At 32.5% G+C, this 288,358-nt stretch overlaps 14 protein-coding genes and 2 long non-coding RNA genes across 29 annotated transcripts in view; 9 read left to right on the forward strand and 7 right to left on the reverse strand.

The window, feature by feature from the left end:
* Positions 1-685: 685 nt before the first annotated feature.
* LOC115877534 (WD repeat domain-containing protein 83) lies at positions 686-2,834 on the reverse strand. Its single transcript, XM_030893759.1, is given in 6 exon segments — positions 686-1,320; positions 1,376-1,484; positions 1,544-1,840; positions 1,899-1,914; positions 1,916-2,073; positions 2,382-2,834. Coding segments are annotated over 6 exon segments (918 nt in total). The 5' UTR covers positions 2,449-2,834; the 3' UTR covers positions 686-1,049.
* A 236-nt stretch (positions 2,835-3,070) lies between these two features.
* Positions 3,071-12,293, forward strand: LOC115877535. Of its 2 annotated transcripts, XM_030893760.1 has the most exons (8): positions 3,071-3,278; positions 7,059-7,355; positions 7,414-7,575; positions 9,386-9,475; positions 9,535-9,705; positions 11,176-11,256; positions 11,320-11,556; positions 11,889-12,293. In XM_030893760.1, the coding sequence occupies exons 1-7, from the start codon at positions 3,208-3,210 to the stop codon at positions 11,549-11,551; spliced, it is 1,104 nt and encodes a 367-aa protein (XP_030749620.1). In that variant the 5' UTR covers positions 3,071-3,207; the 3' UTR covers positions 11,552-11,556; positions 11,889-12,293. The 2 variants fall into 2 exon arrangements, with proteins under 2 accessions (XP_030749620.1, XP_030749622.1); XM_030893762.1 differs by lacking the exons at positions 11,176-11,256; positions 11,320-11,556; positions 11,889-12,293 and adding an exon at positions 10,781-10,949.
* Positions 12,294-15,039: 2,746 nt separating this feature from the next.
* LOC115877536 (myosin-11-like) lies at positions 15,040-115,677 on the reverse strand. 9 transcript variants are annotated; one of them, XM_030893765.1, is made up of 31 exons: positions 115,483-115,677; positions 115,231-115,381; positions 114,975-115,127; positions 114,563-114,771; positions 104,093-104,120; positions 103,693-103,721; positions 98,552-98,663; positions 85,441-85,485; positions 85,292-85,387; positions 84,007-84,144; positions 83,894-83,956; positions 83,756-83,836; positions 83,637-83,696; positions 79,196-79,291; positions 78,962-79,057; positions 78,850-78,903; positions 71,196-71,237; positions 70,968-71,117; positions 70,807-70,869; positions 69,715-69,810; positions 59,974-60,066; positions 57,537-57,677; positions 57,296-57,430; positions 52,541-52,967; positions 49,842-50,149; positions 39,456-39,635; positions 33,542-33,898; positions 25,970-26,184; positions 22,827-23,024; positions 16,986-17,175; positions 15,040-15,290 (listed from the first exon to the last, which is right to left on the reverse strand). In XM_030893765.1, coding segments are annotated over exons 1-31 (4,149 nt in total). In that variant the 5' UTR covers positions 115,485-115,677; the 3' UTR covers positions 15,040-15,149. The 9 variants fall into 9 exon arrangements, with proteins under 9 accessions (XP_030749625.1, XP_030749624.1, XP_030749623.1 ...); XM_030893764.1 differs by lacking the exon at positions 115,483-115,677 and having other exon boundaries at positions 59,974-60,057; positions 115,231-115,476; XM_030893763.1 differs by lacking the exon at positions 115,483-115,677 and having other exon boundaries at positions 115,231-115,476.
* LOC115877538 lies at positions 106,353-108,698 on the forward strand. The gene is made up of 6 exons (XR_004049362.1): positions 106,353-106,482; positions 106,547-106,666; positions 107,026-107,606; positions 107,670-107,794; positions 108,041-108,121; positions 108,551-108,698. It is a non-coding gene; the product is annotated as an uncharacterized LOC115877538 (long non-coding RNA).
* On the reverse strand, positions 109,272-110,835 carry LOC115877539. Its single transcript, XR_004049363.1, has 2 exons — positions 110,495-110,835; positions 109,272-110,406 (listed from the first exon to the last, which is right to left on the reverse strand). It is a non-coding gene; the product is annotated as an uncharacterized LOC115877539 (long non-coding RNA).
* Positions 115,678-115,989: 312 nt separating the features above from the next.
* LOC115877540 (eukaryotic translation initiation factor 2D) lies at positions 115,990-117,844 on the forward strand. Its single transcript, XM_030893772.1, has one exon. The coding sequence runs from the start codon at positions 116,097-116,099 to the stop codon at positions 117,798-117,800; it is 1,704 nt and encodes a 567-aa protein (XP_030749632.1). The 5' UTR covers positions 115,990-116,096; the 3' UTR covers positions 117,801-117,844.
* Positions 117,845-121,675: 3,831 nt separating this feature from the next.
* On the reverse strand, positions 121,676-138,967 carry LOC115877541 (ras-related protein Rab-5B). 2 transcript variants are annotated; one of them, XM_030893773.1, is made up of 4 exons: positions 138,367-138,967; positions 127,088-127,331; positions 126,063-126,352; positions 121,676-122,834 (listed from the first exon to the last, which is right to left on the reverse strand). In XM_030893773.1, the coding sequence occupies exons 2-4, from the start codon at positions 127,324-127,326 to the stop codon at positions 122,722-122,724; spliced, it is 642 nt and encodes a 213-aa protein (XP_030749633.1). In that variant the 5' UTR covers positions 127,327-127,331; positions 138,367-138,967; the 3' UTR covers positions 121,676-122,721. The 2 variants fall into 2 exon arrangements, with proteins under 2 accessions (XP_030749633.1, XP_030749636.1); XM_030893776.1 differs by having other exon boundaries at positions 138,363-138,967.
* A 785-nt stretch (positions 138,968-139,752) lies between these two features.
* On the forward strand, positions 139,753-161,734 carry LOC115877542 (carboxy-terminal domain RNA polymerase II polypeptide A small phosphatase 1). The gene is made up of 4 exons (XM_030893777.1): positions 139,753-140,044; positions 143,698-143,969; positions 149,600-149,935; positions 157,510-161,734. The coding sequence occupies exons 1-4, from the start codon at positions 139,972-139,974 to the stop codon at positions 157,726-157,728; spliced, it is 900 nt and encodes a 299-aa protein (XP_030749637.1). The 5' UTR covers positions 139,753-139,971; the 3' UTR covers positions 157,729-161,734.
* Positions 161,735-169,117: 7,383 nt separating this feature from the next.
* LOC115877543 (YTH domain-containing family protein 3) lies at positions 169,118-196,219 on the reverse strand. 2 transcript variants are annotated; one of them, XM_030893779.1, is made up of 12 exons: positions 195,981-196,219; positions 195,872-195,896; positions 194,010-194,168; positions 190,120-190,242; positions 189,754-189,975; positions 187,635-187,831; positions 184,947-185,201; positions 177,699-177,890; positions 176,778-176,981; positions 176,367-176,495; positions 174,803-175,126; positions 169,118-171,262 (listed from the first exon to the last, which is right to left on the reverse strand). In XM_030893779.1, the coding sequence occupies exons 1-12, from the start codon at positions 196,002-196,004 to the stop codon at positions 171,215-171,217; spliced, it is 1,902 nt and encodes a 633-aa protein (XP_030749639.1). In that variant the 5' UTR covers positions 196,005-196,219; the 3' UTR covers positions 169,118-171,214. The 2 variants fall into 2 exon arrangements, with proteins under 2 accessions (XP_030749639.1, XP_030749638.1); XM_030893778.1 differs by having other exon boundaries at positions 194,004-194,168.
* Positions 196,220-196,507: 288 nt separating this feature from the next.
* On the forward strand, positions 196,508-227,991 carry LOC115877544 (eukaryotic translation initiation factor 4E-binding protein Mextli). 2 transcript variants are annotated; one of them, XM_030893780.1, is made up of 12 exons: positions 196,508-196,615; positions 196,698-196,885; positions 197,038-197,181; positions 197,739-197,845; positions 201,168-201,374; positions 205,065-205,257; positions 206,507-206,578; positions 208,873-208,933; positions 212,397-212,670; positions 218,098-218,353; positions 225,285-225,523; positions 227,744-227,991. In XM_030893780.1, exons 1-12 carry the CDS (start codon positions 196,518-196,520, stop codon positions 227,837-227,839), a joined length of 1,935 nt encoding a protein of 644 aa, XP_030749640.1. In that variant the 5' UTR covers positions 196,508-196,517; the 3' UTR covers positions 227,840-227,991. The 2 variants fall into 2 exon arrangements, with proteins under 2 accessions (XP_030749640.1, XP_030749641.1); XM_030893781.1 differs by lacking the exon at positions 206,507-206,578.
* A 12,357-nt stretch (positions 227,992-240,348) lies between these two features.
* On the reverse strand, positions 240,349-253,109 carry LOC115877545 (alpha-1,2-mannosyltransferase ALG9). The gene is made up of 8 exons (XM_030893782.1): positions 253,022-253,109; positions 252,799-252,973; positions 252,571-252,737; positions 252,318-252,510; positions 251,660-251,859; positions 247,239-247,516; positions 244,575-244,923; positions 240,349-241,653 (listed from the first exon to the last, which is right to left on the reverse strand). Exons 2-8 carry the CDS (start codon positions 252,903-252,905, stop codon positions 241,115-241,117), a joined length of 1,833 nt encoding a protein of 610 aa, XP_030749642.1. The 5' UTR covers positions 252,906-252,973; positions 253,022-253,109; the 3' UTR covers positions 240,349-241,114.
* Positions 253,110-253,139: 30 nt separating this feature from the next.
* On the forward strand, positions 253,140-253,929 carry LOC115877549 (oligosaccharyltransferase complex subunit ostc-B). The gene is made up of 3 exons (XM_030893785.1): positions 253,140-253,457; positions 253,517-253,590; positions 253,659-253,929. Exons 1-3 carry the CDS (start codon positions 253,319-253,321, stop codon positions 253,893-253,895), a joined length of 450 nt encoding a protein of 149 aa, XP_030749645.1. The 5' UTR covers positions 253,140-253,318; the 3' UTR covers positions 253,896-253,929.
* A 202-nt stretch (positions 253,930-254,131) lies between these two features.
* On the reverse strand, positions 254,132-255,165 carry LOC115877548 (calcium and integrin-binding protein 1-like). The gene is made up of 4 exons (XM_030893784.1): positions 254,831-255,165; positions 254,524-254,771; positions 254,269-254,467; positions 254,132-254,207 (listed from the first exon to the last, which is right to left on the reverse strand). Exons 1-4 carry the CDS (start codon positions 254,914-254,916, stop codon positions 254,186-254,188), a joined length of 555 nt encoding a protein of 184 aa, XP_030749644.1. The 5' UTR covers positions 254,917-255,165; the 3' UTR covers positions 254,132-254,185.
* A 126-nt stretch (positions 255,166-255,291) lies between these two features.
* On the forward strand, positions 255,292-256,289 carry LOC115877546 (inosine triphosphate pyrophosphatase). The gene has a single exon (XM_030893783.1). It carries the CDS (start codon positions 255,434-255,436, stop codon positions 256,004-256,006), a length of 573 nt encoding a protein of 190 aa, XP_030749643.1. The 5' UTR covers positions 255,292-255,433; the 3' UTR covers positions 256,007-256,289.
* A 1,765-nt stretch (positions 256,290-258,054) lies between these two features.
* LOC115877550 (Golgi apparatus protein 1) lies at positions 258,055-281,053 on the forward strand. Its single transcript, XM_030893786.1, has 10 exons — positions 258,055-259,385; positions 259,444-259,594; positions 259,679-259,874; positions 262,797-263,249; positions 268,318-268,594; positions 270,459-270,644; positions 272,227-272,522; positions 274,035-274,282; positions 280,365-280,468; positions 280,632-281,053. Exons 1-10 carry the CDS (start codon positions 258,216-258,218, stop codon positions 280,806-280,808), a joined length of 3,258 nt encoding a protein of 1,085 aa, XP_030749646.1. The 5' UTR covers positions 258,055-258,215; the 3' UTR covers positions 280,809-281,053.
* A 2,909-nt stretch (positions 281,054-283,962) lies between these two features.
* LOC115877551 overlaps positions 283,963-288,358 on the forward strand; it is a 4,957-nt gene continuing 561 nt past the window's right edge. Inside the window, exons 1-4 of one of the 2 annotated variants that reach the window (XM_030893788.1) lie at positions 283,963-284,042; positions 284,101-284,411; positions 284,466-284,574; positions 287,256-288,358. The exon at positions 287,256-288,358 is cut by the window's right edge and continues 561 nt beyond it. In XM_030893788.1, the coding sequence (XP_030749648.1) occupies positions 284,028-284,042; positions 284,101-284,411; positions 284,466-284,574; positions 287,256-287,438 (618 nt within the window). In that variant the 5' untranslated portion in view covers positions 283,963-284,027 and the 3' untranslated portion in view covers positions 287,439-288,358. The remainder of the gene's footprint in view (positions 284,043-284,100; positions 284,412-284,465; positions 284,575-287,255) is intronic. The other variant, XM_030893789.1, reaches the window with a different exon arrangement.

Below are 288,358 nucleotides of genomic sequence, written 5' to 3' on the forward strand. Positions count from 1 at the left end.
CTGTTGCACAAAAGAATTCAAACATTCTTGAAACTCATCAAACAATTGCGCAACGCATCAAACACTACCATACATTGGCAACTCATCGTTGCGCAACGGCCTGCGTTGCGCAATTTGTTTGATAATGTATGGGCCGCTTAACGCATAGATAAAGGAAATAAATTTAGATTTGAATGCCCGTCAAAATATATAATTGTTTTGGGTCGCAACCGTTGTACGCGATCTGGCGCTGCTATAGCGGTTGCTAAGAACAACCGCCAAACAATAACAGAAATGATTTTCTCTTGTCAAAGCCAGATCTTCAAAAATTATAAAATCTTTTAAAATTTAAACCGCCCTCATTGACAAAATACCAAAAAGTGTTTAAAGTGTCCAATCTCAAAGTAATTATTGGTATCTTGTGAGTTTAATTTAAATTTTATTTACTCAAACCCGTGATAATTGTGAAAAAGTGGTATTAAAAACTTAAAAAGCTGTGTTGTGAACTGTGAACTGCAAAAAACCAACGTGGATCGTGGCATAACGTCGGTTTCAAATGTTTTAAGGTATTCATACATGTCCTTATATAATATAAAGTTTCTTGTATGCAGCACACTGTATTTTATTTATAAAATTAAAAGAAAGTAATAATACATTTGAATACTAATAATATTTGGCGACATAATTCCGGGAAAAAGCCAAACCGATCCGAAATTATCAAAAGCTTTGGGTCGCGACCGCAAAAATAGCGCCAAATAATATTAACATTGTCCTTATGGGCACTTTCGAATCTAAACTTGTTTCATTTATCTATGCTGTAACGGAAAGGAGATTTCTATTGTAACTGAACTGTAATGTTCAATTTTTATTTCGGTACCAAAATATCTACATTAAACAAGAAAAAAAACAAATAAAAGTTTTTTATTGTTTGTAGTATAATTGGTCAAAATATAGATGTCATAGATACCTATTTAATAAATGGTGGCATAATTTAATGCAAACAGTTCAGTTCTTTTAGTTTATTTAAAGTCAGCTGCTAGTACTATCCACCCTCAACATTGTTTTTATAATCATTTTGATTCACTGTCTTCAACAGTCTCCATAGATTCACCCCAAACTTTAATAGTCATAACTGACGCAGTTAAAATAATATCCTTTCTCGGATGTACACTTAATGAATTTAACACCTTGCCAGGCGTGTGTATAAGTTTATGTTTAACTTCTGCAGATACCAAATCCCAACACCATAATTCCCCAGTTTTTGAACCCGACACAACACAGTTATCGTCATTTAAAATATCACTTTCAATATTCATATTATCGATTTTGTGGCCTGTAAATCTGAAAAGTAAAAATGTATTAAATACCAATATACAAAAATTAGAAATATACATACTCTCCTAATAACTCTCCACTGCTTTTGTCTAGTAATCGAGCTATATTATCTGATGAATTTACTAAAACACATTGCCCATCATGTGATAAACTGACAGATGTAATTGCAGCTGAAATATACAAACTAGATTAAAGTACTTATGGCAACAAAAAAAGGATAAAAAAATACCTCCAACAAAATCTGCATCGCATCTGGCATTACGTAAATCATACCTTCGAACTGAGCAATCTACAGAGCCAGTTAGAATTTCATGATCGGTTACCTTTAAAGAAGTTATACTATCTTTTGCTTCTTTCATTACTTGAAAGGGGACTTGGGCCCTAGATCTAGTGTCCCAACACATTACAGTATTATCTATGCTCCCAGATATAGCCATAGTAGATTCTTCATTAAACTTGACACAGGTTACACTCGCCGCATGACTTCTTAGTCTCCTTAAAGGCTGGCCAGTAGATACATCCCAAACTAAATTCAATAATTGATAAATAAATATAAGTATATGTATAATTCTACATTTTCACACCTATTACTGATTTATCTAGATGAGCATGAAACTATTTGACTACTATCGCAAGATCCACAGGTATCTAATACCTCGTTTCCATGTCCTCCATAAGTTTTGAGCAATAACTTTTTGTAAGGGTTCCATAGCTTAATTTTTTTATCTGAGCCACATGTTAAACAGTATGAACCATCAACTAAAATTATATTAAAAGTTAGTATTATACATGGATTATAAACCAAGTCTCTTTATATTTTTGTATGGTATCATGGTTTATATTAATAAGGATTAACCTGTTATTTTTATATTAAAATATGTCTATTTTAATTCAAAAGTAACAGACATTAACAATTATGTAGTGTGTACATCTAAATAAAATAATTATTACACTTTATTTAGCTATGTTTGATTACCACAGTAGTATTTATAAATTCTCTAGGCAGCAAATTCCAACTATTGCGAATTAAAAAACAACAAACTGTATATCTTTTACTTACAACTTACCATTAAACCGTACCGCTCTTACAGCTCCTTGATTACAATCGATAGTATTTAAGCATTGTAAATCCATAATAACCACATTAAAATAACTTAAAACAATGTAGTTGTTTTATAATAACAAATAACACTCAAATTTGCCAGTCCACAACAAAAAAACAAAATATACCGAACATAAACAAAAAACAGCTGAGCACCGAAACTCAGGGTCAGCTGATTTTTAAAGTCCCTAGAATTACCCATGAATTACCTAGGGAATTTAAGCTGATTATTTTTAACGCCTTCTAGATTTCTACAGTTTATTATTTGAATTATCTCTTGAAACAATTCATTGTTAAGTACAATCGTTATTAAAAATTTGCCCGTTACTTCAACCACTAAACAAATTCTCAAATCATTATATTTACATATATTATACAAAATTAAGTTTCTGTGTTATGATGGTGTTATGTAAACAAACCAGAAATAAACAAAGGAATGCCAGGTTGCCACTTGGTTTTAATAAATGTATTAACGAAAGCCGTTTATGTTTATATTACAAATTATTATAGCCTACCGGTAAATAATAAATATTTTTTATTCACAACTGTATAACAAACCCAAAAATGAAAAATTACATACCTACTTCAATTTCCCCCTTTCAAAATATTGAATTTGGCAACACCGCCTTTGTTTAGGTGCAAATTGAAGTCGTCTTCAAGATCGTACCATTGTTTACATTTGTTTATTGTTTACTATTCAAATTTCGTGTTTTATATATTTTTTTGTGAAAAATCTGTGCGTAGAAGCTTGTAAGGAATATTTTTTATCGAATCAGAATATATTCTCTGTAATGGGACGTATAAAGTGTTTTATTTGTGGAGTTTATAACCACAATAAAAATAAAATCGTATCCTTCCACAAGTTAGTATTTTGAACTGTAGTGTCGATTTGCCAAGATATACAATGCAATCAAAAAGATTTACAATCAAGTTTGCGTTGTGTAATGACATCACAGATAAACGGTTCTTATGGAAAATTAGAAATTGAAGTTTTTTAAATGACAAGGTCAAAGCTCACTTGATCATAAACTTTTTGATCATACGGTATCACTACTATAACGTATGTCCCAATAAGAGAATAAAGACAGTGATAATTATTTTAATTTAAAATAAATTTGGGTATTTCTCTGTCAGTATAGTTGTACATTAAATAACAAGAATAAGGAAGGATTATATCAACAAAAAATGGTGAGATGGCGAAGGGGTTTCAATATGGCTGTCCGTTAGCGTTAGATGTCCTGTTTACCAGTCGCGTACGATTTTTTTGACATAATATGTTAAAATATAAAAAAAGTTTTACTCATATAGAAATATAATCTTTTTCAGTGGCGGATACAGGGGGGCCCATGGGGCCCGGGCCCCCCCTAAAATCTGTAAATTAGGTTAAATATTAGGCTTTTGGGTTAAAAATGGCGCCCTAAAAGGCATATTTGGCATTATTTTTTATTTGCCCCCCCCCCTAAAATAAATTTCTGTATCCGCCCCTGATCTTTCTTATTAGCTTTCTTTATGCTTATACTCAATAATTAGCCAGTTTAGTTTATGTTGGCTCAATAAAGGTTAATAACAATTAAAATGAACTAAAAAATATACCGGGTGCGTCTGAAAAGTGGCTCACCCCTATAACTTTTTTATTTTTTCAAATAATAAAACGAGACTTGGTATGGTAGTATATGACCTAAGTTAGGATTGATTGACGTATTCAACTGTTTTTGGTCACTTCCTGTTTCACCGGTAATGACTACAACTTTTGATTTTTAAATGGCACCCTCGGTATTTGAAAGACCCTTGATATTAGAAAATGACATTCTGATTAGAATGACATATCATATGTCAACTTTTGACATGTTCGCTGAATAAAAAATTGTATTTTAAATTTCAATCTAGAGTGCCATGGCTATGTTCATAACACTAATTTTTAATCAAGGGGCCTTGGAAAATAGATTTGATCGTCTAATGTTTTTAGTGTCTTGTTCTGGCCAGTTAAAAGATGCCCAAATCGTATTTTTGATCATATCTCTTTTTTTTTCAAATAGAACAAGGGTGGCTCATTAGCAAATTTGGAAAAAGCATTTTTTTATGAATAATTTGATACCACACACTTGGTATTTCGAGTCAAATTTTCGTTATGAACCGCATGTTATAATTTAAAATAAACCATATGCGAAAATGTCATAATTTGACATATGATATGTCATTCTATTCAGAGTGACATTTTCTATCGAATAAAGTAAAAAATACCGAGGATACCATTTAAAAATTAAAAGTTGTAGTCATTTCCGGTAAAACAGGAAGTGACCAAAAACAATTGAATACGTCAATCAATCCAAATTTATGTTATATACTAACATCATAGTATAAGAAAACTAGTAGTTTTACTCCTTGTCAAATCCTTTGTTCTTTTTCTGCCACTTTATATGACCTTGTTCTCGCCTCCGTAGCCGACGACGCGCGACGTAGCTGTATAGTCGTGGTCTATTAACTAGGCAAAGTATAGACGTGGCACTCGCCATAGTTTCACAGATATGTATTTAGGAAAATATGAGTTCACAATAAAATAAAATAAAAAAAATGATCAACTCGCTTGAAAACAGAATATTTTCACATTTCGTGTAGGTAACAATTCTTCTGTATCTGAAAATCTTCTGATGGGAAGAAATGCGGAAAAAATTTCAGAGATTTTCTACGACTTTTTTTGATTTATAGCAAGTTTAATTTTCTGTAGATAACTGGATTCGGCATAAAATTATGCTATAGTACACTGTCTTTATTTAAAGCACACTGCGGTGTTGCTATTCTATTTCTTATTTACTAAAACTTTGGTTAAAAACATTATATACGAAAAGTGGTAAAAAACTAGAGTGAATATAACTTTATTAATACTTTGCTATGTTTTCTTAAACATGAAGGATATCGGAATAAATTCGTGTAGAAAAATTTACTTTATCGTTTGCAGGATAATTTTTATGGCGTCACCAAAATCGTAATATTTAAAAAATGTTGTATCTCATTTTTTTAAATGCAACACCTTGTATATTATTTTTCTTTTAGATGTAGAATTAAAAGGTGAACATTTTTTGACAAGACAAGACAGATAAAGATCATATTAGGTGGCTTTGAAAAAAATTTACTGTTGAAAGAGCCATATGTAATATAATACTGCGAATATCTGCGGCAGCGGTAAAAAATTAGAAACACTTTAAATTAATAAAAAATGTTCACTTTTTAATTCTGCATCTGACAGAAAAATAATATACAGAATGTCGCATTTAAAAAAATTGAGATAAACCATTTTAAATATTGCGATTTTGGTGACGCCATAAAAAATACCCAATATAGAATAATGTATATAGAATGATGTAAAATAATAAAAAAAATCAAACTAACTTTACCATAACTTTTTTGTGACACCCTGTATATAACAAAATATTTTAGGATACACCCCTTTATAAACCTTGAAACATATGAATAAAACTTTTTTCACATCTTTGACAACGACGACGATATTGAACTTCCTCGCACTTGGGCCACCCTGTATATTTACGGTGGTTTAAAGCTAGGTGTGGCACTTTTCTTCCCTCAAATATAAACTCAATATTTTGTCTATAATATTTTGAATATTGTTATATCACGACCACTTATAATAAAAAATAAATAAAAAAAAAACAAAAAATACAATCCACTAAATTTATAAAAGATTTTATAAAATTCTTTCTATTAAAAAATATGAATAATTTGCGGAGACTTTAGATGTACAAAATATTTATTCTAAAATTGTTTCAAAAACCAATTTATATAAATTATCTCGTAAATTATTATTGGAATGAAAATTTTATGGAAAATCCCCTGGCCAAAAAATATTTTCATGCGCATATTTGAGACAACCTGTATATCTAAAAAACTATTTTTAAAATCTGCCCACATGCTAAAAAAATAATAACATTTAATTAATTACATAATATCTCAGCTTCTAAAATAAACAAATATAATTAAATGTTAATTGATAATTACTATCAGCTTGCCGATTTACATCCGATGGAAATCTAAAAGACTCAAAGAACAATTTTTTGAATTATTTCCACAATTAATAGCAGCGCACAGTAAGGCACTCATTTTTTGTCAATCCGTCCCTGTGCTCGGACGCAACGCTCGAACCTCACAGCTCGACGGACCGAATTCAACTGAAACGCTTTGCAACCTGCCGATATTCGACAGCATGCAAAAACTGGCAGAAAATATTTGCGAGAGTGCAACTACTCTTTTCCTTAAACTATGCTAACATACCAAATCTCGTTTTTCTATCTGAAAAAATAAAAAAGTTATAGGGGTGAGCTACTTTTGAGATGCACCCGGTATAGCTAGGTATTTTAGAATTCTTCCTCAGTCCCATTTTTCAGTGAGATAATATGTATAGTCTGTCCAATGAATCAGTAAAGATTTAGACAGATGACATCCAAAAAATGAAAAAATACAACTTACATGTAAATTAAAATGACAGACACAACTGTCACGAATGAGGAGGGCTTAAAGCACTTAAAGCCCTCTGTAGTCCCGGATCATTTCGTTGGACAGACTAAATTATAATAAATGATAACATTTGGAGAAAAAAAAATAAAAATAAAATTGAAAAAAATATTTTTAGATTTCCTTGCGATGGAAATAGGTTGAAAATTTGGTGTGATAAGTTAGGTCGTTCAACAAGCGATATACAATCAAACTCCTTTATCTGTTCATTACATTTTTCACCTGAGGATTTTATATACTATGGCAAACCGAAACGTGTCCGTCTAACCAATACTGCTGAACCTACTCGTAATGTTGAAAAGTTTGAAGAAAATACTCACCTAACTAATCCTGCTCATTCTATTAATAATGTTGATAGGTATGAAGAAACTGCTCGTATACCCAATTTTGCCCAACCTATTTGTAATGTTAATAGGTATGAAAAGAACTGCTCATCAAACCAGGTCTGCTAGACTTATTTGTTATGTTGATAGGTATGAAGAAAGTGGTCATCTAACAAGTTGTGCTAAGCCTAATTATATTGTTGATCAATATTATAGTCAGCCTATTTGTAGTGGTAATAGGTATGAAGGAACTACTCATCTAACCAATTGGGTCGAGTCAGTTTATAATGCAGATGGGTGTAAGGAATCAGGGTAAGTACTGAGACATAATTATAATAATAATAGTCTTTATTAAGATTTATTAAAACAATTACAGAAAATATAGGACATAAAAAGAAATATTGCTTAGTTAAATCATAGATAAAGGAAACAAGTTTAGATTGGAAAGTGCCCGTAATGACAATGTAAAGCATAATTTTATTTTCCACGTTCAGTGGCGAAAATTTGATAGTAGCCGAGGCTCTTGCGAATAAAAATTGACTGTCTGACACATAGTTGCACGAATGAGTTTTGGTTGCTTTGGTTAGCCTTTTTTGCCTTTTTTGGTGGTGAATCTTTTGTTTTTTAATATAAAATCGAATTTGGATGTCCTTTTTCAATGACTAAAGAATATAAGGACATGTAACGCCCATATACGGGCTGCAGCAGAATTTGTGACCTTAGAGGCCATTCTTTTGATGGCAAATAATGAGTCATCATTTGGTCACCAGCGACAATTTTAGTGATTTTTAATAGTTTTGTGTAGTAAACTTTGTATAAACTTTATTACAATGGTGATTAGTTGTTCAGCTTTCAAGTGTAAAAGCAGCAGCGATAAGAAAGAGCCAGGAGTTACGTTTCATAGGTAAATAAACAGTCCACTCCAACTTTTTAGCGTTTTCTTATTGAATTCCGATAATTATTCTTTAATTTCAATTTACATCTATATGTACTTGATATGTGCTTTTGTTAACATTTTAATACGTTTTTTTAGTAATTAATTAGCATGATACACGATAGGTGTAGTCAAACCAATTATCAAAAAATATAAATATTGCTTCAAACAGCTAGGTTAAGAAAAATATATGCCACGGCACTGTTTGGTGACATCGTCACAATTTGCTCTCGGGTGTTATTTGTCCTTGGATTCTTTAGTCATTGAGGGTGCATCCAGTCTATCCTAAAAACGGCGTATCGGCGTAATGACCTTGAATGGATTTCCAGTAATTCTATTGGCTGAAACATTCATCTGTCAGAAATTTTATCTGTCAAATTCATCTGTCAAAAATTTCAGCCAATAAAATTACTGGAAATCCATTCAAGGTCATTACGCCTTTACGCCGATACGCCGTTTTTATAGTGTGGATGCACCCTGAATGTCCCTTTTAGTGAGTTTTATGCAACCAACGTACATGTGACAGCAAATTGTCTTGCAAAATAAAAATATGCCAATGCAAATACTATTTGGCGCTATTTTTACAACGGTCGCTCTCCAAAGCTTCTGATAATTTCGAAACGGTTCGGCTTTTTCCGGTATAATGCCGCCAAATATTATTTACTCAAATTTATTATTTTCTTTTAATTTTTTAAATAGAATGCAGTGTTTTGTATATAAGAAACTTTATTTTATTTAAGGACATATGTGTGAAATACCTATGAAACATTGGAAACCGACATTATGCCACGATCCACGATAGTTTTTGCAGTTCATAGTTCACACAGCTTTTTAAGTTTTTAATGCCACATTTTCACAATTATCACGGGTTTGAGTAACTAAAATTTAAATTAAACTCACAAGATAGAAATAATTACTTTGAAAATGGACGCTTTAAACACTTTTCGGTATTTTTTCAATGAGGGCAGTTTAAATTTTGAGATTTTTTAATTTTTTGAAAATTCTGACTTTGACAAGAGAAAATTATTTCTGTTCTTGTTTATGGTTGTTCTTAGGAACCGCTATAGCAGCGCCAGATTCCGTACGACGTGTGCACCCCAAAACAATTATAAATTTTGGCGGCAAGCCGAGCATTCCAATCTAAACTTGTTTCCTTTATCTATGACTTAAATGTTTGTATATTTCTAGTAACCATGACAGTGAAACGGAATCTTCATCACCTTTATGTTTGAGCAAACAAGGATATAATAGTCAAATTGACGACAGCCCTAACATACGGTAGTATCCCAAGATTTAAATTTTACTAAAGCATATTTACATTAAACATTACATTTTAGAAATCTACCACCCATGATACCAATAAAAGAGGAATGGAACTTATCTGATATCTCAGATACGTCAAGGACACTCTCAGTTTCAGATCTATCCAGAACTTTGTCAGCTTCAGATGGGTCGTGCAATTTGACAGGTTCAGATAATGATGAAGATTTTGTACCAGTTTTAATGGGGTAACTATGTCTATATTACAATAAACCATCAGGGTTACATATAAAAGAATATACTGCAGGGGCAACATGAATTCTCGTCCCAATATTGAAGGATTGATATAGAGTATACTTAGAATATAAATGCATTTCCCACATAAGTCTATCTTTAGATTGACACAAGTTTTCTGTGCTTGCTGGGTGCTGTAAGCACTAAAGCAATAAGCATGATTTATGATGAAACATATGATTTAGAACTGTTTAAGGTTCTAAATCATATATTTGAAATTGAGGTTAAAGTCGTTCAAATAAACCAGTGACGTAGAATGTATAGGACATTACAGATCTATTGTGTCCCCCTTTCTTGAGTTATAAGTACTAGTTACTAATCATACTCTCAGGGCTTTGACAAAAGCCAGTATCTGAGACGGTTTTTACGAGGTTAGTTCTCCTATCTCCTATATCTGTATTACCAAAGTCATGAATGGTTGTTATCTCGGCGCACTCTCGGTGATGAGATGTTCTGGTGTTTTCCCATTTTCCCCATAGAATCTGCGTTCACCGTTGTTTCGTAACTTTCAATCTACTGAGGTGTTCATTGAGGAGACAGTGTCCTGTTAAAAACCCCGTGACAATCCGAAGATTGTTCTTACTTAAATCGAGGAAAATCTTAGATTTTTCTCGGTCGTAAGTTCTGAGAAATGTCTCCGCCCCCTTATTGCTTATTAGCGTTACTGTGGTCATTGTGTGAACCCTTATTTTCCTCAAGAGATGATTCTTCTTACCTTTACTCTCCATAGTTGATATATTTCTTCTACGTGTATTGCCGTATTTTTCATTTCAAACATTCAACCGCCTAAGTAGACGTTTACGAAAATGCATTTTTAGGGGTGGATCTTTAATTTCCACCATGAGTTACTCATTGTATTACAACTGTAATAGAGTCTTATTAAGCCTCGGTACCGTCGACTACGTTGTGTCGCTGGCTAAACTACAAATACAAATAATCCTAATTGATAGTTTAGTAACTAACGTCAAAATTGACAGTTGTTTAAATTTAGTACAAATTTTATTAATCTGCGACACTGCTTTGTTTTAGAACGAAGCTTTACACCTTAAAATACAAATAGCACTATTTCTGAACTAACCTGAACAAACCAATGAATATTTCTATGGAATTTCTAAAGATTGATACTGGAGATATTTTATTCCAAGTATTCAAGCAACAGAATTGGGTACAAGATTACTGATAGTATTTATTATCCCCATTTCAGTAATATACATGAAAGATTTTAAACTAGTTTACGAATCTGGCAACATTGTATGTAGCTTTTTATTTTGCCTCTCTGTCTGTCAACTGGTCATATATTTATCTCTGTCGTATGCATTACAGACCACGGAACTAAAGTGACCAATATGGTATACCTTATGTTCAGTATGTGCTTATAAAAGTATATTTGTAGAAGTAATAATTATGTTTTTTTTTAATATTAGATCTCATTCCACTCCAGACCAAGAAAATAGAAGTAGTCAACCTGACCCAGTAGAAAATGTACACCTACCACCTGCAAAAATGTACAAATATATTTCTTTTTAATTTCGAAATTGGGAGTTGACTTTTCCATGTTTTATTTTTAGGCGAAAAAAAACTATACGGTACTTTGGAGACATAACATATGAATCTTTAAAAAATCCTAGTACTACATCGCATTGTTGGAAAATAATTCAAAGCACACATGAAAATCAGAAAACTGAAATTAAAAGGTTACAGGTAAAATCAAGGAGATTAAAGAACAAAATTTCGTCGTTAGAAGCTCTTACTAAAGATTTGAAGCAGGAAATTTCAAATCTCAAGGCGCAAAGATATTAATCAACGTAAGTTATGTTTATAATATCGACGGTTGAAATGAGAAACTGCTAATACGCCACTTTCGTAACTTTACTGAAGACCTGTTTGCCTGTTTTATTTTGAAACTCTGTCGCTTGGCATTATGTTTCTTATAATTTATTCAAAATTTAAAATGTTTAATGCGCCAAACCATAGGATTATTAGGAAGAAAACCTAAGTAGATCGACGCAGAAAAATTCGCTGATTTCGATAACTCAATTTCCACAAAAGTGGCGTATTGGCCATTTCTCCTTTCAACCGTCGATATGAATATGTATAAAAAATCTTAAGTAACTCTAGAATTAATATTCTACTTCAGGGTTCAGTATTACAAGAAACATTTAAGAGGCTTCAGTGTGAAAAAATATGAACTTATGTGTTTGCTTTAACATTATGTTTTACTCTAAAAAAGCATTTAATATAAGATTAAAATTACATGAAAAATTTCCAAACACAAGACCTCGCAGAAGAGTACTTAAACGACCAAATAACAGTCATGAAGAAAATTGAGTGGAAAACATTGTGATTCTGAGAATTAACACTGTATGTCAGTGGGGTGGGCTTGAACAGGCAAGAGAGGACTGATGAGTCGACCACACGGCAGCGACTTGCCTGAACTGTACCTATATGAATATAACTTACCTGATAGAGTGTCTATAAAATATCTATTGAGTTGTATTGAATTTAACTATGTATTTTATTAAATTTTAATTATGTACATTCATTTATTCTATTTTGTGTCCAATTTTATACCTTCCAATTTTTACCTTGCGCTGCTGGTCCTACAGGCACAGTGTCCACCGAACCACCAAGATAAAAGGAAATAAATAAGCACTTTGGTATATACAGGGTCGCTGTTATATATGGAAACGGTTGATTATTAGGTAAAATATACAAGGCACCGCCAAAAGTTAAATACAAAAATTATAGGGTTTTTAAATGTCTATTGGCGAGTAATAAATTTCGTGGCACATCAAGTCGTGGCACATCAAAGTTTAATTTTTTTAAATAGAACCCTGTATATTATTACATATTTCAATTCTTCCTTCAATTTTAAGCAAAAATCGAAATAAACAGAATGTATCTCAAACCAACCGTTTCCGAGTTATTGAATTTTGAACATACTGCCATTCCTCGTTGACGAGTATTCGACACGCATCAGAAGATGGTCACATAAGGCATTTTCTTTCATGAGCTTTTCTGTGACTGAAAAGCCCGACGCGTGAAGTTATCTGCCTACCGCACTCCGGACATTCAAAAATCTCATTTCTTTGTTGTCTCTTTAGTTTTTGGTTGTCGCTGTTAACTGAGTTTACAATTCTTCTCCATTGAAAGTTCTATTGTGAGCTGCTTCTTCCCACTCATTCTGTAAACACCTTTAAGTTTTCGTGGAAAATGTCCTTATACCTTTTCAGTTGTCCACCCGGCCTCCTCTTACCGTCTACAAGCTCACCGTAAAGCAGAGATTTTGGTGTGCGATTTTCTTGCATTCTGCATACGTTGACCAGCCCAACTTAAGCGGGATTTTGTAACCATGACTTCAATACTCTCGCAGTTAGTTTTTTCAAGGACCGATACGTTTGAGACATGATGGAACCACCAGATTCTTAAGAGTTGTCTAAGGTGTGTCTGTTGCAACTTGTTTAATGCGTTCATGTGTCGGCGGTACAGCACCCAGGTTTCGCTCCCATATAACATAGTGGGGATTATAATTGCTCGGTACACTGCAAGTTTCGTTTTTGTACTGAAGTCATGATTGTAGGAAACCCTGTCTTTTAATTTCCAGAATACTCTTGAAGCGCTGCTAATCCTGTGCTGAATTTCAGAGTCAATATTTGCCTTATCCGAAATCAAACTGCCGAGGTAATTGAATTCCGCCACATATTCCAATAGTTATTCTCCGATTTTTATAGCATTGTTGTGATCTTCCGGGGGAGTGCACATGATTTTGGTTTTGTCGATGTTTAGCTTAAGGCTCAAAGCCCCGTATGCCCAGGTATATGTATGTGTTCAACATCTCTTGTAATTGTTGTAACGTGTTTGCAACTAGAGCGCAGCCATCAGCGTATTGAAGTTCTGTGATGAATTTTGTACGTGTTTTTGTCCTGAGTTTTTATGTTGAACAGACCGCCGTCGATTCTGTATCTAATGCCCAATCCTCTCTCCTGCAGTTTGCTGTCCACTATAATGGAGAGCGCTGTCATGAATATGTTGAATAGGAGAGGCGCTAAGACACATCCCTGCCTAACTCCTGTGTCTGTTAGGTTGTTTGAATATTATCACTTAAACAATTCGATTTAATTAACTTCGATGGGTTCGATTTGATTTAATGATGCCATTCTGCCGATGCCAGGGACCGTTTTTGATCATTTCTCCCGGAATTCATTAACTCAATGGGGGTGAAAGATACCCTCGCATAACCGCTAAGTACTTCTAATTCTTGTCTAGATTATATGCGTAATTTAAACATAAGATATTTTATTCTTCCTCAAAGATAAAACTCCATAGGCGCTAAGTCCTGCAGTCCCGGCGGACGGCCAACGGCTGGGATTTTGGTTAGCTATTCAATTATTCTCGAAATTGGCTGCAAAAGTTTGCTAATAACTCTAGAGTCTTGAGGCAGTGCCTTGTCTTGCTGGAAAACTATGTTTTCGAGATCTATTAGGGGTTAGATCATTAATAAGGGGTCCAAAGCCTACTAGTTAAAAGTGGCGAACTTTTAAAAATTCTGTATTTAGAAGGGGACTATAACAAATTATCAAGTGTGCTACATTTTTGGAAAAGTAATTTTAAGTTCTTTTCAGTTATTTAAAAATATTCAGGGTGTCCCAAATAAAAAATCAATTTTTCTGTTGATAACTCTTAAATTATTAATTTTAAAAAAATTATACTTAAACCATTAAATTCTACGTAAAAAGGTGTTTGGAAATGTTTTCATAAAAATACGAAATTTTCCATGGCAAAAAACTTAACAGCGATTTGTTAAAAATGCACATTTTTGAAAAACACCCCGTAACTCGAACCGAAACGGTAACAGATATCGATGTGTGGTTTTCGCCATCATGTTTTTGATAAAAATTGACCTCCAGACACCAATATTAGTTTTCGTCTATCTCCTATAGAAAAGGGTGTTTCCCTTTAAAAGCGTCCAATTTGGCCCACCCTGTACACACGTAGGTCAATTAATTAAGGTGTCAAGTAGCTGTTAACCATTCTTTAAAGCCGCGAACCGGTATTGGCGTCCCAGTCAACTTGGAAATGAAAATCGATGATAATTTCTGTGCAGCCTTAAAATCTTTAAATGTCATTTACTAAAAATTACATAAAAATTAAAACTTTTGATATTTACAATAAAAATTAATTTTTGAAAAGTTGAGTTTGTGTCTGGAAAGTAAATATCAAAGTGTTACAATTTAGATTTGAATTTTATAGAAAATTACTTTTAATATGTTTATTATATTGACTAGACATAATGTATAAAAAATTAGTTTCACAATACTTAAGTTAGACGTTTGTTATAAATATATAAATAGAAAATATAAATATCTTACAAAAAATAATATAAATAAATTATTCACAATCACTTTTTTTCTTTGGCAAATTTACAGTCGGTACATGCGCGCTTTTCATTCCACATTTTACTGGTATTTCTCATTTGTTGCGTTAAATTTTCCAAAGTATTGACACAATATTCCTCCCCAGAGTCATTTTCAGATTCAGTCTGAAAACAACAATATAAAATTAATAAATCAATTAAAGGAAAACATATTTTTCCTGGTTTTTATTTAATAAAATTGAGTTTGTTGAGATTTTGGTAACATTTTAGAGATTTTGTAGGATTCTAATAGGATTTTTGCTCTAATTTAGTAGGACGATTAGTGAAGAGTTGGCAACACTGATTAAAATCTAAACGGAATCCAGTTAGAACTGTCAGTGTCATCAATTCCTATGTTGAAGATGCTAGAGGATATCCAGGAAGTATGTATGATTTACACTCTGATGCAAAAAAAACGTAACGGAGAAATTCTTGGTCCAATTTAAAGTGTTTGGTTTGGCCAACCAACAATTTGCAATTTTTGAAGTTATTTTTCAATATGGCCAAGGTGGCTTTAGGGATTATTGTGAACTATATACTATTATGAAGTATCCATTATGTTCGACGTTTGGGAAATGCTCGGTAGGAGGGTTAGAGGTGGTACGCGAAGCGGTACCAGCTTCATTAAATGAACTTCACTTGGTTCTTAAAAAAGGATGGGAAAGCATAACGCAATATGATATATGCAGCCTCAATGACAGTATGAACGGACGTATACAGGCATTTATAGCAGGCATTATTTATTTATCGTATGGCAAGCACATCGTTTAACATATATTACAAAATACACGTAAAAATATAAACAATACAAAAAGATATAAAATATATAAATATAAAAAGAACACGGTATATCACAAACAAAATAAGCGCAACAGGAGACAAATACAGTGAGATTAAATACAAACGTCAAGATTACGTATATAGTCTATTGCAGCGTCATCAGCAGTCAGGAAATCGGAATAGTTTCCACCGTAAGCTCTCATCTTACACTCCTCCACTATGTGGCGTACGGTTTGTCTGTCGGCCCACAGTCGCATCTGGGTGATGGTATCTTACCCCATCTGTGAAGAGAGTCTGCACGCAACTGTATAGCAGGCAAGGAAGGCAATACAAAGTATTAGGGCATTTTTTACAATGTTTTTTTCTGTTTGTATATTTGAGTATTACATATGTTTTCTTTAATATCGTTAGTTCTTTTATCGTTATTAATGTTTATTAATACCAGGACTGTATCGTTAGTCTTTAATGTTTTTTTTTTAAATTTAGTATAGAGTATCCAATGCAGCGTAATGCGACGTTACGACAATAGTCACCAAAACCATCTCGTCATAATATTAAAAAATTACATCAAAAAGTAATGATAATTGAAAAAATTGCAAATTGTTCATTTCTCTCTTAAAAATTAACCAAAGCAAGTATTGAGATGAATTAAAAAATAAAATGCTCAGGACTCAGGAGTCATGGTTCTGACCGTAAAATTATATTTTAGGTAAATTTACACACGAAATTATTGCACAGGGTGTTTTAAAGTTAAGGTAAAAAACAACCTCTCGATTAACCTTGTATAATATGCCAAATACTAAAGTTTATAAAAAACTTAGTCTATGAATTAAAGTTGATATAATTATATACAATTTGCTAAAAAATTCATGAAAATAGGGCTAAAAATAACAAAAATATCAACACTTTAAATTTGATCAAAAATTTCTCCGTTGCATTTTTTCTGCATTCAGATGCAGATTGGTTCTAAGTAGGTGTAGATTGGTTCTAAGTAAGGGTGGGTTCCTATACGTTATACGTATTTGCATACAAATTGTTTACCTTAAATGTTGATGAATACCAGTCATTACCACTGTAAACATCAGGACTAGCCGGGGGACTGTCGTCATAAACTGAAGCGGTACCTTGTGACCCTAAACTGCACGGTGATGTCCAGGGAGTAGTCTGTTTGAAATCTACATATCTTTTGGTACAGGGTCTGGGCCCCGTTACCTTTTTGCAAGCTGGTTGTCTATTAATTAAAAAAAAACTGAAGTTTAGATAGATAAGAGTATACATACTAAACCAATGAATACAGAACAACAAACAAAAAATGTAATATACCAAATACATGTGAATGCGATAAATTTTACATTGGTGAATCATCTAGACCCTTAAATGTTCGAATTAAAGAACATAAAGATTATTTAAGAAAGGGAGATTTTCACAAAACTAAGATTTGTCAACATTCATGGGACACAGGGCACAGAATAAATTTCAATAACGCCAAAATTATAATGAAAGAAACGATAGCCTCTAAAAGAAAAAGAAAAGAAGCTTTTTTAATACAATCTAATAAAAATAAATGTATTGCTCATGCATCTGTAGATGTTAGTAATGTATGGCAATCACTTCTTTGATTTTAAAGAACATAACATACGTAAAAAATAAAAATAATCATACAGAAAGTTGGGGGATTTTTGGTTTTACCTTATTAAGTAATTGTTATCAGGTAAAAGGTTTTGAAGTTTAACTTGATATAATGTTATTTTAACAGAACGTCAACGGTTTTTGTAGACGTATCTGTTTTTAAAAACTAAAGTGTTCTCGAATAGTTGAATTTAAATATTTTAAATAGTTTTTTTTCTTTATTCTTTGTATTTTTTTTGCTTCCGACGCACAGTAGACAATATGTCCAAACCAAGTTGCAAAAAATAACATCCACAGTTAGCATTTATGGCAATAACATTAGATTGGAAACATTAGTTAAGAGGAAACCACATAAAACTAACAAAAAAACATATTCGGAGTCTCTTTCGAGGGGCTGTAAAACGAACTTTGCGCAAAACCTACATTTTCAGTTAATTTGTGTCCAATAACTGCCTTTTTTCTACAATTTCTTAAATAGTAGGCGTTGCATTCAAGTGACACAGTATTATAACAATTGAATCGGACGACCTTAGCTTACTGTCAAAAATTATTGTAAAATTGTCATAACGTGTTTTACGTAGATTCCCGGTTGGGGTAAATTTAATGTGAAGGTAAGTAAAAAAGTATCTTTTATTTTGATTTTTTGGATAAAAACTAGGTAAAGGTCAAAGTAGAACATAATCATTTAAGGTTTTTTTGATAGTGGCATATATTCTATCTTAGAAAAGTTAAGTCAAAAAAATCGCAAAAAATCGCAACATTAAATTTATTGGAAGGGTAAGCCTCCATGTGTATGTGTATAGTAACATCCTTTATGTGGATACTTCTCATAAATTAATTGTTATAGTAGCTAGAGCTAGAGAAGAACTTGAAATATAAAGTTACGTAACTTTTCTCAAGATTTCCGAAGAGGTATGTCATAAATGTCAAATGACATTTTTTGACAAATTTTGACAGTACCTAATTTTTTAAATTAAATGAAATGGATTTTTCTTTCAGATTTAAAAATGTGCACTTCGTGACCATTGCTTCCAGCTGTTATAAAACAAAATATCAGTAAATAGTAGGTGGTAAAATAAAATTTAGATATTTTTAATAGGTATAAGTTCTATTATTTTCTAAATTGTCATTGTTTAATTCTCAGAATATTATTACTTATTTAAAATATAATAATAACATAATATAATAATAAAATATTGATCACATATTGCCTGGTATTATTAGAGACCCAACTTATTCAAATGACAAACAATCTTGAATAAAAGTTCGATTGGATTAGTTATACTAGGGTTTTCTTATATACATTGACACCTCCTTTATGGTTTTTATTTGACGTTTCCGAAAACTGTTTCAAATGAAAGTGGTTTTGAATAAATTTGCCAAAAAAGTCTATTTCGCATATACAAAGTGCTTCAAAAAGTCTGGGCGTGGTTCAACTATCTTATTTCAAATTAGGTATAGGCTATGCTACAAAAAAGTAGTTAGGATTTTTAGGAGAAAATAAAAATCAAATAAAAAATTGGGTACTAATTTGAAATAAGAAAGTTGGGCCACACACAGGATTTCTAAGGCACCCTGTATATGCAAAGAAGACTGTTTTGAAAAATGTATTCGAGACCGTTAAACTTTTATTCAAGACACTTTTTTTCGAAAACGTCGAATAAAAAGATACAGAGGATGTCAATATATAAAACAAACCCTGTATATGGCAGAGGAGTAATAATTGCTCAATATTTGTCTGTTTCATCTTGTCTCTGCCAAAAATCGTAAAATTTAGTGAAATGTAAAATATTCTTACCGCATTTTGGTAGCTGTATTAGTCAAAAGATGATTTTTCCATTTTATGAATCCCCTCCACCACCCCCAACCACTCTCAAGTCAGCCAAAACTAACAGGGTTCACGGCCTACTGGCATAGAATGTTTTTACCAAATTTGAATAAAATCGTATAAAAAAAGAATTTTTGCAACATACTTCTGGATTTTTGCCCACTGTGCGACGAAGGAAAAAGATAAACTTTCCGAAACGTTAAGCATTTTTTTGTTCGTTAGGCAAATTTGTATATCTGTAAACCTAAATTCTGACAAGTAGTTTCCGTTTGGGATTAACGCAGAAGTGTTTACAAAAATAACTATTTTATTTTGTAGATTTTCTTGCAGTGGCGAAATACTCATATAGGATTTTTTGGAGAGATTATAGTATTATCACAACAGGGTGGCGCACCTCATTCGCTTCGGTTGATTATACGAATACGGAAAGATGTAGAAACAAAATATTTTACGGGGAGACAATTAAGGGAGACAATTTGCAAAATTTAAAATTATTTTGAAATATACAGGGTGTTTCATGTGAACAAAGATCCATACCTAACTTATGTTAAATGTGTTTAAAATTTTCGGTTTCTGAGTAGCTACCAAGTAGAGTTTTTTATGCAACTTTTTAATACCGACCAAGGGTACTTGAAAGATTAGAAAATTCCCTTTTCAGCATTGTATGCCGCATTGAAAATTTTTATTTCTTTCAGAATTACTAAAGTTTGAACTCACGCACAGTGCTTCGTCCCATGGACAAAAATCAAAAAATAACTTAAAATTTACTAATATCTGAATATATAATTTTATACTTATAGCAATGTTCAACCATCCTGTATATTATTTTTCATAAACAGCGTTTTTGTTAGCAAATATTTTCACTAAAAATAAATTTTGCGATCATTATCTCATCAGTGAAAAGAATAACATTCATAGTAGTTCTGTATATTATGAAGTTAAACGGGTATGTACTTAATTGAAAGCCACTATGGATATTGTTAAACAAGGTATGTACTTTAAATTTATTTCTAAACAAGTTCGTGATTGTTTAGTTCTTATTTATTTTTTAAGATGATTCTTAAATGGGTATAAAAATTTTACGTTTTCAAACTTCAAAAAGGCATTTAAAAAAAACATATCAAAACATATCGTATTTATTGAATATTTTTGTTGCCATATTCATACACTTTTAATTTTTGTATAGTTCACCTGCGTCTGCTTGCGACGAACTTTATTTTATAATACTTTTCAGATGGAGTAAAATTGATAAGCAATGCCGATCTGGCTAATACTTGGCTTGAACATAAGGACAAGAACTCAAAATTATTTGTATTTCAAAAAATATGTTCTTATTAGATATTGATGAACCTTCCAGTCAAATGAGACACCACTTGTGCCTGAAAAAGTCCACTATGTTGGAGCGAAACGTCGCATAAAAAAAGTGTCCATCTTTCAATTTATTATAAAATCTCATACCCAAGAAAAGGAAAAAATAATATATGGATATGGTCTATTAAAGAGATAACTATTAACATCCGAACCCCTCATACCCACAAAATGAACAGTAACAACGCGAAAACGTAACATATTAGAAAATGATGTACAGAAATATCTTATATGTGAGGATACTTCATCTACCTGTGATTTGGATACTATAAATTTGGAAGATTCTGTCAGCATTGATTCTCCTGAATCAGAGTAGTTACGATCTATGCATTTGGTTGTCCTAAAGTAAATTTATAGTATCTTAAGTTTTTTTTTAATTAAATATAACATTAATGTTTCTTTTTCATTAAAGAAAAACATTTTTATCTTATATTACGCTTATATTGTAGGAATCATGTTCTAATGTTATTTCAATTCATTTTTATCACAGGAATTTATTTAATACTTACACCGTTTTCATACTATAACTTATTATTTGCTTAGATGGAACACAGCTCCAACATTATTATTATTTATAAGATTTTTTTTATAAACGTGGGACTAAGAACATCATTATTTAGTACAATGAGTACGTACTTGCTTACAATAAAAGAGAAGTTTTGGATTTTTGTCCTCTAGAGCCATATGTTCGAAGCACTGTGTCACTCATGCGTTTATAGTGTCCCTAATTACATTATACAAAGAAACGAAGGTATGATATTGCGCAGGTTGGTCGCTACGTCACAGGTGATATCGGCACGCTCCGGGTGCCAATTTCAAATCGTCAAACTGATGACATAATAAATGTGAAAACTACTTTTCAAATGTAATTTTTACGAGTTTTGACATAACTTTTGAGGTTATGTCGTAATTCTTCCCTATTATAGGTCTTTTATTTATTAGTGGCAATTGAACAATATGGATATTTTTGTACGAGGGCAACGGCCCAGCTACGTCGAAACACCGGTTCCCATTAGAACACCGAAGTTAAGCGACTTAAGGCGATACTAGTGGATGGACGGGTGACCGGTTCGAAACTCTGTATCGTGCTGTTGTCCAAAAAAAAAGGCAAAAGCGTAAAATCTATTGACACACACTGCTCATTCACGCCGGTTCGAGGCCGGATGAGATCGGATATCTCGTGAGTAAGAATCGATTTAGACACTTGCCAAGTCGGTAGGCCATTGACCATGATATGGCCGAGGACCGCGGTTCGGATTCCGCGTAAACAAGTCCAGATTAGCCCTGGCAGCAAAAAGGAGACGTTAACTGAAATCTTTACGTTTTTTTATTTTTGTATGAGGTAGTGACGTCACAAGTGATATGCGCAAACTGAACGAAATTGGAGCCGCTATCGATCATACCTTATTTTCTTTGTATCATGTCCTGGATTTAAATAAAAAGTCTTCCAAATTTACTGCTGCTACCCATTTATTCTGACCAATTATTCATTTATTCAGACCCGAATTATTTCTGACAAATAAGAAATAAAACCTAAAGTCTATCTATCGAGAGGATACATAACAGTGACAGCTGTGTCTGTCATTTTAATTCCCACATAAATTAAATTTTCTGTCATTGTTTGGATGTCGTCTGCCGAAATTTTCGTATGCCGACTTTGCCTCAAATATAATTTTCTTATCATTAATATTATTATGGATTTCCTTTCTTAGAAGTATCCCCTACACAATTCTATCTAAACACTTCTACCTTTGGATATGTAAACTTGATTAAACAGATTGTATTTTTCTAACCTCATTTCCGGATAAAAATATTAATGTTTTAATATGACTGTCAGATTTAATTTCTGTGAATTTTTAATTATTAAATTCTTATAAAGAATGATTATTAACACACATTATTATCATTTAACTTCCAAATCTAACAAGACAGTAATATGAATAATACAAGCATTAGTAATATTAGATTAAATATCGAATTAGTTAATAAAATTAAAATATCACTCATTATCACAAAGTTTTTGTGTTAGTGTTAATTATTCACACCCAGTAACATACTTGTCGGCGCTCATTTTTTTAATTGTATCCAAATACATCTGTTCCCTTTTGATGATAAGATCGTTAATTATTTTTTGTTCCTCTACCCAAGCTCTAACATTTTTAATAACGTTTTTACTCTCCAAACATATTTCCTCTTTGTTTTGTTTTAAATCTTCTACGTCGGATTCCATTTGTTTGAGTGAGTCGATTGCATGCCTAAATATGTTGTCTATTTTATTATAATTACAAAAATAGCAGTAGTTTAACAAATTAATAAAAAAAAATCAATTTCTACTTGGAAAATTGTTAATTTTAAGTATACCGGATGCGTCTCAAAAGTGGCTCAACCCTATAACTTTTTTATTTTTCAGATAAAAAAACGAGATTTGGCATGTTAGTATACGAGAAAAATTAGGATCGATTGACGCATTCAATTGTTTTCGATCACTTCCTATTTCACCGGAAATGACTACAACTTTTGATTTTTAAATGATACTCCGAGTAGAATGACATATCATATGTCAACTTTTGATATTTTCGCTTAAAAAATTGTATTTTAAATTTCAATCTAGAGTGCCATGGCGGTGTTAAAAACACTAATTTTTAATCAAGGATCCTTGGAAAAATAGATTAGATCATCCAATATTTTTCGTGTCTTGGCCTGGCCAGTTAAAAGATGCCCAAATCATATTTTTAATCATATCTCAATTTTTTCAAATGGAACCTGGGTGGCTCAGAAACAGAAATTGTCGTTATGAACCGCATGTTACAATTTCAAATAAACCATATGCGAAAATGTCAGAAGTTGATATATATGTCATTCTATGGAGAGTGTCATTTTCTATCGAATAAAATAAAAAAATACCGACAGTGCCATTTATAAATCAAAAGTTGTAGTCATTTCCGGTGAAACAGGAAGTGACCGAAGATAATTGACTACGTCAATCAATCTAATTTATGTCATACACTAACATACCAAATATCGTTTTTATCTGAAAAAATAAAAAAGTTATAGGAGCGAGTGATTTTTGAAACGCACCTGGTATACATTGTTAAGATACCAAAATTGTTGCGATAGCAACATTATAAAAAAGAAAAACTTCAGCCTAACAATATATAGAAATTATTTTATTAGAAATTATTTTACTAGAATTGTCTTTTTTTCATCATCGAAAATTTCATCGAAAAATAATATTTTTTGAAAGTTCCTGTATATTTAGGAAACTTGGTTCAAAGACGTAACATTAAATTCCTTATAAAGATAAGTTTTCTCTTTGACTTTTTTCGATATTTGGTCTCCTAACCCCACCATATGAAGAGAGTTTTTAAAATTTGTCGTCATGACGTGTCAAAATGATTTTTTTATGATACTGGGAATGCTAAAGAAATCCCGCATAAAATTTTATGCATAAATCAATAATAAAAAAACTCTCATTTGATACGAACTTTACCCTGTATATTTTATATTATATACTTTTCTACTATACAACACTTTTTTAAAAACATTTTTATAATTTAAGTAACAATTTATATAAAAATTGACAATGACAATATTTATTTTTCTTTTTAATTATATTGAATTTCGCCTGGCTCAGTTTTTGCGCCGACCAACTTATACAGGGTGTTTCAAAAAACACGTGCCATCTCTCGTGTGGAGATTCCTCACGTAAAAATAAGATTTATTTTTCGTATCAACATAGGTCCGATTGTGTTTTGTTTCGTAGCTACAGGGTGTTAAAGTTTTAATATTTTTTCGATTTATTATAATTTTCTTCCAAGTACTTTTAGCATCTCGAATTAAATTTTGAGGGTAAAAGTTACTATAAATGCGACATATTTTAATCCTAAAAAGTGTCGACTTATTCACCAGGGACGTGCGTATGGGTTATCACTGGAATATTTTTCTAACAAAAGCATGTACGCCACTGACTTTTTTCTATTGTTAGCGACATAATGCCGATTAAAAGTTGTCTCTTGATATTTTGTCGATTTCAGCCTCTTTGATGAGATAAACGCAATTTTATTAATTTGCCTTGATCCAAGCCTAATAGCAACCTCTAAAAAAATCTAATTTAGAATAAAAATAAAAAATTTAATATCATTAACTTGCGAAAGTTTTAAATATGTACTCATTTATTCCTCATCAAATGAAAATAGTTACAGGATGTTAAAACATTTCAAAATTAGGTTTTTTGTAATCTTAAATCCATCTATCATCTTAAATACCTTTATTTTTTTATTTAAAATCACTGTAGGTTGGCCTAATAGTAATAATAATAATTAATAATAAATGGGGTAAAATATATAATTAATTAATTTTATTTTTATTTTAATTTTATTAATTGTGATTAATAAAATTGCGTTTATCTCATCGAGGAGGCCGAATTCGACAAACTATCAAGAGATAATTTTTAATTGACATTAAACGACCTACATAATTTTGATATAAAAAAAGGCACGTTTCATTTTTTTGGAAAAATATTCCAGTGATAACCCATATATGCACGTCCCTGCTAAATTTATCTCCACTTTTGTAGCATTAAGATATGTAGCTCTGACACTTACAGTAACTTTTAACCTCAAAATTTCATTCGAATCACTAAAAGTACTTGGAAGGAAATTACAACAAATCGAAAGATTATTAAGACTTTAAGACCCTGTAGCTACGAAACAAAGCAGAATCGGACCTATGTTGATATGGAAAATAAATCTTATTTTTACGTGAGGAATCTCCCCACGAGAGATGGCACATGCTTTTTGAAACGCTTTGTATAAAGCTCGGTATAAAGTAATACATGATTATAGGCGGCTTTATGCTCCCCCCCCCCGCAGGTGTTTCTAGAACGAGCCTTTTTCGGAAAGTCGATTATTGTTCAAAAAATCCTTATATTTTTATAATACTATATTTTAATTTATAATCAGCCTGTTGACAATCTGAGCTCCAGTGAAACAAGCGAAGATGACCGGTTGGTATTGAATAAGCTGGGATATTAGAGTTATACATAACATATTGACTTTTGTGAAAAATATATATATATATATATATATATATATATATATATATATATATATATATATATATATATATATATATATATAATGCAATTTTATAAAAAATAATAAAACATAAACTAAATTTATATAAAAAACCGTAAACTTACCGTTGTTGCTTGTCCATACTAAAAGTCGTCGACTGTAACGATCTTAATTCGTTCAGCAATTCCCTATTTTTCCTTACCAACGTTTCCTTTTCGGTATTCAAATTCTTCATACGAACAACGTACTGCTCGATTTGTTCTTTCAACACTTTATTTTGTTCACTTAGACAATTAATGCTACAATGAAACTGAGCTGTCTGCTTCTGCATTTCTTCGTTCTACAAACAGTTAGAACAGTAGTAGTCATACGTTATGCGGATAGTAAGGAGTTTAGAGAGGTCATAAGTTTTTAACAAAGGAAATAAAAATCCATATCCCTATATTAAAAAAAAATAAGCTTCATTCCGAACCTCGAAATTAGTGGTTTTGATTATACTTTATACTTAAGAGTTTACGATCATTCACAATGTTAAAAAATACAATTAAAATTAATAAAATATCCTAGTAACATACTTACCATAGTCAGTCATGTAGTCAGTTGTATCTATAGACAATTTTGAATAAAAAGATTAAAGAAGGAGCATATCAAAAATCTTAGATTGACCGCAACGGTGTCCTAGAATGGTTGAATTAAATTCTAATTTATCAGTGCCGTTCTAATTTTATTCAAAACGTGTAAAAATATGATGTAGGGTAGACATGGGGTAGAATAGATTTTGAAGTATAATTAGTGGGAAAAAAGCTCAATGTAAGCATTCAGAAAGTCAAAATTAGTGGTAGACATTTTTTCAATTAGTAGAAAAAGTTATCAAACTTTTAATTTTCCACTAATTATACTTCAAAACTTGCGAGAAATGTCATTTTGGCCTTTGATTATCTTCCGCCAAGAGAAATTGTGGTATTGTGGTTAGAGATCAAAAGTAGATTGTTATATAAGATATACAGGGTGTCTCAGATTTTAATCGGAAAAATTTAATAGACGATAGAACTTGCAAAAATAAAACAAAAAGTTCATATCAACTTGTAAGATTTAAATTGTTTTAAAGGAAAAAATAGGCACGCCTCTGCTTTTCTAGAAGTTTAATATTATTTGATTTAGTAATTAAAAATATTATTTTTTAGTCTCCTGATTTTTTTGTCTATCTTGCTTACTTCTTGCGAAAAAAATTAAATTCATTTATTCACTCCACCCTGGATAATAAATTAAATAATAATGGTTAGGTTATAGACAAAAAAGTCAGGAGACACAAAAATAATATTTTTAATTACTAAATCCAAAAATAATATTAAACTAAAAAAGCAGTGGCGTGCCTATTTTTTCCTTTAAAATAATTTAACAGTGATGCCTCACCGCCGCCCCTGGCCATTAAACTTAAATCTAATTACATCAAATTAAGTCCCATAGTAAGTCTTATAAACGGATAAAGTTATATCAAAATCGATTAAATAGTTTTTCAAATATCTTAATTTTTTTTCTTTTTTAAGTAACTTTAACACCCTGTATCTCGAAAAGGAAGCGTTAAATCTTACAAGTTGATATGAACTTTTTGTTTTATTTTTGCAAGTTCTATCGTCTATTAAATTTTCCCGATTAAAATCTGAGACACCCTATTAGGCTTTCTCTATGGATACAACTGACTAACGCAAGCTGTTGCTAGGACATTCTATTAATTTTAATTATGTTTTTTAAACATTGTGTATAATCGTAAACTAAAAAGTATAAAGTGTAATTGAAACCACTAATTTATTTCAATAATTGCGAGGTAAGGAGGAAGCTAAAGTTAAAGGTTTGTACTAATTGAAAATTATTACCACTAATTTTAACGTTCTAAATACTTAAACTTCATTCAGAATCTCGAAATTAGTGATTTCAATCAAGCGTAGAAGTTTGTCCCTCTAATTTCAATGTAAGCATTCAGAACGTCAAAATTAGTGGTAGTAATTTTCAATTAGTAGAAAAAGTTAACAAACTTTTAACTTTTTCCACTAATTATACTTTAAAATTTGCGTGTCCTGTCATTTTCGCCTTTGATTATCTTTCGTTAAGGGCGATTCCACAAACAATACATTTTTTTGTTAATTTTAAAATGAGACATTTTTTAAAATATTTGTACTTTTATTTGTAGTATAATGCCTATAGTACATAACAAAACTAGAATAACTTAACTTTCTAATCTAGTGCTCCTTGAAAATAGTCAGAACAAAATAGTTTTGGTTTTCACAGTGAAATTCCAAAAAATCGCTTTGTTTTATCAAGGTGGCTATGGTTAAAAAAAGCTGAGCAATGCGCTAACGCTGTCAGTTTTCTTTGCGCTTCTGTTTGAGTGATAGAATTATTGTGTTGTTACTCTTTCCAAGAAAGTATATTTTGTGATAAAATATTATAAGTATATCTAAATTTTATGTCCCGTTAGTAAACAAAATATACAATAAATTGATATATAGCGATACTTCAAGCCAAGAGGTTTTTACATAAGATAAAAAATATAAGTTTTGTGTGAACAAATTCTAATGTTTTAACTGTTTCTTTTTTAAAGGTTCTAGCTTTGTAGTTTTTTAAAATTAATTTTTGTCCCGTTAGTAAACAAAAATTATATTTTAGGACGGGAAAAATAGTTTCGAACGCAAACAAAAAATCAAAGCCTGTGTTTCGAATTACAGAAAAAAGATTTATGAAAATGAAAATTTAAAACAAAATTATTTGAAAAATTATGCTAAAAATCAGATAAAATACAGGAAAAAACTAAAAGATTTGGCCAAAAATAATATCGCATTGAAAGTGGAACTGAACATTAATGAAAAACATATTGCCCTATAACACGGCTCAACGCCTTGGAAAAGCTGTAAGAGCGGCAAACAAATCACTTCCTTTAGATAAAAATAAGAAAGTGGTCGTTTTAAGAAAAATTCTGGAAAAAATTGAAGCAAGTTTAAAAATACAAAATATTAGCAAGTTTACCAGTCCGTCAATTGATAACAAACGCAAATTATCACAGGAGACAATTGAAAAAATTCGAAATTTTTATTTACGAGAGGATATCAGCAGGGTGTCTCCTAGAATGAAAGACCGGGTGAAAATAAAAAGAGGCGATCATGTCGAATACGTTACAAAAAGATACATACATGTATCTTACTATAAAAGAAGCCTTCCAGATTTTTACAGAAGAGAATCCAAATACTAAAATAAAACTAAGTTAATTTTATGAGCCCAGACCATCATGCATCCTGCTTAGCAGCGCAATGCCACATAATGTGTGTGTGTGCAAATATCATGCAAACGTTTTTTACATTTTGGAAGTTCTTCAGAAAAACATCACAACTTTTCCTAAAGACCACAAAAGTTTGATTTCTGAAATATCCTGCAATTTACACAGGGATTTTGCATGCTGAACGAATGCAGTAAATGTAAGGAAATTGATTTAACCTTTTCCTGTTAGTTGATAGCAAGCTCACATTATTTCAAATCCGTTGATTAGCACCATATATTGATTAAAAAATACCGAGATCAGAAAAAAATACAATTTTGAAGTGCTTTTAGGTTAAGGATTAGGCTTTGACAGTTTTTCCTATATGTTGATATTATTTGATTGCATTAAATTAGGTAATTTTTGAATTTATTGTTTTAAAAATAATAATATATCCTGTTGGAAAAAACTGTCCCGTTAGTAATGTCCCGTTAGTAAACATAAATTACCACCAAGAACCTATACACCTGATAAGTAAATGAGAGTAATATGCTTAACTATTTTTTAGGTGGGACCTTGACCATCCTATATTTTTACATTTTGTGTCAGGCGTTCAAATTCACAGGTCTGTCTCTCTGAATTATTTTATTAAGTTTTTTTTGTCCCGTTAGTAAACACATGTTTTTGTAATATTTCCGCCAATTTAATAAATATTCAAGTAATATCTTTTTGGCAAATTATTACTTAAAATCATTGCTAACAAATATTACAAGGTCATTGTTATATGAACGATATAAGATATAAATATTTTTCGAAAACATTCTATTTTTCGTTCAGTTTGTCCCGTTAGTAATCATGGAATCGCCCTTAAGAGAAATTCTGGTTAGAAATGACAAGTTTCTTGTTTTCTAAGCTAATTATTAGGCTCATTAATTACAATCATTCTTGTAGAAAAATCAGGCCGAGTTCTCGGTCTCGTTCTCGGCATAAAAACGCCGAGATTATCGGCTACGGCCGAGACTGCTCAAGATCGTCAAATTAGCTTATTTTTGAACTTATCGTGCCACCTATCGACGAACAGTAGGCAATATGTCCAAACCAAGTTGCAAAAAATAACATCCACAGTTAGCATTTATGACAATAACATTAGATTGGAAACATATTAGTTAAGAGGAAACCACATAAAACTAACAAAAAAAAACATATTCGGAGTGTCTTTCGAGGGGCTGTAAAACGAACTTTGCGCAAAACCTACATTTTCAGTTAATTTGTGTCCAATAACTGCCTTTTTTCTACAATTTTTTAAATAGTAGGCGTTGCATTCAAGTGACACAGTATTATAAAAATTGAATCGGACGACCTTAGCTTGCTGTCAATAATTATTGTGAAATTGTCATAATGTGTTTTACGTAGATTCCCGGATTACCGAAAATCGGGTATAGTTCGTAGTCGCATTACTAGCGAAACCTTTGATAGTATAAACAGTAATATTCATTTATGTAAAATAGTATATGTTTATTCTTTATCATTATATTAAAAACATGACTACAAATATAAATCAAACAAAATATCAACAAAAATAGCATTTATTTATTAAATAATGTTATATTATCTTTACTTACTTATTAATTATTTTTACTTAATTATTAATTAATGATTAATTTCATTAAAATATAAGACACTTAACAAAAAATAATAAAAAAAATGGCTATTTCCTGTTAAACTGCAATGCTCAGCTTTAATTTTAAGCATTAAAATACCAATGTCCTTTTACACAGTGGCGGATACAGAGGGGCCCGCGCCCCCCTTAAAATCTATGAACTGGGTTAAATATGAGACTTTTGGGTTAAAAATGGCGCACTAAAAAGCATATTCTACATTACTTTTTATTTGGTTCCCCCCAAAAATAAATTTCTGTATCCGCCCCTGCTTTGGCATTTGGAGTATTTTCTGTGATATTTATTCTCAATGCTCAAGCACCATTTTTTTCTTTTTTAGTCTGTTCTCTTCTGATGGACTTCCTGATAAGCCTTTCTTGCGAGCGTGAACCATAAGTTCTTTAGAATAAAAATATTTGTGAGAATTGTTTCTAACTACCGTTCTGTATCAATATTTATGATGTGACCATATTATTAAATCGTGTTCTATGTTAAACCTAATATTTTTTCCATATTTGTTTTCAATAAAAAATGCTGATCTATCTTCCCTAAATCATTGAGGCCCGACAAATATAAGTGTAGCGTTACTTACAGCACTATTTTTTTGTGAATTGCCAGTTGTTGACTCTTGTGAAGCTGAGGCACTACACATATCGAGAATTTCACTTCATGTTTTATATTTTTAACTTTAACATAATCTCTAACATACTGTTTCCTAATGCACCTAATGCTTGTTTACAATTCGCAACGGGCGCAAACTGCACGAAGTTAGATCAAGAAGTCAGATCAAGCCTACTACATACTATACCGCATTTGGCGCATTATCCTATTCCATTCTATACCGCGTTAGAGACATCTTCAATGCTGAAATAAGCTTGGAGGTGGGGCTTAGAGACTCTATGCTTTCTACATGGTATATTATGGAAATACGCTTCCCGGACGGATGAAGAATCACCTAAATAAACATTGAACGAAATGTTAAACGTTAGTGACTTATTACTTCAACAGAATTGTGCTTTTATATGAATTACTCGTATAACCTACTAACAAGTAAAATTGTTGTTTGTAATTATTCATCTCCATACAAAGTTCTGAAACTAACAGCTTAAAAAAAAAGCGTCTCTAGCAAACAACTATTTAGAAAGAATATGATGAAACACGGAATAATTTGAAAGGATACAATGCTGAAAAATTACTTTTTTAGCGTGTAACATTACGTTAGATTCTGATTATACATTATTATTAGATGTTTTTCATATAATAAACCATTAAATAAGTATTGCATCGTGACTCGGTCTCGTTCTCAGCCGAGACTAAAAATCCAGGTTCGGACGGACCTTAATGGATACCACTGACTACTGCAAGCTGTTACTAAGATATTCTATTACTTTTAATTGTATTTTTAGACACTTTTTGAGTGGAAAACGGAGATGGTGCGAAAAAACAATGACCAATCAGTGCGTCGTCGCATGATTGAAAATCCTCCTTAATACACCGAGTGTGCAGGCGGCAAAGGTTTCACCAATTAGATCTAACAGTCCGAGCAGTAGTAAACAAAGCAATCAGGTGACGCAGTAGACTAAATCTGATCAACGAAAAAAGATAACAAGCACCGAAATTTGCACGTTACGCATATTCAGCATATAGGCTTGGTGCATTCTCCGCCGGTGCTGCCACTATCGGAGAAAATCGTAAACAACCGGCATATACAAATACAAGGGTTTAAATAGCGAGTATACGAAAAATTTATTCTATAATTATTCTAAAAATGTTAGGAAGTATAATTTATGAAAATTCTAAAAATAAAAATAAAAAAGTAAATATTTTGATATCTTCAGAAAATCTAATTTGTAATATAATTTATTATTCAATCTAATAAAACTTTTTAAATGAGTTCAACGACGGTAGCTAGTATGGTTTTACGTATCGATTTTGCTAGCGGAGGCATAACTGGGGCTATTTCGGTTATAACAATTTTTTCTAAAGGTACATAATTGTAATTTTAGAAGACATTCATTAAAAAAGCACTAGTTGATTAAAACAAGTATACCATTAATATTGCAAATTATAATTTATCCTCTCATAGTGTATGCCTATTTAATATTTTGATTATGTAACGAGCAGTTTGTTTACTCACTTGTTTCGTCGAGCCGCTTGAATCCATTTTTGCTTTTGGTCAAATCGGTGTGAGAAGTTATGAAGCTATAAAATATTGTTTCGGGAGTTGAATATCCGGGAAAGTTGAGTTATTGAATGTTATTGCACCCAACAACCACGTAATTACGCCCTCCTTAACGTGTTAACATTTTTTCGATAACTTTATTAACATTAATTTGAAATTGTCACAACACAAAGCGACGCCGACGCCCAGTTCGGATTTGTTTTCACTTAATTTTTACTACCCAAAACAGCGTTATATCACACAAATCTCGTACCTGAGTGTTTTATAGTTTCAATAACTGCACTATTAAAAACTAAAATACTTAAATATTATGACAAAGCCACGATTTTAATAATATTTCAAAGCGATCAACATCGGAACTGCGTGAAATACTGATCGAAAACTTCTGATTACTGCCGTATCGAGCGCTGCGGTCGGAATTTTTAAAATCAACTGAAATGCACCAAGCCTATATCTATTGAGAATTTTGTTTATAAAGTAATACATAGGGTTAAGCCTTAACATCAAATAAGAAACCCGGCAAAGTTTTTGTGTGTAAATTTCAAGTCTATGACGATCCGTTTTTTTCTCAAGAAGAAGCATTAAATTCAGATGTTCTGCAATAACTTACCTCACGTTTTAAGCTATATTGCCTATTCAAAATATTGCTTATTTCAGTCTTCAAACTCGCCATTTCCTCTTGGGCACAAGCCAATTGGATACATTTAGAACCGTTGATTTCCTGAGCGGTCTTTTTTACATCGTCCAGCTGTGACGTCTTAACTTCCAACTCCTGCTTCAGACGATCGATTTCTTTTTCGAGATTCGATATGTTTGCGTCATTCGAATCAGATTGTTGAATCTGTTGGTTCAGTTCATCATTTGCTTGTTTAAGATCGGATATTTGTACGTCTTTCTGTTTTACTTCTTGTTCTAAATTGGTATTTTTCTCTTCGGTTTCGTTCAGCAAACGTTTCAAATCAATCACCTACAAACAGTTAAATAGTTATAGTAAAATTTATATTATTTACATTTCTGTAATACAGGATGTTCCGAATTGTATTATGGAAATTTCGGCGGCATATCCTGCAGATAAGAATAAGTAAAAAAGTCCGTATAAATAAATGTATGTCATAAAATGTTTAGTTTAGGAGATATAGGGTGTAGAAATTTAATTTTTATTTCGATTTTTTCATATAATTTCTGAAGTAAAGTTAATATTTGGATGAAAATTGGTATCTTGGAGTTTATTGACATGAGTAATTTGATTTTGAAGTCAATATGACTCCTACTTGTAGGGAGCGCTAAAACTACTGAGTAAAAAATTATACATTTACGACGTTTTTTACATCAAAAAAGTCTCTTGGTAAAAATCGCTACGAGTAATGGTTCTCGAGATATTTAAAGTCGAAGTTATCAATATCTGTCGTCATTGACATAACCTCTACAAGTAGGAGTCATATTGACATCAAAATCAAATTTATATGTCAAAAAACTCCCACACACCAATTTTCATCCAAACATTGACGTTACTTTAGAAATTATTTGGAAAAAATCAAAATAAAAATGAAACTTATACACTCTGTATAGTCTGTATCTCCGAAACTAAGCGTTTTAATTCAGATTTATATGAACTTTTTTGCTTATTTTGGATAAGCAAAAATATTAATCTGAGGAATATGCTGCCGAAGTTTTCGGAATACAGTTCGGACCACCCTGTATATAAGGGGTTTCAAGGTTTCTCAAGGAATCGCTTAGACATATTTAAGGTGGAGACAATATGTTCATTAATTCATGTAATTAACATCTATATTGGCACAAGTAATTTTTATCAAAAAATATTTGAAGCAGGGTTGGCATGATTTAAATCAAATGATTTAAATCATGATTTAAATCGTGATTTAAATCAAGTGATTTTTGTAATTTTAATCATTGATTTAAATCAAAAAAATAATTTTATTAAAACTTTATTATAAATCAAAAAATAACTGTAAAAGTTATAAAAATGTGTCCTAGAAAACTATAAAAAATATTTCTATAAAAGATATAACAGATAATAAATCGAAAAGTAATTGCATGTAAATGTTATAAAACTATATAAAAATCTATTCATCAATTTAAATGTTGGACCGATTTTTTAAGTAATTTCGTGTGAATCCATTAGACCAATAAACGCGGAGATTTATTTTAAAATTTATGTATAAGTGACAAAAATTCGCTGTTTGAATACATATCATTCGCAGTCTAGTGCAGAACTAGGTTCTTCTGATATACTATATCTTCATTCACAAGAATCTATAATAATCGTTGTCAGGAAATATGTTGTTTTATTTTTTTTTGAAATGGTTGTATTTTTCCAAATTCTTACCGACATTTTGATCCTCAGTAAGTATTTTACACTTTGACATTAGATAATACTAATTTCATTCTCGACTTAAGAGTATTTCCGAACAATAGTGTATTGTTTTATTAGGAGTAAAAATTATACTGTTTTTGATGAATTATACTCCTTTGAAGGACCATCGTAAAGCTATTCCGACGTTACAAAGAAGCACAAAAAGTACATTTTTACTACTCCTAATAGAACTTGCATACTATTTTTTTAAAACATTACAAATCATTTTTAATCAATTTCAAATATTGCAAATAATATAAACAGTAATCAAGCAACAATTTAATTTGTACACTCGTTGAATTTGACACTTAATATCAGTTTAATAATATATTTTTGTACTTTTGTGCTTAGGCGTAACAGTGCTTTACTTTTATACCTAGGCGTTAAAATTAATACTCTTGAGACGTTTGAAAAAAAATCCTTTTGATCTGAAGCGAGCAACTTTTTTGCGAAATATATTGGTGACCGATGTGGAAAAATGACAAACGCACCCTAGAATTATTAATGTTATCGATAACGGACAGAGTTATAAAGATTTAGCCATTTAGGATAGGACTTTAATTGGAAATAAGTCCTAGTCATTTGGAAATCCGATTTAAATATTGTTTTGAATTAAAATCAAAAAAATCTGATTTAAATCAAATAAATCTGATTTTTTTGATTTTTTTAAAAAATCATGATTTTTTCCAACCCTGATTTCAAGTATCTATAGTAAGAACATAATATACGGTCTATTCTTACAAAAAAAATATATTTAATATACTTATACAATATGTCTCCGGATTGTCTTTACAAGCGGAAAACTGTTTTATTATTGGAATTTTGAGAAAAATGCTTTCTTCATAAAAAAGTTTGCTTGTTTCTAAATATCCTCCTAAAAAAGTCCCTAATAAACCTAAACATTGTTCCTAAACCTTCCTAAAAAAGTCCTAAAAATCAAAAGGCGCTTCTATGGTAATATATTTTCGATTTCATTCTTTGATAGATAGATATTATTATTTTGATTAACGTCATATTTTTTACTGTTGTTAAAGTATCACAGTTTCCGATAAGTATTATCACACTTTCTCTAACTTTCTGCTTTTTTAACATTTTAAAACTACAAAAACTATCAGGTTAACTAAAATTCTATCAATAACAATCTACCAAAGAATGAAAATCATCACGAAATTAAATTACCATAGAAACGCGTTTTGATTTTTAGGACGAGGAATATTCAACCCTATTTTTATGTCCTTTTAAATTTTCTCTCAAACTATATGGAAATTTGCAAGATTATAAACGGGATTAACCATTTTAGAACAGGCAAAAATTTATATAATGAATGTATTTTGCTCACAAATGTCAATAACAAAAAAGTTTTTCTGAATACGTCAGTCGATCCTGATTTATGTCTATTAACAAATCAAATCTGGTTTTTTTATCTAAAAAAATTAAAAAGTTATAGGGGTGAGTTGCTTTTGGGAAAAACCCGGTATAGTGTGTCCAATACTTTCAGGGACTACTTAAAAAGACTTGAGGAAGGAGTCTCATAAAAATATTCAAGCATTACAGAAGGAAACACTCAATTTATTGACAGTTTTATTTGACTTGAATTTTTGCTAATTTGTTGGGTTTTTCTGAGATTATTTTATGTTATTATTTAAAGGTCCATGCAGGTGGCGGCTCGTCAGGTGCAGTAGGTGAAGGGGCACTTCCCCGAAATAATACTCAAATTAAAGAAAAAACTTTACTGCTTAAAATATTAATTTAGTTTAATATATTTACATGTATCTAAATAATAAAATGTGGCGGACTTCTGCATAATAGGCCCATCGTATCGTTAATTCCGAATTCCGTTAATAAGCCGAAAAAGTAGCATTATAGGCTCGCAAGTGCCTACAAGCCAGAAATGCAAGTGAAAATGTTTCTATTTCTGAGGCAAGCGGCTGCACGGTTTCCATGGTAACGTGACGTCAACCTAGCGGCAGATGTAAATCCCCCCGCCCAGTTGTTGTTGTTATTTATTGGTGTTATTGTTAATGGCTTTTGTTGATTTAACTTGTTAATTTTTGCCGATTTTTGCTGTTTGTTTTGTTGTTGTATTTCAACACTGATTTGTGTGTGTGTGTGTGTGTGTATGTGTTAAAAAATGAACACAATTAATGACTTGGTGTGCAATTTATTGGAAACTCCCTTCAGACGGTGGACAGATGAAGATAAGAGGCATGTTTTATCTCAAGGGCGACCAACTGAAACTTTAACCATAAATTGCAAAAAAGAAATAAGAAAAAGTGGTAAATCTTATATTAAATTTAAGTCTTCTTGGTTTTCTGATTTTAATTGGCTATGTAGTAGTATTGTTTTACAAAAAATATTTTGTTGGTCGTGTTTCCTATATATTTTCTAATAAACATGGCATTTGGAATAAAGAAGGGTTCACTGATTTCGTAAATATAACAAGATCTTTGCATAAACACGGGGATTCTGCAGAACATTTAAAATGTCAGTTAATGCTAATAAATTTAAAAAAAATCAAAATACAATAGCCGATGCTTTAGAAAAAAAACGTTAGACTCTATAAGTTTAATTTTAATGAAAATGTTCGTTTAAATAGGCTTTAATGAATATGCATTAATATATACATTAATTAAATGACGATATTACTGATAAGTTTGCATCAATAAAGAACAGAAAAATTGAGCTGATTTACAAAAATTAGTAAGGTTAGTAATAAGTCAAATTTATTTTCGTTAATATTGCTTAGTAAACATTAATGTAATAATAATTAATGTAATAATTGAATAATAATTGAATGGCTCCTCGGTTGTAACCAACAATTTTTTCAATATCGAAATTTCAGTGAAAAAAACGAGGAAAAAACGCTATACCTATACGAAAATTACAACCTTATTTCACTGAAATCTCTATTTTGAAAAAATGTCTGTTACAACGTTTTTCGGGGAAGCCATTCAATAATTAGTGTTCGCCATAAAGTTGGATCCATATGGACAGTTTTTTTGGTATTAGAGTTTAAAAAAAACTTTTTGTGGCAATCAATTCTGCTTTAAAAACAACTTAAAATGCACCAAGTCAAAGTTGAAACATAATTTTGTTAGTCACTTTTTTTTAAATAATAATAATTTAATCCTTTAATAATAATAATAATAATTTAACATTTAAAAATAATAAATTTAATTAATTTTTAATTTTTAAAAATTTTAAATATTTTGTATTTGACAGCTCCCAGATGTTAGCTGTCAACTTTGGCTTGGTGCATTTTAAGTTGTTTTCAAAGCAGAAGTGATTGCCACAAAAAGATTTTTTAAAACTCTAATATAAAAAAAACGTCCATATGGATCCAACTTTATGGTGGGCACTGTATATAATGTTTATTATATTTAATTTAAGTAAATTTAATTAAATTTTCACTGGAATGCAAAATAATGTGTTTATCAAAAACTGGTTGTATCTCTTTTTACTTAGTGCGTTTTAGCACAAACTAAAACGAAAATATTATAGGTATTATTGTATAAATAATAACAAAAAAAATGTTGACAAAACGGTGAATGCAGCAAAATTTCAAATGATATTTTAAAAAATGTTGACAAAGTGTTGAATGCGCCAAAAAAATTTTCGCCCGCGGCGCAATTTAAATAATTAACTCTTCACCTACTTTTTTACCCACGAGCCGCCACTGGGTCCATGTACATTAATACCTGACAATGAAAGCTATTCTGTCATATCAATTCAAAAGTAGATTGTATTTTCTATCATTTTTGAAATGTCATCTGTTGTTACTATTCTATAAGAAAAATGATCATAAAAATGATCATTAAAAAAATCTGCTCTAGATAAATAAAATTTTTTTATCTTTTTCCCTTTTTTTAAGTATTGTGTAAGGAGATGTACACTTGAATATAATACGATCGAAAAAAAGCCGTCAGAGTTAACTTGGAAACGAAGATCGCTGTCATTTTAATGTAAAAATATATGGTTAGGTCAACTTGACGTCATTTTTTTCGATTATACAGTTCTATCAAACGGGCTACGTTGATAGATTTTATTCTTTCCGAAACAGTACCCTCTCTACAATTCGTGGTTAACTGTATTTACATTTTATATCCTAATATTTGCAGTAAAAATCTTTAATAAAGCTAATAATACTTACCGATTTTTTGAGCATATCTATCATTCTGTGGTAGAACTCAACTTCACATGGACAACTATCGCAAATCTCTTGGCTTTTAGACGTCTGATCACTACTTCGATTACAAGTACTACTTTTACAACTTGCTTTAAGTTCTTTTTGAATCAAGTTTTTGTTTAACTCGGAATTAAGTTCCATCATCTATAACATAACACGGATGATATTTTTTATATTACAAATTTCTATATACAATGTAATATAAAGCTAACCAGCGAGAGATTGACCTATTTCGACAGACGACTTTCAAAATCTGACAGAAAATAAAACAATTTATTTTTAGTTGAAAGGACAAATAACAATTTTGTCACTGTCAATATTCATTCGTTAGACAGACTATAGGATTTCTATTTTTACTGTTACTGAGAATTTTACTGTTAATATACATACACGTGCTTTGAATAAAATAATAAGGGAGGGCATATCAAAAATCGGGCTCCTAAAATAGCCTACTTAAATTCCGGTTTATCAGTGCCGTTCTAATTTTATTCAAAACGTATAAAAATCTGATGTAGGGTAGACATGGGGTAGACTCAATAATTTGTTGTTTTATTTATATTAAAATTGTTATAACAATATACAATTCTAATAAAAATAAATAATAAGTTATAATAATTGCTTTGAATACGCTTCAGTAGCGTATTCTATGCGTATAATACCGGGTGCGTCTCAAAAGTGGCTCACCCCTATAACTTTTCAGATAAAAAATCAAGATTTGGTTGCATTGATGTTAGTACATGACGTAAATTAGGATTGATTGACGTATTCAATTGTTTTCGGTCACTTCCTGTTTCACCGGAAATGACTACAACTTTTGATTTTTAAATGGCACCCTTGATATTTTGTTACTTAGAAAAATAGAATAGATTGACATATCATATGTCAACTTTTGACATTTTCAAATATGGTTTATTTGAAATTGCAACATGCGATTCATAACGACAATTTGACTCGAAATACCAAGTGTGTGGTATCAAATTATTCGTAAAAAAATGCTTTTTCCAAATATGCTAATGACCCACCCTCGTTCCATTTGAAAAATTGAGATATGATTAAAAATACGATTTGAGCATCTTTTAATCTTAAATAAAAACTATTAGAGGATCAAATCTATTTTCCAAGGTTCCTTGATTAAAAATTAGTGTTTTTAAAACCAGCCATGGAACTTTAGATTAAAATTTAAAACACAATTGTTTTAAGCGAAAATATCAAAAGTTGACATATGCTATGTCAATCTATTCTATTATACATATAAGACATTTTTATACATATTTTTAGCAAAAAATTATTATGTAGCCCTTATAGTAACTTTTACTTTCAAAATTTCATTTGAATCACTAAAAGCACTTAAATAAATAATAAATCGAAAAAAAAATTAAGACTTTAACCACCTTAGCATACGAAACAAAGCAGAATCGGACCTATGTTGATATAAAAAATAAATCTTATTTTTACGTGAAAAATCGTCAAACGAGAGATAGTACATATGTTTTGAAACACCCTGTACAAAATAAAGTATAAATAATAAATTCAAAAAATTATACACGTATAGTCACGTGGCTTAACTTCCAAAATAATTATACAATTTGACAGAAGATCATTCAATATAGATAGCAAACTAAGAATAACTCTAGGAAACTTTGAAAGAGCTAATCACGGGGGTGTCACTTGTATGGGAAAACAGGCAACAGTCAAATTTAAACGTGCCAGGACCAACGACAAAGAAAGCAACATCTGCCAGGCATTGGCTTTCTTTGTCACTCACATTGCTTAAATCATGATACCGCGGCCATTTTGTCAACAAAGAAGCTGGCCGGGCTGTCCTGGCAAGTGATTTAAAACAATTTTGCTTTTTTACAATATTAAATTACCATTTGGATGTATTTAATGCGATTATTCAGTTAACTGGTAAGTCAGAAATTACACACAAATACTTTATTCGTAAATACAACTAAGATGTAAACGTATTTTTGTATTTTTAGATTTCAACTCTTGCAAAGACCCGCCGATAGAACCTGATAATAATATCAAAACACGTAAGTACCTCTATAATTTATGATGAAAAATGATTTTGATTATATTTTATATTATTTAATAGAGGTGGGCCAGTCTGCGATTTTTGTGGAGCTGCTACGCTCTGCGACTGCTCCAATAAAAGCACTGTGACAAGTAGCAGCGATTTTTCGGAGCAATTAACCTATAAATTAAAAATGTAGTTTTATAGGTTAATTGCTCCGAAAAATCGCACTCGGTGTTCGGCACCGTTCGTTGCATTTACTAAAAAAGTACAGGACTATAGGTGTGATTATGATAGGCAACATCATCGTCTACTTTTATTTATTTATATCGTATGATCGAAAAACGGCGTCAGCGATAGCTATGAAATGAAGATTGCTGGCATTTTATATGTAAAATTTATGGGGAATGTTATCGATTGTCATTTCCAAGCCAACTGGACGCCGTTTTTTATTTCGATCAGTAGTGGCGATTTTAACGTCTGTGCAATCGGGGTAAGTCACCGACGGGCCCCAAGCCTCCCGGGCCCTTGCGAACAAGATTCGAACTTTTCCGAACTACGGGCCCCTAGAGCTCTTAAAATCGCGGCTGTACGGTACTATACTGATGTCTTAGTTTGATAGATGTTGCTATATTTTTTTAGTCTATTCAGAAGAATTTGAGTGTTTCTAAGTACCAAGCACTTTGCTATAAATATCTTAAAGAGTCTGTTCATTTTCACAGAGTGGTGGCCCATGGTAAAAACTTAATGTTATATTCAATTCAAAGTCGAAACTGTCAAAAAAATCTTTATTAGTGACCGGTTTCGGCTATTTAGCCATCATCAGACCTTAAAAATAGATATAAATAATAAAACTTATATGAATGTATAAGATCAAATAAAAGATTTAGGATATACAACAAAACACAGATACAAAATTAACTAACAAATAAACATACTAACAAGTTAAAAATTACCTTTGTCAAAAACATCTGTTTGTGATTAATATATAATACATAAATATCTTATTTAGATTCATGAAAGAAAAAGCGAACGCTGCTACGTTTCCCGTTCCCAAACTCCCAACAGCTCCAGTACACAGAATATACTCAATATACTATGCTCCAGTCGACTGCGACCTGCGACGACTGTGACTGGAACAGTCTGACCGGGCGACGGGGCTAGGAGCATTTTCAGAATTTACACTATTGCCTGCTATTGCTCCTATTGCTACTCACGAGCGCAGATGTCCTAAACTTGTAAACTGCTCCGAAATGTCACTGCGATTTTCTTGGAACTGGAGCAGTCACATACTGCGACGTTGGTGGAGCTGTGACAAAGTAGCGGACAGCGATTTCACAACCCACCTCTATTATTTAAATACTTTCTAACCTCAAATAATAGTAAGATCCTTGTTTATATCGCACAGCCCGTTCAAAACTGTATTGTCTTCAAAAAATGTTTACAAAACAAACAATTATTAAAAAAACAATGTCCTTTTAATCTGATTTATACCTCAGAAGGATGCCAGTAAAATTTTATTAAATCAACATTATATTATTTGGCCGTTAATATGCAAAAAGGAGCATATTGCCTTAACTTAAATTTTCTTTTACTTCTGGTGACAATGTTCTCTATATTCTCTATTTTGAGTTAGTAAACTTTTGAACGGGATGTGCGATATATAAAATACATAATATATCCAAGGGTATGATCTGATAAAAGTATTTTTTGATGCATTTTTTGGTTGTTTATGCACGTTGGCTTGGTTTGTTTTATTCAGCTTATGTTTATTTGGTATAACAGTTTTTTTTGCCTTTGGAATGGCATGCATTGAGGCTAGATAGTGTTTCATTAGATCATTAAAGGAATTTAAATTAGCATATATTTTTTGTGATATTAGTGTGTTATCATGATACAGGTAGTTGTATCATAGTGCCTTATGCATGTTATTTACCTATTATATACTTATGTGATGTATTATCAGTAAAAAAGATGATAACATACTACTAAAATATCTTTTTAATAGTATGTTTATCTTTTCAATTCACTAGTTATTTGCAAAATGTATTTTGAACTAATTTAAGTCATTAATTGATCATCTTTCTTTTTCAGGTTCCGGGATATTCTTTTTCATTGTTAAAAAAACATATATATTTCAATAGTATTGTAATATAAATCGCAGCTCTAAAAAATAAATGATACTGTTTACTAATGTGTAATTTATTTACTATGAATTTTCTCTGAAAATAATAAGTCTTTAATAATATCATTGATTTGCTGTAAATGTGTAAATTTGTGTAAATGTGTAAATTTGTGTAAATTTAATAGACATATTTTTTACTACATTAAATTATATTAAAGTAATAAAAAATACGTTTATTAACTTTAAACAGTAAGTCAGTGATACTTATAAAAATATATTTTTTAAAAATTTCCCCTCTTTTAAGCCCCGCCCCTCCAATTCCCCTCAATTTAGCTAGTACTGCCAGGCGACACCAGGTGGCGTCTGTTTCCATTTTTTAACATGAAGTTAGCATTTCTTTAATGTACCTATTCTCTGGAGCTAATAATATAATATTGTCAAGAAAAATGGCGTATCCGCCAGAAATTAAAAATGTATTACTGGTTGCCTGCACAACCGCAACGTATCCGCCAGAAATTAAAAGACTTTTTCAGGCGCCATCTTTTAGTCAAGTCGAGAAGTAAGGGAATCAGACAATGGAATTGTCTGGTATGAAGAAGTACGCTTTCGAGAATTGGGGAAATTTCGAGAAGCAGTCAATAGAGTATATAAGCCGGAGCCATCGACAACTGAGACAGTTTTTGAAATTTGAATATACCGCGTGGAAATTGAAAATCGGACAATTTGGTGAAGGAATCTTATAAATAGTTAGTTTGTTGTGTGTTATAAGTTAGTAATTGTGTATAAAGTGAGAAAATAAATTTGTTAAGTATTTTATCGTGAGTTTAAATTAGTGGACCCACGGAATCCGTAACAATTGGTGTCGGAAGTGCGATTTAAGTGGATTTTGAAGATTTTACACCGAATTTGGGAATTTTTATGGTTGGTACGAGACAGCAAGCGAAGAAAATGGAAGAAGTAAGCAAATTATTGGGAGATTTTATGGAGAAATTAGAGAGAAAAGGAAGAGGAAAAATTACGACGTCAAGAAGAACAGGACCGGCTTGAGAAAATGTTGGGTAATTTGGAAATTCGTTTCGAGGAGCGACATCGTAGAGAAAAACAAGAAGAACAGGACCGGCTTGAGAAAATTTTCGAAGATTTGAAAATTCAACGACAACAAGACAAACAAGAAGAACAGGACCGGCTTGAGAAAATTTTAGATGATTTAAAAATTCAGCGACAACAAGACAAACAAGAAGAGCAGGACCGTATTCAACAGAGTATCGAAAATTCGGAACGAAGACAAGAGACCCACTTCCAAGAAGTCGTAGAAGATCTGGAGGAGCGCCTTCAGCAGAAAATGGAAAAAATTAGAGATGGACCTACAGAAGACCAAGGTACAAGTAAGGACACCTGGCGTGTCTGGAACTGCGAACCTCAAGGCACCGACCTACGATGGACAAACGACCTGGACAATGTACCACCGTCAGTTTGAAGCAGCCGCCGCTGCCAACGGATGGACTGACCAGGAGAAAGCAGCGGCACTTGTCATCGCGCTGCGTGGCCCTGCCCTGAACTCCTGCAAACTATTCCTGCAGCCCAACAGCAGGAATACCAAACTTTGGTCGCTGCACTGGACAGAAGATATGGCGACCAACATCGACGCCAACTTTACCAGGCACAGATCAAGACATGCCTGCAGAGGTCCGGAGAGAGTCTGCAGGAATTCGAAGCAGACTTACGTCGCCTGGTACACCTAGCGTATCCAGAAGCACCGAAAGGGTTTAGGGAAGAACTGGCTGCTCAGTGCTTTATCAGCGGACTGAGGGACAACGAATTACAGAGGGCGCTGCAAATATCCCGATTTTCTACCAGCAGCGAAGCATTGGTCAGGGCGCTGGAAATCGAAGCTGCTTTTAGCGCCATCCCTAGACCGAAGATAAGATCAGTAACGGTCGAGGAACAGCCCGAAAGCACTCACAGAGGTTTGGAGGAGATGTGTAAGAAAGTCGACAAACTATGTGAGCTACTAATAAACAAGGGAGTCAACAACACCCAGACAGAGAACCAGAGAAGATCACAGGACATAAGGTGCTTTAGATGTGGCAGGAATGGCCACATTAAACGGGATTGCCGCGTTCAAATGCGATCCCGTTCACCATCCAGAGAACGTAGGCACCAGGAAAACTAAAACCAGTCAATACTAAGGGGCAAGTATTGACTGCGGAGAACAGAGCCCCCAGAATTTTTTCCATTAGAAGTCTAGGAAGAACCGCTGACAGTTTGGTGATCGACGGGAAAGTCAATGGAAAGGGAATCCGAATGACAGTGGACACTGGCGCTATGGTATCGTTGGTGCGGGCTAACTCAGTGCAAGGATTGAAGCTGATGCCTCTGAGAAGAAGAGTGTGTTTACGTACAGTTACGGGGGAAATAGCCGTTGTACGGGGAGAGGCTATCGTCGAACTGAAGTTAGGAAATTTGAAGTTCCAGCATAGCGTTTTAGTGGCGGATATTGAAGATGACTTCATCTTGGGCATGGATGTGATTCGTCAACATGGATTTTCATTCGATCACCAAAAAAATATCCTAAATATCGGAAACGAAGAGTTCATGTTATCTCCAGACGAGGGATCAGGAAGAATGGATGTAAGATCAGCGGAAACTGTGGTGATACCTGGTAATAGCGAGAAGATTGTATTCGGTAAAGTGGAGAAAATCGCTGGGTGCTGTGTTGGACTGGTACAAAGTAGCGACAACAAACAAGATAGGTACTTAGTAGGAAAGTCATTGGTGAACACTGACAAGAATATACCGATCAGAATTGCGAATGTTTTCCCGAATTGTGTCAAGATTCAAAAAGGTGACAAGATAGCCATCTGCGAACCTGTAAGAAGTGTCACCCGATGTGATGAAGTATCGTCAGCTGTTACACAAAAGGCATCCCAAGAAACACTAAAACATCTAGAACAGCCATGGGATCACCTAACACCTGAGGAGAAACAGAAGGCTAAGGAGTTCCTGTTTAGGCATGGCAGTATTTTTGAAAAGAACAACAGTGGAAAACGGATTTTGTGAAGCACCGGATTAATACTGGTCATGCTCAGCCGATTCGACAACGTCCTAGAAGGGTGCCCCTTTCCAAACAACAAGAAATGGAGACAATGGTAGATAAGATGCTAGAAGATGGAGTTATCGAAGAATCATCGAGTCCATGGTCATCTCCTGTTGTTTTGGTGACGAAGAAAGATGGTAGTACACGATTCTGCGTGGACTATCGGAAGCTCAATGACGTCACTAAGAAGGACAGCTACCCACTGCCACGTATAGACGACACGTTAACCACACTGGCAGGTTCGTGCTGGTTCTCCACTCTCGACTTAAAGAGTGGATACTGGCAAGTTGGTCTGGACGAGGAAGACAAAGAAAAGACGGCTTTTTCTACAGGAAACGGACTATACCAATTCAAGGTCATGCCGTTTGGATTATGCAATGCTCCAGCCACTTTCGAACGTCTCATGGAGGTGGTGTTAAGAGGATTAACTTGGAAAACGTGCTTGGTTTACCTCGACGATGTATTGGTTATGGGAAGAACTTTTGAGGAGCATTTGCGAAATCTAGAAGAAGTCTTCGGCCGCATACGGAATGCTCACCTGTACTTGAACCCGAAGAAGTGTAGCTTATTCCAGCGACAAGTGGAATTTTTGGGCCATGTAGTCTCAGCAGACGGAATTTACACTGACCAGAAGAAAATCGCTGCAATCAAGGATTGGCCTAAACCTCGCGACAAACATGAACTTAGAAGTTTTCTGGGTTTATGCACCTATTACAGAAGATTTGTCAAGGGATTTGCCAATATAGCTGCACCCTTACATAGACTTACAGGTGATGAAGTCGGCTACGAATGGAACACCGATTGTGATGTAGCCTTTGGAAGACTCAAGGCGGCTTTTGTTCAAGTCCTATTTTAGCCTACCCACAACAACAAGGGAGGTATATCCTGGATACCGACGCCAGCAACATCGGCATCGGTGCAGTGCTATCACAAGTGCAAGATGGCGAAGAACGAGTGATAGAATATTACAGTCGAGTTCTATCTAAACCAGAAAGGAATTACTGCGTTACCCGGAAGGAGCTGCTAGCAATTGTGAAGGCAGTTGATCATTTTCATAAATACCTGTATGGCCAAGAATTTTTAATTAGGACAGATCATGCGGCTCTCAAATGGCTTATGGAGATGAAACAACCTGAAGGTCAAATAGCACGATGGCTCGAGAAGCTCCAGCAGTATCACTTTACCATCCAACATCGTGCTGGAAAGATGCATGGTAACGCAGACGGTTTATCCAGAAGACCCTGTCAAATCGATTGTAAGCACTGCAGTAAAACGGAACAACGTGAAATTACTGTCATGATAAGGAGTTTTAAGCTTGGAACCGATGAACAGTGGACGACGACACAATTGAGGAACGACCAAATGGAAGATCCAGACATCGGAGCAATACTACGGCTCAAGGAAGGTAACGGCGAGAGACCACCGTGGCAGGATATTGCAAACAGAGGGCTCGTTTTCAAAGCTCTCTGGGCTCAGTGGAATTCACTGGTTATTGAGAATGGATTGTTAAAGCGCACGTGGGAAAGTGCGGATGGCAGGACAGTAACAACTCAGTTACTGGTACCAAGAAAGAAAGTTACCCAGGTATTGGAAGAAATTCACGGTGGTAAAACTGAGCCCATCTTGGAGTAAACAAGACCTTGAGCAAGCTGAGAGATCGTTTTTACTGGTGGATTATTGCGAAGATGTCAAGAAATGGTGTCGACAATGTAAAACTTGTGCAGCCAGCCAAGGACCAAGCACTCGCTCTAGGGGAAAAATGAAACAATATAACGTTGGACTGCCATTCGAAAGAATCGCTGTTGACATTGCAGGCCCATTCCCTGAAACGCACAAGGGCAACAAGTACGTTTTAGTAGCGATGGATTATTTCAGTAAATGGCCAGAAGTTTTTGCCATTCCAAACCAAGAAGCATCGACTGTAGCTGAAGTATTGGTCAATAATGTCTTCAGTAGATTTGGAATTCCCTTAGAGCTTCACACTGACCAAGGAAGGAACTTCGAGTCAAGACTGTTCCAGAAGATGTGTGATCTGCTTGGTATTCACAAGACTAGGACAACAGCTTTACATCCGCAGTCTGATGGGATGGTCGAAAGATTCAATAAGACCATTGAAGAACACCTCTCGAAAATGGTGGCCGAACATCAAAGAGATTGGGATCAACACATACCGCTGTTCCTAATGGCGTATAGAAGTGCAGTTCACAACACCACCGGACTTTCACCATCGAAGATTTTATTTGGTCGAGAATTACGGTTGCCTTGTGACTTGGTGTTCGGATCACCAGACGACGGCACCACAAATGTAGAGGACTACGCGGATGAACTGAAGGAAAGGTTAATGGAAATTCATAAGGCCGTAAGAAGTAAGATTACGCTAGCCAGTGACCGGATGAAAGCTCGTTACGACCTCAGAGCCAATTCTACGGGATTTCAACAGGACGATATGGTATGGTTATATAACCCACAGCGCAAGAAAGGGAGGTCCCCAAAGTTAACTCCAGCATGGGAAGGTCCTTATACAGTCATCAAGAGGATAAATGATGTTGTGTACCGGATTCAACGCAGCCCTAGAAGTAAGATGAAAGTAGTTCATCTGGATCGATTGAAGAGATACCAGACAGGAAACCTTGATCGGGACGATCAAATTTGAGAAGGGGGCAATGTCAAGAAAAATGGCGTATCCGCCAGAAATTAAAATGTATTACTGGTTGCCTGCACAACCGCAACGTATCCGCCAGAAATTAAAAGACTTTTTCAGGCGCCATCTTTTAGTCAAGTCGAGAAGTAAGGGAATCAGAAAATGGAATTGTCTGGTATGAAGAAGTACGCTTTCCGAGAATTGGGGAAATTTCGAGAAGCAGTCAATAGAGTATAAGCCGGAGCCATCGACAACTGAGACAGTTTTTGAAATTTGAATATACCGCGTGGAAATTGAAAATCGGACAATTTGGTGAAGGAATCTTATAAATAGTTAGTTTGTTGTGTGTTATAAGTTAGTAATTGTGTATAAAGTGAGAAAATAAATTCGTTAAGTATTTTATCGTGAGTTTAAATTAGTGGACCCACGGAATCCGTAACAATATAAATAAACCTATTTAGACTACTCACAGTTTTTTTCAAATCTCCTACAATTTTCCTGTATCTCTTTATCTCCAAATCCTTTACAGCTTCTTTTCTGGTCAAATTTGCCAACTGCTTCTGCAACGTCTCACACTCCTCGGACAATTTATTATTGTTCTCACTACTATCCGCCAATTTACGCTTTAAGTCTTCCAAAGAACCAATCAGTTCCATCTGATTTTCCTGCTGTTGCCTTTCCGTTTCCTGAAGTTGCTTTTGTGCAGCTTTCAAAGCTCTCTTCTCGTTATTGTAAGCCATTTCCAATTTTAGACATTCTGCATTTTTGTCGTCCATGCCTAGTGATGTAAAGGGTAATATTACCTATTACCATGAGGCATTACGTAATATTGATAATATTACATAATGCTATCGCAAGATCGGTAACATTGGAAATATTGCTTTTTTTCCGCTCTGCTCTTTTCATTTGTCCAGCTCTAAAATATAGTAATCGCAAAACATTTTCCGATGCACGTCATCAATCGTATCGACATTGACACTAAAGTCTATAAACCTGACTAAATAAAATTTTGGCAAAAATGTTTAAATACGTTGTATAATTTAACATACCGAGCTTCATGTTACTTTATAGATCAAATGATTGTAACAGATATTTTATTTAGATTAAAGCTGCAAACATTAGTTTAAATTGAGGTTGTCGTTTATTATTTGACAATTATTATAATGCCAGTCATTATTTTGTATAATATCGTGTTGTTGAATCTTTGTGAGCAATTCTCGTTTTTTTGCCCATTTTCGTAGTCTTTTAAGCACAAACAGTTCTCTTAAGAACTAAATTTCCGAGTTTTTATATTTCATTTTTTAAAATTGTGTGTTGAAAGTATGCCGAAGCATTTAAACAGTCGAAGCAAAGAGTTGTAGCTTCCCTGATAAACAATTTGAACGAGAGCGTGGCAATAAAGGTCCTTTATTATCCTTGACTGCAGTCAGAGAAGTAAGTTTGATTGATAAGCACATTATACCACTTTCAAAGTTAGTTTTTATTAAATTCTGTGATTATTAGTTTGTGCATTAATAGCACCTTACTCTTACTTGTTATTACCACTTATGGCGTTGTAAGATGTACATAAATAAATAAATAAATAAATAACTCATAATAACGCTTAGAATAATCTTCATAATGGACTAGTTTTTGCCAATATGTAATAAGTAAAATAAGCTATAAAACAAATAAATCAATTAATTACCAAAATACTAATTATTAAATTAAAAATAAAACGTAAAACTCTAATAAAATAATATATAATTAAATAAGTAAAAAAATATATAATAAATATATTGTTTGTCAATTTAAAATTAAGATTCATCTCATAAATCCATCACAATCTGACAGCGCTGTCGCCATCGCTTGTCACTCAAAGTTGATCACGTGTATCGGAAATTGTTTTGCGATTACCATATACTAAGGGCTGGCAAAGGTTAGTCTTGGGTCGAGATTTCCGTATGTAAGAAGAGTACAATGCGTTTATAATGTACTGAACCAAGAGAGGACAGTAAATACGTTGCCAAACGTATGAAATAAACCGAGAAACTGTGCACATCGCTAAGAGACGTGGAAGGGGATATAGCAGATTTGTCGCAGTTGACCGGTCAACCCAATCAATACCTCTGTCAGTACTTAAAGTTCTAGGGAATACTACGTACGTCATGCGTTCAGCTTCACGATTTAATTACGTCTCGTGATACTTAATTTGTTTATTTATTAACGAGTCGTTGTAATTTTCCCTATAGCTTGAATTTTTTTTAAGTGCAAGCTAGAAACACTTGCATTTTTGGTAAAAATAAGTGGAATTGAGTGGGTGTTCGATAGTGGTCGCGCTATTAGAACTATGAATTCAAAAATCGATATCTTCAAATCTATTAGAAATAATAGATTGTAGTTTTTTCAAGAACTTTGTTAATATTTCTGCTGTATTTTCTTTGTAGACAGTATGAAAATCTTTATCAATAAAAAAATTACACGATTGCTGAAAATTGCTATGCTCTAAAAGTAAATGGATGGATTGTTTACAATTTTTGAATGGAAAAATCAACCTTATCGAATTTTTCTTATGTAAACATATTGTAAAATATCCGATCTTGAAAATAAAAAAAAGTTTCAATATCTAAAGTAGTTCTTGAGTTGCCTGTTATGTGTTAAAAAGATGAGTTTTTGAATTATCGCGATTACTGACGTTTTCTCGTTATAAAAAAATGACACCCTAACGATATCCTTATAATTCCATTTCAGATGCTCAGAAACATGTCTAATGATTTTATCTAGTTATCTCTTGAAAAAAAAGTTTTTTAAAAATAAGCGGTTTGCGATCGTGATTTTACTTTACTTGATAGGGAAAGGCGTATCGGCAACGCCGCAACAGCACACCGTCGCGCGTCGCGTCGTTTGGTCGCATTTCTCTCACTCCGACTTAATAAGATCCCTATGCGATTTACTTCCACACATGTAAATGCCGACCCAAACGTAACAGTTGCCAGCACGGTATGTAAAAAATATGTAAAATTCATAAAATAAGGCGATAACAGAGATAACTAGTTGCCTCTGGCGACAGCAAACGGCAGCATTGCTGGGTATGCTAGTTGACTACCGGGACGGAGAAGGTAGTAATATGTAATATTACCGATTTATAATATATATAACTACCGCGGTAATTTTATATCACTATCCATACCTCTTTTTAATTCCTCCAATCTGTTACAGTAGCTTCCTATTTGCTGTTGGAATTCCATAGTACTTTTCCGGCTATCGCCGTTCTCTTGTTCGTATCTTTTCACTGCCTCTTGCAAATCGAGTATGGTTTTGTTTAGCTCAAATATAGTGTTTTGCAGTTCCTCGTTTTGTTTCAACGATTCGTTGAGAGTTTGACGAATGTTTAAGATTGCTCGGTCGTGTTTGGTCAAGTCCAGTTCTTTCTCGTTGATGAGTTGCTGAAGTTCGGTGATCTTCGCCTCGTGAAGCTGATTGGTTTGAGATTCGAGCTGGACTTTTTCTTCGCAAGCACACAACTGGTTAGATAATTTTTCGTTTAATGTCTGCACTTCCGTGAACGCTTGCATAATTTTACTTGATTCTTGATGGGCCGATTCGTTTGAAAGTGTCTGAAACAAAAGATATTTAAACTTAAGCTTTGTTACAGTTGCATTGCTACTGATAATTATATGTCTACTTTCTTCTTATATTTTTATAAATTTAACATGACTGATCTTATATATACAGTGTCCCAGGCTGAGCGTGAATTAGAAGTTTCTAGAGAGCTAGATTGAAGATTTTTTGCACATCATTGTTTCACAATGAGTTAAAAATATTTTCAATATGGCAGCACTTCCGGAAATACCGGAAGTTGACAGCAACTTTCTTATTTTAAATGGGTACCCCCCATTTTTTATTATATATCTCTATAAAATTTCATGAATGTTTATATATCAAACACTTTATATTACCTTACATTAACCGATTTTGAGAAAACAAAATTGTTTAAAAAAAAATTTGGAGGAAAAAACTGTCTGGAAAAAAAATTGTATAGTCTAAACGTCAAATTTAGTGATTGCCACAGCCACTGTGACATAAGGAGGAGACGTGTAGATATCTATTTCAAAAATTAAATTGTTTGAATGTCATATAATATTGGCCGTAGTTATCATGGAGATGAGGGATTAAAAAATTATCATAAATCATTTTTTTTCAAATGCAAACCCATTTTTTTATTTCACTAATGAAATAAATAAATAAATAAATGCCTTTATTGTCAAAAAATTTTACAATTTGTAGACAAAGGTAAAGTAAACAAACAAAAGAGAATACAAAACAAGTATACAAATTACATTGTCAGTCTTATTGTTTAAAATAAACATTTATAAATGTTTACAATGTCAAAGAATAAAAAAATAAAAATAAGATTCAAAAATATTTAGTAAGTTTATAGTAAATATAGTAATAGCAAATATTAGACCAGTGTTTACAAGATCAAATTCGATTATCCAAATATAAGTCATTTACAGCGTAGAAAGCCTTGTCTAGTAAATAAGATTTCAATGCTTTGCGAAATGAAGAAAATGATGTTATGGATTTGATTTCAAATGGCAGGTGATTGTGCATTTTTTTTGGGGTTGTATAATATTGAACTTTTGAACTCTGAGCGTGGGGTAGGTAGATAAAGATCTTGTTCCGCGTTCCTGAGTGGATAAGTGTGAGACGGCCTTTCTTGAGAAGCCGATACATGCTTACGTATTAGGCAAACGGATTCAAATATAAATAAGAAAGGAAGAGTTAATATTTTTAATTTTTTAAAAAAGTCCTGGCAATGAGTTCTGCTGTTTAGTCCCAGTGAATATCGAACAGCTCTCTTCTGGAGCTTGAAAATGCGGTCAAATTGAGTCGCATAACACGTACCCCAGAATGGAAAGGTTTTTCAATTCGTTACCTTTCGATTATACATGTTCCTATACCCAAAATAAATCGTTTTTAAGTTATATAAGATTTAGTTTTAGAGCGTATATTTTTCTAGTTTTTAACTAGTAGCCTATGACTTTAAAAGTCAAGCGATCTAAAACTATATCTAGCCATGTAATATTGCCATTAGATATCACTAAAGTACGAGATATATTTTTATAAATACACTTTATAAAGTTTTAGCAGTGGTATTTTGTCAAATTAGTTTTTTGGCAGAAGGAAATAAACTCTCTAATATTTTGACACTTAATGTCAAAGAAAAAGATAAAATCAAGAAAAATTGGCGCCTTAAAACTAAATCTTTTATAACTTAAAAACGATTTATTTCAGGTATAGGAACATGTATAATCAAAAAGTAACGAATTGAAAAACCTTTTCATTAGTGAAATCAAAAAGAGGGTTTCCATTTGAAATAAATTATTTATGACAATTTTTAATCCCTCAACCCAACCAACCCAACCCAGTAATGACGACTAGGGCTTGATCTCGCCAAAATTATCATCGGTTGTCATTCCCCAGCCGACATTGACGCCAGTTTTTTTTTATCGTTATGGTACCTGCTAGGTACCTGTCTCACGGTTGTCAAATGAAATTTGACATAAAAAGGAGAAAAAAACATTAATATGTAAATTCGGTCCATAGATACAGGGTGGCGCCTCTCATACGCCGCGGAGGCTCCAAGGAGAACGACAGGTTGTATTGAAATGAAATTTTGTGAGCATATGTAAGTTAATTCAGAGCACTTTTTAAAAATATAGAGAGTTCTACAGGGTGTCCCCAAAAAAAGTTACACATCAAAGTTAAGTTTTTTGTAATGGATTCTAGGAGAAAAATAAAGGTGAGTTTTATAAGAGAAGTATATGACTAAAATGGAAGGTTTTTGACATATTTAACATTTTCTAGAAATAAAGAACAATTTTTAAATTACAATAAAAGTTACCTAAATTGGAATTTACCCGGTATAGCCTAATATGTAGTTAAATTAACTATTGTACTTTAAATCAAATTAAAACTTGACCCAAAAAGTTATACAGGGTGAGACAAAATTAATATTGAACATTGGTAACCTTTAAAAGCATGTTATTTTATTTTAAACGAAACACCCAGTATATTATTCCGATATTCCATGGAGAATTCATGTCTCTTAAAATACTATTAGGGTTGTCTACCCCCCAAACAAATATTTTCCTAGATATTTTCATTTACATGATTTGATCTGGGTAGATCTTAATTATTTGATAAAATCTAGGTGGCTATGATATGTCTGACGTTACTTCAACATCACTGTCTTAATTAGTCCAACTTTAACAACTAGTTATCATTTTGTGTCAGTGAAAACAAAAAAAAATCTCAGAAATTTGCCGAAAATGCAAACTTATCCTACATCAGAGAGAACTAATATGATTCTATTAGTTGGTGAATGCAGTGTGCATTAACCAATTAATAGAATACTTAAATGCTCCTGATTTTATCTAGTCTAGTTTTTTTTATGGGGATATGTTAAAGACAGTGTTTAAAAAAATTGATCAACTATTGTCGACAACATGAGAGAAATTATTGTAGCTGCTTTTTGAGGTAGAACTCCACATATGCCTTTTAAAATGAAAAGATCCTTTTGAAAAGACACTTCATGCTGCATCATTTTATGCAGTTTGGTTTGGTTCCTTCCTCCTCCACAGGAAAGGAAGCATTTTGAGCATTTGATTTCATCTAGCTAATTTTTGTCACATAAGTATAAGTTTATATCTAGTTTTAATTGTGTAATAATTAAAATATGTTTTAAACGCATATTTTTTTATTACCGTTGAGTATTTTACTCTACAATCTTTAATTTTTGTTAAATTAACAAAAGGTATCACAGCCACCCTAGATTTTTTCAAATAATAAATATCAACTGACGCAACATCACAAAAATTAAAATATCTAGGAAAATCTTTGTCTGAGGGGTAGGCAACCTTAATAATACTTTGAAGATATATAAATTCCCCATTGAACACCGGAAAAATATACTGGGTGTTCCATTTAAAATAAAGGAGTAACTTGCTTTTAAAAGTGACTAATGTTTCATATTAATTTTGTCTCATCCTGTATAACTTTTCGGGTCAAATTTCAATTTGGTTTAACATACAATGGTTATTGTAATTAAATATCAGGCTATACAAGGTCAACTAAAATTTAGGTACATAGCTATCGAAATTTAAAATTTACTCTTCATTTTCACATAATGTCAAATATGTCGAAATCTTTAGATTTTAGGTATATGCTTCTTTAATAAAACTCACCTTTATTTTTTTTTTCTAGAATCCGAAAATCAATTAATATATAGGGTGTTCCATTAGAAAAAACACAACTGTATAATTCTATATAATTTTATAAAATGCTTTCAGTTAACCTAAATATGCTGCCAAAATTTCATTTCGATATAAACTACTGTTCTCCTTAGAACTTCCGCGGCGTATGAGAGGCGTCACCCTGTACAAATCTATTTTTGTATATTTAACAATAATTACAAAACAATTTTGTTTATGTCAGCATGACAAAATTTTCAAAGTTTGTCATTTCAAAGGTTACTGTGACACCGATTTTTTTTATCAATTTTATATTTACTTTATTAATTTTAAAACGTATAAGAAGGTACGAGTAAACTTAAAAATATATAATTTTGTAATAAATTACACCAGACAATAATTGTTTTCAGTTATATTTTTACTAATAAGAATTAATATACACTTCTATCTTCTATGTTTTTTCCTCGAACAAAAATGCTTCTTCATATATCACTTCACTGAATAAACGCTAGTCCCGATTAAATTTTCGAAAATTTATAATTTATTCCCTTCTTGTGCTAAATAACGAACTGTTTAGACAAAATTTTAACAGGAAATTAACCAACAAGATACTTACCTTCTATTTCTCTAGTGCATTACCATTAATTCAGTTATATAAATAATTTACAAAAATGGAAAAAAGAGCTTACCAATAATTCTTGTAGATTATTGAGTTGTTCAGCCATTAAACCCATCTCATGCTTAAAATAAGTAATAATCTCTTCGTAACAGCATTTCTGTTTGGAAAGTTTTTTAATTTGATCTTTAAAACGATTACACTCGGCCTGTAACAAATAATTCACGTAAAAAAGTAAAAAGAATAATGAAGTCTTAACTAAAACTCTAAAAGAAGCAATAGGCATGCAAAGAAGCGGATAGAACAAAATTTACCTCAGTTCCCTTTAATATACTTTTATATTTGTTTAACTGATCCTCTAACATATCTATATCTTGCAAACTATCACAGTGGTCCACTTCTAAGTCAAAACTGTTGTCTTGTAATTGTTGATGTTCAGTACTAATTAACTCCAACTGAAATCGTCCAAAATAGTTACTATACCGGGTGCGTCTCAAAAGTGGCTCACCCCCTATAACTTTTTTATTTTTTCAGATAAAAAAATGAGATTTGGTGTGCTTGTATATTATATGATATAAATTAGAATTGATTGACGTATTCAATTGAGGGGTTTCTGGCAAAAACTCCATTAGTCAGATATTTCGAAATTTGGAAAAACTAAAAAAAAACGTATAAAATCCTCCCATTTAAATTTAAATTGTCGTTTTTTTTTGTGTGAGCTCTGGTTATAATCTGAAATTACAGAAAACTAGTTTTCTTTATTTTTTTTCTTATTTTTAAGTTAGGAAGGGCGTGAATTTGTTTGACTTGTGGGGTTTTTGCTGGAATTTTGACAAAAACCGTGGAAACAACCAAGTCCTCTTAGCAACTGTTCGAACGATTACGAACGACAAACAACCAAACCACAACAAGTAGCGGATTAGTGGGGTTTTTGCCGTTAAGAATTGTGACTTGTAGGGTTCTTGCAGAATTACGATATTTTTGATCGTATGCCAGGGGCTAACTTATAGCACTTTTTCCGAATTCGTTTAGTAGGAACGTTATGACTAACAAATTACTGTCGGATAGCGCCATTAACTCATTTTACCAATTTTTTGACTAATGGGTTTTTTGCCAGAAACCCCTCAATTATTTTCGGTCACTTCCTGTTTCACCGGAAATGACTACAACTTTTGATTTTAAATTGCACCCTCGGTATTTTTTTACTTTATTCGATAGAAGATGACACTATGAATCGAATGACAATGTCATATGTTCATATGTCAACTTTTGACATATTCGCTCAAAAAGAAATTGTATTTTAAATTTCAAACTAGAGTGCCATGGCTGCGTTAAGAAATGGAAAAATAGAGTTAATCGTCTAATGTTTTTAGTGTCTTGTCCTGGTAGGTTAAAAGATGCCCAAATCATATTTTTAATCATATCTCAATTTTTTCAAATGGAACGAGGGTTGCTCATTAGCATATTTGGAAAAAGCATTTTTTTAAGAATAATTTGATATCACACACTTGGTATCTCGAGTCAAATTGTCGTTATGAACCGCATGTTACAATTTCAAATAAACCATATGCGAAAATGTCAAAAGTTGACATATGATATGTCATTCTAAAAATCAAAAGTTGTAGTCAATTCCGGTGAAAACGGAAGTGACCGAAAATGATTGAATATGTCAATCAATCCTAATATGTGTCATATACTAATATACCAAATCTCGTTGCTTTATCTGAGAGAATAAAAAAGTTATAGGGGTGAGCTACTTTTGAGGCGCACTCGGTATAGACTTGGTTAAAAAGCATATAACTTTTATTTATACACTATTTATGTATAGTAATTTAACAATAGAATCAGTTTATTAAAATACAGACCATTGACCACGAAAAACGGGTTAAAATTTTCATGTAAATTGAAGTTCAATATATTTTGCTCTAGTGGGTCTATTTTGATGATTTTTCAGGGCTGGCAAATCTCAATAAAAGAAACATATTTTCTCTTTACCGTTTTTCAAATAACTCCAAAATAATCGTTTGAATAAAAAAATATATATATATATATATATATATATTTTTTTTTTTTTATATATATATATATATATATATATATATATATATATATATATATATTTTTTTTTTTTTTGACAGTGCCCGGTGGCGTAGAGGTACAGGCTCTCGTCTACCAATCTCAAGGTAGTGGGTTCGAATCCTACACCCGGCATTTCTTCAGCGGACTATTTTTATTAAAATAAAAATAGTTTGGGTACCTAGGTCGACTCAGCATTAAATGAGTACTTGGGATTCACAATCTTGAGGTAATAATAGGCGGTTGAAGCGTAGTGCTAGCCACATTACCTTCCTTGTATACCAAACGGCTCTAGCATGGCAAGCTGTACCTTGCTACTCCCAAGGCGTTAAACACTATATACGGGAGCTATTATATTAAATATTTTTTGCTTAAACTTTAAGAAGCAGTGGTTCTTTTCTGGGTTTAATTTAATCTACTACCTATGTTATATGTTATAAATAATCCACAAATTTTCAAATTTGTTTTTACGAAAAAAACCTCCTTCAAAATATTTGCACTTAATTAAGACTCACCCTGTATAATATTGTTTTCTCTGATGGGGATTTTTAATCGAAAAAGAGGCTAAAAAGCTAAATATATTAGTTAAAATTTCTTAAAAAATACGCAAAATTGGCCCATTAAAACAAAGTGTATTGGACTTTAAAATACACGAAAATTTTGTACAATACTTACTTGATATCTTACAGCGTCGTATTCATATTGAACGTCATTTAATTCACTTTCTAGCATTTTAATAATCTTTTGGCCATTAAATTCCTGAAATATCTAGTCGAATTATTCAAATTCAAATAAAAGATGTTCTATAAAACAAAAGTATATTTAGATCAGAGAATGTTAAAATACAACGTGCCCTTAAGTAATATCTACTACATAATACACAAATTCGTGTTAGTAATAATTACATCCAAAGGGAAGATTGTGAATTAAAAATAAGAAAAAAACATAACAAAATAAATAAATAAATAACTGAAATAATAGTTATTGCACAATTATTACTGGATTAATACAGAGTGGCTTAAAATTTTCTAAATGGTGTTTCTACTTTTAAGTAAGTTATTTTTAAATAATATTGTTTTATTGAGGAAATTTTTTTAAAACGCTCTGCATTTATTTACAATATGGTAACAAAATTATATCAATATAAGTAAGATTGTTTAAGGTAGGTTTACTAACATTTCGATTAGAAAAAGTAGATTAGCAGTCAAAATAAAATATATGTGGAGATCCTATTTCGCCGTGACTACTTGTCTTTTATAAAAGTTTATATTAATTAATTATTATATTTTTAATTAAATAATTATTATATTTTTACAAAATATAAAAATTATATCTAAAGGTAACAATCGTGTAAATGAATTGAACAGCTGAGAAATTTTTCTCCGCAGATTCAAAACCCACTGGCCATTTTGCATAAAACTAGCGATAGGATCACTCGAGTAAAAAATACTCGGACACTCGAGTATTCAAATCCTCGGTATGTCTCGATATTCTTTTTCACTCCTCGAGGATTACTCGGCCCGCAAATAACGCCGTGTGTGGTGCACAGTGCTCATAAGGATAATCGGCCAAACCTTGCTCATATAACAATAAAGCCCGCACCCCATTAGCCAACACGCTACGCCAAGCGATGCCATGCTACCCCACGTCATGAAGATCAGTGCGTATGTTTTTCCATTTAATTACATGTATTGCGTACACACTAGGCAACACGCCACGCCATCCGACGCTATAACACGCTATGACACGTGGGATGGTCGATTCGTCGCCGTCGGTTCCAGATCTCACCGACGTGTGTTCCCCGCTTGCCTCTCTAAACTGTATTCAAATTCAAAATGCACCAGTATAAACAAATGAACAGTGCGTGATCAGCACGTGTCAGGCGAGAGCCAGCGGCGAAATCTACTCTGATTGGCCGGCCAGCCATAGAGCCGTTGAGGTAGGCGGTTGAGATTTTTTACAGGGTCGGCTTGCATAGCGCGTTAAGGAATACTGTTTGATAAAATAAAAATTCTTTTTAAATTTATTCCCAACCAAGCGAGTAAAATCAGAACGGTCAACTATTTCAATAATAATTGTTGATCACTTCGTACAAGTTACAAATAGAGAAAATAATATTTATGTTTGCATAAAACATTTTTACAATTAGTACACACGTACCTACTACAAAAAGTCAAAAGTTATATATTTTATATAAAATTATTATTTTGTAAGTGTTAATAAAATTATAAATTTTGTAAATGTTAATAAAATTATAAATTTTGTAAATCTAATGTTAATAAATGTTATGTTTAAAAATAGAAGTTTTTATTTGACTAGTTTTTCAAAAAAAAAATGTCGTTATACTTCAAAACGGATAATACAGCAGGCTACGAAAGCAAGTTAAAACTAAGTGCTTTTTTTGTCAACTAAAATGTATTAAATTATGTTATAATGCAATTGGTCTTTTAAATGATGTAAAAACGTTTACATCATTGCATTTTTTGCAAATAGTATTATAGAAACAGATACCTATTTATACCGATATTCAGATATTGCTGTCCATAATGGAAATAAAAAAAATCAGTAGTACCAAATAAAAAGATAATTATTTTAAAGGACAAATTAAGCCCTTTTAAAAAACACCAAATTTGTTAAAATCGGTCGTGCCAAAGAGTAATGTAATATTTTAATATTCCCGCCCCCTTCCCATCACTTTATTTCTCTAATTATATGTAGTTTGATAATAATTAAAGGTAATTATTGAGAAAACTGGAAATCGTCCGATTTTCACCAAAATTGGTATACACCCTATTTTGAGGTCGTAGATTAAGAATCTGAACTTTTTTCCTGGCGGTCTCTTACCGTTTTTAAACGGAAAATAGTTTCAACATAGAATTTTACTTAATTTCTCATATTTTTAAGGTTTTCTAGCACATATTTTGTTAGGTATTCAATAAACAATGAGGTTTTTGCTATGTTCTGTTAATTTTTTAACCAATTCTATGCATAATAGAGGAAAATTTGCAAAATAAATTTGTAAACAATCTGAAAATGTTGGGTTATGTGTTTCTGGCATTTAAAGCAACGTTGCCAATGCTGAACGTAAATTTAGCGTGTTTTTTTCGCTCATTCTGGGATTACGAAAGGCGGTCGTCTGAGGAACGGCCCCTTCCCATAACTGCTATTTTACCAACGAGATCTGACTATTTATAACCACGAAGTGGCACGAAAGAGTTTTGTTTGCATTGGTTACAACTTCTATGCGGAGGATGTTAATATTTTTTTGTTATATTATATAAAAAAAAGATTAACCCCCTCCGCAAAGAAGTTGAAACCAGTGCAATCAAAACTCTTTCATGCAAGTTCGTGCTTATAAATAGTATTTATATAACTTCTTTGCGAAGAGGTTTAATCTTCTTTTAATATAATATAACATAAAAATATCAACTCCCTAAGCATAGAAGTTGAAAGCAATGTAATTAAAACTCTTCCGCGTAACTTTGTAGATATAAGTATATTTAACTATTGTCAAATCTCATAATAGGTAATTTATTTAAAATCCCTAATCACCCGAAAAAATTCAAATATTTGTCTCTCTCATTATATAGGAGAGAGAAAGAAGAATATATGAAATGTCAAACTTCCATCTGGTCTCAATTTTCTTTGTTATTTTGTTAAAAAAAGTGTTTTTCAGTAAAATTTTAGACATTTTTCAATCCTGAATCAAGTGTGGCTTTTAGATAAACTATGATACAATATAAAAATATAGTGAAATTATTACTTTATAGGGCTGAAATAAAGAAAAATTCAATGTTGAAATTATTTTCCGTTTTTCTGAAAAACGATAAGAGACCGCTGGTTGGTTAGGTTTGGTCAGATTCGTAATCTACGACCTCAAAATAGGGTGTATACCAATTTTGGTGAAAATAGGACGATTTCCAGTTTTCCCAATAATTACCCATTTATATAATATAAATTTCCATCATAAAATATAAACAATAGTAAAAAAAAAATCATAAAAATATACATAATAATTTTATGATTTGAAATATCCGACCTTAGTGCGGTCCTGGTTATATTACTACAGCGTTCCTGTTCACGTGCTTGCCTCATGTCTCTGTTTACGTTTGGTGCATCTTGGGGTTGAATTTACTATAGTCCCGCAGCTATTTTCTAACGGTTATTTTCGAATGCAATAGAAAAAAAAAATTATATTACTAATTTTAAAATTTAATAATCAAACATTAAGGAAAGAAGGTTAATGGAGATTGTGAAGTTAAGGTATTTTGATTATAATCTAATATCGGTATGGGTCTCGATACTTCTAGTATTTTCGTATCCCTACTGACAAATTTTTTTAACTCTAATAAAAATTCAGGCGTATTAACACGTGTTACCAAATGTGTACCCCATTCCCACGTCGCAACACGTGGGATAGCGTGGCATCGCGTCGGGTGTTGGCTAATGGGGTCCCGGCTTTTATATGGTGGTTATACTACTTTTCCAAGTAGTATAACCATCAGTATGCAAACCTATTTTTGGTAGACCTGCTTTTTTGAACACAGCACATTACTATTTTTTTAAGTACAAAATTGTAAAAAAATAAGAATAGGCACTTTAAGTATTTATTTATAACATAGGTAAACGTATTGTATATTTATTTATACAAAAATATGTATTTATTTACTTCATAGAACAGAATTCAAGAAAATAATTTTGTCAACATTTTTGGAAGCAAGTCTGTTTCTTTTCGAACACGTGAGCTGGTCAAGAAAAATTATTAAACAAGCTATTTAAAAACAGCAAGCAAAACGTACTGAGCATTATTCGGTTATCGATTCAGCTAGATATTATACAGGTCTTAGTTATACAGGCCGAATAGTTCGAGTTGTATAATGTGTAAACAAAGAACATTTTTTGACCGAAGATTCATCGGATGACCATCCGATTATAGGAATCCTCGAGGATTGAAATCATCCGATTATTCCCAACACTACATAAAACAGTAATTACTTAAATTTGAAATTCCTGGTATTTTGTCCTATATGATTATATTAAGTTGTTTTATATAATTATATTAATTTAATTATTAAAGCTTATTGTTAATGACTAAAAAACCTCTTTTGTATTGCAAAACACTGGAACTAATATACGAGTATGGAATTTACTAAATACTTAATTTTATATGTGTAAATATGTGTAATATAAAAATAAGTACTGAAGCTTCTGTAGGAACTTATTAAGGTGCGTATTCATTATCCGCACGAACGAACGAACGAACGTACGCTAGTGGTATGGACGGGGACCGCACGATAGGACCGCACGAGAAGACCGCACGCATTTCTTCATTCGCGCGCCAGTTCAAATCGTCAAGATATTGTTATAAACCTGTTTTTTTTTTGTTTATATACCGTCATTGAATTATCGCTAAGCAAGTTACTATGGAGCAGTGCATAAGGAGTCGGGCTAGGAAGCGAGAGACCGGAGTTCGAATCTCGGGCGGAACATCACTTTTTATTTTTTTTAAATACTGTTGTATTCTATAGTTTATTTTTGTAGTATAAGAAAAAGAACTATTTATTCTGTTTTTTTAATCTCCGTTATTAATATAAATTGATTGTTAGTACAATACCTCATTTAATATAAAATAATATTCTACTTTTTGAAATGTATCGGGCCCTAATTGTACCTAAAAGTAATATATTTTTAGTGATATACCATATTGTAAACTATTTAATATTTCAGTCGCTTAAAAAGTTAATTTGCATTGAATAATTGCCTACCATTAAAGGAAATTTGAGCTATATAACCCTTGATGGGCATATTCTGTGTATGCAAATACTTCCTTTAAATTTTGGGTGTGGTTCAACCGATTTATTCTCAAAACCAGAAACATCTACGTATAAAAAGAAGCACAGCTCACTAATTATAATAAACTTCACCCTTGGTATTACTTCCACTAATTATAATAAACTTCACCCTTGGAATTACTTCTATCACAATTACAATACGTTCATCTGCATTGGCATTTTCTACTTTTCGATGGGAAACAATAAACTTCCCAACATTTTTTAAATGATGTAACAATTCCTCTTGTGGTTACTTTTCCATAGATATCCTCATCTCTGTCCTCATGTGAATTCAGAGGCAATAAATGAAAATTATTTACCATAAACATCGCAAACTAAAACCTAATAAACAATTTTATACCGAATATAGAAATAAATTTAGTATTTTTACCTATTATCGTCCAAATCCATGTTAATAGATAATTATTATTTTTAAATATATTTTTGGATCTGCTGGTTTTAGTAATTATTAAATTAAACGAACTAAAAAGTCTTAAAAATAAACAATTCTTAACCATAACCTCAAAAATGCAGATCTCCTGTCAACTTTCTTTTTGTCAATTTTTTCTCCTGTCAATTTTTTATTTATTCATTATTTTCCTAGTGACGTCACAGGTGGTATGCGCGAACTGAACGAAATTGGAGCCGCTATCGATCATACCTTGTATTCTTTGTACCATGACGTCTAAACGCCTTTGATGTACCGACTCGAAGCGGATGGTCGAGCGCACGAACGAACGAACGGCCGCATGCGTTCGGTCCCCGTCTAAATATACCGCATTTTCATTCGTTCGTTCGTTCGTTCGTTCGTTCGGATAATGAATACGCACCTTAAATCTGAAAGCGCACGCAGGCGAACGCCTTTGGTGTACCGACTCGAAGCGGATGGTCGAGCGCACGACCGAACGAACGGCCGCATGCGTTCGGTCCCCGTCTAAATATACCGCACTTTCATTCGTTCGTTCGTTCGTTCGGATAATGAATACGCACCTTTAAACAGCATAATTGTAAAAGTTTGTGAGTAAAAATATATAAATTAAATAATCTTTAATATAGCACATATAACAGATTTATTAATAATACTGGAATGAAGTGTGTTAGATACTTAACCCCCCCCCCATAGAGAGTTTTAATAAACATTAACACAGTAATTATTAAAATATTATTACTTTAAATGAGTTAAGTAATGTATAGAGCTGAAAATCAGAAGTTAATCGGGCAACAGCCACAAGGTGCAACAACAAATTTATAAATAACTATACCAAGTAGGGAAGACTGGATATATTTTGTACAAATTTAAGCTAAGGCAACCCTGTATACTGATGTCTCACGAAAGTCAGTGGGTATAAGAGCTGGAACAGTAAGGCTAAAAAGGGATAGCATTTCCTGTAAATCCATTTAAGGAGTCACAATTTTCTAGATGGAAATAATGGCAATCTATAAGAGATAATAAGGCAGGAAAGAATGCACCGTTCGGTTACCATCTTCACAGATAGTAAAGCAGCGCTTAAGGCACTATTCTGTAGAGGTCACTTCAAGACCAGTATGGGATTGTGTGTATGCTCTAGTAGCAACGTTATAGGCACAGTGGTCGCAAAGCCTCATCAATGCTATTTATAAGTTCAAAACCCTTCTGCAGCGTTGCAAAAGCAATTATAAATATGGCCAAAAAATAGTGGTGGAGACCAACAAATCTGTACAATGATAAAAAATCACCAGGACAGAGGAAGGCTAAACATTCCATAGTAGAACACTGACCAAAATTTAGAGGAGACCTGAGAAGCGGGCAAAAGTGTAGTGAGTGTTTCTAACAGGGCATTGCAATCTCAGTTGGCAATTAAAGCTGCTAGGTCTGACAGAAAAAGCAATGTGCAGATTTTGCCAATCTGAAGAAGAAACGGCAGAATACATTCTATGTCAGTTCAATAGACTGGCAAATGTACGATTCATTGTACTAGATATCACAAAGAGTTCTATGGAAGGATCGATCTCCAAGTTATTAGGCTTTTTGAAAACATACGAATGGAGAATGTAGTCTATAGATAGGAAACAAATATAGGTGGCCACAAAAGATCCGTAATAGTCGTAGTGGAACAGGCCAAAAAATATATTAAAAAATGTAAGTATAAGTTTTAAAATATTTCAATTAATTATTGTACTGTAATAAATAATAACACTTTCTATTGGATGAAACATATTTAAAATATTCTTCTAATAAATGTTGTTTTGTTTTGGCAAAGGAGTACAACAGGGAGACGCGTTATCCCCAAAGCTGTTTACAGCAACATTAGAAGGAAATCTTCCGTCAACTGGACTGGACTAACAAAGGATTAAAAATAGATAGAGAATATCTTAACCATCTAAGACTCGTTGATGACATAGTCCTAATTTTCAATAGTCCTGGAGAACTACAAGCACAAATTAGTGAACTAAATGCAGCCAGCAATAAAGTGGGTCTCGAAATGAATCTAGCAAAAACTGAAGTAATGTATAACCACAGATTACACAGATTATAATCTTTGTTTTTTCTTTATTGTTTTTCGTGGTTCCAATTTTCGGAATCGGACACTAGTTAGGTTACTAGTTTGCGCACATAGCACGCCCACTTATGGCCTCTAAAATTGTGCTTAGCGCCTGACCGGCACAGTTATTAGAGAGATATCGCAAAACCGAATAGCGTCATGCAGTATTTACGCGTACCTTATCATGGTTACGATATGCGCGAGTCAATTTTTAACGCAACGCCCGCTAATAACGTTACCGCCTGACGTAATTTGCGGATCAATTACACCAAGCGCTATTTCTAAATAACGTTTAAAAATTGCTTAAATGGGCATGTGCGGGTATTTGATAACCAGGGCCGACCGGCGAGATCTTTTATTTTAGGTTATGTTTGAATTGTTTTGAATTATTACTTTAGTTTTATTAGGTAATTTGATATTTAAGTAGCTGGGATTAGTTTTAATTGAATAAATATGACCCAAAATATGGATTCCACCTCTTCCAATATTAAAGAACCTATAAAGAGGCTTAGGTTTACAGCAGATGACGACTTAGCGCTTCTAAGAGGATTTGTTGCTTGTTGCTCTAAACCCATTGGCAGACGTTGAACAATAAAGCACTGGAAATAAGCACTTTAGCCCTTTAGTTTTAAAATACCTAGTAAACAAAACAATTTCAAAGTTTTAAATTCAAAGTTAGGTTAAGTTTAAATAGCGGACGCGACGCGAACAGAATTCTTTCTGATCCGATAACTATAAATGAAGAGAGTTAATACCACCTCACGTAAAAACAAAGAAATAACACCTGGCCTTATTAACGTCCATGCACGCTATTCGGTTTCGCGATATCTCTCTATTACGCTGTTTATTGTTATTTTACGCGAGTTTATTTTTGCGCACAGGAAATTTTACTCGTTTGCACATCTTCATAAAAAACAATTTTCGTACCACGAAATAGGGATAAGATTTTTATCTGTATACATATAGTATACTTAATCTGTGGTATAACGAACTAGAGGAAAGAAAGGACATTCTAATAAATAACACGACACTGGAAATAGTAGAAGAATGTCATTCAGAGAGTAAAATCCCTCAAATGGCAATGGGCAGGACACCTGGCAAGAAGAGCGGACAACAGATGGACCACAAAAATTATAGCATGGTACCCACGAGGAATTAAGAGACCTAGAGGAAGACCAAACCTGAGATGGAACCATGATAGAAAGTTACCATGTACCATGAAGTAAGCAGGGATAACTTGGGCCCGCATAGCCAACAATAGACAACAGTGGACCCAACTACAGAGTATTTAAATATGTAACGGAGGCTAAACCATAATTGGAAATGGTTGAATAAGCTGAGAATTATGATGATGAAGACATTTTGTTTTTCAATCACCACAAATATTGAACTCTAAGGAAAACTATTATGTATATTTTATTAGATATAATATAGATTGAGTTAATAGAATTCGAACATACTGACAAATGAATTATTGTCACATTAAGTATTGGAAGCATAAAATAAGCTGCACCTTTAAAAATAACTACGAATATATCTAATTAGAAGCATAAAGTCACGAATAATAAAGTTGAAAATAATTTGCAATTTTACTCTCTAAATAAAAGTTAAAGAATACCAAAAAACAGAAAATAAATAGGGATATATTATTATTATGCAATGAATAGATGCCCCTCTTAAGAACAGGTAGAATGTTTGAATTCAAAGAAAAAAATAACCAAAATATACAGAGTTAAAAAGCTAAAATAAACCTTTTAAATTACCAGATTAATAGTTAAATAGAACCACTATTTTTCAACAAAAATGGTTGTCTACTTCCGGTATAACCCTACAAAGTTGTTCTAAATTTTGAAAGTTTTCTCACTCTGAAAAAGGCACCCTGTATATACAGGAAATATATATATTATATTCTAATTAGAACTTAGTAAAAATACACAAACTACTATCTAAATCTCATGCACAGATTGGTTACTACTGGAATTTAGGATTTTACTTGGGTTATTGTTATTGGCTACGTCTGCAGAAGAAAGACCAAGCCATGCAGTCCAACTCTTCCCACTCACGTTGTCCTGGTATTTTTTAGTTATTTCTTCCAATTCATGTTTTGCCGCTACCAATGCTTGTTGAAGGTTTGTTATAGTCACTTTTTGTTGTTGAATCTAAAAACAAATATACTCTAATTAGCAATACGACATAGTTTTTTCACACAATTCATTAAATATTTTTGACGATGTGTTATACCGGGTGCATCTCAAAAATGGCTCATACCTATAACTTTTCTATTTTTCCAGATAAAAAATCGAGATTTGGTATATTAGTATATGCCATAAATTAGTATTGATTGACATATTCAATTGTTTTCGCTCACTTCCTGTTTCACCGGAAATGACTACAACTTTTGATTTTTAAATGGCACCCTCGGTATTTTGTTACTTTATTCGATAGAAAATGACACTCTGAATAGAACGATATATCATATGTCAACTTTTGACATTTTCGAATATGGTTTATTTCAAATTATAACTTGCGGTTCGTAACGAAAATTTGACTCGAAATACCAAGTGTGTGGTATCAAATTATTCGTAAAAAATGCTTTTTCCAAATATGCTAATGAGCCACCATCGTTCCATTTGAAAAAATTGAGATATGATTAAAAATACGATTTGAGCATTTTCTAACTGGCCAGGACAAGACATTAAAAACATTAGACGATCAAATCTATTTTTCCAAGGCTCCTTGATTAAGAATTAGTGTTTTTAACATAGCCATGGCACTCTAGATTGAATTTTAAAATACGATTTTTTATTAAGCAAGAATGTCAAAAGTTGACATATGATATGTCATTCTATTCAGAATGTCATTTTCTATCGAATAAAGTAAAAAAATACCAAGGGTGCCATTTAGAAATCAAAAGTTGTAGTCATTTCCGGTGAAACAGGAAGTGGTCAAAAACAATTGAATAATAAATCCTAATTTAAGTCATGTATTAACATACCAAATCTCGTTTTTTATCTGAAAAAATAAAAAAATTATAGGAGTGAGCCACTTCTGAGAAGCACCCGGTATATTAACTAGCGAAATCGACTGGCTGCCTAATGAAAAGGCTGTGCCTAAATCATTCAGAATTGTATGTAAAAACAATTTGTTTTACTCACCTGAACGTTAGCTTGCTTTTCCGCAGACTCCAGTATATTTATAGAATTCGAATAAAGTGTAACCTGCGTATGTAAAAAATTAACAATAACTATTCGTAAAGTAAAAAAGCGAAAAGCTAATAAAAATAGCGATCAAAAACAAAATAAACGAAAAATTTTACCGCTTCTTGAAGGTTGGTAGCTCGCTCTTCGCAAGACCTTAACGCCAACTCCAGTTCGTTCACTTTAGACCTTAACAACTTTATCTCGTCGTCTTTTCTCTCGATCTCAACCCTCATGTTTGATTTTAAATGATTCACTTCATCTAAAGCCTGTAATAATTCAAAGTGTCACATTAATCCTTCTTTCGTGAACGGACATCTTTTAAAAACGTTTTACGATATATGTACCTTGCGTATTTCGGATTCTTTAGTCCCCAAACTGACTTGCACCTGAAAGAGAAAAGAAATGAAAGAGAATCTATTTTTAGAGAAGCGGGCGCCTCATTGTGGCATCTAAGGCTGCCTTTTTATTTGTGTTAAAATGGGAACGAATCTCGTGGTATTTTTAGATTAATACAGGATGCTCTGATGGGAATATTAGAAGAATGTTGTAATCAATGATATGGTGATGAAAGAACCTAAACATGTACGATGTGAAAAAAAAACAAATTTCTAACGACTTTGATATTTACAATTTTCGAAATTAAAAGAATAATAGAAATGTATATACAGGGTGAGTCTTAAATAAGTGCAAATATTTTTAGGAGTAGTATACAGGGTGGTCGGAACTGTATTCCGGAAACTTCGGCAGCATATTCTGCAGATAAAAATAAGTAAAATAGTTCTTATAAATGTATGTCCTAAAATGCTTAGTTTCGGAGATACAGGGTGTAGAAATTTCATTTATATTTCGACTTTTTCCAAATAATTTCTGAAGTAACGTCAATATTTGGATGAAAATTTGTGTCTGGCAGTTTTTTGGCATGAGAAATTCGAGTTTGATGTCAATATGACTCCTACTTGTAGAGGGCGCCACTTACACATTTTTAACTGGTTTGAAGAGTACTAACTTTTCGTGCGTACCTGTATAAAACTGCTGAGTAAAAAATATACATTTACGACGTTTTTTACATAAAAAAGGTACCTTGGGAAAATTCGTTACCGAGTAATGGTTCTCGATATATTTGAGATCTAAATTGTCAATACCTGTCATCATTGACATAAATTAAACATGCTGACTAAATAGTTATTATTTCCCCTAGGAGATGCAAGACCTTGTCGTTGGTGGGGAAGCTCCTGGTCAGGTGCTGGGGGGAATCCCCCCGAGCACTTGGCTTGTTCTAAGAAGCATCTCACTCATCGTCTTGTCCCTGACTGTAGTGTCGTTGCTAGGGAATTGCACCAAGACATATAACGATACCGGGCGGGGCTACGGACAGCCTCAACCTTGGGGCACCGAGAGGCACCCCATTGTATTTTACCCCTTACTTCTACATGCGGGGCTCTGTAGAAGTGGACCGACTGTCCCTAGCGACTCATAGGAACACTATGAGATCTGGTAATAATAGTAATAAAAACATCACCGGTAAAGCTGTGTGGAAACCCCCTAGCGACACTGGGAACAGTAATGGTGGGTTCATACAGCCAAATAAAATAAAATAAGAATAAAATAAAATAAAATAAGAAAGTTGGTTATATGGGATACCGTACATGCGTTCATACAGCCAAATAAAATAACAAATAAAATAAGAAGTCTTTATCTTTTAACTTCTTGTTTTATTTTATGTGAAAACGGCTTTGCGCACGCTTAATTCTAACCTACAAATATTTTCAGTTTGGATTTAATTTATTTTATAATTTCACATAAGTAAAATGTATAATATGGTAGGCAACGAATAAATAAATATACTATAAATAGTAAAATTACTATAAACAATCGTAAAAGTTAACTTTTATCCAGCCTCATCGTACTGCGCATGAGCAAATATATATTTCTTATTTTATTTTATTTGACTGTATGAACGCACACAAATAAGAATTCCTTATTTTATTTTATTCTTATTTTATTTTATTTGGCTGTATGAACCCACCATAACAATGAAAGTTCCAAGGGGCCAAACCCAAAGAGAACTACAGGAGAGGTGGCTGACACTTGCGTGAGACCATCCTCCGCAAGTGGCATACAAGCTACTACCTCCTCCAAGGGTCGGGAGCCTACCTCCTACCTCTAAACCCAACAGGCGACACAAGCTACCGTTTCGTCTACCCGGCCTGTGTCGTAGCTCCTCGACTGTGAGGGACACGGGTCTCCGTAGCAAGTCCTGGGACTGTATGATGAGTTATAACTCAAGAAAGGGGGACACAATAGATCTCTAAGGTCGCGGAGATTAACCCCCCTCCCACTTATTCTAAATTCTAAATAGTTATTAGACTGAAATCATAAATTTGAAATGTTTTTGTGCCAAAAATTTACTAGAAACTGTTTTATCACAATTTTTCGAAGAAAAAATTATGATTAATTTAAAAAAAATAATAGTTCCTAATAGTATGTATGTACTCAACATGTTTATTTTTTGTCAATAATGACATGTATTGATTATTTCCATTCTAAAGATCTTGTGAAAGTTGCGATTTTTTACCAAGAGACATTTTTTACGTAAAAAATCACGGAACTGTATATTTTTTCACTCAGTAGTTTTATACAGGTGCGGACAAAAAGTTATTACTCTTCAAAGCGGTTAAAACACATGTAGGTGGCGCCCTCTACGGATAGTCATATTGACATTAAAATCTTCAAATTTCTCATGTCAAAAAACTTCCAGACACCAATTTTCATCTAAATATTGCCGTTACTTCAGAAATTATTTGAAAAAAATCGAAATAAAAATGAAAAAATGGATTTTAAAACAAACATTTATACGTACTTTGTTACTTATTTTTATCTGTAGAATATACTGCCGAAGTTTCCGGAATACAGTTCGGTAATAGCCTTGATTATGTATAAATAGATGTACAATGAGGGCTTAGTACAAGCCCGTCTTCTAGGTGGCGCCTTGCCCGTTCTGAATTTTTGTATTCCCCTACGATTTTCTTTGAGGGGAATCCGTTAAACCCGCCCATCGTTCAAAAATGGAAGGGCGCGAGGTCACATCTATTGGGCCACTTATTAGCATCGTTTCACGCATGTTTTACGAAAATAGCTCTATCCTTGTTTGTTTCAACTGTGACAAGAAAAAAGGAAAAAAAGTCATATTCGTTTCTAAATTCGGCAGTTTTGTTTATCTTTCTCGACTTCGGATTTCGTTTCGTTTAGGTTATGTCTTAAAAAATAATTATTTATAAGCTTTTTTGAGTTAAAATATACCTTAATGCATATCTAAATAATTAAAAAAAAATAAATTTTTCGTCCCCACGAAGAAACGAAACAGTATTTTTGAATATTTGGATTACAAACTATTATTTTATGAGTTTTAGGTGTTGTGTTTACGTGATGTGTAATGTGTATTTTGTATCCTGCTGGATAATATTTTGAAACATATTTAATTAAACAAAAGCATCTGTATTACAGGTGAGTAAATACTGTTCATATTTATTTCTAAATTCATATAAATTTGTTTTAAATCACTCTTTGGTTTTAGAGTTTTTATCTTAGAGTTTTACCTCATAGAGAGTCTGAGATAAGTTTAATAATAAACATTAAATTTGATAGATTGATAGATAGATTAAACGATAATGGCCAGTTGACTTAAAAATTTAAAAAATACTGATTTTATGCTATAAATTATGTTTCATTTCTTACTTTGCTTTTTTGGAACTGTCAGATATATTGTGTATTTTATAATTTTTCTTAATTAATAACGTAAAATATTGTTTATCTACACTCAACCCTGTGTTTAGATAAAGCTTCATATCAGATTTCCTATTTTATATTTTCACTCAAATCATATTTTTGTAAAATAGGTATGCTTGCATGCAAAAGTAGCGTAAATTTGACAGGGAGGTATTTTTATAGATATACAGGATGATTCGTAGATTTAAATACATATTTACTTTAGAGTTGTATAGTTTGTCAAAAGAAAAGCTATATTTTTTATTTTTTCTTGGTGAATTTGTCAAAAAATTGTCATTCCAGAAAATACTATAATGTCGTAATCGTATAGAGTTCATTTTGACCATTTTTGGATTAAATTTTTTTGTTTATATAATAAAATATATATTTAAAGCCCTTTCTAAGTTAAAAATAAGTAATATGGAAGTTTTTTACTGGAACTAATTTAAGGTAATGTTCTCTTCATATAATTATATAAAAATATGCTAAATTCCTAAATTATTTATATGATTAAATTTTCTTTATATTATTTTTTTTGTATTATATACAGGATGAGTCAAAACTATATATTATATTTTTCTTTGCTATTTCAAATGGAACACTGTATTTTATATCATAAATCAACAAATCTTTTATCCAACTTTTGTTTTGTTAAGATCTATATCCCAGATTAATAGTTATTGGATTGTTCTCAATAATTGTCTCTTTGAGAATAAACATGATTTGTTTTTCGCAATTTTTATTAGTAGGTTTGTCGTTAAAAGTGATGTATCTACATATTTATCAGCGACAAAAATTAAGAATTAGATGTCTAAAATAATTTCCTAATTATTTTTTTACTTAGCGTATCAGTAAATATTATTTATTTTATCGCTGCAGCTGAAAATAATTATGTATTCAAACAGGACATTACTGTATAAATATCGATTATTTGGATTTAAAAATTATTTTTCAAAACAAAGTTGGAGAAAACTACGTTTATGTCATAAAATGTGGAGTTCTCTTTGAAATAATCGAGAAAAACCCAACATCTAGTTTTGACGCCACCAGTATATATCATGCATTATAGTTGATTACATACGTAGTTTTGTTTGGTGAAAATGAAACTTTCTAAAAGTATTCCCAATTAAAACATATTAAGAATTTCCTACATTATAATTTTGAAAGACGTTTGAGTGGGCAGACAATTTGGTTTAAAATAATCATATGTCTAAAAAATTTAGTCTAAAATAATCAAAAACCACTTAACACATATAACTCGCTTTTAAAAAATCTAAAAGAAATAAGTTTGTTTATTATATGTATATTTTATTAAATTATTATAGGTGTGACTGATAAGTGGTCGTACTCGCCACTTTAACCAACCATTGTTGGGACCATGGTAGGACCTTCAGAGATTATAATGCGAATTTTTCATACCATGTAAATCTATATACATATATTAATAAATGCGTTTGTTTTATTAAATTTGTTTTCTTATACGGTATGAGCGAAAAAAAACGGCGTCTATTTGTTTACGTACAAATATATGACATCGATATTCATTTCTAAGCCACCTCTGACGCCGTGTTTTTTTATCGTATGGTATACACTTACATATCCCTTATCCTTTAAATCCGATTTATTTCTAATCTAATAATTATAAAAATAAGATACCTGATTGATTCTTCCGAAATATTATAAAATGAGATATCAGGAAATAAATAAAGTTAATTATCTCGTTTGTTTTGGGAATTCAAAAAAAAGAGAATCTTAAGAGACACAGTTCAAATATTATTTTTGAGTATAATGGGTGCTTCAAAAAATGTGGCGGATATAATGTAACATGTTTTTTTAATGCAAAACTCTTATTTATAACTTTTATTTTATTTTCGATTCTGCCTACAATTTTGTAACTTTTTTTTATAAATAACGTTAGTATTTGCAAAAAAAAATTATTCCTATGTTACATAAGTGTCAGTTGTTTCCGAAGTTGGGCTACACAAATTTGGTAGGAGTGTTTTACAGAGGTGAAGAAAAAGATATATGTAAAAATACTTGGAGTTAGATGCTACACTTTGTTCAAACAGTTTTTTTTGGCTGATCCTATATTTTATTATTTTTTCTAGTGAATTTACAAAACCTTTCAACATTTGTTAAGAAAGTATATTAGTACATCTATACTCTATACAGCTTGCAATCTGTTCTGAATTTTTCAATTTTTATCCTTCTTTTACTTCATTTACACTATAACAAGTTTTGCCATGACAAAACAAAAATTATTTATTATTAAGCATTAAAGTAATTTATATAGTTATATGACATTATTAATAGAAATTGAAGAATTTTGTAAAATCTATCAGAAAAAAATATAATATACCGGGTGTTTTTCAAAAGTGGCTTGATTGACGTATTCAATTAGTTTCGGTTATTTCTTGTTTCACCGGAAATGACTACAACTTGGTTTTTAAATGGTACCGTCGGTATTTTTTTACTTTATTTGACAGAATATGGCATTGTGAATAGAATAATTTAATGTCAACTTTTGACATATTTACTTAAAAAATTGTATTTTAAATTACAATCTAGAGTGCCATGATAAAAAACAACATGTAACCGGTCGTAAAGGTAACGACAGTTTGACTCGATATACGAAGTGTGTGGTACCAAATTACCTATTTACCAGGTACCAAAAAGGAAAAGACACAAAAAATATTAGACGATCAAATCAATTTTTCCGAAGCTCCTTGATTAAAAATTAATGGTTTTAACACAGCCATGACACTAGATTGAATTTTAAAATGCTATTTTTTTTAATTGAAAATGTCAAAAGTTGACATATGATATATGTCATTCTATTCAGAATGTCATTTTCTATCAAATAAAGTATAAAAAATACTGAGGGTACCATTTAAAAATCAAATGTTGTACTCGTATACATTTCCGGTGAAACAGGAAGTGACCGAAACTAACGGAATACGAATCAATCTCGATTTATGTTATATACCTACTAACATTCCGAATTTGGTAAACCCCGAATTTAATTTTTTTATCTGAAAAAATAAAAAAGTTATAGAGGTGAACCGCTTTTGAAAAAACACTCAGTATAGGCTGCGTCATTGAAAGAATCTGCAGATATTTTTCTATTTTAAATACGTAGTCGAATTTCAAAAATATATATTGAACACCCTGTAGCTCTACCTTAAATATTACATATAAATATCTAATATTTTTTTCTTCATCAACAAATTGAAATATTATAAAAACTAGTTTTAGGTTACACCATTATACAAGAAATATACATTAAAAAAAAAGTAATAGAATTTTACGCAGAATCTAAATAAAATCTTTAAGGTACATGTTAAAAAAAAAAAAAAAAATTATGTTAAATCCGCTACACTTTTTACAAAGTTACAGACATTAGGTAGGTATAGTTTCATATTATATTCTTTAATTATCCATCTAAATCAAAATCTTTAATTATCCATCAAAAATAAAGTATTTATATACCTAATATAATACTTTAGTATCCAACAAGTGGCCATGAAAATCAAAATAAATATAAATCCATGTCCTTTGAGGTATAAATTCGGTTCGAATCAGATAAGATATTTTTATTCTTTACCGAGAATTAAATTCGAAGAATTCCTAGTCCCTACTTCTTTGCCAAATTCAATAGTCTCCGCCCCTTTTTACGTTTTAATTTCTGCCACCAGTTGGCAGCATCGACTTATACAGGCTCATTGACTAACTATTAATATATAAACAAGGGTAATAGTAAATAAATACACATAACTTTATATCGTTGGAAAGGGTTAAACGCCAGCATTTTTTTAAGTTCATAGCCAACTATGATTTCCATTTAAAAAATTATATTTTTTATTATTACTGACAAAAAGTATAGAAAAAGCATGTATAGAAAAAAACTGACTACGCCACTGGACTGTGCTTAAAAACGTACCTTAAGAACGTTTTTACACAATTTTCATATTCCGCGAAATACAAAAGTTATGGGCGATTTTCCAAATGGCAAAAAAATTCTAAAAGATCCCGTATCTCAGTTGGCAGTGAAAATATCAACAGGCGGTTTACGCCATTAAACGTGTCTCAGAAATCGACCCCATGACATCTATGTCGGTTTTGCTCTATCTAGTCAGGAAATAGGTTTTCTCTGTTAAAACAGACCAATTTCGACCACCCTGGACACGTATTTAAAATGCACTTTGTATAAATGAGATATAAAACTAAACTTACCTCTGTCGTTTCCAAGAACCCCACCTTCGATCTTCCTCGGCATATTTTGCATATCTAAAATTCCAAAAAAAAAATTGAAATAAATTAACTCCTAATTACAATTTTAATCTACCTTTGTTTCCCTATCCGATCTTTCCTGAAGGTCTTTTATGTCATATTCCAAACTATGAATAGTATTATTCAGTTCCGCTATTTCATTTTGATGGCTCTTAAATTAAAATAATTCAAGTAAATAACTCTCTTAAAATCAGTTTCTTTGTTTATGTTGATTAATTTTAATGAGAGTGACAAAATAATAGTAATTTGAATGATTTTAAATGTTTTATCTTAAATATTTTTAACTTACCCTCTCTTCTGCTTCTTGGGCAATTTTTGTCCTCTCTAAATTTAAATGTAATTCTTCAATTGTATCAGTTAGTTTACTTATCTCATCTTGGGTAAACTGAAAAAGGAGATATTATTAAAGCCTATAAATATATAATATTTAAAATCCTTACAGATTCAGATAGTTAAAAATATAGGACAAGATTTGGGAATAGTGTAATTAATATATGGTATCAGGTGTTGAAAAACACATTTTAAAATTGTATCATTTTAAATTTAGAATAATTACCCTTACCCTTACTTATAATGAGGTGCATGGATAACTTCAAAATGTCTAATCAGATACTTATGTGTGTTGAATTTTAATAAATTTTCTTTGTTGGTTAATGAATTATAATGTAAGTTAATACTAATTCAAACAGGACTTTTAAAATGTATATTGTGTTAAATATCTATCACCTGTTATTTTTAAGAGGTTTTTGAAATGGTATTTTTCATATTATTGTATATTGCATACTACAAATATATTAATTATTATTATAAGGATAATACGAAGCAATTATATTTATGATACTGTGCTTCTTTCTATAACACTATTAAAACTCTACATTGTTTAACCGTATTTACATTGTTAAGATTTATTTTCGACATAAATTTCGAATTTTATATTTTATTGGATTTATTTACGGATTATTGAATTTATTTATTTTTTAATTAATACGAAATCACCTTGCTTTAATTAACAAAAGTTTCAAATCATCTTCAGTGGTATCCACATACTCAATATCGCTGTCCTCTTCGTCACTCATCATATTCAGTACAAAAATATTTATTTAAAATATGTATAAAAATGATAAATACCAATTAAAAATTGAGGAACGAGCAAATTAAAAGCAGAAAATAACCAAAAAAATAAAAGAAACCCCATTATTAGCCGACACACACGTCTTAATACGCAGGTCAGTTCTTTTGATCCTTGGTATCGAAATTACCATTCCGAATACGGTTCATGAACGATTAGAGTTCTTGTTGGAATGCAAAAGTTATCGTTCGTTAAACGAGTATCTCGTTGATGGAACGCAGTTTCTCTACTGCGCATATGCGTAACCCTACCGAGAATGCTATGTTGGAACAAACCTATTGTAAATACATTTATAAAATAAATATTAGAGTGATTCAAAAAAAAATTCTTGCAAACAGACTCAAAAGTTTCAATTTGACGTAAAACGATATCAGTTAAAATTTGAGCCTTTAATATTAATATTAAGACTGCCCACATCATGTTTTTCTATTTTCCATAAGAATACCATGGAAAAATTTTGTTCTGCACTTTATGAATTTTATAGCTAGCCTGTCGTGTGTCACAAAAAAGATCCTTTTACTTATTTTCGTAGAGAATTAAACAAAAAAGGTCTCTTATGATTTTTCGAGAAACCTAATAGTTTAATAGTTGTTTGAGGTCAAAGTTTCAATTCATCGCAAATTTTAAGGTTTTTGATGCATTACAGCAAATTTGATGGTTTTATTAGACAACAATTGTTAATACTTTTTTGCAATAATGAGACCAGTGAAACTCTTTGAGATCATTTTTAGCACCAATTGGCTTCGAAATCATAGTTTATCTCGTTTTTGTTTAATCTAAAGACAAAAAATTCTGTTCAGTCATTTGAAATACTTACCTAATAGTCCAGTCATCTTAGTCGAAATAGGGTAGGAATCTCGGAATTCAAGATAACCGGCTGTAAACTCGTATAAACCTTTATTTTAACATACTAAAACATGTCTCAAAACCTACATATGATAGCGTGTGCGCGACTTGTAGATAACTGAGGTCAAAGGTCAAAAAATCGATATTTTGCGCATTTTTTGCAAATATCTCGTTACCTTTCACATTTACGCTATTTGTATTTATTATGAATATTGTAGAGGATAAGATTCTCTACAACTTTTGTTTCAAAAAATTTTTGGTACCTCAAACCGTTTTTGAGATAGAGGGCGGTGAGCGCGCAGTCTTTCATTATGTACGGTATCATTCAAGTTCAACCTGTAGACTCGGTCAAAAACACGCCGTATAAAGTCCGTTAATTATTGAAAAATATATAATTATACATAATTAACATTTTTTCAAAAAAGATCATATTGAATATAATTTTTTTCATAAATTAAGTATATCTTGATTTAATAACACTTACCTCTTTGTACAATTAGAAAATTATTAACAGAAATACTTTAATTACATTTTAATTATAGTTAGATTTATACTAATTACATTTTAAGTAAATAAAAAGACAAGAAATACATTTTTAATTTTTATGTCTATTAAAAAATACGATTTGAATATATAAAAAATTAAATAAAAATAAATAATTAATAAAAATTATATAAATAATAAAAATTGAATATTAAATTTAATATATAAAAATTAATAATAATTAAATAAAAAAAGACATAAAATTGAATAAAAATAAAAAGAATCCGATGTTCTTTTCTTCAGAATGTTCTTTTTCCGTTTTAAAAATCCGACGATTTTTATTTTTCTTCTTCTTCTTCGTCATCGTCGTCTGGTTGTTGTGGAATTTCAAATTCTTCATTTTCATCTTCAACGACATTTGTCTCCAAGTCTTTTAGGATTTCGGGGTCAAATGTACCATCTTCATTGACATCACTCTGATAGGGTTAGAAGCATTGAGACAAGCTTGCCCATTACACTGGCTACAAGCTAAAGAGCACGGCAACCCTGATTTCCTGCATCCACATCGCGAACCACAACCATTCTTGCAGTTGCAGAATATTGTGTTCAGCAAATTTTCTGGAGCTGGAGGTAATTAGTATAAATTTGACTATAATTAAAATGTAATTAAAGTAGTTCTGTTAATAATTTTATAATTGTACAAAGAGGTAAATATTATTATTATTAAAAATTATATAATTAATAAAAATTATTATATTCAATATGATATTTTATGAAAAAATGTAAATTATTTATAATTATATATTTTTCAATAATTAACAGACTTTATACGGCGTGTTTTTGGCCGAGACTATAGGTTGAACTTGAATGTACATAATGAAAGACTGCGCGCTCACCGCCCTCTATCTCAAAAACGGTTTTTAGAGGTACAAAAAAATTTTTGAAACAAAAGTTGTAGAGAATTTTATCCTCTACAATATTTATAGTAAATACAAATAGCGTAAATGTGAAAGGGAACAAGATATTTGCAAAAAATGCGCAAAAAATCGATTTTTTGACATTTGACCTCAGTTATCTACAAGTCGCGCACACGCTATCATATGTAGGTTTTGAGACATGTTTTAGAATGTTAAAATAAAGGTTTATACGAGTTTACAGCCGGTTATCTCGAATTCCGAGGTGAAACCCCTAAGATGACTGAACTATAAGGAATACATTAACTGACGATTGGTTTTGTTTAAATATAAAAAAATATTTACTTTTTCTATAAGTAGATTTAAAATTACTTAGTCAAATTTTATCTAAATCAATATTATTATTGAAGATTTTTTTAAACAGTCTGGATAACGTTGCCGATGTTCTCGAACTACTTGTAACAAATACTGTAGTTGCTTTTCATCTTTAGTGAAATAATTGTTATATTCTCCGATTAACGCAACTGCTCTTTCAGCTTTTTTTTTCTTTTTTTCTCTTACGTCATTTGTTACTTTTAATGTTTTAAAAAATTCAGCACATTCGAAATGGCAAATTCCTAAACAAAATATAGGTACATTTAAAGTAAAATAATATTATAAGATTACTGGAAAATATTACAAAAATTCCTGATATATTTTTATAAAATACCGCACGCTCCTGGATATTTTATGAATGAAATAGACCATGTTTTTAGAAAATCTTCTCACCTATAATTTTGGGAATTCAAATTAGTTACAATGACTTTTAAAACATTTACAGACTATTGGATGAACAGAAAAACAATTTAACGTGATTTTTGTTTTCATAAAAAAATTTTATAGTAAATTTTCAAACTATTCGATTTTTCGGCTACCGAAAATTATTAGCAATTATTATCTAAGAAACTAAATTTAAGATAAACATGTATTTTTTGGGTGATTTGTTCCAATAAAATCATCAAATTTACTGTAATGCACCAACAACCTTAAAATTTGCGATGAATTGAATTTTGGCCTCAAATAACTCTTAAACTATTAGGTTTCTCGAAAAATCATAAGAGACCTTTTTTGTAGAACGTTCAATTCTCTACAAAAATAAGTAAAAGGATCTTTTTTATGACACACCAAACAAAATTTTTCCACGGTATTCTTGTGGAAAATAGAAAAACGTGATGTGGGCAGTCTTAATATTAATATTAAGAGCTCAAATTTTATGTGGTATCTTTTTACGTCAAATTGAAACTTTTGAGCCTGTTGGCAAAAATTTTTTTAACCACCCTAATAAATATAAAAAAATAAAGTTAAATCTATCAACTCACGCTAGTGGTTACTTCATTTCTCTGCCTCAAAACCTCTATGCTATGACTTAAAGTTCTGTTCTACAAAAAGTATTACCGATATAGAACAAATTGTAATCTATACGAAGTCAATATAATACCTCTTCGTTCAAAGTCAGAATTTGCTCAATAGCTTTCTTATTCTCTTCAATGATATCCTTCATGGCACACTGACACTTTGCCTAATAAAAATACTTTTTAAAACATATAAGATTTGAAGAGACAATCTGCTTTATTACCGATTCCAATCGAATATTATTAAGTTGTCCATGTGTGTTACGAATATCAGCCAATAGTTTATCCTAAGATATTAAACGTAAGATATAATTACGAATCATAAAACTTTCCTTACATTTTCTTGGTGAGCAATTCTTAATTCTCCCTTTAAAGCTTCGCATTCGCAGGCCACGCCTTCCTTTTCTTTGTTAAGTTGTTTAATTCGTTTCTCGAGAATCTTATTTTTATGCTTCAAATCATCTCTACTTATCAGCTAAACAAGCGTTAATTAAATATGATAAGTATAAGTATAGTATGAATAATGTATCTGAATATGCATCGCTATATGCTATTAGTTAAAAAAAAGAGCGGATAGACTTAAAATTTCAGTCATTTTCAAAATATATAGAAAGAAAAGAAAAGACTTAAATCTTTAAGGTATTCTGGTATTTCGTCGATTTTAAAATAAACTAACTGTTTCTATCTTATTTTTTTGTTAGAATGGGCCTAATCAAGAGGGCTACTGATACTGTATTGTAAAAATCAGGTAATTAAGGGCTTATTTTTTGGTATTTATTATAGTTTTGCTAATATCTTCGGTTTGAAAGAAGATATCAAGATGCGGTTTTCGCTGACTTTTTAGGCTTTTACTACTCTTTACTATCAGCTAAAATAACACATACTATCGTATTTAATTTTTTTGAAAAAACGCGCTATGTTTGTTAAATTGTAAGAACGCGCCCCCTAGTGTCTACATTCAAGACCTTATTATTATTATTTTCATGGTATAATATAGAGTAAGAAACGCTCTTTTAAACGAGCCCCCGTTTGTTGGATTCTGATAATCCGGTCCGGAATTATTAACATTTAAATAAAGATAGATCTAACCTTCCCCCACCACTTTATTTTAGCAGATAGGGGAAAATGGTTCTAACAAAAAAAATCCAAAATTTACTGAAGATTATGAATCTATCATTTATAGTACCCATTATCTCGGCAAAATTCTGTAAAAAATCTATTTTCCTATTTTCCATAGCAATTGCGCCACCTAGCGGCCGTTCTACAAACTTGAAAATAATTTCCAGCAATTTCTCATAGCCCCTTTAGTTATAAATATTCTTTTCCGTAAGCCCTACGGCTAATACTTTCCGAGATACAGCCGAAAGCTATTCTTAGTGGGACACCCGGTACATACTTTAGGTTTGCACTTATACAAAATTACTAAGTTTTTTATTATAGGAGCTACAGATGCCCGACGCACTATTGCCAGACCCTGTATAGATATTTAAAGAACCCATCATATCCAGAACAATGAGATAACTAAACTTCCAAAAAATTTGATCACATTCTAGTATGTCATTATAATAACAATAGCGTTGCATATACAAATAACTTATAATTAGTTCTGTATAACTTCTTACAAATTCTTTAAATTGTCCTTCTAATTCTTCAATGCGTCCTTTTTCCGCTTGCAGCGTATCTTTCAAAGACAAATTCTCTTTCTCTACTGTACTAATCTACGATATTGTGTAAATTGAATAAATATTTCAGAACTGAAAATATAGCATACCTTCTCTGATAAATTTTCTTTTTGTCTAATGATAACTTGTGAAGTCTGAAAAATTGAAGAGGACGCATTACTTTTACTAATGCACTTTAAAAAAACGTACGAAATAATAAAACAATCATTAGTTTAAAACAATTATATTTTATTATAAAGTTTTCTCTATGTTTTTCGTGATACTATGTTTAATCTCATTTAATGATTCTTGGAAATGGTTTATGTCAGCTTTCGTGAGGCCTAATGATGCCTTGTTAAGTTTCGCCTAAAAAATTAATATATTTCTTAATAGAATTCATTTTTTTCTATAGCTGTTTTTTATTACAACAGATAAAGTTCTTCGTTCTAAAAACTTTAATCGGTTGTCGATCAAAAACAATTTGGTGATCAGAATTTTAACCAAACTGAACTGTTCTTCTAGTAGTTTATTTTTTGCGCTTATGTTCCTTTGTAATTCAGTGATATCTGGGTTATGAATAACTCGGCATGTCGCGTCCTCTAGCGTTTCTTTCTCGTTCTACCAATATAACCAAATTCAAAATAATGGATAATAAATCATTAAAATGTATTATGATACATACCGATAAATCCTTGTGGTTAACAAAGAATCTTTTAATTTGCTCTGCTATAAGGTCTAGATAATTTTCAGTGACCTAGAATTTCAAACACAAGGCATATTTGGAAACTCGCACTAAATAAAATAATAACGACGCCATAGTAGAAATAAAATTTCAGTTTAAACTTTACTATATGCCGTTAAGGTTAGGAAAAGTGACAGTTGATCGTAAGTTATTCAAAATTCTTGTTAAATATTAAAACTAGAGTATAAACTGTATAAATATAAGGTGACCTACTATTCAGATGATTTTAAAAAATTCCGACTGCAGCGCTCTGTACGGCAGAAATCAGAAGTTTTCACTGTGTATTTCACATTCTGTCCAGTTTACAGTTCGTGTTGATCGCATTAGTACATTACTTGACGTCATTTGTAAAAGTGAAAATACATCTCAATATTTACAGAGTTTACAGATTTAAGAATACAAAATGCATTCGGAAGTATAAGTTCAAAGAGCTATAAAAAAATTGAATTTGTGCGATTTGAAACGAAAAATAAATTTGTGCGATCGGGAGGGTGGTAACCCTTTCGAACATGTAGAGCATTATAAACTAGTTTGTAGAAGTTGATTTATTTATAATAACTACGATTAATATTATGCATATTATTCGATCGCACACTGATATTTCAAATTCACAATAAAAAAGTTAAAAACAATATCTTTAAATTGCTGACCTGGATATTATCCTTGTATATGGATTTTTAAAGTAGCTCAACCTAAGACGTTTATGGATGTAAAGCACCAGATAGCGGAGCGTATTTCACGGTCTTTTACTACAGAAAAATATTTTTTGTTACTCTGAATTTTGAAGCGACCAATAAAAACAGAGAAAATAAAAATCGATAATTTTCGGACTGTGCCAATTGGTTACTAATCGACCAGATACTTTTTATCTATTAGATATGCTATAAAAGCTGGTAATTATACAATTCGACCATTGTAAATACCCGACAAATTCCGCAAGGCCGACGAGGCCGATGCTTTTCACTGATAAGAAAAAAATATATTTGTTTAGATAATTTTCGAGATATTTTTTTCTTTCTGAATGCACATTTTTAAAGTATTTTATATTCTTTGTCCGCTTGATCTACTATACTGGTTGCACGTATCAAAGTTCTGTTTCTTCTAGTTTTAAAAAATGTTCTTATTTCTTTGTAGTGGTTGTAGTGTAAAATTAGATTAATTTTATTAAGTTTAATTATAACGTTTAGTGTAGAATAGCACAAATAGTTTAGTAGTGTTTTTATAGTTTATTATTTTGTAGTTAAGTAGTAGGTGAAAGGATAATTTGGTTATTTTTTCTTTTTGTTTGATTAATTAGTAAGTTTGATAATTTTTTCAGTGTAGAATACGAGAAGTAGTTGTGTAGTGTTTTTATAAGAGATTATGTTAGTTTATTTTGTAGATGAGTAGTAGGTGAAGGTATTTGGGTATTTTTTCTTTTTGTTTTTCTTCTAATTGTAGTAATTCTATTAAGTATTGTGATAGATACACTATATCTTCCTTCAACTTCGTTGAAAAGTGCATTATCATAAATTATTATAAATAATGTACCAACATATCGAAATAATAATTTCTTTGTTAATACGGTTTAGAATTCTTAAAATAACAGGCAAAAATAATCCACAATTTACAATAAAATAAAAGTTTTGTTTAAATTTCTTAATCAGCTGATCACTATTAAAGTTCGCAGAAACCCGGGCTATATTATAACATTACTCTGAGGAAAATAACGAAAATAATCGATATTTCTGACTCCGCCCCGAAAGGTTCACGATTTGTCCTCCAGTTGGCAGCACATTTTGTCTAGTCGGTTGAACAACTTTAAGAATATATAAACAAGGATATTATTTACTTGAATCTTCCAATTGGCTCGATTTTTCTTATTCGGTGTTAATTAGCACTGATTAATATTGTTGCAATGAATATAATCAGATTAAATAATTAAAAAAAGCAGGGGAGGACTTGAAATTATTTTCAAATAATAATTAAATAGTTTTGTTGTGGTTAGGGTACCCAAAACAACAAAAAATATATAAAGTGTGGTATATCATTATATTCAGGAGACCGAGTTCTTTCAAAACCTGAAATAAAAAATACAGCATCTATTTAAGTATTTAAAAGAAATTAAGTTGACCTCCGTATCTTACAAATTATCAGTTAATTTGAAAATATAAAAATACTATCAGATAGCCCTAATAAAGTGGGTATGAGAATGTGCAATTAGTATTTTGATTTTCTAAATAGTAACAACAAGAAAAAATAAAATTGATTTTCAAAAAAATCCGTTTTTTCCAAAAAACTCAGCAATCCTTGAAATTTTTAAAACTTTTTTGATGGTTTCTTGGTGTTTAGGGCTTGTTTCTCCCTACAATTTCCTGTTTCACAATGTACCGTTCGTGTCGGGAAAGGGATCATAGTTTCATAGTTGTCGATTTTCAAAAGAAATCAGTACATGTATATTATTTCGTATTTTTCATTTAATTGATATTATGGAAAGAACTGTTCATTAAAATGTTGTATCCTATGTTATAGGGCTTATTTCTCTCTACAATGTACCGTTCGTGTCGGGGAAGGGATCATAGTTTCATAGTTGTCGATTTTCGAAAGAAATCAGTACATGCATATTATTTCGTATATTTTTCATTTTATTGATTTTATGGAAAGAACTGTTCATTAAAATGTTGTATCCTATTTTTAATCCTGTCATAGGGCTTGTTTCTCGCTACAATTTCCTGTTTCACAATGTACCGTTTGTGTCCGGGAAGTTTTTTTAAAAAGACTTAAATATTTTAAAAGATTTAAGCCATTTTTATTTCGTAATAAAGATTTAAATCACAAACCATTTTGAAGATTACTTAAATTTTAAGTCTTAAGCAGCTTTCGAAAAATGACTTAAAATCAAACGACTTAATTAAAATGATTTAAATAAAAAAATACTTTTTTTACTAAAATAATTTTACTTTTTACATCACAAATTTTCGGTGAGCTTCCAGCTCTGTTTTTTGTTATATCTATTATGGTTTCAATGGTTAACAAGGTACAATTAATTCACGATCAGCTGTCACAGTTTATCGATAGACATAGTATAGCTAAAACTCAAATGTTACTTCTAATCTACTATAACATAATTTTTAAAAGGGCAATTATAGGGCATTATTTATTCAAACATCGTAACCCAAAATTAAAATACAGGGTTTTCTACAATCATGACTTGAGTACAAAAACGAAACTTGCAGTGTATCGAGCAAAAATAATCCCCACCATGTTATATGGAAGCGAAACCTGGGTGCCGTACCGCCAGCACACGAACGCATTAACCAAGTTGCACCAGAGACATCTTAGCCAACTGTTAAGAATCAAATGGTACCACCATGTATTAAACGTATCGGTCCTTGAAAAAGCTAGCTGCGAGAGCGCTGAAGTCATGATTACTAAATCCCGCTTAAGATAGGCTGGTCATGTATGCAGGATGCAAGAAAACCGCCTACCGAAATATTTCCTTTACGGTGAGCTTGCAGATGGTAAGAGGAAACCGGGTGGACAACTCAAAACGTACAAGGATATTTTCCACGAAAACTTAAAGGGGGTAAGCATGAAGAATCAGTGAGAGAAAGCAGCGCACAATAGATCGCAATGGAGAAGTAAACTACGTTAACAGCGACAACCAAAAAGTAAAAAGGCAACAAAGTAATGAGATTTTTGAATGTCCAGAGGGCGGAAGAGAGATAATATCATGTATCGGGCTTTTCAGTCACAGAAAAACTCATGAAAAAAACGTCTTGCGTAACCATCTCCTGATGCGTGTCAAATACTCGTCAGCGAGTAATGGCAGTAGTAGTAGTACAAGGATACTATATAGAGATAAGGATAGTTCGATTCCTATCTTCCTGCACTGTCAGTTTTTTTACGTCATCTACTGATCGAGTTGAAGTTGGCGCTAAAGATTTTAGACAGTGACAGTTATTTTTGCATTTGACGGACGACCGCACAGTGCGTTGGAAGATAAACTTAGCGGGACAAAAGCGTTTGGTTAGAAATAAGCCAAAAAATGTGTACTGATAAGAATAAATAGTAGACATTCCAATTGATACAAAAATGCATGAATATTCTTTGTATTTCGATACATTTTTATCAACCAAATTTGGTCGTTTTCTGCTTAGCAAGGCAGAGATCATACGAAAACAAAATATTTACAAGTGCTTATACATTTCATTAGAAAGCCAAATTATGTTGAAGATTGCCAAAGGTATGTACTTTTCTACTGTACGTATATTATTTGTTAAAATCCTTCGTGCCTTTGTTCTGCAGATATCAAACTTTCACTTTTTTTTCAAATATCAATATATTGAATGATGTAGATCTTTTGAGTTACCAATAGTTACCAACACAGGTAGTTACAGTCATAGGGAGTTCAAGCTTAACAGGTGAATGCCCAAAAAGATTCATTTCAATCGGATAGTATAAAAACAAAACAACTCCATCAAAAGGCACTGAGTTTAAAAAAAATTGTCTTAGATACTTATATGAATTTACAATTACAGAGTGTTAAAATTAAAATTAAAATATCTATCTTATTTATTATTTTCAAAATAAAATATATTTTTTAAAATAAATTATAGAGAGTGTCGCAAGATTACAAATTAATTTAAAAAAAACTGCTAAAGAGTTTTTTGATATCATAATTTTATGTATTTGGCAATAGTTTACGATACGGTTTTTGTGTGTCATGTACGAATAATATCATAGTTTTATTATCTTGTATTTATTTATTAATAAATTAAGTTGTTAATAAATAAATAAATTTAACCATATAGTTGCTATATATTAGACTATTTGCTACGTTCTTAGATTTTAAGTTTCAAACATTGCTCTTGAGATTTTGTCCCGCTAGAATAACCATCCGCCGCACTGTGGAGCGCTGGTCAGCGCGTGACGTAGCATTCCACGGCGACTACGACAGCGGCGATTTGACGCGATCGAACAGTCCTTTAGAATATATACAGTCCTTGGTAGTAGTATAGTCTATAAAATGAATAACTTTGAATTTTGACCGTTATTTTTTACCAACATGGTAAATATAAAATTCCTCTGTCAAAAAAGTTACTGATATTCTTTAAACTGAGTGCCTGAACGAATCAGATAGGTAACTCTTTTTACTTTCGTGAAATAGAAAAGAAAAATAATAACACAAGTGACAGTTCTTCCTCTTCTTGCAAAAATCAACACAAAATGTCATAATAACCAAAAGTAAAATGTCATCAGCTTTTGACATTTCTAAATATCAGACCAATGCCGTCTCTAATAGAACAGCCTCGGAGCGAGATTGATGACGTCACGCTAGTTAGATACTACGGATTAATAAATATGTTGTTTAATACATGGAAAAAATGTATTCATGATACATTGTTATTGATACATGTTCATTCATAAACATTGTATTTTAAAAATGATATAGTTTACATGAAATATACATAATATACAGATAATAAATACAATACATATACATATTTATAGTAATAAATACTTTGGCAAATAAACTATGAACCACACAAATGCAGCACATGTTTTACAATATACAAATAATGAATAGGTAATTCAGATAATGGATAAAATGTAAAATATATTTTAAATTTTGGGGTTTGAAAATCGATCTAATTTAACGAAAAACATTCAATATCTACTAATAGTGATGTATTATTATTTGCATTCACAAAATTTATATGTATATTTTGCAAGTATCAATGTTCGAAAAATTATATTTGCAAATAATACAATATCATAGAAAAAAAGGCGTCAGAGATGGCTATGAAATAAAGATCGCTGTCATTTTATATGTAAAATTATTCTAAAATTTTTGATTTTCTTGGGATTTAGGTTCGGGAAAAACGCTGATTAAGTTTTCATTTGATTTTTCATTATTTTTATTTGGTTTATAAAAAACGTTTCGGCTAACATTACAGCCGAGGGGTAAACCGCAGAGGAATTATGGTGTACACTATGAAGGAATTCTACAGGAATTCCAAGGAATTCCAAGGAATTACGAGGAATTCCAAGGAATTCCATAGGAATTACTAGGAATTCCAATTATTTCCGTAAAAATTCCAATGAATTCCAAGGAATTCCTTAGAAATTTAGAGGAATTCCACAGGAATTAAGAGGAATTACAAGCAACTTTATAAAAAATTAACGAACATTAGTAAACCATGAATACTATAATAGGTAGTACTAAATTTAAAGAAAAACGTTTTGCAGGCGATTTTTTACTATCCGTTTTTCGTTTTCGCTTCCAAATTTCCCAATATCAAATATCTACAGGTTAGATATTCTTTTAATTTAATATTGTACCCTCGATTATATATCTAAAATATTTTCCAATAGTACGGCCGAACCACCCCCGAGAGATCTAGTTATAACGTTCCCTGATTTCGCCATTTTAAAGAAATCCTCATAAGATTTTTTTATTCAGTACTCCAGAAAGTGTAAAGTTGATTTTTTCATTTCCTCGGAATAATACCTAGGTATATACTATAGGAAAATTAATACAACTTTAGGTGCACTTCATCAATGATACCATGCGTAATCTTATGGAATTTACTGGTGATCGTATTATGACGTGCAACTGAAGTTTTATTAATTTCCTTTCCTATAGATACGAGTATAACTAGGTACCTCTCATTTTCAAAAAATCCCGAGAAAAATTAATTTTAATAAGTAAGTGCCGACATATTTCCAGTATTTTTACCTCATGATCCCCTATTGGTACTAAAATTTAACTAAAAAAACGTAAATCTCGTAATAGTACTTTTTATTGTTAGATCTAGTACTTATAGAGACATTAGACATTTATAAAAATCACCAGAAAATTCATAGCGGAACTGCGAAACCGAGGTGGCAACGCTGGTTCAGACTGAAAGAGTTAACGAGTTCGTACCAAGGAATTCCAAGGAAGACCTTGAATGATTGACCTTGACCTTGAAGACCAGGAATTCCAAGGAATTCCGAAGGAATTACGAGGAATTCTGAGGAATTATTTGAGTAAAAGGAATTACGGTGTACACTTTTCCCTCTGCGGTTTACCCCTCGATTACAGCCTTCATCAGTGTTGTGTCATATGAAAAAAATAGTGTCGAATATAATCCAAAAAATTACATATAAAATATTCACACCACACACCACATACTGTTTACTACAATTAATAAACTAATATAAACGTGTGAAAAGATGACCACATATTTTTTTTAAATTATTATTCTTAACACTAAAACTATCTACATTGACTATGGAGTGCGATTTCAGCCATAGTCAAGTGAGACTGTTCTATTAGAGACGGCATTGCGTCAGCAGGGCCGCAAGTTGCTAACCTAATAAAATTAACACTAGAAAAGCCCGCGGGAACTGTCAAATTCAAAGTTATTCGCTTCACAGATTATAGTAGTAGTAATGTAGTAACGCAAACATTAGTCAAAAATTTGAAAGTTGGATTAAGCTGTGTTGAAAAAGAAAGTATTTTTATTATTAAATATTATAAAATAAAAATATACATACTATAAATAATAAAAAATAGGATATTAGAAGGAACATTTCTTATTTTCCAAATTTTGCACGTGCTCCATAACGGGAGTATAAGTAAACTTCGACAATTTCTGCTCAAACTCAAGTCTAGCTTCTGTGTGTTTTGATCGATCTACAAAAGTTTTACATCTACCCAGTGTAGTGCTGGTCAGTTTTGAACGTTCTTTAATTGGCTTCAGTGAGTTTTTGACATAAGTCAAATCATTTTCGCTCTTACACGACGAAAATAAATACTTTCTGTCCTTCAAACTGGAATTGTATTTTGAAGATATACCCGAATCCTTTTGAGCTCCTGTTTCGATTAAACCTTGGTTTCCTTCAAAAGTGACGTTTTTGTTCACTGTACCATCTTTATTGATGTATATCACTGTATTTCTACCAAACTCCTTTTTCGAGGTATGATGGATTATCAAGTAAGGTTGGTTGGATTGAGTTTTTGGTTGTTGGATTATACAGGGAGTCTCATGTTGGTCTTGACTGGAATTGGAGTTGAAGGTATGTAGGGATTTGTCGGGAACAGGTATCTAAAGGAAATAATCACTAGTAATACCACTAGAGATCTAATTATTTCCGGAAATTTTTTCGAGCTCATGATAATTTTCTAAAAATATTCATGGAGCGAGAAAAAATGTCCGGATTTAATTTGACCTCGTGTGGTATTCGGTAAGAAAATTCCACATCAAATTGTGTTTGAAAATCAAATAATTAAAATGTATTTTTCGATATTTGGTCGAATTGATTATTTAGTTAAGTGACATCCAAACCTAAAAACTATTTCAGTTTTGAAGCTGTCAAGTGGTACGGCTTAAAAAAATGTTCGGCTTCGGTCATGAAAGCAAAGAAAATATTCGCCAGGAGATTAAGCAGTTGACACCCGCGAATACTAGGAAATCGAAGTCAAGTGTATGGAAGCAGTTTGCAAACTTTCATCTTAGCTTTGTAATTGAAATGTATCAATATTATCATTTAAACAAATACAAACCAGACTCTCAGAAAGATAATCTGTCATTATAAACGTTAAAAAATTTCCAGTATAATTCGCTGTTGGGTGCCCACAAGGAAAAAATTTTCACTAAAATTTATCCGTTGCCATAGTGATTTGTCAAAAAAACACGTTTTGATTGGTTAAAAATTACAGGTGTGGAATTTTCACAATAATTTTAACTTATATTTTTATGCTAGTTTTAAAATTGTAATTTTTTAGTATTTTAGTAAAAAAACCGATATATAGGCGATAGTTTTTGCTGTTAACTGGATTAAAAATGACATAAGAAAATTTAACTTAACTAGAGCTCTCGGATTTTTTATCAAATTTGACATTTAAAATAATAAATGGCTAAAAAAATAATGGCGTGTTTTGTTTAAAATACATCCTTGTTTGTTTTATACACACATATATATTACTTGTACACATACCGTATTTTTTTTAATAAAATAACTCGATAAGATTTTTTCAGTTCCATACAGTTTTTTTTCACAATATTTTGAAGTACCTAATCACTTGTCACTCAAATTTTAAATATAGGTATTCAATTGTACCACCTTATTTCTTTGTAAAATAAAATAAAGTACTTTGAAATTAAAACGACAGACACATCTATCACTGTCACGGATTTTGTCGTTGGACAGACTATAATTAAATATAACACACAAATAACAAATAACTCTTTGAAAGCACCTTCGCGAAATAGTTCACAATTTGCTTTTACAGAACTCTCTCTTTAAAAACTGACTCAACTGTAAAGCTCGGAAAGCGCATTAAATACCTCAACGGATATTTCGCGTACTTTCCAGAAGTATCTGTAGTATTCTTTTTGCTTCTAGTAATTTCCATTACCACGATCGGTAATACGGAACTTGCCTTGTTCGTTCCCCGATAGATGTCGCCATATAACATGACAATATCAAAATTCGGCCAATAAACTCACTTTTTAGCCATTATTACTATCATAAGGTAATGCTGGTTTAGTATACTTTATGATTACTATAAAGGTAAAATTTGACAGACACACGAGAGCCGCAGGATAGATTTTATTATGTAATTTGTATTCTATTTAAAGCGAAAACTAACGCCAAAGTCATATTAACCTAACGCGATACGTATTAAATATATTAAAATAAAATGTTAAACTCGCATAAAGAAGCTACTAACTGATCAACATTAAAGTAAGTGAATTAATACTCAGAATTAGTGCTTAATGGTTAAATTTTAACTTAATAAGCTTTAAGAGATGATAAAAAATATCGTTTTCAATACGAAATTCGTGATTTTTTTCTATTTGCTTAACAACTTTTAAAAGTATGAGACAAATGTAATGCATGCTTTTTTGTTCAAAATTTCCCTGTCATATGTAACCAAATTCAATTTTACTATATTACTACAGATCACAGCTACGAAAGCGAATTCATATCTAGATTTATATCTAAGGCAAAACTAAGATCAGACTAATACAAGTTTCAAATGCAAATAAAAAGGTTGACAAGGCTGAACATAAATAGTAGGTAAAAAGTTTTCAGTCATACACCACCATAAGGCAAAACTAAGATCAGACTAATACAAGTTTCAAATGCAAATAAAAAGGTTGACAAGGCTGAACATAAATAGTAGGTAAAAAGTTTTCAGTCATACACCACCATTTGTGCGATTTCTGCTTAAAAATATCTGTTACTCAAAAATAACAAATTTCTGTTATATATTGAATTTATTCATAAACTGTTAAACATGAAAAACCAACGAGTATATTTTACTAAACATTTTTAATATGACAGGCTCGTTTACTCAAAAGTCTCCTGGCTATTAGTGCCACAGAACAGATACAAACTTGTATCTGTTGTGTTAGTGCACTGTCATTTTCATTTCTAAAAAATGTCTATACCTATGTGGCGGATTCATCTCTCCAAAAAAATCCTTTATGGGTATTTCGCCACTGCACTGCAAGAAAAATCTACAAAATAAAATAGTTAATTTTTGTAAATACTTCTGCGTTAAACCTAAACGGACACTGCTTGTCAGAAGTTATGTTTACAGTAATAAAAATTTGCCTAACAAAGAAAAAAATGCTTAACGTTTCGGAAAGTTTATCTCTTTCCGTCGTCGGAAGCAAAAAAATACAAAGAATAAAGAAAAAAACTATTTAAAATATTTAAATTCAACTATTCGAGAACACTTTACTTTTTTTAAAACAGATACGTCTACAAGAAACAGTTGACGTTCTTGTTGAAAGAAGCGATAGTCTCTAAAAGAAAAATAAAAGAGGCTTTTTTAATTCAATCTAATAAAAATAAATGTATTGCTCATGCATCTGTAGATGTTAGAAATGTATGGCAATCGCTTCTTTGATTTTAAAGAACATAACATATGTAAAATTTAAAAATAATCATACAGAAAGTTTTGGGTTTTTTGGTTTTACCTTATTAAATAATTGTTATCAGGTAGTAATTGTTAATTTTGTCAAGTTTAACTTGATATAATGTCATTTTAACAGAATTTGTAGACGTATCTGTTTTAAAAAAAGTAAAGTGTTCTCCAATAGTTGAATTTAAATATTTTAAATAGTTTTTTTCTTTATTCTTTATATTTTTTTGCTTCCAACGACGGAAAGAGATAAACTTTCCGAAACGTTAAGCATTTTTTTCAGGCAAATTTTTATTACTGTAAACATAACTTCTGACAAGCAGTGTCCCTTTAGGTTTAACGCAGAAGTTTTTACAAAAAATAACTATTTATTTTGTTGATTTTTCTTGCAGTGCAGTGGCGAAATACCCATAAATGATTTTTTGGAGAGATTTTCATTCCTGTTTATATTTTTTAAATAAAAACTGTTGCGAATTGGTAGAATATCGTAGCATGGCCAATTCCACTTTACATGACAAACTATTACCAAAGTTAACGCATTATAATGCGCTAAGTGTCCTATCGCTGTAAGGCACTATTTTTTTAACTGCTGTGATTTTTGCAATTTTAAAAGTTTTATTTAGAAATAAAAGGTCAATTTTGGTATTTCATCGCCTCTTAAAGTTTACTTGGTTAAAACTAAACCACATGTGTAAATTTCATTCATTACCTGTTGCTTTAACTGCTTAATGTCCTTTCTTAGTTCCTTAATGATGTCATCTTTGAAGATAAGCTGTTTCTCAGCCTGCGCACATGTATCTTCCAGCGTCTGAATTTCTTTTTTCAACAGAATAATTTGGTCGTGTCGAGAGGCCACCTCTTCCGTCAAAACTTGTCTCATGTCAACCATTGCCTAAAATAAACGAAGAATTAGGTTAAAAAATAGCTTTAAAGTATTATACTACCTTCAAGTAAGGGTTTCATTAATCATACGGCATACCACTATGTGTTAGTAACTTACTAAGTCGATTTGAATAAGCAAATATACCGTAGAAATAAAAACTATGTCGTAGTAGACGAAAATTTTGTTACAAAAAATGATAGGTATGTGAAATATCTCTTTTTCATTGATCATAAGTTATATGAAGTTTTTGTTAAAGGATAAAATTTCGTTTTGAAAGAACAAACTGACAGTTAAAAACTCCTGACAGTTATATAACGGTAATCAGAGAACGCAAATTCAGCTATAAAAAAGCTAGAACTGAAATGTTATTGCATGATCAATAACAAAAAACATAATTTTTGCATGTCACGTAATGGCAAATTTAAAAAACCGATTAGATAACAAAATATAAAAAACCTACAAGTATGATTTTACGTCTATACACCAATTTTAAAAATATAGAACGACTTTGTAAAAACAATAAATAATTCAAAAACTATATATTTCTTTAAAGTTAATAATTCTTTGGTATAACTAGAGTTGATATATCAATATAACTGCGACCGACTAATGATTTCTAAGTAAAATTTGTACCTAAATTTAAACTTAAGACAACAACTTACTTCTAACAAACTAAAGACAATAACTTACTTCTTTCAAAGAATTGTATTCTTCTCGTTTACATTCTAATTCCTTAGCCATACTCTCCACATCTCCAAAGGTTTTATAGTAGTGCAGTTTTTCCGTCAAATCAATAACAGTCCTACAATAATTTAACACAAAATATTACTAACTTATCTTGCATATACAAGCTAGTTTTTATAAAGTAAAGTGTTTAATTTTGAATTTGCTGTGGTATAGTTTTATAGAAAATAAAGAACCGAACATAACCGACTAAAGCTTGATTTTCATGCATCCGTTGTCCGACGATATAATAATAACAGCTCCTGTATATAGCGTTTGACGCCTTGGGAGTAGCAAGGTACAGCTTGCCATACTAGAGCCGTTCGGTATACAAGGAAGGTAATGTGGCTAGCACTACGCTTCAACCGCCTATTATTACCTCAGAATTGTGAATCCCAAGTACTCATTTAAGGCTGAGTCAACCTAGGTAACCAAACTATTTTTATTTTAATAAAAATAGTCGGCTGATGAAATGCCGGGTATGGGATTCGAACCCACTACCTTGAGATTGGTAGACGAGAGCCTGTACTTCTACGCCACCTGGCACCTTTCCGATGTCCGACGATACGATAGTAATTTTACTGGTTGAATTTAAAGACTTCGGTTGGTTAGAAAATTACGCAGTTTTTAAATTTATTGCATATTCATGCCTCCGTTCATCGAATATATGACTTGCTTGTGATTGGTGTCATTATATATTTTCATTTCCATAACGAGATTTCGCTGTTTTACTTATGGACTAAGAGCTAGCAACGTTTTCGAGAGAGAATTTTAAGAAAGCTGGTTCTTTAATATATCTGGTCTGGTTGCCGGTAGACGTTCCGTTCACTACTACGCAGCATATCTGTATTCAATATCTGTTCACTAGTGCGCATCAAAAACTCGTCCTGTATTTCAGGAACTAAGGAGGCTAGGACAAACCTATGTGTAGCATACTTAGTTTCATAAAAAAAGTAGCAAAATAATATAAAAATCATTGTATCTCTACTCATAAACCAGAAATCTTATAAAACACACGAAAATGGGATACCCTGTACAGATGTGATGCGCAGTACTGAACCGCCGTAGCCTACCGGCAACCAAATGGTTCGCACTTTGGTCAGGAAAGCATAACAAAAGATATATTAAAGAACCAGCTTATTTAAAATTCTCGTTTTCCCCACGCGACGGTGCTATAAAAAAATAACTCTTGTACTATTATATTTTTATTAAGATTAGAGCGAGGGGTATTTCGCAGGGGAATTTTGGTGTACAACCTCTAGGAATTAGTCGGGAATTAGTAGGGAATTAGAGGAATTAGTGGGGAATTAGTAGGGAATTAGAGGAATTAGTGGGGAATTAGAGGAATTAGTGGGGAATTAGTGAGGAATTAGTGGGGAATTAGAGGAATTTAGTGGGGAATTAGTGGGGAATTAGAGGAATTTAGTGGGGAATTTGTTCGCTTATAGATGATAGTAACTGCATCGATTCAAATACTCATTGAAAAAATTACACAAAATCGATATCCAGAATGAGAATAATGTTCTATCTAAATGGAATAGAAGAAATCTCAAAGGTGTGATAGGGAGAGACGAGCTAGAGAAAAATTGGTAAATGACCAAAGTTTAATCACGGATTACTTTTTCATCGCTGAAAAAGTGAGCGAAATAGTCATTAAAAACAGTGAACTAGCGAAAGAACTTTTGGAGAATATAAGTGAATTAGTAACTGACCAAAAGACTGATATACCGCGACTTCTCAAAATATTGCAAGATGTATCACTCAAAAATTCTACTTGCTCAAACAATCAAAATATGTACGATGATGCTACAAAAAAATTCGCGGTGCTGATTTGGTATCTCCTTTAGCAGAAAAAACATATTCCACACACAAGCTGCAGAGCCCCTACATTCTTCGTCAGTTCCAGACTGGAAGTGGTATCAGTGTAGCATAGACAAAATGAAGAATGCTATGTACAGGACACCACTCATATTTTAACAAAAATGAGTACGCGTTTCCTAAAACCGAAAATAAATCTACCGATTGGAAAATACACTGCCACCTCGGATCATTTCAGGGAATTGGTCCTAAAGGTTTCAAAAAATAAACACCTTCTTACAGATTCTGATCTCAAAAATGAAGACAAGATGAATTTTGCCTCCGCAGAAAAAATGTGCAGTCTGATAGTAATTGAACAACTTAATAAGGAAATTCCAGCAAAATAAATCACTAAATCACTACAATACACCAACAACCCCTCAACTGTAAGGAAACAAACCAAACCCTCAACTGTAAGGAAATTCCACAAAGTAAAGGTAGTGTGGCGTATCTTAAACTTATGAATTACGTTAAATCGTCGTTCCTCGATTCCAGCACTGTTTTGCTTCGGCTATATCGCATCTGGTATGTAGTATTCTTCACTAGAATCTGGAGAGTTTGGATTAAAGAAAAAAAAGAATACAAAACAGAAAATTTTTTGACCAGTAATTGTTACCTTTGCATCGAGATGAATGCCCACGCTTTAATTAAACTGATACTGAAGATTAAAAACTCCGAGTTAAGACCAGAAATGTTAAGCATCGGCATTCTTGGTAGCCAAGCCTGTGAATCCTTATTTCGTTCTGCAAGATCCATGACCTCTACTTATTCAACAGTAATCAATTTTAGTACAAAGGATATGCTGAACCGAATTGAAAGAATTAGCACAATAAATGATACCATAAATGATCTAAGGGGAACTTTTGCATTTCCAAGAAAAGACAATAGATTGAAAAACAGACTGAAGGAAGAAAAATTAACACTGGAAGAAGAAGTCCTCAATTTGGATATCAAAACTACAGTTGAAGAAGCTCTCCAAATGGTCGTAGAAGATATGAATCGTTTTGGAATCAGTGCCAAGGAAAACGACTGGAAATATATGCAGATACCATTATTTACAAGACTGAAGAAAAACGGACAGGACAACGAATATATTGACGAAGATGATGTTGAACTCAACGAAAACTCCGAGGAAAATGAAATTGGCCAAGATGTAGTAAATTGTGTCAATAATGAAGATTTATAATTATGGACAAGGTTGCGGACTTAATTTCTAACCAGATCCCTAATCGCGAATGTGATGATTCTTTGGAAACAAGTTCCATAAGTTTAAAAGATTTTTCCCAAAAAGTACATAGCATATCGGAAAAATCACCGTAATCACTCAAAATCACTCAATCTTGGCAAGAAATCTTCGATTATTAAAAAGTCATCGTACTGCTGGCTTTTAGATCAGTCTAATGGTAGAGTGAGTACTGACCGACTGAAATGATTCATAGGAAGTGCAAGCAAAACACAGAAAAAAACAGGTTCTAAGAAGTCCCAATTGCCCTTGGCAATGAAAAAATCTAAACAGAAGTTACCTATGGATCAAACTACACGAGCACGAGCACTGACTCCTCAACTGATTCGGACGTGATGGAACTCGACGACTCCGGTGATTCGGAAGAGTTTTCAGATAGAATGCTTCCCTCCAATTTATCGGAAACTGATGAACTCGATATACACTTCGAAAAGTATTACGCGGTTTTCTATGACCAGTCGTGGGTTAATGGTCGAATTATTGAAGATAGAAATGCAAATTATAAATTCAGGTTTCTGAAAGCAGAGCTCGACAGTTTAAAGGTCGATTCTCACTATACCTTCCATATCAGCTCCCTTCCGTTTACATAAAATATTATATCATGTAAATCCGTCATCCGATCACACTATCCGTTCCGTTTCCCTTCCGTTCCATATCCTTTCCTTCCATACATTTTTTTGTCGGACGGACTGAAGCGTATCGGAAACAGCGTTGTCAAGTCCTTACATTTGTACCAGCTCTGTTAAAATGTTGCTGATATTTATTAATTTTTGCACCTCCTTAAATCTGTTACCTTTTTCAAAAGATACAAGTTTTTAAAATAAAACTTTCGTAATGATATAATTTGTATAATAAAAAGTATGGAACTGATACGGAACGGAATCTTTCGTATAGCGTCCATACAATAAAAAATACGGAACGGATATGGAATGGAAACGGAAGGTATAGTGAGAATCAACCTTTATTTGGCCCAAGAAGGAAGACACCGATATCGTTCATAAAAAATTTATTCTGTGCGGTCCTATAAATTTGATTGGTGATGGCCCATTCCAGTTGAAGCGGACAGATCAAATAAATATCAGGAGAAGATATGAAGGATTTAAAAAACAATAACGGCTTATTTTTGTTCGATAATATCATAATATTCCACAAGAAATGTGTTCAGTTTTTTAACTTTTTTATATTTTTTGATAAAAAAATATGGTGTTTTGTTTAGAGTTTTTTATTATAAAACCGAGAGTTATATCTACAGCAAACTCTATAGACGTTTGTTGAATAACTTACCATCATGTGTGGCCTAGTTTACGTAAGTTTTTCGATGAGGAAATTAGTAATAGTAGGGGAATTAGGGGAATTAGTTGGGGAATTAGAGGAATTAGTTGGGAATTAGAGGAATTAATTGGGAATTAGTTGGGGAATTAGAGGAATTAGAAAAATTAGGGGAATTAGTGGGGAATTAGTATAAATTTGGGGAATTAGTGTACACATTTTATCCTGCGGTTTACCCCTCGGATTAGAGATTTGATCAGATTTTTATTAAAATTTAATCTAACCTTAAAAAATGTAATAGTAGCTAATACCGTCGGGAAAACAAGAATTTTAAAAAAGCTGGTTCTTTAATATATGTTTTGTTATGATCACCTGACCAAAGTGCAGAAAAACTGCGTAATTTTCTAACCAATCGAAGTCTTTAAATTCAACCAATAAAATTAATATTGTATAATCCTATCGTCGGACAACGAAAGGATAAAAATCAAGCTTTAGATGTTGATATTTGGATGAGTAGACCTCTAGAAATATCGTCGAATATAAAATAGTGATGTTAACTTAAACAAAATCAGACCTTGTATGTAATTATATTATATTGTTATTAAATTTGAGTTTATTTCATACACAATTATTTTAAAGAATGTAGTATTCAGGCCCACTCTCTCATTATATAAGATTGATTAATGTTGAAAATAAAAAGTACAAATACAATCAAATTAAATAACAAATATAAACTCACCTCTCTTTTTCATTTAACAATTTTTCACCCTGAAATTAAAAATACATAGTAAATCATAAAAAGGTTAAACAATTAATTTTCTTAATATATAAAATACCAAATTAATTAGTAAAATTTCGCATTTATAAATTATCAAAATTGCAAAACTCTAATCACTGTAATATTTCATTTTGAATAAACTTAACACATCTTATTCATATAAGAAAAATTAATCAACACCAAAAAATGAACATATAATTTAATTGACCTAAAATCGTTAAAAATAAATAATGTGTTAACAATTCTATCACATCTTGTTTCGGTTTTTGCAAGAAAGAGAACGACTTCTGCTATTTCTAGGACAAAAGCTTGCACATCTGTTATTTCTCAAGCTAAATATGAATCTTGCCGTTTTACGCACCTCATCAGTACCGCTTGTTGTTGTAATCCTAAAAATACAAATAAAGGATGTTAAATATTTGAATCAATTGAAACAGAAGATAAATGATAAATGGATAAATGTCAGTAACAATTTTTGTATGCCATTTTAATTCAAAAACAATTTTTTCTAGCTTTTTAATTTTTTTAATGTCTTCAGTCAAAATATTCTAATCGCAAAACATTTTCCGATGCACGTCATCAATCATATCGACATTGACACTAATGTCTATAAACCTGACTAAATAAAATTTTGGCAAAAATGTTTAAATTTGTTGTATAATTTAAGATACCGAGCAGCTCTTCATTTTACTTTATAGAGCAAATGATTGTAACATAGATTTTATTTAGATTGACGCTGAAAAAATGAGTTTAAACCGAATTTTATTATCGCTATGTTTGTGACATTGCGCTGTGTTCAGCAATGTTGTCCTTTATTATTTGAAAATTATCCTAGTGTCAGTCAGTATTTTGTATAATATCGTGTTGTTGTTGAATCTTTGTAATTCTCGTTTTTTTTTGCCTATTTTCATAGTATTTTTTTTAAATTGCATTTTTAAGCACAAACAGTTCTTTTAAGAACTAAATTTTCGAGTTTTTGTATTGCATTTCTTGAAATTGTGTGTTGAAAATATGCCGAAGCATTTAAACAGTCGAAGCAAAGAGCTTGTAGCTTCCCTGTTTTTTTTAACTATTTTGAACGAGAACGAATAAAGGCCCTTTATTACCCTTGACTGCAGTCAGAAAAGTAAGTTTGATTGATAAGCACATTATACCACTTTCAAAGTTAGTTTTTATTAAATTCTGTGATTACTAATTTGTGTATTAATAGCACACTCTTACTTGTTATTCAATATCAATAAATAAATTACCCATAATAACGCTTATAATAATCTTCATAAAAGACTAGTTTTTGCCAATATGTAATAAGTAAAATAAGCTATAAAACAAATAAATCAATTAATCACTAAAATATTAGTTATTAAATTAAAAATAAAATATAAAACTCTTTCAAAAATTATATAATAAATATGTTGTTTGTCAATTTTAAATTAAGATTCATCTCATAAATCCATTACAATCTGGCAGCGCTGTCGCCATCGCTTGTCACTCAAAGTTGATCACGTGCATCGGAAATTGTTTTGCGATTACCATAGTAAATAATTGCACATAGTCTGTTCTGTATGAGACTACAGAATGAACCATAAATTTAATTGTTATTATTGTGTTAAAAAAATGATATTTTTCCATAATAAAAATACTATTTTCTATTTTTTTTAAATATAATTTTGATTTCAGGATGTCAACTGGGATTTTTAATTATTTTTTTAAAGAAATGCTGCAATTTTTTTGAAATGAAAAAGCGGGAGGTTCAAAAACCCAAAGATTGTGTTAACCTTAGATTAAGTGTTACTTAGAGAAAAGCGCCAATTTTTTGCTCAAAATGGTTTGCTTTGGAAATAAGCTTAATTTTCATGTATCCGGTATCCAACGATACAATGTTAATTTTATTGGTTGAATTTAAAGACTTCGATTAGTTATAAAATTACGTTTAAAAATAATTACATAATTATTTTTAAATTTATTGCATTTTCATGTCTCCCTTTATCGGATATATAATATATACGATTTGCTTGTGATTGGTGTCATTTTATATCTTCATTTCCATAACGATTTAGCTGTTTTGCTTATAGTCTAAGAGCTAGCAACATTTTCGGGAGAGAATTTTAAGAAAACTGGTTCTTTAATATATCTTTTGCTATGCTCTCCTGAACAGAGTGCAGGCGTCTGACTGCCGGTAGATGTTGCGTTCACTACTGAGCATCACAAATTCGCCCTGTATTTCAGGAACTAAGGCAACTAGCTACAAACATATACCGGGTGCGTCTCAAAAGTGGCTCACACCTATAACTTCTTTATTTTTTCAAATAAAAAAACGAGATTTGGTATTGTTAAGGTAAAGGTGTATTACTGGTTGCATAACCGAAACGGTGCATTGAGGAACCTGGCGAATTCTAAAGAAAGTAAAAGAAAAATACAGAATTCTTTAGAAAATTCCAGAAACCATCGCCAGGGGGTATATAAGGCCCGCGCTTTAACAGTTGGAGCAGTCCCAGGTGGATGACACATCTTATGGGAGAACTGGAAATGGTTGAAAACTTGACTACAAGCGATTTTCTAGGAATCTTCCTTACCGATAAATTATTGACAAGAGTGACAGATAAAACCTTGACATTCTTTCAGTTATGGAGGGCTTAAAAAAGGAGATTTATCGGCAATGGGCAAATTTGAAATTTCTGTCCCCACTTTTAAGCAGCTTCCTCGGTTTGACAGCAGAGGCACTGCGATCGACTGGGATACTACATTTTCATTGTTAGTATACGATTTAATTGTGTTTTTAATAAAATTTATAGTTAATTTACTGAATTTTTAGCAGTACAACAATGAGTCGTGGTAGAAATTGCTTGTACCTGGCTGTACAAGTGGGAATCCCAATAAAAACAAGGCAAATAAAGAACGGGGTGAAAGAAACCCAAGCCTTTTCAAAGCTCCTAATGTAAGTAGTATGACTATTTATTTATAAAAATTATGGATAGATGTTAAGAAAAACATTAAAATTATATACTGTCAGTGTACAGATTAAATTATAAACCAAATTAATAGGAAATATAGCCTAAAATCAACATGTGTATAACATAACCTAGGAGGCCTTGTTATAAAATTAAAATAATTTAATACTTACTAGGTGCTAAAATTACCTGTTGACATGTACCTATATTAACCACAGTTTGAACAGTGCTATTGAAAGTGAATATTAAATATTTATACTTCAAGATCGTATTCTCAAAATAACAGCTTTAATAGTGAAAAATGTTTTTTTTTTATTTTATTTAACAATTATATATCTTTTATTAGGATCCTAGCTTGCTACAGCAGTGGCAAAAGGCGATACCCAGATCAGACAAGACACTTAGCAGCAAAGATGCTGTTTGTGAACTACATTTTCTAGATGAAGATATTTTGACTCATTATGAGATCAAATTAACTGACGGAACTATCAGTAGAATTGAGCGGGGTAGACCATTATTAAAGGAGGGTTCAATTCCAAGAATTTTTCCTAACCTGCCTTCATATTTCTCTAGTAATAAAAGAAAGAGGAAACCACCATGTGTAAGGAGTGAAGCAACTGAAAAAGTTTCTAATTCAAAAAAAGTAAAAGGTCTGCCTATTAATCATGTTGAAAATCAAACTTCAGAACCTAACTTTGAGAATGAGAATGAAATTCTTCGTGATATTACTAATGTGCCAGTTGATGTTACAGACAGTAGAGTTACTATGTTCACAAATTTGAAAAATAGTTTGGCTGCAGTTGGCACACCAAACAAGCGATGGGCAGGTACATTTATTTCAGGTTCAAATGAAATAGTCTTTGCTGAGTGGGATGATACTTACTTGCCAAAAAAAAAATTATAATTTGCAAGGATATGTCTTATAAGGTAGATATTAAGTATTTATTTTTTGTTGGTATAAAGTTGTGTTTTTTAATTTACTTATTTAAGGTTTTATTTGGGAAAACAGAAATTACTTTTGAAGAGAAAAGTTCAGAAATATCTAGTTTTGAAGAACTTGAAAACATATTAATATCTGTCAATAGAATGGGAGTCTGTTCTGAAATTAAGCTATGGTAATATTATTAGTTGTTTTTATTTACTTATTAGATATAATAATTCTCAGTATACCTAATTCTCAATATTTAGACTAGTAATATATACATTTTTATTTTCTTATGGTTAGCATACGAAGGAGTTGAAGTATGCTGTAGGTAAAGACTTTTGCTGAAAATAAAGCAACCATGTGGCTCAAACTATTTACGTCTTAATTATTTATCCACTGTCTCAAATTACGCATTCAAAAACAAATAAATTTTTAGGTTTGCAGATTGAAGCGATTTAAATGGAAGACCATTGACTGGAATGGAATTAAACAAATGGCAGATGCACACAGCAGCTGTGTATGAAAAAGATTACACTTGATTTTTACCTCTACTAATAAATCTAATTGCAACAAATTGAAAAAAAATGGTTTCAACTATCATAATATTATTGATTTTTGTTTTTGACTATCAGTCTAATCTGTCAACAACAAAAATATCATCAAAGGGAAATGGCTTTGCTTATTTACAATCTTGAGTATTTTTCGATTTGTTGCATTATCTATGTGTTATGTGATTAATTTTATGGTGTTTGTGGTCATGGATTATAATATTTCATGATTCTGCATGTTTCATTTTGCATGGTCAATCTACATCAGTTGTGTCTTAATCAATCGTTCATTACAAATTATTTTCTGTTAATTATGGTGTTGTTTGTGGTTTTAACATTTTGGGAAAAGTTATAAAATTATAATTAATATTAAGTTTTTAATTTTATTTGTATTGTAGCGCTTCTGATTCATGCACTGGTGTGATTCCCCTCAGAAGGCCTGGACAGAAGGGGGCAATTTCAAAGAATTGCACCTCTTGTCAATTGGATAATAAAAATAAAAAAAAGAAAATGGTTAAGTCATTGTTAGTAAGGCGCCATAAAAAATAAAAGGAGTGGTGCGCGTTGTTTCTCGCAAGAACATGAGATTAAAATTAAAGGTAATGTCACATATTTGCTTGCATATATTTTTTTTCAATTTTATCTTCTACAGATTACTAAACTTATAAAGGATGTTGAGGACTCCAAGAAAAAATGTGCTGCTATTTCGAGTGAAGCTCTCGAAGAAATTATAGCCACTTTACCAAGTACCCAGCAAGAAGCAGTAAGAATGTGTTTTGCTGCGGCTCTGTTTTCTGGAAATTCGCACCAAAAGGGGGCGAAATGAGGGGTGAACGAGCAGAAATTTATCGCTTGAGGGGGCGAAATTTTCTGTAAAAGCTTTTTAAAATCTGTCCTAGGAATCTACTAAGAACGTCGATTTTTGAAAATTTATCTCTTAAAAGGGTTATATTAGGGGTGAAAATTTGTACAATTTTTTAAAATCGGTTCTAGATGTAGTAATTTCATAAAGTAAAAATTACGATATTACTACTGACATATTTGCATATGTCAGATTGTAAATTTATTATAAAAAAAATTATTTAGATTTTTGACTAGCCGTCGCAAGACGCTTTTTCATTGAGGAATAATAAGAAATAATTTGAAAATTATTGTATTGTGGTTGATACTTTTGATTGTGTATATAAACCATTTAGAATAGTTTTTATGAATATGAATAAGCTCTTTAAATTAATATGTAGGTATATTGTAGCTAGGTATTTTTTTAGAATGCATTTTTTTTAAATTGTAATTTTTTGTGTTCTTGATATAATATGATGTTCCTGTTTTATTTTTTGGCATAGTACATATAGATATTTAATATCTAAGTGCTAAATTGTATATTAAATTTATATATTGTATATTTTATTTATTAAATTTAGTGGAATTAGTTAATAGAAACAAAAGTTGTAATGTATTAATATTGCTAAATAAATATTTATATGATGAAATAAGTCAGCGTATATACATATTCACAACTCTGTATTTTTGTGCTTTTGAAATAAACTGAGTACATTATTTATTCATTAATATTTTATTTACAAACCTACCTTATATTAATAAAGTGAATATCAATAGAAAAACCTTTACAATTATTAGGTGACATTGAATATAATATATCTTGAATTTAATTGTCTACGAAACAGTGACAATTTGCAAAACTTTGCTAATGACATTAAAACTTACAATTCAACGCTAGAAAAAACGCTATTGAACACAGGAAACGTTTCAGCTCAATATACCTACTCTCTAGTTTCAGCTATAAAAAGTTATGGAATAGATAACACCGATCAAAGGGTGCAATGGTAACGTTCGTCTTCAGTTTCCATTTATGATTAAGTTATTCCTGATAAAATACTCTTAATTTTCGTTATTCAATCTGTCAATCGCCATAAAACCACTACTAGTTCGAAAGATTTTAATGTTTATTAAAATGGTATCACACTAAACTGCATGTAAACATGTCAATTTCAAATGTTTTAATGAAAAACTATGAACCTTTAAACTGCATCAACAAAACTATTAATAAAACACTAACACAATCACACCATAAACTATTTCATTCGCATTTCTCATCAAGAAACAATTACTGTTTACATCAAATCAAAGGTTGAACTGGTGATAAATTTGTTGCTGGAACTTCTATCTTTTTTGTACAACAGTTCTAGGGAAGATTTATTTTAGCAGCTTATATGTTTCTTCGGTCGTGTATGCACTAAAAAGAACCACATAATAAAACATTTTTATAATATCAACTTAGGAAAAGGATATATTAAACCGGCATCTAATATAACCTAACTAACTTTTCAAACTCAAATTTAAGGTTTTGTATTCACAATTTTAGCCACGCACATTGCTCAATTAGAAAAACCACGTTTCTAAAAGCTAACTCTGGTAAAAATATGCCCAAATATTAACTTGGCTCTATAATTTATAACAAAATAGTTATTCTTGCCATAAGAAGCTGTGTATTTCTAGTATCCCAATCATCACAAGCGCCCCTAACGGCGATTTTCGAACTTCATTTAGATCTCAAAAACTGGGCCCATAATTTTTGCGTTCGATTCGCCTCCTCCTTTTAGACTCCATACTTTCAGTATAACTGTTCATCTCTTTTTCTTTCTAAAGTGTGCGTTGAAAGGAGACAAAAACAATTTTTTGCAACCCATAAATTGTTATTCGAACACCACTTTTCTCCTTGTCGGGTCGTTGACGTTGACTTGTCGCCATTTTATTTCTTTTGTTTACACGCTGCAGTTTGCTTTGTAAATTGAATACATAAATTATTTAGGCAAATATAGGTTTTTGATAAAACTCCTTGGACTAACGTGTAGGTAAGTGTTGATAAATAAGTTTTTTTTCATCTTAACATGCTCATTGTCATTCTCCTGATTTAGGTGACAGAAAAGGATCATCAAATGAAATTGAATTTTATATTTTTTCATCCCAGGACCGATAATAAAATATATATTTTATGGATACCTTCCTAAATATCAACGAGATGAGCCATCGGAAGAAAGGGACCATAGTACAAAACAGAAAGGTGATCTTTTTTCTTTCCACTTAGGATATTGAAATTATTATATACTGTAGTCGTGTTTGGCATTATGCTCTTAGAAATATAGGTAAACAAAGAAGAACAGATATAAAGCATCCCAGAGGAAAAGAGAGGCAATACCTGTACTCTCTCTCTGATATTTGTGAAAGTTACGGCAAAGTATTGTTGTAAATGTCATCTTTTTAATCGACCTGAAAACTTCGAGCAAAAAGATGACACTTTCAACAAAACCCTGACAGATATCAGAGACGATACAGGTTTTTCCTCTCTTTTTCCCTGGAATACTTTTAATTTATTATTCTTTGTTTATCTAGATTTCTCAGAGCACTATGAACGAACTCAGCTTGTATGTTTGAAATAATCGTCCAGTTGGCTTCAAAATGATGATCGATGACATTTCCTATATAATTTTACTTTCAAAATTATGATATATATCGTCATTTCTAAGCCATCTATGACGCCATTTTTTTCAGTTTTGTTATAATTAATTTTGTCTCTTGATCTACTTGTAACATTATTTTTTAATTTTATTAATTTATTGTGGTGAAATTAATTTCTGTTGTATATTTGATATTGATATTAAACATATTTTTAAAAAATGGTGTATTTTTTGTGTTTTTATCTATGTCATAATTAAAAATAAATGAAGAATTAAAATTTTTTATTTTTTTAAACTTCCCGCCATGCGTGACAATCTAGTCCGTAGTTCCTACAAGCGATATTGGGGGCGCTAGTAGCAGTAGACTTGTCAACAGTGTCAAATTTAAACGTCAATTTCACTTTCCAATATTTAGCAAGGCGCTCGCACTTCTCCTTGTGTATGTGTTTTGTGAGCAGTCCTTTGAATAAGAAGACTAAGGAAGGAGCATATCAAAAATCTTAGGTACACCGCGATGGGCCTCAAATATGGCCGACTTAAATTCCGGTTTATCAGTGTCGTTCTAATTTTATTAAAAAAATGTAAAACTATGATGTAGGGTAGACGTGGGGCAGACTCAATAATTTGTTGTTTTATTTTACGTTGTGAATAAATGTTGGTAGTTATTAAAATTGTTATAAAAATATATAATTGTAATAAAAATAGATAAGTTATAATAAGTATTTATTAACACAAACATCCGATACGCTACTGAAGCAGGTAAGTCAAATTAACATATCTAAATTCTTTGACATTAAATCTTTGACAAGTAATAAATAAAAGCTAAAATGCAAGAAAAATATATAATTTAGTTAATTTAAGTGAATTTCATAAATGATCGGTTTACTACACGTATGTATATTATACCTATAGTCACTTACTAGCGAAAAGTTGTTCCATTATTTCACTCAATTTTTGCCGAGATCTACCGCACGCTACACAACCAACTATTTTAGAGTCTTTTTCGATAAATCCCGATAGTGTCACTGTTAATTTAAGTTCTGCCACAATTTCCATCTAGATTTACTACCTTTATACAACTATCAGTAGTAGAATAAATAATAAATAACATAAAATAAGCTCCCTAAAGACTGACAAATCCACAAAATTTCAAATCAAATTCAAATGTGTCAAATGAATCGTCAAACAGAACTGTCAAGGATCCCCACCCTAGAGAGCTTTTATGGAGCCTTTTCCGCCCACCATGCATGAATACATGGATAGCATTATGCTCCTTCCTTAGTCTTCTTATTCAAAGGAGCAGTCTGAAGATAGTCTGAAGGCTAAAATTTGATAATACCGCGAAATACCGTTAGAGTAATAGTAGTTGCATAAATTGTGTTGTAAATAGTATAAGTTGTGTGTACAGAGTGAGACAAATAAATTCGTTAAGTATTTTATCGTGAGTTTAAATAGTGGACCCATGGAATCCGTAACAATTGGTGTCGGAAGTGCGATTCAAGAGGATTTTAAGAAGAAATTAAGTGGATTGGAAGATTTTTAGACCGAATCAGAGTATTTTTATGGTTGGTACAAGGGAGCAAGCAAAGAAAATGGAGGAATAGCAAATTATTGGGCAATTTTATGGAGAATATGAGAAGAGAGAAAGAAGAGGAACAAGACCGCCTACAGAAAATACTTATGGAAAATCAAGAAAAAATGTTAGAAGGTTTAGAAGCGTCAAAAGAAAGAAAAACAAGAAGAACAGGACCGGCTTGAGAAAATAATAGGAAATTTGGAAATTCGTTTGGAGGGGGGAGCGACGTCATAGAGAAAGACAAGAAGAACAGGACACATTATACACAACAATTAACACATTTTTACTATATACAAATACGTACCGAGAGCTGTCGTAACTTACCGATACCGACGATTTTACAGAATAGCGCCCCAGGGGCAATGATAATCGTCGGTATCGGTAAGTTACGACAGCTCTCGATACGTATTTGCATATAGTAAAAATGTGTTAATTGCTGTTGTCATAGTTACCGATCGGTTCTATGGCAGATATTGCAAATTTGTACCGATGAAAATCGGTACAAATGTACGGACTAATGTACGGTATACGGACTTGTTAACCTCACGGTAGAGATACCGAGAGTCGTCGGTACAAATTTGCGATATCTTCCATAGGGCCGATCGGTAACTATGACAACAACAATCAACACGACGCTCATTGGCCGTATGTACCGATAGCTGTCGGTAACTGATACCGACGAATGTACAGAATAGCTCCAATTGTATTTTTAATAATAACTCAATTTTTTTCACATGGAACGAGGGTGGCTCATTATCATATTTGGAAAAAGCATTTTTTACCAATAATTTGATACCAAACACTTGGTATTTCGAGTCAAATTTTCGTTACGAACCGCGAGTTATAATTTCAAATATACCATATGTGAAAATGTCAAAGGTTAACATATGATATGTCATTATACTCAGAGTGTTAATTTTTATCAAATAAAGTAAAAAAATGAAAATCAATAGTTGTAGTCATTTCCAGTGAAACAGGAAGTGACCGAAAGCAATTGAATATTTCAATCAATCCTAATTTATGTCATATACTAACATACCAAATCTAGTTTTTTTAACTAAAAAAATAAAAAAAGTTATAAGTGTGAGCCACTTTTGAGATGCACCAGGTATGTATCATATTTAGTTTCATAAAAAAGTAGCAAAGTAATGTGAAGATTGCATCATTGTATCTCTACTCATAAACAAGAAATCCCATAAACCACACAAAAATGGGATACCCTGTACATACATATGTGATGCACAGTATGTGCAGTATGCACACATGCAATTAAATGATGTATAGAAGAACTTTTACATAACAGTATATTAGTATAAAACTGTTCTAGTCTAAATAGTCTTACTAGTCTTATACTTAACTCTTTAACACTTGCTGTATTGGTTCCTAGCAGATCTACATTTTTAATCTTGTGAAAAAACAGACCATCAGTATTCCAATCTCCATTCTCTCTTATTCTGCGAATAAACTCTAAAACGTTTCTTATGTCATCTTCCAAATTAGATATTTTCTGCAAAGGCTCACTTAATAAGTCTGTTGTAAAATCATGTTCTCTGTATTTTCTCATCACCTAAAGTAAAATATAAAAATATTTTTATCCATCCTATATCTCAGTAAATCAAACACTTACATGATCACATGCCAAAGTAATAAATCTTAGGAACTTTTATTGAGAATGGTGGATTTATTATTCAGGAAAAGAACATAGGGGATACTGGTAACATAGGTTTAAGGATAGATATAAAACAATATTAATTAAATAAGCATACTTACTTCACATAAACACTGAGCACTTTTCTGAAGTTTGTCTTCTAATTGTTTTACTCTCTCTGTAGCTTCATATTCAAGTTCTTGTACTGCTTTAACCAACATTTCATTTTGCTGTGTTAAATTTCTTATCCATTCTTGTTGTAATTTAATTTTCTCCTACAAAGGTATGACATAAATAGCATATGTTTACCTTCATACATTGTTTATTCCTTATGAACTCAATTTGTTAATAAAAATGATCTCACAATTAGGTACAGACCTGTGAGCAGTCTCCACCAGCTTCAGAGTCTACTTGCTGCATCTTATCCTCATAAAGTCGATTAAACTCTTTCATGATATCAAGGGAGTTTGCTTCTCCACAAATAGTATTGCCCACTGATACAGGGCATCCTCGAGACTGGTTTAGAGACCTATAGCAAGGGAAATTGTTTGCCATCGTACACTTTTATAGCCAAAATAGTATAAAAATTTATATAAAATGAGAAATTTGTAAAAAACTCAAAATACTGACATTTCATAGCCTTCTAACTTGAAGATATATTCTTTATATTCTTGTATTCCTAACAAATACTACGGCTTCTCTAATTGGTAGAACCCAAACACTTTTATTGCACAAAGTTATTTTTAATTTATTTTATAGACTAAAACTAAAAATAAATAATTTTAAACTAGAGCATAAAAATAGAATAACAAAACAAAGTTTAATTTTGACAGGTGCAAGGAAAAAATGGACGTTTGATCTATTTTTTATAGAGATGTACCAGAGAGATGTACATAAAAGTGTAAGTTATTTATTATATATGAATTCGGCAATTCAGATTTCCAAAATTATAAAATAAAAATGAAATAGTTTTGAGGCTCAAAAACTGTTTTGTTAATTACCGCAACTGATCAGTTCCGATTTCTCATATGTTTCTCCTAGAATTATTTCTTATAAAAAAATAAAAAATGTCGAACCTAATCTAAAAATTATATATGATATCTGAGATGATAATGCATTTGAACTACTTTATTTTGAGGTTATATGTTGTCTATTCTGTAGGTTGATAAAAATATTTTGTATTTAAAATTAAAGTATAATAATAAATAAAGATAAGTGCAAAATACCCAATTTTCGTGTAAAACATGTTCAAGAAACCAGTGAGAATTAAAAGTAATAATCAAGTTAAAGGATCCGAAAGAAAAAATGTAAAAGATCTTTTCTGCAAAAGTTTTCCAAATGTTTCAGAAGTAGAAGCCAATAATTTATTTAACAATAAAAAAGAAACACTTAATTGCATTAAACTTGTAACTCATGACAATGAAACAGTGCAAGTCTATTGTATACAGAAACAACCGTTGTTGTTCAGTGTAAGGGACAAGTTGTTTCCTACAGTATACTTATTATGGAATATTCCAAATCTTATTCCATATTTTACTATACATCCTCAGGTGATGAGTTACATAAATTCTGGAGCTGATTTAATGCTGCCCGGTGTGATTACTCCAACAGCACAAACCGGATTATCAAAGTATGGAAATGTAAATGCAAATAGTTTAGTATATATAAATTTATCAAATAATAAATGTGCAGTAGCAATTGGTACGACATGTTTAAGTTCTTTTGATATGGAAAGATCAGGAGGTAAAGGAAAATGTGTCAATGTTCATCATTTTTTAGGGGACTATTTGTGTAATATTGATGGAGCACAAACTACCAAACCAAATTTAGGTCCACCAGATTTTCTTGTTACAAAAGATTATGAGTCAGACTTTCCTGAATTGGGAAAAAATAAACAAGAAATAAATAGATCAGAAATAACATCTGATGGGAGCATCCCACAAGATAAGGATTTATTAGAAGACACAGATGACAAAAACGAAACAGATGTATCCAATACTAATGAAAATTTTGATATGGATGAAGTTTTAATGCATTGTTTTCTAGCATCAATTAAGTATTCAAAGACGATCACGCTGCCAATCCTTACCTCAAATTTCTACAAATTACAAATGCTCCCGGCATGCCCTGAAGGCCACACATTAGATATTAAAAAAACTTCTTACAAAAAATTAAAAAACTTTCTGGACGAAATGTGTAAAATACAACTAATTACGGTAAAGGAAGTAAAAAAAGGTGTGGAAACCATAATGAGTATTAATAAGGAGCATCCTAAATATAATGAATTCTATTTGAAACCTGACTTAAGGCCAAAAACAGACTCTAACGAAGATGCAAAGAATGTAAATAAAACTACTGTAACTGAATCTTATGTAATAACTGAAAATGTTTTACCTATTTTTCAACAAGGTGGTTATCGCAAAGGAGATGTTATAGATAGGCCTAATATTCACAAGTTTGTTACAAGTTACATTAAAGAAAACAATTGTCAAGAAATTGATAATAATAAACTAGTCAAACCCAGTACTACCATTCTGAGAAAAATCTGCAAAACAGAGCAATCTGTATCGTGGGAGGAGGTATTTGAAAAAGTATGCGAATCAATGAAAAATTGTTTCAAAGTCAATGTTGGCCAAGATGAAATATTCAATAAGGGTAAAATATCGCCTATCACGATGAATGTATCTGTCAGATCTGGCAATAAGAAAGTTACTATAATTGATAATTTAGAAGTATTTGGAATTAATATTAATGAATTTGCCAAGGAATGTCAACATGGTGTGGCAGCAAGTACAAGTATAACTCCAAAACCACCTGGAAAAAAGTGTGACCAACTCTTAGTTCAAGGAAATCAAGTTGTTTTTGTGTATAACATACTAACAGAAAAATATAAAGTTCCCAAAAAATATGTTTTAGGTCTAGAGAAGGCACCTAAAAAAAAGAAATAATCTTTCACTTTATACTTATTTATTAAAGAATGAAGATTAGTCAAATTGTTTTTTTTTTCATACCTTCCATCAGATGCTGCATAGTCTATTACAACTTTATTGTTAAGTTAGGTTAGGTTAAATTTATGGTTTAAAAGGATATTCTCTATGGTATCTGTGATATTTTGCATAGGAGTATAGTCTGTCTTAATTTTTTCCACAATAGTATAGGATTTTATAGGGGGTTTGGCAACAGTGTACTTCATCAAGTTGCATAGTGGTCAACATCCTGTCATAAAGTTATGGTGGGTTCCAAGTGGGTTCATACAACCAAATAAAATAAAATAAGAAAGTTGGTTATATGGGATACCGTACATGCGTTCATACAGCCAAATAAAATAAGAAGTCTTTATCTTTTTACTTCTTGTTTTATTTTATGTGAAAACGGCTTTGCGCAAGCTTAATTCTAACCTACAAATATTTTCAGTTTGGATTTAATTTATTTTATAATTTCACATAAGTAAAATTTATAATATAGTAGGCAACGAATAAATAAATATACTATAAATAGTAAAATTACTATAAACAATCGTAAAAGTTAACATTTATCCAGCTTCATCGTACAGCGCATGAGCAAATATATATTTCTTATTTTATTTTATTTGACTGTATGAACGCGCACAAATAAGAATTCCTTATTTCTTATTTTATTTTATTTGGCTGTATGAACCCACCTTTAGCTGCTACCGTATGATCGAAAAAAAACGGCGCCCAGTTGGATTGGAAATGACGATCGTTGACATTCCCCATATAAAATGACAGCGATCTTCATTTCATAGCCATCGCTGACGCCATGATCTTTTTCGACATTTTCGTCAGTCAGCCTATAGTCAGCGAACGCGCACAATGACTGGTTGGCAGACAGATAAAACAAAAAGAGGCATACAGTGTTGTCGGTTTTTATGCTTGTAGGAAAATGTGCGTAGAAAAAAATATTACTACATTCACTGGCAAAAAAACCGGCCACTAAAAACTAGTCCCAATTTCAAAGTTGGATTTCTCGCGAACCACTCGTTATGATTTTTTTTTAAATTGTAAATTAATTCCTTCCAAAGATTCCTTCTTAACTGATGCTACGTCAGCAATTTTTATTCCGAATTTATTTTGAGAAAGATTTTGAGCATATACATCAGGGCACAACAATAAGACGAAGTTTTGTCCAAATTTTGTAACACCCTGTAGGGTGCAGCAGCTATAGTAGCTATTGCTAAATCAAATCACATTGTAGCCTCATCTTTTGTGAGCATTTTGTTTTTTTAATCACAACATTATCTCTGTTTGTATAGGAGATACGTTGCTTTAAAACAAACGCCTCAGAAAAGCTTTAAAAACAAATCAAAAGGTTCGTATTCACTTGCAACAAAACACTCCGAACAAACCAAACGCGCCGCGCACTCCAAACAATCTGCAACAAAACATTTTCCGGGAGCGCTCTGTACGACCTGCAACAAAACATTTTGCGCGGAGCGTTCCGCCTGTTTGCGGTGTTCGCTGCGTTTCCACCAGTAATCAGTGTGTGAATCAGTGTTAATGTGTTTGTCGATAAGGACACGATAGCCGCTTGTGCTTTTTTAATTATAGAGGCATTAGCGGGTAACAAAAAAGAGAAAAAAAGGAAAGGACGAAAAATGTAGGCAGAACGCCTCTTTTTGCGCCGTCAACATAATATGGCCTTACTTAGTGACCTAGATTATATGCATAAGAATTTAATTAATTTAATAGTTAATTATTAATTTCATAAAATAGGCCGCCCTTCAAACTCATCAATTAAGTCTAAACACCTTTCTCTGTTCCACTCCATAGCTAGGTACAGTTTAAAAACATCCCAAACACAACGAACGTTCAAAACTGCCGTATCCACTGAACACCGGCCAACGAACAAATTCTTTTGATCAAATCCCGTTTACCGACAAGCTTCGGAAAATGTTTGGCGCGTTCGGTTCCGTTCGGCGCAACGTACTGACTACACAAACTTATAACGTTACAGCGCGCGGCGCGTTTGGTTTGTTCGGAGTTTAATTAAAACGTATTTGGTTCGGAGTGTTTTGTTGCAAGTGAATACCCACCTAAACATCAGAACGTAGGTAAGTTTAACCTGAAAACTAACTAAAACATGAAAATTAAAAAAAAGATAAATAAATTTTAAGGGACTAATATCTAGTGTCCACTCGCCTGGTGAAATTTCCCGTCTCCATATACCGATTCCAGGCATCCTGGACTGTTGTTCGAAATATACCCTGGATATCGGAGACATAACGTTGACTTCGGCCATCCTCAATTAAAGCCACTACGAGCAACATCCGTTACAGATGGCATTTTTAAATTTGACAACCGTTTTTGTCATATTGCAAATACTCATAAATCCGTTTTCGCCTATGTCGCCTTGATTATTTATACATAAAACTTTCTGCCTGCGAAGCATTTTTCCGAGACGTTCGTTTTAAAACAACATATCTCCAATACAAAAAGAGATAATGTGGTGATTAAAAAAACAAAATGCTCACAAAAGATGAGGCTACAATGTGATTTAATTTAGCAATAGCTACTACCGCTGCTGCACCCTACAGGGTGTTACAAAGTTCGGGCAAAAAACTTCGTCTTATTGTTGTGCCGTGTATATGCTCAAAATAAATTCGGAATAAAAATTGCTGATATAGCATCCGTTAAGAAGGAATTAATTTACAATTTAAAAAAAAATCATCAAAATCTTATGAGTGGTTCGCGAGAAATCCAACTTTGAAATTGGGACTAGTTTTTAGTGGCCGTTTTTTTTGCCGGTGAGTTTATTTTAAAAACTTTCATGTATACTACTGAAATGAAGATAATATATCTAAGCTAAATATAATCTATTACAGCTGTAGTAAAATAAGTAACAAATTGTGAAAAATAAAGATCCAATCCTAGACGCAACATTTTTCATAAACGTATCGACTTGTATGAGTTGTATGAATGCATATCTAAGAAGTAGTATGTTTTTTTTTTAATTTAAAACATTGATGCATTATGTTATTAAATAAAGCAATGATATCATATTAATATTATATTCAATATAATACAATATAAACAAACACTTTGGGTGTTTGTTATAAATTACAGCATATTTTCCATGAATTAATAAAACTAACTAAAAATTTACAATAACATAACTAAATTGGAATATTAGTATATTAAAATCTGTACAATCACCTCACTAATTTGTAAAACTTACTAATAAATCATACGAATATAAATATAAATAGTTTTATTGCCAAAATTATAAACCCAAATGGTTAGTAATTTTGTCAACGCAAGGACCCGAGCATTATGGGCACAAATATATTAAACTAGAACTGTTTTGATGTAGCTTGTGACTACGAATCTTTCCTAGAAACTGTATAAGCATCGCAAAATTGAAAAAAAAAATTACCCAGTTAATTTTTGATTCGAAGTCGCCCACCAGCAGATTATAATATATAAATTTTCGTTAAATATCTTCATATTGCTTTGGAACCAGAACATAATGCTTCATTTTGCCAACATCAGCCAATAAAAATAAAGAATACGCTAAAATAAAGCTAAATTAATTTTTAAAAGCATATGTTCGAGTCCAGTAATGGAAATATAATTATATATTTTTTATTAGCAGCTACAAATAATATACCATATGAAAAATAACCACATTGCAGAACGAAGTCGTTCTATATAGACTATAAAATATATCTTTCAAAAAATTACACAGGTACTCATGGTATCTCAGCTAAACTGTTATGATCGCATTTAAAAAATTATTGTTAACAATTACAATTTGGCATAAATATACGTTTAAATGGAAATATATATTATATATATATATACTGCCTATTTTTTCCTAACGTTTAAAACGAATTTTAAAAACTATATTATTAATATACACTGCTTAACAAAGGTTAAACATTTTTAACGTTTTCTAGCTGAGATACAATTTCATATATTGTACCTATTAAGTTTTTTTCTGTTACTATATATTTAAAAAGCTCTAAATACCAAAACACATTATGGGCGATTAGAAGATATCAGCTTCTTAACATATTCGGACAATAAAGAATTTTCGCATGGTCTGAAAAGGATGAACAAAAACAATTTCATATGAAAGCCATTCTTTTATATTGTACAACTACACTAGTGTAATTTCGTTATTCATCTAGATTCTTGTTACATAACCTCTTTTAATATCATATATCATTGTATAATTAATCACAACTTTGGTGATAGCAAATATATAATTCTAAAAATTATAAATATTTAGTAACTTATTAATAAAATCTTAATATAATATATATGTATAGGTTGATTTAAAAAAAGATTGATATACATAAGTTATAGTTGCTGTGTTACTGCGTACCTTTTAAGATATTCCTAATCAGATATTCTTGCGAAAAACCAGTATTGAGATAAATAAGAACCATGGAAAAACTGCTCTGTTACACACTATGATATTAATTCTTTTTACGTTTTCTGATTGAGAAGTGTTCTATTTACTTAAAAAGGCAGATACAAGTAATAAAATGGAAATTAACCTTTGCCAAGTGATAACATAAATGCCTAATGTGGAATAAAATATAATATGTATGTTAGAAACAGGTGGTGCTTAATTTGTTAACGAAAATGTTACTAAACCAGCTACACTGTCACGCGCATAATCTCATAGGGGGAATAAATTATAGAAAAATAAAATATATCTGAATAAAAATCATCTGGGAAACGGTTAAATTTTGAAGGAAATTTTTTGACAGTGTAATTTTTTTTCGCGTTCGCTTTTTTTAATGTTTAGAAGGACTCCTTACATTCAATATATCACTAGAGTGCCAGTTGCACAGTTCAGTCCCTTAATTTGCATTAACACTTGATTTATTCGAACTGGCCATCACTTGCAGCAGTTGCCTGTGGCTTTTGGGCCAGTGTCGCCTTCCGTTAGTCTCCTGCCCTGCGCGTTGCCGGCCTGTCCTGTATTCTGCTCGTTTTTGGGCAGCTTTTTCGCTGGAAAAAAAAGTACTAACTTATTTGTTATACTAACGAATGGTGGTGTAATGGAACGTTCCTACCGAACGTGCGCGAACATTGGCGGACATCAGGATCGGTGATGGACGGTGAGTTGTAGGGTAATAAAATTTATTGAGGGCTTAGGATTATTGACAAATATTATACATTGAGGAATATTGTAGATATATTCTCCTGGAAAATACTTGTATATTCCTGGTATTACCCCGTGTATTTATTTACTACGCGGTAGTCGAGGAATCCCCTTATAAAATTAGGGTATTCACCTAAATTGCACCGTCGCACACTGGTCGAAATCACTACTTTACAGTGCAAATATTAGGAAACCCTAAAGATGCGTAGTTGGCTGTGACCTATGAAATGCGAAAAAGGAAGGTCTAAAGATGGCGCAGGTGACATATTTTTTTGCGAAATAGCTGTCTTTGTTGTATTTTATTAATTAGATAACAGGTAGTAATTGTATGAAGTCATACATGAAAAATTGAAATAATATTTAATCATTAATATTGACTGCAATCTAGTAACGTTTGCAAACGTGAATCAACGTGTTTGTGATTTATGTTGTTTTGCTGGGAATTTGTAATAGTTGGGACCAAATTTTGGTGAGCAAATAGTTTTTTGTCTATTATTTTTTCAACAAAACTAAACTGGTGAGTAAAACAAAAATTATATTTCTTTTCTTCAGGTTTCGCAAAGGTAAACCATACCTTGTCCGGTCGTGTTCGATACAATTTTTTTTTCAAGATTTAGAAGGCTTTTTGGTAAGACATTTTCTTATATAATTAACTGCTACTAGGTGCACGGTTCGGAGTAACACACATTTATCTAATAGATATGTTGACAAGAAGGGAGCTTTATGAAGTTTGGCGACGGAAAAGTGGTCTTAAATAAAAAAAATTCGGCGGTCCTTTCATATGCTATTCGCCGACTTGGTATACCGGAAGACAAAGAGACAACAATCAAACCAAAAGTATCTTGTAGTGAAGCGCACAGCAAATAGTTTCACTAGGAAACTGCAATAAAAGTGGGAAAGAGTCTTATAGAATTCTAAGTCGATTCGAAACAAATAATTCAGATTGGTTAATTGACAACATAGTTTTTGATCCAGATGAACAAACCAAATTTTGTTAATCTAGTATTCTCTTTCTAGGTTTTTTCAATAATTATATTTGCAAGAGAAAAACTTATTAATTTTTAACCCTTGTGTCTCACTTCCCTGGAAGCGTGGGGGTATATGTTATCGTTAAAATCTGAATTGGGAATGGGGACAAGAAGCACATCATTTTAAAAATCTGATCGAGTACTTTAGCCTTCCAGATTATGTTCCTAGTTGCCTGTCATGTCATTTACCCACCATTTACCACCATTTTTTTGACGATAATAGGAAGTACGATTTTAGAATTGTAAGTACTCGATGAGACCTTCAAAAATGATGTGCATTTTACACCTCTTTTCATTTAATATTCTCAGGGTAACATTCACCCCTCCTAAGGGGTTGAAACATGAAGGCTAACATTTTTATTTGTATTTTTAGATTTATCTTGTCATTTTATGGTATATTCAATATAAACTAGGTTAAAATTTTCGTCTTACTAATATCGAACATTTTTTGCATCGTAAAGTAGCGATTGCGACCAGTGTGCGTCGCGTCGGCATTGTGCTGTCTTGTTTTTGATGTCAACTATAAGCTATTGTGCACTCTTTGACTAACTTGTGGTTTTCTGATAATTTATTCTTAGATGTTAATTTAACAACAAGTGTTAAAATTTGTTACCCTAAATTCACAAAGAATACTCGGGTATATATCGGGTATAATGGTATTTACCCCCCAAATTCAATATACTCTTTTTTCGCACTGGGTGTACCGGGTGCGTCCCAAAAGTGGCTCACCCCTATAACTTCTTTATTTTTTTCAGATAAAACCACGAGATTTGGTGTGTTAGTATCTACATATATATAAAATGCTAATGTTTATCTGTCTCGTCTCTACTGAAGTAACGACTTGCTCTAGAAAGTTGCTTTTTTTACTAAAAGATAGCTAATTGGCTCTTCTAAAAACTGTCGTCGCCGGATTTTTTGTTTTTCATTTAATTAAACAAAATATAAAAAGTATTTTTTCCTGATTTTCGTGGCGGATGCGCCAGGCTTCTACTAGTATGACATAAATTGGGATTGATGGATGTATTCAATTGATTTTGGTCACTTCCTGTTTCGGTGAAATTCGCTGTTCAAATACATATCATTCGCAGTCTAGTGCCAGAACTAGGTTCTTCTGATATAGAGATTATATCTTCATTCCCGAGAATCTATAATAATCGTTGTCAGGAAATATGTTTTATATTTTTTTTTGAAATGGTTGTATTATTCCAAATTCTTACCGACATTTTGATCTGCAGTAAGTATTTTACACTTTGACATTAGATAATACTAATTTCATTCTCGACTTATGAGTATTTCCGAACAATAGTGTATTGTTTTATTAGGAGTAAAAATTATCCTTTTTTTGATGATGCTGTACCTTTGAAGGACCATCGTAAAGCATGTCGTAAAGCTATTCCGACGTTACAAGGAAGCACAAAAAGTACATTTTTACTCCTAATAGAACATACTTACATACTATTTTTTTAAAACATTACAGATCATTTTTAATCAATTTCAAACATTGCAAATAATATAAACAGTAATCGAGCAACAATTTGTACACTCGTTGAATTTGACACTTAATATCAGTTTAATAATATATTTTTGTACTTTTGTGCTTAGGCGTAACAGTGCTTTACTTTTATACCTAGGCGTTAAAATGACAAAAATGAATACTTTTGAGACGTTTGAAAAAAATCCTTTTGATCTGAAGCGAGCGACTTTTTTGCGAAATATATTGGTGACCGATGTGGAAAAATGACAAACGCACCCTAGAATTATTAATGTAATCGATAACGGGCAGAGTTATGAAGATTTAGCCATTTAGGATAGGACTTTAATTGGAAATAAGTCATAGTCATTTGGAAATCCGATTTAAATATTGTTTTGAATTAAAATCAAAAAAATCTGATTTAAATAAAAAAAATCTGATTTAAAACAAATAAATCTGATTTTTTTGATTTTTAAAAAAAAATAATGATTTTTTCCAACCCTGGTTTGACTAGAATCATTGTAAAATACATAAATTTGGGTAATTTTCTGAAAGCAATCATTAAACAAACTTACCTATTGCTAAAAATATGTCGTTAACGTTCATTGCCGTTTTAGCGGACGTTTCCATGAAAAGTAAACCGTTTTCGTCAGCGTAAGATTGGGCCTCTTCGTACTCGACCACGCGCTTGTTGGCAAGATCCTGCTTGTTCCCGGCAAGCGCTATGACGATGTTCGGACTCGCCTGACGTTGCAACTCCTTCACCCACGTCTTGGCTCTGCCGAACGTGTCTTGATTGGTTATGTCGTATACGACGATAGCGGCCTGCGCTCCTCGGTAATACATGGGAGCTAAGCTGTGGTATCTGAAGGAAAACAAAATTGAATGCGCCATTAAAACTGCCAACTAAATTATAGGCTTCATGCATCTATACTCTGTTTTTTTCTCAGGTAAGATTTTGACAGACGATGACAGAAAAAAAGCAGATGACGTCCCATATCAATCTATTTATTTTACTAAAAAAAGTTTCTAATATTTTTTAAGTTAACTATGGATGGGTTTATATATAAATCCGTCGTGCGTCGTCTCTTGTTGTTTTTAACCAGTTTTATTGGTTTATTTCAAAAATGACAGATCTTATTACAATATTATTGGTTTGACGGAACGATGAACGACAAACGGACGTCGATGCGTATGAACTCGACTTAAGATTTTTGAGAGTTGTCAAATTCTTGCCAAATTATAGGCTTGGTGCATTCTGCGTCGGTGCTGCCACCGCCGAAGAACTCATAAATAACGAATACATACAAATACACGGGATTAAATGGCGAGTAAGCCAAAAAATTAGTATATAATTATTCTAAAAGTGTTAGAAAGTGTAATTTGTGGAAATTTTAAACAAAAAAATAAAAAGGTAAATATTTTGATATCTTCCGAAGGTCTAACTTGCATTATAATTTATTATTCCAGTTAGAAAAATTTTTTAGATGAGTTCAACTACGGTAGCAAGCATGGTTTTAATCATCGGTTTTTCTAGTGGGGTCATAATTGTGGCTATTTCGGCTATAACGGTATATTTAGAAGATGTTCATAAACTCACCTTTCCTGACCAGCAGTGTCCCATATTTCAAACTTGACCGTTGTATCGTCCAAGCATATGGTCTGTGTAAGAAAAGCTGCTCCGATAGTGCTTTCCTGGTACTCGTGGAACTGACCTTTTACGAATCGCAGGACCAAGCTGGACTTTCCAACGGCGCTCTCGCCCAACAGTACCAACTTGAACTGACAAATTTTGCCTTGGGTCTGACCGTTTGGCCTCTGAGCTGTTCTATTCGCCATGGTTTCTAAAAATTATTTCAAAGAAAATAATAATAATAATAATAATAATAGCTCCCGTGCATAGCCTTTAACGCCTTAGGAGTAGCAAGGTACAGCTTGCCATGCTAGAACCGTTCGGCATACAAGGAAGGTAATGTGGCTAGCACTACGCTTCAACCGCCTATTATTACCTCAGGATTGTGAATCCCAAGTACTCATTTAAGGCAGAGTCGACCTAGGTACCCAAACTATTTTTATTTTAATAAAAATAGTCGGCTGATGAAATACCGGGTGTAGGATTCGAACCCACCACCTTGAGATTGGTAGACGAGAGCCTGTACCTCTACGCCACCGGGCACTTTTAATAACATCCAAAAAATTATAATATTTCTGGGAGGAATCATCAATTTAAAATTAAATATGTTTTTTTTAGATCCTGGACATTCAGTTTTATTTATCCGTATTATTTTATCTGTCATAGTCATATGACAGAAAACCGTCATTTATACAAAAATAATCTTTTGTAATACTTGAAAGAGAATGAACACAGTCAACACATAGAGATGATAGGTAGGAAAAAGCTTTAAGATGACCATTCAAGACGCATCTGTGTTTTTATTTGGTTTTTCCTCCTTTATATGATCTGACAATAATTATTGTGGTATACAACATGTATGTATGTATTACGTATCCCATCCTAGAGCGTTGAAGTCATGATTAAGATGGGCTGGTCATGTATGCAGAATGCAAGAAAACCGGCTGCCAAAATCTCTGCTTTACGGTGAGCTTGTAGACGGTAAGAGGAAACCGGGTGGACAACTCAAAAGGCACAAGGATATTTTTCACGAAAACTTAAAGGGAATAAAGGGGATAAACATGCAGAATGAGTGGGAAGAAGGAGCGCACAATAAAATGCAATGGAGAAGAATTGCAAACTCAGTTAACAGCGGCAACCAAAAAGTAAAAAGGCAACAAAGGAATGAGATTTTTGTGGATTTTTGAATGTCCGGAGTGCGGAAGAGAGATAACATCACGTATCGGGCTTTTCAGTCACAGAAAAGCTCTACTGATGCGTGTCAAAGAAAAGAATGATCTTCTGATGCGTGTCAAATACTCGTCAGCAAGTAATGGCAGTATGTATGTATGTGAATAATTTGTGCGTCAAATTAAATCTAAATGCAATTGTTTACCGTCAATCCCTGCTAAGATTTTTAGTTTACTATGACTTAAGTTAGTGAGTATGACAGCAAGGACTTGGTGAATGTAAATAATATTTTCCAACCGTGTTTTCCAACAACAGTTGAGAGATATATTATTGGCTCAACTTTCAACTAACGTAGTTGGGTACCTAGCTTCCCGTATGAGACACCAGTACAATGATGGCCTGCCAGGGGTGGATGGGCCATATGGGAAAACGGGAAAATTCCCGGTGGGCCGGTGGAAAAATGGACCGGTGGGCCGGTCCCTATCAGAGCTCAAAAAAGATTGGATTAGCAAAAATTAAATGGTTAATCTTCTAACTAAAGTGACGTAAGATCCTTAGTGACTCCATAACTATTATAACTAATAAATTTTCATCAGTATAATCGTCAGTTGCTTTTTTTATTACACCAATTTGTAAAATAACTATTGTAAAATGTCTTTCTCTGGGACACTTATAATTTTAATAATCATCTGTTGTTTGTTCAGTTTGAAAATTTTTATTATAGAAGGTGAGTCAAGTGCAAATATTTTCAGGGGTGGTAGATCTCAATAAAATAAACATAATATATTTTCTTTATCGAGTTTCAAATAAGTCAAATCGAGTTATTAAAGTTTGGAAATTTAAAAAAATTGATTTTTAAAAAAAATTGAGCCACCTCAATTTTTCGGTATTTGCATCTCTTTTAGTGCCGTAATATCAGAGATTAAGAAACTATACCGTGGGAAAATTTGCGGTGAACAGGAAGTTCTAAAAAGTTTTCTAAAATATACAGGAAAATTTAAAAGAAAATGCTCGATTTTTAACATCTTTTTTGCAAAAAAAGCTCATAGACGTGTTCCTGGGGTCGAAATATACAACCACTGAAAATATTTGCACTTATATAAGACTCACCCTGTATGATTTTACCCAATATTCTTTTATTAATAACTAATAAATATGACCGACTGGCAGCAAAAAAAAAAGGATGAATAGCATTAGGTAAATTTAAATAGTCTCGATGTAAATGTATACTAAGAATACGATAGCGTAGATTGACAACTGGGGGCCTCGGTGCAATATTTATCGAGCTCCCCTTTGTAAGAAGGTGGACGAATTTGACGCGAACTCTGCGGTTGACGGAGAAAACATATATGTATATGCTTGGCTTGAATTGGGGACGGACTAAAAGTCAAGTCTGAGAACTAAAAGCCAAGTCTAAATTGTTGTTTAAAATGTTGGTAAAATTAATTTGCTAAAAATTACTGAGACAGCAGAGAAGAGTTAAATAAGGATTAAACTAGATCAGATAATAAAATATTAATATGTCTCGAAAATCCAAATATTCTTATTATGGACTGTAACATAACATTACATCAGAACACATTTATATCCACTGCCTAGGTATTGCCTAGGTTTTTTTCGTTTGCGTCATGGCATTATCATACAAAATGCCAAATGTACAAAAGTATAGAGGAAAAGTTTCGTGATAAGAACTATACAGGTTGTCCCAGAAATAAGTGCAAGTATTTTAAGGAGTGGTAAATCTCGATAAAAGAAACATATTTTATCTTTACCGTTTTGAAAATAAGTCCAAAATAACGGAGTTATTTTACTTTGAAAATTTCCAAAAAAATATTTTTTTGCTCAAATTTTGAGAACCACTGGATCTTTTCTGGATTTTCTTTCTTGTAAAACCTATGTTGCCATATTATCAAGAAATTCTGTTGTTTAACTAAAAGCTAAAAAAATTTCCGAAACATTTTTCAAAAAATTCTTTTTTGCGAAAAAAAACCTCATAGGAGTGTTTCTGGGGGGTTGAACTATACTACCAGTTAAAATACTTGCACTTATTTCTGGGACACCTTGTATTAATAAATAAGATATGTTTCTTCGTTATGATCATTTTGTTTTTGTGGATTTGGGCCGGTTGTCTGTTTTTCCCGGGCCGGTTTCCACTTCCCCATCCACCCCTGTGGTCTGCTAACAAAAAACTCTTCGGTTTTGAATGTAACAAATGTGGCATGTTTTGAATGTAGAACTACAAACCTTAGTATGGGGGACACTACTTAAATTTAATTATTACATGTTTATTATATTCCTGAACAGCTTGGTTGGATTCTTTGGAATTGAGAGCGAGGTTTTCTCTGCCGTGCCCTTTCCCTTCGTGAATTCCAAGCAGAGTTTATTTTCCTGTTTTCATATCATTTAATTAAAAATGTAGCACTTTTGCGTTTGATTTTAATCGTTTGATTTGCACAACCAATTCTCCTCAAATTTCCTTAATTTTGCTATCGTCGGGCGCATTTGAGGTATAAATCAATTATAAAAACAATGTAGAGTCAATATTTCGTTTGTTAGACAATGGATAAACATTTTACCCCTTCAACTTTGTTGAACGACCCTGGAGTATGTTATACGACTACCTAGTTTTAATAAACAAAAAATTGGCGCCGGGAGGCACGTATAGCCGCCCATATTAAAATATGTTAATAAAAAGTTGGTAGGCAGTTCTTTTAGTTTCAAAGTAAAGGAATTTTTCCAATTTTTTTTTATCTCAAAAACTGCGACTTTGATTTTGATGTTATTACAAATTTTGTTGCAAATATTATTCCTAATCTTAAACTGAAAACCGCGTTTCGCTAGCTACTGTAATTTTGGAGTTAAGATTTTTAAAAAATTTTGACCCCCTCCCATACCCCCTTACCAACCACCCACCCCCACCAAAAACTAATGGCCAGATTCTCGGGTGCCACAGTATTTTGGTGACAAATTTGGTTAAAATCGGTTTAGCGGTTTTTGAGTTATCGTGTTACAGACGGACAGACAGACACCATGGAAATATTTTGTATTTAGGTCATTTATGACCCAAATAACTCATTTTGAGTGAAATTAAAAAAACTTTTTTTTTACCGATCTTAATAGCCTACCATACCTATTGGTATGGTCGGCTAATAACAACTGATATAAGATAATAAGTCCAGAGAAAAGCATTTTTACGCGTAAAACTATAAAGAAATGCGGGGATCTGCTAAATTAAAAATAAAACGGCTACACCTTTCCATTTAATTAACAAACGAATCGATATTTTAAGATACAGGGAGATTCTCTAACTGGAAATAAATTCACTAAATAAAGAATAATGATTTTTTTTTTCGGAAAAAGCTCGTACACCTCGTTCAGTAGTCGATATTGTGCTTCTCTCGTAACTATTTTTAGTTATGACATTTAGTGTTGCCAGATTGTTATAGCTAAATTCCGGGATAGTAAGCGAGATATTAGGCTTAAGTGTGTATTTTTTTTACTTTATAACATTTATTGGTTTTATAACTGATTGGCGAAAATGGAAACAAAAATGTTCGGGGATGGGCCCCCCATACCCATAGACTTAAAATAAAATTCTTACAGAATTCTTACATTAACGTCTTCTAACCGTACCAGGTGAGAAAAGTGGAAAAAGTTAATAAATAAAATAATCGATTTTTTGCAAAGGGTTTAAAGAAAATTGACAATCGAAAACTTTCAAATTGAATATTTCGGAAACTGTGAATTTTCGAAACACAGTTTAAATGGGGCGAATATAGAGCTTCACTCGCTCTATCCGTAGAGGCTTCACTGTACGTTTAGCTACTTACCGTTTCCGAGAGGAAACATTTTATTTTTATTTACACCTTAATGTAGCGACCATAATTTAATGTAGCGACCAAACTCCAAAATTTTCCAAGTGACTTCCACGCTTAATTTCAACGTTAACACCTTAAAAATTATTTAGAATCGTAAAAAATAGGCCCCCTACTAAAAACACACAGATTTTGGTAGCTCGACCGGACTATAGGTAGGCAAGGATCATCGGCATCCTATCTTGGTCCAGAGGATAGACTTAAAATAAAATATAGACTACACTATTTACATCTAAACGCGGACAGACAATATTTTTTGTACACATGTTTACTTCTGGGTACAGTCGACCGAGCCTTCCTCATCTAGCCTATGTTGTCACGTCTTTAATATTATCAATATTTTTTTTCTTGTTATACACATATATTGAGATATTAATACTACAGTTTAATAAAGTAGGTTTTAATATTCCAGAGATGTATTAAATAATCCTTATACTACTAAATTATAAGTCGGATACTGTTTAAAAAGGATAAGTTCTTTACAATATGACAACACCGATTAGAGGCAAGGGAGCCTATCCATTCATTTATTACCTTGTAGTACGTGTCGCACGTGTGCGATAAAGCTTTGTTGCCGCTATCTCCCCGGCTGTATTAACGCATTTTCTTAGCTTGTAGTGCTTAAGTGTTTATTTTATTGACTTTTTCTGTTCAAGAACTATAAAATATGGTTCGCCAGTGCCAAATTTGCAAGAAATTTGACTTAAATAATCCATTTAAGTCTTGAAACGACTTTTGACCGGTAGGCAACTCTCAATTTACCCATTGGGAGTCAGTGGCGTTGTTGTAGAACGGCGCTTATTTAGATAATATTTTAGTAAAATGTAAAATCTGAATTTTTTCTCTTACATTATTTACTTACTTACATTGTAACAAAATCATAATTATAACCCTGTTAATAATTAATAATGTTTTTATTAAAAATATATTCCGGTTTATTCTAAAATTATCTTCAGAATCTAAAATAACATACAACAATTTTAAAATGATATTACATTATGAAACAATATTTTTTAATATACCGGGTCGTCTCAAAAGTGGCTCACCCCTATAACTTTTTATTTTCAGATAAAAAAAACAGATTTGTATGTTAGTAGGTATATGACATAAATTAGGATTTATTGACGTATTCAATTGTTTTTGGTCTCTTCCTGTTTCACCGAAATGATTACATCTTTTGATTTTTAAAGGAACCCTCGGTATATTGCTACTTTATTCGATAAAAAATGATACTCTGAATAGAATGACATATCATATGTCAACTTTTGACATTGTCGCTTAAAAACAAATCCTATTTTAAATTTCAATCCAGGGTGCCATGGTGTTTTTAAAAACACTAAGTTTTAATCAAGGAGCCTTGGAAAAATAGTTTTGATCGTCTAATGGGTTTCGTGTCTTGTCTAGGCCGGTTAAAAGATGTACAAATCGTATTTTTAATCATACATATGTCAATGTTTTCAAATGGAACAAGGGTGACTCATTAGCATATTTGGAAAAAGCATTTTTTTATGAATATATTGATACCACACACTTGGTATTTCGAATCAAATTGTCGTTATGAACCGCGTGTTACAATTACAATTAAACCATATGCAAGAATGTCAAAAGTTGACATATGATGTGTCATTCTATTCAGAGTGTCATTTTCTATCGAATAAAGTAGAAATATACCGCGGGTGCCGTTTAAAAATTAAAAGTTATAGTCATTTCCGGTGAAACAGGAAGTGACCAAAAACAATTGAATGCGTCAATCAATCCTAATTTATGTCATGTACTAATATACTAAATCTTGTTTTTTTATTTGAAAATATAAAAAAATTATGGGGATGAGCCACTTTTGGGACGCACCCGGTATAATAAAGACAGTACCGAGTTAAATAAATGTAGTTTTCGTTTTATCCACTTCCTATCACCTTCCTTGCTTTAATGGAACAGATTTATGTTTTCTCTAATTTACATAAGACATCACTTAACCAGAAAAAAAAAATTACAACAATCACATTTTTTTTCTCTCCCTGTCGCCGATTTTATTATATCTGTGGAATAGATCCTGTTTTGATTAATATTAGGGGTTGTAAATGTTTGACTAAAATTAATAATTTATTATTAATTTCAAAAATTACGTAATTTCGATTATAAAATTTCTTCTATAACGTGTATTTTATTATTTTTATCCTTTTGGACTCTAAGACATTTTTCTAAACTTTTATTTAAAAACCTGTCCTAAATCTTAATAAAATATAAAAAGTTTAAATACGATATATTTTTAATTTAATTATAGCTTCATTAAAATAAAAAAATTACCCGGCTATGATACGGAGAGTTCAGGTGTACTTGAGAAACGAAAGACAGTGTTGTGTTTCTCGGCAGAGTCGTCAGGGAACGACCGTTACGACAGAGACAACCTATCTATCGCTCGTGTCGCACTCGTTATAACCTAAAACAATAACACAACAATAACAAGACATTGTCTGACCGCATGTTACAGCTATTTATGAATAAGATGCTCAGTCTTTATTTTATTTTAAGTCTATGGTCCAGAGCCAATAGTGGGAATACCCAAATGCACGGCCCCCAGTGCAGCAAAACTCTGGATCAGAGAAAATCAGAATGTCCACTGAAGAAACAGACAGGGACATAGCAAGGCCTTTATCCAAGGACCTAACTCTAAAACCACAAAGGAACTGCAAGGCTTAGCAGGAATAAAGTTCGTCAAGTGTTACCTGAAGCTGTATCAAGGAAGTCTACTCAAGCTGTATCAAGGAAGTCTTTGCTGCAGACTCTGCGATAAAGATCCTGAAACAGCGCAGCACATTATATGTATGTCTGCGAGGCTCTGGATCGCAAGAGACACTTTTTATTTGGGAAAGCAAGGCTAGAACAGGAAGAACTATGCTCGCGTCCTATCAAGGACCTGCATAAGTTGGTGCAGGGTACAGGGATAGGAGAATGGGAGAAGAGATAAAAGAAGAACAAACACAACAGGCCTCACAGGCAGCAGTGTTTCCGGCAGAGGACGGCACCTTATTATTGAGAAAAAAGTAATATCTTATTTCTCTGAGGTATAAAAACCAACAATAGTAATATATTTTTTTAGATAAATTTGTCTAATCCATCTCAAAGGCAGCTTAAATATTTATAACTCAAATAAAATGATATGAACTTAAAAAATATAGGTATATTATTTTTGATAAATTGGTTATCTTGAAGAATACCTACCTTTACCTTATTATATTTATTTTATTAAAGAGTCACAGTTCTTAAAACTAACGTCACCGCAACTGTTTTAGCAATTATACAAAATATACAATATAACGAATATTATCTACAAGTATGTAAATAAGAAATCAACGTATATCTAACACAATTAACACCAATAAATATTTTCCTCGTGTTTAAGAAAAAATAGGAAGCTATTAACTTGTAATTTTTGCCAATCATCAAAATGCTACATATAGGATTGTGTATAAACAGTATAAATTATAAATAAATATGTTTACATTTAATTCAGAAACAAGTTACAAAGAATGCAGGATAACTTGATATTATGATTTTAGGTACACCAATTAAATAACATAACTTGTATTCTTAGTACATAATATGTAGTTATAGAGTATAATAACATTCAATTTGATTGTGCTGTATAATTTAAGATGCTACATAAAAAAATACTTTATGTAACCCACCAGAACAAATTTTATTTTCCTTAAACCATTAACAATAGTTGACAATAGTATTAACGCCTTATCATTAGCTGTGCATTGTTTTTAAAGAACAACGAATGCTTTTCAGTGTCTAGTCCAGTAAATAAAGGTTGAAACCACGGCCTAATTCGTCCACAGGGATTTTTCAGGCGGACTGTGTATCTTTTGGGGAGTAGTTTTAGGGGGGGAAAGTGGAAGACCGTGCTCGGCCAGCTTTGGCCAAAAAAATGGCCCTAAATGGTTTTTCGTAAATATCTGCCAAAATATGCAATTTACAAAATTTTTCTTGGAATAAAAAATGAAGCTTAGGTAATTACCTATAAAAATGGTCCTTATCATTTTTTACGTAGAATTAGTCGTTTTCGAGATATCTCGCCTCGAAGATCCCTGAATCTTCTCTTCAAGTCGCTCCGGGGATATATTTCAAAAACGTATCATTGATTGATAGGAGAAATTGTTTAATAACTCGGCTAAAATTTAATATTTTTTGATGATTCAAAGTTCATTTATAAGGTAGAATCAACAGCTATCACATTTTGGAACTCGTTTGAATTTTGTTATATTTTATGATAATAAAAAAAAACCGGGCAAACATTCCTTACCCCAAAAATTTTCAGATTTTTACAAACTTATTCATATTTACATAAATAATAGCTTATTTCTCACGATTTTTTTTTTCTGGTGCCAGATATCACAAGCATTGTCATACACAATTTTATAAGACATGTTCCACAGCCCCTAGACCATCAAGAGGCGTAGGACCGTCCGTTCCTTGAATACTGATATTTCAGACCAAATAGTTAAGGTAGTCCATTATATCCAGGAAAATGGACAAGAACAATATACTCTGAAAGAGTTGCAAGATATGGTGTCTAAAAGCTAGCAACGTTTTCGAAAAAGTATTTTAAGACGTCTGGCTCTTTGATATATCTTTTACTATGCTCTCTGGAACTGCATGCGGTCCGTCTGGCTGCTGATACCCGTTGCGTTCACTACTGCGCATCGGAAGAAGATCCTATATTTTTTATTAATTTAGTCCTATAAATTCTAGTATTGAATATAAATCGAGCATGTCTCCATAGCGCAGTGAGTAGAGTTTCCGACCACGAACCGATGATTCAGAGTTCGAATCCGGGTCAGGGCAAAGACTTTTTAATTTTATTTTCGTTTATATTCTTTAGTAAAGTATTAATTATTTGTTTTTTTAATCACCAGAATTATTTAATACTTTACTATCAGAATATAAACGAAAATAAAATAAAAAAGTGTTTGCCCTGATCCGGATTCGAACTCTCAATCATCGGTTCGTGATCGGAAACTCTACGCACTGCGCTATGGAGACATGAAAATTTTTATAAATTGCATATTTTGGCAGATATTTGCGAAAACCTGATTTTTCAGCCATTTAGAGCCATTTTTTCGGCCAAAACTGGCCGAGCACGGTGTTACAATTCTTCCCTCTAAAACTACTCCCCAAAAAGTACACAATCATTGTAAAAAATCAAGGTCGGCGAATTACGCCGAGACTTCCTTATTTACTAGACTAATAGTTTTTAAGAGAAATATAAAATTAAAATTACTTGCTGAAGCATTTTAATTTATTTAAAATACTAACACAAAATAAGCAATTTAATTTATGATTTGTAATAATTAAGTATTGATTTAATAAATTAATTTAGTTAGATTTTTTTCTAGATTTAATAAATAATATGTAATATATTATGTAGGTATTTCTAAAATACCAATTAAATTGACAAGAGTATAATTTTGAGTGTGTATAATTATAAAAAAGCACAATAAGTATCTTAATTCTCACTTGAAATTAAATTTTCACAATTGCAAACATTCACTTTAATATAAACTATTCAGTATTCTATGTGAAGCTGTATAGGCATTCAATGGGAATCAGTTTAAAAATAGCATAACTAGAATAAGTATATCCATCTCTAAGTTATATTCTAGAGAAAGTTCACACATTAAAATTAAAGAGGTACTTGACACATTTAATATTCTTAATACCTTCTATCAAACTAAAAACAATACATCGTTCATGTTTTAAATTAAGTACGAAAATATAAAACAAAGGTTGGCAGTCAATGTCTCCTTTATCAAGCCATTGGTTTTAAAAGTAAACAGATAGGTATGTGGAATAGAATATATTTCTCTTCATTTTAAAACGGGAAATAGCAAATATATGACTATCTTAATAGATTTTACTTTGCTAATTGCAGCAGAGAGACAACAGAATTAAAAGAATTATACAGATAAAAACAAAGAGGGGGCGTATTTGGGGTATTCCAAGGGCACCATATTAAATAAATTACCAAGCCCCAACTGTCAAAAAATAGGTGTTATAAGATGAATTTCTGTACCGATAATTCCCAGCTAACTAACGGAGATACAGTTAGAAGAGAATAAAAAGTATTAAGAGCATGAATTAAATTAAAGACAATGACGCATTTGACAAGAAAAACATAATAGAAAAAGACTAACCTACCTTAAAATTACAGCTCGCCTTGTGTCAATCACGTATTACCAATATTGTATTTGATTTTACACCACATATAATCCAAGGAAACTACCGTTTTCCCAAATATATGGATTGGAGAGAGAATTAAAGCAAAAAATAGAAAATTATGACAGTTCACTAAAACGATATCAAACCAGCTTGTCCGACTTCAATCTCAAGTAGAGGTGGGTTGTGAAATCGCAGTCCGCTACTTTGTCACAGCTCCACCAACGTCGCAGTATGTGACTGCTCCAGTTCCAAGAAAATCGCAGTGACATTTCGGAGCAGTTTACATGTTTAGGACATCTGCGCTCGTGAGTAGCAATAGGAGCAATAGCAGGCAATAGTGTAAATTCTGAAAATGCTCCTAGCCCCGTCGCCCGGTCAGACTGTTCCAGTCACAGTCGTCGCAGCCAGTCGCAGGTCGCAGTCGACTGGAGCATAGTATATTGAGTATATTCTGTGTACTGGAGCTGTTGGGAGTTTGGGAACGGGAAACGTAGCAGCGTTCGCTTTTTCTTTCATGAATCTAAATAAGATATTTATGTATTATATATTAATCACAAACAGATGTTTTTGACAAAGGTAATTTTTAAAGTGCTTCTTTTAAAATCTTTAAAAATTAAAAAAAAATAAAAACTTTTTAGCAAAAAAAGAAGCTTAGCCCTTTGATAAACCCCAGAAAACTTACATCTGAACCAAAATAAAAATTATTATAAAAAAATAAACAACATTATTTATATATTGACTTTTATTATTTATTAGATATAAGTTAGTATCAACGCATTTTCACACATAAAGATTCATCATTTTTGCATGCTTTGAGATTTCCATTTTTAGTTGGTTTGTGTCAGTGTGAATAAAATTCAGTGAAAATGTAAATCTAATACTTTATCAAAAGTAATTATTACTAGTATATCTTATATTTTTATAAACAAAATATAATACTCGAATTTAAAAAAAATTGTAAAAATATTTCTAAATGATTTGACTAATGTTCACTTTGAATGTAGTGAAAATTAAGATCTAGTACTTGGCAACATTGTGTGCCCGAGTAGACCAGTGGCACGTAGACGCTAGTCCCATTGACGATTCCACGAATTATTACGAATGTCAACGAAGTTTGACAACCTTAGTACCAACCAAAGTCACTAGAACTACCAACCTAAGATATATCATATCATCAAACATATCATAAAAGGAACATTTGAAATTACAAAAAAGAACTCCCTATATACCCTATATCCCTAAATGTCTGTGTACTTAACATTATTCTTAAAATAAAATGGGTTTAATAAGATCCATTAAAAATTGGAAGTATTTTTTTTATCAGTGCATACATTTTGACATCTTGTAGTGACATTTAATTTTATCTGGTTGGAGAAACTTCATTAACAAATATGGCGTAAACTAGGCTTGGTTTATAAAAAAACATTATATTATTTCTGCACAGTCTATTTTTCAGTGTGACCCAAAAATATAACATTTGGTTTGAATAAAAAAAGTGCTTATGAAAGCTTTAAGTGTCCGTTTTGTGTTCTAGCCAAGTAGTGCTATAATAAACGTTCTATAAGGATCATAACAAATGTTTAAATGGACGCATCGTCCATTATTGCCCAGGTGTCTAGAGAAGACGAACAGCTAAACAGTTATCCTCCAGAAAAAGGTAAATAACAATATATTTTCAAAAGACCCGTATTTACGTAGTACCGTACTATTCAAAACTTGAGAACCAGCATAAAACTATTTTATACGAAGTAATTAATGGAGCTCATAATAAGGTTTTGATTTCATAGAAAAAAAGGATTAAAATATGTAGGCGTGGATCATTACCTTAGTAGGTAAATATACACAGGTATGAGGGACCTACACGTCTTAACCTTGAGTTTTCCAAAGTTTTGTAGTACTGAAAAATCATTTTAGAAAGTAGGTCATAGATTTGGTTTCAAATGCTTTGCAGTACTACATGGATGGACATTCCAGATGCAGTTGTTAATTCATTAGAAACATATTGACTGTTATTGCAAAGAAATAGTTTCCAATACGAAGTCAGGTCTCAAAATCATTGCTTAATTGATTTTTCTTATTGTCAATCATAACTTGTTTTGAATAAAAGTTTAGATTAGAACTAATATAAAGTTATTTAATTATGAAAATCAGTGTTTACATTTTGTCTTATCATATCTTGCGAGATTTGAGCTATTTGTATTTTTGTTTTTTCTTATTGAGTATGTTTTTAATTTTATGTTCTCTTCGTAAATTAATTAATAAGTTGATAAATTTGAAACAATAAGTGATTTATAGATGATAAGAGCAAGTTTCATTTTATCTTAGAGTTTCCTTTTAATAAAAAAACATATCTCCTTTAAAAAATAGGTTTTATAATATTTGAAAGTGAAAAATTTTAGATTAACATCATTTAATATGGTTTAAGATAATGTTTTATGATAAGCTGAATTTAATATAGTACTTAATATGTAATATTCTGATGGAAATGTTTAGAACATTCTTTGTCATTTTTAAATATAAACTTATTATTGAGTTATGAATTTATACTTGTTATTGCAGTATAAGTTTATAGTTAATTTATTATTGAGTTATAAGTATATGCATATTGCATTTATACTGTATAGTCGAAAAAAAAACGGCGTCGGGTTGGCTTGGAAATGAACTTCGATGACATTCCCCGTATAATTTTACATATAAAATGACAGCGATCTTAATTCCATAGCCATCGCTATAAGGATATCTATATCTATAAAAATATACTGGGTGTTTCTCAAAAGTGTTTCACACCTATCATTTTGCAGACAAAAAAAATTGTGTGTGCACTATGTGTACGGTTGTCAACTTTCAAAATAAAAAATAGAGGACGAGAGAGTGAAAAAGAGGCACATGCGAAATATTTTTTGAAACCTCGCCCAAATGTCTAGATTTTACCAAAAAGTTATGTAATCGGTATGCGATTGATGGTGTTTTCTACTTTCTCAAAAATAAAATAGACTCAGAACTTGTTAAAATAAAAGAAACCAATTTCAATAAAACTTTTTTTTTTCAAAACATAAACTAACAGTAATGAAACATAAAATAGTTAAACATGTTTATTGCTTCTGCAGGTACTTCTTGTACAGGGTGTCCCACTAAGAATAGCTCTCGGCTGTATCTTGGAAAGTATTAGCCTATAACTAAAGGGGTTATGAGAAATTGCTGGTATAATTATTTTCAAGTTTGTAAAACGGCCGCTAGAGAGCGCAACTGCTAAATAATAGAATTTTGCCTAGATAATGGGTACTATAAATTTTAGATTTTTTTTATTAGAACCGTTTTCCCCTATCTGCTAAAATAAAGTGGTGGGGGAAGGTTAGATCTATCTTTATTTAAATGTTAATAACTCCGGACAGTCTCTCTGGATGATCAGAATCCAATAACCGAGGGCTCGTTTAAAAGAGCATTCCTTACTCTATATTATACCATAAAAATAGCAATAATAAGGTTTTGAACGTAGACGCTAGGGGGCGCTTTCTTACAATTTAACAAACATAGAGCGTTTTTTCAAAAAAATTAAATACGATAGTATATGTAATTTCAGATAAGCGTAAAGAGTAGTAAAAGTTTAAAAAGTCAGTGAAAACTGCATCTTGATATCTTCTTTCAAACCATAGATATTAGCAAAATTATATATAAATACCAAAAAAATAAGTCCTTAATTACCTTATTTTTACAACGTGGTATCAGTAGCCCTCTTGATTATGCCTATTCTAATAAAAAATAAGATAGAAACAGTTAGTTTATTTTAAATAGACGATATACCAGAATACCATAATACCAGATGTATTAATATCTAATAATTAAGATATTAATAACAGTGAACAAGAAACGATGATTCAGTGAAGTCATGGTAGGTTTTGGAAAAAAGTTGCTTTTGAAGTAATAGTATAAACGTCAAATTGTTATTAGATCAACATTTTGATAGTCTCAGCAGCGTTTTTTATCTTTTAATTGCTTTTTCAAAATGCCCAACTACTTCAAATTATAAAATTTGAAAAAGATAAAAAAATAATAACAATTTGACGTTTATACTATTACGTCAAAAGCAACTTTTTTCCAAAGCCTACCACGACTTCACTGAATCATCATTTCTTGTTCACTGATATTAATATCTTAATTATTCAATATCAAATTCTTAGACCCACCCTGATGAAGATTTTAACGAAACGGCGTATCCAAGTTTGCAGGGTGGGGCCGAGTGCACCGTCGCTCACATAGCTTACCCACCAAATTTGGTCGCGATCGGACAACATCAACGTTTGACGTTTCTTACGTCAAAACTAACTGTCACAGTGACAAGTGTCGTACACGGTTAAGTTGTCCATGGTCCAATCTATCGACATACTAAATTTCATTTAAATCTGACGATTTTTTCTAAGCCTTAGGCTGCCCTTGTCACTTTTCGTCTCGCGTGTCGTGTCACGGCCTTGAATTTTTACTCGCAGTGTGCGTAAAGAAGTTTCACTTCAGAAATTGAGTCATGATTACGACTGTGATTACGATATATATACTTATATCTTGTAACTAGAGATGAGCAAAACTGCGATGCGATTCTCCAATCGCAATTGAAACTGCGATTGCGATTTTTAAATCGCTGCGACTGTAACCTGCGATTGCGATTTTAATATTTAAATATTGTACTAGGCATTCTACTCAGAATGTCATTTTCTATTGAATAAAGTAAAAAAATACCGAGGGTGCCATTTAAAAATCAAAAGTTGCAACTATAGTTAATATTGGTTGCCTATTGCCTAAATTGAAACTCGCAAATAGAAAAAATCGCTGTCGCAGTTTCCTATGAGAGCCAATCGCTCTGTCGCAGTTAAAATCGCTGCGATTGAATCGCAGTTTGCGATTTGTTGCTCATCTCTACTTGTAACCAACCAGCTTTTCTAAGGCTTCTTGATTAAAAATTAGCGATTTTAACACAACTATAACACTCTAAATTGAAATTTTAATGGTATTCTCTTAATTGAAAATGTCCAAAGTTGACATATAATATGTCATTCTATTGAGAATGTTCTATCAAATAAAATAAAGAAATACCGAGAGTACTATATGAAAACCAAAAGTTGTAGTCATTTCCGGTGAAACAGGAAATACCCCAAAACTAATTGAATACGTCAATCAATTCCGATTTACTGTACCAAATTTTGCTTTTTTTTATCTCAAAAAATAAAAAAGTTATAGGGGTGAGCTATTTTTGAAAAACACCAGGTACAATGTTGATAGTCAATAAAGTAGAGTTGTTAATTAAATTAATTTTCTTAGGGACTCAACCACTAAATGAAAATGTCCAATCGTCCGATTTTCAATCTCCACAACCACAGAAGAAAAGCACAAGGGGCTTTTTGCGATCCTTGCTTTGTTGCCTCGGAAGGAGAAAAAGCAAAAATGAAAGTACGGAGCAGTGCGTCGACGGTTCCCAGTTTACTCCTAGCGACCGGGTGTCCTTCCTATTACCGCCTGCCAGACACCAGGATATGCAAAAGAAGTGTATGGTGATTGATTTGGATGAAACGTTGGTTCATAGCAGCTTTAAAGTAAGCAAATTTATATCCTTATGACAAGTACTGGGGTCTTATACAGAACAGGTCCCCACAAATTAGAGATTTTTTTAATTTTTAAAACGAATCTGATAGTCTATAGAACAGATTACAGACTTAACTATAGTCCGTCCAATGACAGGACCCCTGACAGTAGTGGCAATATTTCAAAGTGCCTATAACATGTGTCTAGTTGTAATTGATAGTCTATGAGTAAAAATAGTCGTTTGACAGAATTTAACCTAACTGTATGTTATTTTATTACTTTCATGCTGTTTATCTTTTTTATTTTTTTATATCTTTACTAGTTGAAGCCTGGCGCATCCGCCACGACATCAGGAAAAAAAACTTTTTATTTTTTTTTAATTAAATGAAAAACAAAAAATCCGGCGACGACAGTTTTTAGAAGAGCCAATTAGCTATCTTTTAGTAAAAAAAGCAACTTTCTAGAGCAAGTCGTGACTTCAGTAGAGACGACACAGATAAACATTAGCATTTTATACATGTAGATAAATTATAGCCTATATGTTATTCTGATGTATAAGCTATATTATTGTAAAGTTTTATTAAAATCAATTCAAGATAATACATCCAAACAAACTTTCGCGTTTAGAATATTAGTAAGGATTAAACAAGAACAATTAACCTAATAGGACTGCTCATTCAGCCAAAAGTGTACCAGGTGCATGCGAAAACTCCTCGCTTTGTGACGTCATTGTAGTCCTTGTCATGGTTATTAGTCCTTATACGGCAACCAATAATACACACACGTGCATTATTGGTTGCCGGATGCAAAACGTTCATTATTTAGTTTATTTATTTAAACACCTTATATGTATGCAGTATAGAAAATTAACTGTATAAATCGTATTAAATACTCGGATAATGCATTTTTAAGAACAGCCGTTCCCAGCATCACTTTTTGCAGGCATTCTTTTTAGAGTACTTCTATATTTTGCTTTAAAATAATTAATAAACAATATCGTAGGCATTTAGTAAGCACTTTGTCACAATCCACAACACAAAATGAAGGTATTTATACACTCTATAGCTCTAATAACTTTAAAAACACCTTTTTCGCAGTTAAAATCGACAAAATAATTAACTCAAAATTTCTCAGCTGTTATTTTTATACGTTTACCATAGGCAACCAATAATACACACTATCATGACAAGGACTACAGTGACGTCACAACCGTCAGTTGTAGCGCGGGAAGAGGCGAACGTACGTCTTATGAGGATGAGCAATCCTATTAGTTTACCGTTCTTGAGGATTAACATTCTACACTATAACATGTTTAAGTATTTTTCATAAGTATATGAAGGGTACAGGCAAAGAAAGCGATAAGTCAAAAATCAGAGTTTTAAGAAAAACGGTTTTTAAGGTTTTAAGAGCTTGGCAACTATTGAAAGTAAAATAGAGAGAGGGTACATCCTTTAAATACTATAGTTGTTAGGACATTGTGCTACAAGTAAAAGTCATAGTTATTTTTTTAACGCACTGGGTGATTTAAAAACGCTGTGTCTGGTGCACGTTAACGTGTACTAAAAATAAAACTTTGGTGCACGCGAAACAGGTATTTCGCGTGCAATCTAAAAAAAAATAACGCCAGAGATTAACTATAGCAAGGTATTACCACAGCTTACAGAATAATATAGCTTGGACACTCGCCAATTTTTCCCACGCTCGAATTTAAAACGCCCCACTCCGACGATGCGCTAACTGATTTAAGCGACCGACAGTCAGCCTCATTCAGTCGATGCATAGCCTCCACCTGTGGCACGTAGGGCCGTATTACGGAAGATTTTAATTCGATTTTTTTTCTTATATTTAACCATAGGTATTTGTGCTTTTATTTCAATTTTATTTTTATTGATGGAATGGGGAAAAGGTTTTCCGGGATGTGCGGCTGCTGGTTGCACAAATAATTATGGAAATAATTCAAAATATAGTCTGTTTAATTTTCCATAAAACTCTTGCCGCGAGTAATGAACAATTTAACAACCTGTATAGGTATATTGTGGGTATATACATATGAAAAAAATATATGGGCGGCCATCTTGAAAAAATGACAGTTTAATGACATGTCAAAATTTCAAAGTCAACCGATTTTCATAAAAATTGATATATAGGATGGCCATGGGCTAAAATGAAAGAAAAAAATTTGAGCTGTCAAATTTGACAGCTGTCAAAAAAATTTCAAAGTTGTCCGATTTTGATAAAAATTGATATATAGGACGACCATGGGCGAAAATGAAAAAAAAAATGTTGAGCTGTCAAATTTGACAGTTGTCAAAAAAATTTCAAAGTTGTCCGATTTTGATAAAAATCGATGATGGCCGTGGGCTAAAATGAAAGAAAAAAATTTTGAGCTGTCAAATGTGACAGCTGTCAAATAATTTCAAATTTGTCCGATTTTGATAAAAATCGATATATTGGATGCCCCCTACCCCATAGTCGGTTTTCATTTTATTTGTCTCACATTTGAACTGTCAAATTTGACAGCTGTCGTTTTTTTTAAGTTCTCCTTTTTAATGAAAATCGATATACATATTATTAGGATACCCATAGAAAGTTATTTAAGAAAAAAATTGAGTTTAAGTGTGTGGCACTGAGAAACTAGCATAACTAAAAAGTAGAAAATAAATTTTATAAAAAAACCTTTTTTAAAAACAAGCTTTTATTTAAATGCACTAAAAAGAATAAAATAAACTCTTTTTCTTTAAAACTTTTATTATGAACTTAGAACGTCATTACACAATTTTAATATTAGATAATATATAAAAGCTTGTCGCGAGATTTCTCTACATCGATAAACAAGTAAATTACCTAAAACCTGTGTCTACCCTGTCTCATTTTCAAAGTTTGTGTTATGATAGACCACTAGACCAGGAATTACAAGATAAAGTTGTCGTACCAGATTTTTATGAGTGCAACTGTACACTCAAATCTCGCGACAAGCTTTTATATAATATTAAAATTGTGTAATGACGTTATAAGTTCATAATAATAGCTATTTATGTAACTAGTACCTAAAATGATGTTTTTTAGGACGAATCATTACTGTTTGCGGACGAGGCGTTAGCCGAGTCCGAAATAGTAGATGAGTCCTAAAACATAATTTAGGTACGTGTTACATACACTATTTTTGTCATACGCTTTTTACAGTTTTTTAGAACGCATATTTGCAAATTTTCCATATTTGAAATTATAATGTTTGTAAATTCGTTAAATTATTTCAGACAATTAAATTCAACCATCAATCAAAATTTTCCTATAATGTATTTTTTGTTAAAATTATACGCAAAAGTTAGAATTTATTATACCTTAAAGAATATTAATAAGAACTTAAATGTAGCAAACAAAAACCGAAAGCTCCTAATTTAGAAACATTCGTAAATAACTATAAGTAATCAATGTACCTATTTCATTTTGCTATTATTTCTAGAAATAAATTAATTAATTTGTTTTTTAAATGTTTTTCTTTGAGAATGCATATTTTTTTAAAGTCAACAATTTAAAAAACGTGTATCTAAATTATGTTCTAGCACCAGTCGAATAATTTTTTACGTCACGTGTAAAATTTTTTTGAATACATCTCTGGGCTGACTGGCGCTTACGCGGCTATTGGTTTTGGCGAGAGAGCTCGCTGCTCCAGTGTTCCCCCTCTTTCGAATCGCAAATCCGAGCGTAAAAAGATCAAAGCGGCACGCTACACTGTTCGAGCTGGTTTTTACTTAAGCTGTGGTATTACTTAGTGCGGAAAGCTTTCCGGTTTTCCGTGTACCTAAATATGACGGGGTACACGTTAAGTTACACCTAGACACAAAAATTTAAAAAAGGGATTTTTTACAAGAAATCATATTCAAACTGGGAAAGGTGTTTTGTCATAAAATTGAAGGGCACAGCGCGAGTGCTAGAAATATGGAGTGTAGAGATGAGGAGAAATATCTCTTACAGGACTTATTTAAAAAAATTCACAAAAATGGGAAGTATAAGGGTTTCAAATGTCCACAGTGGCGTTAATGGCGAATAAATCTAAAAAATGAAAAGTAATCATAGATAAGAGAATAAAAGTAACATAACTAAACATTCCCCAAAAAAGCTTTGTTTTTATTTTTTAGAATATAAAACAATTATTTTTATATTTTAGAGGCCCAGTCTGTTGCTGCTAAATAAAAATCAATTATTTATTTCATGTAACATGAAAATAAAATTTGATTTTTTTTGAAACCCGCGCTTTCACGTCAAATATTTATCTCTTTTGAATCATTTTAGCAGCGCCATCTTAAGTCTTCTCTGTATTATGACCCTCATTTTTTAATGCACGAAGATATTTCTCCTTAGGTACCTCTACAGTCCATAGCTAGAAACCTGAAAATTTCAAAGGTCTGTCCTTAAGTCATTTTTATGGCTAAGATACCTGAAAAGTGGTACTAATTAGGAGGTATTGATTATTACCAAATAGTGCGTTACCACAGATTAAATATCTGCCGTTACCATCGCAAGAGAAGGCTCGATAGTTCTTATGGATAGATACGTCATTGATCAAGAGGTGAAACAATGAAGTCTAGCATTGCAGATCATGTGTGATCCAAGCACCACAACATAAAATGGTCGGAAGCCCGGGTTGTCCACAAAGAACCCCATTGGAAAAAGCGCAAATTTAAAGACACCGTATTCATTTCTAACAATAATAAAATCTTTAGCAATCCAAGTATGGAAATTTCAACAATATGGTAACCACTCATAAAACGCCCCAATGCAGGTGTTCAGTGGAAAACCTCATGTTTGACTGCACCCAACAGATTCACGGGTGAATGCTCGGCTCTAGTATATAAGCTCGCTTGATAACGATCAGTGATACTTCTGACCGAAACGTTGTGTAAGCAAAATAAATAAAGACACTGGAAGTCCGAAATTCGTTTAGTTTTAATACTGAATCATTGTCTATCACAATTGCTGTCCTCCATTTGCAAAGATCAAGTTCCAGAGCTTTACGCCCTGCGCTACTCGAGAACGGTTTTGAAAGGAGCTGTGCGCGATAGCCTGGTGCCTCCATTTGGCGCGGAACAGTTCTGAACTTTTTGACTCAATTGAATGGAGTGAGAGTATCGCGTTCTTGAACAGTTGCACAACTGCGTGAATGGAGGACAGTAATTCAAAGTAATGAAGGTGTTGTTTAGAGAAACGCACTTCTGTTTTTGAAAAAGAATAATTATTTAACTAATTTAATTTTCCCTTTAAAGTAAAGTGTGTCTTTCAGTCTGTCTGTCTAACGAGTGGGGGAAGAATATCCTCAGACAGTCCAAAAAATTACGGAAATTATAATGACAGATAAGAAGTCTTTTCTGTCAAGTTAGACATACTTTACAGAAGTCTCACTCTCTCGTTAGACGCATACCTATGCGTCTAACGTGGATGAAGCATGCTTTACATAAATAAATCTATAATTTATTTTTCGACGAAAAAAACAAGACTCTATATAGTTAGACAGATTAGTACCCATGTAAAGTCCCGCCTATCGCCTTATTTTGATGACGTTACGCATAAGCTGTCAAAGCTTCTTTTCTCGACGGTAACAAATAAAAAAAGCATGACGAGAGTTTTTTGTTTATATTTTTAGCCTATTAACAATGCGGATTTCATCGTACCAGTGGAGATCGACGGCACCGTGCACCAGGTGTACGTGTTGAAGAGGCCGCACGTGGACGAGTTCCTCAAACGAATGGGCGAGCTCTACGAGTGCGTCCTGTTCACGGCCTCCCTGGCCAAGTACGCCGACCCGGTGGCGGACCTGTTGGACCAGTGGGGCGTTTTTAGGGCCCGGCTGTTCCGCGAGAGCTGCGTGTATTATAGAGGCAACTACGTGAAAGATTTGAACAAGCTGGGCAGGGATCTGCAGCAGATAGTTATCGTCGACAATTCGCCGGCATCCTATATATTCCATCCAGATAATGCTGTAAGTAATCTAGAATAATTTGCGGACCTGGGCTCGAGTTCTGTAACTTAGAAAACGCTGGCAAGCGAACCTTTAGGTCGGCGTTTACATGTATAGGAGTGAGTCGTTATGGCAATCTAGTAAGTCGGCGTAAGCAAAAATACGAAGTACCTGTATGATCGAAAAAAAACGGCGTCCAGTTGGCTGGGAAATGACGATCGATGACATTTCCCATATAAATTTACATATAAAATGACAGCGATCTTCATTTCATAGCCATCGCTGGCGCCGTTTTTATTCGATCATACGGTATTTATTACATAACTACTTAATCTGACGCTAGATTCCATGCGTTTGGGAAAATAATCGCCTTCTGTCTTTATTCAGTACATCTTAATTTACTAAGCGCGTTGGCTGTACTCTTCGTACACATGAAAACCGGCACCCAAGACCAGAAATGCCGAACCTTAGTATGACGTTCATTTTCGCATAGCGGGCATAGCACTACCGATTTGGGTATTCTCATTTGACGCGCTTAGCGTCTTTACTAGTTGCGCTAAGCGAGACACGAGAAACATTAGACGATTAAATCTATTTTTCCAAAGCTCCTTGATTAAAAATTAGTGTTTTTAACACAGCCATGGCACTCTAGATTGAAATATAAAATACGATTTTTTTATAAGCGAAAATGTCAAAAGTTGACATATGATATGTCATTCCACTCAGAGTGTCATTTTCAAAAGTTGTAGTCATTTCCGGTGAAACAGGAAGTGACCATAAACAATTGAATACATCAATCATCCTAATTTATGTCATATACTAACATACCAAATATCGTTTTTTTATTTGGAAAAATAAAAAAGTAATAGGGATGAGTCACTTTCGAGACGCACCCGGTATAATAATTGGCCGATTTCAAAATAGTGTTAACCAAGAAGTAACAAACGAAGATGGAACAATATGTAGAATTTAATTTTTGTTTTGGGAATAGTTTTATGATGCCTTAATTAGGGCTGCACCGAGTACCGAGTAGTTCGGTGCTCGGCTAGAATTTTAACCGAGTAATATGTACTCGGTGCTCGGCCTTACTCGACCGAGTAAAGTATAGTAATAGAAACAATCCATTTATGCATGTCCAAAACATAAATAATAAAATAAACAAAAAGTTATTCATTCATAACTTTAATTAATGTATTTTAGCAAAGTAATAATAATAAGTATAAGTAATAACACAAACATAGTGTCACACACTATCACTCATGTTAATATAACTTTAAAGGGTATTATTAATTGTTTGAATTATTTTTCACTTTTAAATAAGTTACACATATAAGATTTGCTTAAAACAAAATCAACGTCGCCACCGCACCTTAAAAGAATCAATTCAGAATCCAGCACATTGGAAATATCAGTTTGCATGGGGAACCACAGAATAAAACAATATCTCCATAAGTAAAACAAACCAGGTCATTGGTTTGTAGTCGGGGAATCCCAGCCGCTCGCCAATCATAGGCAAAACAAACAAGATCATTGGTTTAAGGCAGGGGAATTCCGGGAATTTTAACTAGCTTTCTTTAATGTTAAATTATATATTTATATTATGTATAAAATATAATAATATTATGGTGTATAGTATAATTAGTATATATTGATAAAGGTCGCATAACCTGTTAAGACTATTAAAAACCCGACAATTCCACTACTCGGCAGCCGAGTTAGGTACTCGGCCATTACCTTTAGCTGAGTACTCGGTGCTCGGTCAAATTAAAAACAGGGCTCGTTACAGCTCTAGCCTTAATATGCACTGTGAGGCTCCCCCGTTTTAGAGAAAGGCCACGGACGCCGAGTTGCCTTGTTTCGGTTCCTCGGGCGCCACCCCCAATGTTTAAAGTGTTTGAGAGACCACTAGTGCCAATACGGGTAGCTTTTATACAGTGGAGATACCAGGGAGTGATGAGATGAAAAGAAAATAAAACACACAATTAACTATAACGTAACACTAGGTTTTTATTTAACTAATTAATTATGTACAAAAATAATCCAGGAAGGTTCACGACCTCGAATCGTAACAATAGTGAAAAATAGTGAAATTAGCCACGTATATTTAAAGACCCGTAAGTAAAATTTACAATAACAACCGTGTGCCTCTAGAGTTTTGATCGATTATTCCCTATATGTAACTATCTGACTGATTCTATCCCGTGAATTCAAAACGCGTTCCCGCAATGACGTTCTATTAAATAAAACGACGCGAGTTTCTGATCGGCGTCGAATCTAGCGGCGTCCTAATGAACACAGACACGTAAGTACCGGAGCAACACACTCTACTACGACGCGACTCTCTAAACGGCGGCGACGTCGTTACAGGCGTCCCGATGGTCACAGGCGTCCGTTTTGACAACGAAACACGGACCTCGGATCGGCGTCGAAGTTAAAAGCGTCCCGGGATACACAAACGCGAGCCCTGGATCGATCGCGAAGTTAACAGCGTCCTGTGGGACACAAACGCGAGCCCTGGATCGATCGCGAAGTTAACAGCGTCCCGTGGGATACACAAACACGAGCCCTGGATCGATCGTGAAGTTAACAGCGTCCCGTGGGATACACAAACGCGAGCCCTGGATCGATCGCGAAGTTACCAGCGTCCTGTGGGATACGCAAACGCGAGTCCTGGATCGATCGCGAAGTTAACAGCGTCCTGTGGGATACGCAAACGCGAGTCCTGGATCGATCGCGAAGTTAACAGCGTCCCGAGGGATACACAAACGCGAGCCCTGGATCGACGTAGACGTTAGCGACGTCTCGGTGAGTTGTACGTCGTTTGGATAAGCGCAGCCCGCACACACACCGCCCGGTCAGGACAACCTAGGGATTTCGGCGAGATCCCGTCCAGCGTCACTGATGCAGGGTGCAGGTAGCACAACGTAGTCCCTCCTTGCCTGGTCGGCAATGGTTGTTCTCCCGCGTTTTTAATATCCTAACAATCCCGTCAACTAACTCCCTTATCCCTATAACGCGTCCAGGTAGTCGAGTAAACGCTTAATAACAATAAAAATAATACGACCTACCCTCGATCACTTTAGCGGTGGGTGCTTACCTTATACAGTGCGGCGACAGGCGGTTGGCAGCAGGACACTTGGCAGGGCACTCCGGACTCGAATCTCACTGTTTCGCGTGCGACCACAAACTGTCTCTCTGGAGCTGCTGCAGCCGAGGTACTCGACTGACGCTCCCCTCCACTCAACCTGCACTGGTAGGGAGAGCGGCGCAAACGTCTCGGTTTCTCGCACCGAACCACAGCGACCAAAACCGATCAAAACTCTCTTACAAAATGGCAATTAAATATTTAACTTATTTAATTCAACAATAGAAACACTAATGAAGTTCATTACAATAATGAGTTAACAATAAAATACACTGCCTGTCATTATTAAAAGAGAATAAAGTCTCTATTATTCTAGTATAATATTAACACAATATACAGGGTGGCCCAGAAATTTTATGAACTTCATTACAGCACGTAAACTTAACCTGTATTTTTTAATACACTTATTTAATAATTGCCTAAATTGGAAAACCTCCAGATCAAAATCATATATTTCTCATCTCGTTTTTATTAATCTCACATTATGATGGAGAACGTATTTAAATATTGTCAAAAAAATAATCATATTTATTTTTTGGTTTGTTTTGACGCTAGTGATAACAGCTGATAAATATTCGAATTTCTTTAATTTATTACCAACCATACGAGTAAAATCAGAATAGCCAACTATTTCAATCGTTGATCGCTCTGTATTTCACATCATGCACCTGAGGTGGCGATATTTCACAAAATTATATTCTTATATTTAACCACCCATAGCTACATATCTGTGTCAGTAACAAAATTAGGAGACACAATATCTGTTATTTTTTACATAAAGTCCTAAGTTATAAATACGCCATAATAACCAAAAAATATCTACTACTATAACTAAAGTCTGTCCAGTGAGAGGGGGAAATAAGACGATCAATAAATGACAAAAAATACAATCCACATTTTAATTTAAATGATGGACTCTTGTTGGACATACTATTAATACAAAAAATATCTTTAAAATAGGTATATTGTAGATATCCTATATGTTTTCATATTAAATATTTCTTTTTTATTTAATATAATTTCTATTATTAAAGCTTTTATATAAGAATATATTTTTTTGGGAAAATTACGGCTTTCTGGGGTCAACACAGGGGGTTACATTTATAATAAGGAATAATGATAACACAATTAATTGGTTTAAATATAGGTTTAAAGTATCATTAATCATACTAAAAATAAAGTGTTATTTAGTATATTTGATACGGAGTTCTCAAAAACAGAAATCTAGAACTGCAGTTGTAACTATTATACCTCATAGAACCAAAGAGATTTTTTCAAAATTTGTCAATTTTGAATTTAGTACATCTCTCGTTAGGTGGGTACACACAAGAAGTTCACGAAGTAAGGACATAATCCTCATATTTTTGTCTTTCTTGGACTCTTTTTTATCCACTTAGATCGACTTATTTTTTTATCATTTTTTCACGATTTACAGCATACACAAACCCAATAATGGCACTTTTTAAAATCTGCCGAGATTTTATACGAGTATAAAATATCTAACCCGCGGTTCGGTCCCTTCAAAATTTGAAAGAATTTGCAACTAACTAACCGATTTGTCCCTTCACAATTCAGTTAAAAATACTTCTCGTGTGTGCCCACCTATTGGATATTCAAAGTGTCGCCAGACAAGGCATAGTTTTGAGGACGAGACTTGAAAAAGCTCAAAAAAAAAATTCATCAAAAAGTATCATATCAGCAACATCGAAAAGTGTCATATAAAGAAGAAAATAAAATCTCAAAAAGTGTCAGAGAAAATTTGTACTCAACTTAATTTTTCTAAATTGTATTTTTTCTTCATATAAATGTCATAAAACAGAGCAAATGTAATTAAATAATTTTAATTTCTAACGCAGTAATTTTCTTTACTGTCTAGCAATAAATTGCGGATTAAATTAATAATAAAAAACTTATCCTATTTGCCATGTACTTTTTGGCGCACATGCAGCCTACTTCACCGAAGCTCGCATATCAAGGTCAATAATATTTACAAGATATTCCAGCCAAACCTAAATGTACATCTTAGATAAGATCGGAGAACGTAGGTTGTACGAAACAGTAATTTTAGGTACATATTACAAAAAAAATTGTTTCTAACATGACCCCTAGGTTTTCCTTAAATAATAATCTGCGTGATGAATAGGAAATATTTTTCAGATCGCTTGGCTTGAAATATACAATTGTAACACTTCCTTTCATCTTTCATCTCTTTAAAAAAAGTTCTCTGGGTATTTCGCCACTTGCACTATAATCTACTAATAAAACTAAATCTACAGAATAAAATAGTTATTTTTTGTAAACACCGCTGCGTTTAATATTAATCAATATAGGCCAAGAAGGAAAAAACTTGTCTGAATCAAATATAATATATATTTTTTCTTAAAAAACTTTTCCTTATTATAGCTACTATTACTATATTAGCAAACTCAAACTGTAATTATAACATATTTTGTGATAAAGAGGGTGTTATCAAATTTTTTGCGGATTGCAAATTATCTGCAATAAAAGAGTTATCACACTGATAAAGGATGCATAGTATCTATTAATAATATAGTCAGAAATATGTTAAACATGCTTTTAGATTAATTGTTGTATTAATAATAAAAGATAATGGTTTGGTACATAGAGTAAGAAGTAATAGAGGTTACAAAATGTATTCTTTGACATTTTTTAGAGCAACCTCTTCAAAACAACGAATGAATAACTTAGTAATGATTTGCTAATTCATAAAGCCCGCACACTAAGTGTTTTTCAAAAGCGACTCATCCCTATAACTTATTTATTTTTTCGGATAAACAAATGAGATTTGGTATGTTAGTAATGTGACATAAATCTAGCTAGATTGACGTATTCAATAATTAATTTTGTACATTTCCTGTTTCACCGGAAATTATTACAAATTTTTGAATGGTACCTCCGAACATTACATTCCGAATAGAATGACATATCACATGTCAACTTTTGACATTATCACTTAAAAAATGAGAAAAAATAATGAGAATTTGACCCGAAATATCAAGTAGGTGGTACCAAATTATTCGAAAAAAATGCTTTTTCTAAATATGATAATGAGTCTCCCTCGTCCCATTTGAAAAAATTGAGTTATGATTAAAAATACGATTAGGACACTTTTTTAACTGTCCAGGAAAAGACACGAAAAACATTAGACGATCAAATCTGATTTTATAAAGGTGCGTATTCACTTGCAACAAAACACTCCGAACAAACCAAACGCGCCGCGCACTCCAAACAATCTGCAACAAAACATTTTCCGGAAGCGCTCTGAACGACCTGCAACAAAACATTTAGCGCGGAGCGTTCCGCCTGTTTGCGGTGTTCGCTGTGTTCCCACCAGTAATCAGTGTTAGTGTGTCGATAAGGATGCATCTGATATTACCATAGCCGCTGGTGCTTTTTTAATTATAGAGGCCTTGTAGTATCAAAAAAGAGAAAAAAAGGAAAGGTTAATTAATTTAATAATTAATTATTAATTTAATAAAATAGGCCGCCTTTCAAACTCATTAATTAACTCTAAACACTTTTCTCTGTTCCACTCCATAGCTAGGTACAGTTTAAAAACATCCCAAACACAACGAACGTTCAAAACTGCCGTATCCACTGAACACCGGCCAACGAACAAATTCTTTTGAGCAAATCCCGTTTACCGACACGCTTCGGAAAATCTTTGGCGCGTTCGGTTCTGTTCGGCGCAACGTACTGACTACACAAACTTGTTGCAGCGCGCGCGACGCGTTTGGTTCGTTCGGAGTGTTTTGTTGCAAGTGAATACCCACCTTAAGGCTTCTTGATTAAAAATTAGTGGTTTTAACAAAGCCATGGCTCTCTAGATTGAAATTTAAAATATTATTGTTTTAATTGAAAATGTTAAAAGTTGACATATGATATGTCATTCTATTCAGAATGCCATTTTCTATCAAATAGAGTAAAAAAATACTGAGGGTACCATTTAAAAATCAGTTGTGGTTATTTCTGCTGACGAGACTAATTGAATCCGTCAATCGTTCCTTATTTTCCTTTCCATTATTTTTTCAGATTAAAAACCAGATTTGGTATGTTGGTATATGACATAAATCTATCCCTAGGTGAGCCACTATTGAAAAACACCCGGTGTGTATGAATTGTAAAAAACTAAAGAGGCGTTTGCTTTTTGAAAAATCAGATTTTTTGTTGTTATATTTTTCGGTTAGGCATTTCTCTACAAAATTATTTGCTTATACAGGGTGAACCAAAATCTGTATTACTTAAAATAAACAATTGGAATTGCATAAAAATGACGACGCATGACGGATACATGTAAACTCATCTTTACGTTATTAGAACATAAACGCTTATTATGACAGTTTAACTGTCAAAGTTGTCAAAATAACGCCTCCCTTAATACCACATATTGCCGGCCATAACTGCCGATTATATACTTTTTTCTTTTCAGGTGCCAGTAGCGTCGTGGTTTGATGACATGCATGATAATGAATTGTTAGACTTGATTCCATTCTTTGAAAAACTAGCTAAAATGGACAATGTATATACAGTGTTGTGCAACTCGAACCGCCCCTACAATAATTCTAGTGTACTCCAGATCAACGGCCCGAACAGCACGACCACCATCAACACGCAACAAAACAAACAGATATCCCCGACCACCACGTAGCAGATGGCTTGCTTTATGATGAGTTTGTGTCATATATTTACCAGGTTTGATTGCAGATTTACCACTTTTCGATCGACGTGTTGATCGAGGCAATTTTTTTTTGACAAAATTGCTATTGTACTAATTTAATTTTCGATGAAATTTTACCGAGTTGACTTAGTGAGATGCCAGAAATTATATTAATCAGGTTTAAGAATAGACATTGAACAGTATATTTTTACAGAAAAAAAAATGATAATATTGAACTATTTAGAAGCGTTTTAGCGAATATTTTCGTATTTTGGGAATGAATACTAAATATCTAAGGAACTAAGCGGTTCCTCGTCAGATAAGTTGGGCCAAGCGGCCACTACTTACTAGGATATTTGAAAAGAAATTGCTCATAGTATTTTTTAAATGTGATGTCGTGTTTATACCAAGATTGGATACCGAAAAATGGCCGTTTAGAGCTAAGAAAAACAAATACGTATAGCCGCGTACAGATTTGAGCGCGGATGTTTTGAGCACGCATGTCTATATGTGCGTTTTCAAGTACTTTGTGTTCACCTCATGCGAAGAAAAGTACAGACAATATACAAATACTTATATATGGATGAGAGTCAAGTCAAGCATTATTGACATAATAATAGAGAAACTGTCCAAAGATCAAAGATCTGATGAACCATATGCAACTAGAGCTGAATACAGGTTATTTTCAAAAATTTCTATGTAAGTGTTCTACAGATTTTGAACTACTTTTAAATGCGATTGGTTCTGAAATTCGGAATATACAAAAAGGATACAACAAAAATGTTCATATTGGTCATATTAAATTCTTATATCTAATTATTTAAATAATATTGATGTGTGATTATTTATAAATGAAACGTCCTTACTACAAAATACATGTGTACGTTTATCGACCCAGCACATGTGTGCTCAAGTCTGTACTCGGCTTATGATGCTTAAACTTCATCGGTAAGTGTGACCTATATGTCTCGATGTTCACTCCTAAATAATTGTCTTAGAAAATAACTTTTGATTCAAGGGTCATCCACTACATTATCATATTTCATTCTTTGTATAAAGGAGAGAGAAAAAAGATAATTACATGCTTTAATAGGCCATCACTATTTGGAAGTTTTTTTTTAATTTAAAATTTTGGATTTTATTGCATAGAGTGCAATATATTGGTAGAAATGATTTACCCAAAAATTCTGAACCAAAATGATCGTGGAACATATTTCATAGATTCTGTCGGTCAGACATATCGTTACCAACAATTTTAAAATATACAAGGTGTGTCAAAAAAGTTCTCGACATGTAATTTTTTGTATTGCTGTGATGAAAAAAAAGTTATACGGTATTTCTTTAGTATTCCTAATAACGAAAAAAAAATCATTCTGACATGTGTCAAGCTACAACTGACATGGCGGCAAATCCTTTTTACATTTACAAAAAAATGGGGTTAGGTAACAAACTATTTACAGTTTCAAGCTGGATTTATAAACTCGGAAATTGGCGTTCAGTTGAGGTTCAGTTGCAGTTGGATGTTCGCGACAGTTGAGGTTCAATATTTTTGCATTTATAAACTGTCAGTTTCGGTTGTAGGTTAGGTTTGGAATTGTGAAAATTTTGAACGTTTTTCTTTCGATTTTACTTTTGGTATTTGCCAAAGTTCAAATACAGTAATCCACGATTACGCAAAATATAAACATTACATTAACAGAAATAATGAAATAACAATAAGGGTCATTTTCCAATGCATCGGCGTACTGTGCTTCACGTGATCGACAGGCGCTTATTCATTGGCTGTCGCCGAACGTCGCCAGCGGTCGCCAACTGCCCGCAACTGCCGACATAAACATTGACCATCTTTGAACTCCGCTGAACGTAAAACGAACTGCCAACTTCTCGACCAACTGACTTTATAAATGCGCGCGTTCATTTCATAGTGTTGAACATTTTGAACGGCAACTGAACCTCAACTCCCGAGTTTATAAATCCAGCTTTATAAACTATACAGAATTAAATTTTACGTCTATGTGCCAAGTTTCATACGGGTGCTGGGTGGGATATTAATAATTATTCATGTATCACATTTTTCCAATTTTCTGAGTAGAAATTTGAAAATATATACTTAAATATCAATATTAGCTAACTACAAGCTATTCTTCTCGAAATATTAGGTATAACCTTAAAAGCACATAGCATCCTAAACGAGGGTTGCCAACTTTCAAAATAAAAAATAGAGGACGAGAGGGTAAAAAACAGGCACAGGCGAAACATATTTTGAAATCTCGCCCAAATGTCTAAAATTTACTAAAAAGTTATGTAAACGGTATGCGATTGATGGTCTTTCTTACTTTTTTAAAACAGGACAGTGAGATCAAAAAGAGGATTGTCCTCTAGGATAGAGGACGGTCGGACGCCCTATCCTAAACACTAGCGGATAAAGTGCCGTTCTACTCCAGTGTCCTAAAATATTCAAGAATTTGTATCAAAGCCTTGGATGGAAGATAAAAAAAAAGAAAATCACAAAAAAAGTTGAAATCGATCAATACTTAGTTACGGCGAACGCTTCTAGCATTGTGATCCTCTTCACAACCTTTAACACAGATAAAAACATAATATCTATTCTTATCAGCTTAATATCGCTACTGCTATTGATCAGAATTAATAGGAAAGTATAAATAAAACTATTAACACAGATCTATAACTAACAGATTTTCAAAATTTCATTGTTACCGCCATCGACATGCGCAGACGCGAGCAAAAGACTGGAATCTGTCTTCTTTTTCGCACTTATTTAATAACTAACCTCATATTTGTTTAAAAACATTTTTTAATTATCAACGGTGAAGTGATCTCAAATATTTAGCCGATTATCGACAGTTAAAACGTTGAAACAATATTTAAAAGAATATATTAATATCAAATTTTCACCAATAACTTCAATATTAGCGACATAGATACTTAAATCGTACCTTCACCGTCAACAATAAAAAAATACATTTTTATGAACTTTTTGGCACACCCTGTGTATATATATATATATGGATTTACAATTCTTCTAATACTAATAATCCTAATTATTACACATAATTTTTTCTCTTTCTACTCTGTAGAACTGAAAAATATTTTTTTCTTAACCAAGCTCAAATAAACGACAAAAACCTATATATGATATGTGTGATAGGGACGGATCTCGTGAAATAAACCTCAAAAGAAGAAATAATAATACTACAAGGCAAACATTGGTAAATTAGGATCACCTTTTAAACAATCATATCTCTTCAGGGGATTATGCGGTACGTAGGAACACAAGTTCCAAATATTTCTAACAGTGGCCTTAACATAATATCTGAAGTAATTTTTTTGAACATTTAATATTGCAATTTATACTGTAGATGAAGTGTAATAAGAGAATAATGAAGTAGCAATTAGATTGGGTTAAAAATTTCTAAGTACATACATCACAGCTTCTTATTATTTTTAACCGCCTTTTTTATATATTTTATAGATTTTAAAAACCTATTATTTGTTTAGTACAAATGTTTTGTCTTAAATCTTTATTATTGTATTAGCATAAAAGAGTTTTTTTATAGTAACATCGGACTATGATAATTAAAAAAGATCTACGATATTTTTATCGGTGGTCTATATAACTTTTATATAAATTTTCTATTATACAGGGTATTTTAAATTGCATGGATCATAATTTACTGGCGTAAGTAGTAGATAATGAGAAATTAAATATGTGTATATGTTTGGGTTTACATTTCCTTTTATTTTCGTTCATGATGTTTCAAATGTCAAACTATCTGGAATCGTTATGAAATGAACAACTGAACTAAAACACTTGAAGATGGTTGTTGGAAATATGACACAAAATAGGAGCAATGCAAACCCAAACATATATGTTATTTTCAAAGAGAGTTACATCTTAGTAATTTGATATGTAATGTTCTTTAAGGGATGCAGTTTTAATGAGTAAGACAAAAATAAAGATACCTAAGCAACATTATAACCAGTTACCGATGCACAGACTACCCTGCTGGCAAGCGAAATCTTGGGTCCGCGTTTAATGTATAGGAGTGAATCGCTATGGCAATCGAAGCAAAAATACGAAGTATTTATTTAACAACTTAATCTGACGCTAGATTCCATGCGCTTGGGAAAATACTTGCCTTCTGTCTTTATTCAGTACATCTTATTTTGCTAAGCGTGTTGACCCTACTCTTCGTACACACGAAAATCGGCACCCAAGACCGGAAATACCAGCCCTAGTATATATGGCGGTAGGCATAGTTAAAGATTAGCCAGTTAGAAATAAAAATTGATTTACATTTACATGAATGTATAATTTTATGGGAGGTAGTAAAGTTATTTCCAAATGACTAAAATTAATAATTGTTGATATATTAATGGCCAAATACTAGCTGCAATTTGATTGGAAACGTTTTCTAGTCGATTTTAATTTTTTAAGAAAATTTTTGCCTCTTTATTATGATTTAATTTTTATCAGGGTATCTTCATTATTGTCTTACACGTTAAAATTCATTTGTATAGACCCTCAAAAAGTTGTATGAAAATTTTATATTATTTTTAATGATAAAATGTACTTTTTAAAGCTCCATGCATTTTGAGACATCGTGCATGATCTTACACCCTCTCTGATGCCTGAACATTTTTCCACAAAAAAGGGAATATATCTGTAAATACTTTTTGTATAGGGACAATTACTTAAGCAACTTGCCTTTTAGTCTGATGTTTATATAAGATATTCTTAAAAACAGCATTCTTTAAGCTTTAGGTTTTATTTAATAAAAGTGTACAGTTTATTTTTTAGTGATATATTAATATCCCTCTAATATTAAAATTAATATATTTCTTATGTATATTATTAGTTTAAGAATTGCTAGCCTGTGAACTTACTGATTTGAATTTTTGCATTATTTAATAAGCAATAATTTATGGCCCCAGGTATTTAGTTTTATCTAGTTGAAAAAAAGGAACCGATGAGATATTTCTTTATTTAATTAAAAAAAAAACGTTGTAGATAGTATATACAGGGTGGGTCATCGAAAACGTTCCGCAAGGCATAACGGCCAGGGTATTTTTTTTTTCAAAAAATCCAAAAACACGTCAATTTTATTTGTGAGGGGGACAACTTTTGCCCCAAAAATGATTGCAAAATCTTCAACCCTCTAAGCGGGGGTGTCATCCCCCAACTTTTTTCAAATGGGAAGGGAGGCCAAGTGGCGCCGCAATGAAAAGAGCTTTTTATTCTCTATATTTCCCCGCTTCGTTTTGAAACGAGGCTTGAAATCGAGGATTGAAATTTGAAAAGTTTATTTAAACATTTCAGAGTATCAGAGTAAATGATAATAAATTCCTTCGACCAATTTGCTGTTTTTTCTTATTATTTCTAGGTGTTTACGCATTTTTTCACTTGTCACAAGGTTGAACGATCAGTTGCGGTAGTTGCTGGATAGCTGTTCTGTGACTTGTGCGTTGAAGTTCTTCTCAATATCGTTCAACTGACCTACAATAGAATTTCCAAAAATACCAGCCCACACGTCCAATTTCTGAGGATTTTGTGTGTGCACCTCGTGAAAAACCCTGGGGTTGTCCTCAACCCAGTACCGACAGTTGTGCCGATTAACTACACCGCTCAAAAAGAAAGTACACTCATCCGAAAAACACATATTAAATAGGAAATCATTATCATTCGCCACTCGTTCACTCATAGTTTCACAAAATTGCAAGCGCCGATGAAAATCGTCTTTGTTGAGTTCTTGTGCCAACTGAATTTTGTACGAGTGAAACTTGTGTTTTTTTAATATCCTTTGGACACTTCTACGATTCGCGCCGGTCTCATTGGTTAATTTTCTTGTACTCGTACTATCCATGGCAACTTGGCCCAATACGAATACCTCCATAGCTTCATTTACTACAGGATTTTCCCTCTGCCTCTTTTTATTCATAACGGAACCAGTTTTGCGAAATTTTGCTACTAACTCGCGAACAATTATGCCATAAATGTGTTTGTCAGGATGGCGTTCATTGAATATCTGCGCAACCCGATTGCCACATTCATTATTTTTAAAATAAAGTTCGATTATTTTCACTTTTTCTGCAAGTGAGTACACCATAATTGTTAAAAAGTTTAACGATATTGAGAAGAACTGCAACGCACAAGTCACAGAACAGCTATCTAGCAACTACCGCATCTGATCGTTCAACTTTGTGGCAAGTGAAAAAATGCGTAAATATCTAGAAATAATAAGAACAGCAAATTGGTCGAAGGATTTATCCTTATCATTTACTCTGATAAATGTTTAAATAAACTTTTCAAATTTCACTCCATCATATTTTCTCAATGACTCGACCGATTTTCAAAAACGAAGCGGGAAAGTATAGAGAATAGAAAGCCCTTTTCACTGCGGTACCACTTGACCCCCTTCCCAATTGAAAAAAATTGGGGGATGACACCCCCCTTAGAGGGTTGAAGATTTTGCAATCATTTTTGGGACAAAAGTTGTCCCCCTCACCATCAAAATTGACGTGTTTTTGAATTTTCTGAAAAAAAAATAACCCTGGCCGTTATGCCTTGCGGAACGTTTTCGATGGGCCACCCTGTATTTATGTTTTATTTGGTTGCCAAATAAGTTATTAAAAATTTAAAATTACTGCCTAAGTCTCAATATATTGTAGTACTTTAAGACTATAATTTGAAACTTTAGTTAGTTGCATTCGGTTGTAAAATATAAAAATGGAGTACATAATGTAAAGCAATTTATAATCATTTTCATTTGCATATTGATGCTATTGTAACTGTTTGGGGTCCTTTGTAAATTAATATATAAATGATAATTTAATATTAACAATATTTTTATATATTTTTTGTTGTAGAATAATATAATTATTATTGTTTATGTTGTTTTTAAAATGTATTAAAAAGTCAGATTATGTAAAAAAATATTGTGTTTTCCTGTCTTGTGAATAGAGAGATAATGCCTTGATATGTAAATAAAAAGCCTGTCATTTTTATACTAAGTATTATTTCAAATTTAGGTATTTTAAGACGTTTCTTTGCACTAATTTGCTTTTCTGAAAATTTTTTTTTCGAAAACTATTTGCAAAATGCCACTGCGAACCAACTAGAAATAACTAGCTCGTTTATTTTAGTAGTTAATTCTAACCACAGACACCCAGTTGTCATGGCTAGTTATGACCTAAAGGTGAAATATTTTACTAATAAGAAACTGGAAACTATTTTTGACGGCAGATAAACCAAAATAAAGAAATATAGGTCTTTCTGTTTAAAAAAGAAATACATTTTTATAGACGTAGTTGTAATAGTTAACGAGCACCCTCTTGGATATGTAAGAAATTATTTAATAAAATGTAAAAAATTTAAGTAGAGTAAAACCACAGACAAAGTTAGTATGTGGTAAAACATTTTCTAAAATACATGCCACATAAATTTATGAAAAAAATTATTTCAACTGGTTAGAAAACAGAAGATTCTTATTTGTGTCAGCCTAACATAAGTCTAGTTTGTCTTTAGACCGGAAAATGCAAAATAAAACTAGGAGAAATGGGACCCTTTTCTCTGTTCATATTGCCTTTGCATTTGTTTTAATGCTTACAGAGAACTAACATAAATGGGGCAATTTCTCGGTTTATATTGCCTTGGTATTTATTTTAATGTTCTCATAAGCATCTAACTGCCTGTAATTTCAGAAGTTTGATAAATTTTAACTTGTTAATATCTATACAATTAATATTTATGGAGAAATATATTAGGCAACACAAGATTATTTGCTCCACTATACAGGTTGTTAATTTGTTTATTCCTCACGGCAAAGCTTTATGGTTGAAATATGGCAACCTCGGACCGCTCGTCGATAGACGACGCGACGCTACGGGACGAGTCTGCAGGAAACCCTACAAGTGCATACGTTTTCAATAGGCAGTGTTGCCATTCTGTTCCCCTATATGTAACTGTCCAGTTAACAATCTGCATAAGTTAGATATTGATCTTCTAATTTGCCCAGCATATTGCTGATTACAATCCTTATCCTTACAAGAAATTTCATTACATCGTTACATTATAAATTATACAATATGATCGAAAAAAAAACGGCGTCAGCGATGGCTATGGAATGAAGATCGCTGTCATATTACTTGTAAAATTATATTGGGAATATCATCGATGTTCATTTTCAAGCCAACTGGACGCCGTTTTTTTTTTCGATCATACGGTACATACATTGGTTATTGTTAATAATTTAAAATTAATTAAACATGTATCAAATTATAGGCGATTGGAGGGTTATGAAAGCATCAATATAAATAAATGTAAAGACAGTATGAACAGAGATAACGGTCCCATTCCCAAAATAAAGCAAGATATCGTATGTTTGCCTCGCGTTTAATTTGAAAATACTTTAATCTTTTTAATGACCACGGCAGTCATTTTCCATACTCGTCCAGATATCTGTTGCAGCATTTGCTGTTACACACTAGAAATCAGAAAATAATAGCAACTAATTTAAGACTCAACCTATGTAACAGAGGGAATAGGTAATAAAAATAATAAATATATTTTAGATTATTCCTCATCTACCAGAATTCCAGGTTGCAAACCTAAAAAATCAATAGGAACAAATCAAACACTTCTTTACTTAATCACTTTAATTGTTGCTATCAACAGATGCCCACTGTTCGGATCAATGACAAATATTTTGATATGGCTCTCTTTTAACTAAGAGCATCAGTCTAAAATATCTTTAGGCACAGTATACAAACAGACAAATAAACAGGCTATGTTCCAAATAAATATCTCCACTTCAAACTTTCAACACTACATTCAATAATGTAAATATTCCACCAAAACATTTTGAATAATACATTTCCATATTTCTTTTATATACAATATTATTAGATCAAATCACTTCGTATTCAGTTATACAAGTAACTGGTAAAGTAGATAAGTGACGACAAAATAACATGTCATTAAAATAATCTAATTTACGTTGTAAAAAATATTTTTAAGGTATTTCAAATTCAACTCTCACTACTGAGATTCCGGAAACGGTAAGAGATACAGGGTAGTTTAAATTGGGATAAAGTTGCTTGTTAGTGAGCCCAATGGTAATCCGTTTAGTAATTGAACTTATTTTTGTCATTTTCGGAAATATTGCGCAAAAACTGACATTTCCGATTTTCGTTTTAATTTTTTCGTTATGTGCGTATAGAATACAGGCAACATTTTTTGGGTAAGTGATACATCATTTATTTGGGAGGTTCTAAGTTTCTAAAAAATGAAACAATCCAGGTCTATTTAAAAAGACAAAGTTGATGATCCCAGAAAAAGGAAACGTCTTTATAGTCCAGGAAAATAGGCCTTTAAATAGGAAGCTGTGGTAAAAACTTGGATTTTTAATTATGTTACTTTGAAAGATCTAAAAACGAATTGTGAAATATATTTTTTTTAAATTCGCCCCCTAGAACGGGCGAAATAAATAAATAAAATTATTTCTTCGAAACTTCGGAGAAACGGTAAGAACTAGAAAAAAAATGTTCAAATAAAAGTTGTAGAGCATCAAATTTTACGTAGAAATGATCTCTATCCTTTTTTTGCTCGGATCAAAATTAACCGAGATAGGGTGGCTAGAAGCTAGGGGATATTAGAAAACTAAAAAAAAATTATAAGTCGCTGAAACATTCATATATTTAGCATTTATATTCAATTTGTTTGGAAAATTATAAATCTCAATTAATATTTTTTTTTATTTCACCCCGAGAAGGGATGAAAAATATAAATAAAGTGTTTTTTTTCAAATTCCAGAGACACGGTAAGGACTTTGAAAAAAATGTTGCGATAAAAGTAGTCTGCTAGTTTCTAGCCATCCTATCTCGGTTAATTTCGATTTGAGCAAAAAAGTATAGAGACGATTTTTATGTAAATTGAACGCTCTACAACTTTTATTTGAACATTTTTTTTAGTCCTTACCCTTTCTCCCAAATTTCGAAAAAACAATTTTATTTATTTATTTCACCCCTTGGTGGGGTGAATTTAAAAAAAAATCTTTCACAATTCGCTTTTAGACCTTTCAAAGTAACTTATATCGACAAAAGGATAAAGCTAAAAAAGTTTCTTTGAGAATGTTGTTGTAGTTTTTTTCCTAACTGTCTAAATAAACTCGTAAAAAATAAAAACGATAACCGGAAATTTCAGTTTTCCGCCATATTTCCGGAAATGACAAAGATAAGTGCGATTACTAAAAGGATTATCATTAGGCTCACTAACTAACAGGCAACTTTGCCCCAATCTAAGCCACCCTGTTTCCGAGATCCCAATAGTGAGAGCCGAATTTTAAACACCTTTTATAGTCTGATTCAAGAAAGAAGATGTTTGTATCATAACTGAAAATAAACAGCGTCAAGTTGGTTTGGCAATTGCGATCTATGATATTCCTATCTTACAGCGATCCTAATGTTCAAGACACCGCTGACGCCGTTTTTTGGTTTGATCGTATGGCAATGTTAGTCTATATTTATTTTCCGAATAAAAATACTTTAACGCAATCGTCTTCCTTTATAAATCTGACAATATATGCCGTATGATCCAAAAAAATCAAACGGCGTTTGAAATTACAATCAATGCCAATCCCCATATATGTAATTATACATACAAAATGGCATAGATTGTCATTTCAAACAATGAAATTAATCAGGAAGGCAGTATACTGGGTGTCTCTCAAAAGTGGCTCACTCTTATAACTTTTTATTTTTTTTTAGATAAAAAAACGAGATTTGATGCGTTAGTATATGACATAAATCAGGATAGATTGGCGTATTCAATTGTTTTCGGTCACTTCCTGTTTTACCGCAAATTACTACAACTTTTGATTTTTAAATGACACCCTCAGTATTTCTTTATTCAATAGAAATTTACAAACTGAATAGAATGACATATACTATGTCAAATTTTGACATTTTCGCATATGTTATATTTGAAATTGTAACATGGTGGTTTATAATGACAAATTGACTTGAAATACCAAGTGTGTTGTACCAAATTATTCGTAAGAAAATGCTTTCTCCAAATGTGCTAATGGGCCACACTCGTTCCATTTCAAAAAAATTGAGATCTTTTAAGTCAGGACAAGACACGAAAAACATAAGACGGTAAAATCTATTTTTCCAAGGTTCTTTGATTAAAAATGACTTTTTAATACAGCCATGGCACTCTAAATTTAAATTTAAAATACGATTTTTTAAGCGAAAATGTCAATAGTTGACATATTATATGTCATTCTATTCAGAGTGTCATTTTCTAACAAATAAAGTAAAAAAATACCAAAGGTGCCATTTAAAAATCAAAAGCTGTAGTCATTTCCGGTGAAACAGAAAGTGCACGAAAACAATTGAATACGTCAATCAATACTAATTTATGTCATATGTTTTAGAATGTTTAGGAGGGGAGTTAATCACCTTGACAATATATGTCATACTAACACTTTTAACAAAAAAATCTTTTTTTATCTGAAAAAATACAAAAAAATTATAGGGGTGAGACATTCTTGAGAAATACCCGGTATACATAGCATATAATAGGAAACCTTGCACAATACTCTTATCACAAACTTATAGAGTTTCTTTTTATTATTACTTCTGTGACAGAATTCATTCCCACAATTTAATTTTAATAGATTTAATTCTTCAGAAGTTACTGAGTAAAAACTCATTTAAAAATAATATCTAACACCTTATATCTTGGAAAAACATTTATAAATTTTTATTACATATTAAAACTTCAACACAGAATATTTTAGAACCAAATAAAGCTTTTCTTTGAGAGTATAATTTGTTTTTGTATATTTACATAAATACATGGCGTTCAAACAGTTTTCTGACATACTTGTGAGAAATTACATTAGAAATTTATTACCTGTCAAAGTCAAAACCTACTTGATTATGAATCTTTTTGATCATAAGAAAAAACTCAATATTTTTACACTATAAATTTGTCACCTATCTACTTCAAAAATATTCATTTAGAATTGGCATTAATATTTTTCAATTCTGCTATACACATCAACATTTAACAACATATTACAATTGATTAAATTTGGGTGAATATAAAATAATCAAATAACATAAACGATCTATAATACAGTGTTCTAAATAGGAATGCACTATACAGAGCTCTAATAAACCATAAGAGATACAAGGATAGTTAAATTAGTAAAAAATATCTTGAATTTTGAAATGAATATCTGAAAAACCGATAATATCTATTGTACATACTGTTTAAGATCTTTGTGAAGTGCACCCTTATCCTGGTCAAATTTTATTCTGCTGATCAGTATTTATCCTAAATAAATGTCTTGGTAAAATGATTAAAATGTGATACAATAAAAAAAAATAACAAAGCATTCGTTAAACCAAAAATTTTGATTTTTCGAACATAATAAAACAAGTGATAAAGTTGATTTAATTATAAACAATTTCATTCAATAAGGGCATGCTATTTTACAAATGAGAATATCTACAGATCAAGGAAGAAAAACAAATAAACCATACAGAACATAATATTTACATATTTTATACAGTATATTTATTCCTTCAAAAATGAAGAATAAAAACAATTTATCATTTCAATACTGTACACACTTTAAAGTTTTATGTATCTGCCATAGTTTATTTGCTTAATATAAAATATTTTTTTTTATCTAAATGAACATAGCTTGTTTGGAGTCTCAGTCCTATGATTATTAAACTTTGTAATTTACCAACAATACAAAAATTGTGCATTAATCAGTTCTTTACTTACAAGATTAGAAAATTGAAAAATACCTCGAACAAAATCAGTAAAAGTATCACTTTTCTATTTAATAACTAAACGAAGCCGAATTGCTAATGTTCTTCCACTTTCACAGAGGTGAGTTCATCTGAAGGCGATCATGATGTTTCCTGTTTATCACACAGTTTTTCACATAATGATAAAAATCAGTCCGGAAAAATTAAGAGTCTGTTTTAAATTGAACTATATCTGTTTCTTTTTTAAAATTTATATTACATTTTTTTCGCAGGAAGTCCAATCACTTCATTTAAACACAAAACACTGCACTTTTTAGAATTCTTTCGAGATGTACTACCGATCCGAAAAGTGAGCCGCTAAGTTTGTTAATTTCAACTACTTTACTATATAATCCATATACCATTTTTATTTTTAATTATGTTGAATTAATCCCACATACATTTTTTTTCTTTATCAAGGCAAATATCTGATCTGAGCCGTATTACTTTAAAGAACAACAAAAACAAATGTTTTAGTATTATATGAATAATAACGGAAAGCTCAGTATAAAATTTAGATTAAAATAAAAGTGCAAAAGTTATGACATGTACCGTTAAGAAGCCAGTAATAGAAATAACACTATAGAATAAACAGCGGCCGTCGAGATGTGTTATGCCCCGGGGTAATTTAATTGCGAACTCCTCCGCGATTGCTTCTGCCTCTATTGTCCCGCTCCTAAAAACAAGAAAAATACAAAATAGAAGGTTATCTAAATAAAAAAATAATATCTATATAAATATAATTTTTAAATAAAAGTTTCTTGCCATACAACTGTTGTTTTCTAAAATTTTCCGCTTTCAAAAATAATGAAAAATTAAAAGTAACAAAAAGTTATGTTTGCCGTTGTAGGGAAACAAACCACCCTCTCGTTACCGGTTTCGGGGACTATATCCCATCATCAGACGAGCTAACCGGGCTGGATTTCCCAGCACGGCAAACAAACAAATTACTATATCAACTGACGACTTAGTTTAGTGTCGGTGAGTTATTAGATAAAGATACCACCGACATTGAACATGACTTTGTTATTTTCAATTTTTTTTGTGTAAATTAATTGGCGTATGTTTTTGTTTTTATTTGGACAATTAGGGCTAGAACAACTGTAATTGAAACTCCTTTTCTAAAGGCGTATTCTCACAGTTCTTGTACTTGACAAACATTTGTTATTGGAATATACTCGCCATGCCGTGAGAACGGTTTCCTTGTGCAATTATTTCACTCGTCGCGTTCCCACTCTCTGTCGGTAAACATAGCCATCCCTGTAGCCTTGGCCAGCCTTGACTATACTTGCCGAGGCGCTCAAATGGCTGCGCAAATAATTGTACTGTTATAGCGTTTGTCTCGTATATTTCCGAATCGTAGCGTTTTTCGAGTTAATTGCGGATAATTTAAAACGTTAAAACAATAATAGATTATATAATATCAAATTTACATTAATAACTTCAATATTGGCGACATTCCTAAATCGTTCCTTCAGAAATAAATGGAGTGGATAAATGAAGAGCACACGGGAAAAACCAGATTTGTCACATTTTCATAGAAATTAAGATAGCCATACAACTTTATAGGTAGCTAAATGTTAGCGTCATTCGAGAAAAAAGAAAGCAATAATATGCTTAGTCCCAGAGATATTACAGCTTGGTTATTTTGCCGTACAAGGGAAAAACTAGAGTAGTCCACCCGTAAATGGCAAAAACCAGTTATGTCCTTACACATGGGCGACAAGCATGCATCTTGCAATTAGTATTACATGTAGTAAATTTATGTATTCTAATAAAAACATACTTAAATATTAATTTTCTTTCTACTTTCTTTCGTTCTTTCTACAACAAAAAAATAATAGTTTAAATTTAGGTTTTATACAACCTTTAATTGGACATCCCTGGTTTTTCCATGTTTTGTTTTGCATTTTGACATTTCTATTTCTGTATTTCACAATATGGCGATAATTGACAATTGCTGTCCTCCATTCGCGAATTTCAAGTTTCAGAGCTTTAAGCCCTGGGCTACTCGAGAACGGCTCTGAAAGGAGCTGTGCGCGATAGACTGGTGCCTCCAAGCACTAATTTATAGGAAGGTGCTCGAGGGGAAAGGGGATCTCGGCGCGGAATAGTTCTGAACTTTATGACTCAATTGAATAGAGGAAGAGTATCGTGAATGGAGGACAGTAAATATTAATAATTCAGAATTGGTAGTAATATATATTTTTCTAATTATTCAACCGAAAATAATATATTTATTTTAAAACACTAAATTGCATTTTTGTCGGCTCCAATTAAAATTAACAAAGCCGGTTTTTCCCATGTAGTCTTCAAATGATGCTGTTTTGGAATTTATGGATTTATACGAAAATGAGCCCTTCATCTGAATGGCCAAACATAAAGAACATAGAAGTCGTATTGCAGTGTACAGTAAAAGAACTTAAAAAGAAAAAAGAATCACTAGCAACAATTTCGGGACAACCGGTATCCATGGATGCGACTATACTGTTTACTTGCCAAGGATTTAAACGTTTGTGCTGGCGTACATGTTGAAATCAACACATCGTGTGAGCGCCACGCTTGCCAATGTTGTTTACAAAGTGAGTATACTGCCAAGTACGCAAATATTGGCGTACTTGCCAAGTAGACGAGTCGTGAGAGAAATGAAGAAAACTGGAGAAAGACAAATATTAAAGAGTCAAAAATTCCCGCAATATTTAATAAGTGGCAAGCTAGGCAACAGGTATTTAAGAACTTTTCTTGGTAGTAAACCTAATAGTTTTCGTTTTCGTACCATTTAAAAAAAACACGAGTCAGACAACGCATCGCAGAATAATACTTCATAGAGGAGAGAATTTCTTCGTATTTAAATAAAATTATTAACTTCGTGTAGCCTCACCATCCTATACAGGGTGGTCCGAACTGTATTCCGGAAATTTCGGCAGCATATTCTGCAGATAAAAATAAGTAAAAATGTTCGTATAGATGTATGTCCAAAAATGCTTACAGGGTGTAGAAGTTTCATTTTTATTTCGATTTTTCCAAATAATTTCTGTAATAACGTCAATATTTAGATTAAAATTGGTGCCTGGGAGTTTTTTGACATGAGAAATTTGATTTTGATGTCAATATGACTCCTACTAGTAGAGGGCGCCACCTACATATTTTTTAATTGGTTTGAAGAGTAATAACTTTTCGTCCGTACTTGTATAAAATTACTGAGTAAAAAAATATACATTTGCGACGCTTTTTACGTAAAAAAGGTCTCTTGGTAAAAATCGCTACAAGTAAGGGTTTTCGAGATATTTGGAATCGAAATTATCAATACCTGTCATCACTGACATAAATTAAACATGTTGACTAAATATGTTATTAGACTGAGATCATAAATTTGAAATGTTTTTGTACCAAAAGTTCAACAAAAACTGTTTTATCATAATTTTTTTGCAGAAAAAATATGATTAATTTAAATAAATAAAAATTTCCCAAATTTATTATTTCAGTGAAATAACTACCTACTGAACCGTGTTTATTTTTCGTTAATAATAGCATGTATTGACTATTTCCATTCTAAATATCTTGAGAACGGTTGCTCGTAGCGATTTTCACAAAGAGATATTTTTTACGTAAAAAATCACAGAGATGTATATTTTTTCCATCGGTAGTTTTATACAGGTACAGACAAAAAGTTATTACGCTTCAAAACAGTTAAAACACATGTAGGTGGCGCCCTCTACCAATAGGAGTCATATTGACAACAAAATCAAATTTCTCATCTTCACGCTGTATCTCCGAAACTAAGCATTTTAGGACATACATTTATACGAACTTTTTTACCTGTCTTTATCTGCAGAATATGCTGCCGAAGTTTCCGGAATACAATTCGGACCACCCTGTATACTCCCGAGCCGCCACTGTGACTTTCAACATTTTAATGTGTCATATCACGCAACTAGTTATGGTTCTGTTATGTATTCTCCAATAGAGAGATCTCTTCGGGTGATTAATGGTGTTCAATTGTACGTTTTCTGGGCATAAATCAATAGTTAGATTTTTGGCTCAATAGGTGTTATTTGTGATGTTGGGTAATTTATATTGTAGTTTAGTATAGATTTTATCTTATACTGTTAGGTTCATCACCATCTTGATTAGATATCTAAACATTGTTTATTGTTAATATTATAAAATGGCGACTTTCCTTATATTCTTTAATAAATTAATAAAGTAAACCTACCCTATGATGGCCTCCACCGTGATGTCCGCCATCCCTGTCGCCACCCCTGTGCCCTCCACGATGGCCGTCGTTCCTTTCACCGTCACGGTCGCGCTCGCGGTCGTGATTTCGTCCTCCTCCTCCTCCGCCCCCACCGCGGTGGTGTTCGCCCCTGTGGTGATCGTTGTCTCTGCCTCCGCCGCCACCGCGACCGTCTCCCCCGTCGTGGTGAGGCTCCTTCGCCGGCACCTTGCGGTGGTCTTCCTCCTCCTGGCGCTTCTCGTAGTGGATGAAATCGTCGAAGATGGAGGTGGAGTGGCGGTAGGAGTGCATGATGCGAAGTACCTGAAAATTATGATTTTTGGTACTAAAATAGTAAATACAGGCTTTAATAGAATTTTAATTAACAACACATTTTTTGCTGTTTTAACATTCGTTTAGTTTAAAGGCTACGGAAAGGGTGATAATAATTATCGTAAAAAGGTGATATTTTAACAACAGTAATAAATATGACGTTAATGGAAATTTCATTTTTCCTATTTTTCAATATTAGGTAACCATCTATCAAAGAATGAAATTTAAGGCTGTATTCCGTTGCAAAACCAGGCGAACCAGACCGGTAAACTACGGTAAAGAGCGGTTCCTGAAAAACATCGGTTTGGTAAAATACTGGAAACGTCAAATGTTGACGTTTTCTAAATTTCAATACCTCTGTTATAAAATTTAACTTTTATGCATTTTTAATGTACCTATTCTCTGCTTTTACGTTTACTTCTTCTTTTCAATGGAGTTTAATATTGAAAAGTACTTTATTAATAAACTGTTAAAGTCATTAGACAGCTCAAGTGAAGATTTGCAGGTCCAATATTAAAACAGATCAATAATAAATAAACAAATCTAATCAATATTTATATTTTTATAGCTTACAAAACATTCACGATTACTTGTTGTCTTGTTTTTCATGTTTTCTTTAAATGTTCCTAACTTTAAGAAACAATGGCTGCATGTTAAGTTTAAATGGTCCTAAAAAGTAATTCTATTTAGTTAATGAAATTAATTTACATTTACTGCCTACCTCCATTGCTTTTGGATCTAAATACAAAATATTATTACAAATTTTAGAAATGAAATGAGAATTTCACTAGAACTTCCAATATTTGCTTGATTTCTATCACATAAATGACACTGACAAACAAAACCAGAAAAACGAACCTTCTCGCGCTGGTTAGTTTGATGACAGTTATAACCGAATGTTTCAGGAACCGTGTTCCGTAATAAGAAAACTTTTAGGAAACTGATAGAAACGGAACATAAAACCATAACCAAGGTAAGCAACAGAATACACCATAAATGATATTACCGCAGAAACGCCTTTTGATTTTTAGGACTTTTAAGAATGATTCACTATATTTTCATATATTTTTTTAATTGTCTCTAAAACAGTATGGAAATTTGGAAAAGTATAAACGGGATTAACCATTTTAGAACAAGTAAATTTTTTTATGAATGCATTTTTCTCAAAATATCAATAATAAAAAAAATCCTCTTGTAAAGACAATCCGAGGACATACTGTGTATATATTACCTGCAGTCCCCTAGCATAAGGTACTTCTTGAGCATCCCTTGAATTGGTTACAGGTTTGTTGTCATTGTTTTCCAAACGAATATGACGAAGTTGCACGTTAGGCACATCCTTTACATAGACCCAACGCACCTGAAACATAATTTACAGTATTAAAAAACATTTTTTTGACATCCAATCGTTTTAAACTATACATTTCATAAGTTAAATAATAATATATTATTCAACAAGAAAGTAAAGATGACTTTAATCGTGAGAATAAAGTTCGGGATAGGTTAGAGAATGCTGTTAAAACTTTATGGCAGTTAATTGTGAAATTACAGCCCAATTTTTAGTAAAAATATAATAATCTAGAGTATTAATCAGCCTGATGTAATATAATAAAATATAAATGCGTTTTTTAAACATACTCACCTTAAATTGGCCTTTCCACTTGTCTTGCGACCAAACGGAACTGTTGGCATGGTAATCAACGTGTGAAACCATTTGAGCCATACCACAAAAATGTCCAGATCCATTTACAGAGAAAAACAAATAAACACAACCATTACCTTCCCTTTCCCTGTAAGCTTGGTCTAACCTTTTATTGCCATGCTCCGTACTGCACCATATTTCATACTATAGATAAAAACGAGACTAAAGTAATTAGTAAATCATCCAAAATCAATCAATAAATTAAAAAAACGTTTAACTGCTCGTATCGCGCATTATCGCACACGAATAAGATAAAAGAATATCATGTGATGTTGCACTATAATTAACATAGTACACCAGTTTTTCAACTTTTAACGTAAAAAATGTTTAAACAATTAATTTAAATAAATACACAAGCTTAATATGTATTTTTAGTTCTTATAAGCAATATTCTGGGGTTGTAACAAGGGATGGAACGGATATCCGGCGGTACCACTAAATCCGGCCGATCCGGCCTAAATACCGGCCGGATCAGGAAATCCAATTAAATTGAAATAAAATTTAGAAACATAAACGAAAAACGAATTGAATACAGGCCTAACATATTTATTTGAAATTAATAAAATCGGAACGCGCTCAATTTCTAATTTTGGAACGTACTTCAAATTTCCTAAACAATATGAACTAATTTTAGACATACCCTAAAACGGATAGTAAATAAATACTGATGACAAAACGACGGTTGTACAGTCATATAAGTTTTTTTGCTACATTTGTTGTCTGTCATTTTAAGCTGAAATGTTCCCTAGCTCTTTAAACAGACTTTGTATAATATATACCTATGTAGTATACACGATGACAGTCATCTATAGAGTTAAATAAATTTGTAATTAAAATAAATTGGAAAGTATATTAGCTTACCTTAATGCTACGATGAATATCATCTTCAGAATAAGACTTAATTACAAAAAATCTTGCATTAGGCGCACTTAGATCGAAATCCGTTGGATTATAATTGTTTTTGCCTTTCAGCTCTTCCAAAACTGGATGTGAAGGAGCTTGCTGAGTCAGCGATCCTGACATTATCATCTGGGCTGGAGGAGGCATCATATTCTAAACACATTAAGATGTTATACAGGGTCGCTAATATGTATGGGAACGGTCGATTATTAGGTAAAATATAAGAGGTATAAAAAGTTAAATATAAAAGTTATAGGGTTTTTAAATATCTATTAGCGGGTAATTTAATATACAGGGTTGGTCATAAAGTCGTGGCACATCAAAGTTTAATTTTTTTAAATGGAACCCCTTGTATATTATTGCATATTTCGGTTCTTCCTTCAATTCTAAGCAAAATTTAAGATACACACAATGTAAACCAACCATTTTCGAGTTATTGACTTTTGAAAATATCACTTAAACAATTTGATTTAATTAATTTCGGTTGAGTTCGGTTTCATTTAACGATGCCATTCTGCGGAAACTGTGATAATATTTGACATGAGTTTTCAAGTTACCATTTAGAGATGTATAAAATGAGATTATATTGTTACGGATTCCGTGGGTCCACTAATTTAAACTCACGATAAAATACTTAACGAATTTATTTTCTCACTTTATACACAATTACTAACTTATAACACACAACAAACTAACTATTTATAAGATTCCTTCACCAAATTGTCCGATTTTCAATTTCCACGCGGTATATTCAAATTTCAAAAACTGTCTCAGTTGTCGATGGCTCCGGCTTATATACTCTATTGACTGCTTCTCGAAATTTCCCCAATTCTCGGAAAGCGTACTTCTTCATACCAGACAATTCTATTGTCTGATTCCCTTACTTCTCGACTTGACTAAAAGATGGCGCCTGAAAAGTCTTTTAATTTCTGGCGGATACGTTGCGGTTGTGCAGGCAACCAGTAATACATTTTTAATTTCTGGCGGATGCGCCATTTTTCTTGACATTGCCCCTTCTCAAATTTGATCGTCCCGATCAAGGTTTCCTGTCTGGTATCTCTTCAATCGATCCAGATGAACTACTTTCATCTTACTTCTAGGGCTGCGTTGAATCCGGTACACAACATCATTTATCCTCTTGATGACTGTATAAGGACCTTCCCATGCTGGAGTTAACTTTGGGGACCTCCCTTTCTTGCGCTGTGGGTTATATAACCATACCATATCGTCCTGTTGAAATCCCGTAGAATTAGCTCTGAGGTCGTAACGAGCTTTCATCCGGTCACTGGCTAGCGTAATCTTACTTCTCACGGCCTTATGAATTCCCAATAACCTTTCCTTCAGTTCATCCGCGTAGTCCTCTACGTTCGTGGTGCTGTCGTCTGGTGATCCGAACACCAAGTCACAAGGCAACCGTAATTCTCGACCAAATAAAATCTTCGATGGTGAAAGTCCGGTGGTGTTGTGAACTGCACTTCTATATGCCATTAGGAATAGTGGTATATGCTGATCCCAATCTCTTTGATGTTCATCCACCATTTTCGAGAGATGTTCTTCAATGGTCTTATTGAATCTCTCGACCATCCCATCAGACTGCGGATGTAAAGCTGTTGTCCTAGTCTTGTGAATACCAAGCAGATCACACATCTTCTGGAACAGTCTTGACTCGAAGTTCCTTCCTTGGTCAGTGTGAAGCTCTAAAGGAATTCCAAATCTACTGAAGACATTATTGACTAATACTTCAGCTACAGTCGATGCTTCTTGGTTTGGAATGGCAAAAACTTCTGGCCATTTACTGAAATAATCCATCGCCACTAAAACGTACTTGTTGCCCTTGTGCGTTTCAGGGAATGGGCCTGCAATGTCAACAGCGATTCTTTCGAATGGCAGTCCAACGTTATATTGTTTCATTTTTCCCCTAGATCGAGTGCTTGGTCCTTGGCTGGCTGCACAAATTTTACATTGTCGACACCATTTCTTGACATCTTCGCAATAATCCACCCAGTAAAAGCGATCTCTCAGCTTGCTCAAGGTCTTGTTTACCCCAAGATGGGCTCCAGTTTTACCACCGTGAATTTCTTCCAATACCTGGGTAACTTTCTTCCTTGGTACCAGTAACTGAGTTGTTACTGTGCTGCCATCCGCACTTTCCCATGTGCGCTTTAACAATCCATTCTCAATAACCAGTGAATTCCACTGAGCCCAGAGAGCTTTGAAAACGAGCCCTCTGTCCGCAATATCCTGCCACGGTGGTCTCTCGCCGTTACCTTCCTTGAGCCGTAGTATTGCTCCGATGTCTGGATCTTCCATTTGATCTTTCCTCAATTGTGTCGTCGTCCACTGTTCATCGGTTCCAAGTTTAAACTCCTTATCATGACAGTGCCTTCACGTTGTTCCGTTTTACAGCAGTGCTTACAATCGGTTTGACAGGGTCTTCTGGATAAACCGTCTGCGTTACCATGCATTTTTCCAGCACGATGTTGGATGGTAAAGTGATACTGTTGGAGCTTCTCGAGCCATCGTGCTATTTGACCTTCAGGTTGTTTCATCTCCATAAGCCACTTGAGAGCCGCATGATCTGTCCTAATTAAAAATTCTTGGCCGTACAGATATTTATGAAAATGATCAACTGCCTTCACAATTGCTAGCAGCTCCTTCCGGGTAACGCAGTAATTCCTTTCTGGTTTGGATAGAACTCGACTGTAATATTCTATCACTCGTTCTTCGCCATCTTGCACTTGTGATAGCACTGCACCTATGCCGATATTGCTGGCGTCGGTATCCAGGATATACCTCCCTTGTTGTTGCGGGTAGGCTAGAATAGGACTTGAACATAAAGCCGCCTTAAGTCTTCCAAAGGCTACATCACAATCGGTGTTCCATTCGTAGCCGACTTCATCACCTGTAAGTCTATGTAAGGGTGCAGCTATATTGGCAAATCCCTTGACAAATCTTCTGTAATAGGTGCATAAACCCAGAAAACTTCTAAGTTCATGTTTGTCGCGAGGTTTAGGCCAATCCTTGATTGCAGCGATTTTCTTCTGGTCGGTGTAAATTCCGTCTGCTGAGACTACATGGCCCAAAAATTCCACTTGTCGCTGGAATAAGCTACACTTCTTCGGGTTCAAGTACAGGTGCGCATTCCTTATGCGGCCGAAGACTTCTTCTAAATTTCGCAAATGCTCCTCAAAAGTTCTTCCCATAACCAATACATCGTCGAGGTAAACCAAGCACGTTTTCCAAGTTAATCCTCTTAACACCACCTCCATGAGACGTTCGAAAGTGGCTGGAGCATTGCATAATCCAAACGGCATGACCTTGAATTGATATAGTCCGTTTCCTGTAGAAAAAGCCGTCTTTCTTTGTCTTCCTCGTCTAGACCAACTTGCCAGTATCCACTCTTTAAGTCGAGAGTGGAGAACCAGCACGAACCTGCCAGAGTTGTTAATGTGTCATCTATACGTGGCAGTGGGTAGCTATCTTTCTTAGTGACGTCATTGAGCTTCCTATAATCCACGCAGAATCGTGTACTACCATCTTTCTTCGTCACCAAAACAACAGGAGATGACCATGGACTCGATGATTCTTCGATAACTCCATCTTCTAGCATCTTATCTACCATTGTCTCCATTTCTTGTTGTTTGGAAAGGGGAACTCTTCTAGGACGTTGTCGAATCGGCTGAGCATGACCAGTATTAATCCGGTGCTTCACAAAATCCGTTCTTCCACTGTTGTTCTTCTCAAAAATACTGCCATGCTTTAGCAGGAACTGCTTAGCCTTCTGTTTCTCCTCAGGTGTTAGGTGATCCCATGGCTGTTCTAGATGTTTTAGTGTTTCTTGGGATGCCTTTTGTGTAACAGCTGACGACACTTCATCACATCGGGTGACACTTCTTACAGGTTCGCAGATGGCTATCTTGTCACCTTTTTTAATCTTGACACAATTCGGGAAAACATTCGCAACTCTGATCGGTATATTCTTGTCGGTGTTCACCAATGACTTTCCTACTAAGTACCTATCTTGTTTGTTGTCGCTACTTTGTACCAGTCCAACACAGCACCCAGCGATTTTCTCCACTTTACCGAATACGATCTTCTCGGTATTACCAGGTATCACCACAGTTTCCGCTGATCTTACATCCATTCTTCCTGGTCCCTCGTCTGGAGATAACATAAACTCTTCATTTCCGATATTCAGGATATTTCTCTGGTGATCGAACGAAAATCCATGTTGACGAATCACATCCATGCCCAAGATGAAGTCATCTTCAATATCTGCCACTAAAACGCTATGCTGGAACTTCAAATTTCCTAACTTCAGTTCGACGATAGCCTCTCCCCGTACAACGGCCATTTCCCCCGTAACTGTACGTAAACACACTCTTCTTCTCAGAGGCATCAGCTTCAATTCTTGCACTGAGTTAGCCCGCACCAACGATACCATAGCGCCAGTGTCCACTGTCATTCGGATTCTCCTACAATTGACCTTCCCGTCGATCACTAAACTGTCAGCGGTTCTTCCCAGACTCCTAATGGAAAAAATCCTGGGGGCTCTGTTCTCCCCAGTCAATACTCGCCCCTTAGTATTGACTGATTTTAGTTTTCCTGGTGCCTACGTTCTCTGGATGGTGAACGGGATCGCATTTGAACGCGGCAATCCCGTTTAATGTGGCCATTCCTGCCACATCTAAAGCACCTTATGTCCTGGAATCTTCTCTGGTTCTCTGTCTGGGTGTTGTTGACTCCCTTGTTTATTAGTAGCTCACATAGTTTGTCGACTTTCTTACACATCTCCTCCAAACCTCTGTGAGTGCTTTCGGGCTGTTCCTCGACCGTTACCGATCTTATCTTCGGTCTAGGGATGGCGCTAAAAGCAGCTTCGATTTCCAGCGCCCTGACCAGTGCTTCGCTGCTGGTAGAAAATCGGGATATTTGCAGCGCCCTCTGTAATTCGTTGTCCCTCAGTCCGCTGATAAAGCACTGAGCAGCGAGTTCCTCCCTAAATCCTTCCGGTGCTTCTGGATATGCCAGATGTACCAGCCGACGTAAGTCTGCTTCAAATTCCTGCAGACTCTCTCCGGACCTCTGCAGGCGTGTCTTGATCTGGGCCTGGTAAAGTTGGCGTCGATGTTGGTCGCCATATCTTCTGTCCAGTGCAGCGACCAAAGTTTGGTATTCCTGCTGTTGGGCTGCAGGAATAGTTTGCAACAGTTCCAGGGCAGGGCCACGCAGCGCGATGACAAGTGCTGCTGCTTTCTCTTGGTCAGTCCATCCGTTGGCAGCGGCGGCTGCTTCAAACTGACGGTGGTACATTGTCCATGTCGTTTGTCCATCGTAGGTCGGGGCCTTAAGGTTTGCAGTTCCCGGAACGCCAGGTGTCCTTACTTGTACCTTGGTCTTCTGTAGGTCCATCTCCAACCTTTCTATCTTCTGCTGAAGGCGCTCCTCCAGATCTTCTACGACTTCTTGGAAATGGTTCTCCTGTCGTTTTTCCAGGTCTTCAAAATTCTTCTGTAGTCGAAATTCCTGATTTTCCAAAGTTTTCTTAAGACGGTCCTGATCTTCAAATTTTTCTTTCTGGCGACGCACTTCTAAATCTTCAACAATTTTCTCCAACCGTTCTTGTCTAATTCCTTGATTTTCTAAAATTTTCTGAATACGGTCCTGTTCTTCTTGTCTTTCTTTTTGACGTCGCTCCTCCAAACGAATTTCCAAATTACCCAGTATTTTCTCAAGCCCGGTCCTGTTCTTCTTGTTTCTCTTGTTGTCGTTGAACTTTCAAATCTTCGAAAATGTTCTCAAGCCGGTCCTGTTCTTGTTGACGTCGTAGTTTTTCCTCTTCCTTTTCTCTTTCTAATCGGGCTCGCTCTTCTTCTCGTTCTTTACGGAGTCTTTCTTGTTCTTCTGCCTTCTCTCTTCTCATATTCTCCATAAAATCACCCAATAATTTGCTTACTTCCTCCATTTTCTTCGCTTGTTCCCTTGTACCAACCATAAAAATACTCTAATTCGGTCTAAAACTCTTCCAATCCACTTAATTTCTTCTTAAAATCCTCTTGAATCGCACTTCCGACACCAATTGTTACGGATTCCGTGGGTCCACTAATTTAAACTCACGATAAAATACTTAACGAATTTATTTTCTCACTTTATACACAATTACTAACTTATAACACACAACAAACTAACTATTTATAAGATTCCTTCACCAAATTGTCCGATTTTCAATTTCCACGCGGTATATTCAAATTTCAAAAACTGTCTCAGTTGTCGATGGCTCCGGCTTATATACTCTATTGACTGCTTCTCGAAATTTCCCCAATTCTCGGAAAGCGTACTTCTTCATACCAGACAATTCTATTGTCTGATTCCCTTACTTCTCGACTTGACTAAAAGATGGCGCCTGAAAAAGTCTTTTAATTTCTGGCGGATACGTTGCGGTTGTGCAGGCAACCAGTAATACATTTTTAATTTCTGGCGGATGCGCCATTTTTCTTGACAATATCAAGTCTGGAAATGACAAAATTTTTGTTTGACATTTCAAAATCAAAACTTCATAATTCGGAAATTATTGAATTTACGTACATAATGTGTATTATGATTATGTACCTAAACTATATGTGGTTTGCAATGTCACCTTTGGTTGAAAATCTTAAAAAAAATAGACAAAATGCATTTAGTAAGTCTCCTCAATTGTGATCAGGTAGTAATTGTTAATTTTGAACTTTGACTTGATAGGTATAATTTTTTTTAACAGAACCCCAACGGTTTTTAATAGATTGATGTATCTGTTGAAAAAAAATAAAGTGTTCTTGAATTGTTGTATTTAGATATTTGAAATAGTTTTTCTTTGTTCTCTGTATTTTTTGCTTCCGACGACGCGACGGAAATGTACCTTCTAAAATGATAAGATTTATTTCTGTTTGTTAGGCAAATTTTGCTCTTTTAACATTCGTTTTTTATAGTAAATTAGTAAAATACCATTTAACATAGTAAATTAGTAAAATACCGCTGACAAATCGGTCTCTGTTAGATTAGCGCAGCGGCGTTTACAAAAAATAAATATATTATTTTGTAGATTTTCTTCTAGTGGCAAAATACCCCGAAGACTTTTGAAGAAATGAATCCGCCATAAAAGTATTTAATTTTGGTGTACAGGAATAAATTGTTTACATGAACTAGATTTTATCTGATCACCAATTTACTAACCTGCATGTGCGATCCTGTCGGTACTTGGGGTAGATGGGGCGGCATCATAGCCGGCGGTTCGAAAGCCGGCGGCATAGGGTGCTGGGGTCCTCGAGGAGGCGGTTGCGAGACTTGCGGCGGCTGGCGAACGGACTGAGGGGGCGGGGCCGCCCAGTTAGCCCGTACCGGCCCTCCCGACGGTGCCGTCGGCATGGGCGCCTTAGGCTGGGGTTGCGGCGGAGCTGTCACCATAGGGGGTAGCTGGGGTGGTGTACTCTGAAATTGAAACGTGAGAGCTAATTTAAATACGGCCATTTTCATAGTAAATTTTCTGCACATAAAGCTCTCCCAAAATTGGGTAATACCAGTTTATCATTTCTAATTGAAAATATCTTGTAGAATGTATGGGGGAGGGGTTAATAACCGCAACCTTACAGATTTATTGTGCCCCCCTTTCTTGAATTATAACTCTTCATATAGTCTCAGGGCTTCGACAAAAGCCAGTATCTGAGACAGTTTTATAGAGGTAAGTATCTCCAATATCAGTCGTACCAAAGTTTATGGCACAAATGGTTGTCCTCTCGGCGCACTCAGTGATAAGGTGTCCTGGTGTTTCCCCATTTTACCCATAGAATCTGCATTCGCCGTTATTTCTTAGCTTCAATCTATAGAGGTGTTCGTTGAGGAGATAGTGCCCTTTTAAAAACCCCGTGTCAATCCGAAGACTGTTCTTACTTTCTAGAAAAATCCTTGACTTTTCTAGGTCTTTAAGTTCTGAAAAATTTCTTCGAGTCTTCAGTTTCAGACATTTGAAAGATCCCCATTTCTTTGGATGGAATCTTCCAGGTACTTCAGTTCCGCTTTAAGTTAATTTCTGGTTCAGTTAGTGGAGTGGTTGCTCCTTTTCTAGATAGATCGTTTGCTTTTTCATTACCTTCTATCCTTTGATAGGCTGGCACCCAGAGTAGCATGTCTTTTATTTCCATTTTTTGCCTAGTTTGTTCAGCTTCACTAGGCATTCTTTGAACAACTTCGAAATGATGGTTACTGGGTTGGTCGCTTTTAATACTGCTTGACTATCGGATAAGATGGCTATTTCTTGTTTCCGCTAGTTCCTATCTAAGATAATTTGAACGCATCTTTCGATAGCGTAGATTTCTACCTGAAGGATGCTGGGGTAAGTGCACATTGGTTCGGAGTATTTAGTTTTCGGCCCAAATACCCCTATTCTTGCTTTAGTTTTGGAAGGATCAGTATACCACGTCATGGTATGGTCTTTTACCTGCTCCGCAAACATTTGTCTCTTCCAATCCTTCTTATTGCTCAATACTACAGTGAAGTGTTTCTCAAAGTTGTACATTCTTGGTATGTCATCAACTGGGAGTTGGAGAAGTGGAATTGTCCTTTTGAGGGTGTTCTCCCAGTACTGTTTCCGTCAATGACCATTCTAATCATTGTCGCATTGGCATATCTACCGATGACAATGAAAATATCTTACAATGAGTGTTCTTTTAAAAACATGGGGTACTACGACACTACCGCGTTGGCAAGTCATGTTCTTGTGTTGGTATTTACAGGTGTGGAAGTAAATCGCTTGGGGATTTTATTAAGTAGGAGAGAGAAAAATACGAAGGTGTGCTATTACAGCGTTACCACATTTATCGGAGATACAGGGGCGCCTTTCCTTGTCGAGTAAAGGAAAATCACGGTTAAAAGACGCTTATTTCTACAATTTTTTTTCGAAAGTAGATAAAATCATTAGATATGTTTCTGGGAATTTGAAATCGAGTTACAAGAATATCGTTAGGGTGGCCATTTTTTTACAAGGGAAAAACGTCATTAATCGCGGTAATTTGAAAATTGAACTTTTTAATACATAACGCGCGATACTTTAGTTCTTTTTACTTTTTGATTTGTAAAGATTTTGACATACTGTCTGCGAAGAAGATATAGCAGAACCATTACTATTTTTTTTAAACCCCACAATTTACATCTAATAAATTTCGAGATATTGATTTTTGAATTCAAATAGCGCGATCATTGTCCAGCACCAATTCAATTCCACTTATTTTTACCAAAAATGGTTACGAAAAACGTCTGGCCATTTTAGAGTCGTTGTTTAATTTCTAACTTGCATATATAAATTTACAAGTTATAAGGAAAATTACAACCAATGATTCGTTAATAAATAAACAAATGCGCTATAATTAGACGTAATTAAATCGCGAAGCTGAACGCATGATGTCCCTTCCCTAAAATTTTAAGTACTGGATTAAAATTTTATGATTTTCAATTTTTATGCGGCACAACCATGTCGACCGCGACGAAGCTGTCATATTCTCTGCCATGTCTTATTTTCTCGGTTTATTTAGTACATTTGGCAACGTTTCTACTCTTTTCTTTTTGTTCAGTATATTACAAATATGCTCGTCTTATATACGGAAATCGGGACCCACAGCCGAGCGTTGCCAGAGGGTATATTGCATGCTATTGTCATAAATTATATTGAGTCCCCGAAGCCCCCCCGATACGTCAGTGCTTATATGGTATTCAGGTTATAAAGTACCAAAATTATCAATTTTAGTATTTTGGGAGAACTTTAAGCGGCAAATTTAGTTTAAAATGATTGTATTTCAAAAACAACTCTGTATAGAATATCGGATTAAGGTATTTTTTGAGACGTATATTAGAAAAAATATATAATTCCACCTTATTTGTATCCCATGTTCCAATATCCATATTGTGCTTTCCAGGAACTATTGGACCGGGTGGCATCCCAGGACCTTTTTTCTTTAGACCTTGGTTTTGAATGGTCAATTGGGGTTTCGCTGGTTGGCTGGCAATGCTTGCCCATGTTGTCTTCTTTTGGGGTCCTAATTCTTTAACCTCACTTGATGACTTCAAATCTATATATAATAATAAAATTATTAATTGCACACCCGAAAACAAATTAAAATTAGAGCTCTCACATAAAATACCATATGATCGACAAAACTGCGTCATAGTAGCCTTTGAAATGAGAGTCGATAATCGGGCCGAGAAAATAAAACTTCACGGCTTACGTGTGATGTTGATAGAAGGCGGAAATCTAGAGTATTATGAAATTTTATAATTATTATTATTATGAAATTTCAAAAATAAATAATATATAAAACGTAGCAAGTTACTTAATAAGCGGTCTTTTTTTAACGGCAGTTATTTTTTTAAAGCGTATTTGTCACAGAATTTGTGAGAACTTTGACAACTTGAACAAAGAACCGCCGGCGCCGGCGGCATTGTTAGTATACAGGGTAGGCCGAACTGTATTCCGCAAAATTCAGCAGCATATTCTGCACATAAAAATAAGTAAAAAAGTTCGTATAAATGTATTAGCTTAGAAATGCCCGAAAATGCTTAGTTTCGGAGATACAGGGTGTAGAAGTTTCATTTTTATTTCGATTTTTTCCTAATAATTTCTGAACTAAATTCGGTTTGGACGAAAATTAGTATCTGAGGGTTTTTGAACATGAGAAATTTGATTTCGATGTCAATGTGACTCCTACTTGTAGGGGGCGCCACCTACCTCTTTTTTAACTGTTACGAAGAGTAATAACTTTTCGTCCGTGCCTGTATAAAACTACTAAGTAAAAAAAATAGACATTTACGACTTTTTTTTACGTAAAAAAGGTATCTTGGTAAAAATTGCTACGGGTAATGGTTCTCGAGATATTTGGAATCGAAATTATCAATACCTGTTATCATTGACAATTGACATAAATTAAACATGTTGACTAAATAGTTATTAGATTGAAATCATAAATTTGAAATGTTTTGTGCCAAAAGTTCAACAGAACCTGTTTTATCATTTTTTCGCAGAAAAATTTGTGATTAATTTAAAAAAAAAAAAATTTCCTAAATTTATTATTTCAGTCAAATAACTATCTACTCAACGTATTATCGTTTGTCAATAATGACATGTAATGAATATTTCTATTCTAAATATCTTAAGAACGGTTACTCGTAGCGAATTTTACCAAGAGACATTTTTTAGGTAAAAAGTCACAGAAATGTATATTTTTTTACTCACTAGTTTTATACAGGTACGGTCAAAAAGTTATAACTCTCCAAAACAGTTGAAACACATGTAGGTGGCGCCCCCTACAAATAGGAGTCATATTGACATCAAAAACAAATTTCTCATGTCAAAAAAAACTCCCAGACACCAATTTTCATACAAATATTGACGTTACTTCAGAAATTATTTGGAAAAAATTGAAATAAAAATAAAATTTTTACACCCTGTATCTCTGAAACTAAGCATTTTAAGAGATACATTTATACGAACTTTTTTACTTATTTTTATCTGCAGAATATGCTGCCGATGTTTCCGGAATACAGTTCGGACTACCCTGTATATGTTAATTTGCAAAAAGCGCTGATATTTTGTTGGTTAGGTGTTAGTTTGCGGTGGTGGTTGTGCTGTTTGTTTGGTTAGGTTGTAGCCATTTTAACCGTAACATATACAAAAAATACCGTGATCCGGTGGCAGTATATTTCTATATCTGTAAATTCTAAAGAACTCATTTCAAAATGACAATATAGCCTAATAATATTTTTGCATTTCGACTAGGCGATAAAATAAGTTTAGTGTTCGGTACTTGCTTATTTTGCATTTAACATGTCAAAAAGTGTAACGCTGAATAAATTATAAATTTAACAAAAACGACTGTAGTTGACTTGGAGATTTTTAATAAACGACACAAGCTACATTATAATATATAATTGTGTCATAGACACTATGACGCCGATTTCATTCGATCAAACGGTATATATATTATTGTAGACCTACCTAAGTTTTGCATAGCATGTTCAACTCCTTTCAGGGTGTTATCGGGCATCGCCTGAGTGTACATGTTCTGCTGATCCCTGTAGTAATCATCGTATTTGCGCTGACCACCGATCTGATTGCCCCAGGTGTTGTAGTCGCCGTTGCTGTGGAAGTAGTTGAAGGAGGAGGGTTGACCGGCAAAAGCGGTCGGATTTGAGAATGTGGTCGAGGGACCGAACATACCTGAAAATTAAGTTTATAGTTTTGACCGACAGGGGGCACCTAAATGGCATATAAAAATGGTTGTTTATTGGATGTGTGTTATTCAAGTAGACACAAATTAATGAGACAATTTTTTAATTTAAAATTACAGAAACTTTTACATACCGTCCATTGAATATGAATCGTGTGGGTAACCACCTAAGAATGTCATATCTGTGCCGTTGGACCACGTTCCATCTCCTACTCCATAAGCTTGGTAAGGATATGTTCCTCCACTGCCATAATAACCTATAAAATAAATGTCATGACACAAAAAACAAAACTGATTCAAAAATTTTAAAATATTTCTATTAGATAATTACTTTATTAATATTTCTATTAGATATATTAGAAGATTTTTTGAGGTAGTTCAATAACCTGTTCCACTACGACCTATTGTAGTTCTCTTCTGATCTCTAGGTTACATTCTCCAAACCAGTGATGCCAACTCGTGGGAAATTTCCCGATTCGTGCGCAATTTCGAGATCCAGAGGGAAATGGGAAATTTTAACCTAAATCACAATATTCGTAGGATATTCTAATTTCATGTGAAGGCTGAGAACCATAGGGTTCCAAGCGACATTCTTTTCAAAATTCACTTTTTTGTAGGAATCTGTTCTATAGATCATTATCTTTAATTTGCTGTAAAAATTTCTTTAATACGTTGTAGTAGGTTTAAGTTTGTTTTTAATGTGGTTTCTATTGAAAGCGTTTTTTGAAGAACTTTTGAGCAACAGCTTTTTCCGAAAAAAAACGAAAAAATACATCATTCGAGTTTTAACCGCAGCTTTTCGGGTATTTTTTTATAGACAAATCCCTATACAACGTTCCCAAATATATTTCAATTTGATTTATGTTATCATAATGAATTTATCGAGTATCAAACTTTAAAATTAATTTTTCTAAAAAAAAATAATTAAGCTTAAAAATTGGCAAGGGCCGAGACTGGTTGCAGTGAAGGAAGAAAACATCCCAAAAGTTCCAGCCATCACTGTCTTTCTGTCGAAAAGCAAGGGGAAAGACACCACCCACCTGCAGTACCTGCTGAACCTTATTCAGGCTAAGAACTCCAACGTAAGGACATCGAGTTGGCGAGTCATCAACTCAAAGGAGGAAGGCCATGGTCAGATCCTCATAATAGGAATTGACCTTAAATAGAGAAGAAGGCAATAGAGAAAGGGAAATATATCCTCTATTATAGATACGGGACACCAAACACCGATATCAAGTCTAAGGAGAGATCAAGTTAAAGCAGAAGAAAATGGAGACAGATCCTCCAGCCTCCACCTCATGGTTACCTAAGAGGCAAGCTCCTTGACTGTGAAGGGCACGGAAAAACCAAACTCCAACCGTGGAAGGGTGTATACCCTCGGAGGAAGAAAATCTGTTGTCAGAGGAGGGTGGGAAATACTCTGTCCCCCATACATCAGGAAAATGCAGGATGGGTTATAGACTGTATGACGAGTTATAACTCAAGGAAGGGGGACACAATAGATATTTAAGATCGCAGTGATTACCCCCCCCCCTCCCACTCATTCTACATTCTACATGTCTTAGTATAATTTCCCTGAAAATCAAAATATAGATTAAAATAAAAAAAATCCAATGATTTAAATCAAGTTGATAAAGTTTATTTAAATCATTGCACCCTGTGTAATTAAATTGTGCACGTCAATGACTAAAGAATACAAGGACCAATAACACCCGATATCAAATTGCTACCATGGCCATCAAAACAGTGCTGTGGCCCTTTGAATAAGAAGACTAAGGAAGAAGCATATCAAAAATCTTAGGTACACCGCGATGGGCTTCAAATATGATCGACTTAAATTCCGGTTTATCAGTGCCGTTCTAATTTTATTTAAAAAATGTAAAACTATGATATAGAGTAGACGTGGGGTAGACTCAATAATTTGTTATTTTATTTTACGTTGTGAATAAATGTTGGTAGTTATTAAAATTGTTATAAAAATATATAATTCTAATAAAAATAGATAAGTTATAATAAGTATTTATTAACATCCGATACGCTACTGAAGCAGGTAAGTCAAATTAACGTATCAAAATTCTTTGACATCTGATCTTTGACAAGTAGTAAATAAAACCTAAAATGCAAGAAAATATATAATTTAGTTAATTTATGTGAATTTCATAAATGATCGGTTTACTACACGTATGTATATTATATAGTCACTTACTAGCAAAAAGTTGTTCCATTATTTCACTCTTTTTGCTGAGATCTACCGCACGCTACACAACCAACTATTTTAGAGTCTTTTTCGATAAATCGCGATAATGTCACTGTTAATTTAAGTTCTGCCACAATTTCCATCTAGATTTACTACCTTTATACAACTATAAGTAGTAGAATAAATAATAAATAACATAAAATAAGCTCCGTAAAGACTGACAAATCCACAAAATTTCAAATCAAATTCAAATGTGTCAAATGAATCGTCAAACAGAACTGTCAAGGATCCCCACCCTAGAGAGCTTTTTCCGCCCACCATGCATGAATACATGGATAGCATTAAGGTGTACGCGCACTGAATCGGTACCAATCCGGCGAAGGCGGTGACTCGACTATCGTAGATAGGTAGAGGTAGGAATCTGGCCTCTACAGGCCGAAATGTTTTAGTGGACGCCGGTGCCGTCTATATGTACGATGGTCGCAGTCGCTTTTGCTGGTCGGTCCGATCCGATGCAGTGCGCGCGGAGCCTTATGCTCCTTCCTTAGTCTTCTTATTTAAAGGCCGTGGCCACATATTTTTCTTAACTTACCTGCTTGAAGAAATATTTATAATTTCCATAAATGTTTTGACTACGCCTATGGTGTATGCTGCTTATTTAGGTGGTTTCATACTAATTAATTATAAAAAAACGTATTAAAATGTTAACAAAAGGTACAAAACTAGTATCGACGTACAGCACATATCAAGTACATTTGAAATAAAAAAAATAATATCAGAAAAATAATTATCAGATTCAATAAGAAAACGATAAAATGGTGGAGTAGATTGTTTATTTACCTATGAAACGTAACTCCTGACTCTTTCTTATCGTTTCGGCTTTTATGCTGGATTTATAAACTCGAGAGTTGACGTCCAGTTGAGATTCAACATTTTTGGCATTTGTAAACTGTCAGTTTCGGTTGTAGGTTAGGTTTGGAATTGTGAAAATTTGGAACGTTTTTCTTTCTATTTAAACATACTTTTGATATTTTTCAAAGTTCAAACATAATAATCCAACATTGCGCAAAATATAAACATAACAAAAACAGAAATAATAAAACAACAATAAGGGTAATTTTCCATTGCATGTCTTTTCTGTACTTCACGTGATCGACAGGCTACTTACTCATTGGCTGCAGTTCCAAGTGCCGAACGTCGCCAACTGCCGACTTTAATATTGACCATCTCTAAGCTCCCCTGAACGTAAAACGAACTGCCAACTTTTCGATCAAATGACTTTATAAATGCGCGCATTCATTTCATAGTGTTAACGTCTTGAACGTCAACTTAACCTCATCTAAACATCAACTGCCGAGTTTATAAATCCAGCTTTATACTTGAAAGCTGAACACATCACTATTGCAATAAAGTTTATAGGAAGTTCACTACACACAGCAAACTATTTATACTAAAAATCGCTAAAATTGTCGCTGTTGACGAGGTGGTGACTCATCTCGAGCTGGTAGTCTCCAAAATGATGGCGTCTAACAACCCAAATTCTGCTCCAGCCCATATACAGATTGTTAATTGGACGGTTACTTATTGTGGAACAGAATGGCAACACTGCATCCAATTCCAAATGAGTACTAAGCTAAGCTGCCGACTCGTCCCGTCGTCGCGTCCTCTATCGACGAGCGGGCCGAGGTTGCCATATTTCAACCATAAAGCTCCTGCCGCGAGTTATAAACAAATTAGCAACCTGTATACGTTACGCGTCCATGTATTGTTTAGTCATTGGTGTACTTGGCAAATGACCGAGAAAAAAAATTGAAATTTTACCTGTACCCATGTTGTAAATATCGGTCGCACTGGAAATAGGAACGGAAGCACCGTAAGCTGGATGAGCTGCTGAATTCTGTTGTTGTGTTCTCCATGGTTCAAATTCTTCTGAGCCTGCAGCCCCTTCTGCCGTTGCTCCTAACTGTTCTTTTGATCCATTGGAGACTACACAAAATTAATTTTTCAATTATTTTTGAAGTAAAACTTCTTTAGGCGCGATGGGAGTAAAAAAATCATATCTAATATAATTCCATTTTCTAAGTAAACTGATAAAATTACGTTAAAATTTATAATTTATGTACAAAGCTTAAATTTATTTTGTATACAACAAATAACAAATCTTTGTACTTGCAGTAGTAGTTAATACATGCTTAAAAAAAATATTTTTTATTTTACATATTTGTTTTCGCGACTTTCAATGTCAATTCTATATAAACAATGTTTTAGCGTCTTCAAATATTAAACTTACAATTTTAGCCTACTTAAAACATTATTTATATTGGAACATACTATATTTCAGCAGGTACTCCACTAATTTCAGAGCCTAGTAACTCAAAAGTAAAGCCGTATGGGTTGTATTTCTTTCTTGCATAAAAATCTACCTCATTAAAAAGATACAAATGCATAAACATCTAATAAATATGTCCACTATTAAGTACCATTTTAACTTTAGATTAAAAGATATTTAAATTTGGGTGGACTGGTTGCTATACCTATACCACCTTATCATTCTAAATCCATGGTTCATATTTTAACATCTAAGACAAAGATACAAATAGTTAACCAACATTATAACCAGATGAGAGACAGACATTAAGGAATGCAGAGTTGCCAGTTCCTATGTGCAGTTGTTTGCATGGGTAAATATGAGCCTGGTTAAAGAGATTGAATTAGCAGGCACACAAATAGAATTATAAGTATTATATATTATGTGATCCTAAGTATTATATATTATGTTTTCCTGTAGGAAAGGACTAATTAATTGTTCATACATTAATAGTCCACACTAAGCTATGGCACAATTAAAAACGCCTATTTGGGCGACAAAAAATGTTGGATGCAAAATCTGGCAATACTGCATAGAAGAAAACTTAAGCAACCCACTTTCTGTCTCTTTTTAACATATTAGACTGTTTCATAAAGATATTGGCTATCTTTAACATTATTTTACAAGTTAAAATTCACACATTCATCATTCACACCACTGATGTAGAATGACCAGGTCTGTATTTTAAACATTCAGTCTTTGCTTGTTTCTAGGCTACTTATCAACTAAAAAATTAGTGAATTTTACCTTCATTTAACACAATGTAATATAAATAACACTATCATTTTTCGGTTTAACAAAAAATCACGTTTAATTACTATTATTTTTAATTAGATAGCCAACTTTTGAATTTACTCAGAAATGATTAAATTGTAATTATTGCCTTTTAAGAATGGCATTGAAACTATGAGGAACTTATTTTAATACCTATAAATCTATATGTTTATATTGGCCACTGCTCCTACTAAGATAAAAATATATTGTAGATATATCCAAATGTACACTATATTTAATAAAGATTAGAACATTAAAGAGAATTGAAATAGGAAATAGAGAGGCTGTATCAAAATGTTACAATTACAAAGTGCTATAAAATATGTTTAGGCCAAAACTCCAATTACAAACATAGATAGAAACATTAAGAATATATTACCAGAAAACAATTCTAATGCTTAACAAAGGTGTAGAATCAAAGAGACAGTGTTTAGTTTACAAAAAACTTACATCAACAATACAAATGTTAAGTAGACTACAATATTTTCCCCATGCCCTAGGTGAACGAAAACAGATGAAAGTATTAAATTAAAATATGAATGCATACCTTGATTTCCTTGTCCTTTCATCCGCTGCAATAAATAAAGCTTTCATTAATAAATTGTCTTTTACATCGTATTTTATTAACTGAAATTTTTCTTAAAACTGTCAAATACCTGGTCTGACACGCCTGCTGACATTGACTAAACTTTTATATTGTTAGCGGATTAAAAGAAAGTCGATATATCTACACTAGCACTATTTATTGCACTATCCTTAACGTTTGTTTATTCACTTAACTCTTTTAAACTGTTTATAGCAGTTCTTAATAAACCCTAAACTAAAGAAAGTCAATGGTCCAACAATGGAGTTTGTAACCACAAATTCACATATTCCACCACAGTGCAGTGTCGCCAAGTGTGCGAAAACTTTCCCCCTAAAGCAATTTAAAAACCCCCTAAATTCAAACCAAAATTGTCCAAAATCTCCCAACTGTAATCCAAGTATTTATCAGTTTCAAAAATTTTACTCCGTGAAAAATCCTGTACAGATAAAACCAAATAAAAATTATAAGTAGATTTTGTTGTGTAGATGATTTTGTTGTTACAAATTATATATGATATTTTAAAAAATATATAATTTACACTATTGGTAACAATGGATTTGGTTCATTTTGACAGTGTGCAGAACTTTTCATATTTTTGACGTTTTTCATGAATTTAGCAAAAAAGTTTGAGAAAATCCATTTGTCTAGAATCAAAGTTCTTCAAAGATCTAGAAGAAATAAAGAAAATACCTCGAGTTTTATAGGGTATTCTTATTAACTTATACGATGATAATCAAAGCTATATATTTACATTAAAATATATTTACAAATTATTGGCAATTTGTAGATTTTCCAGAGGATTTTCTAAAGGTTCAAAACCATATTATTTAAAAAAAAGCACACATGCGTGCGACGATATTACTTGCACATGCGTGTTGAAAGTCGACTCATCTCGCTGCTTCGACTCGCGTATTAATAGCGTAGGTGAGATTTTCGACGACAATATTACAAATAAAAAATTCGATTCCCAACAAGGTAGCTATTTATACTTTTACAGAATTCATAAAATTTATATTTTTTTAGTTTATATAGTGTGACATTTTTGTGTTTTTAAACACAAGCGATTAGAAAATTCAATTGTGACTCACACCAAGGTTTGTGCCTAAATTTTTTCCTTACTTTTTTAGGACACAAAAGATTTCCACAAACGAAAATGTCTTCGGGCTTGGCCTCCCGCTTGAAGCATCCCAAAAAACACGAACTCGTTAAATCCCATAGTCAAGCACAAATTTTAGCAAATAAACTGAGACAGGATGGAGTCATGGTCGCAGGTAATAATCATGTGGGTTATTTTTAAACAACAAAAACTGAGATTCATTGTCATTAAGTAAGGTTTTTTTAGTCGTTTCATCAATACAAAACTTTACAAAGGGTGTATTTAACTATTACTGTCTCTAAAAATATTCTTTTAAATTATATTGGTATAAATATTATTTTTGTTGGCTTTCCTTTATTACTGTAATCTTGATATCTTAAAGTACTGTTAACAATAAAAAAATTCACTATAAACTAAAGCTTGTGTAAATATACAATAAAAATATGTTGTAACATCTCTTAATAAGTTACTTGCTATGAAAGCATAACAATATTGTTGCTGTTTTTTTTGTCTGGCATTCTCTAAAGTTGTTTATGTTACAAAATATAAACATTTAAAGATTAGATTAATTTGATGCTGTGTCTACTATTTAGTAAAAATAGTAAAAAATTATGCATCAATGTATGAATTCTATCATAGAATTATATATTATTTAATTTATAAGAGTTCAGTCAATACTCCCTAGAATTATTATTTAATAAAAAAATATAATACCTTTTGTACAATTTACAGTTGAAGGCGTACTCCAAGCTGTGGATCAAGTAGCAGCCCTTTTGATCTCAAATATACCTGATATAAATTATAAAGACAGTATTATTAATCTGTGCCAGCATCTTAAGGTAGGCATTTACATACATCCATAAATAATACAGTATGATCGAAAAAAACGGCGTCAAAACGCGATGGCTATGAAATGAAGATCGCTTTCATTTTTTATGTAAAAATATATGAGGAATGGGGAATGTCTTTGATTGTCATTTCTAAGCCAACTGGACGCCGTTTTTTCTCGATCATACAGTATTTAATTTAATGCAATTTGGTAGTATGTTCTCATGTAGTTGTGAAACACACAACTAATGACACACATCACAAGTACATGGGTGAGGTTGCTAACAATCTCTATAGAGCAAAGGCACTGAATGAGGAAGTAAAATCCCACAAGATATATGTTATTTGTTTTGAACTATTTACAAATTACTAACTATAGCCCCACTACTTGACAACTTGTCTAAGCGCGAAAATGAATTATGTATGCTAATGCAAATTATTGAATTATTCTTTGGTTTTGTGTTTCCAATAAAAATGTTGGAGGTCTTAGTTGCTCCCCCGTTACATCATACTGGACTTGGTTCCATTAATCCAGATTATCTATCATTACGGTTGACATACTACTGCCGAGATAGTTATATCTAGATTGTGTCATTTGACATTTAATTGAAAAAATCTTTGCTAACTTCACTGATAGTAATCGATATATTTTGTTCTATTAATGATAGACATATGGTGGCTGGCAGTAGCTTCAGCAATATTGTGTCGATCTGCAGTGCGAGAGGTACTGGGTTTGATCCCCAGCCAGTACGGTCGCTTTATTTATTTAAAATAAAAATATTTATCTATCTAAATAGAGCGAGCCACCTCAAAGAAGGCAATGTCAAACCACCTTGAGTATATTTGCCTTTTACAGCCTCAAATAGTGCCGTTCGGATTCGGCGATAAACTGTAGGTCCCGTGTACTTGTGAAACACTGATGACACACATCATATATAATACATGCGAGAGATAGCCGACGCTCTGTATATAGAGTATGGCACTGTAAGAAGATAGACATACTAAGGGCTGGCAAAGGTTATATTTGGGTCGAGATTTCCGTATGTAAGAAGAGTACAATGCGTTTATAATGTACTGAACAAAGATAGAACAGTAAAAACGTTACCAAACGTATGAAATAAACCGAGAAACTCTACACCATAGAATAACTAACTGAAAGACTTGAACTTGTTATGTTAAAGCCTGGAAACGCGCTCGACGCGATCCGGGCCACTGGCAGAACTAAAAGTTGGCGCCATATTTTTAAATGGACCTTTACTGCCAATTCATAAGTTTTTTACTTATATTTGGTAATTTCAATCTAGATTATGAATTTATTTGTAACAAAACATTTTACAAAATATAAATAATGTATTTTGATACAAATAAATTAATAATCTAGGTTGAAATTATCCCTGAAATTAGAATAAAACAAGATCTGTAACTTGATTATTTTATTATAACATTGTTAAAATTACATATAACACATTCAACACTATACAAGTATATATAAAAGTTGTCAGAATTTATACAATCAGTTATAAATAATTATAAAAAAGGTTATAAATTATAAATAAATAAATCATTATATAAAAGATATATTAGTTAACGTGTATATAATTTGGTATAACTTTAATCTCAACTTTAATGACCTATTCAAATAGAAACATCTTACAATTCGCGTTATATAATACACAAAGCCAGTGGACAAAATTGTTAGTAAATCTATTCTCGATGACTCGAAGCTTTTTTTTACAAACAAAACAAGACATATAAAGTTGATAAATAATACAAGGGTATAGAAAATATATAAATAAGTAAATACAAATATATTTTCAAAGTAATTGATTAATCATTATACTCGTTTAAATAAATAACTGATCTTTTTAAAATTACTTGTTTGTCTTTGCAAATTTGTATATTTAATATTTATCTAAAAGCGTACACTTACATAAATTACTGCACAACCTTTAAAATTAACCTTTTAATATGTGTTATACAAATTCTTGATTCAATATAAATTCATTTAAATAAAACTTTAAAATTAATGATCTTCCAAATTTCTGAGACAACCATTTTGTTGAAAGAATTTGTTTTGATTATGAGAAATTTTATAAAAATTATCACAGCGATCAATTAATCTTATTTATTGAAATACTTGACTCTTAAATTTCACAATCCTATCGTCCAAAATACTCTAAATTCCCGAAAATCCGTAAAATATTCCCGTAAAAACAAATCACTACTCCAATTACTCAACAGAGAATCAAACGAATTGTTAATTAAGCTATACTCTGTGGATGACTTGATAAAATCATGATGAAGTTAAAGTCCCTAGATGAATATCTAGGGACTTTAGATGAAATTTCTACGCAGCGCCATCTCTCCCGCTACTGGCAGAAACTCCGCCGTGTTTCTAAAATTCAAATGGCAGTTTCATCCGCCTGTTCTACACATTGCAAAGAGACGTGGAAGGGGATATAGCAGATTCGTTACGGTCGACCCAATCACTACTTAAAATTCTAGGGAAGGGTATATATCATGCGTTCAGCTTTACGATTTAATTACGTCCCGTGATACTTTATTTGTTTATTTATTAACGGGTTGTTCTAATTTTCCCTATAGCTTGTAAATTTAGAAAGTGCAAGTTAGAAATACTTGGACTTTTGGTAAAAATAAGTGGTATTGAGTTGCTGTTCGACAGTGGTCGCGCTATTAGAACTCTGAATTCAAATATTGATATCTCGAAATTTATTAGAAATATAATTGATTGTAGTTTTTTTTCAAAAACTTTCTTAATATTTCTGCTATATTTTCTTCGCAGACAGTAAGTGAAAATTCTTACAAATAAAAAAGTTACACGATTCCTACAAGCTACCAGAATTACTACTACAAGCCTATCGAATTTTTCTCATAAATAAAATAAAAAGTTTCAATATATAAAGTGGTTCTTGAGTTATCGCGTGTTATGTGTTAAAAAGTTGAGTTTTTAAATTATTAGGATTACTGACGTTTTCTCGTTATAAAAAAATGGACACCCTAACGATATCCTTATAATTCCATTTCAGGTGCTCAGAAACATAAAATATCTAATGATTTTATCTAGTTATCTTTTCGAAAAAAGTCTTAAAAACAAGCGGTTTGCGATCGTGATTTTACTTTACTTGATATAAAAAGATGTACCGGAGAAATGTGGCAACGCCGCAACAGCACACCGTCGCATTTCTCTTACCCCGACTTAATAAGATCCCTATGCGATTTACTTCCACACTTGTAAAGACCGACCCAAAAGTAAGAGTTGCCAGCATGGTATATTAATTGGTAAGAATTATTGACATGACTCATTGTCTCTAGGTGTATGGGGCATATCTGGAAATACTGTATAAAGAGCAATTGGATCATGCTTTCAAGGTGTTCAGGGACAAAGCCCAAGACGATACGCGAGTCGATATGCTTTCTCGATTACATTTACTCGAACTTATCGAATTACGAGCCAAAGGTTGGAAAGGAACCGATGGTATGAATATGTATTACAAGAAGAAGCTGAATCAATGTTCTCAGGTAAAATTATTTAGTAATAAAACGTATATTGTAGTCAAACGCTGTCTAATATACCTATATTATTATATTCAAATATATTATGAGAATGTATTGCTAGTATCGCATTTACACTAGAATGGAAAGTGAAGCCAAAGAAAAGAAATAGGAATATCAATTTTGCATAAGTCTATCCTTTTCGTTCAACAATACGGTTTTCGTGCGCAGACGAAATAAAATAAAACTATCTGATTCGTCTACTTCATCGCTGAACGCGTAATAACGTATAATATATTATTTTTTTATTGGTAATGGCATTATTTCAACCTGGTATTTTAGATATTCACCATATCTATCCGTTTCTTGTTTTTGTTTAAATGTGTCAGAGATTAAATTTAAATTTATAAGTAAAGGCGCGAATAGTCAGACGCTAAATTGATTTACGTGGTAGAATAGAAACTTAGAAAACTACTTCTATTGGTTACTTTGAAATAAATCAACTAATCGAAAAGCACTTCTTACGCTTGCGTAGTTCAAAGCTGTTGAACGAAAAGGACCGACTGATGTGGATTTTGTATAGCTCCATCTCAAAAATTTGGCTTTAATTCCTGACTAGCGATATAGTGTAATATACCGGGTGCGTCTCAAAAGTGGCTCACCCCCTATAACTTTTTTACTTTTTCAGATAAAAAAACGAGATTTGGTATGTCAGTATATGACATAAATTAGGATTGACTGACGTATTCAATTGTTTTTGGTCACTTCCTGTTTCATTGGAAATGACTACAACTTTTGATTTTTAAATAGCACTCTCGGTATTTTTTACTTTATTCGATAGAAAATGGCATTCTAAATAGAATGACATATCATATGTCAACTTTTGACATTCACGCATAATAAAAAATTGTATTTTAAAATTCAATCTAGAGTGCTATGTTAAAAACACTAATTCTTAATCAAGGAGCCTTGGAAAAATAGATTTGATCGTCTAATGTTTTTAGTGTCTTGTCCTGGCCAGTTAGAAATTGCTTAAATCGTACTTTTAATCATATCTCAATTTTTTCAAATGGAACGAGGGTGGCTCACTAGCATATTTGGAAAAAGCATTTTTTTACGAATAATTTGATACCCCACACTTGGTATTTTGAGTAAAATTTTCGTTCCGAACCGCAAGTTATAATTTCAAATAAACCGAATGCGAAAATGTCAAAAGTTGTCAAAATAGTATACTATTCAGAGTCTTATTTTCTATCGAATAAAGTAAAAAAATACCGAGGGTGTCATTTAAAAATCAAAAGTTGTATTCATTTCCGGTGGAACCGCAAGTGACCGAAAACAATTGAATATGTCAATCAATCCTAATTTATATCATATACTAACATACCAAATCTCGTCTTTTTATCCGAAAAAATAAAAAAGTTAAAGGGGTGAGCCACTTTTGAGACGCACTCGGTATACTATATGATTATATTATACAGGGTGTCCCAGAAATAAGTTCAAGTATTTTAAGTGATTGTAGATCTGGCCACAAGAAACATATTTTCTCTTTTAAAATAAATTAATAATAACCGAGTTATGTAACTTTGAAAATTAAAAAAAAATAATGGCAACATTTTGAGAGCCTCGGATCTCGGCTTGTTCGAACGCCCAGTGTTGACACATCTCCTAGAAAGATTTAAAACGACTTGGAAATTTCAGATTAAAAGTAAAAAACTTGCCTAACATTAGAAAACGGGAAATTAGGTTATAGCGTCGTTTTATCGCATTACCTAAAACCGCAACTTTACACTTAACAACAGTTCATTTCACTTCGATTCTTGACAGCACTACAAAATACCCACGTGTATTTGGCACAAAATACATTTATATGCCATCTGAATTATTTAGGATTATTTTTTGAGAATTTAAACCCCTTTTTTTTCTATCTCACACTCTGTTTTGAAAAGCTGCTGTAATAGTTCATTATTTAGAGTTTTATTATTTCAGTTTATTAAACTGTAAAAAAGCTATTTAAAATATAGTTGATGTTGCACTATACTTAATAGTAATATACAATGATTGGAAAATCTACAAGGAATAAAATCAATTAAGTATTTTTTTGTAGAAATTTAAAAATGAGAACTTGTAACTTATAAACATACAGAATGGGGATAAAGTAGAAAGTGGCAACACGAATCACTATAAACAAATTTCCAGAAACTGACCAAGCGGAACACAAAAGTTTTTCAATATTATCCGGAAAATGTCAAGAAAAATATAAAATTTCAAAATTTTTTTTTATTTGCAAAAAAACCTCATGGGCATGTTGGGCATGGGGTCGACCTATACTACCAGTTAAAATACTTGCAGTTATTTCTTCGGACAACCTGTATATAAGAATATAATGATAGTCTTTATTAACATATTGTAATCGCAAAAGATTTTCCGATGCACGTCATCAATCATATCGACATTGATACTAAAGTCTATAAACCTGACTAAATTAAATTTTGGCAAAAATGTTTAAATTTAACTAAACGTTCTCCAACCTAGTTTGAGTACATATCAATATAAAACCTCTGACGAGGAATCGGGGACTCAAAAATGAGTATGAGGGGTAGGGGACTCAGTAAACTCATGTTTAAATTTGTTTACCGAATTTACGTGAATTTAAGATACCGAGCAGCTCTTCATTTTACTTTATAGAGCTAATGCTTGTAACAGTTATTTTATTTAGATGAAAGCTGCAAGAATTAGTTTAAACCGAATTTTATTATCGCTATGTTGGTCACATTGCGCCGTGTTCAGCAATGTTGTCCTTTATTATTTGACATTATCCCAGTGTCAGTCATTATTTTGTATAATATCGTGTTGTTGAATCTTTGTAATTCTCATTTTTTTGCCTATTTTCATAAGTTTTTTTTTAAATTGCACTTTTAAGCACAAACAGTTCTTTTAAGAACTAAATTTTCGAGTTTTTGTATTGCTTTTCTTGAAATTGTGTGTTGAAAATATGCCGAAGCATTTAAACAGTCGAAGCAAAGAGCTTTTAGCTTCCCTGTCTTTTAAAACTATTTTGAACGAGAACGTGACAATAAAGGTCCTTTATTACCCTTGACTGCAGTCAGAAAAGTTTGATTGATAAGCACATTATACCACTTTCAAAGTTGTTTTTATTAAATTCTGTGATAGTTAGTTTGTGCATTAATAGCACCCTCTTGTTATTACCACTTATGGCGTTGTAAGATGTACATCAATAAATAAATAACCACCAATAACTAGTTTTTGCCAATATGTAATAAGTAAAATAAGCTATAAAACAAATAAATCAATTAATCACTAAAATATTAGTTATTATATTAAAAATAAAACGTAAAACTCTTTAAAAAATGATATAACAAAAATGTTGTTTGTCAATTTTAAATTAACATTCATCTCATAAATCCATCACAATCTGGCAGCGCTGTCGCCAGTCGCCATCATTTGTGACTCAAAGTTGTTCACGTGCATCGGAAATTGTTTTGCGGTTACCATACAATGGGTGAACTACATGGTAATAGTAGACTTACTAATTAGTTATTTTAAAGGTTTAGGGGGTATTTTTTTAATTTGCCTTTTTAATAGTTGTTAATTCTGCCTAAACTTCTTATAGATAATTCAAATAAAAAACGAAAATTCCATTTATTGCAAACTTATTCAGGGTCAATGTATAGAAAACGATCTATTTGTTTACAGGTAGATCTATCTGATTCTGTGACGAGCATTGCCGATTCAATGTCATCAGTATTAACCTTAAATTCATCCCAGCCCTTGTTAGGACCTGGCGAGGTGATCAAGCCGTCGGGCAAATTCGCAAAACCTACCAGAATACCTGGTAAAAAATATTGCAAAGACGAAGTTGTGATCAGAAACGCTGATTCTGGCAAAGGTTAGTTACTTTATAATCTATGATTTTTTTTTCTATAAGTTATAAGTGCATTATTTTTTTACTTTTTTATACTACTGTATAATATGGAATACCAAGTTGTAAAATAGTGGTTACCAAACCGGTGTTTTAGCATATTCTTTTCAAAATCAATAATCAATTTTTATACAATTATTGTATTAGGGCATAATTTTTTTGTTACTTGTATTTTTTTATTAATATTATACCGGGTGCGTCTCAAAAGTGGCTCACCCCTTTAACTTTTAATTTTTCAGATAAAATAACAATGTTTGGTATGTTATATGACATAAATTAGGATTGATTGACGTGTTCAATTGTGTTTGGTCACTTACTGTTTTACTGGAAATTACTACAACCAAACTTTTGATTTTTAAATGGCTCCCTCGGTATATTTTTACTTTATTCGATAGAAAATCACACTCTGAATAGAATGACATATCATATGTCAACTTTTGACATTTCTGCTTAAAAAATCGTACTCTAAATTTCAATTCAGAGTGCCATGGCTGTGTTAAAAACACCAATTTTTAATCAAGAAGCCTTGGAAAAATAGATTTGATCGTCTAATGTTTTTCGTACCTTGTTCTGGCCAGTTAAAAGATGTTCAAATTGTATTTTTAATCATATCTCAATTTTTTCAAATGGAACAAGCGTGACTCGTTAGAATATTTGGAAAAAGCATTTTTTACGAATAGTTTGGTACCACACACTTTGTATTTCAAGTCAAATGTCGCTATGAACCGCATGTGATATTTTCAAATAAACTATATGCGAACATGTCAAAAGTTGACATATATGTCATTCTACTCAGAGTGTTCTATATAGTCATATAGTAACATACCAAATTTCGTTTTTTTATCTGAAAAAATAAAAAAGTTATAGGGGATGAGCCACTTTTGAGACGCACCTAGTATGTAGCTCCATTTTTATTAAGTATTTCTTTATATTAGATTTCTCATTGTGAGAGTCAATTCCGGGATCCCGGGATTATATCCCATTCTTATTCCGGTATTTCAAAACTGGATCCCGATCCCGAAAATTGGAAACACTACTTGTACCTATTAAAATCCACTTTATATATTTATAATTCATATTAGGTCCATTTTTTTTTGTAAGCAATATAATCAAAATATTTTATTACAGCTTCTCGACTTTCAGCAACTGTGTGGTTTCAGCGCTTGCAGCTTTGTAAACCAATCTATTTAAAAACGTTCTGTTTTATTTATTATAGTGATGGGTATCAAAGGACGGCGCGTTCATATGATAGAGGAATTAAGCGAGACTATCATTTCGTTCCAGAGAGGTAAAAGATCGACGTAGTGCCCGTCCGATTTAACACCCGCTTAACTTCTCTAATTACATTACTACTAGATTTAATTTGTGTTTATATATCGTTAACCTCAAATAATATTAGTCTAATATTGTTTTCTTGCACCGTTAATGCACTCATTAATTGATCTACAAAAAGAGACAGATAAATCTCATCATCAACAGTACTTTGTTTATTTCTTTTCGGATTATATTGGCGGAAAACCCTAGATCGTATATACTTACCTAGATATATCAACTCCATAAGATTAGCATTAGAGAAAATGTTTTATAATTATATTTATAGTTATAGAAAATCTAGGAACTAGTGGGGTTGCAGTAGGACTAAAATTAATACACTTTGTTAATGGTAATCGTTAACAAAGTGTATTAATTTTAGTCCAAACCTTTCCGACTGCAACCCCATTAGTTCCTAGATTTTCTTTCTCACTAATTCGTCGATACTACTGTCTGCTTTATAGTTATATATAGAATTCCATTTTTATACTATTTTTATCGCACTTATGAAGTGTTCAATAGATTTGTCATTTTTAACGGTCTTACTCTGCGCAAGCTTATTAAAAATTAAACGTATTTCCAGTATAATCACACTTGGTATACTAAGGGCTGGCTAAGTAAGGGCTGGCTAAACTAAGTTTTGGGTCGAGATTTCCGTAAGAAGAGTACAATGCGTTTATAATGTACTGAACACAGTAAACACGTTGCCAAACGTATGAAATAAACCGAGAAACTGTGCAAATTGCTAAGAGACGTGGAAGGTGATATTGCAGATTTGTCGCGGTCGATCGGTCAACCGGGTCGACCCAATCAGTACCTCTGTCAGTACTTAAAATTCTAGGGAAAGGTGTACATCATGCGTTCAGCGTTTCGTGATGCTTTATTTGTTTATTTATTAACGAGTCGTTGTAATTTTCCTTATAGCTTGAAAATTTTGAAGTGCAAGTTAGAAACACTTGCATTTTTGGTAAAAATAAGTGGAATTTAGTTAGTGTTCGACAGTGGTCGCGCTATTAGAATTCTGAATTCAAAAATCGATATCTCGAAATCCATTAGAAATAATTGGTTGTATTTTTTTCAAAAACTCTTAATATTTTCGCTATATTTTCTTCGCAGACAGTATGTGAAAATCTTTATAAATAAAAAAGTTACACGATTGCTGAAAATTGCTATGCACTAAAAGTAAATGGATGGGTTGTTTAAAATTTTTGAATGGAAGAAGACAAGCCTATCGAATTTTTCTTATTTAAACATCTTGTAAAAGATCCGATCTTCAAAATAAAAAAAAAGTTTCAGTATCTAAAGTGGTTCTTAAGTTATAGCGTGTTATGTGTTAAAAAGTTGAGTTTTTTAATTATCGCGATTGCTGACGTTTTCTCGTTATAAAAAATAGACACCTTAACAATATCTTTATAATTCCATTTCAAATGCTCAGAAACATATCTAATGATTTTATCTAGTTATCTTATCGAAAAAAAAAGTCTTTTAAAAATAAGCGGTTGGCGATCGTGATTTTACTTTACTTGATAGGGAAAGGCGTACGCGAGAAATGTGGCAACGTCGCAACAGCACACCGTGGCATGTAAATACTGACCCAAAAGTAACAGTTGCCAACACGGTATAATTTTATAATAGTATGTATACATCTAATAGTAGTTTGTTCGACTATCGAATATATGAAATACAAACATGGAAAGAAACAGTCAATTTTTAAATTAAAATGACATAACAGTCACTGTCGTTTACCGTGCCGTCGAAAAAAAAATGCTTAAAAATACACATCGATGGCATCTTAATTTCCATGCCAAGTCTGGCGTCTTTTTTTTTTCGACTATAGTTATTCTTTCCATTCTACAATATCAGATCCAAAGTGTATTTATAAAATCTAAAAAGAAATTATTCACAGTTTATTGAAATGTAGATACTTTTATCAGGAGATTTATCAAATATCTTGATCACACTGTATACATTAATTTTATGCTTAAATTGTCTTGTTATTAATGTCTGCATTAACTAAAACGTTTGTATTCTTATTTCAGTCGCCCCAAACCAACTGTCTAATGCATCGAGGTTTTGTGTAATTATGTCCATAATGTCAATCATCAGCACTTTCGGCAGTAATGCCATTGCATTTCTTCTGTTTGATATGCATACCGTTGTTACGTTGAATAACAAAATGCCAGAGTGTTTTGGTTTGCCTCATAATGACGACGCTTTAACACTATCATAAAATGTATTAAATGTGAAATAATACGAACTTAACCTTTTCAGTTAGCCCCGGTGCCAAGGAAAGATTGGTACAAATTACCGGAGCCAACGAGGAGAGTATTAAGTAAGTAATATACGGAACAATCCACAATGACTGAAAAACGGTCTCTACACTATTTGCGAAATATTTCTGGAAGTACTGGAAATTTCGAGAAATATTTTCAGAAATACTTTTTCGAAAAACTCAATGCTTTTGGTTAGTTGAGGTTAGGTACACTCGATCGCAAACACTGAAACAGGAAAATGGCCCGAGACAATTGTTTGCTGAGCAGGTTGTTTGCTTTTTATTGTAATTGGAATTGTTTTGCAAAACTTTTCGAGAAATGTTTCGACAAAACTTTTGTACGCGTCTATATTCTTCGTACCACTTTACGAAGTGATCAAGGCCAAACTTTGTGATGGCTTCAGAAAAATGAGGATATTGGCGAATTTACAGAAAAACCGAAACTTACCGAAAACTAGTATACTTGAAAATGGATAACAAATCATAAAAATAGTACATCTATGGGGTCCGGCAATAGTGCGTCGGGCATCTGTAGCTCCTAGAATAAAAAACTTAAGAATTTTGTTTAAGTGCAAACTTAAAGTAGGTACCAGGATGTATTTGAAGAAAATATTTTAACTTCTATAGGGTGGCTCAAAAAAGTGTGATTGGATCTTGATGATTTTTTTTTTAAATGGAACGCCCTGTATATTATTACAATTTTGGCTCCCTTCCAGATCACTTTACATAATCCTAAGATAAGAGTAAATATATTTCGTTAGTTTCAGAGGTATTAATAAATAAATCAAAAATATATTTTTTTTCAGCCCTTCTTAAAAAAATTATTAAAAATACAAGAATTGTTCTATCAATCAAAAATATATTAGGTATTTACTTTAGATGATCTGTTCTTACTTTGCTATAAATATGGTAATCGTAAATCATACAGGATGTTCAAAATTTTACGCCAAACTTTCTAAAATAAAAAATAATTTTTTTTTGTTTTTTAAATGGTATATTATTTTTTTTAGATGGAGAGTTAAAAAATGAACATTTTTTGTATTTAAAGTATTTCAAAATTTTTAATAGTTCCGCAGATACACGCAGTACTATTCATATGACGTTTTTAATGGTAAAGTACGAGAGAAAAATAATCGGGTGGCTTTGATAAAAATTTACTGTGGAAAATGCCATATAAAATATAAAACCGTGAATATCTGCGAAACCGTTAAAAATTTTGAAATACTCTAAATACAAAAAATGTTCCTTTTTAATTCTCCATCTACTGAAAAAATAATATACCAGGTGTTCCATTTAAAAAATCGAAGAAAAATTATTTTATACTTTAGAAAGTTTGGCGTAGAACATCCTATAGAATTTACGATTTTTATATTGATAGCAAAGTAAGTACAAACCATCTAAAGTAAATACCTGATATAGTTTTGATTTCAGGACAGTTCTTGTATTTTTAATATTTTTTTTAAGAAAGGCTAAAAAATATATATTTTTTATTTATTTATTAATATCTCTAAAATTATCGAAATATTTTTACTCATATCTTGGATTATATAAAGTGATCTGAAAGGAAGCCAAAAATGCAATAATATACGGGGTGTTCCATTTAAAAAAAATATTATCCCGATCCACTCACACTTTTTTGAGCCACCCTATAGAAGTTAAAATATTTTCCTGAAATACATCCTAGTAACTACTTTAGGTCTGCCCTTAAACAAAATTCCTACTATCTTCCTACTAAAAGTTTTTTATTCTAGGAGCTACAGATGCCCGACGCACGATTGCGGGACCCTGTATATGGGAAAAATCTGATTTTGATGATAAATATGAAAAAATTGAAAAAAACTGTTGACACTTGTCCTTTAGACGTGAAATTTCTCTTTATTTTTCTGCTATCACGCTCTGTATCCCCAACTATATGATCCCCAGTCGTAGTTCCCTTCATTATTTTAAGTAATATTATTCAAAAATAGAGAAATTGTAGTAAAAAGAAAACTCTTTTTCTGGCAATGAAAAACAGCAGTATGTCCACAGCACACAAGGGCATACTTCTGTTTGTTTGTCTATCGCCAATGGACATACAGCACATAGAATGTCTAAGGTATTTTCGTCATTTAATTCGAATGGGATGAAATGTATTTAAGACCTCGTTTCTGGCATCATATTGTAACTCTCTGTATGTAGTATGCAATACCACCTTTGATTGAAAATCTTAAAAATTTGACAAAATGCACTTAGTAAGTCTGCTCCTCATATGTAGAGTAAATATGGAGTATGAATAAATATCACTAGTTTGTAATAGAGTAATGTAAAACCACTATATTAAACTGATATGAAAAATCAAAAACAGTGCATTTAGAAAACAGTTACCGATGGTAAATTAAATTGACTATGCCTCTAAGGTTACACAAGATTATTTAGTTTTAATCATTGTCTAATATTATTAATTACAATATAGTTAAAAATATATTTTCAAAACTTAAAATCATGAAACTGTAGGGCAAATGTAGCTAACTAGCAATCCGCCTTTCATCAGCTTATAATCCACAGTGTTGCGTCCCATGAATAAAGTAATACAAAACTATTTAAAACATTGTCTAATCATTTCTTATTTTTGAATGGATTTATATAGAACTATGTTGGGTGCTAATAAAAGTATCGTACAGTTTCTTTTTTTTTCTTAAAAACAATAAGAGAACATTGCTTTGCAGGAAACACGGAATAACCCTCTTTACTATTCGACCTTGACCTCCTTCGAGCTATTTCGCGAATAGCGTAGTGGCCGTTAAATAGTTGGCGATACTGTGTTAGAGGTACGAAGGGTTAGTGGCGAGGAGAATCATCCCTTATGGGACTTTGTTTGCAAAAATGGTCACCTACAAGGGGAAAATAAGGGTTCACTAATTATCCACGGTGGCGCTAATAAGCAATAAGGGATTGAACTGAACTTAGTTATAAATAAAGTGAATGTAGTCAAAAAACACTAAATTTAAATACATACTTAATCATCATATTTATCTTATCTTTTCAATTATTTCCTGTTCTAAAAATTTTTGGCGCTGCTTTCAAATGTATTCTGTATGTGTTCTTTCTTTCTTTTTTACCTCTACCCTCCATAGCTGGACTTTAGGATTAGTGATCGATACATTAATTTTTTAGGGCTTTTCTGTATGTTCGTGAACATTTACAAGTTTTGTTGAACGACGCGACATCATGAATATAAAATGCCAGCGATGTGAAAGTTATTTACAAAAAAAAAGATCTATTTATAACGGTAATACGCAAAATGTGTTTTTAGTTTGTTCAAATGAACGAATCGTCAGAGTCGATTCATTATGAGATCAATTCAATTCAATAAAAAAATAGTAATGCCAATCACTAACCGGGACACTCTGCGTTCGTTTTGAAGACTCTTTCCTTGATGTTCCTTTCGTTCTCGGTACGCTACAATACTCGCTCCACCCATCGTCAACGTAACTTTTGTCTAAATATTGTACGAGATGTTTCAATGTCGTTTGTTGTTTTCTAGCCACGCTAAGCAACTGATCGAGGACACGATCAGAAGGAACGCCTCGCCGGTACGCGAGGGCAGTTCCGGTGCCGGCGGCCCCCTGACCGGTTCCAGTTCCAGCATCAACTCGTCCGCAAGCGACGACAGCGCCCTGCCGTCGTCGGCCAGAGCGTCGCGAGCTCTGATGCACAGCCTCAGCACGCCGGACGCCAACCTCGGCGAGTACAAGTACACGGTGATCACGAACGGACACACCATTAAGATCACCGGGGATAATTTGGATTTGGTTAGGGTAAGTAGATAACAGAGTGGATGTCTCTTAAATAATAAGTACCAGTTGTCCCCAGAATGACTCTCGGCTTTAAATCAAAAAATATTCGCTGAAGGGCCTGCGGCAAAAAAATATTAACAAAGAGTTGCCGATTTTGCCCTGGTTATGACTGAGAGACTGTGAAAAATTGCTGGAAATTATTTTGAAGTTCTTAGAACGGCTGCTAATCTGCGCAACGCTATTGTTAATGAGAAAATTGACTTTTTACAAAATTTTAAGAGGTATAAATCTGTGGTACTAAGGCAGAACCAAATATGTCAAATGTGAAATAATGTAACATATCGGGTTCTGCCTTAAGTACTAGCACAGAAATAAAGCCTTATAATCTTCAGCAAACTTCCAGTCAAAACATTTATCCTGTTTTTTTTTCAGTTTAACCCCTAGGTCGTCTTCGATAAACAGGGGATGAATTCTTCTCATAGTACGAAAACGGCGAGCCAAACGATTAAACATGCTACTGTCGTAACAGCGCGGCGCCTTTCGTATTGCACGGCAAAACTCTTGCATCAATTTTTTCATTTTCTAAGCATTCAAAATATACCTCAGGAATATCATCATGATATCTTCAAGTAATAAAAGCATTTTAAAAAAGCAAGAAAATTATACGAAACCATGATACAAAGAAAACAAGGTATGATATTGCGCAGGTTTGGTCATTACGTCACAGGTGATAACGGCACCTGCTACAAAGAATACAAGGTATGATATTGCGCAGGTTGGTCACTACGTCACAGGTGATAAAGGGCACTATTGGTCGGCAAGCTCCGCGCGCCAATTTCAAATTGTCAAACAGATGACGCAATAAATGTGAAAATAATTTTTCAATGTCAAGCTCGATGATTTGACACAACTTTTGGGGTTATGTCCTAATTCTTCCCTATTTTAGGTCTTTTTTTATCTTGGTTCTTAATACTCTAAGGCCACGTCTCTTCAGTTATAAATAAATAACTTTTATCTAACAAATAACCATCTAAAAGATAAACAATCTAGAGCCTGCTATCTATTGGATATAACATTTGGATATTTTCATACAAAATAATCCAATAGATAACAATTTAGGACGGGCCGCCTACGGACAGGTAGACACTCCGTAGAGAAAGTGTTGCCAATATAAAATATCTGAAATTGAGATGGTTATATATGAAAAGTCGATACAACAGACAGAGACAAAAACTCGCAATTTCAAATCATTAGATTAAAAAGTGAGGTTATTGTTCAGTTGTCAAAAGATCGTCAAAATGGAAATAAAAACAATAAAATTCAACTAAAATATATTTTGTGTTCAACTCCAACTAGTCCTATTATGGTATAGGCTATTTAAATTTACCTTTATGGAAAAAGGGAAAGATAATTCAATTTCAGCAGTGGTGCAATAGATCTATTGATGGAATGCGATTTATAAGAAATTAAAACAAGAAAAAATAATCTGTAAGTAATTTATAGTTTAATTACATGATATTACTGTTATAGGTATTTATTATATTAACATTTTAGTACAATTGATAATAGAAAATATGGAAGAAGCTGGTGAAGTGCAAGCAGAGATTTATAAACAAATCCTAAAACATCTGGTAAGTTATTAATATTGAAAATTAAAAATAGCGTTAGACTGTTAGTAATAACAAATATGTTATTATTCTAGGGCTTCTCATAGTAAAGAAATAGGTAGGATCAATGATAGTAATTAAGGTGAGTTTTTATTTTATAAAATAGTATAAATGCACTTATACCGTATGATCGAAAAAAAAACGGCGTCCAGTTGGCTTGGAAATGACGATCGATGACATTTCCCATATAATTTTACATATAAAATGACAGCGATTTTCATTTCATAGCCATCGCTGACGCCGTTTTTATTCGATCATACGGTACTTTTGTCTCAATAATAATAAATGAATAGTACCTATAACAATTGATACATTTACACATTATATGCACAAATTATTTAATAAGAAAAATTTAATAAAAACAATTTTGTCTTATTACTTTTATTTTTAAGAACTCAAAGTGATGGAACTTCAAAAAAAAGAAAAAATAAAGGAAAAATCTTGTCTGAACAAAGTTGAACTAGCTGGAATTCAAAGGACTACAACACAGGTGTTTTAGCAAGGCTTACCTAGAGAGTTACTTAAAAAACAAAAAAAAACAACGCTTTATTGTACAAAAAGCCAAAACAGCTTCATCGACAAAGCAAAACAAAAAAAGCACAAAAACAAATATACAAATAATAAAAAAAATGTCATACAATACAAATCAATTAAAAAAAAACAGTAACAGTAATTGAAAGGATTTAAATAAAATAATTTATAAATTACTGTTTTATCACTATTATCCTAACTTAATGTGTCCTCTTCGTTATGATGCTCTAACAGAACAGAGACTCTTTATTTTGTAACAGTCCTTGTAAAACAGCATGGAGAAGAGATGTACCGTATGATCGAAAACAACGGCGTCAGCATTGGCTATGAAATAAAGATTGCTGTCATTTCATATGTAAATTTATTTGGGAAATATCATCGATCGTCATTTCCCAGCCAACTGGACGCCGTTTTTTATTTCGATCATACGCTATAAGGTACATAGTGCAAGAAATTAAACTAAAATTGTAACACAAAAGAAATAAAAGCAAATGTGAGTTGAATAAGAGGTTTTATAGGGTTCCTGTTATACTATTAATGAATTAAGATATGCGAATTAAAAATGAAATAAATAGTTTGATTTAAAAAGTTTTATTTATTTTTTACCTACTTTAGAGCTTTATTAAAAACTAGTTGAAGCCTGGCGCATCCGCCACGATATCAGGAAAAAAATACTTTTTATTTTTTTTAATTAAATGAAAAACAAAAAACCCGGCGACGACAGTTTTTAGAAGAGCCAATTAGCTATCTTTTAGTAAAAAAAGCAACTTTCTAGAGTAAGTCGTTACTTCAGTAGAGACGACACAGATAAACATTAGCATTTTATATAATATGTAGATACGTAATGGTTTATAATTGAAAGGATTTAAATAAAATAATTTATAAATTACTGTTTTATCACTATTATCCTAACTTAATGCGTTCTCTTCGTTCTGATGCTCTAACAGAACAGAGACTCTTTATTTTGTAACAGTCCTTGTAAAGTCTGGCACTAGCAACAATAGTTTTTTGCACCATTTCAATGTGTTTATTGGTGTTTATACCCCATACGTTCTAAAATGGTTATAGCCTACATACTCAGAATAGGTAAGTTTTTTCGACGAATTTATTGGAATAAACGAAATCTTCAATAATAACAATGTCTTGGTTATGTTAAGCAATTTTGTCAAATATCAAATAAAATCAATATCTCCTCATGCCTTTGCTCATGCGTCTAATTTTTATCCGACAAATAAAGCACTATTTGGCAGTTCAGGACCCAAATAGGATATCTGAGGGATAAGGTTATTTTATCTAATAGATATTGCTAGAGTAAACGCCACGAATGTTTGGGAGTGATTCATCGGTCGCTACCATGTGAACTAATCTGTTCAAGGTCACATAAAACTTAATTCCAGTGCCGTGGTGTTTCAAGTCATATAATAATCAATATATAATCTGTTGTAATTTGTTGTTTTAACTGTCAAAGTCTTGTCAAAACATATATTTGGTTATAAATATAAACTGGAATGCCCCATTGGTCGTACTGCAAGCACACCAATGGACTGACGCACAAAAACGAATCAATCAAAGAAACGCGATATAGTATCGTCTTTGTCAATCACGCTAACATTTTAGAATAAGTAGGAGGAGCGCAGGGAGATGATTAGATCGGGCCTTTAAAAACCTACGTATGCGGTTAAAATTTACGTTTTTAATTTAAAAATGATAGCGCGCGTGTCGATTCTAACTTCATCAAGTGATGAATCACTCCCAAACATTCGTGGCGTTTACTATATCTATAGGTGAAGATACACGTTTTTCTGCTATCTATCAAATAAAATATATCTGACGGATTATAACGCGCTATCTGTATCTGAAAACACCGGGGGTAAATCATCTAAATACAAAAGTACAGGATTGGATACATGACCGATTACATGGCCGAATAGCCCTGGCAGCTCAGGTCGTTAAACTAAAATACTACTAGAGGCAATTGAACAATATGGATATTTTTTGTATGGCGTATGACGTCACAAGTGGTATGCGCAAACTTAACGAAATTGGAGCCGCTATCGATCATACCTTGTTTTCTTTGTACAAAGTATGATATTGCGCAGGTTGGTCACTACGTCACAGGTGATAAACGGCACCATAGGTCGGCAAGCTTCGCGCGCCAATTTCAAATTGTCAAACAGATGACACAATCAATGTGAAAATAATTTTTCAAATGTCAAGCTCGATGATTTGACACAACTTTTGGGGTTATGTCGTAATTCTTCCCTATTTTAGGTCTTTTTTATTAGTGGCAATTGAACAATATGGATATTTTGTTGTATGGCGTATGACGTCACAGGTGGTATGCGCAAACTTAATGAAATTGGAGCCGCTATCGATCATACCTCGGTACATGGGTCGGCAATGATTACCGTACCTTCTAATACTGTATTTTAATTATTATGTAGTTAAGGGAATATTTTTTCTCGTACTTATTACTATTTTGCTAATATCTTCGGTTTGAAAAATTATATCAAGATGCGGGGTTTTCGATGAATTATTAGGCTTTTATTCCTCTTTTTACTTTCAGCTCTAATTACACATACTAGTATTTAAATCTTTTGAAAAACGCACATTTTTTTAGTCACGGTATTTCACAAGTTGTAAGACAACGCCTCCTACTTCTACTGTTAATTGCATATTATTATTGTTTGTAAGGTAGAATATAGAGTAAAGAACATTCTTTTAAATAAGACCTAGTTCGTCGTTGAATTTCGATTACCTGGTCCGGAGTTATTAACATCTAAATAAAATCAGTTATAACCTACCCTCACCACTCTATTTTAGCGGATTGAGCAAAATGGTCCAATCAAAAAAAAATTTGTTGATAATATTTCTTACCTATGCAAAATTCTCTCATTTTGCTCATTTCATTTTTTTATTACTCCCCTAGCGACCGTTCTAGGAACTTGAAAGTAATTTCCAACTATTTCTCATGACTTCTTTGGTCACATATTTTTCCGCAGGCTCTACGGCTAATATTTTTCTAGATACGGCCTGGAGCCATTGATTCTTAGTGGGACACCCAGTACAAGTATTTCTTAACTGGTAGCAACTCTTAAAACACGCTCATGTATTTCCATGGTTGTATGTCCAAGATTTTTTCTGCACAAATATTGTTGGAAATTTGACTTTTTCTAAAATGGTGTAAGAAACCACCAACATTATTTGTATTTTTCAAGCTTTTATCTAAATCAAACTTATTTATTTTCAGACTAGTAAACTGGTCTTGGACGAATACTTTTCCGGTGAAACCATTCACGACGCCGCCCAGTTCTACAGCTTCGACAGCCTCCCGCAACCCGTCCTGCCCGACAGCATACTCGATTCTCCTATCTCGCCACCCGACGCTCTCCCCGCCGCGTGGCCATTGGTCAACGGACAGACGCCGCTCACGCCCACAACTGCAGCGGCTTCGACAGTCCCGTCCCCAGCCACGCCCCCTGCTGCACCGCCCAAAGACGAGCCAGGTAAATCATAAGGGAGTAGTAACGTAGGGGTTCGTTTCTCGATTTCTTCGAAGGCATTTCGTTCTCGGCTCGAAAATGGATCAGTATATGAATATGATTTTTTTTTCAAATGAATAAATACCTAGGTACTAGATTGCGACAGATATGTTAAAATCGGTCAACTAGGTATATCAAATTTAAAAATAATTATTATTAATTAAAATTAATAGAATTACTGATATTATTTCATTAAAATGAAAAAAAAAACGAATGAAAACAACTAATAGATAATAGATACCCTACTGGCAAGGCTTGGCTTTGGGTCCCGATTTCCAAATCGGTCTTGATGCTGAACTACTTGCATCAAGGGTAGATTTGGACCAGTACTTAGTATAGTCTGTCCACCGACAAGATCCTTGACAGTGATAGATGGGTCTGTCATTTTAATTTCAAAGTAGTTTAATTTATTTTACAAAGGAATAAGTTGGTACAACTGGAACGCATAGCAGAAAATTCTTAAGGAAATTAATATATTTAAAATTTTACTGATAAGTGATTACTTCAAAATATTGTGAAAAAAAACTGTATAAAACTGAAAAACTTTATTTAAAAAAACGGTATGTGTTAATACAAAACAACCAAGAACAAAACACCACATACCAAAAAAAAATATAAAAAGAACTATTTCTTACTTTCACGTAATAACACAAAACACACGTAATAACACGAATCAAAATGCATCATCTTCTAAAAAGCAGATATTTCAGATAAGTTGATACAAAATTATAACCTATATTTTAAATTATAACCTATATTTGGCAAGACTTTGACAAGCCTCAAAAATCTAAAGGCGAGTTTATACGCATCGGCGTCCGTTTGTCGTTCATCGTTCCTTCAAACCAATAAAATTGAAATATGACCTGTAATTTTTGAAATAAAGCAATAAAACTGGTTAAAAACAAGAGACTAAGAGACGACGCATGACGGATTTATATTTAAACCCATCCATAGTTAACTTAAAAAATATTAGAAACTTCTTTTAGTAAAATAAATAGATTGGTATGGGACGTTATCTGCTTTTCTTCTGTCATCGTCTGTCGAAATCTTACCTGAGAAAAAAAAATAGAGTATAGTGCATATTGTTAAGATTCGTACTTTTGTTACTATATGAAAAGTGACCTGGACAACATAAACTTAATAATAAATAATGCAAACAACAGGTAAATAGACTGTAATTTTACCTCGTCACGAGATTTTTTGGAAATATTGCACTTCCATTTATCCGGATTTCTACTAACTTTTGACCTTTCTTTTCGGTCGCATTTCCCATTTAATAATAAATAATTTAAAAAACGCACAAATACTACTGGTAGTAAACAAGCTGTGGCAAAAATTTTCTATACTCAGTGTAAACAAAAGACTATCGCAAATACTGTCTTTCGATTGACGTACATAGCCATCTCTTTATTAACGTAGCGCCGGTAGCTCTCGCAAAAAAAGCCGCATAATACAAGTTTTTCTTAAGCTAAAACAATGCAATATTTTGAAAAAAGAACTACAGTATAACCAGGAGATATCGGCAATGATAATGTCCTTGTCATTTATCAAAGTTCAGAATTTATTTTCTGTAAAAATAGCGCTAAAACTAAAACCAAAGTTGAACGTGCGCTAAAAACGGCGAGCGTTGTATTGACCATTTTTTTTTATATATACTCGTTATTACTGCTAGCATAATCCGATAGACCTAAATTTTGAATATGTTGTAACTAAATGTATAATTAATTAAATGATAGTATTCATATCTGTCAGTTTTAAAATTTATAACAGGGATTTTTATCTCAAAGTTATAATTTGCTCGGGCAATGTAAACAAATCGAAAATATAAAAAATAATCCAGTTATTTAGGCTTGTCGGAAGCGCTAAAGACTCATGAGTATTTCTATGCAAAAATCAACACGATACGACAATTATGAACGAAATGACGGCAGGTTGAACATTATTAATTTTGTTAAATCGGCACGCAACAACGCGTCGCTGTCTCGCCTGCCTACTGGGCTGCCTGCGGCCACGCGCTAAGGTCGTTGTGCAATCCGGACACTCAATTGAATTGGTGATAGACAGTGGTCGCGCTATTAGAACTCGTAATAACAAAAAATAGCTATCTCGAAATCCATTTTTTAAATTTCTTGATGTTTCTGCTACATTTTCTTCGCAGGCAGTATGTGAAAATCTTTACAAACAAAAAAGTTACACAATTGCTGAAAATTGCCATGCACTAAAAGTTGATGGACGCGCTCTTGTAATTTTTTGAATGAAAAAAAACAAGTCTGTCAAATTATTCCCATTTAAATAACTTTTCGAAGATCCGAACTCAAAATAAAATAAAAATAATATCCAAAGTGGTTCTTGAGTTATCTCATGTTATGTGTTAAAAAGTTGAGTTTTCAAATTACCGCGATTATTGACGTTTTGTCATTATAAAAAAATGAACACCTTAACGATATTCTTATAACTCGATTTCAGAAGCCTAGAGACATATCTTGTGATTTTATCTAGTTATCTTTCCGAAAAAAAAACAAAAAAAAAATTTTACTCCACTAGTCAGGGAAACGCGCACCTGTATCTCCGATAAATGTGGCAACGCTGCAACAAAACACCGTTGCATTTTTCTCACTCCGACTTAATAAGATCACTAAATGTTTCACTTCCACACATGTCAATACCGACCCAAGAGCAAGCCTTGCCAGCGCGGGATATAATTTCTACTGATGTATTTATCATTTGACGTTTACTATTTTCTAATTATTGATATCTAGTAGTATACTGATTATAATTGGTTTTAACTTGATTGGAACTTCTAAATATACTTTTGAGCTTTGGACGGATTTTTAATGGTTTATGGGTTTTCTTAATATATATGTATATAAATATTTTTTAACTACCTACCTGTATAATTTACAGAAAATAAAGTGTTTGATTTACAAGCACTTTGTTGTTAATTTAACAGTCTTAATGACACTGTGGAAGTATTTTTGCTAGCAGATCTAATATCAGTGTCAGTCCTTTTAACCAACCTTATCCCTTTTCTAACTCCTGTCAACTTACACGTTTGACGTCTTTATAAAAAGTTTTATGGGAAATCAAGCGGGCTTTGATAAAAAAAATCTAAAGTAATTGGACTTTTTTCGCCATTTATCTTATAGCTTCTTGATATAAGAGCAAAATCGTTGATATTAGTAATTAATTGCCCTTATCGTCATAACAGTTGCTGGCATATAATGAATTAAGGAAATATATAAAAAGCTTCTTTATTCAAAGACGCTTTTTATTCACTACATTTAATGAACATTATTAAATAATGTTGAACATTAAATTTTAATGTTCATTAAAGTTCATTAGTTTTAGTGTTCACACATTTACTCATAGAACGGTCCAAGAACTGTGAAGCATAAGCATATGCACAGAATTAAGAAAATTGATTTGGTTTTGTGCACGCACTTTGCAGTTCTCTGACAGTTCAGAATCAGTAATAAAATCCATATATAGATGTATTAAACCTATATAGATTATCCCCTATATGTATCTACTATCTATCTACTCGTATATTGCTAGTGAATAGTCACTCAATCGATAACTCATTATCTACACTTGCGCATAGCGGATCGGATCTGCTTCCCTCAAAGAGAGACTTATGTAACTTCTTTCATTTTACAAGATTTGTTACTCACAAGGGAGAATAGAGACGATATAGTTTTAATATAATTTATTGTGAAACCGAAAGTAAACGATAGTGTCTTTAAGAATTATCGAAGTATGATATGACATGTTTGATGTTGGTAGTTTATAATTATCTATTCTTTGTTCTTTGATTTGGTGATGCTTAATGTTTGTTTGCAAACAAGTAAACATTATCATTGTGTAAATTAATCTTTTCATTTTTTAAAATCTAAAGATTTAAGAAAAATATATGTATATAGATCTGGTCATTTTAAAACGATAGTCTGGATTTGGTGGACATGGAAAACACGACACGTTATCTTAGAACGATAATAATTTGATGTGTAAAATTATATAATTTATGCCATAGCCATTTATAATGTAAATTGACGCCAGATTTTTTTGTATTATATTTGATATTTTCTATAAAATATCGAAATTTTCTATTCTCTTTTATGTTGTAGTGGGATCCTATCTACTAACTCGATACCAAAAAAACTTTTAGTTACGTCATCGAGGTCGCGATTATTAAATTCATTATTGCCAACCATGAACATAAAAATAATGGCGCCAGGTTGACTAACTGGAATTTAAATTTTGTTCTGACGTTACAAGTGGTTGCTCTTTTGACACTTTAGTTTTGTATTACGAGTTTTTGGTTTAAGTGAATAGTGTTGTAATATTTTAAGCTTTTTACTAGCAGACTTTGTGGTCGAAAATTGTTCTTTCTAGAACAGCTTGTAGTGCGAAGTGTACAAGATGCCGAAGCAGCTTAAGAATCGTTGCAAAAAAAACTCATTGCATAATATACAGGGTGAGCTTCCTACGATGTTCTTTATGGATATCTCGGAAACTACTGGAGATAGAGAGTCTGTTAAATGGGGAAAGAATTGCAGTTTTGTGGGGTCATAAATATGCGCCTTTCAGATTTTTGAAAAAGTACATGGTTTTCTAGATATTTCGAAAAAAATAAATTTGGGCTATTTTAAAAATTGTCCCTAATTCCATTATAATCTATTTTAGACAAAAAGTTTTCAGATAAAAGTTATAGATAACCACATCCCTAATGAGATTGTGTTCTCCGATTTTTTCTAAAGCCTGTCATTTTTGACATATGACACAAACATATGTTTTTTTTTAAATGGAAACCATAGTTGGCCATGACTTCATAAAAAGCGCAATTTTTTAAGCTTTTCAGCGATATAAGCTATAATATGTTTCTTTCACAAAATTACTGAGTTTTAGCCAATTCTTATCTTTCTTGACTAATTTCACTTAGTTAGCCATGAAAACAAGATCAATCGTCGTTGCTCTCAGAAATGTGAAATTGTCACATCCAATCTTTGTAAATTAAAATAAACAAAAATTGTAAACAAGAGTTTTATAATAGCTCCCGTATATAGCGTTTAACGCCTTGAGAGTAGCAAGGTACAGCTTACCATACTAGAGCCGTTCGGTATAAATACAAGGAAGGTAATGTGGCTAGCATTACGCTTCAACCGCCTATTATTACCTCAGGATTGTGAATCCCAAGTACTCATTTAAGGCTGAGTCGACCTAGGTACCCAAGCTATTTTTATTTTAATAAAAATAGTCGGTTGATGCAATGCCGGGTGTGGGATTCGAACACACTACTTTGAGATTGGTAGACGAGAACCTGTACCTCTACGCCACCGGGCACCTAAATAAGAGTTTTTCAAAGGAAAAAACGCGTGTAGGATTATTGGTTCAACTTTTATTGGCCATACAGTTTCGAGGATACGTTGGCCGGTGAACGTTACTTACGTTTTTTAGAGAATTTAGAGAACGGTTTTCAAGACATGTTAGAAAAGTTAAATTTATATACTCGCGCATTAATAGAGTGGTTCCAACATGACTTTCATTATGACACGCCAACCTCCCCCCCATATCATAATAAAATTATGTAGACTCAGGGATAGAAAGAGGTGGACCAATTGCATGGGTCTCGTCGGTCACCTGACCTATCCATTTTATATTTTTCTATGCGGTATGGTTAACAACAAGGTTTACAAAAGAACTTATGAATTAAGAGAGGCACTCGAAGAGGCGGAACAGGAGAAGTTTAATTAAGTCGACCGGTCGTTCTGTGAGAATAGCTAGAAATTCAATTTAAAAAAGATACATTTATGTACTCAAAACAACTGCGGATTTTTTGAACATTTTCTAAAATAACTTAAAGTGTATGTAGTGATATTATTTTTTTAAGTTTTAGTTTGTGTAATGTAAATTGTAAAGAGCCGTTTAATAATATATTTTGTCTTTTTATAAGTTATAAATTATAACAAAATTAGAACACCATTGAAAACCGTTCTCTAAAAAACGTATCCTCGAAACTGTATGGCCAAGAAAAGTTGAACCAATAAACCTATATGCTTTCTTTGGAAAATTTTTATTTACAATTTTTGTTTATTTTAATTTACAAAGATTGGATGTGACAATTTCACATTTCTGAGAGCAACGACGATTGAACTTGTTTCCGTGGCTAACTAATTGAAATTAATCAAGAAAGATAAGAATTGGCTATAATTCAGCAATTTTGCGAAAGAAACATATAGCTTATATCGCTGAAAATCTTAAAAAATGGCGCTTTTTATAAAATCATGGCCAATTATGGTTTCCATTTAAAAAAACATATGTTTGTGACATATATGTCAAAAATGGCAGGCTTTAGAAAAAATCGGAGAACACAAACTCATTAGGAATGTGATTAACTACAACTTTTATCTGAACACTTTTTGTCTAAAATAGATTATAATGGAATTAGGGACAATTTTTAAAATAGCCAAAATTTGTTTTTTTTTTCGAAATATCTAGTAAGCCATGAACTTTTTAAAAAATCTGAAAGGAGCATATTTATGACCCTACAAAACTTCAATTCTTTCCCCATTTAACCGACTCTCTATCTCCAGTAGTTTCCGAGATGCCCACAGAGAACATCGTAGGAAACTCACCCTGTATAATGACTCTATATCCCTTAAGTGCTGTTAGGGAGGTGAGTTTCACTGATGTAAATATTAGATGTTTACATGTTTATAATTAATTAATTTTTGTTTCATAAAATATTTTGATTAAAGGAAATATTGTAAAGGTCGGCAACGCTGCGTCTGTCAAGCGGTCAAGGTAATCAGTGACTAAAAGTTTATTTGGTATAATCTGTAGATATGTTTGTTCATCTTAAGTGCATTTGACTTCCAATTAACTATATTTTGAGCAGATCAAAAGAACACTTTGAGACAGCCCCGTCTATCGGCCGAAGACGTACTGAAAGCTGCGAAAATATCGCAAGTTGCAGACGCCTCGCCCGTCACCACTCCGAAAACTCCCAACTTTGTTAAAAATCCTTTGACGTATTCCATAGAAATTTTGGCGCAGCTGGCCATGTCACCCCTGTGTTTGTCCGAACCGAACGAATGGGAGAGAATCTTGCAAGAGTATCCTACACTAGCACGCAAGGTAAGTCATTGCTAGTTTTTTTTTCAATGTCGTACTGTGTCGAGCTTTGTATAAAAGAATTACAGGAGCAGCATATTAACAAAATTATCGCGACCACAATGGAGTATTAATATGGCTGACTAAAATTACAGTATACCGGGTGCGTCTCAAAAGTGGCTCACCCCTATAACTTTTTTAATTTTTGAGATTGCAGAACGAGATTTGCTGTGTTAGTATATGACAAATTAGGATTTATTGACGTATTCAGTTGTTTTCGGTCGCTTCCTGTTTCACCGGAAGTGACTACAACTTTTGATTTTTAAATGGCAGCCTCGATATTATCTTACCCTATTCGATAAAAAATGACACTGTTTTTGACTTCGTGACTTCACTACTTGCTCTTTTTGTCAGAAATAATAAAAAATATAATTTTTTAAGGGAAATCATAGTTGGCTATGAACTTAATAAAATGCTGGAGTTTAACCCTTTTCGACGATATAAAGTTATGTGTATTTATTGCTAAGAATGATAGAAATATATTAGGTTTTTTATCTTTGTATCGAAGCGGGCCTCGATTATTTGTTGACCTAGTTGCTTAATTATTTTTTATCACAATTTAATATTCTATATTATTATTTATCTGCATAACTAAAAACTTTTGAATAGGTAAATCAACATTCTATATTAGTATTACAATTAATTTACAATTAAAACGCCAGGGTTACAACTTCACTATTAAATGGGGAATTTAGAGAGAATTGGATTGGAACAAGGGGTCCCATATCTTGGCCTGCTAGGTCCTGTGATATAACTTCTTTCGACTTTTTTATGGGAGAAATTAAAAGACCTTATATGTAAGGGAAGAACCACTGGGACGAAAGAAGAATTACAGAAGGCTACTAGGCAAGCTTTTGGACTGATTACCCCAGTTCGCATAATAAATCGTTGTAACTCTGTGCGCAAAAGATGTTTATTGTGTATTGAACAAGGAGGTGCTTGCAGTTTGAACATTTTTAATGATTTTTTTAGGAAAGTATATTCGTCACTCAAAAAATACCTTTCTTAATTTTGTTCTTTGTTTAGTGTATCGATTTCAATTGTAACTACTAATACTAATATAGAATGTTAATTTACCTTTTCAAAAGTATTTAATTATGCAGATAAATAATAATATAGAATATTAAATTGTGATAGAAAATAATTAGGCAAATAGGTCAATACAAAATCAAGGCCCGCTTCGATATAAAGATAAAAAACCTAATATTTCTCTCATTCTTAAAAATAGATACCCATAACTTTATATCGTTGGAAAGGGTTAAACGCCAGCATTTTTTTAAGTGCATAGCCAACTATGATTTCTATTTAAAAAAATATATTTTTCATTATTTCTTTAAAAAGAGCAAGCATAGAAAAAAACTGACTACGCCACTGGATTGTGCTTAAAAAAGTGCCTTAAGAACGTGTTTACAGAATTTTATTATTCCGGAAAATACAAAAGTTATGGACAATTTTCCAAATGGTAAAAAATTCAAAAAGACCCCGTATCTCGGTTGGCAGTGAAAATATCCATAGGCGGTTTACGCCATTAAACGTGTCTCAGAAATCGAGCCCATGACATCTATGTCGGTTTTGCTCTATCTGGTCAGGAAATAGGTTTTCTCTATTAAAACAGACCAATTTCGACCACCCTGTACGTATACATAACAACATACATACTCAAATTCTCACTTATTTAATTAGCTATTTCTGCAATATGTCCCCTGATTGTCTTTACAAGAGGAAAAACTTTTGGTTGTTGATATTTAGAGAACAATGCATTCTTCATAATTTTTTTTTGTTTGTTCCAAAATGATTAATCCCGTTTATAGTTTTCCAAATTTTCCATATTGTTTTAAAGAAAATTAAAAAAAAACATGAAATTATGGTTGAATTTTTTAAACGCCTTTATATTTTTAGGACTTAGGATTTTAGAAAAAATTCTCTAAAACGGTATTGAAATTTGGAAAAGTATAAACGGAATTAACCATTTTAGAACAAGCAAAAATTTTATATGAAGAATGCATTTTTCTCAAAATGTCAATAACAAAAAAGATTTTTCTGTTGTAAAGACAATCAGGGGACATACTGTAGATACTTTTATCGAGAAAAAAATCTTTAGAAACTCAAAGTATTTCTTCCCTATATGTCCAATTATCTTGTACCCTCTGTATAAATTTTTCATTTCTTATCTTATGTTTTCAGGTTGTGCAAAGTTTCGATGCCAAACAATATCTGTCAATCCGTACAGAAGAACCCATTGGACTCCTAAACTCTGATGACATACCCGAAGACGTTTGACGTAAACGTTTTTAATTTGTGCGAATTTATTTTATAATTTTCTTATGAAATCAATATCGAAACTAAGAAAAAATAACAAAAAAATCAAATAAGTAACAAAACAAAACGTTAAATATCTCATTTATTTAAGTTTAATATTCTCAAAAAAAAAATAAGACAAAATAATAAGGTGCTGTGCTGTGTTAATTCGATATTAATGTATTGATCTGTTAAGTTTCTACAAATTAAAATAATTTGTAATATTCTCGAAAAAAAAGCAACTAAATGTATTTTATGAAACTAGATCTCTTCTGTAGTTAAATGCTAGTTTCTGTATGCAGTGATAGGTATTATTACAGCATATTTAATCATAATATAAAATTTCTGACTGACTTAAAACTCTTAATATTTAATTTAGTTTATATTTTACACAAGTACTCAATACTATTGTCTTTTGTATTAAAGCTGTACAACAGTGTACAACCTGTATCTTTACATTCTAATACTTAGAAATCCTTTACAAAAGACATATTTTTGTTACTCATAATAGTTATAGTTTATGTAAGTATCATGTGGTTCATAGAATAATTGGTACTAATTTTTTATAATTTATTTTTGTTTGAGTTTATCGTGATTTTTTATGTATTTTTTGTTTTTGTCAATTTTGTTTTGTATAATTATTATTGTTTTAATTGCTGAAAATGTTTAAAGTTTAAGTTATCAAAATGCAAAAATATATTTATGTATGCTTGTTATTGTTACTAAGAATAGGTCTTCCTCAGTTTTTGCGTGTAAAGTAACAATGTTACTTACCTCTCAAATTTTTGCATAGTTTCTTACGCAGTTTATTTTCTTGACATTTTCTATACTTTCAGGAGTTGTGATTTCTCAGTTTAAATTGATTTTCGTATTATTGGTACTATACAAAAATAAACTGATTTTCAAGTATTGTAGTTTATTATTTAATTTATGTGTTAATATAACGGACTTATAATTTGATTTAACTTAATGTAATGAATTTAGTTCTTAATAATAACTGTACTTAACCATAATATACTAAAGGTCTTCAACGTAATCCCTTATAATTTAGGGTGTATTCCGTTGCTTAACTTGGTTATGGTTTTATGTTCCGTTTCAATTGGTATCCTGAAAGTTTTCTTATTACGGAACACGGTTCCTGAAAAAATCGGTTATAACTGTCACCAAACTAACCAGCGCGAGAAGGCTGGTTTTTCTGGTTTTGTTTGTCAATCAATGTCATTTATGTGACAGAAATCAAGCAAATATTGGAAGTTCGAGTGAAATTCTCATTTAATTTCTAAAATTTGTAAAGGTAAATAAATTTTATTAACTAAATAGAATGAATTTTTAGGACCATTTAAACTTATCATGCAGCCAGTGTTTCTTAAAGTCAGGAACATTTAAAAAAACATGAAAAACAAGGCAACAAGTAATCGTGAATGTTTTGTAAGCTATAAAAATATAAGTATTGATTAGATTTGTTTATTTATTATTGGCCTGTTTTAATATTGGACCTACAAATCTTCACTTGAGCTGTCTAACGAGTTTAACAGTTTATTAATAAAAACTTTTCAATATTAAACTCCATTGAAAAGAAGAAGCATACGTAAAAGCAGAAAATAGGTACATTAAAAATGCATAAAAGATAAATTTTATAATAGAGGTATTGAAATTTAGAAAAGTCAACATTTGACGTTTCCAGTATTTTACCAAACCGTTCCGTATCAAACCAATGTTTTTCAGGGACCGCTCTTTACCGTAGTTTACCAGTCTGGTTCGCCTGGTTTTGCAACGGAAAACAGCCTTAATCATTATTACGTAACTATGCAGCGCTATGCCCAAACTATTGCAGCGATCCTTTTTTAGGGACGCCGAACCAGTAGCGGCTCGTAACCCGTGTGACTGGGTAGGCGTCAAAATTTTAGTTGCGTCTATTACTTGTGTCTAGCCCCAGCAGGCAACTATTAAGCCCGACCAATCACGTTAGAATTTTTGACAAACACAAATGAATTACCACCCTCCAAATAACCACGCTAACCAACCTGATTGGTCAAGCTTAATATGGGGCTAGACACTTCTGCGTCTATTCCCCCCCCCTCCCCTCCTAAATTTACATAATACTCTTAACCCAGTTCCTAAATATATGTTGTCTCTGGGTTAAAAACATTTAGACTTTTCTGTAATATCTGTTCTATCGTCTTCTTGCACCGAATAAAATAACGCGCTCTTTTATTTCTGTGGCGTGTTCTGAAATACAACCGGTTATATCATTTTGAATATCGTTTCCAATTTGTTTTTAACGCTTTTTGAATTATTTTCATATAAAAGTTTTAAATGCTACGTATAATTATAATGAATCATTTGAAATATCCCCTTATGAATTATCGGAAATATCCTCTTAACTTCTAAGCCTACCGAGCCTCCAGGACTTCATGCGAAGGCGACCGGAGATTTCGCCTAAGCCCCACCTTAATACGATACAACTACGACTTACGTCGCGTCGCTACCGCACGATGAGTTAGATAGAGACAGAAGACTGCCGTACGTCGTGCATCGACTCTGATAGTAGGCGATGTAGAAATCGACGAACAAAGGCGTTCGCATGACTCCAACAGTCAAAATTATTTTGTTTTCTAACGCAACGGCACATCAGTCAGCGTACACAAGCGGTAGTGAATATTTTAATATACAAGACCACAAATATTAAAATAACATTGATTATTACAACACAACACAATACACTTCCGTGTATTAACGGTATTTTTATGTATTGGTAACATTAATAGTAAATAATGTAATGTAATAAACCGCTTAAATTCTGCCAAAATTTTAGGGTAGGCGCCGCCTACCTTGCCTACCCTGACGAGCCGCCACTGCCCCGAACGCACGAGCGTTTACCATTAAAGTGAAACACCTACCTTTAATGGATGGGTTGTGTGAAAAGACTTCTTTAAAGGATGTGTTGAAAGTTTAAACAAAACTAATGTAAATCAGTCTAAAATTTTTAATGAAAAAGACTTTATAAGATGTATCTAAAAAAAAATACTTTTCAATAACAAATCGATATTTCTATAATACAATCACAATTAAAAACTTAAAACTAGAAACTGGAATTAAGAAAATGATATCACCCCTTGAAGTTACATAGCATAAAGTCGACCACTTGACGATACACCGTTACACCTATAGTTAATACAGCACACAAACTATAAATCTTACAAATTTTCTATTTAAACTGTAAAATATTAAATTGTAAATTTTAAAATATATAGATTACCAGTCAAAAATATGTGCCATATAGGTACGAAGAACTTTGCATGGAAGATATAAAATATCTACAGAAAGTAACTGAAATATAAAACTTCAGTTGAAATTAGTAGAAGAAAAAATATGTACAATAAAAATATACAATTACACGTTCATATTTATATAAATATTATTTATGTAATATATTTATGTCAGCGTCATATATTGAAATCCGTCATTCCCTGAAATATTACAGTTGAGGGTTGGAACCTTTGGTGTTACACAGTAAAATAAAAACACTAAATCACCACAATACAACCAATACACTTTTACTCTGTTACAGTTTCGGAGTTACGGGGTTATTTGTTAAAAATATGCATTTTTAACAAATCGCTGTAACTTTTTTGCTATGGAAAATTTTGTATTTTTATGAAAACATTTCCAAAGCACCTTTTTACGTAGAATTTAATGGTTTAAGTATAATTTTTTTAAAATTAATAATTTAAGAATTGTCAACAGAAAATTTGATTTTTTATGTGGGACACCCTGTATATTTTTAATTTATTGAATAAAATTTAAAATTACCTTTCCAAAAATATAACACACTTGATATTTTGCTCGATTCCTCTTCGAGATATAGAATATATAAAAATTCGCCCGCTTTAAATAATTAGGCTTTGAACGGCACCGGCTGTAATGCAAAAAAAATCTAGGTTAAGCATCAATTAAAACGAAAATAATATTTGCTATGAGAGATGCAGAATTTTATAACAATTTATAATATATTTAACCAACATCAACACATTTAAACTATCTAACAACAATAAAAATAAATAGCAAACCAAGACATGAGATTTTGCTACAGGTGTTCAACATATCGACCGTCTTCTGTTATGGACAGACGGGGCCGATTTTGAACATTTCTCGCGGAATTCATTAACTCAGTGGGGGTGAAAGATACCCTCTCATAACTCATAAAGTATTTCTAATTCTTGTCTAGATTATACGGAAGAGTAAGGAACCTTTATTCTTCCGCAAATATATCCATAGGATTAGATCCATGGGCACAAAGTCAGGCGGCCTCGACGGCCAACGGCTGGGATCTTGGTTAGCTATTCAATTATTCTTGAAATTGGCTGCAAAAATTTGCTGATAACTTGAGCGTTCTGAGGCGGTGCGTCGTCTTGTTGGAAAATTATGTTTTCGAGTTCCATTAAGGGCATATCATCAATAAGGGGTCCAAAGCCTACTAGTTCAAAGTGGCGAACTTTTAAAAATTGTGTATTTCGAAGGGGAATATAACAAAATATGAAGTGTGCTATATTTTTGGAAAGGTAATTTTAAATTCTTTTCAGTTAATTAAAAATATAGAGGGTGTCCAAATAAAAAATCAATTTTTCTGTTGATAACTTTTAAATTATTAATTTTAAAAAAATTATACTTAAACCATTAAATTCTACATAAAAAGGTGCTTTGGAAATGTTTTCATAGAAATACAAAATTTTCCATAGCAAAAAAGTTACAGCGATTTGTTAAAAATGCACATTTTTGAAAAACTCCGAAACGGTAACAGATATTGATGTGCGGTTTTCACCATCATGTTTTTGATGAAAATTGAGCTACAGACACCGATATTAGTTTTCGTTTATCTCCTATAGAAAAGGGTGTTACCATTTAAAAGCGTCGAATTTGACCCACCCTGTACTTTGAATAATAAATTTACAACATATAAACTTATTTTACGAGAAACTAGATGGATATAGAGAAATTCTCGGAATTTAGGAAGGTAAGTAAAATAAGAAAATTCTATAAATTTTCAAACATACAACCTACAAATTCGCTAATATTACCTCTACCGATGATAGTATGAAAACTTGGCGAAATACGTCAATTTACATATCAAGGGGGATAATTTTTGAGGCATTTGTTGTCGTGTTACTTTCAACCCTTTGACCACCAGGGCACCTACCCCTAAAATTTTAAATGGCAACCCCTATTTCTTTTACCATTTTTGTGTGCCTTATAAAATTCTCAAAAAAATAATGCAGTTTATGTAGAATTCTATAAGAAACACAAAAATGGTAAAAGAAATACGGGTTGCTATTTAAAATTTTAGGAGTAGGTGCCCTGGGGGTCAAGGGGTTGAAAGTAACACGACAACAAATGCCTCATAAATTGTCCCCCTTAATATGTAAATTGAGGTGTTTCGCCAAGTTTCCATACTATCATCGGTAAAGGCAATATTAAATACTGTTCGTTTTCAAATTGTCACTCTGTTTACCTAGTACTATGTTATAATTTTGGCAGAAGAAAATACTTTGTACGCATATTTTCTTTCATAATATAGGTGCAGGATGATTCCTCAAATTTGGAGCTACTGGCCTCTACTGATTTTGTTATTAGGAGAGAAAAAACTTTGATTAGAAGCAACTTGCGCCTATAAGTAATAATTTATGAGAATTTTGAGTCATTACAGAAAACCACTGAGGTCTATAGTCAAAAGATGTATCAATTGAGGAGTTACGCTGTTTGACGATAATACGTGAATTGACTAGGCATTTCAGGGAATAACTAATCTCACTTTCTGGCGCCGACATTAGGGTGAGCCAAAAAAACTAACCTATGGAATTTGTGGGTTAAAATAAACCTAATAACCGAGAAAAAAATATCCCCCAAAGCACAGTGGTTCCCCTTAATTAGCTGCGTGGTCATAACTGTTACATATCTAGACATAGCTTGACTGCACCTTTTTTAATAGAAATTGATAACAAATGCTAAATAAAAGTATATAAAAAACTCAATGTAATATGTATTAATAAAATTGGGCCCAGTTCTGCTCGTGTGATTTGCATTTTAAGTTCTAACTATTCGGAAAAGTATACAGATGATGTTTGCACATATGTACATGTTTTTTCATATTGAAGAGGTCAAATTTATTTTAAATGTTGAAAAAATGAAAGAGACAGTTGTTTCATTTTATAAATACAATTTTATTGTCAATTGATATACAGTGTGTCCACGAAATAAGTTGACACAAAGAGGAAAAAATAAGTTACTTTTATTTTAAGACAAAAAGTCAATCTTTAACCACCCGGTACAAGATCCGGCGGCAATTCGCGGCAGCCAGTGACAATTAATTTATATGCAATATACTTTAAGCAACAAGTATTATCATGCCGTTTAAGAGGATTTGAAAGGGAAAGTAGTTAAAAGTCTTAAAGAGTCACAAGCAAAAATGTAAAAATACTATTTTTGTTGCCTTCAAATAAATTACCATAAACTAATATTACTTAGGTTTAATTAAGTGCAAAAAAGAAAAAAGTTCTTTTTACCTTCTTTTCGAACGTCCATTACAGAAAAGACAACAGCTTTTATCAATTTTAATAAAATAAGTAATGAGGAAGATGCATATATTTTATTTTTCGCCAGAAACTGTTCAATTTATTAGAATAAATATGTATAAATGCAAAAAAAAAACTTTTTTCTTGAAAGCCGTACCACAATTTTATAAAATGGGCCATTAAAATACTAAGGATAACGCAAACGACGCCTCGCGAATTGAAACGATATTCTATTGGTCTGACGTCATCCGCCGTTCTCGTCGACGCGCGATGGCCAGCAGCAGCCAGACGTGTTCCGTTTATGTACGTATTTAGGTGGCGTACTAAGACATTTTTGTTGCTTTTAGCGTTGATTGAAGGAGTTTTTTATGCTTTTTTGTGCAGTTAGTATTTGTATGTGTTGTGTGTTCTGAGAATTTTTTAAGTAATGGCAGATTCCGGGTTTGTAAAAACACAATCAGATAACTTGCCAAAAGTCGATGCTTTTATCTTGGTTGCTTTTATAAATACAAATTCCCAATTTATTGGTGCTGAATTACAAGGAAAAAAAACAAAGAGGTATGTAACGTTTATTCTTTGTAGTACTGAGGCATATTTAAGTATAAGTAGGTACCTACTGTTACGAACTTTTATATAGTTATAAATTAATGTTATAAACTTGTTTTTCAGATCAGGTAGGGAGACGTATGGAGATAATGCTGTAGGTTATGTAGAAGTGAAAAGAGACAAAAATATTTCTTTAGTACGTGGAAAAATAACTCCAGAGCATAGCGTGAAAAAGAAAGTTTTTTTATATATTGACACCCCCTTACCCTTGTTATTTTTAAAGATTGTTTTTTTACGAAATTATAGGAAATAAATTGTGTATCAGTAATGAAAATATTATACAAGGTGTCCCATAAGCAAACGCCAAAATTAAGTTACTTTTTTAAGTGAAACACCCTATATATTTATGGATTCTTCGGAAATTTCTAGATATTCTAGATATATTTCATGTATAATATCCTATACCTATCTTCAAATGTTTACGAAATATTGACAGTTGAGAAGCGAAAAATACCTACAATTTTCTGGACCACCTTTTTTGAGGCACCCTGTATAACTAGAATTAATTTTAAAAGAGAGTATATGTAAAACCATGCAACTTTTTTATTTAATGTTTTCTTCTAAAACTTGCAGTTAAGGCTGTGGGTGTCAAAATATAATGAATAACGCTGTACATTCAAATTTCATATACCTATGTAAGACAATATACATAAATATATGAACTTACATCAAAATGATATTCACAACAATAAATCGTAAAAATAGAGGATAATTTAACGTTTTTCTTTTCATCTCTTCTCATGGCCTTGGAGCATTTTTTTCTGTTTTCGCTCATCCATTACTATTTATAAATATCACTAATTACTCTAATTATGTATTAATTAACACAAATAACTAAAATTTTGACACGGATTCAACAGCGTTTAAAAGCAAACTGTGTAAAATAAACACGCGTCTGGCTCCACTCAACCAGAAGAACGGCGGGTGACGTCACAGCGGCAAGGCGCGGTAGAGAGCGTTTGCCCGGCCAATTAAATTAACAATATTTAATTATTTTATATTAGAGGCATTTCTTTACCGATATCAACGATTCTTTTTGTTCAATTTGTAATTATATGAACTATTTTTTAAAACCATTATTTAAAAACATGCATTTTCCTCATTAATTGGCGTTATCTGAAAACTGTTTATGTCAGCTTGATACCAGTAGCAAAAATGTGACATTTCTATTAAAAAAAGCGCTACACTAGGCTTACTTGATTTTGTTATTTATTATGTATCGTTTATAGGGGAATATAAGAAAAGTATTAGCAACAGTTTCATTCAAACATTTTGAAATTAATATTTCTAAGTAATGACCTATCTGGGAACCACTGTGCAAAGGCAGGATTTTTAGCTCAACTTTTAAAGGGGTCGGTGAACATTCTAAGTTTTCCATTTAAATAACACATAAAAAATATTTTTCCATTAAAAGTACCATAACTTTGAAAGGGTTTACGATAAAAAAAATACATTGCGGATTATTGTAGAGCATAAAATTTCCTAAAAAATCTATTCAATAATTCAATATTCAAATGAATCAATAATTCGTATATTTGAAAGCTTTGAAAAGTGAAAAAAATCAAAATATGCAGTTTTTAGTGTTTATTGATTAAAAATTTTCGTATTTAGCAAAAAAACTAAATTACTCTCAGATAGATTTTTTAGGAAATTTTGTGCTCTACAAGAATCCGCTATGTAATTTTTTTTACGTGTTATTTAAATGGAAAACTTTGAATGTTCACCGACACCTTTTATGCTGGAAGTACACTCGCCGAGGGGACCCGAGGCGCCACAAAAAATGCGAGGTCCAGCGAGGCGCCTCGAGACATAGCGCAAAAACACACCAATAGAATTTTGCAGTACATAAATAAATATATTCTGAAGAATAATTTTGTAAAAATAAAAACAACCAGGCGCTCGACGAGGTAAATTTAATAACACTTTTAGGAAAATTTGGGCAAATTTTTTTCTTAAATCCCATTTAAAATCAACCTGAAAGTCGAGCAAATAAAAAAAAACACTGAAATCCACAAAATCAAATTGCATATATTAGTTTCAAACAGAAAAAGATAAATCCGCCTGTGATTATTTTTGTTTTCATTGTATTTTTGGTATTTTATAGAACCATAATCATCTACGCTTTGTTTTTGATCCTTGGCTGTTACGTCACATGTTATAATTCTATTGACCGTGTTTGTCATGAAAAAAATCATGAAAACCAATATAATATCGAAAATGAGGACGTAACTGCCAAGGATGGAAACACGAACTGTATTTTCGACTTTATGTTGCCGAGGTGAGGTGTATTAAAATTAAAAAAAAACATAATGCTGCATAAAAACGTAAAATATTTGCTATTTTACCTAATAATATTAAAACAAACCATTTTACATTATAAAAAATAAATCTTTATTTTTAACTGAGGATAAAAGAGATTAATCAATAATTTTGTAATTATAGTAATAATTCTTATGTTAATGATGACAAAAAAGCGAAAACAGTGTCTAGAAAGTCTGTATCATAATATCTGTCACGTACATTATAATTTTCTTTGTTTAAAAGACGCAATAACGACACGTTTTTTGCTAATATCTTAAAATGGATTTATTTCGTTTTGTTTGATCGCTTCTCAATTATCAAAATAAACGTAGATACTTATAGAAACTAATGATTGTTTATATTAAGTTGGCACTCATAAACTCATATATTTGAATTTGAAGACTTGCCATCAAACTGAATGAAAACCTAGTGCATAGTTTTTAATAGACGTGGTTTTCTTTCTTAGACGGCCCGGAAAGTGACCATTAAAGAATCTTTTTTTTTTCTAGAGTTCTCTTACAGATTTTTCGGTACTTTCACTAAAATCGTTTATCCACTGTATTAAATAATTTAAATACCGAAAATAGGCGCCAACTCAAAGGCAGTTGAGAAGACGAACTAAGTAATGCCGAGATCTCCCGAGAGCACCGTGTATATTTTCGCGGGACCTCCTACTTAACGCTTTCGCCATAGAGAAATATAGAATCTATTGTGTCTCTCTTAGTATCTCTGTAGCTCTCGTCTCCTTCGACTCGTGCTGGAGACCGCCTCTAGACCGAGCGCACCCAAGACGAGGCGAGAGGCACAGAGGCAAGACGAGAGCCCCAAGTACACACTCGCCTTGTCTCGCCTCGGGTCCCCTCGGCGAGTGTGCACTTGGTACAAAACGTTCAGATTGCGAGGCGAGAGGGCCCGAGAGCAGGCGAGAGCCCCAAGTACACACTCGCCTCGTCTCGGCGAGTGTGTACTTGCATCATAATTGAGCTAAAAATCCTGCCTTCCGGAGATATTTTTTTCTCGGCTATTAGGTTCATTTTAACCCATAAATTCCATAGGTTAGTTTTTCTGGCTCACCATAGCCGACATACATATTTTTAGCAGCTTAACATCCATTAACATACATTCCCTTTTGTTACCCTAAATAACCCATTTAATATACCGGGTGCGTCTCAAAAGTGGTTCAACCCTATAACTTTTTTTTATTTTTTCAGATAAACGAGATTTTTGTAGTCATTTCCGGTGAAACAGGAAATGACCAAAAATAATTGAATACGTCAATCAATCCTAATTTAGGTCATAATGAAAAAATAAATAAGTTATAAGGGTGAGCCACTTTTGAGACGCACCCGGTAGATAGCCTGAACTTTCTATTTTGTAGTGAGGTTTTTATAATTATTAAATTTAAATTATTTTTTATTAACCGTTTTCTTCCATAACCAGGTACACAAAAGTCACAAATAATCACTACGAATTATTGGTAGTGAAGAAAACTTCTCTTTTCACAATCGGTAACAGTCGCATTCTATAACACTGATTAATAATAGAACATCTAGTTCAGTACATACATATAACAGATAGTTTTTTAAGTACCTACATATGTTGTCAAACTTTAGATGCCACTTCTCTTTATAATTTCAAAGCCTCGTTTTCATGTATAAAAATTTCGCAAATTATCTATGAAGTAAAAAAAAACTTTCAAAACTTTTTAATGAATCCAAATACGGAGGGATCAACAATGACTGAAATAGTTGGCAATACTGTATTAGAGGATTTTAGGATCAGCGATTGGTACTGATGCTAAAACAAATTGAAGAGAGAAATTATATTACCATAGGAACTCCTTTTAATATAGAAAAAATTCCACTACATTTTCATGTTTTTTTTTTTTACTTTTCTCTCTAAAACGGTATGGAAATTTGGAAAAGTATAAACGGGATTAGGGAATGCAATCCCGCAAATGCGGGATCCGTCTGAAATTCCGCGGGATCAAACTTGCGGGATTTACCGTGCGGGATTTGCGGGACCGACACATTCCTATTGGGTAACCGAATCCGAGCCGATGCGTCGAAGCTCGGAACTCAGGGGATTCCCCTTACGGCTTGGCCATTAAAAATAAGTGAAACAAACAGGTTAGTTGTTAGATTTCTTTTAGGCGTATGTGCGTAAGTGAAGAAAAGCGTTTAACTAGTACGTGTGGACAATTTCGTCAAATAAACTGCCGGACATAATTATCCGGACAAGCAAAATTTTAGGGTAAATTTAAAGTTGAATATCTCTAATAAAAAAGGTTTTGGGATGCGGTTTGGACCAGGTTTTAGATGCATCTATTGTGATTAAGATGCTATGTAGTTTTCAAAAATATATTTAGCGAATTCTCGTATACATGGTGTTTTATAAGAGTGTGAAAATTTGGTTAAGAATCTTTTTTACAGCAAATTTACAATTTTTAAAAAATCGAAATTTTTACCAAGTACGACTAATCTGTATTGAAATTAGAAAAAACTATTTGATCGGTTTTTTATTTTTTTTTTGTTTTAAGGAAATTACGACGTTTTTTCAAAAAATATGCATTTTTAGTAATACGTATGGTCCTAAATGGTACAAAAAGCTTTGTACATTCTGCATATGCCAAAAAATTATTGATATAGAGTGAATCTAAAAGCAGATAACTAACACAAATTAAAAAAACTTCAACATCAGAATAATATTTTTATTTATAAAATAAGTAGATAAATTATAATTTAATTTCATTTAAGTTTATTTAATATTAAATATATTTTTTGAACAACCTGTATACTTCGGTCCAAATTTCTGTACAGCTAGTTTAAGATACACGCTATATCAATATATTGTGGGCCTATGCAAAATGTACCATGCCTTTTGTATCATTTAGGACCAAATGTATGACTATAAAATGCATATTTTTCGAAAAAACCTCGTATTTTCCTTAAAAAAAAATTAAAAAACCCACCAAATTGTTTTTTCTAATTTCAATACAGATTAATTGTACATAGTTAAAATTTCGATTTTTCAAAAATTGTTAATTTTCGGTAAAAACGATTCTTGACCAAATTTGTACACTATTATTACGTCGTATTACGTATAGTATTACGTGGAATGTAAACCAGTTAATCACTAAAATGAGTGCCAGTGTAGTTTACAAAGAGAATAAAGGCTCAAATTTAGTTTGGGATTATTGTTTACAGTCCCGCAATTTTGCGGATCCACGGGATTGATTGTTTTAATCCCGCAAGTTTGAGGGATTGAGATTTTGGTGCGGGATTGCATTCCTTAAACGGGATTAACCATTTTAGAACAAGCAAATTTTTTTATGAAGAATGGACTTTTCCCAAAATGTCAATAATAAAAAAGTTTTTCCTCTTGTAAAGACAATCCGAGGACATAGTGTATAGTGTATGATAATTTCATTCTCATTTCGTTTTGATTAGTCTGACATTATGGGCAATGATTTTAAATATCGTTAAAAAATAATCACATAACTTAATTTTTGGTTTCTTTTGACCTTAGTGATAACAGTCGATAAATATCCGAATTTCTTAATTTTAATGCCAATCAAACGAACAAAATCAGAATAGCCAACTAGTTCAATCATTGTTGATTGCTCCGTATATAAAGAAAAATTCTTGTCCGACATTCGAATACCCCTTAAAACTTCTAACGAAGTTCGTGGAGATTTTGCGAAATTCGTACACACAAAAACCCACCTTAACATGTTCCTGTTTTGTAAAAATAGGCACAATTTATGCTAACAGTAGATTCACTACTTTATTCTAAATTTGGTAGACTGCAGTAACGAGAAGTTACCAAACGTCACATACTTATCAGTTAAAAATGGCACATAGAACGCTCTGGCGAATTGGTTAGACATTTCGGCGTTTAGAAACCTGTAACTGGTAACTACTTTCCATCTATCCGTCCTCTTAGAATAGATGGGTTCCAACTCGGTTTCTTTGTTCAAATCTAAATCGAGTAAGAAATGACAATGATTCACGTTGTAATACAAACTTGGCTCCTCCTTGTTTTGGTCGTTAAAGTGGGGGTGCACGATTTGCGTAGCGTTATGTTGACTTGCATATGGAGCTGGCAGCATGCCGTCAAATTCGGACTTGATAAAGTGAACGTTCCAGTTTGTATTTGGAAGGAAAAACGAACTGGGATACCTGTGCCATTCTTTTCCGAAACAAACGTGGATTTGGGAGCGATCTGAAATTTTAATTTCGGAGGGATAACGATTTAACTCCATCATCAGGTCTAACGGGGCGTGATAATTTCTATACAGAGCTATTATCCTTGAAATCCCTAAAAAGATATGCAATTAGTTTAATACAGGATAGTCTACTTTTTAGCAGCAGAACTTTAGCCGTCGCGCACCCGGCAAAATGCTATGTTTAGCTTGTCAAAAATCGAAATTACAGATATTTTTTTTTTGTAGGTTCATCCACTCACTATCGTTCTTATAAAATCTGTGGACCTAATTTTAAATGTTATAATTTTTTCCAACCAACTATAAAGGCGCAAGCGCTACCGGGGATTGCTGGAGTCCACACTTTCTGGAGAGAGCGTTAGCCTTGCATAAACGTGGAGCGCAAAAGAGTGTCGTTTATACCCAGCACAACCTTGAAAATTAATTATCATTATGTACAATATAGCTACAGACATGTTTGAATGTAGATAAAATATATTTTAAACACACCCCTATTTTGAGTTTATCTATACTAATATATATAAAATCCTTAAGTGACTGACTCACTGATTAATCACGATCCTGCTCAAACCACTCAACGTTAGAAGCTCAATTTTGGCATACAGGTTGATTCTAAGGTGTAGAGGTTAGATAAGAAGGGATTTTTCGAAATTCTAGTTCCAAGGGGGTGAAACCACCCCTCAAATATTACAATATTTTTTTATTTAAAAAACGATCAAGTTTCTGAAAAAACGTTTAAACACGTATATTTTATTTGGTTTTTTTGCATATCTTAAGATTTTAAGATCTTTTAAAAATGTATACAGGGTGTTTCGAGAAATCTGGTCATTGATTAATCACGATCCTGTTTAAAGCGCTTGACGTAAAAAGCTGATTTGTGGAAAACGGATTGACTTTAAGGTGTAGAGGTTCGATAAGAAGGGTTTTTTCGAAACTCGAATTCTAACGTGGTGAAACCACCCCTCAAATATTAGAATATTTTTTATTTAAAACCGGTAAGTTTTTCGGAAAAACTCTTAAACACGTATATTTTATTTTGTTGTTTTACATATTTTAAGATTTTTTACTTGCTTTGCTTTATCATCACCATTACAAATAATTAATTCGACGCGAACGAAGTCGCCAATACACGCTAGTTTTTTTTTTATTTTGTTTTCATAATGAGTTATAGTAATGAGTTCCACGGAGTTCCGCTTTTAATTTCTTAAAATTAAAATCCCTAATGCATGTTGATGCAGGTATAAAAAAATTAGCTTTCCCAAATCTGCCCTTTTTTTGAAATAGCCCTTTATTTGCGAGGAGTCGCACTGATTTCTAGACCAGTCCTGTAATGTCAAAAAATGATTTTTTTAGTTTTAAGAAGACAGATATTCTAAATTATGAATTTCTTAGTTTATTACATTTTTTTTTCATATATTATTGATAGCAGAAAAAAAAATTCAAATGGCTGTGCGGGGTGTAAATGACACTCTTTAGCGCTTCACGAAAAGTGCGAACTACATAATTTTTCGGAAACGCTTGCACTACTCTAGTCGAATGGAAACAAATTATAATATTTAAAATTTGTCCTACAAATGTAATAAGAAAAACAATGTGTGGATAAACGTGTTTTGTCAAGCTTAACTGCTACTTGTCTAGACTACTTGTCACGGCAAAAAGCTATATGTTTTCACATAGCTTTTTGCCGTGTCTGCGTTCATAGAAACGCTTATTTTAATAAGAAAATTTCGTATCAACATAGAGTCAAAAAATGTTTGTTTTAGATATACATACAGGGTTTTATTAGTTATTTTATATTAATTTTATTTATATTTGTTACAGTTTATTATTTTTGAGGGTACCCGAATCTATGGCAATATTTAAGCCAAAATTGGTGTACAGTATGTCCAATTTTCGTATGTTTTCTGGGATTTCTCGTTATAAGACAAAGATACCGTTTTCACATCACTGTGCTAGATTTTTATAAAACTAAAGATGCTACGCAGATATTTATCCTAGCCCTCTTACTTCCTGAAATACACGGCTATATACTCTACACTTATTTTCATAAAGAGGGTGATTCACCAGTTTCACCACATACGAGACGGAGTATTGTAGCTAAACGATTAGATTTTTATAAATTGTAAGTTTTGGGTTCGTTGAAGGACTAGTAGAGCTACAATTTAAAAATATTTTTACAAAATACAGTGTCCCAAATAAATAAAAAAATGTTATAGTTGTATTTTTTAAATGGAATATTGATATTTTAGATGTTTTAAAGCAACAAATGTACAAAATGTGCAGGTGCTAAAAACGATAATATTGCGAAGGCCAGCTAATTAGAAAAATAAAACTATTTAAATTTTTGTAAATGAGTATATTAATTAAATATACCACCATTATTTCGGTCCAAAAATTAGTTAACTACATACTTAATTGTTTTAGTTAATAAATTATTCTAAATAAATGTGGTTTCGAATCAGAAATCAATAGAATAATAAGTTATAAAAATGAACGTCTCTGTTGTTATAAATAAGCATTCGTCAAAAAATTAACTAAAATTTATAAGGTGTTACTTTTTATCACGTTTAATACACATATAAAATTCAGTTTTTTAGTATTTGGATCAATTATTATTAATTAAAGCAAACAGTCAATAAATGTAGTTTGAATACTGGGATCATATTAATTGGTCCTCTTTAACAAATTAATATTTAAACCGTTTTATTTTTTAATGAAATAAGCGAATTATATCGACAATATTAGTATCTGTACTCTTTGAAAATTTATGACATTTTTAAATATTATAATATTAAAAAATTACACTTCTAACATACGGGGTGTAACTAAACTAATTTTTGGTAATAATCGTAATAAAAATTGCCTAAAAACTCTATCAGTTTTTTTTTAAATAAATGTTCTATCTCTTAACAATAAAAAAACGTATAGCTTGTTAAAATGGGACAAAATAGAATGCTAACATTGTAGAAAAAATACCTAGAATTCAAATTCAAGCGTGTGTAACCTGTATACTTACCTAAGATAAATGACAGACCAACAGCTATTATGGTTACAAAGGTCGTTTTATCCAAATAATGCACATTGCGCAACGACGTACTTTTATTAGCATATTTGTGAAATAAGCTCCAACATCTAAATAACAACTTTTGAACAATATCCAGTGAAATTGCGCCAGCTAAGCAAATCATTGGATAAATTGGAAACAGAAACCTTTCTTCCTTGTGCTTTTGGAACATAAAAACTGCCAACCATAAGAACATAGGACTTAAAGATAACCAGTAGGGTAGGTTTAGAGTACTTTTATTCTTGGATGGCACAAACAAATGATTTAGAAGCAAAATAATAGGACAGAATAAAGCCAATACCTGCAATAGAAAAAATATATAGAGTTAAAATTTTAGTTAAAAAAATGTGTCTATGTGAAACATTTTAATCCACTCGGTAAAGTAATTTCTGACATAAAACGGAAAACATTTTAAAAATAGTTAAACTTAAGTATCAAACAATATAGAAAATATATGTAGAGTTGTCCAACAATAGAGGATGTCGGTTGTTACTTGGGGACTGTTAATGATAGAGCTTAAGAGAAAAAAAGTAAATCAGCCTAGATAAATGACTGTAATAATTAATAATTTACAGTTTTCAAGTTCAAAAATTGGCCACCAGGGGGCGCAACAGCAACACATTAGAAAATACTAATTTTCTCATAAATTTGGCTAATTGAAGTATGGCGAAAATCTAAGCACTAATGTATTCTTCAACCAATTACACACTCTTTTGCTCTAGACTCTAGACTATTTTTGTCTATGATAAAAAATAAAGTAGTGAGCGAGGTTAAACATGTTTACATTTAATTGTTGATATCTTTGTGTTGGATGAACTGATTTTAATCAACTTGTGTTGGCAAAAGGGAAAGAAAAAGTTTTCTATTTTTAAATTTACATTACTAGACAAAATTTCAGGTACTTAACACACATTTTTTAGTAATTTTTAATCAATAACAACCGCCAAATTAGTCGTTAAATTCATAGAATCATTAGCGTTTTCAATCATATAGAATTTCATTTCAAAATCAAATTTCACCTGAAGCAATAAATAATTATATTTGATGGGGATTTTATATGCAACACTGCATAAAGCGTGTTACATTTAAAATAACGTTAAACTGGCAACTAGTTACGATATAACAGGAAGTATCGCCATCTTAAAAATATTTTAGTTAGATTACCTTTGGCGTCATTACAACTGTCTCAAATGTTGAGTCTTCTCCTAAATGTATTTTTTTATATTAATTGAAGTAAGAGTTCCCACTTACTAAGTCCGCCCAGCAAGAGAAGGAACGATTTTGACAGAAATCTTTGAATTAAGCCCCGTTCTCAGAACTTTGTAGAGGGAGCAACCCAGTGGCGGCTTGTCAGGGTAGGCCTCTGAGGCCCCGCCTCACCTTTAAAATGAAGGAACGATTTATGTTTTTGTATCTAGTTTTTTATTTATTCCTAGTAAAACTTATTACAATTCTACACATTCAACATAATAAAACTAAAAAAAATATATTTTATAAATACATCTAGGTCCAGGCACAGCATAAGTCGCGTACAGATGCACACAGAGGCGAAACAATTCTAGCTTGGAAAGTTCGAATTGCCTACCTATTAGCAGCGACGATTTAAGATCGCGTGACATGTGATTCGGTGAGGCGTGATTCTCGATCGCAAGGTTGAGGCGTGGTTGAGGCGCGATATTTGGCGCTTGGGTGTGTTTTCATTGGTAGTTTAAATCATCTGATTATTGAAAAATGCGACAAAGTCTCGATCTCGTATGCATGACTCAGGAAGTGCCGGTGGCTGGCCGGTTGTGGTGAGAACATCGTGGGTGAATTAATGAGCGTATATTTCTGTTTTTATTTAGATATTTAGGGCGAGAATTATTTTGATTGTTTGTGTTTATAAATTTAAATTATTTGATGGCTATTATACAGTACTTTTAACTCGATTATTACACACAGGTAAGGTGGAATTCTAGCAGTTTTTAAAATTCAACGCAACAAATATTGTTGAAATTTGAAGGTTAGGCGTTATTTTATTTATTTTAAAGTACCGAAGATGAGTTGAATTTTAGTGTTTTCTTTAAAATGAATCCTATTTATAACGTTATTCTTTCTATACTTAAAACTACTTTTCTAAGACAATGAAACTGAAAAAAGGCGTAAATAAATATTAAGGGGTCAAAATTTATCGCAATATTTAACGATGTAACGAAGGCAAGGTAGACAACATAGGTATTTAAAAACTTTTCAAGTATTTTTGCGTACCACACCTAATAGGTTTAGTACCATTAAAAAAAACGCGTCGCAGAATAATACTTCATAGGTGAGAAAATGTATTCGTACTTAAAAAAAATTATTAACCTCATTTAGCCTCACCTTCTTATATATACTCACGAGCAGCCACTGGAGCAATACAAACCGACACATCAAATAAACCAATGAGATTTGTACAAAATTCAAACAGCTGTCAACTTTGAATTTTGTGCAAATCTCATTGGTTCTTTTGACGTGTCGCTCGACAATACGAAGTTCTGAGAACGGGGCTTTAAAATGGCGGACAATACCTGTTACCTATCACTGTCATATATTCCCTTGTTGGGCAGACTATTAGTTCTTAAAACATACGTAACTTACCCAAACAATATTGAAATTTAAAAATCCATTTATAACATAAAACGAAAAAGGCTCCGTTCCATATAATTCCGGACCAAGCCCTCCTAAAATATTGTATTTTATTAAATTCAAAGGGGCAATAACCAATCTGCCATAAAGTAACGAATCAATTAAAATCATTGGTACGCTGACCGCCAATCCAGCTAATACTGTCCATTGGACAAAATCCAAATAGTACTTCTTTCGAATTACCATATCAAAAACTATGGGTACACCAAGGAGAGCAGCGAATGGCCAACCTAAATGAAATATAATAACTTATTTGCATAAAATAGAGTTTTGTTTAACGCACTGGCTAAATGACCGCCGCGGGGCTATGTTACCGTATGCAAAAAATACTTTTATCCAGCGGCATGATGTAGGTAATAGTAACATTTAATAGGATTTGTATTTATTTATGCAAACTTAAAAATTGGTAAGTATATAGACAATTAAATTTACAAAGAAAAACAAATTCTGTTATTCATATACATATATACATTTCAAGACTAATAAAAAAAGGAAAGAATAATTATGTTTTATATATTAATTGATGAGTCGGTCTCTTAATAAAGAAAAGTTATTTATTATTATATCAGTAAAATCATCAAATTGTTGAAGGGCTGTGAAAAGATCTTTTTAGATTGAAAGTAAGGCTGAAAATATAGTGGCGCGACGAGGAGAGCGGCGAGCTAGCAGCGCGATATCGAGCCTCGAGGTGCTAATACATAGTAGAGCGGCGAGCAGATCGCTTTACTATGTTCACGCGTACTTGTCTTCACAGGTTTGTTTTGGACGCGACGTCGCGCTGCTTGCTCGCCTCTCTCCTCGATGCTTGCTCGGCTCCACTATGTTTTGCGCTTAAGGCAAGTGACGATAAACGTTTATTTTTCATGGAATTTCTACTGTAAATTTTAATGCATTTCAAACATGAAAAATGTCTCTCAACCCAAGTACTTGTAAATGGTGTAGTAACAATCAAAACAAACAATTGGAAAGTCTCTGGAAATATATTTCCAGTATTATTTGCCTTAAATTATTTTATAATCGAAATTATCATATCTATTATTAATACCTGCAATTTATTCATTAATTTATGTTGGTCAAAAACATTGCGGTAAAAGTTTGTTGTTTGTTTACTCAGATATTAAATTCCTTGGAAATTTTTTATAGGATTCTTCAAATTTCTGTGAATCAGCAATAGATAAATAAAAATAACTGAGACATATCTGCAAACCTTACTTCTAAATGTAGGTATAACAATGTTATCTAATATTTCATAAAATAAAACAAAATCGCAAAGAAGTTTTTTGACTTCACCCCTTTTATTAACATATCGAATTGAAATAACACACTGAGACTTTTCTGTAATATTTGTTGTATCGTCTGCTTGCACCTAATAAAATAACGCGCTTTTTATTTCGGATTCTATTAGTTCTGTGGCGTGTTCTGAAATACAACTGGTTATATCATTTTGAATAGTCTCGGACAAGCCCGAAAAATGTTTCCAATTTGCTGTAAATGTCTTTTAAATTTCCATATAAAAATTTTAAATGCTACGTATAATGAATCATATGAAATATCGGGACGAAATAAACTTTCAAGCATACCCAGCCCCCGCGACTTCATGCGAAGGCGACCAAAAATTTCGCCTAAGCCCCGCGTTAATACGATACAACCCTTGTATATGAATTTTTAAAGTAGCTCAACCTAAGGCGTTGATGGATGTAAGGCACCAGATGGCGGGGCGTATTTCACAGTCTTTTACTACAGAAAAATATTTTTTGTTACTCTGAATTTTGAAGCGACCAATAAAAACAGAAAAAATAAAAATCGATAATTTTCGGACCGTGCCAATTGGTTACTAATCGACCAGATACTTTTTATCTATTAGATATGCTATAAAAGCTGGTAATTATACAATTCGACCATTGTAAATACCCGACAAATTCCGCAAGGCCGACAAGGCCGATGCTTTTCACTGATAAGAAAAAAAAAATGTTTGTTTAGATAATTTTCGAGATATTTTTTCTTTCTGAATGCACATTTTTAAAGTATTTTATATTCTTTGTCCGCTTGATCTATTAAACTGGTCGCACGTATCGAAGTTCTGTTTCTTCTAGTTTTAAAAAATGTTCTTATTTCTTTATAGTTGTAGTGGTTGTAGTGTAAAATTATATTAATTTTATTAAGTTTAATTATAATGTTAAGTGTAGAATACCAGAAATAGTTTAGTAGTGTTTTTATAGTTTATTTATTTTGTAGTTAAGGGATAATTTGGTTATTTTTTCTTTTTGTTTGATTAATTAGTAAGTTTATAATTTTTTTCAGTGTAAAATACAAGAAGTAGTTGTGTAGTGTTTTTATAAGGGATTATATTCGTTTATTTTGTAGATGAGTAGTAGGTAAAGGTATTTGGGTATTTTTTTCTTTTTGTTTTTCTTCTAATTGTAGTAATTCTATTAAGTATTGTGATAGATACGCTGATATGCTATATATTCCTTCAACTTCGTTGAAAAGTGCGTTATCATATAATTTTGGTTTTCTGGTAGTAGAATATACGAAAAAAAAATCTGATCAAATTTATTTTAAATTAAATTAATCGAGTCTTGTTAATCAAATTAATCGAGTCTTGTTAATCAAATTAATCTAGTCAAATAAAAATAATAGTTAGTTTCTAAATACTATACAGGATGAGTTTCCTACGATGTTCTCTATGAGTATCTCGGAAACTACTGGAGATAGAGAGTCGGTTAAATGGGGAAAGAATTGCAGTTTTGTGGGGTCATAAATATGCGCCTTTCGGATTTTTCCGAGAAGTTCAAGGCTTACTATATATTTCAAAAAACACAAATTTTGGCTATTTTAAAACTTGTCTCTAATTCCATTATAATCTACCCTATGATCGAATAAAAACGGCGTCAACGATGGCTATGAAATGAAGATCGTTGTCATTTTATATGCAAAATTATATGGATATTATCATCGATCGTCATTTCATATTCATCGCTGACGCCGTTTTTATTCGATCATATGGTATTTTAGACAAAAAGTTTTCAGATAAAAGTTGTAGATAATCACATACCTAATGAGTTTGTGTTTTCTGTTTTTTTTTTCTAAAGCCTGTAATTTTTGACATATGACATAAACATTATGTTTTTTTTTAAATGGAAATCCTAGTTGGCCATGACTTCATAAAAAGCGCCATTCATTAAGCTTTTCAGCGATATAGGTATAATATGTTTTTTTTTCGAAAAATTACAAGTTATAGCCAATTCTTTTCTTTCTTGGCTAATTCCCATACCAATAATACCATGCCAATTAGTTGGCATCAAAAATGTAAAAAGTTTTATGTTTTCAAAAAAAAAATATCGTAAAATTCGTAAAGCACTCAATTTAGAATAAAATAATCTAAGAATGAAATGATTCTTTTATAAACCTGCATTAAATCAAATTAAAATAGGTATGTAACTTTTTTTTAATATTAATTAACAGCAATTAGCATTATCATAAGTTATAAATAATGTACCAACATATCGAAATAATAATTTCTTTGTTAATACGGTTTAGAATTCTTAAAATAACAGGCAAAAATAATCCACAATTTACAATAAAATAAAAGTTTCGTTTAAATTTCTTAATCAGCTGATCATTATTAAAGTTCGCCGAAGCCCGGGCTATATTATTACATTACTCTGAGGAAAATAACGAAAATAATCGATATTTCTGACTCCGCCCCGAAAGGTTCACTATTTGTCCTCCAGTTGACAGCACATTTTGTCTAGTCGGTTGAACAACTTTAAGAATATATAAACAAGGATACAACTCAGACTTACGTCGCGTCGCTACCGTACGATGAGTTAGACAGAAATAGAAGACTGCCGTACGTCGTGCATCGACTTTAACAGGCGATGTAGAAATCGCCCAACCAAGGCGTTTGCAGTATACTCCAACGGCAACGGTCAAAATTATTTTGTTTTCTAACGCAGCGGCGCAGTCAGCGTACGCCAACGGTAGTAAATGATGCTGTTATTGATAGGTTTTCCAAACAGCGTACTAGAAAACTTGATTTTGTTTTGTAGTTTTATTTATAGTTTATAGTTTTTATAGTTTTTTTTGATAGTTTAGAGTTTTTTTTTTATAGTTTATAGAAAATTAACTAATAAACGTCGTTGTTTCATTTTTGTTTATGTTATTTACAAATCTATATTTTAATTTTTGTGTTATGTTTTTATATCTTTTTGAAGACAAAAAAATCACCGTCGTTTTAATTCGACAAAAAAATTCCGACGGTGATTTTTTTTGCGACTTAATCATAGTACCACCCCCATAGCATACACCTATCTACGCCCCTGACTAATAATAGGTTAACTGTTCTTGAGTTTGTATATTTAAATACCCACCTAATAATGAACCTAAAGCTGTAAAAAGTATGGCTAGAGAATATCTTTGTTGCCACCAGGCGGCGCAAGCAGCAGTGAAATTATACATTGCAAAACTAGAAGGTAAAAAGGCCGTACTAGAAATAAACATTCCTGGTGAAAAAAGTTGGAATGCTAAACATATCCTCCCAATATGGACACCAAATTCTTTACATATAGATCTAGAACCAAAAATATTAATTATATCATGACAGTAAGTTTAAGATGGTGCTAATTGTTAATAATATACCCATATATAGTATGATACTGCAGATACTGTGGTATTTTTGAAATAGGAATTTGATTACAAATCTACTCAGGAAAACTAAACAGTGTTAGGGAAAACCTACTGTGTTTAGTAAACACAGTAGGTGTTCTATTTAAAAACTAAAATTTTGGTGTAAAAATAGAATAATTGAACAACACTGTATATCAGTACATACTATATTCAAAGGTACTTAAGTATAAACATTTTTTGAAAATATGTGCTATCATTGCCCACATATTTTAAGAGAAAATTTAATATTAAAAGATTGAGATGAAAGTCTGAAATATTTGCCTGATACATAGATCTTTTTTGGAACAGTGGGTTGGGTTATCCGGTACAATAAAAAGCTAAGAAAATCTATAATGCACTTACTTGTAAAAATATACTTCTGCAAAAGCAAAACATAAGCCAAGAATACATCTGGAAAAATAAAACATGAGTAATGGATTTGGCTGTAATAATTTATGGTATATCCAAATTGGTGTAGCGTGAATCATTAAATAAAAATATGACCTTAAAGCAAATTGTGGACTATATTCCCATGTCTGTAAACCTTTTCCAAAAACTAAAACCAAATATTACAATATACAAAGCCATTACATGAGTTTGGGGATTATAAATCTACCAAGATAATGAGTTGGTTCCCAATAGTTAAAAGTCTCATCACAATCTGTAATATGTGACCAAATTGCTGCACAAAATCGTGCTGACATTAGAGCTTTAAAAGCAGTTTCTCCCCCAGGAAACATCAGATTATTTATAACGTTTTCTGTTGATTTTTTTTCAGTTTTTCTAAAACAAAATGTATCTGAAGTCTGAAGTATTTAATAGAAGCTACGCGGTACAAACTTACACAGGTTGAATTTTAGTTGTTTTCTTAGCCAAGTCCTTTTTATGATTCTTTTGAAGGTTTTGAGAAGCATTTTGCCGTAGTCTAAAAGGTGGTTGGCTTTTGACCATATTTGTAGTTTTTGAGAATTACAATTTTAAATCTGTTTTCATTATTTTCTTCCTTTTGAGGATAAAATCTATAAGGAGCCAACTAGAGAAATCACAACGTGGAGTTTAAAACACACCGTCGATTGAACTATAGCTGACTATAGTTTATCTGTTTCAAACCAATATATTTATCTTGAGTTACATAAAGATAAAAATATACTTTATTTAATTTTTAAATGTATGTTTTCAAAATTTAACAGCTGATTAACTAGCAAGATGACACTGACAGCGATTCTGGTCTAATAATTAATAATTTGTGGTTATGTATTGATTGTTATTTTTGTAGACGTAGACGCGGTTCCATAAATTTTACATATTTTTGAATTAAAGTATATGTTCTCTTCATTCGTACTTATAGGTAAATACTAATCAAGATGGAACAGTTTTTTACTTTTCCATTCGCTGTTTTGGAAGTACCTCATATAAAGTTAAAGAAACCGTCTTGGTTTAAACAACCATCACCAATGCTTGTGTTTTCCTTAGTTTTATTTTCCTATTTTCTGGTAACAGGAGGTAAGTTTCACTATAATTTTTATATAAAAGAATTAAATATATTTGTTCCTTTATTTTAGGAATTATTTATGATGTTATTGTTGAGCCCCCAAGTGTTGGCTCAACAACAGATGAACACGGACATACTAGACCAGTAAGATTGAGCGATACAACATACAAGCTGAGTGCTTATTAAATACTAAATAGGATTTTATTTTGTAGGTCGCGTTTATGCCATATAGGGTTAATGGTCAATATATAATGGAAGGATTAGCTTCAAGTTTTCTTTTTTCTATAGGCGGTTTGGGGTTTATTATTTTAGATAATGTACATAGCCCTACAATGCCAAAGTTAAACAAGTACCTAATGACAGCAATCGGGTTTATTTGCATTTTGGTATCTTTCTTCACCACTTGGGTATTTATGAGAATGAAATTGCCAGGATATCTGCAAAATTAAATCAGCAGGAAAAGTGAAATAAGTGGATTAAGCATATATTTTATTACTTTCTTTTAAAATACCATACATAATATACATTCTTTCAAAATTGTGCAAATTAGGAATATAAAATACCTAACATTAAAATAAAGTAGAGATCTTGTATGTAACTTACACTAACAACTATTATTGAGATTAAATAGTATATAAGAGAGATGGCAGTATACCTGAAAAGTTACAAAAATTTCTTAAGAATGTTGAGTATTCATATTTCAAAGATCTTTTTCCATCATATCTGTAGTGTTACTATTTTATAATCTTATACAAAATGAGCTAAAAATAAAAACATAATTAAATAAAATGTTACTTTTTTCTTAACAAAAACTCTGCTTACTTTAAAAAATCAGAAGACCGGTCAATAATATGCTCAAATTCTGCAAAAGATAGTGCTCCATCATCGTCCAAGTCGGCTTCCTCCAAAATATTCTGGACCAACATTTGTAAATCAGTCTCACTCAATTTGTTCTCTCCTATTAATTTGTTGACCACCTGCTTTAAATCGGATACTCCAAGCATATCATCCCCATCAAAGTCTAAGAAAATAAATGTATTCTTTGTTTATTCCCAAGCTTAACCAACGCTAGCTTACCAAATATTCTAAATGCATGTTCTGCTTTGACAGATTTTGGGGCTGCCTCAGAAAAAACAGACATCATGTCTAAGAAATCTTCAAATGTACAATCTCCATCCTGACTAGAACTGAATATTTTACAAATTCTCTCTCCAAAAGGATTAACACTCAACTCTGGATATAATAAAATCTTGGACATTGGCAGTTTGGCATTTTTATTGTGTCCAACTTTTTCCGGTGCTAGAGCTTTAAATTTTTGATGAGCACTACAAAATAAATTATAAGCAATTATATTTAATTTTATACACTGAATAATTATGCTTACAATAGTACTTCTTTTTTGGTAAAGTATGTAAGGTCCTGGTAATCTTGTAACTCCTCATTAGTAAGTTGACTCTTACCTTGGCCCATTTTTATAAATATTTCATTAATATTGAAGTTATAAAGTCAAATCATAGTATTACATTAAGGATGTTTAAATGAGAGCGGATTTTCATTCACATGAGTCATTTATGCATAACTAATTAAAAGTAATTTCCATTTTTCTACACAATTACAAACAATACAATACGCCATAAAAACTTGATGTTGTATACAACTGTGGTATACAAGAATTGTACACAAATACTACAAATGAATACAATTGAGGCGCCAGCTGACTTTGACATCTATCTCAAAATATTACACAAAGGGACTTCATCTGTGGTTAAATATAAACTATAAACATTTTTATACATATGATCATATTAATTTTAGTTGTATCTGGCTTCTGGAGACCTTGCTGTAATGTATATGGCTGCATAGTTTTAGCCTTGTGTTTTAGTAAAAGAAGACCAATTAATAGAAAAAGAAGAAGAACCATTCTGTACCTTTTTTCAAATTTATCACAGATTTAAATTTAGTTTAAGTTCAAATAATTATTTATATAATGGCAAAATCTATTACGTTTGTGACTGGAAATAGTAAAAAACTAGAAGAATTGGTAGCCATATTGGGTAATTCATTTCCTAGAAAAATAATTAGTGAAAAATTAGATTTGCCAGAGTTGCAAGGCGAAATAGATGATATTTGTATGAAGAAAGTTAAAACTGCATATGAACAAATTAAAGGACCTGTTTTAGTGGAAGATACTTGTTTGTGTTTTAACGCACTTAAGGGTTTACCTGGACCTTATATAAAATGGTTTTTAGAAAAACTGGGTGCAGATGGTCTCTATACAATGTTAGCAGGATTTGATGATAAAACTGCAGAAGCAGTATGTACTTTTGGATACTATTCGGGTCAAGAGAATGCAGAAGTTATTCTATTTCAAGGTCGAACACAAGGTACAATTGTTAGTCCAAGGGGTCCTCGTGATTTTGGATGGGATCCGTGCTTTGAACCATTAGGATTTAATACCACCTATGCAGAAATGCCTAAAGAAGAGAAAAACAAGATTTCACATAGATTTAAAGCACTTGACAAACTTAGGGATCATTTTAAAAATAGTAATGCTAGTTAAGTTTATATTTATCTAGTTTTAATATCTGTAGCTGGGAATAAAGTATTATAGATTTTATAGTTAAAATTCAAAATTGTTAAAAACAATTCTTTTATCTGTATATTAAAAAAAACCTTAAAACCGAGAAATATAAGGAAAATTGATTCTTTTTTCTTTCTCTCTAAATTACTCTTATTAGTTGTTTTTAACTATATAAAATATAAAATTTGTACTGAGATTTTGTAGTACAACAAATCTTTGAATTTTAGAAATGTAAATAAAATAGACGTTCTCGTATTAAAAATGTTTTTAATTGGAACCTGGAACTGGTCATTTATAAGAAAAAAAACTGCACAGAGAATGAATTATTTTAATCCACAACTTTTATATCATACAATATCATGGTACAAAGAATACAAGGTATGATCGATAGCGGCTCCAATTTCGTTCAGTTCGCGCATACCACCTGTGACGTCACTAGGAAAATAATGAATAAATAAAAAATAAAGAAAGTTGACAGGAGATCTGCATTTTTTGGGGTTATGGTTAAGAATTGTTTATTTTTAAGACTTTTTAGTTGACAGATTTCAGTTTCAGAGGCAACTTCAGATTTGTTCTAGAACAAATTCGAAAATATTCGACGCCATTTTAATTCATTCCGTTTAGTTTCGTTTTGGAAGTTCAATTTAATATTTCGGCTGAAATTTATAAATATAAAGGTAATAAAGTATATAAAATATAAATTACATGAAGAATCCTGGAGAAAATGACGTTTCTGCAGTAGTAGGTATGTCCCATGTATATCAAAAATAGGTAGTAAATAAACACTGTTTTTACATTTTTTAGATGCAAGAAAATGGTGTTATAATCTCTTTGATCGGCGATTTTTTTGAAAATGGAAACAATTTACAGCAAGGTAAGATCATTTTTAACTATAGCCAACATTAGTTATCTCCAGTATGTGCGATTTATTGTCAATAAAGCAATAAATCGGACTGATAATCTGATTATGTTATCCGACTAAAAGTCTCTTTTTGCATCTTTTTGATTTATAAGCCAGGTTCTTTGGGAATAATGGACGCTTTTTTTAAACAGTTTATTTATATTTTATACCTATTGATATTTTTACATTGTTAATTTTTGTATAAAAAAATTGTTTTTCTGTTTTCAGGTTTTTGTATAAGGCTCCCGTTTTCATGTTCCTGTGTCCGTTTTCTGTCCTTGAAGTTTGCGAATGCGTGTGTTTATTTACAAATTACTGTAAGTCATGCTTATACCTTAACTAATTTACGTTAAAAGTGCATATAATTAACTAATTGGTATTGAAACAATACAATCCTCTATATTTTTATATTTATTTAGTCACGTTGTTCCATATTTCAAATAAATATATGTGAATAAATTATTTTTTGGTTTTATTATGAAAAGAAAAAAATACAAAACTCTAATATTTACGTTCCGATTGACGGATGGCGTCTTGTTGCTCTAACGCGCATGCTCATACCGGGAACATGGACGCTTTTAAATTTACGCTACCCTTGTACATTTTTTATTTATTTAGAGTTGTTGGTAACGGCGATCAAAATACGCCGTAGGCGTATTTTGATCGCGTTGGTTAGTCTCTGGTGTTTTTTTGGTATTTTATATATATTTTATATATTCATTGATTTTCTTAAAAACTATTGCACGAAAAGCTATGAAAATATTTTTGAGGTTAGAAAATTTTTCTCGCTTATTTTACAAAAAATCGCGTTTTTCCTCACCTCAAGTTCTTTATTCCCTATGTTCAACTATGGACGTGAAAGGGGGCTGCGTGATGATGATGATGATGAATATCATGATACATGATCATGATACAAAATACAATATCATACCTATTTGACTTCTAGAACTGAATCAAAGAGTAGATAAGATAAGTTACTCTTTGACTGAATAGTTCTTTTGAACTAATGCCGTCATATTGGACAGATATTGAAGTAGATGGTATGTTATTCTGTGGCTAGAAATGGAATGTAGAGAAGTTTGCTCTAAATGTCATTTGAAAATAAGTACGTCAATTTTGACATCTAAAATTACTTTGACATTGACTTTGACAAATGTTTGCCGTCATAACTTGTACTTCCTTCATTTTCAAATAACAAATTCCGGTTCGAAGCTCTTGTAATGCTATAAAAAACTATTTAATGTTTAAGTGTATTGGAGGATTGTAAAGTAACTACCAGACAAAGTCATGACCATCTTTTTTATTTTATTGTGTTTTATGAATGTTTATATTCAAGTGATTTGTGAAGTACCAAATGATTTACAATTGAGACTTAAACGAGGGTCCAGAAAAACAATATTTGACGAACCAAGCTGTAGAAATGCCAAAAGATTTTGCGAACAGGTTACACAAAATGATGATTTGCCAATTTTGGAATGTCTCCATTCTTTACATCCAAATGACTTAGCTTCTCTAGAGACCGAATGCCAACATATAATCTGGGAGCACACAAACAATCTTATTAAAGATGATAGTAGATTATTGGTTTGTAAGAGTGATATGGATAGTTTGAATTGTAATAAAGGAGATGAAGGTTACTTTAAATGTTTGGCAAATGCCAAAGAAAATATTGTAAATTCAAATTGTCAAGATATTATTAGAAGAATTGAGAATGTTGCATTTACCGATTATAAATTTTTGGCAACATTTTTAAAAGAATGCGAGAAAGATGTTGAAGAACTTAAATGTGGTAGTATTACTTCTCAAGGAATATCACAAATTAATACTATAGCTTGTTTACAAAGTAATATTTTACGAGTATCTGATAATTGTAAACGAGAAGTTTTCCGACTTTCAGAGCTGCAGTCTGATAATATAAAACTTGATCAACAGTTGTATCTAGATTGTAGAGAAGATTACTCGAGGTATTGCCCACAATTTCCTGCAGGTAGTGGACAAGTATTCCATTGCCTTGCCAGACAAGATCCTCAGAGACTGAGTAAAAAATGCAAAGAAAGTTTAATTAGAAGGGAAACACTGATTTCTCAAGATTACAGAGTAAGTAAAGGTCTCATGAGGTCTTGCCGAGAGGATATTAAAAAATCTCATTGCCGCAAACAAACATCAAGTGATAGAACTATACGTTTAGCACAGATTCTTTTATGTCTTGAAAATATTGCTAGAAATGGCAGTAAAATTTCATCTGACTGTGAGGCAGAATTAGTCGAGCACCGTAGAATGTTAATGGAAGATTACAGATTATCACCAGAGATTGTTGATGATTGTAAGAGGGAAATTGCAGTGTACTGTAATGGTTTGGAGACTGGTGGTGTTACAATTCATTGCTTAATGAAGTATGCTAGACAAAAGGACGAAAGGTCTAGGGGAGGTAACTTTGATAAAAAATGTAAACTTGCTGTAAGTTGCTACTACTGTTTTTTATTAGCAAACACTTAATTATATTTTGTAATCATAGCTAGAATCATTAGTAAAAAGATCCGATGTTGGAGAAAATTGGAAAGTGGATCCAATCTTACATAATGCCTGTGCACCAGTGGTTTCCACTGTTTGTAAAGATATTAACAGTGGTGAAGCTAGAGTAATGAATTGTTTAATGGATAATATAGGTACATAATATATATTTTTATATGTAGATTAAATATTCAACATTTCATAAAATGGACAACATTTGATAATATAAAAAATTATAGGTTCAGATCACATGAAAGAGGATTGTGAAGATGCTCTTATTCAGATTCAATATTTTATCTCGAGAAGATTTGAGTTGGACCCACAATTATATAAAGCTTGCAGATCTGATGCATCGAGGTTATGTAAGGTTACTACTAATTGGGAAAATGAAGTAGATTCAAATTACGGGCCTGATGTCTTGTCTTGTTTATACAGGTAACTTTTTTATAATGTAAAAAAATTAATATTTTTTATATTGTAAAGATCAGGTGGTGCCCTTGGCACAGTGGTGTTTCTACCTGCTGCGCGAGATACCAGGTTTGATCCCCAATCAGTATGGTAGCTTTATACTATTTAGATAAATAAAAATATTTTTCTAAATAGAGTTACTATTGAGTCACACAGAAATTACTACTGAAATTTGCTTAATACAAACTTTTTAAAAGTGTATCTACATGGACTGATTTATTAGAATGAATAGCCCCCCATACACCAGAAGATCTGGCTTTTGGATGAAATCTTTGCGTTTGTGGGCCAGACCAAGTCTTTGGCGGACTAAGCCTGTTACAGGCCAAGTCCGCGGATCTGCCCGTGAGATTAGATTTGTCTAAAAAAACAAACGTTTTCCGCGGAGTTACCTTTTTCTTTGTTTTTATTATATAACAACTATTTACAGTTTTTAAATATCTTGAATTCAAGACGGAATACAACAATATCGAAGAAATATTTAGCTATTTACGCCAACATTAATTTATTTTAAATTTAATAAACTAATTGTACTTGGCTATGGAGTTCAATAATAGTCGTGAAACATTTAATAATTTATATTATATATAAGTCTATTTAGTAAATAATTATTATATTAATTATTAACAATGAATAAAAAATCTCTTATTTATATACAGTTTGTCCCACACGGCAACAAATGTGTTAAAAGTTGTTTATTATGTTAATCCCGTAATACAAAAAATAATAAAAATATAGTAGTATGCCCATAGGTAAAAAATATATATTGGGTGCATCTCAAAAATGGCTCACCCCTATAACTTTTTATTTTTTCAGATTACAGAACGATATTTGGTATGTTAGTATATGACATAAATTAAGATTGATTGACGTCTTCAATTGTTTTTGGTCACTTTCTGTTTCACCGGAAATGACTACAATGTCTGGTATCAAATTATTTGTAAAAAAAATGTTTTTTCGAAATATGCTAATGAATAATGAGCCACTCCCGTTCCCCTAAAAATTGAGATATGATTAAAAATACGATTTCAGCATTTTCTAACTGGCCAGGACAACACACTAAAAACATTAGATGATTAAACCTATTTTTCCAAGACTCTTGATTAATAATTAGTGTTTTTAACATAGCCATGGCACTCTAGATTGAAATTTAAAATAGAATTTTGTTTTAAGAGAATATGTCAAAAGGTGACATATGATATGTCATTCTATTCAAAGTGTCATTTTCTATTCAATAAAAAAATAAAGTAAAAAAATACCAAGGATGCCCTTTGCAAATTAAAAGTTGTAGTCATTTTCGGTGAAACAGGAAATGGCTGAAAAGAATTGAATACGTCAATCAATCCTAATTTATGTCATATACTAACATACCAAATCTCGTGTTTTTATCTAAAAAAAATAAAAAAGTTATAGGGGTGAGCCACTTTTGAGACGCACCCGGTATATACTGAAATAGATAGGCAACTGACAGTATATTTCCAAGATTAAGCTGCCCGTAGCGCCGTCTGGTGTCCTTAGTAAAGAAGTATTACAAAACAGGCGGGAATTCAAATTAAACCATTTTAGTTACTTGTTTGATTATTATTTATTTTTATAATGTGTCTGAAACTGGAGATGGCAGTATTAGGGTCTCAAAAACTGGATATAAAAACGTTTACATATGCAATTTGTTCAAGATCCTATAACACTATCATCACTAATTTCAGACACCCAGGATCGTACGATTAAAAAAACGACTGATATTTAGGGAATTGATTTGAGCATCTTCATTGTAATTCTTGACAATAACTAGGAACATAACAGTTAACCACCATCGAAACAATGTTATAAAACATTTTTTGCTTAGAATTCATCCCTTTATTGATTATTGCCATTAAAAGGGGTGATTTATTTTTCACCACCGAGAAGGGGTTGTACTCACTCCCAGGGTGAAAGCACACATCGCTACTGTGTAACTTTTGTTTCTTATATACCGGGTGCGTCGCAAAAGTGGCTCACCCTTATAACTTTTTTATTTTTTCAGATAGAAAAACGAGATTTGGTATGTTAGTATATGACATAAATTAAGATTGATTGACGTATTCAATTGTTTTCAGTCACTTCCTGTTTCATCGGAAATGACTACAACTTTTGATTTTTAAATGGCACCCTCGGTATTTTTTTACTTTATTCGATAGAAAATGACACTCTGATTCGAATGACATATCATATGTCAACTTTTGGCATATTCATTCAAAAACAAATTGTATTTTAAATTTCAATCCAGAGTGCCATGGCCGTGTTAAAAACACTAATTTTTAATCAAGGAGCCTTGGAAAAATAGATTTCATTCGTCCTGATCGGTTCAAAGATGCTTAAATTGTATTTTTAATCATATCTCAATTTTTTCAAATGGAACGGGGGTGGCCCATTAGTATATTTGGAAAAAGCATTTTTTTACGAATAATTCGATACCACACACTTGATATTTCGAGTCAAATTGTCGTTATGAACCGCATGTTATAATTTCAAATAAAACGATATGCTAAAATGTCAAAAGTTGACATACAATATGTTATTCTATTTAGAGTGTCATTTTCTATCGAATAAAGTAAAAAAATACCGAGGGTGCCATTTAAAAATCAAAAGTTGTAGTCATTTCCGGTGAAACCGGAGGTGACCAAAAACAATTAAATATGTCAATCAATCCCAATTTATGTCATGTACTAACATATCAAATCTCGTTGTTTTATCTGAAAAAATAAAAAAGTTATAGGGGGTGAGCCACTTTTGAGACGCACCCGGTATATCTTTATTCGTTGTTAAAATTTCACGTCAATCGGTGCAGGTGTTCAGAATTCGGACCCTAAAACCCTCGCTTACTGGCCTAAACAGGCGATATTCGATTTTCAGATATATTGATCCTGACGATAAGGATATGCGCTTGGAAAAGTCGTGTCTGCAAAACGTTAGAAGAATAATGCGACAGCGGGCGGTGAGCGTGGATTTAGAACCGACGATTGAGGAATCCTGTTTGACAGATCTGGGCACGTTCTGTCACGACAAAGTGAAGAAGGGCGAGGAGATGCAGTGTCTTCAAGATAATTACAGCAATTTGGATGAAGACTGCCAGAAAAAGATTAGAATGTTTACGGAGTACCAAGCTGAACACGCGGACACTAATCCCTATATAAGTAAATTTTGTTCGAAGATTATTGACACTGTATGTAACCAGGAGGCAAGGAACGATGAAGGAGATGTTATGGAGTGTTTGATATCCCATAAGAATGATCCTGTTGTCAGGGGAAATCCAGCGTGTCGAGCTAGTATTGAACATTTTCAAATTATTTCACTGAAGGATTATAGGTAAATTAATAGTAGGAATGTACAAGGTGTCCCATTTTCGTGTGTTTTGCAGGGTTTCTCGTTTATAAGTAAAGGTAGATGCAGTTTTTACATTACTGTGTTATTTTTTAAGATGTTACACACCAGCGGCAAAGCTTCCATTGATGCGGGTCCGTCGTATCCCTTCAAAATATTGTAATATCTTTTTATTTAAAGAAGTCACTGATATCTCCGATTAAATTAAAATTCTCAGTAAATTTTTTCAAATAATTAAATTCAATTTCAGTTATTTAATGTGTATATTCGACCTTTATAGATAACGCTAAGACTAGGGTTCAGAACCGGGATTTCCGGGTTCTTTTGAGACGTCAAAGAACCGGGACTCGAAATTATTAATTCTCGGTTCTTTCGGGACTCGGTAATAATAATTAAAAACATATATTTTGTTACGTGCGGAAGACTTTTGATACTTTCTAGCGGTCGAAATCAAACTCTCCTAAATAAGTAGCGATGCTATGTTTTATTGTTCTTACTTCTGAAGTTATTTTGAAGTTTCTTTAATGTTTATTATAGTACGAGAGCTAGCAACGTCGGAAAAACAAGTATTTTAAGACGTCTGGCTCTTTGATATATCTTTTACTTTGCTCTCTAGAATAACATGCGGCCCGTCTGGCTGCCGGTAAACGTTGCGTTCCCTACTGCGCATTGAAAGAAGATCCTATATTTTTATTAGTCGTTTAAATTCTAGTATTGAATATAAATCGAACATGTCTCCATAGCGCAGTGCGTAGAGTTTCCGACCACGAACCGATGATTCATAGTTCGAATCCGGGCCAGGGCAAAGACTTTTTTATTTTATTTTCGTTTATATTCTGATAGTAAAGTATTAAATATTTGTTTTTTTTTAAATTACCAGAATTATTTAATACTTTACTATCAGAATATAAACGAAAATAAAATAAAAAAGTCTTTGCCCTTACCCGGATTCGAACTGTGAATCATCGGTTCGTGGTCGGAAATTCTACGCACTGCGCTATGGAGACATGTTCGATTTATATTCAATACTACAATTTATAGGACTAAATTAATAATAAATAAAAAAATTTAGGATCTTCTTCCGATGCGCAGTAGTGAACGCAACGGGTATCGGCAGCCAGACCGGCCGCATGCTGTTCCAGAGAGCATAGTAAAAGATATATCAAAGAGCCAGACGTCTTAAAATACTTTCTCGAAAACGTTGCTAGCTCTTAGACTATTAGCAATTATTGAAGTTTAATATGTTATTTTATTATTTAGTATAAAGGCGCATTCTCACGAGTCGTGTACTTGACAAACATTTGTTATTGGAATATACTCGCCATGTCGTGAGAACGGTTTCCTTGGTCACTCGTCGCGTCCCCACTCTCTGTCGGTAAATATAGCCCGAGTTAAAGGATCACACGATTATTCGTACACTTGCCAAGTGTACTTGGCCGGCCTTGTCTATATTTGCCAAGGCGCAAAAAAACGACTGCACGAATAATTGTTCTGTTATAGAGTATGTCCCGTTTATTTCCGATTCGTAGTGTTTTTCGAGTTAATTGTGGATAATTTAAAACGTTAAAACAATAATAGATTATATAATATCAAGTTTATATTAATAAATTCAATATTGGCGACATACCTAAATCGTTCTCACAGCAATAAATGGAGTGGACAAATGAAGACTACACGGGAAAAACCAGATATGTAACATTTTCATAGAAATTAAGATAGCGATACAACTTTATAGACAAATGTTAACGTAATTCGAGAAAAAAAGAAAGAAATAATAGGCTTAGTCCCAGAGATATTACAGCTTGGTTATGGTACAAAGGAAAAACCAGAGTAGTCCACGCGTAAATGGCAAAAACCAGAGATGTAGTTACGCATGGGCGACAAGCAGGCATCTTGCAATTAGTATTATATGTTATAAATTTATGTATTGTAATAAAAACTTACTTAAATATTAATTTTCTTCCTACAACAAAAAAATTGTAGTTTAGATTTAGGTTTTATACAACCTTTAATTGGACATCCCTGGTTTTCCCCTGTTTTGTTTTGCATTTTGACATTTTTATTTCGGTATTTCAGAATATGGCGATAATTCACAATATTAATAATTCAGAATTGGTAGTAATATATATTTTTTTAATTATTCAACCGAAAATAACATATTTCTTTAAAAACACTAAATTGCATTTTTCTCAGCTCCAATTAAAATGGACAAAACTGGGTTTTCCCGTGTAGTCTTCAAATGATGTTGTTTTGGAATTTATGGATTTATACGAAAATGAGCCCTTCATATGGATGGCTAAACATAAAGAACATAGAAATCGTATTGCAGTGTACAGTAAAAGAACTTAAAAAAGAATCACGAGCAACGACAATTTCGGGACGACCGGTATCCATCGATGCGACTATACTGTTTACTTGCCAAGGATTAAAACAATGTTTGTGTTAGCGTACTTGTTGAAATGGACACGTCGTGTGAGCGCCGGCCGATGTTGTTTACAAAGTGGGGACTGGTGGGGATACTTGCCAAGTACGCAAATATTGGCGGACTTGCCAAGTAGACCAGTCGTGAGAGTCCGCCTTAACAAATGTTTGTCAACTACACCAGTCGTGAGAATGCGCCTTAATTGAAAATGTAATTTTTTTTTTCAAATTTAGTTAAGTTGGTTTCGAGGTTGGTTGATATTGTTTGATGTAATTTTTAAGCTACCTGCATATGTGTTTGGTTTGGTTGTTGTGTTCATGACTTAATAATTTGATATTATTTTCATTTGAAACTCAATTTTTTATCGGTTTTACTTTTGAGAACCATCCCTTGCTTGTTGATTGACGAATAGATATTTGCATTTCTAATTCAATATTTTAGGAGACTTTTGTCTCAAATTCAGTTAAGTTGATTTATGTTGTTTGATGTGAAATTTAAGTTACCTATACTTCTTTCTTTACTTGTGTTCATGTTAATTTTCTCATGACTGATTACTTAATAATTTGACATTATTTTCATTAAAAATCTCATTTTTTTAATCATTTTACTTTGAAAAACCATCTCTTGCTTTCTTATTGATGAACTGCACCACCATTGAACAAAAATTAGTCAGTACCGAAAAAACCGGGAAATCCCGGTTCCTAAGAGGCGCGGTACCGAGATTCCCGGTTCCGCAAAATACCTCCGGTTCCGGAAACCCTAGCTAAGACCTACGCTAAACGCTAAAAATAAAAATATCTCGACAGCTCGACTGTCCCCGTTAAGGTACATTCAGGCTGAGAGCATCGAGCGTCGAGTCGCGTTTGCGTCGCGTCCGCCCCATTGAACTCGAACCCCGACGCTCAGCGGACGCTAGCGCAACGCCATACACGACGCTGTCTGCCTGAACGGTCTAATTTAAGTTAAATGAATTGATTCCATTTCGACACGCGGACGCGACGCAAACGCGACGCTCTTAGCCTGAATGTACCTTTAGATCTTGAATTGCTGTCCTCCATTCGCGAATTTGAAGTTCCAGAGCTTTACGCCCTGGGCTACTCGAGGACAGTTCTGAAAGGAGCTGTGCGCGATAGCCTGGTGCTTCCATATGGCGCGGAACAGTTCTAAAACAGTTCTGAACTTTATGACTCAATTGAATGGAGTGGAGAATCGCGTTCTTGAATAGTTCAGAGCTGCACAACTGCGTGAATGGAGGACAGTAAATGTCGCCGAACCCAAGCCTGAGTCAGCGAGCTTTCCGGCCGCGATTACGTCTCCCGTTCGCAGTTTAAGTCGGTGGGTGATGCGGTTTTTTAAACACATCTCGTTGGCAGTATAAAATAAAAAATATTGTCTCGCGTCGCGATGACCGATTCTGAATGCGGCTGTAGAATAGAAATAATTTTGCAATCATCCTTCAGTTCTATAGTGTATTCAGAAAAATTAAAAACCATTTAAGAAGGACCTCCAATGGGGAAACTCTACAAAATACACGAAAATGGCCCACCCTGTACAGGGTGGGTCAAATTCGACGCTTTTTTTACCGTTTCGGAGTTACGGGGTGTTTTTCAAAAATGTGCATTTTTAACAAATCGCTGTAACTTTTTTGCTATGGAAAATTTTAACCAAGATCCCAGCCGTTGGCCGTCGAGGCCGCCTGACTTAGTGCCCATGGATCTCATCCTATGGATATATTTGAGGAAGAATAAAGGTTCTTTATTCTTCCGTATAATCTAGACAAGAATTAGAAATACTTAGCAGTTATGAGAGGGTATCTTTCACCCCCACTGAGTTAATGAATTCCGCGAGAAATGTTCAAAAACTGCCCCGTCTGTCCATAACAGAAGACGGTTGACATGTCGAACACCTGTAGCAAAATCTCATGTCTTGGTTTGCTATTTATTTTTATTGTTATTAGATATAGTTTAAATGTGTTGATGTTGGTTAAATATATTTTAAATTATTATAAAATTCTGCATCTCTCATAGCAAACATTATTTTCGTTTTAATTGATGCTCACAGCTAGAATACTTTTGCATAACAGCCGGCCCATTCAAAGCCTACTTATTTAAAGCGGGTGAATTTTTATATACTCTATATCTCGAAGAGGAATCGAGCAAAATATCAAGTGTGTTATATTTTTGGAAAGATAATTTTAAATTCTTTTCAATAAATTAAAAATATACAGGGTGTTCCATATAAAAAATCAAATTTTCTGTTGATAATTCTTAAATTATTAATTTTAAAAAAATTATACTTAAACCATTAAATTTTACGTAAAAAGGTGCTTTGGAAATGTTTTCATAAAAATACAAAATTTTCCATAGCAAAAAAGTTACAGGTTACAGCGATTTGTTAAAAATGCATATTTTTGAAAAACACCCCGTAACTCCAAAACGGTAACAGATATCGATATGCGGTTTTCACCATCATGTTTTTGGCAAAAATTGAGCTCCAGACACCGATATTAGTTTTTGTCTATCTCCTATAGAAAAGGGTGTTTCCATTTAAAAGCGTCGAATTTGACCCACCCTGTACAGTGTCCATAATTGTATGATCAATTCAAATACAATAATTTTAATATATTTTCAGATTTTCTTATAAGTTTAAGGCGGCTTGCAAACCATATGCAATGAGATTTTGCGGGAAGGCTCAATCCAAAAACGATGTGGTGCGATGCTTGAGCGAACAAGTTTTAAATGCCACGGTTAACGGAATTAAAAGTCAGATCCCTCGCGACTGCAAGCAACAACTTAAAGCCCAGTTGTTTCAACAGCGAGAAAATATCGAATACGATCCCGTGCTAAAACACGCCTGCTTAGTGGATATTAAAAAATATTGTAGCCAAGTTACCTCAGGGAATGCACAGGTTAGTGTAGAGTAGAGATGAGCAAAAAATCGTAAACTGCGATTCAATCGCAGCCATTTTAAATTCGCATTTGTAACCTGCGAATTGGTTGTCATAGGAAACTGCGATTGCGATTTCTTCTATTTGCAAGTTTCAATTTAGGCAACCAATATTACTATAGTTGCGATTTCTTATATTTGCAAGTTTCAATTTAGGCAACCAATATTATTATAGTTGCGATTTGCGATTTTGTTGCGATTGTGATTTTGTAAACTAGGGCCGTGATAACCTTATATCTGCGAGTTTCAATTTTTAGGAGTTGCAATTTTTTATATTGTTGCGAATGTAATTTTGTGGGCTCTTGAAGCATTTTGTAGTAAACCGCGATTGATTTTTTTCTGATTTTATTTATTTATAGAGAAAGTATTATTTTCTAGTCTAGGGCCAAGATCATAATATACCGGCTGTTTCTCAAGAGTGGTTCACCACATCCATAACTTTTTTTTTCTGATAAAAAATTATATGACATAAATTAGGATTGATTGACGCATTCAATTGTTTTTGACCACTTCCTCTTTCACCGGAAATTACTACAACTGTTGATTTTTAAATGGCACCCTCGGTATTTTTTATTTTATTCCATACACTCCGAATAGAATGGCGTAACATATGGCAACTTTTGACATTTTCGCTTAAAAAATCGTATTTTAAATTTTCATTTGGAATGTCAAGGCTGTGTTAAAAACACTAATTTTTAATCAAGATGCCTTGGAAGAAATTGATTTGATCGTCTATTGTTTTTCGTGTTTTCTCCTGGCCGTTTAAAAGATGCCCAAATCGTATTGAAGTGAAACTTCTATACGCGTGATGGGAGTAAAAATTGAAGGCCGTGACACACGAGACGCGTCAGGAAAAGTGGTAACGATAGGAGGTTAAGACGGAGCGTCGTAACTCGGGGTAAACTAAGAGGCTGAAACTCGGAATGCAGATAGGTCTCGAAGAGCCCCATCTTTTCATGATATTTTGACGGCGTTTCGTGCGCTACGAAGCCTCATCATCAATGAATGAAATAAAAAAATCGTTCGATTTAAATAGAATTTGGTATGTAGATCGATTGGACCAAGGCCAACTTGACCGTGTACGACACGCGTCCGTGTGACAGTTAGTTTTGACGTAAGAAAAAAAAGTTTTGACGTAAGAAATTATTGCACAGGGTGTTTTAAAGTTTGGGTAAAAACAACTCTTTGATTAATCCTATATAATATGCCAAATACTAAAGTTTATAAAAAACTGAGTTTACGAATTAAAGTTGATTATATAGAACTTGCTAAAAAATTCATGAAAATTGGGCTAAAAATATCAATAATACGACACTTTAAATTTGGCCAAAAATTTCTCCATTGCGTTTTTTGCATCTGAGTCTATTTGGAAAATATATCTCGTCTCCTTTATTTATTTGTAGGATTTTTTCTATTTTGTAGGAAATTAAATTTTCTACAAAAAAGGTCTTTACAATTTTTTTGTAAACCTCACCGTTTAAAAGTTATTAAAGGTTGAAGTTTGATTATTTTAAGGCAGCTTTCTTTTTCCTATGAATTTTATAACGCGTTAAGAAAACGTATACGTACGTATCATAATGATATTTTAATAATAACCATGAGTTTGTAAGTTTTGTAGGAAATTCACTGCTCTACAAAAATGATTTCTTATGATTAGTGGATTAAATTAACCGTTTAAAAGATATTCATCGTCAAACTTCAATGCACAATATTTTTTTTCCAATACACACAATAGATCTGTAAGGTCGCGGTGATTAACCCCCTCCTAAACATGTATTCCAATGTTATTGAAATTTATGGTGATATGAGAAATTTAAATCTTTTAGGTATTGGAATGTTTGCAATTGGCAGGCAACAAACTTACCGATGATTGCGAAAGGGAAGTTTTTAGAGTAAAGAAACAAGAAGTTTATGATAACACCTTGGATTATGCTCTTATAACCAAATGCTCGGGAACAATTGACCAGTTTTGCCAACATTATGACAAAGAAAACGTTTTTGATTGTTTGCGAGTAAGTATAGTGGATAATTCATATATATTAATTCTAAAATAAAGGCCACTTTAAAATTTAACGCCACTTTATTTTTGTACGCAGTCAATTTTAACGTAGTTTTTGTTGTTAGATGTATATTTATTTAATTGACTGTATATTTATTTAACTAACTGATTTCCTTTAAAAAAATATTTTCTAACAATATCATCAGGATAAACCACCAACGCCCGAAAAGTTCCTCATGGCATCCAATCAATCTGATAGATATTGATTCTTGCACGTTTTCCTATTGGCCAGTGCTACCCCTAATTTTATGCTCCTACTTCAAAATAGTGGAAATGTTGCCTAGTATTGAAATATCCAGTGGCGGTGTTATTGTATTGTATTTTATACATTTAACTTTATTTATGCATATTATATTTGAAGTGTTCAGGGAAAAAACATGATAAGCGCTATTTTACTAATTTTACAGGAGAGCGCTGCTGGACGGACTGGTGGTTATCAGGTTCTGTCAATTATCAACTTATTGTCCTGCAGAATTTATACATTTTGTAGGGACCAGTTAAACCTACTATAATATTGTAAAATCCTAAAATTAAGAAATTGGCACTTATCAAGTTTTTCTCCTGGACCCTTCAATTAGTACACGCTTTCTAACAAATATTACTATTTTTAGCAAATCACACTACAAAATGTAGCTACATTTAAAGTAAAACATTATAAAGTTTACCGGAAAATATTATAGAAGTTCTTAATATTATTTTCATAAAACACCGCACGTCTCCGGATATTTTATGAATGAAATCAGCCATGTTTTTGGAACACTGTGTTTCCGTAGATAAAGGAAATAAATTTACATTGGAAAGCCCGTCAGAATATATGTAATTGTTTTGGGTCGCGACCGTTGTACGCGATCTGGCGCTGCTATAGCGGTTGCTAAGAACAACCGCCAAACAATAACAGAAATAATTTTGTCTTGTCAAAGTCAGAATCTTCAAAAATTATAAAATCTTTCAAAATTTAAACCCTCATTGAAAAAATACCGAAAAGTGTTTTTTTTTAAAGCGTCCATTCTCAAAGTAATTATTGCTATCTTGTAAGTTTAATTTAAATTTTACTTATTCAAACTCATGATAATTATGAAAAAGTGGCATTAAAAACTGTGTTGTGAACTGTTAACTGTAAAAACCATCGCGGATCGTGGCATAATGCCGGTTTCCAATGTTTCATAGGTATTTCACATAAATGTCCTTATATCAAATTAAGTTTCTTGTATGCGACACACTGTATTATATTTGTAAAATTAAAAGAAAATAATAATAAATTTGAATAAACAATATTTGGCGACATAATTCCGGAAAAAAGCCGAACCGATCCGAAATTATTAAAAGCTTTGGGTCGCCACCGTTGCAAGAATAGCGCCAAATAATGTTTACATTGGCCTTATGGGCACTTTCCAATCTAAACTTGTTTTATTTATCTATGGTGTTTGCTTTACCTTTAACCTGTTATTTCCGATCTGTTTGTCAAACACTAGTTTGAAACTAAAATCTTTAAAGTTTTTTTTGTACATATTAATTGTTTTTGTCTGATATTGCAGAAGAACAAAGACGAAAAAGGATTTGACAAGAAGTGTAGATCTATAGTTATGCACAGGATAGTGGAACAAAATTCGAATTATCAACTTAACCCCTCATTGCAGCAGAGCTGCAATCTGGATATTAATAAGTTTTGCAAGAGTTTGCTGACCTCCCGTAATAAGGAGACCAACGGAGTTGTAATTAAATGTCTAAAAGAACAATTCAAGTTATCTAGATTGACGAATAAATGTGAGATAGAAATGTCTGCCATACTCAAAGAACAAGCATTAAATATTGACTTGAATCCATTAATAAGGTAGGTAATCAATTGAAATTAATGGTTATTATCTCTAGACCAGTGATGGCGAACCTATGATCAGACATTGATCCACGGATCATAGTTTTAAAGCGAGCTTTTTAAATGACCCACGAGTTTGCAACCATTTGTATTTTTACGCGGGTTTATTTAGATTTTCTAATTTGTGTGGACAATTTATATTCTATTTGTATTTTTTCAAGCATTACATTGACACAAAAGTAATTGAAGGGTCTAGGGGAATAACTTGATAAGCGCTATTCTACTAAGTTTACAGAAGAGCCAGAAAAGGCTTCAGAACGTAATAATGTGACAACTACTATACCTGTAATAATTATGTTTTGTAGGTTTACTAATTACAGCAACAGGAAATTAAATAAACATTGAAAATCAGAAAACCTCTAACAAACTAAAAAAATGTTTTTAAAATACACTCAAACATGAGGCAGTGTAGATTTTAAAGTGTATTTCGACATGACGAACATTTAATTATTAACAATATTAGAACATGACGGGGGCATGGGGTGACCCACGAGCTAGTACTAAAAAGATATGAACAAAATTTACCCATGTCTCAACAGTGTTGCTATTACCAAAATTTTATTTTCGATAGGTCAGAATTCGGTTGAAATCGGTAAACTGGATATTTAACACTTATTTTTATTAAGACGTGCTAAAAGTAAGTCGTTTTCGGATATATAAGCGACAACGTCAAAAGTTGACATATAATATGTCATTCTATTCAGAATGTCATTTTCTATCAAATAAAGTAAAAAAATACCGAGGGTGTTATTTAAAAATCAAAAGTTGTAGTCATTTCCGGTGAAACAGGAAGTGGCCGAAAACAATTGAATACGTCAATCAATCCTAATTTATGTCATATGCTAACATATCAAATCTGTTTTTTTTTATCTGAAAAATAAAAAAGTTATAGGGGTGAGCCACTTTTAAGACGCACCCGGTAGATAATTTACTAAGTATACTACTTCTAATACAACTCGTTTTTAACAATTTGAGACTTTTTAATCCCTTTATTCCTAAAATAGTCTTTTTTATAGTTTTCAAAGATCGGGAGGTCCTCCGATAATGGAATAATTAGGGTTGCCAGGGACATCTATACAAAAATTAGTGCAAACTAGTAAAAAGTAAAGAGGTTATCTCTGGGTTAACCTCAAAAAAACAACCAAACTTTCCAAAATTCGTTGTATTTGTGCTTCAAGAAAATATAACTTATTAGAAATACAAATTATATTATAAAATGCTTTTTTAATATCTGTGACACTAAAATATTCCGAAGAATGAAAATCGGTAGAAAATATAGGTAGTATTTTCGGTAGATGCACTGCGAAATCGGTAGAAATGGCATCACTGCGTCTCAGAAATGTTTACCGTCCCATTTCTAGACCTATTAAGAAAGAGTGTTTTTCTTAAAAATCAAGTATTTTAAAAACACTTCATTTTAAAATAAAATTTAAAACCATGAAAGATAAAGCTTTATATGTCTTAATGTAGGACTGTTTGTGCCAACGAATTATCGACGATCTGTAAAACGAAAGAAGAGGAAGACACGGGGGATACAGAAGAATGCTTAAAGGAAGCATTGCTCAGCAGTCGTATTCAGACGCCCGAATGTAAAGTGGAAGTGGCGAATATGATCGAAGAATCTCAAGCAGACATCCAGGTGGATCCTTTACTACAAAGCGCTTGTGCTCTGGACTTGCTTAGTTTTTGTAGTGACATACCTCAAGGCAACGGCCGACGTATGTATAAACTTTGATTTATAAAATTTTAATTTGAAATTTGTAGTATCTAGTGATGGGTTGTTATTTAACTATCTGTTATTTTATAACAATTATTTAGAAGTAACATAACGCAACCGTTATTACTTCTAAAAAATAACAGATATAAAATAACGACACGTAGAGATCGGCCGCTCGTGAAACGAAAAACGAAGTCGGCTCTCTGCACCGCCACGAAATTCTATGCTGCTCGAAGCGATTCCAAAAAACAACTAGTATGGATGGAAAACATGTTATTTCGTCAACCATCGATACAGGCGGCGAGACAACGGACAGCGGAGTGGGGAATGCGCTACGGCGAACGTAGCTGCTTCGGTCGATGCCGTCGACGGTCGTATTGGGCTTACAACAGCTTAAAAATAATAGGATATAAAAGAAGCAGGTTATTTGAAACAGTTGCGGGCATAACGCCTGGCGGTCGAGATAATAGGAGTGGGAAAGGAACGCTGCTGCATCGGTCGATTGTCGATGGAGGCTCGCAACGGGTTGGAGAAGTAGTCATTTTAGATACGTTGTTTTTCAACCTGTTACGAGCATAACAGGGCGGCGGTCGAGATAATCGGAGTGGGAAAGGACGCTGCTGCATCGGTCGATTGTCGATGGAGGTTCGAAACAGGTTGTAGAATAACGCATCAGTTGTTTAAATACATTGTTTTTCAACCTGTTACGAGCATAACGGGCGGAGGTCGAGATATTATGGCGCTGCATGTTTCAGTACGTTATTAAGTTTCAATATTTAGGTATTTATTTATTCTGAAAATTTTTCAGAATAATATTTTAAGATTTTTTAAAAATGTATACAGGGTGTTTTGAAAAATCTGGTCATTGATTAATCACGATCCTCCTTAAAGCCCTTGACGTAAAAAGCTGATTTTTGGAAAACGGATTGACTTTAGGGTGTAGAGGTTCAATAAGAAGGGATTTTTCGTAACTCGAATATTCTAAGGGGGCGAACCCTCCCTCAAATATTAGAATATTTTTTATTTAAAAACCGGTAAGTTTTTCGGAAAAACTCTTAAACACGTATATTTTATTATGTTGTTTTACATATTTTAAGATTTTTAAAAATATATACAGGGTGTTTCATAAAATATGACCATTGAGTAATCACGATTCTGCTTAAACTGCTTGACGTTTAAAGCTGATTTTTGGCAAACGCATTGACTGTGGGGTTGAGATTCGATAAGGAGGGATTTCTCGAATCTCAAATTCCAAGAGGGCGAAAACGCCTCTCAAATATTACAATATTTGTTATTTAAAAAACGGTTAGTCTTTTGGGAAAACGCTTGGACACGCATAATTTATTTTGTTTTTTTACATATTTTGAAATTTTTTAAAAAATCATATAAGGTGTTCCAAAAAGTTCAGTAATTGATTAACCACGATTCTGCTTAAACTGCTCGACGTTTAAAGCTTATTTTTGGCAAATGTGAGAAAATTTTATCCAGTTTGTATGTTAATAGAAATTCTTGCTTTGCTTTATCATCACCATTATAAATTATTAATTCGACGCGAACGAAGTCGCGGGTACACGCTAGTTTAAGTGTAAAATTAATTCGAACTCTAGTGTGTAGTTGGTTTACTTATGAAGAATATACTGCACATTTTCTTATATTGCTATTTTTTGAACGCAAATGGTAAAATTATAACTAAGAGCTTCTCGCCCGTCGAGTGAGATGCACCCTGTACACTGCTACGCAATTCAGGATCTACGCGGATCGAGGGGCAAGGCGTAGGTAGATCGGAATGTATACGTATAGACGAGTGGCGGAATTTTGGTTTTTTTATATCGCAATTTGTAAACAGCGCTTATTTGTAAACAACCACCGTTTTTAGAGAGGTATTTTAGATAACAATCGATATTTAGAAATGTTTTGACACCCTGGAAATACTACCACCGAGCATGTCATTGTTGCAAGTTGCAACTGCGTTAATACGCCTGGCGGTGACCGATTCATACTCTTTCAGATATTTAGCAATAAAATAAAGAAACCTGTTATTTTTAAGCTGTTATTTTAAGCTGTTTTTTATAAATAACTGTAACAGTTTCAACTGTTATCTAAAAATAAAATATCAACAGTTTTGCCCATCACTAGTAGTATCTTTAAACTAAAAATTTGTTAGGAAGCATTCCAGCATCAATCGCTATTTATACTACACTCAGATGCAAAAAAACGCAACAGAGAAATTTTTGGTCAAATTTAAATTGTTATATTTATTTTTAGCCCTATTTTCATGAATTTTTTAGCAAACTGTATATAATAATTATATCACCTTTTATTCGTAAACTCAGTTTTTAAAAACTTTAGTATTTGTCATATTATACAGGGTTAATCGAGGGATTGTTTTTTTACCCTAACTTTACAACACCCTGTGCAATATGTAAATTTTCCTAAAATATAATTTTACGGTCAGAGCCATGTCTCCTGAGCATTTAATTTTTTGGATAATGTCAAAACATGCCTTGGTTAATTTTTAAGAGCGAAATGAACTTTGCCAACTTGCCAACTACAATTTGCAATTTTTTCAATTATGATTTCTTTTTTAAAGTTATTTTTCAATGTGACAAGGCGGCCTTGGTGATTATTGTGAACTATATACTACTATGAACTGCCCATCATGTTTGACGTTTGGCAGGAGGTTGGTCCTTAAAGAAGAATGGGAAAACATAACGCAATATATGCAACCTCAATGACAGTATGAACGGACTTGTAGAGGCAGTTATAGCAGCCTAGGGCGGCAATACAAAGTATTAGGGTATATTTTACAATTTTTGTTTCTGTTTGTATACTTGAGTATTACAGATGTATTCTTTAATATCGTTAGTTCTGTTATCGTTATTAAAATCCGGACTCTATCGTTAGTCTTTAACGTTTTTTTTTTAATTCAGTATAGAATATCCAATGCAGTGTAATATGACGTCACGACAATTGTCACCAAAACTATCTCATCATATTAAAAAATTACATCAAAAAGTAATTATAATTAAAAAATTGGATGTAATTAAACAGCCGTTAAACGGTAGTCTACTAAAATGCCGTTAATAGATATTATGACGTCGCACAGTGATTGACAATGGAATTCTGAAGTTCCAAAATTCAAATTTCTTGTTGACTTAAATCTTAAAATGATATATTATCCTTCAAAGAAAGCTAATAAACAGTGCTACACAAATCCCAGTCGCCCTGGCTAAGAAACAATTGCTCCACGTTGACAACAAGTCGAAACAGTTAATACGCCGTTCAGAGAAATTCTGATCTCTGTTTCGATTGCAGTCTTAATCGTTTCGTTAAATTAATGTTTGTGTGTTTTGATTTCTCAAACACATGCTACATATTTCTGGAGATATGTAATTTGTGTTTTACATAAAATTATGATGTTTAGTATGAAAGATACTTTAGGACGCTCAATTAAAATGTACATTGTAAATTAACGAATAATGCGAAAACGTTGTTGCATAACAAGGTAGAACTTCTTTGTGCCTTGTTACGACTTCCAAATACTAACATCATTTTGTTCTCTACATTTTTTCCTTCTAAAAAAACAAAAAACTTTTACCACCAGGCGCCCCTTTTCATTTAATATACAGTGTCCACCATAATGTTGGCTACATATGGGAAATATTTTTATTTATGGGATTTCCGAAAATTTTGTTTGGTGGATCGCTCCTACATGTTTAATAACCTAAAAAGTCATTATGACATCAGTCACGTGATCACTATCATGGCGGCAAATTCAAAAAAACCGCTGTGAAAACGCGAAAAGTGGGGTTAGATGGCAAAATATCGAAAAAAGTTATTTGAAAAAAATGTTTAGAATTATATTTTAAGGCTACCTGCAAAATTTGGAGCGGAAATAAGAAAAACTAGAAAAAGGCATATTTTGAGTCCTGGCTCTTTTATAAAATATTTTTATACGGATTTTATTGCTAGATTAGCTCAAGTAACTTGATACTCAATGTGTAAAAGTAAAACAATTCGAAATTTCACATTGAAGTCATTTCCAGAGGATAAAATCAGAAAAGTCGATTTCGAAACGGTAATTTTTTGTAGCCATGCCGTGTTTCTTGACAGTTTGTCAGGTTTCCAATAATTCAGTGGTGCATGCTATACTTTGAATATCAAGTTACTTGGGCTAATCCAGTAATAAATTCCATATAAAAAATTTTCATAGAAGAACCAGGCTTGGAGCCAGGGCTAAAAATATTATTTTTCCAATTTTTATAATTGTCGCAAATTTTGTAGATAGTTTTAAAATATCATTTTAAACACTTTTTTGGAATAACTTTTTTCGATATTTTGCCATCTAACCCCACTTTTCGGGTTTCCATAGCGGTTTTTTTAATTTGCCGCCATGACAGTGATTACGTGACTGATGTCATAATGACTTTAAAAGTTACTAAACATGCAGGAGCGATCCCCCATACAAAATTTTCGCATATCCTATAAATTAGAAAAAAAACATATATAGCCAACATTATGGTAGACACTGTATAGGTAGACAAACTAAAATGGTGAAATGTCGATTTTTGGTTATTTATATAAAATCCACAAATAAAATAACAAATATAGGTGTTTCCATTAAAACCAAGAAGTTATCTGGCATAACTCAATTTTTGGGAAACCCCGTATACATTAAAATATCATCAAAAAATGGCTTCATGGCATCATTCAAAAATGGCATCAACGAAATCAATAATCGACGTGTCCGAGCGTTTTTTCGAAAAAAAAGAACATTGATTTTTCTTAGATTCTCACTGAGAAAATAAATAAACAATAAAGGTACTCGTATCTATAGTTATTATTAAAAAAAACTTTTGCAACATCATTTGTAAGAGTTTATTAGCTTATACCTTGATTAATAAAGCCGAGAAAAACACTTACATAACATAAATATTTTTGGAACCGTAGAATTGCATTTTCAATCACTGTGTGTCGTTGATGTCGGCGGAAAGTAATCCCTGGCGATAGGTATTTTTCAAGAGCACCTGTGGCTCCGTGATTGACGCTATTGCTTCGTGCATTGCCTCTATACTCCCAATGCATGTGTGAGCAAAAGCGGAACATGCAGTCCTCGCCCGGTCAATAAAAGAGCTACCTAGGGCAAACACCGGCCCCCCTGTTCACAGGGTTCGCTTAGGTGGTTGAGTGCTTCGTCAGAAGAACAACATACCATCTTATCATGTTATTTTATTGTATATATATTGTATATAGCACCTTTTTATTGTATTTAAGGAGACATTCTCAATAAATGCTTTGAAACTTGAAAACTTGAACATGCTTCGTGAGCGAAAGGTCCGTGGTTCAAATCTCACGCCGGACCAAGACTTTTTTATCTATTTTTTTTTTGTTTTTTGGCGGGTTGGTTAGCGTGGTTATTTGGAGGGTGTTAAGTTACAGTTAGTTGGTTATTTGGTGGGGTTGGTTGGTTTTTACTAATTTATATTTGTTTTTTATATTTTTTTACGTAGTGTCGAGGTTAGTTGCGTTGGTTAAATTGGTTATTTGGTGGGGTGGATAGTGTTGGTTAGTCCTTATAAAATTCCTTTATTTCATAAAGCCGTCAAGTGCGTCTCATCAATGACGTCATACCTATTAACGGCATTTTAGTAAGCCACCGTTTAACGGCAGTTTAAGTACAGCGTAAAAAAATACACATTGATCGTTATAAGTTCATTTCGCTCCTAAAAATTAACCAAAGCATATATTGGCCTGACCAAAAAAAAAATGCTCAGGAGTCATGGTTCTGACCGTAAAATTATATTTTAGGAGAGTTTACAGACGAAATTATTGCACAGGGTGTTTTAAAGCTAGGATAAGAAAACAATCCCTCGATTAACCCTGTATAATATGCTAAATACTAAAGTTTATAAAAAGCTGAGTTTTCGAATTAAAGTTGATATAATTATATACAGTTTGCTAAAAAATTCAAGTAAATAATGCTAAAAATAACAAAAATATAACACTCACAATTTGACCAAAAATTTCTTTGTTGCGTTTTTTTTTGCATCTGAGTGTATTTAGCAACAATATTTTTGTTTCAGATATAAATTGTTTAAAAACCATACTGGATAGTAACAAAAGGCTCTCTCCAAAATGTAAAAATATGCTCAAAAAGAGGTTGGAAATGTATAAGAATGCAGCTCAGGTATGTAAGGCTTTATATTATATACATTGTATAATTTTTTGTATATAGATTTCACAAATTGACTTTGATATACATCTAATTCGTTTAATTTACTGCATAAAACCACATTTAAGGTTTCTAAAGGAAAAATAATTCCATTTAAAAATATTTTCTCTTTCATCAGTTTGCCCCTCCGGTACCGCCAGAGGACCTCCAGCAGCTCTACAGCCAAGTCGTGACGTCGCCGTCTAAGCAATATTTCTTCCTTATAACGTTGATGATCCTCGGTTCAATATTTATCGGAGGTATTTTATGCGGTAAAATGAATAAGCGGAAATATATGTTGCTAAAATCCAAATGATTTTATATTATTGTAAGTAGGTGTATATTTTATATAAAAACGAATAAATTAAGTATAAACTTAATTATAAGATATATTGTGATAATATACAATATGGCTTAAAGAGAAACAAACTGTGTTGACTGAAGGGCATCCTAATTATTTTGTTGAAGTATAGTGTTAAAATGTATTATACAACTTTCTTTAAATGTGTTATATGCCATTGTACAAAGTATTTTTATTAATAAAGACTTTTCGAAATTTACGAGTGTTGAATCTCTTATAAATAGAACCAACAAGCAGAAAAAAATCCAGACCTGGTCATCCTAAATCGGTGGTCGGCATTTTAACGTGTAAAGTCACATCTAAACATTACGTTAAACTTCACGTATACGAAGTTTGTGTGATGAAACGCTCTTTAAGGAAGTAAAAATTAAGTGAAAAAAGATCACGAACTGGGCGTTGCGTTGGGTTGTAACAATTATAAATGATAATAAAATTGCCGAAAAAATGTAAACACGAAAAGAAGGGCATAGTTGCGTGGGTGTTGTGTGCAATAACATTCAATACAACTCACCTGGAACAACATTTTATAGCTTCCCACATTTCTCACACCGATTTGATCAAGAGGAAAAATGGGTTCAGGCAGTTCGACGAAACAAGTGAGTGACCTAAGAAAAAATATAAAGAAAGTGCCCATTAGTGCTTATATTTTTTATGAACATCTTCTAAAATTATAATTATGTACCTTCAAAAAAATTTCGTTACAGCCTAAATAGCCCTAGTTATGTATGTCCCTACTAGCAAAATGGTGCGTATAACTATTATACAGGGTGTTTCAAAAAACATGTGCCATCTCTCGTGGGGAGATACCTCAGATAAAAGTAAGATTAATTTTTCATATCAACATAGGTCCAATTCGGCTTCGTAGTTGCAGGGTGTTAAAATCTTAATATTTTTCAATTTATTATAATTTTCTTCCAAGTACTTTTATTGATTTGAATGAAATTTTGAGGGAAAAAGTGCTACATATATTTTAATGCTAAAATAGGGTCGATAAATTCATCAGGGATCTGCATATGGGTTATCACTGGAATATTTTTCAAAAAGAAAACGTGCGCCACCGACTTTTTTCTTTTGATATCAAAATTCAATCTCTCTTCATATTTTGTCGGACTCGGCCTTCTTGATGGGATAAACGCAATTTTATTAATAACAATTAATAAAATTAATAAATTATATTTTACCTAATCTAGTATTAAATATTATTACAATTAGTTATTATTGCTTAAAAAAATTAGTCCAACCTACAACAATTTCAAATAACAAAAGAACGGTATTTAAGATAATTACAATAGACTAATTTTAAAAAGTTTTAACATCCTGTAACTCTAAAACTATGCATTTTCATACCCATGTTTATAGGAACTTTTTAACATATTTTTTGCTGAGGAACCGATGAGTACGTGTTTAAAACTTTCGCAAGTTAACGATATTAAATTTTTTTAAAGGTTACTATTAGACTTGGATCAAGGCAAATTAATAAAATTCCGTTTATCTCATAAAGGAGGCCGAAATCGACAAAATACCAAGAGACTACTTTTAATCGGCATTAAATTGCTTACACTATTTCGCTAACAAGAGAATAAAGTCAGTGGCGTACATACTTTTTTATAAAAATATCCTAGTGATAACCCATATGTACGTCCCTGGTGAATATGTCGACATTTTTTTAGCTTTAAAATATGTCGCATTTATACTTTGAATAAGAAGACGTAATAAGAAAGATATTTAAATATGCATGCTACCGTAGAATAGATTATCAACACCCTGTACATTACTTTTCAGAATTAATTCTTGTGCTGAATTTAAAGGTAGAAAAATAAACTTTAATTTTTAATTTTATTGCTTCTTTAAATTTATATAGGAGTACCAAGTAGTACCATTGGCTGATCTATTTTAAATATTTATTTTACATCAAAACTTCATTATTTCCTTTGAATAAGAAGACTAAGGAAGGAGCATAATGCTATCCATGTATTCATGCATGGTGGGCGGAAAAGCCACCATAAAAGCTCTCTAGGGTGGGGATCCTTGACAGTTCTGTTTGACGATTCATTTGACACATTTGAATTTGATTTGAAATTTTGTGGATTTGTCAGTCTTTACGGAGCTTATTTTATGTTATTTATTATTTATTCTACTACTGATAGTTGTATAAAGGTAGTAAATCAAGATGGAAATTGTGGCAGAACTTAAATTAACAGTGACACTATCGCGATTTATCGAAAAAGACTAAAATAGTTGGTTGTGTAGCGTGCGGTAGATCTCGGCAAAAATTGAGTGAAATAATGGAACAACTTTTCGCTAGTAAGTGACTATATAATATACATACGTGTAGTAAACCGATCATTTATGAAATTCACTTAAATTAACTAAATTATATATTTTTCTTGCATTTTAGCTTTTATTTATTACTTGTCAAAGATTAGATGTCAAAGAATTTAGATACGTTAATTTGACTTACCTGCTTCAGTAGCGTATCGGATGTTTGTGTTAATAAATACTTATTATAACTTATCTATTTTTATTAGAATTATATATTTTTATACCAATATTTATTCACAACGTAAAATAAAACAACAAATTATTGAGTCTACCCCACGTCTACCCTACATCATAGTTTTACATTTTTTAAATAAAATTAGAACGACACTGATAAACCGGAATTTAAGTCGGCCATATTTGAGGCCCATCGCGGTGTACCTAAGATTTTTGATATGCTCCTTCCTTAGTCTTCTTATTCAAAGCATTTATAGTACCTTTAACCCTCAAAATTTCATTCGAAACGCTAAAAGTACTTTGAAGGAAATTAAAATAAATCGAAAAAATATTAAGTTATATTTCTTTAACACTCTGTAGCTACGAAACAAAGCAGACCTATGTTGATATGAAAAATAATTCTTATTTTTACGTTAATAATGATTAAGTTGGTGGTTTATTAGATTTTCCGATGGTGGCAGCACCGTAGGAGAAGGCACCAAGCCTAAAGAGAAACAAAAAGATGATTGATGTTTTGAAGAAAAAAAAAATGGAGAAATCTCCAACAGGAAACCCAATATGAAGGTTTTTCTGACCATTGTGCCACCCTGTATGTATAGACAGAAAATTAAACGTCAGATAATATTTTGACATTCTTTACCACATTTTACAGTAAAAATGACGCTTTATTTTTTTTAAATGCCTCCTTTTAGGGTAAAAAGAATTTTAATAATATTCCTTTTTCCAATTATCTTTGAAACATTTATTTCAGTTAGAAGGAATCAAAAATAAGCCCAAAGATCGACTCGCATCTCAAATTTTGTATTGCAAAAAAGAGTACAATGAGAAAGTTAAGATAACAGACTGGGAAAAATACCTGGAGGAACGTCCAATTGATATAAATCCATACGATCCGAACTGTTTTCGACTGCACAACTCTCATTACCATCGATTGGGGAACCAGGAACAAAAACCGCTTATTTCAGAGACTCACGATGCTATGCGCGCTTATGATTTAAAATCTAGGAATATTGCGCAAGGATCATCGGCCCAATCACTTATCAATTTCTGTTCATTTAATGAGTACAGAGTTTAAGAAAGGTTTTAACTTTGTTTTTAACTGTTGCTGTTTTGTAGTTATATTTGCGAATATACTAAGAAGGCCTGTCCAGAAATATGCGCAGAAGAATACCTTAGTACTATGCAAGAGAGCTATCAGTCTCCGTATCCGTATGAAATGAAAAGGGTTAGTAAATTTAGTGTACAGACTAGAGATGAGCAAAAAATCGCAAACTGCAATTCAATCGTAGCAATTTTAACATCGTAATCGCAACCTGCGATTGCGATTTCTTCTATTTGCGAGTTTCCATTTAGGCAACCAGGATTAGTAGAGCTGCGATTTGCGACTTTGTTGCGATTTTGCTGTGATTGTGATATTGTCAACTGGCACCGTGATTTCTAACTGCGTGTTTGAATTTTTAGGAGTTGCGATTTGCGATATTGTTGCGAATGTAATTTTGTGGTCTATTGAAGCATTTTGAAAACTGCTATTGAATTTTCTCTGATTTTATTTATTTATAAAGAAGGTATTATTTTTCTAAGACCATGATCATAATATACCGAGTGTTTTTCAAAAGTGGCTCACCCGTATAACTTTTTTACTTTGTCAGATAAAGAAACGAGATTTGGTATGTTAGTATATGACATAAATTAGGATTGATTGATGTATTCAATTGTTTTTGGTCACTTCGTGTTTCACCGGAAATGACTACAATTTTTGATTTTTAAAAGACACTCTCGGTATTTTTTTTTTACTTTATTCGCTAGAAAAAGATATTCTGAATAGAATGACATATCATATGTCAACTTTTGCAATTTTCGAATATGGTTTATTTGAAATTGCAACATGCGGTTCATAACGACAATTTGACTCGAAATACCAAGTGTCTGGTATCAAATTATTTGTAAAAAAATGCTTTTTCGAAATATGCTAATGAATAATGAGCCACTCTCGTTCCCCTAAAAATTGAGATATGATTAAAAATACGATTTAGGCATCTTTTAACCGGCCAGGACAACGCACTAAAAACATTAGATGATTAAACCGATTTTTCCAAGACTCTTGATTAAAAATTAGTGTTTTTAACACAGCCATGGCACTCTAGATTGAAATTTAAAATAGAATTTTGATTTTTAAATGGTACCCTAGGTATTTTTTTACTTTATCGATAGAAAATGACACTCTGAATAGAATGGCGTATCATATGGCAACTATTAACATTTTCGCTTAAAGAATCGTATTTTTAATTTTCAATATAGAATGTCATGGCTGTGTTAAAAACACTAATTTTTAATTAAGATGCCTTGGAAAAATATATTCGATTGTCTATTGTTTTTCGCGTCTTGATCTGGCCAGTAAAGATGGTCAAATCGTATTTTTAATCATTTCTCATTTTTTCAAAGGGTGGCTCATTGGCATCTTAGATTGGCATATTTAGAAAAAGCATTTTTTACGAATAATTTGTTTTGGTAAATATTAAAATCGCAATCGCAGGTTAGTCGCTGCGATTTCAAAAATCGCAATCGCAGTTTTAACTGCGATTGGAGAACCGCAGTTTTGCTCATCTCTAATACAGACTTGATCATCATAAATCTGTGATGTGGATTTTAGCATATAAAGGCGCAGCTAAGCAAAGCCTATCCACCAAATTTAGTCGCGATCTGACGACATCAACTTTTGACGTTTCTTACGTCAAAACTGTCACAGTAGCACGTGTCGTACACGGTCAGGTTGGTCTTGGTCCAATCTACCGAGGCTCTTCGAGCCACATCTACATTCCGAGTTTCAACCCCCTAGCTCGCATAGGAACCGAGTTACGACGCTCCAAGGTCGTTACTATTTTTGTGACGCTTGGCACCTTGGCGTGACGCTAGCTCGTGAGTCGCGGCCTTGAATTTTTAATCCCATCGTGCGTAAAAAAGTTTCACTTCAATAAAAAAGAAACTGCTTTAACTGTCTACAAAGATTAACGTTATTATTTCTTCGATTCTTGTTTGTGGCCTTTGTTTTACACAACAGACATTTAATTTGTTGGAAGTATGATTGCTTGTCTCATATATCATAGAGTACTAAAACTATAGTATACCGGGTGCGTCTCAAAAGTGGCTCACCCCTATTATTATTTTTTCAGATAAAAAACGAGATTTGTATACGACATAAATTAGGATTGATTGACGTATTCAATTGATTACGGCCACTTCCTGTTTCACCGGAAATGACTACAATACTTTGAATAGAATGACATATTATATGTCAGCTTTTGACATTCTCGCTAAAAAATTGCATTTTAAATTTCAATCTAGAGTGTCATGGCTGTGTTAAAAATACTAATTTTTAATGAAGGAGCCTTGGAAAAATAGATTTGATCGTCTAATGTTTTTGGTGTCTTGTCCTGGCCAGTTAATAAATGCCCAAATTGTATTTTAAATAATATCTCAATTTTTTCAAACGAAAGGAGGATGGCTCATTAGCATATTTGGAAAAGCTTTTTTTACAAATAATTTGATGCCACACATTTGATATTTCGAGTCGAATTGTCGTTACATTTATGACCATGGCACTCTAAATTGAAATTTAAAATGCTATTTTTCTTTAACTGAATATATCAAAAGTTGACATATGATATGTCATTCTACTCAGAGTGTCATTTTCTATTAAATAAATTAAAAAAATACCGAGGTGCCATTTAAAATCAAAGTTGTAGTAATTTCCGGTAAAACAGGTGAAATCTCGTTTATTACCCGAAAAACTACAAAAATTATATGAGTGAGCTACGTTTGAGAGAAGATCGAAAGATCGATCCGAAAGCCAAGATCGTATCTCTGTCATTGATGTTCATTGTGTTTTTTACTACTTTTTTTACTTAGTTAAGTATGCTTGCAGTTGGAAATCAATATAAAAAAATGGCAAGTAGAAACCTATGTAAATTTTCCGACGATAATTTCAAGGCTTTTACAAAAACACTACAAGAGCAAAAAGGATATTGTCACATGTCAAATCTATTAAAGGATGACATGAAGAAAAGAGAAACATGTAATCAATTAAAATAAATATATTTAAAGTAAATTTTCACATTTTTTTTAGAAAAATTAAAGCTAACTGGCTAGAACTAATACTATTTTAAATGATACAATAGAAATTTTGAGCTTACAATTTTTTGACTTCAGTAGCTTAATCTAAATTTGGGACCTAAACATGTTATGAATTACTAAGAGCTACCGAACACTAAACATTTAATAACTATATTTGAATACATAAAAAATAACGTTAAAGATAAAAAAACTTAATAACCAAATAATGACAAGTGTAACAAAGTAATGAAATACCGTACAAAAACAACCTTTATAACCAAAACAAAGATTTTGATTCTGATTATCATACAAAATAGTGTCGAAATTCAATGAACAAAATAGCGTTTGATGAAAATTAAAAAATAAATACATAATGTAACCCTAACTATATTAAAACGATGAAAAAATAACTTATTAAAGAAAAGTTTAGTAACTTCATAGAAAAATATTTTGTCAGTCTAGTATTAGAAATGCTTAAATGCATTATCTAAATTACTTTCTTAACAACAAATAACGGAAAACACACAATATACATTTAAGTCTATTTAATTTATATCAATTGTTAAGGTAATGGGGTTTTTAAGCAATTGAAACAAAAACAAAAGTTGAGAATTTTCGAAAAAATACAGTGCAACCACTTGTGTTTGAACACTGGCAAAAGAAATCACCACATATATTTCTTGATACATGTAGCTTTGTTTCATAAATGTATTATTTAAAAAAATGTTTGTCCGTAAGTTAGAGTACATAATTTCTGTACCAAAATAAAGATGTTGCACTGTACATTTTACAGCACATCTTACATAGAGGAATCAGCGAAAATCCGTCGAAATTTTCAAGTATTTACTTTCACATTTCTACCCAGAAAATTGCAAAAATTTGATATATGAATTATTGAT

The sequence above is a fragment of the Sitophilus oryzae genome, unplaced genomic scaffold, assembly GCF_002938485.1.
Source record: "Sitophilus oryzae breed Bouriz unplaced genomic scaffold, Soryzae_2.0 scaffold_1494_pilon_pilon, whole genome shotgun sequence".
Lineage (NCBI taxonomy): Eukaryota > Metazoa > Arthropoda > Insecta > Coleoptera > Curculionidae > Sitophilus > Sitophilus oryzae.

Excerpts from the sequence above, each read along its gene's own strand:
- LOC115877542 (XM_030893777.1), top strand. The coding sequence starts at position 139,972 with ATGGACGCATCGTCCATTATTGCCCAGGTGTCTAGAGAAGACGAACAG. Across the intron at positions 140,045-143,697 it reads CAGTTATCCTCCAGAAAAAG|GGACTCAACCACTAAATGAA; the intron begins GTAAATAACAAT and ends TAATTTTCTTAG. Across the intron at positions 149,936-157,509 it reads TATTCCATCCAGATAATGCT|GTGCCAGTAGCGTCGTGGTT; the intron begins GTAAGTAATCTA and ends TTTTCTTTTCAG.
- LOC115877535 (XM_030893760.1), top strand. The coding sequence starts at position 3,208 with ATGGGACGTATAAAGTGTTTTATTTGTGGAGTTTATAACCACAATAAA. Across the intron at positions 7,356-7,413 it reads CCTATTTGTAATGTTAATAG|GTATGAAGAAAGTGGTCATC; the intron begins GTATGAAAAGAA and ends TTATGTTGATAG. Across the intron at positions 9,706-11,175 it reads TTTGTACCAGTTTTAATGGG|ATCTCATTCCACTCCAGACC; the intron begins GTAACTATGTCT and ends TTTTAATATTAG.
- LOC115877543 (XM_030893778.1), bottom strand. The coding sequence starts at position 196,004 with ATGTCAGCAGGCGTGTCAGACCAG. Across the intron at positions 187,832-189,753 it reads ACATGCTATGCAAAACTTAG|ATTTGAAGTCATCAAGTGAG; the intron begins GTAGGTCTACAA and ends TATTATATATAG. Across the intron at positions 176,982-177,698 it reads ATATTCATCGTAGCATTAAG|TATGAAATATGGTGCAGTAC; the intron begins GTAAGCTAATAT and ends TTTTATCTATAG.
- LOC115877544 (XM_030893780.1), top strand. The coding sequence starts at position 196,518 with ATGAATTTAGCAAAAAAGTTTGAGAAAATCCATTTGTCTAGAATCAAA. Across the intron at positions 196,886-197,037 it reads AAAATTCGATTCCCAACAAG|GACACAAAAGATTTCCACAA; the intron begins GTAGCTATTTAT and ends TTACTTTTTTAG. Across the intron at positions 208,934-212,396 it reads GCCAACGAGGAGAGTATTAA|CCACGCTAAGCAACTGATCG; the intron begins GTAAGTAATATA and ends GTTGTTTTCTAG.
- LOC115877549 (XM_030893785.1), top strand. The coding sequence starts at position 253,319 with ATGGAACAGTTTTTTACTTTTCCATTCGCTGTTTTGGAAGTACCTCAT. Across the intron at positions 253,458-253,516 it reads CTATTTTCTGGTAACAGGAG|GAATTATTTATGATGTTATT; the intron begins GTAAGTTTCACT and ends CCTTTATTTTAG. Across the intron at positions 253,591-253,658 it reads AACACGGACATACTAGACCA|GTCGCGTTTATGCCATATAG; the intron begins GTAAGATTGAGC and ends TTTATTTTGTAG.
- LOC115877540 (XM_030893772.1), top strand. The coding sequence starts at position 116,097 with ATGTTCAAGAAACCAGTGAGAATTAAAAGTAATAATCAAGTTAAAGGA.
- LOC115877545 (XM_030893782.1), bottom strand. The coding sequence starts at position 252,905 with ATGGTCAAAAGCCAACCACCTTTTAGACTACGGCAAAATGCTTCTCAA. Across the intron at positions 252,738-252,798 it reads ACAACTAAAATTCAACCTGT|AAAAACTGAAAAAAAATCAA; the intron begins GTAAGTTTGTAC and ends ATTTTGTTTTAG. Across the intron at positions 244,924-247,238 it reads TAAATTTCAATATTGTTTGG|GTATTGGCTTTATTCTGTCC; the intron begins GTAAGTTACGTA and ends TTTCTATTGCAG.
- LOC115877548 (XM_030893784.1), bottom strand. The coding sequence starts at position 254,916 with ATGGGCCAAGGTAAGAGTCAACTTACTAATGAGGAGTTACAAGATTAC. Across the intron at positions 254,772-254,830 it reads ACCAAAAAAGAAGTACTATT|TGCTCATCAAAAATTTAAAG; the intron begins GTAAGCATAATT and ends TTTATTTTGTAG. Across the intron at positions 254,468-254,523 it reads ACATGCATTTAGAATATTTG|ACTTTGATGGGGATGATATG; the intron begins GTAAGCTAGCGT and ends TTATTTTCTTAG.
- LOC115877546 (XM_030893783.1), top strand. The coding sequence starts at position 255,434 with ATGGCAAAATCTATTACGTTTGTGACTGGAAATAGTAAAAAACTAGAA.
- LOC115877536 (XM_030893763.1), bottom strand. The coding sequence starts at position 115,407 with ATGGCAAACAATTTCCCTTGCTATAGGTCTCTAAACCAGTCTCGAGGA. Across the intron at positions 115,128-115,230 it reads CTGGTGGAGACTGCTCACAG|GAGAAAATTAAATTACAACA; the intron begins GTCTGTACCTAA and ends ATACCTTTGTAG. Across the intron at positions 71,118-71,195 it reads AAGAATCCGAAATACGCAAG|GCTTTAGATGAAGTGAATCA; the intron begins GTACATATATCG and ends GAATTATTACAG.
- LOC115877550 (XM_030893786.1), top strand. The coding sequence starts at position 258,216 with ATGACCATCTTTTTTATTTTATTGTGTTTTATGAATGTTTATATTCAA. Across the intron at positions 259,595-259,678 it reads TTGTTTAATGGATAATATAG|GTTCAGATCACATGAAAGAG; the intron begins GTACATAATATA and ends AAAAAATTATAG. Across the intron at positions 263,250-268,317 it reads ATTTCACTGAAGGATTATAG|ATTTTCTTATAAGTTTAAGG; the intron begins GTAAATTAATAG and ends ATATATTTTCAG.
- LOC115877541 (XM_030893773.1), bottom strand. The coding sequence starts at position 127,326 with ATGGCGAATAGAACAGCTCAGAGGCCAAACGGTCAGACCCAAGGCAAA. Across the intron at positions 126,353-127,087 it reads GACACTGCTGGTCAGGAAAG|ATACCACAGCTTAGCTCCCA; the intron begins GTGAGTTTATGA and ends GTTTTCCTTCAG. Across the intron at positions 122,835-126,062 it reads CGACATATTTTTAGCAATAG|CGAAAAAGCTGCCCAAAAAC; the intron begins GTAAGTTTGTTT and ends TTTTTTTTCCAG.